A 259531-nucleotide genomic window follows, 5' to 3' on the forward strand; every position below is an offset into this window, starting at 1 on the left:
TTCCTGTCAGACATGAAGTCACATCTCAAGGGCGTCGTTTTCTCTTCCTTTATGGATTGCATGAAAAACGTCCTTTCTCGCCCGCTGCGTCCCAGTGTGCCACGTATGACCCACATAAAAGGAACAATAGCACCAGCCTATGTGCTTACTGTTTGTGCACACATCATATGTCATGAGTGCCATCATCGCATGGTGGGGACATCAACTTCCTCTGTGGGAGCAGCTCTGCTGTATAATGTGTGGGATGCATCATTCATCAGCCACTGCACCAACCTCCAACCACCACAATCTCTCAGTGTGAAGAAGTGATCTGTTATGCTGGCAAGGTGGCACACTGAGTCCCACTCAAACAAACACTGTGGATTGTTTCTCCATGTAATGAACTACATCTCACTGATGCCATGTGTGACTGTTTGCTCTGAATACACACCAATTAAAACCGCTAACTGGTTTTAATGTTGCGGTTGATTGGTGTGCGTATCTACAGCGTATACAGTACGCTGTAGATGTGTGTGTATGTGTGTATAGCCAGAACTAAGAATCAACTGTGAATGAAAATGCATGTTTGACATTATCCAATCAACTTTGGAAAAGTTTTATGAGTCCAGTGGGTGATATAATTTCCTCACACATAATCTTTTGATAGCTGAAAATCTGAAAACAATTACAGAAATTGGAATCATAAGGTTTTCAGCTGACAGCAACTTCTTTGTGGTATACTGTAAACTGAAAGACACCCACAGCTGCAACCACAGCTGCCTGGATGCACAAATTAATCACAAGCTAAATGAGAATAATGACTACTGGCTTTAATAGATATACATGTAGTAGTATGGTATTGCTTCATCCTCTGTCTTTATCTGCGTGTTGTGTCAGCTTATGGTGGATCTTGGAAAACATGTCATGTCACAAGGCATGTTATAAACTATGTAAACATTCTCTGCAATGATTAATATTTGATCTGTACTTCAGTAGGATTTGAATACAGGGCTATTACTTGTATTTGTAGTTTTACTTAAGAAAACAATGAGAGTACTTCTTCCGCTACTGCTGTTTACAGTCAGTTTATGCGGTAAGGGATTGGGATACATTATAAGTGTCTGAAGGTGATGATAAGACAAGGTTTTATTAATCCTTTTATGCCATAATATTTAAATTATCTACCTCAGAGTATTTACTACATCTTTCTCTCATTTTTCCTATAAGCTCTGGGTCATCTTTTGTCTTTTCTCCAACACAACATGGCCCACTGCAGAAGCCTTGTAAGTCAGACAGACAAGTATCATATCCTCTGTCACCCCTGTGAGGCTTCTTCTTCTCCTCCCTCTTGTCTTCTCTGCCTGCCTGCCAGGCTCCACCAGTCCTTCAGTCCTGCCTGCTCTCCCAGTCCCAGTCAGTCATGATGAATGTGGAACAGGGCCCAGCCCAGGCTCCTGCCATTACCCCGTGACAATTTATTACCCTTTATCTGTGGGCACAATTAACCCAGGCCCAGGAAATAGGGACTTATCAGTCCTTCATTACCAGGACCTGCCCATGTCCCCATCCCTCTCTGTCACCTGACACACACACACGTACACACACACGTACACACACACGTACACACACAAACACACATACAAACACATACACGCGCACACTTCTCAGTTTATGTTCACTTTCAGTTTCTCTTTTCCTATATGGCTTGCTGTTTCTCATGCCCATAGACTCTCTCTCTCTCTCACACACACACACACTCACACACACCCTCTCTTAATCTCACTCACTTTCACATGTCTCTATCACGCACGCGCTCTGATTTTCCGTGAGATTTTCTTTTTTAAACTAAGATGATGAGCACCCAGAGTAACATTACAGCTCTGGCGTTCTCATCTGCGTTTTTATGACCTATTACATTTACACACAGCAGACCTAAAGCAGAACAGGGAACAGAAAAAGTCCACACTGTTCACAGTTTTCACTGGAACTGTTTGGTTTTTTGAAATTTCTGAAATTTCTTGAGAGTATGTTCTAGGGATTTTCCGGGGTAATGAAAACATTGTTTCTGAAACTAGTGTTGCTGTACATGTTATTTTTCACTGGGGGTGGCCATAAGAAATTCATCTCAGCTATACTGAGTAGCAGTAGAAATCCCAGAGGCTGGGTAAATTGGACCTAATGGCTAGATTACACTACTGCTTAATTTATTTATTTATCTATTTATTTTTAGCTTGGGTAAACTGATCCGTTGTGACATAGATGGTCTAACAACACTGAACAGATGAACGAAAGATAATAACAATGACTGAATTTCTTCTTATGGTAAAGTGATTATACTTTGGGGATGACTGTTATTTCTGGGGAATTTTCCAGGCAATACACTTTTGAGAGGCAACCATTACTAATTTGGATATGACTGCACACAGCTACAAGAGCCTAATTATGGTCTAAAAACTTAATTTCAAATCATAAGTATTTCTCTTTGAAATTCATTATTCATCACCAAAGCAACAATCAGAGTTAAAGATGGGGAGAATATTAACTTTTGGTGTTAATTATAACGATTATAACTACTTATAATTATAAAAAAGTATTTTCCCTGCAGACAGTCACTCAGAGAAGCTACTTGTATGTGCATAACAGCATCCCAGTGTAAAGTCTGCGGGCAGAGCAGGATGGTTTGGGCAGGGCCAGCAGGTCAACCCTTGACCTGTGCAATGGGCAGGCGGCATTTATTGAAGAAAAACATGCCATCGTACAGTCTGGTATCCAGTTCTTATAATACATCCTTGCTGAAGTCTGATTGATGTACGTATGCATCCTCCTTAAACCAGTCAGAAGAGCTCAGACAAACACACAAATGTACAAATCTCTTGCATGAAATGACCAAAACAGTTGAAACTTGCCAAAAATTTGTCGTATTCATGCAGGATCCTGTCAGTCACAGAGAGATGCTGAGTGAAAAACATAAAATTTAAGCTACATCACAATAATGAGGAATCTAGATGAGTCAGTTTCCATATTTTATTGGTATATTGTTCTGAGCTCTTCATGGCAGTAATATAATCTGTAGGAGTACCTTTGTGTCAATGATAGGACTAATCTGGCCACATTATCCATGCACGTCTGGGGTATATCCTCCGAGTGTGCATCCAGTCATCGCACAATAGCCTACTATGTACACCACAGGCCAGGTTGCTATTCAGGCTCATTCAAAGCTAATCAGTGCCAGCCAATGAGCAATTGTCATTGGCACCAGCGACTGGCGACTGCTGGTATTTTAGACTGTGCTGCAAAATGGAGGGCCGGTATAAAAGCCACAGTCAGTCAGATCCGAGGTGAGCCAGCTCTCCCGCTGTCATGGCCCCCGAACAGGCTTCACTGGAAGCACCCGGTCTCTGCAGTCACATAAACTGCTGCTTGTAAATATTATATAAGAGTATGAAGTTGACTAATGAATGCAGGCCCTGTCCAGTTTGCCAGGAGCAGGAGGATGATGACAGCCAGGCTTAACAATACAGACATTTAGGAGACCTGTTATGTATTTGTGTGTGTCGGTGTGTGTTTGGGAGGTGTTCTTCATTTGCAGCCTTACGAGCTTACGGGCTTAGTAAGCAAAACTAAGTTTAGGGGTTAAAGAGAAGATTCGTTGGATGATTTCTAAAAAATCCTATTGCCCTTCGCTTTCTGAGTCTTTTATTCCTTTGACGTCAGCCAAAAACTTCTCCTGATCTGTCTCGACATCTACAACAGCTCTCACTCCTATAGAAGACTTCACCCATGAGTCTGTGTGTGTGCATTTGTCAACATACATCACAGTCACATACAGTATCTAAATCCATTTTGGCAATGATAACTTCCCCCCCTGTTAAGCTGGTGGGGAGCTGAGTGTAAAGCCGGGGTCCATGTGGGAGCTGACTCTGGAGACACAGTCGCTGGAAGCAAAGAAGAATCAGAAAAGCCAAGACTCCTGCTGCTAACTGTTAACAACATAAACAAATAGTCCCAGTTATACATCCCTCTTGCCTTCCTCCCTGCATCATATATTCCACTGTATGTGCTTTTACAAATTGAACAAATTAGAAGACGCATATTTCAGATGATGCAAGGAGTCCACACATGCTAAAATGTATCCACCCGCAGCCTGGGATTGACCAGATTTCTTGCCTTAAAGGAATCTCTCCAACGAAAATGGTATTACAGTGTTTACCTCCTCCTCTCTGTAGGCTGCAGACAGAGACAGACAAGGATCTAAGAGAGCAGGCAGGCAGTCATTTTGGATAAAAGGATGAATTCAGCAAGGAGCACATTCAACCCCAAAGGACCTGGGGCAGCAGCTTGTTATTCTAACACAGATGTTTCCTCAAAGACACAGTTTGCGAGATGTACGTTCAGAAAAAATATCTCAAATGTCACAATGAAATGAGCGGCAAGAAACTCCTCTGCGGAAACAGCTTTCATAATAGAGCACTATTCCCATCTACAGAGCTTTGAAAATGTGGTGTCTCGACAAACACAAAAAGAGGATCTTAAAGCTCATAACTCCTTCTCCCAGAGGCGCGCCACTAAAACTGCAACAGCTTGTGTGTTGCTTGGTTGTCTTGCCAGGAGAAGGGAAGGTAGCAAGCAGCAAGGCGTGCTGGAGGCAACATGCCCAAACAAACGTCCACTGGCAGGCAACGCTTTCTTTACAACTTACAAACTGCATCTTTAAGCAAAGATTAGCTTAAGGATTACAGGGCCGGATGCTTTTAGCTCCTTGAGAGTGCTCGATCTCTTTCCTCAGAGAATTATCCTCCCTCCCTTTTCTCTCATCCTTTATACTCATTAAACAGAATGGAGATGTGTGATAGAGCAGGGAGGGAGAGAGCGACAGAGAGACAGAGGGTGAAAGAGAGAGAATTAGATTCTCTGACACCCTGCTAATTGAGCGATCTCCTTTGTGCCCGGCCCAGCCTGCCAAGTTTTAATTAGCAACTAATCAAATCAATATGGAGGCTGCCAAGTGAAGAGGAAGGCACCTAGATGGTGGGATGGCTGCGTGGATCACAGCTGCCTCTGACCTTTGCACCTGGAGGTGTTTTTTTTTTTTTTCAAGGCTACCAGAGTTGCTGATGGCGGGTAAATATTTTTATTTTTTTTGTGAGAGAAGGATGAAGCGATTCGGAGACAGGCAAGGTAATGATATCTGGCATTACCCAGCTGCCTTAACAGAGGGAAAAGCTGTGAGCTGCGAAGCGCTGTCTTCTAAAAATGTCCATTTGCATGAGGGGAAACTATGAAGTCGAGGTGATTTTTTTGAAAGCAGCTGAGTCCACCTGGTAACTTTCACATGAAAGCATAAACACCGAGGGCGTCCTTAATAGAAAGAGGCGTCAAGGAGGAGGGTGTAAGGATGCACATCTGCTCTGGATACACACACATTTGTAAATAAATTCTGCCATTTTCACATAAATTGATGACACATACCTACACACACACACACACCTCCCGCCGTTCACCAGACACACCTACCCTCCAACAAACCCTTGAAAAGTGTTAATTACAGAGAAAACCTGATGTGATGTGTTGTGCCATCTTCAGAGACATCCACATACGCTGGAGATGAAAGGCAGAGCCACTTCTGCTCTCTCATCTGCCTCAGGAAGCTGTCAACACATCCTGACCTCCCCTGGAGGCGTCCAGCTGGGTCTGACATCTTCTGGAGCCCAGGGGCCCCCCGGCTCCTACAGCTGCTACCTCTCTCTCTTTGTCAAACACACACAAATACATAAACACTCAAATGCACTTTTATAGATTAAAAACACACACACACACACAGACATAAAAGCACAAAGATTCACATGTGCCCCAGAACACTAACATCCTTCCAGTGCCAGTTATGTGCAGACATCTTGTCACACGGGCCCTCAGACTACCAGTGCTCTTCACTCACATTAAGCACAAAGTCAAAGTGTTCATCAGTGTTTCTGGGCTGGGATATTTATATTTCTTTTGCCTGCAAAGATGTGATGATGTAATTGGGAAGTGATGCCATTTTTGCAAAGTCTGTGGTGTGGAGAGGTCACTGACAGCAGGACACAGGCCAAATTACATGAGCATCCTAACTCGGGCTGCACAAGTATAATCGAAATCGCAACATGGCCAAGTCCAATATCCAAATCAAAGCAGCTGCAGTTTTTTTGTTGTGCATTGTTAGCACCATAAGGAGTTACGGAGATGCTACAGATGCCCCAGCCTACAAGTCATGTTCTCCAGGCATAAGGGAACATGCTTGTTTGGTACAAACTTATCATCATCATTTACATTTTTTTCAGTGCCAAAATAAAAAATAATATATGATTTTTTTTTTTTTGCTGATCGTGCCGTCCTAGTCCTAACTGAAAAAATCTGACCAAAATACACTCAGCAGCAGAGCACTGTGGTTAGAGAAAGAGTCAGTTCAATAAAGTTCTCTTCATTTGCATCAACTGCTGGATGATGATCAAAGTGTCACTGAACACCAAACTTGAGCTCTCTGTAAGTTATTCTTGTTAAAAGCATCAAATTTTGCAATAACTGTTGCTAAATAGAGGAAATGCAGAAACAGCAACAAGTGCACCCACGGCAGATTGTTCTAAAGCAAAGATAAGACAGCGTGGTGGAGTAAAAGAGGAATGCCAAGCTGAAAAAGAATTTGCCCATCATTGCATTTCAAGATAAGATTGTATGTGCTGTAAGGATTTTATTGTGTAATGGCCCTGAATCCTCAGAATGCTTGCAGGAATGTTGAAACTGTTAACATATTTAGTCGAAATCCTTGGCTTTCAGAAAGCTGTTTTATTTTGATAGGTATTCTCATAATCTTTGTAAAGGAACCGCTTATGTTCAGGGGGCATAGTACAAAAAGTGTTTTATTTCTGAGAATGCACAACCTTAAAGAGGATGATTCACCACCTGCGAATAATAAACTGACTCGGATGTTGGCAGACGGGAGCCTGAAGCAGTCACTGCACAGAAAACGTCTGTCAAGTATATGATGCAAGTCGGAGCTCAGGACTTGCAGGAGGTGCAGGAACAGCTATCTGACATCTAAAGAGGAAAAAAAAAACGCAGCAGTCTTGTTTGATAGGTGTAGATTACATCTGATAATGGAATCAAATGCAGCGATGCATAGCTATACAATATGGCCCTATGCATATGATTCAATACAATATGATGCAATGTAGATGGATGCAATCACATCTGATGAGATGGGCCTCACAGAAAAAATGGCGGCATTGTTTATGGTTTCACGTGGTTTCTTTCGCTGGAGGGAGGTCGCTTTCACCTGCGCGCTGCATCCTGCACTGTGCCGTCTCACGGGGTGGTCCCTGTGTCTCTATGTGTGTGTGGGGAGGGCCAGCGGTCTCACAGGGAGGGACTCACATGCACTAACATGTACACGTGATCAGACACAAACCTAACAACAGAGAGGCTCAAATTACAACACAAACAGAGGGAGTGTGACTTTGTTCTCTGCTCAGGACGCCATTATTCCACTGTACTTTACATAGATAATAATTGGTCGCTGCTATATTATAAAATCTCATATATATTTATATATATTATATAAATATAACATATATATATATATATATATATTTATATAAAACCTTGTCCCCTCATCATTAATTATTTAAGCCTGAACAGTAATCACTTCTTACACTGTGATTTACTGCAGGGCATCATGCACATAAGAGGCCAAACTGCACCACAATGTTCAAGGTGATCTATAGCGGACAAATGAGAGGCCTAATTAATAACAGCCCCTCGCTGGCACCTTCCGCCCCCCCTGTTATTATATGTACATTAGCAGCTTGTGTTTATTACCTTCTAATTAACCGCTGCTTAACATACAGCCAGGGAGGAGGAGGAGGAGGATGGCCGCTGCGTCGTTTACCTGGACGACCCGGTCATCATCTCCACGGCAGCAGCACCAGCAGCAGCAGCAGCAGCAGCGGTGGGACCCCCGGTGAGCTACCTACGATGGGACCCGGAGGAGCACAATGCCCTTGGGGACAGCCAGGGACTGCAGGGCAGAATGGATGGCTGCATTCACAGCCATAAATTCACTGTTTCCTAACTATCTCATTCATCATATGCACACCAGACTCCTCCACACCGTGAATACACCAGCACCGCTCCCACGTCCCTGCTTCGCCCTAGTACATAAGGCATACAGACAGAGATAGGGCAGAGAGTGAAAAACATGAGATAAGTGTATCAGTGAAATGACCATATGACAATGCACAGCCCTCTATTTCTCCTTGGAATGTGTGCATTCATTCATATTGGGGTGGGGACAACCGTCCTCCTCTCTCTCTCTCTCTCTCTCTCTCTCTCTCTCTCCGCAAAAGATACATTTTCATATCTCCTTCTCAGCCGGTCACCATTTATTTCAGAATTTCCTCGGGTCTTTGTAGAGACGTCGTCTGTTGGAGCCGTGTTGGGTGGTGGAATAAATCACATGGCTGGAAGTAGAATGCAGAATATGATCTCCACCACAGTAACATAAACAAGATGTGTTTGTGCAGAAGTAGCCTTGCCTGGGACTCGGTAACCTTATAAACCAAAATCACTTTTATGTTGTTGTTTGCAAAGGTTTTTGATTCGGGCGTCTGATTCTCCTTTCCCCCCCGACTCCCGCTGTAAATGCAGATTAGTTGTGACAGAGGATGGCGTTGATCAAAGTTTCAATAATTCCTCTCCTTTTATTACATTTTTAGTTGAAGAAAAAAAAACCCTGACTTTGCTGATGAGCTTTATTGTTTCTTCAAACAGCTCTTGTGATCTTGTCAGTGAGTCAGATTCAATATCCAACAGACTTTCTTTTCCCACTCTGTTTGAATTTTGTTACATTTAATATACCCTTTCTCTTTTCCAACTGTCTTTGTTTTTCGCCCTCATTTCACTGTGACCCCCTAAGTGATGAATGGCAGCAGAAGACAATGTAGAGCTGGGTAAAAAGACATTTCTCTCTTTTGGATGAATCTACGTTTCATACTTTTACTGCTATTCCAATATTAATTCTGTTATCTCTGAATCAATCATAATTAGTCCTGCTGCTTGCCAACCAGCCTGGCCTGAATGCAGTATGAGGACCAGGACCAGAGGAGGAGGACCCAACATGAGACATGTTTCTACTGCCCTCAAGTGTTCACAAGAGGAACTGTGAGAACGGAGGAGGCAGAGACGGAGCTGGTGTTAGACCTCAGTGACACCATCTGTTACCCACAGCACATCTGGATATGGGGGCGCGATGAAAACCGATGCCATAGCAAGAATCTAGTAAGTTTCCAGACTCTGACGGTCAGTCCCTCAGTCGTCTGTGGTAATGGGTGAGATGTTTGCACAAGGACCTCGGGGTCAACTGTAAAATGTTTTCTTCCTGCCAGGAATTTGCAGCACTGAAGTGCTTTGCTCAAGTGCCATCACCATCGCGCTGGGAAAGAACACTGAGAGGCCGAATCATTTCACAGTGTGCTTCTGTTTCAGCCCCAAGTCACACAGAGAATCACTCAAGGCGATGACATTTTGTCCACAAATGAAGATCAGTGTGGATAGAGTAGTGCTCTCTCATTACTGGAGAAACACATATGTTGCATTTTTATTTTATTTTTTCATTTACTAATTTTTCATTTACAGTAAAGTAATAAAGTTTTGATTTTACGAGGGGAACTACTTTCTAGCAGAAGTGGGAGTGAGGAAAAGCAGGGAGAAAAAGAGCAAATGACACATGGCTGTAACTTTTTTAAAATGTTTGAATTGTTTTAAATTTTTCTAATATTAGGCTAAATATGGTTCAAAACTATTCAGAGTGTTTAAGTACTGTATACAACAGTGGTTTCAACGGCCAATATATTTCTGTGTGTATTTAAAACCTGCTTCACATTGGAAATGTAGTTTGTTGTTTGTTTGAGAATCGTTATCTATGCAAAATAAATAAATAAATAATCTGCTTATCTACATGTGTGTTTGTGTGATTTCTGTCTTTGGTTCTACCAGCAGGTGAAATGGTTCAACCGTCTTTGATCTTGTATGTTACTCAGATTCTGTGCTAAAGAAAGAATTCAACATGTCATCATGTTTTCACGCGTTCAATATTTTCAGTCTCACTCGTTCAACAAAGGCTCAAACAGACGCGACCAAGTTGCTCTCTCGCTCCCTCCGCCTCCGGCGCTTTCTATCAGAGCGAGCCACACAACAGATTTTTTGTTTCTGTATTAATGTATTCTATTTGTTTAGCGAGCCGCACATCTCCTCTTCTCCTCCACAGTGGTGCTTTAAAGCCCTCAGGGATATGTGAGGGATCCAGCTGACATATGGTGAAGACTGGGGGAACATGTCAGGGGCTGCCAGGCTCTGGACCCCAGTCCCCAGATGTACGGTGGCATATTGTGTTCAGGCAGAATCTATCACTGTGGCACCAACACTGAGAGGTTTGGAAGAATGACAGGGGCTTCTCAGATGTGTTTCTCACTTCAGGTGTTTTTGGTTCTCGAGCCATTTTCAGTCTGAAAGAGCCTCAGGAGCTTTTTTCTCTCCTCACTGTTACAGTGAGTGCTGTTTCTGGTTACTGCTACCACTGGACCTCAGGAGCTTAAATGGGTCTAACCAGGCCAGATTGTGTTCATACCTCAATATCTGCATTTAATGTATGCTAATAAAACATGGACCACTGTTTGCATTATTCATTGTCATACAATCAGTAGAATATTGGATCTATAGTGATCACAACCACAACAAACCATCAAAGTGATTCATTAGACTGTTAGCAACTGCAGGAGTTACGTTTTACAATAAATGGGGTAAAAAAAGAAATTTTTTTAGAGATCCTGGCCGTGTGTGCAAACAGACACTTGAGATTTGCTTTATCCTGTCGAGCCGCTGACATTTAACTCACTCTGGTCATAGGCTCGTGGGAAATGGGATCAATTAGAGGCTGCTAAAAACTGAAATATCAAATTAACAGCAATATAACATCAATTCATTAAAAGTATTTAGCATCATCATCAGTAAATGTGTAATGAACCACATGGAAGTGTCTACCTCTGAATCAGAGTCTGGTTTTATTTTGGCTGTGTTCATGTTCATGTTCAACTTTTGGTTGAATTTCATTTACTGGATAAACCAGAACTGCTCTGAATAAACCAAGCAAAATGCTGTAGAAGCCGTAACTGAAATAATGTTCATACTTTATGAAATTCCTTTGGTAATTACATACCTATTTGATATTTCAGAGTTCTTCAATTTCTTGTGGCATTTCATTTCATACCTGTAATTTAAGTTTGAGTAACATACTAATCTCAATGAGTCATGAGCAATTCAAGTATATTACTTATTATCCTCTTGAAAGGGTAAGTAAATGCCACTATCCAAAGCTGATTTTTACAAATTTCTTCCCCAGGGGAGCATTTCTTTCCTGCAGTCTGACAGCATGTCAGCTGAAGTGCTCTTTCAGAGATTCTTTTTAAGCTTTTTCTGCTTCATTAGAAAGTTCAAAGTGAAGAATATGACAAAAGAGACAGGAGAGAGGGAGCATGAGAGGTTTTCAGTCTTCCTGACAGATTCTCAACTCGCAGTACGGTCAGTGCTTTTAACCTACTCAGGCTGGAAGTTGCTCTTAACCTTGGTTGAAAAAAACTACAAGTAGCATCAAAGTGTTTACAAGCTTATCTTAATAATTGGTTTATTTCTTGCCACCAAGACCGATGCTGTTGTGTCAAAAGGCTCCCTCTAACAGAGCATTACAGCTGTACTTCCCCGGCCTTCCTGAACTCTCAGAGCTTGGTATCCTGGATGGTTTCAGCCTTTAAAGCAGCAGCAGCGTAAAACTTTTTTTTTTTCCCTTTACAAGTCAGCGCTTAAGTGCTGTGAAGCCATGAGGGAGGCAATCAGCCCGTGTGCTTAGCCCACAAGGAGCACTTGGACAGAGCTATTGCATTAGCAGCCTGTTACCTCTCCTCTTCAGAGTCTGATGCAAGGTCAGCAGCCAGACGCCAAAGAGGTTGGGGACACGACAAAACGACGCTGAGGACCCCCAGAAAAGGTCACACTGGTGAGAGGATTGCAGGGGCAGAAAACCGGGGCTTTTTACAAGCTGGCAGGGGTGTACCAGAGATGTAGCAGCTCTTACTAACCACTGGGGGGGACGGCTTCAACGTGGATGTGCTTATTTGAGGTTTGTCTGAAGTTAGAGCACAATCTCTGTACGCTGTCAGGTTTATAGTGTTTATAGACGTCGCCCTCTGGGATGTGTGCCTGGTCATGTCACTAAATTCACCCGCTCGCAGTGCTGTCACAACACACACCCTGATGCGCATCTTTTCCTTCTAAGCTGCTGTTAGTGGGTTGAGTGATAGATGTGTCTCACTTTCTCAGCCCTGCACAGACACACAGCATCAGGTGAAACACAATGACCACAAACTTCCTCCAACTCATTTTATCACTTCATTACAAGTATCCAAAGTTTATATTTTTAATGGCCACACAGTCAAACGTCCCATGTAACCATGTTGTTGCCTAATGAGTTCCTGTCTTCCTATTTACAGCATGCTTGTGTTTTTGGCTCCTACAGTTTGACCTCATTGTTTCATGTTGCCTTGGAAACTGTTAGTAAATGGTGCTGATTTAACATTTTATAGCTGAAATGGTGTTCAACCTTAAATTTGACTTCTGTGTAATTCTACTTGTTTTCATCTTTTGTTTTGGGGTTGTCTTGTGTTTCATAACGTGCATCTTAACACTATGCATATATATATATCATCTTGGAGTTACAGCCAATGGCTTTTGCCGTTTGAACTCCACTGTATGTGTTTTTAGAGATGAAGCTCATCTGCCTCCATCATGGCACAGTCACATGAAATTCTTTTCCCCACTTTATGTTTGATGTGAACATTAACTGAAGCTCTTGACCAGTATCTGCACCATTTTATGTATTGCTTTGCTGCCATATGATTGGCTAATTGTATGAATAAGCAGGTTTACCTTACAGTGTTTGGGTTTATGTTTGTGGCTACAGATTTGACTGATCAACAGGAAACAGCCAAAGCAGAGAAGTGTGTGCTCATGCTATTTTTTTTGATCATGGTTTGATCTTTTGTTTAATGTAAACCACATTTGTTTTTTTAAGGACAGAATCAAATGAATAGTCAAGTTGTGTTATCAAACAACCAAACACTACCAAAAACCCTGGTGTGTTCATCAAGGATTTTTGTCTTGTCACAGCATCAGAGTTACTGAACTTCTGACAAAAGCTGCAGCCTTTTTAAGAACCATCTGTCTACAGACACCTCTCGGTATGAAAGAAGTCAACAGACTACCAGCGTTTCCCTGGTTGGCTTTTTATTTGCAGTTCTTTACATTTTAGAAAAAGAATCCAAGGATTTTGCCTCCTGTGTGTTTCCGTCTGGCCTCTTCATGGTCCATGATGCCAGCTGAGGTGGTCAGCACAATGTATCTGTGGGAACAAAGAGCAACATGTTATAGACTTAAGCTGAACATTATACTGCAAGTGTTAAAGGTGGCATTAAGAGATAGCGTGTGATTCATGACTGAACATCTTTTACATGGATCACAACCAAACATCAGCAGCAATACATCGCTTTAAAAAAAAAAAAAAAAAAGACTTAAACCTGCTTTATGACCTGCATTTCACACGAGTTCATAAACTATATCAAGACAATTTCAACTACACTAGAGGATATTTAACATAGGGGGATGCTCTCTGTATACAGGTTACTGTAGATGTGAGCTCCATATACAGCTCTGCAGTTCAATGACTCCAGGCAGGTTGATTCAATAGAAAAGCTTTTGACTACAGTGCGAGCAGCAAAGTCAGTGGCAACAAAACAGACTGGTGTAACTCTGGGAGTAAAGCATGAAACCCATCACTGCACTGATCAACTTCAGGTCACCAATCAGTGAACGAAGCTATTCGAATTCTAACATTCAAATTCCATTTTAAAGCTAAACATAAAACCAGCCTGATAACACACCCTGTAATCCTCAAAGTAAGTTTCAATCAAGCTCATGACCTTTACATGTTGTCTCTGCGACATCCTCTAACAAAACAAAAATGTGCCAAATAAAATACAGAATAGTAAATATTAGTCAGATTTGATGTTGATAAATGATCGATGTCTGAGCTACATGTTGTGATTCCACACACAAACTGCCAACTGCTTAGTACAAATGTGTAATTATGCTCATATTTCACCACAAGCTCATTTCACAAATTATACGCAAAATCCATTTAGTCAACCTTTTTATAATTTATACATTTTAGCCTCCTTAAATATACACAAAGTATGAGCACCGGTCAGTCTGTGCAAATAAACAGTGAACGGAATGACAGACCCTTTGAGAATGAGTTATCATTTCTGTCACCAAATACCAGATATCACTCTGTATCTAGAGCAGTGGTGCTGTGTTCGTTAGAGCTTCTGAAAAGATTTTCCATCATTCACACTTACTTCCAGCCCACTCTGACTCAGTGACCTGTCACACAACTACGGATGAGCCCTGAAACCCAGCATTAAATGAGCCCCGGTGGTAAATTATTAAAGACCGTAGTACTGATGAGCTCCGATGTCATCAGTCCTGCTCTCTCTACTGGAGAAACTCAGAAAATAGATTTCCTTTTCATTATTGCTAAATAAAAATTATCTTTTTTATGTCAGAAGCACATTTTATGTCACCAACATTTGTCTGTAAAGCCTTTCTGCTATTCCCCAATCCAGAAGAGAGATGTCTCCCACAGAGCCAGTGTGAGAGGCAGGGCAGCACACACAGACAGACGCCCTAGCTTAATGACAATGGAGGAGAGCTAAATGTTCAAAAGTATGGTTCCACTCAAGTGCACCAAGTCTTTAGCACATAAGGGCAGAAACAAGCATTTTATCAAAACATCTAGCTTAACTCCAGCACAGTTTGACTGCACAGCTCGTAGTTAATTTGAACGTTATGTGTGCTACCAGCCTGGAGCCCACACATGGAGTTCACTAAATTATACGAACATGGGTTAATGATTAAAAGAAACCATTAATGATTTTTTTCAAAGCAATCCTGTTGCAGTTTGCTACTCAAGAATTTATAATCAGTACATATAAATAAGCAATGTTAATTTTGTTCCTAAAAAAGCAATCAGAGTATTGGTAATGTACCGGATTCCATAAGCAGTATCGGCAAGAGTAGTGTTAAAATGTAACGGATACAAATGCCTACAGAAAACCACTGATCAAAATAAAAATCTATTTTATTTAAGGGCAACACTGTCCACTACCTTCTGCCACTGATATATACAACAACAATGCAGATCAATAATTAAAAGGTGTTGAAAACGAATCACTGCTTTCAAAAACAAGACAAATGTATGACATTGAGACTCTGAGTCTTAACTCAACTATCCACAAGTCTCTGCAGTCTAACTAAAATGCACCACTCTCTCTTATCAAGCATCATGAGGAACACACCATGACAGCACACACTTAACACCACTGCAGTACGTCACTGATCAGGAGCAAGACTGGAGACCTTTGGGACTTTCTCTAAAAACAAGTCTAACTCTCATTCCCAGTTTACACCAACACACATTAGTGTGATGTTTCAGTTTTTAAACTGTGCAATAAAGAGTCAGTGTGGGATTCTCACCCAAACTGTCTTGATGGCAGCAGGTTGTTCTGCCACTTCTCCAAGTCCTTGAGCTGGAGATCAAAACGTGGACTGATCACACCACACTGAAAGAAGAAAAAAAACACATTGGTTTACAATCTATATTCACACATACAAGGTACCATACACATCAAATATATTATACTGAATATCAAAAAATGTACCATCTGTTTTAACTTTGATAATCCACTCAGCTCAGGTAGATGGCTGTTGTATTTAAAACTTTACCACAAACAGTTCAATACAATCAAAAGAATAAAGGCAGTTAGGACACATTTTTGGCTAGAGAGACATTTGTTAGAGTAAGCTATAACAAAGCCTTCAAAATCAACACTTCTAGTTAAGTTCATGTTCACCCAAATTTGAAACCGTCGTACAGATAGTGGTGACATAAGAGGTTTGTCAGTAAATAGACTTTACCTTGTTCAGCCTGCCTGTGAGATTGACGACAATTTTTCCAGCTCTGTGATCATCAATGATCTCAAACTCACCAATGTAACCTGTGGGTACAAATGACAGGACACATCAATACGGAGTAAACACTCGCACACCAGACCTTTCCTTTATGGCCAAATGAGCTAGTGTCTCAGATTTGAGCAAACTGTGATGCCAAGTTCAACAGCCATTACTGCTTCACAAAGAACCTCTTCAGCTAGATGGTGACATGTTTACCACTCTTCTGCCATCTACACACGCTTGGTAACTTATAGCTCCTTCAAGTAGCTCTGCAGCAGCAACTGGCCCACTGCAGTGCTACTACTATGTAATCAAATTATTAGCATTAAGTTTTTGAAACACCACAATCTCCACAGAACTACCGGCAACTCACCGTGCTTCATCATGACGGTTAGGAAGCGCACAATAACCTTGGAGCAGGGCCTGATGAGGACCTGGCGTTTCCCACGCTTCTCAGCATTGTTGATGCATTTCAGAGCATCTGCGAGAACGTTCATGCGCACCATGATGCCTACAAAGACAGAAAAAAAATATATATATATATAAATAAGTTATTTCATATAAAACAAGTGAACCTACACTTAAGGAAATTTAACTGTCTACATGTGCATCCCACACTTTTGCCAATACGGACTGAGGCAGAAGACCTAACATTTAGCTGAGTAGTCACATAACAAAATTATGTCCCTTAAACATTTTAAGGCTTACAAGGTAATTTTATTTGAAAATGGGAAGACGCTCTGACTGGGATTCAAATTTCAACCCTGTAGCCATTATTCAAAGTGTAAAAAGTGAAGTTAGCAGAGCCTGGTTATCACTTGTTACATCGCGACGTCTTCATTTATAACAAATTGCTATTAGCAAATAGGCTAACACTAACAAATTACGTAAAGCTAATATTTTACTAATACCAGCTGGGCATTACACGCAGCAGATACCGCTGCTTTTAATGAAACGCAGTGAATAAATCAAGCACAGAGACTCCCATCAAAAGCATGGTCCTTCATGAGCACAGAGTAGCTAGCTAGCCTTGTCGGCTACATTAGCAAGGTAGATCTTAACATTTGCCGATACAATAGTTAATAGTAGACAGGCGGTGCAAAAAATGTGTTGAAAATGGACACCACCGGACAAATAACAGGTCTCATTTTTAAGAGTGAAAACAGACTAGTGGCCGCTAAGCTAACAGTTTGTCAAGGCGCACTGAACGCACCGATCCCAGGGCCGAACAGAGAATGAATTCCGGCCCAAATATGATTAATTCTTTTCACTAATCAAAACGATAATGGTCCCAAATCATTAGTATGAGCTTTCGCTTCAAGATGATGAAATAAATGGAATATTTAACATTCAGATGCTTTAGATATTTAAAAGATTGAATATGACAGTGAAAAGAGACATCTTACCGGTTCTGCAATATGGCGGAAAGAGGAAGTAGAAAGAAGTTGCAATGCAATATGGGAAAAAAATCAAAGACTTTTAAAAGTGAAGATGACCTACATCGTCAGGAAAATATTATGTATAATGTCTTTGATAAGTAACGAGCTGTGCCCATCTGTGCCAATATAAAATGTCAAAGAGAATATTTGCACATTTAGAAACCTTTTGGTAATTTCTCTTATTTCCTCGTCACCTTGATTTAATCTGAAAGTTTTTATTGCGTAAATTTTAATACATCTTTAGCCTGCCGCCATCTATAAGAGCTTTCTGAACATGCTTTATCAGGGCAATTTATACAAATGTTAATCTTGCAACCAGATGTCAAATACATTCAGGATCTTTAGGAAAGAAGTGTCAGATTTAAAGCAGCGCCTCCCAGCACTGAGGATGAATAACTGCATGCATCGTGTATGGCTGCCGCTCGCTTAGCCGTAACTATTTGGTGGATTTGTTAAACCATAAAAATCATAAGAATTTTTTTTTTTTTTTTTTTTTTTTGTAAAGTGGTGCATGCTGAAATTAACAGTAACATTTTGCCACATTTAGCTCCAAACTATCAAAAAAATGAACTTTGATATTTTTACTTTTCTTGTAAAAAAAATTGTATTTAATGTAATGTTAAAATATATATATTAAACCTAATGTTAAATGTTAAATCTAAATCTAAATGTTAAGTCTAAATCTAATCATTTTCTATAGAAGATTCTGACTTTTTCCTGGACAAAATTAAAGAATTTATTCAGTACTTATCCTGCCAACAAAGAAACAAACAAACCAACAAACAAACAGACATGGGTGAAAACATTACCTCCTTCTTAATATTTTCTTTAGTAAGAAAATGTCAACACAATTTTTCTCTGTGTCTAGTCTCCTTATCTTTAGTTTTTGAAATACCATGGTTTTCTTTGATACTGAGGCATACAAAAAGAACCTCAGTAGCCAAGTATCCAAACTGAGTTATTTAATTATGAATTTAATTATGATTATTACTTTTTCAATATTTAAATATATTTTTATTTCATTAAAAAGAAGTTGTGACAGGGCTGTTGCCTCACAGCAAAAGGTTCTGGGCCTTTCTGTGTGGAGTTTGCATGTTCTCCCCATGTCTGCGTGGGTTCCCTCCAGGTACTCTGGCTTCCTCCCACAGTCCAAAGACATGCACATTAGGTTAATTGGTGACTCTAAATTGCCAGTGGGTGTGAATGTCAGTGTGTGTGGTTGTTTGTCTCTATATGTCAGCCCTGTGATAGACTGGTGGCCTGTCCAGGGTGTACCCCACCATCGCCGTTGTCAGATGGGATTGGCTCCAGCCCCCCTGCAACCTGGTTTGGATAAGCGGTATAAATAATGGATGGATGGATGGAAGAAGTTGTGACCTGTATTGTGTCTCTGTTGTCCCTGCAGCTGGTCCACCAGCATGTAATCGACACCTCACTGCTGTACAGTAGACAGTTTGGACAGAGGTTTGAGCTCAAGGTCTTGGGCAAGACAGTGCTGAAGTAAGTTTTCTCTTTTTCTCTCTGCCTTTGTGTCTCTCTCACCCAGCATGGCTAATAATTCAATTTTACACTTGTGTCCCAGGAGGCAAATACAGACTGAAGAGAAGAAGAACAGTCAAAATCCCAGCTCCAGGGCCGTGGCAACCCTGGAGCTGGCCCAGTACGTAATTCTCACAGGACCTCATCTGGTGATCTCGAACACACTAAGACAGAAAGAGAGAGGGACAGAGAGAGAGAGTTGATCCTAAATTTTCTGTGTTTACTCACAGCAATCTATATACCTCTTTGTTTTCTTTACATCTTATTACATTCACTCAGACCATGTCCGCATTAGGTCAGTAGACCATATCCTTCCTCTGAGTTTTTTTCACACCCAAAAATTTGGCTTTTCAAAAACAAAACACTCTCCATGATGGATCAATACAAAAACACCGACCTCATATTTTAATCAAATATACCTTTTAAATAACAATGACAATAACAATAAGCCACCTAAAATATCGAACATGTTAAAGAAATGACCTGAAAACATTGTGAATACACACTGTTCTCAGTCATTTAAGATTAAGACAGTGTGGATTTAGTTGATTTGTCAACCGATGTCTCTAAATGTCCATGAGTTAGTTGTCCTACAGAATTAGGCCCTACAGAAAGTCAACTACTTTGACTACCTGTCAAAGCAGTTGACTGATCAGAGCTGAACAAAGTCTATACAGCTGAGACAAACTGAGTCTTGCCTCACTATTGGTAAGGTTGTGATGATTAGTTGTCTATTTTGCATCCATGCTGTTTTCTGGTGTGTAATGACAATAATAGCCACACGGGGCTGCTAGTTGGAGATGTTTGAACATCAGTGATTGTTCTGGCTGTCAGATTCCAGCCTCAGACAATTCTCACTATATCTTTTCCACACCAAAATCTCCCTTTTAGATACAGATTTAGAGTTGGGCTCATTTGTCATGACATTTCAGTCTGACAGTGTGGTTGTGCTCTGTGTCTACTCTGATATTTCATGACTTGGACGTGGATATTGAAGCTTCTTGAAGCTGGAGGATTGGAAGTAATCAAAGGTTTTCATAAAAATTACGATGTTTAGCACACATGTAATGGAGACCCCAATATGTATTACCTCCTGGATGGAAAGGGAGCTCATGATGAGGGAGTTAGGCCACTGTCTTGGAATGGTCTTCAGACCTCTCCCAGACTGCATCTTGTCTTTGGTTGTGCATCCTGGACATACCGGATTGGGACTCTGACAGTCTCTGGGAAAAACTGCTACCAAGTTTGGAGTCTGGAGGAACACTGATCCAGCTGTAGGAACAACTAACTAAATTTCCTAAATTTCCTTCAGGGTCAATGAAGTATCTATCTACCTTTCTATAGCTCAGCTGTATGATGACATCATCAGCCATGCTCAGGTGATGTCCAATCAGGTGATGAGCAGCCTCAGCAGGTGGTCTGCAGCTTGAGGAGGACAGCAGTGCACCACAACTGAAGAAGAGACATCACTGAACGAATAAACAGACTTGGATAAGGCAAAAAATGCAGATTTCACACTTTCAGAGCCAATTTATTTATTTTTATTCCCTGTTTCAACATGTGCAACAACTCAGTCCGATACGTATTATCAGCAGGTGCAATTCTAGTCAAATCCTTATCATATGACATGGTTAATACAGTACCTTGATGAAGATAAAACATTCAGTTTCAGTAACATCTATAAATGTCTGGCAAAACTAGCATGACATTGTGAAAAAAGCTGGTTTCAAATGTTGGCAACAATGAAAATTGCAATAAGTAATCTGTATTATGTCTTTGTAACATCTGAGCAGTGAATAACCACAGTGTATTTTTTTATGAGGCTTTTTTCTTTTTATTGTACACGTCACATGTCAAATAGCTAAATTGTAAGTATATTTTTTGTAGATTATCCACTATACATGAGAACATTATTGGAGTTTCATCTGATGCTGGCCTACACAGAAATCATATCAATAACTAATAAAAAGTATGACTGTTAGGTAGAAAGAGCATAAATAAACCTTTATTTAAAGCAATATCAAATACTAACAACTGCAGTATATGGTGTGCAAAGGTTTCTTTTTAACGAGTCCTGTCTAAGCAACGTGTTCGTGCCTCTGACATTCTGCAGGTGCCTCTATTCATTAAAAGTAATCAACTCTACTACCATGCTCTGAAGTTGAATTTTCATGTTTAGTGATCAGGATGAAAGTGTGGTGTAGATGGTACAGTATGTCAAGCCATCTGCTAAAACTCTTTTAGGCCTAAAGCTCTTTTCCTCTGGTGTCCAGTAGAGGGAGAGCCAAACCACTCAGACCTAGACACAGTGACATACCCACCAGCCAAATCATCAATTTAACACACGGAGCATAATGGAATGCTGAGCAGCACAAGACATAGTAACCAGATTTCTCTACTATTTCTATGGTTACATTAAAATTTCAACATATTTTTTCCTGCTAAGCCGTTGCCTGGCCATCTCTTAAGCTGCAATCAATGTTTACACTTAGCCACCATTGCTGACCATGCTGGCAAGAGAATCTTCATCTCCCTGGGGATCCAAGCCCAGTTTCTGGAGGTCAAGGCCCATGGCTACCAGCATCTGGATGAGGGTGAGCTCCTGCTGGGTGGCCTGGTCCACTAAGGCTGGGCAGGTGGGGTTGCACTGGGGCCACTGACAGGTGTCCACCAGGTGGAAAGGACAACCTTTGGCAGGGGTTCTGTTGTTGCGCGTTGCCTCCAGACTCCTGTCCCAACACTGCAATGCCCGTGGGAGAGAGGTGCCTCGAACTTGGAAACTCAGCCAGTTACTACAAGAACAACAAGATGTGAGGGATTAGAAATAAAGAGAAAGAGGCAAAGTTGTGAGGGAAAAGTGAAGGGAAAGGTTAGCAGGCAGCAAAAGAAAGGTAGGTAAGACGGGTTAGTTACTGAGGACCAGGAAAGTGTGATCAACTAATGTCATGGTCTGATCACATGATTTGCAATTTGCTTGGGACACTTTTGGCTCATTATCCTGGTGTTGCAGGTGTTAAAACACAGACCTGCAACTGCAAGATTTCCTACAATGACCTTGGACCTTCAGCCGCTCCCATAAAGAACCTTCACCCTCAGTAAATACACCTAACTTAGACTGACTCTGTAAACTTAGCTCAGAATGCAATGACCCATCAATGTCCATGTGTGCGGTAGAAGGAGTGAGTGTGTTGAAGGGGTACTGAGGGGTTAGGGAAAGTGTGAAATGGCATTTGGTGACATGAAGAATGTGGCGTGATGAACGAGCAAGCAGGAACAGCAGCATAAACTCAACAGATAGAGATGGCTACTGGAATGAGTGACAATCAACGTAAAAGTGTATTAAAAAACACCACAGGAGTCAAATATCTGTTCTTACCTTTTAGTGATCACTGTGTGGGAGAGGCAGGATGGGGCAAACACAGCCCTGAAAAGCACACACAGTCACCTCTAGGCTTTAGTTCATCTTATTTTAACCATCTAGTCTGTATGAGATGTACTGTGATCATTATATGTTAGTTTTCAAAATAAGTTGCTGGGAGCTTACGTGACATCTCTCAGGGAGTTCTTGAGCTCCCTGCCCAGGTTCTGTATGTACTGCCACTGCTCCTGAGACAGACTCTGTCCTCCCATGTAGATGTTCTCCACCCTCAACTGCTCCTCATCAAACAGCCACTGCACAACAAACAGTGGGGCTACAGGGAGCACAGAGTTCAACATCAAAAGCTGCTCCAATCGATATCTTGATATTAACAATGGGTCAGGTGACTATGTGTGATGTGAATGGAGTCACTTGTAGTGACGAACCCACAGAGCATTATCAAGAGATCTCTCTGCAGAGGAGTAGGTTGTTTTAGCTCATTGTTTTAGTCTTACAACCTGTGGCTTTACTGTTTTTGTTCATTCTTGCAGCTCTCATTAGCATCATCGTACGCTACCTGCTCAACACAAACAGCAGAAAGACAAAGTAAGGGACTAACTGGTGAATAAAGTCGAGCATGTGCCAACTAAAGGGTCAGATATTTCCCTCAGGAGTTGGTGGAGACCAAAACAGAGCTAAAAGGAGGATGTATATTGGACCTTTATGCAAAATAAGTTTGTAGGGTGATAATAAGTCAGTGTTTTGTTTATAGCTTATTTTGCTGCCTCCAAGTGGCTGAAAACAAATCAGATATTTTGTTTGTAGAAAAATGAGCAAATTCTCAGGTTCAGCCTTTATTGCTGTCTCCACATTGTGCTTTTCTGTTACCAGCATTAGGATGCAATGACGTCAGAAATGTCAAATCCCACACATGGGGTCTTTAAGCTACCATGTTATTATCAGATCTGCCAGATATCATAAAACACTGGCTTTTGCCAACTGTGGTCTTTATAATTGTTCAGGGGGTTTCAGCAACATTGGCCATTAGCATATCTGCTAATGAGTCTGTTCACTTTTCGGCTTTTGGTTAAATGACACTCACAACTGTCATATTTCGGTGCTTCTGAAAGCTTTAGTCAATAATATATTGTGTCAGTCCATCCCCATGATAAACTTAGGTACCAACCAGCACTCACAGGTCAAGGTAGAGTAAAGTTTGTGTCCAAAGAAGCACTGCCACTCTTCTCCTCTCTTATAGAGCTGCCGACATCTATCAGGCACAACGCCGTTCCACAGCCTGAGAAAAAAATATCAACCTTTAACACAATTAAACACAGATTTAGAGGCAAGCCACTTTTTTTAACAACACTGTGAAAACCAATGGAACAACACTGTGTAATAAAAGGGATTTTTACAAATTCCATGTGTCTTTCCATGAAAGTGACTCTTAACATCAAATCTGTACAGGCTGCCAGAAGAATGCACGTCTTTACCTGAGTCCGATCTTGATGGCATCTTCAGGTGAGCAGGAAACAGTCTCAGGACAATTAGGTGATCTCTGCTGCTTACTCTCTAAGAACCAGCCAGAATCCACAAGGCCTCGGACCTGAGCCTCTGCTCCCAGCTGCTCCAGCTGACTGGCAACCCTCCCAATGTTCAGCAAAACTCCTGTCCCGCCAGCACTGCAGGGGAGACACAAACATCAATAAATAGTTTGGCTTTGAGGGAGACATTTTCGTTAGAGGTATCAAAATGACAGAGCGTGCCAACTAACAGCAGGGAAGTGAAAATTTAACAGCTTTGCATTCAGACTGTGGATCTTGTTTTAGAGCTTGGGGGTGTCCTAACAACCATGTTGCTAACCTGGGAGGAATGTTCACCATTACAGGGCAAGGCTCTTTAATGGACATTATGTCATTGTTCACAGTTGACTGTAAACATCTTTATTGTTGACAAGAGGATGCACTTAAAATAGGGCTTGGTCCAGATGGGACAGACGATGCAGGCTCTTGTCCAAACCCTGCGGTCAGCAATGGAGCACAAGCAATAAAACAAACTCACCTTGTGCCAGACAGCATTACAACCTTGGCCTGCTTGATTCCTTTGGGGATGAGGTCTTTGATGACCTCGCGGATGATCAGGGATCCCATGAAGGTATATTCAGCTGATAACAAATACAGACCGCAAATGACTGGGCGCACCACAAACGGAAAAGTTAGATTGATAGTGTTTTCTTAAGACCAAGGAGACACAGATTGATTGAGAAGATCTTGAAGGATCTGAAGAAACTTACTTGCATTTGCATTTCTCTCCCTTTCTTTCTCTCTCCCCTGCCGTGGCCTCGGAGGAGGGGTTGGGGCAGGCCCAGTACCACTCCATACATCACTGGAACAGTACGGGATGAAACTGCAGTAAAGGGGACAATCTAAAGTGTCATCATCTAAAGGTCGAGGCCATCAAAACAATGTCTCTCCTCCATAAAAGACAACTCAGGCTGCAAGTGGTCTCTTGTGTCATGCATCACACTGGGACACTGTATTAGCCGCTATAAGCTACTGGCCATACCAGACCAAGTAAAGCTTAAGCACCGAAACCCCTGAGTGTACTGAACTGAGCAAGGGTGTGTTTCAGTTTTTTTATTCCTTATGCATTCAACTTTTCATTTAGTTAGTGTCACTTTAAAGCTGTACAAAACATTTTTATATTAACATCCGATTAAATGACAAAGCGACTCCTTCAGTAATAAGATAGGGAATCTACAGGTACTTACACAATGTTAGCATTATGCCAGTGTGGGTTTTCCTCTGCTTGAGAAGACAGTATTCCAGTTCCTGTAAATCCAGCAGAGATCAGACAGATGTCCTTGTGTCTCGCTAAGGATTACGTAAAGAAAGAAACACTATGGGAACATGTTTGACATGCTTTTTAAAACACGGCCAGCTGACCTACCTCTTTTTGTTTGGGGCCACCCCGCTGAGCTCATTAGTCGGGGGATATTTTGGTACCTGGAATCACAGGTCTCTTTGCTGTAGCAGCACCAGCCACCTAAAAATAATAGAGACTAATATTAGACATCCGGCACAGCAAGGGAGACCCTCATTAGCCCATCATGGAGGACTGTGAGGAATGGAGAGGGAAAGCAATGCACCTGTAGCCTGGTCTGCTAACAAGATTATACCTTCACTCACAGTTGGACAAAAAAGACAAATGATTTCTTTAATTTACAAAATGTCAGCTCCTGAATCTGACTTGATACAATTTAGCAAATTCAATTTATTATGCTCTAGTGCACAGAGAAATAGACTCATAAATCCTAAGTCTTATCACTTCAGTCAGGATAAATGTTTGCGTTTGGGAAATCTAAGTTACGCATATTTTATTCTCTCAGAATTCACTCTCAAGTCAAGCAGGAGGATAGTTCACACAAATTCCCACCATCCTAAGAACATTAAAGTGACAGGCAACAACCAAAAAAGGAGAAAAACAGAAGATGATGGGACAAGATGACATCCCCATCAAAATTCCAATGGGGACGTCGCACCAGAACAAGCTGACCTTTGGGAACCAAAATTAACCAGTTGGGCTTTTAAATACTCACCTTCCAGAAATAACAGCCATCGGCGGCTTCCTCTGAACTCCTTTAGGTAGAACCTGTAGAACGAGGAATGAGGAGATGGTAAAGATAAAGAGCAGCTATGTACCTACACACTGATGCTCTACGAAGCTTGGACTGTATTAATCAGATGGGAAATGAAAAACATCTCACCCAGCTGCTGTTCCATCATTACACGTAACTTGGGTGTTTTTGAGGAAGTGCAGCCTCATATCATCTGTCTGTTGTCCAGCTGGTCGAGCTGCCGCGGCGCCCTCCCGTCCTCCTTCAGCCGTGCCTCCAGTGCCTCTTGTGCTTCCAGCGCCTCCAGTGCCTCCAGTGCCTCTTGTGCTCCCAGCGCCTCCAGTGCCTCTTGTGCTTCCAGTACCTCCAGTGCCTCCAGTGCCTCCAGTGCCTCTTGTGCTTCCAGTACCTCCAGTGCCTCCAGTGCCTCCAGTGCTTCCAGGAGTCAGATCAACTGTGGGGGGTGACTGGCCAACATCACCTCCTTGGTTTCCACCAGCCCTCTTAGTGGACTTGCCACTAGCTTTAGCATTACGGTTGTTCTGACACCAGATTCCCCCGAGCAAAAGCAAGAAAGCAACCTGGCCCAGTATCTTCATATCTGTGGCAACATGAAAAAAAGATTCAGGCATATGTTAATTATTACTTCTATTACTCCTTCGTCTTTTAATCTAATTATCCATAACTTGTTGTTTAAATCAAATCCATCACTTATTGACTTGGAAAGGAGCTTACCTCTCGAAGAAGAATCAGCTTTGAAGCTTGCCGCTGAGGCACCCCTGGGGTCAGGCAGATAAGTGGTGCTGCTGAGGAAGGAGTGAGAAGCTCAAAGGGCAGTGACCAGGTGTGAGAGGAGGATGCCAGTCATGAGTGATGAAGCCTTGACCAGGTTTTGATGAAGCCTGCAAATCAGCGGTGAGCTTTATAGTGCCACCATATGGATCAGATTTCCTCCCGTTTTCTCTTGCAGCTCCTGCCAGGCCCTGAGATAAACTGCTGACGACACACCGCGAGGGGAGGTACTGGAAGGCCAGTGGCGAGGAGAAAAGATAACACACGCGTCTCTTCAACATATTTCAAGTCATTGCACACACCCACCACCCGGCACTTTCCCATCTGACCATGCCTCAAGAGCGAGCTTTGCTTTCTCCCCCATCCCCTCCATTCTTCTCCCTCCCACCACCCACCTCTGATTGCCAGTGTTTTGATTTAAACATCTACGTGGTCGGCATAACTGCATAGCCCCTTTGTGTGGTATGTGACCCAGAGGTCATTGGAGCACACACCTCAAACACTTTCCGACACGGGAATGAATAGTACCGTAAGGTTCCCGCATGGTCAACAATTTAGTGGACACTCTCAAGGCACAGGTGGTAGACACCAAGCACACTACGCATGTTCCCAAACTCTTTTAAACAAGTCTATATAAGTAACAATAACTTTTTTAATAACATTTTTTTTTCTTACAAACAATGATTTCAGTATAAAGCAATTTGTATTCTTTGATCTCATATAATAAAACTATTATTTCTTCCATTATGGCAAAGGAGTCAAAGTCAAAAGGAGAAAGTCAGTGAACATCATTAACACATTTAAGATTTTATCTTTTATTTTAGAAAATTCAAACACTTGAAATTGGTGCTTTGAATTGTCTGTAATCACTGAAATTAGAATAAAACTGGCTTGACAGATTCATTTTTAATCAAAGAAATTCTAAGTTCTGACTAATGTTTTAGTGACTTATGGTTGATACAAGCCAACTAATATGCTCTTTAATGTAGTTTGCTGTGAGGCGACAGCTTTCAAGTATCTCTTTCTCTTACGCATCATAAGAAAATATGATTACAGAGTAAACAATTTGAATAACTCAAAAGTATTCTAAATATCTGTCCGTAATTGCTACATACATTTTTATGTTGATGATACTGTTTTATACTTATCGCTGACTCTTTTTCAACATGCCATTGAGAAATTACAGTTCTGCAATGCATTCCATAATATTTTCATTAACCTTAAACTGGTACATAATGAAAATAAAAGACAAATTAGGGATATTGGTCAAATTTGAAGGAGGATTGTTGATGATGAGGCTGTAACAGATATGCTGCTACCTCCACTCTGTGACTTTTAGATCCCATTTATCATTCTCGTCTAAGGTTCACCACTGGAGATAACAATTAGAATATCTCAAACAGTACAACATACAGAAGAATATTTCAAATAGTTCAGACAGATTAGAGAATATTCAGGTTAAAGCATCTCTCTCCTTCAGATTGAAAGGTTTCATGCAGTGTGTGTGATAAGGTGTCTTTACCTCTGCAGGCTCCTGGATGGCAGGTTAGCTTGCCTTTGGTGAGTATTTGAAACTGATCTGTGACTGTCCCCCCTGGGATGGCTGCAGGGTGACGTACCACCGATCGCTGAAGGATCACGAGCCCCAGGGCTCTGAAATTCTCATCAATGAAATGCACACCATCCTGACGTGTCAATCACAGCAAATAATGATCACTTGAGGGGCCAGAGGCCTGCGCGGGGCGGCGTGGGGCTGCTGGGACAGAAAGGACTGCAGGTTGGCAGCAGTTCTGAGAATGAGTGAAGTACAGAAGACAAGATTAAATATATTGTAATTAAGGCAATATATCTTCAATCCACCTCCCCTTCAGGAGACAGGACACATTGACAGCAGCAGATTCACTCTACACTCAAAATTGAAATATGAATCACATCAGGGGCTGTACAACAATTTCAATTTTAAAGGCAGACATTAAAACATTATGATTAGGTCAAAGGTGAACTGTAAAATGGGGAGCAAAATACTTGTCTTTATCGTGGGTGTGCTGAGGACTCTCTATCTCTTTTGGCAAAATGATGCAGTATGCATACAGTATGTTGTCTGCAATAATCACCCAACCATTTAAAGACTTATGAACACGGCAGACACATTTATCAGGGTTTGTCTCATTGCTTTGGCAGGAAAAAAATGGTATTTTTGTCTCATTTTCAAGCATTTCATGCTATTTTAGCTACTTTCAACTATGGCCAGAAAGAAAACAAAGCTACTCAAAAATATGTCTGTGAGATCGTATGCACCTACGCGCAATAAAAATGTACCCTAAGGACATCACTATACTGAATTTGATCTACCGAGCTGAACAATTTTCATTCCTTCAGTTGTCTTGAAGCATGCACACCACCATCTGTCTTCCCAGAAATCAATGCAGCAATCTGTTTAACAGATACCTCAAATAGCTGAAAAACGAAAGAAGTTGCTGTAAATCTATCACTGTTTCACCAGAACGTCACGAACAGAGAGACAGCATTGCTGCTGTTTTGTTTTTCTTTGATATGGGATTGGACAGAATGATACGTTTTTCAGTGCAGGCTTCAGATCAATGGATTAAAGTGAATTTGTGGTCGACACCTACAATGATTCAACTCTCAGAACCTGTAATGGGTCAAACATTGTCCCTATCAGCATCCACAGACACACACTCACACACCACACACAATAAAGTGAGACCTGACACACTTCTGGAGTCTATTACATTTGCCTCTTTACCTTTGAAAAACATACATTTTGCACCCATATGAGGCTCAGGAGGCATGTTGAACTTCATCTTGACGAGGGCAACAGCTTGACCCCTTGTGCAGCATAGGAGGCATTCTTTCTCCTCTTGTGTTGTTATTTTTCACAGCCAACCTCCAAGGTCAGGACACCTAAAGCCCGGGTGGTCCGGGCACTTTGTCTGCTGAGCATGTGTGTCATCACCAGCCTGAAGAGATGAGGGCCCCGGCCGCGAGCTAGAATATTTGTCGGCTGATGGCTTCAAAGAACAACGAGCCAGAGACAGCAGTCATATGCTGGATTCTTACGCCCGCACTGCGGTGCGGTAAGGCTGTGACTCACAAACTCCAACCACATGAGCAACAGATTGAAACCATCGGTGGTCCAACCAATAAACACCTATTCTCAATCAAAAATGAAACAACACAACCTTCAAATAAGGTTGTGCTTCAACCACAATCATGCCTTGCAGGACCCCTTGCCATGTTGCGTGTAATTTGACAATCTACAAAAGCATCACTCTGAATTCATGTTGTCACCAGCAGTGGAGGGCATAGCTGGGGAAAAAGGCCCATGATTAATAGGAGATAAGAGCGGCATTTGTAAAAGCCACATGAAAACAAGCTTCAGATGAGAGATTTGAAATCTGGCCTGAGAAACACAGCCAGAGCTCGCCATTCAATCAATGAGGACAACAGACAGGGTCTTAGCGGGATCGGTGTAAAGTGCTTCACCACAGCAGGAGGCTAGCAGGTGGGGTGGGCAAAACAATCCCTACAACCAAGTGTTAAGAGGCCTTGCGTGGTAACCTTCTGCAAACTGCCAATGCATCAGCGTGATAGATGAAGGAGGGGTCGATGGCAGGGATACAAGGTGTTGGAGTCAGGAAGGGTGGGAGGGGGTGATGTAACAGGCATAGAAAAGGATCGGTGACAAGTGTGTGCTGCGAGAAACTGCAGCTCATCCTGCTGTTTGTGCATTTGCACAAATGAACTAAATGTCATATCATGCAATTTGCATATACTCATGTTTTTTCCAAAACAATTTTGGCTACAAAAATGTGTTCTTCTCCATCTGAGTGGAAGTACCATTTGGCAATTTAATATCTATTTATTTTATTTTTCTAATGGACTTCAACACATTTAAATGTTGTTACAGCTTTGCACCTCATTGCATGTGCTCTTTTTTTACTGATGTGCACATTTTTTAACAATAACAAAGAACTTGAAATACTCACTTCACATGGGTTCTATAGGCCTTGATATTCCTCTTACCTAAGTGGGCCACCGACTCTGTGGAAGGGAGAGACATACTGTGTTTGAGTGAACAGCTTGAAGTATCTTTTGGGCTCATGACACAGTTGAGCAGCAACGTGGCCTTGGAGTCATGCGAGATGAACCACCAGGCCTGTCAGTGCAGTGATGGATACCAGCGGAGGGGTCACACCATGCTCAGCTCCACCACTAGACAATAGGTCTCTCACATAAGTCCTCTCACCTGATCGACAATACAACTATGGAATTAGTGGAAACAGCTGCGCAAGCCCCATCTGATAGGAAGAGATAGACACAAATGTCACCTTGATGTCTAGCTGTCCATCTAATATAATTTGATATCATTAGATTCCCACTAAAATCCTTGGTGCAGATTGCATAAATCAGTTTGCTAGGACCATGGGCCTGCATGGTCGTGGTCCTTGCCTTGCCCTGCAAGAGCTTATCTCACTATATTGACAAAAGGGCAGTCAAGCTATCAGCTCTGTGAGGCTGCATTTAGGCACAGTGGTGCATTGAGCTAAATGCTAAATGTCAACATGCTAACTCGTTGATGTTTACCATGTTGACCATCTTATATTAGCATGTTAGGAAGTATTTGGTCATAAAATAAAGTACTGGACAAATTCAAACTTTAACCTGATGTGAAGCTAAATGAAAGGTTGCGCCAAAGTCACTATGATTAATTCTCTGGTGTGTCTGTACAAAATGTCAAGACTATCTTTTTAAGGTATTTTAGTTAAGACCAAAGTGGAGGACTGACAACATGATCAGGCAGAAAATGTGGCTACATGTCACTTTAAGATCCTGATAATTTCATTGTATGAACCTTATGGTAAAACAAAAATACAGTTACATGCACATGCACAAGTCCTTTGGTTTTGTATCGACGTCTGTGTCTTGTAGTTCTATATTTTACATGGTGAAGCTGCTAGAACAGATTTTACGTGCACCTGTTAAATATCTGAATCATGATCAGGTTTTCTTTACCACTGTTGTGGTTGTTTTGTGCATGCCTGTTTGTTAAAATTGACATTTGGTGTTATGATTGTCGTGATAAAATTCAGTTTTAGAAAATTTTGCGCTGATGGACCTTCCTTGAAGACTGACCTTGCTGTGTTTTTCTCTCTCCAAAGCAATTGGTAGGTGGCACTGCATGACAGGCCGTAAATCAGAGATTCCAGCTGAAGTGATGTCAGTGCTTTGCATCGTGTGTTGTCACTTCACACTGTGAAGAACATGTGCCCGCATGGTCACAACTCTTTCAGAGCATACACCCCCAAACACCCAAAAGATTTATCATGGGTTTAAATAGGCAGATGCACATAGACACGCACATATACATAGTACATATATATCATTCAGAACAGCAATCTGACCTATATTCATTGATTTCTCCTTTGCTGAATGACAAGTAAAAAATCTATTTATTTGAGACCAAACTCAATTTGAAATTTACTTTATTTAGCCACTCTGTGATGCATAGCAATCTACAGCATACAGTGACATCACATGCATGTATATGTATAGACCACAGTAAAAATGTTTACAGTTTACTATTTATAGAGTTGCCTGAGTGTGGCTGTTTTTCAGACTATACCACTGTTCGTGAATAGTTGACCTGGATAATCAGAAGTATATGAAAAGCTGAACTGAGTCAGTTCAGCTAACGGCGCCTCACTTCTGAGAACCCCTTGTTAAAGGGTCAAGGCAATGTATACTCAAATAAGTCTGCTCGATTCATACATAAAATTTATGGTGACATGACAGTTAGCATCTGTGTTAGCTTGATCACCCCAAGCACTCAACTGGGCTGAGCTCACCAGGCAAAACATATCATCATTATGTTCCCGGAGTTCAGGTTGAATCTATGCTTAGACCGTGTCATGCCAGGATATAAAGTTGTTTTTTTTCTCAAGGGTGATTGTTTTGACAACATAATGGGTTTAAAGAAATCAATCCCTGGCAGAACAAAAGAAATATAAAGCAGGTATGAATTAATAAAGGAAGGACAGGGAAATGCAAGCAGGAATAAGCCAGTGCCTTAAATTCATAGCTTTACATTTTGAAAAATAAGCTTCTTTGCTTTATTGCTCAGAGTAAGATGAGAAGATTGATACCACTCTCATGCACTGTACGAAGCTGCAGGTACCAGCCAGTTAGCTTAGCTTAGCATAATGACTGGAAACAGGAGACGCACCTCTAAAGCTCACTGACTAACAGTAATATCTTGTTTGTTAATTCCGCTTGGTTATGAGCCAGACGGTTTCTTGGCTGGGTGCAGTAAATTTGCATTTTTTTGACAGACAGAGCAGAGATAAACAGGAAACATGCCGTGAGAGAGAGAGAGGGAGAGAGGGGTACAATATGCAGTAAAGGTCAATCAAACTGTGGATGTTGCAGTTATGTAGTATGCGTCTCAGCCATTAAGCTGCCAGGCACTTTTTATACTTTGGTTTTCATACTGATTAAACAAACAAGATGTGACATTTGAATCAATTTGCTTTGTACTGTACGTACTAACCGCTCAATGGATTTTCATTATTAGGTTCATTAAGGTCTTACATTCAGAAAGCTGTTTGCAGAGGACACTGTTAAATGGGACAGTGCATATGAAGCATATGAGAGGAAAACAATTAAATAGTAATACAATCACTCACCTTAAAAAGCACAAAGACTGGTAAATTATGTCCTCAGGGAGAAAGTGAACAATATTTTTTGTTACCTCCTTTTCTGAGAATGCTGTTTCTTTCTTCCATGCCGTCTTTTGGATGTGCTGTGCATATGTCAAAAACTATACGAGAGATGCTGGTTTGTCTTACAGCTCACATCTGGCTTTCCAAAAGACGTGCTTATATATCATCAGAGAACAGGAGATATTTGTTTCAAGGATGATTCTGTAGAATCCACCATTTTAAAGGGACTGGTGTGAGATTAAATCCTTGTATATTGGTGTATTTAAAGAATGTTTTACAGAAAACATTTTGAAAGTTGTCAGACATTAAATAAATACTATCATACTCCAAGATGCTGATTCTAACTTGAAACAATATCTACTCAGTCTCCCGTGGCTTATCAGTGCTACAGATGGACCTTATGCTACCTATTAGTTACTATAAATCCCAGAAAGGCCCGATGACTGACAATCTGCATATATTCAAGCCAAGAAGCAATACAATCTGTATCCGAAAGCTTTTATGACTCACAAGGATTTGTATTATTCGTGCTGCTCAAAATTTACAACCACAATTATTCACGGGCAGCAAGACAGTCCCAGTTTAGTTAAGTTTTATAGCCCTCTTCAAATTCTTGTTGCAAATTTCTCAGTCAGTGTTTCAGCAGATTCCTTTGGACGTGATTCTGAGAAAAGAACCTAAACAATTCACATGAACTCCTGATGGCCGTAGATGGACACAGAATCAAGCTCTCTGACGTACTGAAAATGTATCACATACAGGTATTATGTACTATATAAAGAGTGTGTTATATCTATAGTCATACGTGGCAGCTAATTTAGATGTAGAGTTGATGGTTTTACAGTTATTAACACCAGTACTGTGACTGAGTCATCACTTCTGTTTTTATTTACCGGCAATTTAATCACCCAAGATGGTGCTACAGATGGAGCTGTACATTTGTTTCTTTATTTAAACAGTTGCACCTTGCTATAAAACTGTCAGCACTATTAATCTGGGGCTGAGATATTGAATGATGATCTACCTTTGTTTTGCAAAGCTGCCTGCTGTCTCATGTTGCTTATGTAAAGTGGGTGACCTCCTCAGACCATTAAAGTGACTTTCATGCCTTTTCGTCCTTGTCGCATCAAAACTAATTATGCTATATTTGTTTATTTAGTACAGGTGAGACTGCTTTTATAATTTATTTATACATTTATAAATTGAAAAAGAAAAAACAATTGTTGCAACACACAGGGATTGGGTCTTATTGTGGTCGGAAAAACTAACCAATAATATCTTGTCAATATAGCAGAGAATTTATTTGCACAAATATGAATAAAAGGTTAAAGAATTGGTAGATAAGGAGTAGGTTAGCTACTACCCTTAGGCAGGGCCTCATAGAGTTGTACTGACTATTTTTTATGAGGTGAACACCATTTATGGTATGCAAAAATGCCCAGAGTATCCTGTGATCACTGAATCCCAAGGGTTCAGGTTATTTCCCCCTAACAGGAGACACTAAAACTTTGGCTCGTTATGTCCACCATCATAACAAACATGGCGGAGAGGGGGGTATTTAACTTCAGGTTTTAATTGGGCTGATGGACAGTAAAGAAGAACCTATTTTTAAGGAATGGAGGCCATACAGCACATTAACCCTTGAGGTCAGGTCTGATATGCAAACCCACCCCAGCTAAAATAGCTACTCTGACCTCATGTTGGGCAAAATAGATCAGAGCCTGTGAACCTGGGTAACCGCTCATCTCTGAGACACTTCTAGTGCAGAAACTGATGTATACATGGGCGCTCATTTAAAGGAAAGGTCTGAAAAAATGAGTGGTGAGACACCTAACAAATGCAAAGGGCACGAGAGTTCACTGTTTCATGTAGGGCTGCAAGTAATAATTACTTTCATTGTCAATTATTTTTTTAATCAATCAGTTAATTGTTTGATGTCAGAAAATCATTAAATGGTGAAAAATGCTGGTCCTAAGTACCGAAAGTCGAAGCTGCCATCTTCACATTGCTTGTTTTGTAAGAGCAACAGTCCAAAGCTGTGAGATATTCAGTTTATTGTCATGTGATGAAGAAGAAAAGCAGCTAATCCACACATCAGCCCCAGTTAGCATCAGATATACTACTGTGATATTCTGGGTCATAATTTTAAAAAATGTATAAAACTGTGCTATGTTTTAATTAAATCTTAATTAAACACCTATAGCAGATTTTAGGTCAATGTGCTGGACACCTCTCTAAACCACCATGAAAACATCTTTTAGAAGAATGGTGTTTTGTCCCCCCAGAGCTCCAGAGACTTGTAGACTGAAGCTGCTCTGATAGTTCACAGTGGCCCAACATCTTACCACAGCTCTATTTTTTTTTCCTTTATTTTCCACTCATCTGTACTAATATACTGTACATTGCATAATAATAGGTTTTCCATTACTGCCCGTTAGAGCCAAGAGACAAATTACCATCAAAGGATTTCATTTAAGTCCTATCAGCTCCTGCCACTGACCATAAATCACTGCATCATCATGTCCCCAGTGCTTGAAAAGGCTAAAGCATGAGTAGAAGGGCCTTAGGTCAGTACTCAATGTACAGTGAGGACAAACTGATACCAACTGAGAGGGGAATGAACACTTTGCTCAACCTGCTGAAAGGCCTAATAGATTAAGGGGCCCTTGGACAGGCCTTCTCAGTGACCTAATGTACCCAGAACAGCTGTGTGAGGGCGCTTAGCAGTTAGGCCAGAATGACAAGTCGTTGCTCAGTTTGATATATGAACTATTACATGTGAAACAGGAGAGTTTGTTGAAGGGTATGATGGTATGACCATGCTGGCATCAATATGCCCTTATCACGTGTATTTCAGGTATTTATCATTTAGTCAAAGGCAAGCACAAGATCTTTAAGTGTATGTAAAGATTGTCCATTTCTGCATGTGCAGGCACAGGACTACAAAGGCATCATAAGGCAGAATAAAGGCATTAAAAAGATGATATGTAAGGTAACTGGATTATACATTATGTAAACTCACATCATCTTAATACAAAAGCAGTTGTTCCCCCCATTTTCTCACCAACATTACTTTAAAAAGTTGAAACATTTACACTCAAAACAGCGTAGAGATCTGCCATTTAATTAAGGAAGCGTTACCTCCACCACTTAAACAATCCATGAATTATACACTGTACAAAGCAATAAAATTTAGGTTCATGTAGATGACTATGAATGTTTGTATACAATACTTTTAATCTGGCAAAGGTGCAACAACCAAAATTCAAATGAACCCCTTTACAAAAACTCAGGCAAGATATCAAAACAAACATTTGAAAAATGTAACTGTGAGTTAGACACGCTGAGAAACATATATTGCAGCTTTGCAGCCCAGCTGTATTGCATTTTTTAGTAGCCAGTATCCAGGTAGCTGAAAACAAAACAAATAAAATATAATGAGATCACAATTATTTACATGGCATTCAGTTAAAACTGCAAAGACAAAAAAAAACTACTTTTAAAGATGAATATGGATTTTCATGAATGAGTACTTATTGTAGTATAGTTTGACATCATGAGATGTGTTAATTTTCTTTATTTCCTTGATACTCAACAGATCTTGGTAAAATAAGCCCATAATGAATGAAGGACATTTAACCAGCACCATCAAAAACATCTGCAACATCAAGCAAAGCATTATAAACACACCAGGATTATACAATAAACTTACTGTTTCAGCATCATGCTCCAGTCCCGTGTCGTGATGGTCCATCTCATCGTCTCTGAATTCCTTTATAATCTATTCAAATACAGCCCAAGATATTCATTTAGTTAATTTATTCATATCTCACTCTATTAGTATCCACTTTCACGAGACAAACCTACCTTCTAGGGAAGGATGCCATTAGTCGACTAAACAATTAAACATGGCTCCCCTCGCTAGTTGGCTGCAGAAATACTAGTCAGTTAAACAAATTATTTATATTTTCATAATGTACATCGCCAGTTAACTGATACATCTAAGATTTTACATAGTCCCCCGCCTCCTTCTCCCTGTGCTAATGGCTGGATGTTATAAACAAGCAATCACAGCTGTTTGGCAAGATTCAAGAAAAATTTGTCTGCCACCAAATAACAAAAGTTTTCTTTCGACAAGGCTTAGCATTGCATGATTGAGACATATTTTATGAACACAAATATACACACACACAGTTTTGATCTAGAAAACCAAAATAACATTGTGTGTAGGCTGTATCAGAATAAACTGGCATATAACCACTCACCTGGAGCAATGTGTAACCACATTCAGTGCAGGCTGCTCGTGTTAGCACTGCTAACGTAAGCAATAGGACATTGTTTACCTGTAGATGCTGTGGTCCTGATTACATTGTGCTCAGGTTTGACTGTTTTCTGACTGTTTTCTTACTTGTTTTCTTATTCTTAAACACCTTATCTATTTTACAAGGAATTAGTCACCTGCTGTGATGTTTCCAAACTAGAAAAGACATAAACTGTGACCTGCAACAGTGACAAATGTCTGGAAATGCAGCTGAAAGAAATGCACTAAAAACATTGTTAAATAGTCACAGTATTTACGCTAAAACCAGCATCACTCTGCACTAAACCTGAACAGACTCTTTGAAAGTTGAAGGAAAATGCAACCCTCAAACAATGATATGACACTGTTGACTAATCAAAGTCAACACTGCACTGGAAAGGCTGTGCAAAAAATCTCAAGAGGTCTGGCTGGCCTCCTCTTAAATGTGGTACAAATATAGCAATCTGGTTTAAGTCCACAGAACACTGACGGCCTTCAGGTCATCTCGGTCACAATCGCCTCAGAGCCGAGGACTTCGCCTCCGCATTTTTAACTAATTCAAGCTAGCCCTAACTTACTGTTAACTCTCCTTACACTGTACAGAGCTGTATTAAATTACTGTTGATGCATACTTTTTTTTTTTTTTTACTTTTGCTACACAGGAAACATTCAGAACTCCTAAGTTACAGAGAAAACTCACTTGTAAGAGTTCCGTGTATCTCTCTGGGTCCTTCTCCATCAGAGCTCTTATCTGGCTGTTGTAGTGCTCTGAGATACTCTCCTCCACCGCCACAGTGCAGGCCATGGCCCCCTCCTTTCCCAGCAGTGCAGTGGATGCCCCTGGCAGAGATTTCAAAGAAGTACACAGGTGAGATTTGATGAAGAAACACCTGACTACATTACTACCTAGTGAAATAGGGTTCAAGCTCAGCAACGTACAATAGCTTGTTTATACACTTCTTCCATCAAGTTCTAATATGTGGGTGCACAAAAGCCATTTTAGCTTTCCCTTAAAACATATACATCTTTAACCTTAAGGATGTCAGAATTCAAGCGAAGGCACCATTTAACACTGTGACAAAAGTCTTGTATTGATTAGTTTTGTTCTTCAAGGTAAGTTATTATAACTTTATACACTTTGCTGTCTGTTTATTGGCTGTACCAACCTAATACAAACCCAGCGATGTTCCAGAGAGGTAACAGTGCTGTGGGCCGGACTCTGTTCTCAGCCAAAATTTCATTGAATTTCTCAAGATGTTTCTTTTCTTGATCCCACATTTCCTAAAAAAAAATAAAAATAAACATGTAGATGAAGTGTTGAAAATGACGCAGTTACACTCATGCTGAAGATGTACGTATAGTTACTTTTTTATTTTATTTTTCACAATAAAATAACTATAGGAGCAAGTTTGAGCTTTACTTGAATCCAAAAAAAAAAGATTTTAAATGAAACGTTAAAGTCACACATTTTTAACTGAAAAAACACCCAACTTTCCAGATTCACCCTTCTGCCCACATTGAATCTAATGTCAGATCTCAACATTTCGAAGTAACAATTGAAAGTTGAGAGTGAAAATTTATGTTTCTTCTAAACAGAAACACACTATAATGTTACAACATTCCCCTTCCTTATCCATTAGAATTCCTCTGATAGAAAACAAGCAAAACCAGCCTCTTTGATGACATTATTCTGTGTGTGGCCCCCATGTTTCAGGTGTTTTGCGCTGGGGGGCCACCGGTGTGAACAGTTGTCTAGTACAGGCAGGGGTGAAAGTAAACCTGCTAAAGCCCAAATTCAGAACCAACCACCACCACACTTTAGGCCAGAAAATAGATCTGCTAGCAATATGCAGTCTTGAACATCACTTTGTCTGTTTATAAATTGCTTTTAACCCATTCCAAATTGCTTCTGCACCGTTCATGCTGTGTTTTGGTCCATGTTGGACGGAGCCTTGTCCGGACATCTCCCTCTCTCCCTCAGGGCTCTTGCCCTGCTTCCCTCCCCCTCCCCCGGGAGAGAGTCTGGTGGTCTCCTATGAGCCCAGCCTTCGAGACGCGCAACGCTACGTTTAATGTCATTCCATTCATTGCAAAATGTCCCAAATAAAATCAACAGCAGAATAAGCAGTTGTGTTTCATGTTATTTCAACTTCACCAACACAGAGAACAGCTGTAAGTTGTGTGTGAGCTAACGATCGGGGCTTTCACTCATGATGTATTATAAGACCTATTATAAGGTCTTATAATACATCCATGCTTTCACTCTCAGCAGTACGTGACTGCGCATGCGCGTCTACTTCCGAAACACCTTTGCTTTATTGTCCTGGGACGTTTGATTTTTCCACAAAGTACCAGCAAGAGTTTAAAACAGCGATCGGTACCGGAGGCCGGTCTCGCTGTCCTTCTCAAAGGCTACGTGTCAACACTGTGAGCAGACCTGGATGAGAGGCCCGGTCCTGGATCGACCCAGCACCGCCATCTGGCCCGCGTAGATCCGGTTGGCACCGTATTCACCCGCATGGTCCACGCGCAGGATCCGGTGCAGCATCTCCCTCTCGTCGGTGTCGCGCGGGGCCGGGATCACACCGTAAGCGCGCGAGCTCTGCCGCGCGGGCGCTGGTTAGAGAAAAAAAGACACGTGACGTCAGAACCGTCAGAACCGCCACCGAAAACCTCTCGCTCCTTTACCAAAAAAAAAAAAAAAAAAAAAAATCCCCATGGCTCAGACATTGTCCCCACCAGCAGCTGAAATATTTCAAAACCGGGTAAAAGACATTTGTGTCTCCGGTGGAGGAAACGTTGGTTCGGACAACTCTGAAAAAAACGACGTTATATGACGTTATCAGTTAGCTAACAGGGCTGCCGTGACCCGTCAGCCGTGTCCATGAAACTCCTGTTACATTTTGAGTCTTACAGCATGCTTACAATAATAACAGCGATAACAGTCGTTATAAATACATATATTGGTGTATGTATACATGCAAAAAGGGGGGGGGGGGGGTAAAATAGATGTGTCGTTATATCTACAGGCTCACCCTGACTAGATTGGATAAGTGTTTTTAGCATTTTAGCACTTTAGCTCTTAGCTGTCCCTACTAAAGTAAATAGCAACCCCACTGCTGCTTACCTTTGCATTTTAAACACTGGCGAATCGTCGCTGGACCGACAATCTGAGACCAGTCGTATAAAGCTGTATGTGCGGCCCTTTGCATGGCGGACAGTTTAAGGTTTAGCTGCCCGTGTTATCAAGAAAAGTTAGAAAAATGTGTGGAAACCTTCATTGAATGTCAGAAGGTGGATGTGGCGCACACATATGACGTAATTGCGTCAGTTCTTGCGCAACAATGCCCCCACCCCCATCCATGGAGCCTACACTTTTTTCAAACTGTGTATGCATGTATTTTTGTATATCAACACCAGTGTGTGCTAGAATTGAAAGTCTCTTTTATTTTGCAGAGGTCATATTATTTCTGATATGCCAACCCATGCAGAACCTTTTTCATTAATTTTATTTTGTTGCCATTTCTCTTTTTTTTTCAGATGTTACCTCAAGTTGGAGGGCTAACAGCTTTGAATAGATAAATACCATGGATGTATTATAAGACCTTAGGTCTAGAGTATAGTCCTAAGGTCTTATAATATATCCATGATAAATACTCATATAGTCGAGGAAAACCACCATGTCTGCTGTCATACTGGCGCACGCTCGTTTCATTTTTCCCTTTTTGTCTGCCTGCAGATCCAGGGTTTGTCCAGTAGATGACAGTACTACATAGATGTTCAGCTTAAAAAGATATTTGCTGAAATTCACAAAGAAACTGACCTTTGAGGTAACGGGTCAATAATAAGTTGGTAGGCCTAAAATATTCAGCATGAGGACACTTGCAGTTCATTTAGAGTGCAAGAGGAATGGATGAGCTTGTTGTTCAAGTAAAAAGAAAAGTGAGTCACCAACTAACACACATATTTTATAAGTTATTGAGTTGACAAACAAAATACAGTTGTGATCATTTTTTACATATTAGTACTGTTTACTTTTTATAACTCACACAATTGATAGTGATCTTAATGTTTTCTTTTAATATTGTTTTCCTGTATCAGTCCAGAGGGATCTGTTGTAGAGTTATCCATCTCGTCTCTATTGCTGCATATTGCTATGCACCGTCACAGGATTATCTGGAGTCTTACTCGGCATCCTGGACAGGCTACTGGTCTGTCACAATGCAAACACACAGTATAAATAAATCCACACTTAGCAGGCAATTTCGAGTTCACATAGTTCACCTGGTCCACATATCTTTGGTCTGTGGGAGGAAACCGAGCATTTAAATGAATAAAGTAAATACAGACAATTACCTTTTGGCCAGACACTGTGCTTTTCTGTGTCAAACAAATCATGAGTGCATCCTTTGTTTAGGCCTGTTATGTAAGACTTAACCTGACAATAAGGCAATTAAACACATTTGTGGAGCAATGAGACTTACTGTTGATGGTCTATGGGTGGCAGTGTTTCACAGATAAAGGTTGTCTGAGGTGAGTTTTACCTTGTGCAACACCTGTTGTTCCCAGTTTTCATTTTAGTTTCAGTCAAATATGTTGCTGCACTGTGACCCTCTAAACATGGCAGCATGCAGAACAATTAGATTTCACCTTTTCCAGTGCAAAAAAAACAAATACTTGGAAAATGTCTGCCTACAACATTTGATGTTTCCTCTGAGCATCTGTCACCATCATTTACTTCCCTTGCATTAGAGGGACGCTGCAGTCTTTAATGGGCAGAAAAAACTCACAAGTCTTTCTGCAAAGCATATAAAATAGTGCCGGGACACAGGAATCTGTGGAATGACGGGGCTGACTGGTGAAAAGCGGTGATGGTCGTGGGTAAACAAGGCCAGGACGGTGAATGGTGGGGTGTGTCGGTTTTGTCAGTGTGTTTGTGGTGAGACACCGGTTATGTGTTTCCTTATCTGTCTGTCTGACTGTGGGTGGTTACGCATATGTGGCTTCACATCAGTCCATGTGTGTTGCCTTTTGTCCTCTCTGCATGAGAGTTTGTGCGTAGGTCACATGTGTGAGCAAGGCTGGGGTCTGCATTACCCTGGAACAGCAGGGTAATGCAGACCCCTAAGGGCTCCAAAAGCCCCAGGTTCACGACATGTCATTTGGTTTTCGGTAATCTAATGAACTGCAAATTTATTTGAGAATTTGCAGGAATTTGCATCACCACAACACAATATTAGCTAAGTCAGATCCTGTATTATTACTAAATCTTGAGTTTTGTTAAGACGTTATTTGTCATAGACTAGTTTTAAAGAGGCACTTAGCCAATTTTACACATGAGCTTCTGTGTATTCATCTTGGGGTGTTTTGATCTGAAAATAGATGTCCTTTGTGGCTCTAGATGGAGCTATTCTAAGTAAATAACCCTGATGATGTCATGTAGTCTTAAAGTTGCATTATGGGAAATGAAGGAGCCAGCAGACCAGTGACTAAAAGTCAAGATATCTCGACCTCTGCTGGTGACTGCAATAATTGTTTGTTTGATTGATTCATGCATTGATATGGTAAACTTGTTGTGAGTTGTGTGTCTGTCCGGCTGATGAATGTAATTCCAATAGATGCCCCCCTTTAGCTCTGTTTTTGATCTCTACCAACTCCTTAGGGAAATGTCTGGTTATGTAGCTGCTGAGTTTTTCTCAAAATGTCCATCAGCTAGTTGTGGTGAAGTGTAAGCAGGTAGTGTACAGTGGGTTCTTAGAGCTTTTAGAAAACAGCCTGCTGCAGCTCCATAAAGCTGAGGGGAGTTGCAGGTTCTGGTTAATTCTCTGTTGGTTGAGCAATCCCTTTAACATTATCACATTGTCATTTGATGCATTATTATTACAAAAATATTGATCATAGCCACTTTGATGTGGCTATAACGTTGTAGAAGAGTACTAAACTGTGGCAGTAGACATTAAGTGCACTCACATGGTGCACAGTCTTAAATAAAATTGAGTTTAATCGAATGATTACAAACTCATACACAGTAAACTTGGGGGCAGTGAGTGTTATTCCTGCATAGAGATGAGGTTGTTTTCTGAGTCTCTGGGCTAATAAAGAAGCTGCCATATATAGTCTGCTGTGTGCACTGTAATTAAGGGAAGCAGATAAATACATCCACAGTGCACAAAGGGGGGGAGGGCTTATGGGGGCCTGAGAGCAAATATTGAGACGTCGTAACAGGTTAATCCAGGCATGTGTGTGAAGAGTCAGGTGATCATCACTTGATTCACTATGAAGTCAAATCCAGTGGGCCTTTAAGTGGAGATCGAGACTGGTTTTGATGTTGGTGGACAGGCTGGAGTGTGTCTAGCACAGACAGCCAAAAGGTTGGGGTATTTGTGGGGAGAAAACCAAGCCTCTCTAAACAAGTGGTTTTCAGAGGGGCTTTAAGTAACTGTCTGACAGATGTAACGTCTATCCCCAAAGAGCAAACGCGCCCTCTCAGATTGTAGCGGATATATGAAGTAATCAGCACTTAAGTCTAAAATTTGGTAGAGCAACTGAGGGAAGGTGAGGCCAAGAGAAAGTACGTGTTTTCTTGGTCTTTAGTGTGTTGTGAGTGATGAGTGGCTTAAAGAGCAAACCACAGAGCTGGAAAAAGAGTGAGACTGTCTTATGTATGTGTCTATGTACCTGTATGTATATGTGTCTGACTGTGTTTGTGTAATGTTTGCATGCATCCATGGACGTGTGTGAGTCTGCACACCCTTGCTTCGAGGCTCTGGTCAGACAGTGCATAGCTGTGGTGGGGCGCAGGCTAAGAGCCTTGAGACTACAGTGAGTCAACAATGTCTGCTCTCACTGAGAGGAGACATGATAGGTCTTGTCTCATTTGGTCCCTGACTGGTGTGGTGGGACTCCCAAAGCTTGTGTGTGGGTGTGTGTGTGTGTGGCATGCATGATTTTAAGTAACATTAGGTATTTACCCAGATGTAGAATATATGACACCAAAATGCGTCAGTGTCTGTGTTTATGCGCGTAATATTGTTCTTGACAACCCTCCTCTCACACAAAAATACACACACAAAATAAAAAAACAAAACAAAGAATTTGGTTTAAAACCTCAGGAGCAGGGACAGCATTTGATCCCTGAATGATATTTTACTTAGGGGTCAACATCTGTATCATCTCGAACTGGAAACTTTCAAATGCTTTTGTGGAAATGGCCTTGTGTTTGTGTGTGTGTGGGTGGGTGGGTGTGCAGTATGTGTGATCATGATGGCTAAAACAGTTTTTAAGAAAAGGCCAGGAAAATAATGTCAATCACCCTGTCAAGAGGCTATTTGTAAATTTTCTCTGCCACTGAATGTGGTTTCTTGCTGTGAGGAGGTGGCGGTGATTGTTGCTAGTTGAGAGCTTGGTCAGTTCATTTACAAGACAAGAGGCAATAACACGCCCTCTGAGCAGCACTACAGCTTCAGGGCAGATTGGAGTCTACAGTGAGTTGCTATCGGAAAGTGACAAGACAGGGCAGGGCTAGCTGTTAGCATGCTAACTTCAGTGGAAGAAAAGATGTAATAGAGGCAAGAGTTAACACTGGCGTTGCTTTCCACTGCTGGAGACCGCTGTTGTTGAGCAAGGGAATAAAGTTTCTGAAATCGCAACATTTTTTATAGACTGAAGTAAACAGCTGTTAATGCTAATGTTGGCAACAATATGTAGCAATAGCAAAACTTACAAATAGCTAAAGAACCCCTCTGATGAAAATCAAGTGTTTGACCATGTCCATATGTTTTGTTTTGTTTTTTTAATATATAATGCAAGCTCAAATCATGACCGAAATAAGCTGTCAAAGCCATGACTGCATATTTCCACCTTAGAACTGCAGTGAACCAGACAGTCTCATAAAAACAGATTCAGACATCCAGGGTTTCATACATCACATAACTAAGGAGCCAATCCTATCAACTTGCAGTGACGGGAGGGTAAAATAAACCTGAAACTTTGTCAGTACCGAGAGCCAGAGTTTGCATTAGCACAGCCACTAACACTGTGTCAGCCACTGCCAGTTACAAGCTAACAAATAATATACACAAATAAATACGCTTACTATTCTGACCCATCTTCTAGTCACCGTGCACAATAAACTCCTAACTCCTCAGCAAACTCCTGAGTCTGGGTCTGACTGAGGCTGAAACATGTGGCTGAGTCTCTCTGATCCAGAATTTCTCAATGACGAAGTAAGTGTAGATGTGCTTCCAGCCCCAGTTTTCCTTTTCTTACACATTTTGTGTGGGAAAACCATGTTAAACAGAATACTAATCATAGCAGGGTATTTTTAAATTGTTTAAAACATGTCTGGAGAGGAATTTCAAAGGGGTTCTCCAGTGACTTACCATTGCACTTCCAAGTTTAGAGACTCACACAGGACAGATTAATAGCTTTCAACAATGTCCAAATTTGAATCCAAATTTGTTTCCCACATTTCCCATGATGCATCTTCATAATTATGCATGCCCTGACATCATCAGGGTTATTTTTTCAGACTTTGCAACAGAGCTGAGCAGTACTCCTCATGAGAGGTAACCTGAACTTGATGTGTAAAATTGGTGGAGGGCCCCTTTAATGGAGATTCATTAAAGGTTGGATGAAATAAGGTAATAAGATTAAGTATTAAGTGTCAGTTATTAGACTCTTGAGTAGGAGTCATTATCCGCTAGAGAAAGAAACTCACTGTGCTTCTACATCTGTGTGTCCTACAAAAGAGTGTTTATTACTGCAAGATGAGATTTATTTTTATTAAGATTTATTTTGTACATTACTATTTTTCCTCAGGTTTATTGAGAGAATTGAAGCAATTATAATATATACAGTACAGAGACAAAATATAATACATTCTGTTACTGAATTCAGATTTGGAACTACATTATCCACTTTGCCTGTAAAGTTAGTGATGGTTGAGATTGGTGGAGTAATATGATGTAAGGTTGTGAGGTGATGTATGATGGTTGTCAGTGTTCTGTTGTCCTACGTTAGGAGCAGACATTTAAGTGGATCCAGTCAACTAGATGAAGCCTATGGATGAAGCTGTCACCGTGTCATTCTCTCTACTCATGACCCAAATGTAGATTGATTCAGTAAGAACAAAGTTTATAGTTAACGTAATAGTAATCAGCGTTACATTATTAAATTGTGAATGTCTGTTTATAAAATGTAGCATTTCCTACTCAAGAATGACAGAATTAACCAAATTCTCATAACAGCTTTGTGTGCATAATTACCATAGTTATTTGAAATTAAAAATTAAAAATCAAAGATGAAAAGAAATCACATACCTGCAGTTTTGGATCTTACAGTTGTGACAGTTTCTCTGCATGCACATGGAACTGGACACCAGTTACTGTGCCATGAGACTTGATTGCAGCAATGAAAACACAGGCTACAAAAAAAGACCCCTCATGCTTGTCGCCGTATAGGGGTTGTTATTCACTTGTGCCATGGGGCCAACCCTGTTCACAGTAAAATGCTCAATTCAGAAGTATTCTATAGCCTCCCATATTAATTCACTGTCACATCTGGGCGTTGGCTTCTATCCCAGTACAAACATGCTCACTCTCACATGTAAGGAAAAGGCTCCCGTTCATCAGATCTATGTGTTTTTAGAATGTGAGGAAAAAGGTGGAGCACTCAGGGAACATAACAAGAACTGCGGGCCATTCTGATGGCAGCAAAGTAGTGGGGGTTACCTGTGCTGAATTGTGCACGTCCTTCCTGTGCTTCTGTGCAAAACTGTTCTGCTTAGCATGCTTAATTGTTATTAATATTTCCGGCTGTTTCACTTGACCAAGACTTCAGACCTGTATTAGTTGGGTGCTGTGCTGTAGGTGCCCACCTCCTCTGAGCATTTAGTGAACACTGAAGATGAAATCAACCCATGAGAATTGATAAAGGAAAAAGACAACAACACACAGAAAGACTAAGGTCCTGTCTTGAATCCAGGACTTGCTATGAGGTGACTTTGCTAACCATTGAGAACTTATGTCACTGTTATTGTGACTCTAACATCTAATCAACTTGAACTAATTCATAATTCTGATGTGAAAATAAGCAAATTTTTCCTTGTAAAATTGGTTTTGGTTTTGACCCTCTTCATTCATATGTCAAAGTGCGAGATCTGTAAAAGGAAAATGTCTATAACAGCCTGTAGAGTCATGTTTGTCACAACTAGAGTTGCATGTCACTTTGGTTTCATTTATGACCTTGGCTGATATTCACAAATATTGGTGGGGCTGCACTTGACAATATAAATTCTTTAAGTGCATGGTATTCCCCTTAAAAACAACAGTTATTCATCCCAAATTGTTACAAAAGTAGGTTAAGAGAGAAATTAAAGTTATGCAACATTGTTTAAAAAAGCCAACCGTTTTATGGTTTAATGGTATCCCTATGGAAAAGGCAAGATGTCTCATAAAATAGTACAAAAAAGCGGTTCATATTCTGATTTAAATTCACCAAGTCTCCTAAAAGGCCACCTAACCCTTTTTATAGATGGTTGTACAAGATTGAAACCAGAGGAAAGTGATTTATCTTCCATTATTGAATTGTTTACACTCAAAAATCTATCTTGCACACCGTGCAGACCTAGTTAAATCGCACTCTAAACCGCCTGTTTTCATGGACACTGGAGAGTGTATTTAGCCGCGTCTGGTACAAATTAAATGGCCCTTGTCTGTCTGGCACTATTCCTTCAGTGATAGTTTGTTTTTTTACACCAAAGGGGTAGGAGATAATATTTAAATCTGGTCCTTATTGTGGGGGAATAGAAAACTCGTGCGTGCTCAGGCAACACTCATCAAAACACTCAGAGAGATTTCTGAATGAAGCAGTCGGATAATAACTACTATTTATGATAGGAAGCCAAAAGAAAAAACACATTCATGGCAACACAACACAAGACTTTAAATGAAGTATGTAAACAAGCTTGAGAAAATGAGTCAAAAGTACAGCCTAGTCAACAGAAATTATATTTACCTCAATGACAAGCTCAGGCGCATCAGCTAGTTTATGTAAAGGAGGTGTGCTCAGAATGAGAATGAACCAAGATGAGTGATGTGTGTGAGGAGAGACTGTGTTCATTCTTGATCATGGTTTTCTCATTTACACTGATTCTCAAAGACAGAGGTAGAAACATTCAAGTGAAACAATCCATTTGAAGGGTGTGATGGCAAGGCAAGTAAAGCAGCCCTTTATTTACGAAACCTGTCATTTAACCAGCATTTCCTGTTAGCCACAGGATGTGGCTCACTTTGCTTTGACATCTCAGCCTATATGGTTTTCCGGAAGTCATGTTTGTGCTCTCTGATTTACAGAGTGCAAACTGTGGGTTACCATGAGTACATACTGTCGTACAAATGGCCCTGCAGTAGGAAGTTGTGTGATGAGTGCTACTGTTAAATTTTGGATACGCCATGTGGGCAGATACATAATTTAGTGTAGTGTATGGTGCTCATTTTTCCAGCATTTTTATGACTGAATTTTAAATGAAGGAAAGTAGCAAAGGATAGCATGAAAGCATGGAAATATTGACTTGTGCCCATGAATACTTTTGCATGTTTTCACCCCCCTCCAGGATGAGGGTTTGAAATAAATTCCAGATGGAGTCTTAAGTTAAAGCACAAAAACATAAAGATGCAAATATCTAATATGTTTTGAGGTCATTTTGTCACATAGGTGCTGTTGCTGGGATGATGACTAACAAGCACCCGTCAACTATCTTCCTTACTGCTGCTGTGAAACTGTTGTTGTGAAACAGTAACTCAAGTAGTGCTAAAAAGCTGGCAGCAGTCCAAAAGACATAAAATACAAAGTGAAGCAAACTAGGATTAAAGCTGTGGCTGAATTCTGTGGTAATCAGAACATAAAAAATATGATATTATTACAACAGCAGCAAGTGGTAGAAAATCCTGCTGGTCATCACTTCATCATTTTACCACATTGTATTCATCCCATTTGTTTTCCAGCCTGAAAAAGACAATGTTTTTACAGTGTGCAGGGAGTGGACAATTCCCCAGTAAATGTCACAACCACGATTCCGGCCTCCCCCTCAGTTTTTCTTGGTGATATTTTTAGAGGGGCTTGGTCCACAATCCTCAAGTGAAAAGGCGAGGAATTGTTTTTGTTGATGCCTGTCTTACCACTTCAGTGTGGTGACTCGTGATGAGCTGGTGCCTCCATACGTCACAAGAGGCCAGAGTGAGTGGGAGTTAGGCTCCAGCCTCTATTAAGGGGGGAGCCATGCACCCAGGTTATTGGGCAACTAGTGACGGGGGACCGTCCCATGGATTTCCACTTGCTGCTATTTCAGGGCTGCAGCAGGTCTGTTTTCAGTTTAGAGAGAAGCCACAATATCCTATTAAGAATTGTTAAAGTAATTGAGCAGTGTTTACTCAGAGAGCCTGCCCGGTTACACTAAGGCTCCTGAGTCTCTGCAGATGTACATGAGTCAGATCAAGGCAGGGGATGGATGGATGGATGGATGGATGGATGGATGGATTGACGTGAATACAAGCTACACATTACTTTTAATTATCAAGTCTTATTAATCAAGTTTTTACAAATACATTTATTCTGTACTTTACACATCTTCAATCAATTTTCATCTTCTAATTTAAACTGTATGTTTAAAAAAAAATTCAGTGTTAGTTTAAATTTGAGGACAAAAGGTCAATTGCACAATAGATGAGGTGGTTCGAGGGTTAACCTCTGATTTCTCGCCTGCAGCAGCAAAAGTCCAGCCATGCTGCGTCCTCCTGGCTCACAGCCAGAGTCTCCACTTTGTTTAGAGGCTGTCTAAACCTGTTTGGATTGTGGCTGGGTCAGCTGTGAGGCACAGCCAGGTCAGGCCCAACCAAAACTCACCACTGGCTGACAGCTACCCAACATTGCGCTTGTGGCTCAAATTTAGTCCTAAAAAATAGGCTCTGCAAATGATTTTAAACGAGTGTGCAAATTTTAGTGCATCTCTGCTGGTTTCTGGTTTACTCACAGTGTAAATACTGATGACTGCATAATAATTGTTTTTTCTAACCTTTGAAAAGTGGAATAAAAGTAGTCTTTCTCATTCCAACAATAAAAAAGCTGATATCACTTAATTCTTAGTTTTCAGGAGATTTAATCTGAACTGGAGCCATATTGACAAACTGGGTGTCACCAGTTGTGGTCACCATAATAAAATATATGAGATAAGATCTCAGTTTTATACTTTGTTTAGTCTCTCATCATTATCAATGAAAAACTGAATGACCTCATGTAGTTTTCTTGAACTCAAACCCAGAAAAACACATGACACAGCATAATGCGTTGCCAAACACATCTGGGAATCTGTGATGAAACTCAAGAAATGGAAAACACACTTCATTTTAGGGAAACATCCAAAATTTCGGTGATGACTGTTTCTGTACACTTCCTGTTTTTTGCAGAGATTATATCTTAAGTAATTGTTCGATTTATAACCAAGACGCAAATACATTTCATCATTATATATATATCAAATTTAACTAACTGATTGAACTATTTTTTACTTATTTAGGAGTTATTTATTGAGAGAGTAAACTATACAGCAAACACCCTCTGATTGAGATATATGTATATAAGCATATGTAAGCCAGCACAATAAATTCAAAAATACTGCAGCGTTTATTTACATTGTTTGACAGCAGATGCTCCAAAGTAGTTTTGCACCACCTCTGCCATTCCTCTGACCGGCTGTTGTCTCGCGTGGTTTTCCTCTGAAGGGTAATCACAGCACAGTCTCATTCAGACACCTTCTGGTTCCAGGGCCGGGTGGGAAAATTATGGCAAGCCATCTGCTGTCTGAGAAGAAAAAGAGCATCTTTACTATGTCTGAGGTTTGGAGATGTCGAGTTGAGATTAAAAAAAAAAAACATGGGCCCTAGCAATTACGTTCCTATTCTAAATTGGTTCTGCAACCAATTTATCTCTTAATGTTGCATATAGGGCAACTAAAAAAAGGTAGAGTAAATATCATGTGCAAAGAACTGGCGAAAGTCAGATCTGGAGCTTTTCCTCCGATGAGCCTGAATACATGGCACTCCGTATGCTTATTTACTTTCTTGCTGAGAGTTAGATGAAGAGTTCAAAGCCTGTTCAGTGCGACTTCAGCCAACAGCCATTTAGCTGAATTTCATAAAAGGACTGAAAAACAGGGAAACAGTAAGCTCTGTCCCACAGTAATTATATCTACCAACCACCTCCTCCAAAGTTCGATAGTAATATGTCATCCATGGTTTGTTTAATAATTAAGAAATACTGTTAGTCAAGCACCAAAGAAAACTATAATGAGCTGTTTTTACAATTTGATAATGTGCAATTTGTTTTTGTGAAGTCCATGTTGATTAACCATTTGTGCAGAGGTTTTTTCCCCAGCTAGCTGTTTCCCTCTGTTCCCCCAGTCTTTATGCTAAGCTAAGCTAACTGGCTGCTGGAGAGGTATTGATCTTCTATTTCCCCAAACTTTAGTGTGTGTGTGTGTGTGTGTGTGTGTGTGTGTGCGTGTGTGTGCGTGCATGCGTGCATGTGTGTGCCTATTTCCTTAACATTATATGAGTAATCAAGCAGAGAATATTCGGACTTCTTATGAATGAGTAGCTCCTCAGCAGGTGCCAAAGCAGCAGGGTGATAAATACTTTTAGGCTCATATCACTCACAGAGACATGTGAGACAAGTCTAGAGTCTGCAGGGTCAGGTCTGACACACACAGATACAGTAATACAGTACACACACACAGTATCATCCTGATCATATCAATTTGCACAGCACAGCAGTCCTGCCAACAGACAGGAAGCAGGTCAGAGTCGCAGTTCAGTCTCAACTACAGAACGAAGCAGTGAGGACAGATTTAAGATGGCATTGTGGGTAAAAGCCGGAGGGAGAAAAGCGGAAGACAGAGCCCAGTTATAATTGCTTGTGTAGGCTGACACATCTGAATTTACAGGCTGCTCTGGAGCAGTGCTGCTCATTTAAAACTGCTTATTTAAGAGCCATGACAGAAAAAAAATACAGAGGTGATATTTTGTTCACTTGTTTCTTAATCTGTTTGAGGCCCCTCCTTTTGCTTTGCTGCTGCTAAATTTGTCTCTCCTCGCTCAAACGTAAGAAGCCAAAATGACACCATTATTTTGACTAGACTGTTTTTCCTCCCAGGGAGAGAAGCCAGAGGAAGTGTAGGTGACCTAGACTGGTTAACCACTGCTCGACCACGGGTTGGCTGGGGCACTGCCACCCCCACAGCCACCCTCTCCATCCACCGCCTGCCAGGTCCACATTACTACTACTACACGCCATGACCACAGCTGGCTCTGTTCCAGTGCCAGCCTCCCATTGGGTCCATGCTGGGTGCTTTCTCACTCCCCATTGCTGTAAACAGTCTGCCGTCTGGCCATTGGCTTGCACAGAGCTCATTTAGGTCGTATTTACAGGCCAGACATGCGTATGTTTGTGTACGTTGACCCCATCTTCGGCCTGTACCAGCAGTTTGCAGAGCTCTTGCTCTTAATTGCATGTGCACGACTCGGCTTGTGTGTTGTTTTTGTGTTACTTTTTCTCCATGCATTGCAACACCTCCAACCTCAAGCTCCTGTCTGGTCAGATCAGCTGAGGAGTCTTGGCTCAGAGGCTGCAGAGTAGTTTATTCTGGACCCAGCAGGCGAGATATTAAACTCTCTGCTCTAGTCAAAAACCCGTAGAATGTATAAACACATTTACGAACATGCGTGATGAATAACATTGACAATCAGGTAACACTGCAATTTAAAGACAGCAGAATTTAGCACGGGGGTGGGGGGGTGGGGGGCAGTGCACAGGGCCCCTTTCCAAAAAAAGTTCTCAAATACCCCTAAAAATGTCCTACAGCCAAGCACCAGATGTTGTCATCTGTCTCCTGTTGATTACAAAACACAAACACACACGGCCGCAGAGATTCAAGCATGTCAGTTATGTGAGTTAAAGCAGAAAGTGAACACATGCCAAGTCTCTTTCTCTCTCAGTGTTTGGACCATGGGTATTATTTGGGACAAAAAGGTGCACTGTAAACACTGCAAGCTGTGTTACAGTCACACACACACACTGTTCACCCCTCTGGTTGTGGCATAGCCCTCAAGGTGTTTCAGACCATTTCTCAGTGGTAGCAACACTCAAGTCAGGCTGTGGGACTGAGACATAACACAACAGTTGGTTAGACCATGGATGTTGGTTTTGTTTAGATCTGTCTGACGGCTACATTAGACTTCGTTGCATTAATTTATTTTCTCGTAGTCCTTTGTGCAGCCTTTGGTTAACTATAAAGCCACAGGATAAACTCTGGGGACGGCAAACGGTCATTTTGAACTTTCTGACCTTCTTACCAGACCCAAAAACACACCTAACACAAAACAATCATTTCTTACCAATACTTTTAACCACAATTATAGCTCCAGTTTCCTGTCTTTATGCCACCTCCAGATGCACCATAAAAAACAGCTTCAAGTCCAACTTTTTTTTTTTTTTTTTTTAATTACACATTCAATTGAATTCACGTCATGTCATGTTACATAATTGTCATCTCTTTGCACCAGGATCTAAAGGCCTGAATAAAAGTGCTTGTTTGCCTAGAAGAGAAACATAAAGTGATGACTCACTTTTAAAAGAATAATAATCTCATATTTGCACATGGCGAGACTCAGGGCCTCGTGGTGGTCTGCCGCTCTGCCGAACTTTCCATGTTTCTTCTCTGCGGTGATGATGGCAGCGGTGGTGTTAGTCCCAGTCGAGACGGTGTCATACTTTCCTGCACAGCTGCTGCTCTGAAGTTTTCCCCCGTGTTTTGACCAGAGTGACCATCATCACGCCATTCAGTGATGCGTTTCAGCAGACTACAAAGAGCTTTGAGGACACACACTCATGTTTTTGTGGCAATGTAGTGTATAATAATATTTCTGGGGACAAATGTTGTTGTATTTTTATTTTATGATAGTTTTTTTTTATCCCAGTGTCATAAGTCAGAGTTACACAGTTAACACAAACACACAGTAACAGTAACAGCAAATAGTGACATCAACCCATATCACTGTACTCTGTCTTTGACGCAACAACCAAGCCCATCATGTTTCCCTCAGTGTTCCTTCACTGACAAGATGGCCACAGACATTAAAACCTAACCTCTAGTAATTCAACATGACTTTGTGACAAAGCTGCATGACAATTTTATATTTTCCACTTACAGGGCAAGTTTCAGTCCAATAAGATGACTAATTAACCAGTTCGTTCTCCTTTCTTCCTATATCAGCAAGTTGTTTTGCAATACTCGGAGATGCATGTGATGCTTTGCACCAGGGAGGTGACTGTACATTTTCCACAAAAGAAAACCAGTCAAATCAATGTGTCTGGACTGAAATCTTAATTTTGTGGCCTATTGTCTATATGTAAAGGTGACTGAACATATAAGACATGGTATAGTAAGCTTTATATCACACTGGTGATACAATGGTGCTGCTAATATTCAAGTGGAGATCTTGAAACTATGGCTTTTATCCTAGCATTGCTAGTCTCAGTTTAAAAGGTATGTCTGTGCACAGACACTGTGTGGTCAGACGTCTGGTGGTTTGGGACGTGGGGAAAGGGGGGAACGAGAAAGGGGGTAAGGGGGGTAAGGGGAGTGAGTGAAAGTGTGAGGAGTGCAACTGGGTGTGGGACTGTCATCCCATTGAGGGGAGTATCTGTGGTGTTTTGATTGAAATCCAGCAGATGTGGGAGAGAAGAGAGGGGTGTGTGTGAGTGAGAGAGAGAGAGAGAAAGAGGGAGAGAGAGAAATATTTCCACCCACCCAACAAGGAGACACACTCATAAACAGCAGGCAGACGGAGTGAGAGTCAGAAAGACACAGGATCTCAGGGCAGCAGCAGTTCAAACAGCGAGGGAGACAGAAACAGAGTTTCATTGAGAGAAGATGTTTTATTAAAGGGAAGGAAAAGTCACACAGACACACTCAGACACACACACTTATAAACACTGAGTGTGCCACCCAGACAGAGGAGCAGGAACCGGCTAAACCTGAGAAGTACAGTACGACCATTGGCTAGAGCGAACAAGTCTAATAAGGATTCACATACTGTAAGCTACTCTCCCGTCACACACACACACACACATACACGCTCACACACTGGTGCTGAGTGTGTGTGCTACCCAGCGTGAGGAGCAGGAAGGCTGTTCGATCCCAACAAGTGGAGCATCAGGGAGGAAGAAGCAAGCGAGTGGATGGATGCCTTTTGCAGACTCAGCGGCCTGGACCCTCTGTGGGTGAGTTTGTGATGCATTCACTGACCCTGAAATTACATTTATGTACTGATTGTGGGTCTTTTCTGCCAAGTTCAGTTATAATGAGTCTGAGTACATGAAGTGTATGTCAAGTGGATTTTTGTTGTAGTAAATTTCATGTTCATGTGATATAGGTTAATAGTTATGTCTGTCAATTACTAAATGTATAAGGAAAAGTGTTTTTTTGTGTTTGTGAGGCTGAATGATGAGCATCCACTGTTGTTTATGGAAACTGAAGTGAATATCACAATATGATGATGATGATCTTATGCTTACTTAGTTTTTTTAACATGCTTTATTCTGAGAATTAATATGATCCAGGGATTAAAAGCATTAGCATTAGCCACATTAGCATGCTCTACATGGGTCCTTGGCCATCATCTACACCATTTATTAGCATTAGACAGGTTTTTACTGGTTAGCCGAGAAATTAAATAAATAATAGAATGAAAAATATTAAACCTGTGTGTAGAAGAGGAATAGGGGAATGAGTTTAGCTGGCAGCAGTCACTATAGCACACACTGACCTCCTCAGTTTGTAGCCTGTACATATGTGAGTGCATTAGCAATTCAATCTAAAGTGAGTCTGAATGGGAGACTTTAGACCTTTGGTGCGTGTCAGAGTAGCGTTTACCGTCACTCTGCTCTGTGATTCAACCCAGTAAGATGCTGACAAGCAGGGTTGTGTCACACTGAATGTGCTGCTGTTTTTGAAAAGGCTTATTAGTCTTGTATATTAGCAAACCTCCACATTCTGAGTCCCGGCTCGAAAATAGAAGAATGGCTGCGATCCAGCTGGAACGTCAAAATTATTGGATGCACTCGGTCCTAACTTGCCTCCCAAGACCCTTCCCCCACTTTCTTCCTCGCCTAGTCTGTTTCTCATTGCAGATATTACTCAGTTTTTGCCCCTGCAAAGCCTCAAAGCAACGGCCATCAAACTTTGCTGAAAAGGTGAAGCTAAACTAAAAGTTCAAGGTACAGATGTAACGTTTACTACAGAACATCCACAACAAAGCACTGAGGAGGTTTTAAAAGATGTTTTTGTCTTATGTTGGCTGCAAAGTAGCCTCACTTATTAACTGTAGTAATCAATCTTTTACATATTTGTGGAAAGACGTAACTCATGACTCATAAGTCACAGCCGTGGGGTATAGCCGGGGATTTATATGGCTTTTATACTGAACTGAGCATGCACAGTGCAGGAGCTCACAGTGTATTTAGTTTCTTTCGCCTTAAATCAACCCATCCTGTAATCTGAACAACAGGTCAAAGTGTTAGTGAAACTGTCAGGAGAGTGACTGATGCTCTCTAAAATTACAGTGTCCTTAGATCATACATGCCACATACTTACATTAGGTGTATAATGCTGTTTTCAGAACTGTTTTGCTCACAACCCAGTGGAAGAATCCACTTATTGACCTCTTTACTAGCATAATTTGCATTACAAGGGGGTTACTGGGCACTGGATTGGTCTATCACTTGAAGAGGATGTAAAGGGGACATTCAGCAGATTTTCTGTATAGTAAAAGTCTCTTTTCTCCACTTTCACATCACTGTGTTTGTCAGGTAAAAATAGACACCTTGCAGAACCCAAGCTGTTGGCATCTACTAGTTTATTGCAACCACCTCAGTCAAGGGTGAGAAACACGATAAGTACTGAGCAAAATGCACAAGAAAAAAGCTTGGAGTGTGTTTGACAAGTTGGACTTCTTTCATAAAAGTGCTCTGTTCGTTTGCCTGCCATTAACCGCAGGAGTCAGAAGGGTCTGCGAAAAGTAGCCTCCCACTCACTGCTTCTCAAGAGATTCATCACTTAAACAGATTTTGGTACATCAGTGCTCACAGAGACCACCAGTATGAAGTATGTGCAAAACGGTGCGTTCATTACATAACCATAACCAGCTACTGTACGTTATGAAGATTTATGTGGGAATACTATTTGTCGACTTGCGGTGAAAAAGCACTAGCTTAGACTTTCAACTGAAACAGGCAGCCCATAGTCAGACCATGATTCAGATCGCTGTGGCCCCAGGGGCGGCAGCAATTGATCGTAAATTTGTATTAATCACCCTTCATGCTGAGACATGCCGCCCCGAGCTGCAGAAGCATCTATCTGTGTGAAGTGCGTCTCACCTGCCGTGGTTCACTTGCAGTGGGGGCTGTGGGCAGACAGTAGTTACATAATGATCCTGCTGTTGCCACCTGTTGTGGCCACTCTCCCTTATCCCGGCTGGAAGTCTTTCAGCAGGGCCAGACTGCGCTGCCATGCTAGAATCTTTAAACCACTTCCTGTGGTGACTCCGCAGGGCAGCCTCGTTAGCGCAGCCAGACACCCGGCCCCTCATTAGGCCAGTGAGGTGATAAACAAGGGAAGCAAGACAACAACAAGCCACTTAGCTCCCTGTGTTTTTTTGTAAACGATAGACAACCTATCCTGGTTCTGCTGCCGTTACATAATCCCAAATGCTCGGCAACATTTGCCCACAGCACCTCTTATGCATGGGCTTTTACTGTTTACAGGCTTAATTATTAGTATAATCCTTGACCTCAAGGGTAATGTGTTGACAGCTTACATTGTCCCACTTAAATTAGCAAGCAAGCCAGAGACAAAATTACAGAGAAATTACAAAACTGACTCAAAAAGGCTTCGTCCAGCTCACACCCTCTCAGGATTGGGCACAGGCACATTCTCTGTAAACTTGCTGTGGTTTCACTCACCACTGCCTTGATGGATGAAACTCAGGATCTGCACCAAGTCTGGATTCTCTGACTTAGCCCTCACCAGCTCTGTCTGTCAGATGATGAATATAATCTCACAGTTTGACCTCAATTTATGACCTTTAAGTATATTTTCTTGATCTGAACTCTCTTATTTTCTCTTTGTTGCAGGACTGGAACCGTACATGGTACACAGCCAACCCAGACCTGACCCAGTGTTTCCAGAACACGGTACTGGTGTGGGTTCCCTGTATCTATCTGTGGTTGCTGGCCCCTTTCTACTGCCTTCATCTGTACTGCCATGACCGCGGACGAATTCAGATGTCCTGCCTCTGCTCCGCCAAGATGGTGAGACGTCACACAGACTGTGGCCAGTCTTAAGTGTGTTGTTCGAGGTTTCTAACATGACTGAAAGCAGCAAAAACATCTGTTAGTTTTCTTCTACAAGGTCCCCAGAAATATGTCAACAAGTGTGACAGTACATCCAGATACTTTCTCCAATCAGGCTCTCACTACGCTCCTGTCCTGTTCAGGTGTTGGGTTTCCTTCTGGCCTCCTTTGGCTTTGTGGAGTTCTTCTATATCCTGCTGGAGAGGAGCCAGGAGATCCAGCAGCACATGGTCTTCCTACTCAGCCCCATCATACGCAGCATGACTGTGGTAAATATTGTGGTTTTTTTACAATAGTGTTTACCCACACATCTATAACTGATCAAATTGGACTTAAATAACTTTAATTACTATAATAACTTTGACTTTTATGTTTTATATGTTCTAGATACCATTAAAATCTAATTAGCTGTTATATTAAAGCAATTGGGATACAGGGCTTTAATCCTAACCCTAAATCTCATATTCAAGCAAGCTGTGCCTGTTTTATTTCTGATCAAGTTTTGAATGGGTTATTAAACAAGACTGTGCTATCATTATGCACAGTGAATGCAAAGGAGTTGCGTAATTGTGCATTAGTTCACTAAAATCTCAATGGGTTCATTGTTTGTGTATAAAAAAGCCTAAACCATTGATCCATTGCACATTTTGACATCCCTGCTGCATTGCTCTGGCTAAAAGAAAGGTTTTGGGAATATTTCAGCATGTGTCCTGCTGGCTCACATGTGAATGTGCAGACACATGAAAGAATATATAGCGTATGTGCAGTATTTTGGCCAGACTTTGAGGTGCAAAGATGTATAGTCAGGGAGAGATTTATAGTGTTGCAGGCAATGCAAATATTGCAGTACCCTGAAAACACAGCCTGTATGTGGCCATCACTCACCAGGGTGCAGAATACATATGTAATGACATCAATTACTATATTTTTGTGGACCTGAGTGTACGTATGTGCAAAATTCCAGTGTATTGAAAATGTGATTGCTAGGTGCTGTGTGTCATAAAGACACGATTTTTCACATAAACCAAAACATTTCAGATGTTTTTATAAGCTAAAATGCCACATGATACGTTCTTTTCCAAAGTATATTTACCCCACATTGCAGATTACAGGCCAATCAGTCATAAACTGGGAGCAGTGATGGTTAGTACTCACAAGCTTGTCCATTCATGCAATTTTGTTAATGAGTGGTGAAATTGCATTGACTAATCAAGCATTTTAAATCACATTTGTATGAATCTCTTCCAATCTTTTGGTTAATCTTTTTTTTTTTTTTTTAAACCCACAAAACCACTGAATACAAAGATAATGACATGCAATTGTAGCCTATGTTTAACCTAATTACACAGACAGATTCAGCCGTTTTGCATAGGTGCTACAGGTATGCGCCAGTTTCTTCTTTGAGCGCCATTGTCCTGACCAAAACTGTATTTAAGGTGCAGCATGTTTAATTGCAATGCCTCTACAGACAGGAAGAAAAGACATAGGACAAAACATTAAATTAGTTTATGTTGGAATAGGAACCGAAAGGTTCAGAATTAACAAAACATTCTCGAAATCCATAGTTTGCACAGGAGAAACAGCTCAAACAGCTAGAATGGTTAGATCCAAATCAGTGCAGCACCAGTGCCAATTTATACTGTCTGGTTGAGCTCTTTAATTTTTACAAATGTTTGTCTTTTCCCCCTCAAAGCATCTTGAATCAAACCATAATGGCCATCCCTACCTGGATCAGGGTGGTGTGCTTGGTGGGCTACAGAACATTATTTATAGAAGATAAGGGCTGGTGTGCAATCAGAGAACTGTTTTCAGCAGCCTATGTTGATGGAAATGACCCTGAATGTTTTTCCGAATTTCAATCCCACTCATTTTCAGGAGATTTTAAATGATGCTTAACTGATGTGTGGGCATAAACAGAGGAGGGGTGCAGCTCACAACATGGGTGGCATGGCAAGTTTAAAATGCTGTTTATCCTGAGCAGGAGTGGTATAAGAATTACAATGCAGTGATAGGATGCAGAGCCCAGATAGAGATGGTTGCTATAGTCCAGCGAGCCTCTAAAGCTGATACACAGGGCCGTAGAGCTCGGCTCACAAAGCTTCCTCTCTCTGCAGCCTTATACAGGTCCTGCATAGTCTCACTCTCTCCAAGTCAGACAGCCTTGCCCACCTGTGGTCTTTTCAGACTCCTGAGTAAATACCAGCACGTGTTTGGGTAAAAATACACTGAGACGTCTCTTGTATTGAGGGATAAATTTTGAAAAATTGTGTTTATTTCTAGGATATCATTTATCACACCAGGGGGCCAGACAACAACCATCTCCTTTATCATATTATGAGCATGTCACCAATTTTTAAATCTACCTGCCAGGCCTATCTTTATTAAAAGATATAATTTTGTAGATGTTGATTGTAGCCACCCACCACCACCCGCTCTCTGGCTCTCAGGCCGGGAACACTGTGCTCTTGTTGCTCAGACCAACTTGTTTTGTTGCCCTTCAACTCAAGTAAATGTATGGCAACGCTTTGCCCACGTCAGTCAGCCCACAAACGAATCATGGCCACTATTCAAAAGTACACACATGACACTGACTATAATCAGTAATACCATGACGTAAAGCTCCTATTCCTTCCCCAGAACTGCACACTTCCCATGTAATTATAAGGTAGGGTTTTGATTTGAGGCTTAGTGATGGACTTAGTTCCACCCACTGACTTGTACAAACAGATGGGCCGATGGTTTGCAGTAATATGGCAAGTCAGAGCGGAAGGATAGGAATAGGCGGGCCCTTGCCCTCAGATGCTGACACAAGGTCAGCTATACGTTTTCCTCACTTATATAAAGGTTTAGATTGGAGCTGATGCAGCCTCAACCTCACCAGCTCAGGACTTAAAGTACCAGCAGTCAGGAACAGAAAGTTCTCACCACGGACCTGGTACAACTGACTGACATACTGTAGGTCTGATAGAGCCAAGTGGTTACATAATCATAACCAGCCTATGAGACACACACTGGTAGATACTTGAGAGCTCTTCCTTAAGTTGATCAAAATTAGAGAAAAAAATACATATATATATATATATATATATATATATATATATATATATATATATATATATTTAGCTAAAACATCCTCCTCATTATAAGGTGCTGTCGTTATAATAATATAACCGCTCTCATTAAGTTTGTTTCCAGCTGCAGCTGCAGGCAGCTGTTTCCAGTCAAAGAGCTCAGATAAACCCACTGTCCACTGCCTGCCCAGCAGCAAAAGGCAGACAAAAACACAGTAGTAGCTACAGAGTCACATATACTCAAATAAATTGCTCCATATCTGCCACAGGTATAAATGATCAACTTTATAAGGTGGTAATATATCGTATATATTGGGCTGCTCACAAGTTCCAAAAAACAGGTAATGACTGTTTAAATAAATAAAGTAAGCTGCTTGTGTCAAAAACATGCAAAGAAGAAGCACAAAAGTAAACACAGTAAAAAGTTACTAGAGTATTTATAAGCTGGACATTTCCACCCGTAGGAGACAAAAAAAAAAAGCACATAAAATTCCTGGACAATTCTGTGCTTGGAGTTCGCATGTTCTCCCGGTGTTCACATCCCCTCTATAGGTGTGCCTTTGGCTCCAACTTCCCAAACGCATTCAAGTCAGGTGGACTGGAGACTCTAAATTCCCCATAGGTATGACTGGAGTGACTGTCTATTGTGTCATCCTTTGATGGACTGGCAAGAATCAAGTATGAGGGAAAAATGAATGAACAAAAAATAAAATCATCACAACACTAAATAAACAGGAACCTTGGATGTTGTTTATATCAACTGGGACACATTGAGATGTTCATTGTCTTGGCCGCCGTACAGAAATCTGTACACATCTCGTCACACAATGTATTGGGTTGTTGATGCGAAAAACTTATATAATTACCAGACCACTACAGTTTATAAGAGGACAGTGCTGTGGCTCATCCCAAAGTAACCACTGTGGTTCTGATTATGAAACCTAAACCCACTTGGTGATGAGCTGGCATGACAAGGTGACGTCTCACTTGGCCAACCGCTCAGAGAGGAACCAATTACAGTGGTTCTATAGCAGATGCTGAGGACAGACAGACAGCTGTGTCCAAACACTGAGTCAGTCTTATTTCTGAGAAAACATCACAGTTTAGAGTTTTGCTTTTTAAAGTAAAGTGTATAGTAACGTTGAAAAGTGTGTGGACAGCATGTGGAATACTATAGATGTCTAATTTTTTATAGGCAGAAGTCAGATGTGTGACAGATCACATGTGCACCTACGACCAGGGGAATCCCAGAAACCCAAGTTCTTTCTTAAAACCACCATCAGCTGCATTAAATCAGCCAAAATCTGATTATATCCTCTGTGCTCTGTTGGAAACTTTGGCAGCGACACTGGCAGCTAATAGAGCAGAGCTAGTGCTTTATTTCCTTCAATTGAATCAACGTAGAGTAACTCTGAATAGTAGCTTGGAAGGAAGATTTTCCCAGTGCAGCTTCATCTTTCCTAAAAATTCACCATAGAAAAAAAAAAAGATTTTGTGCGAAGTTAGTTTAGAAGTGATAATAAAAGTCCATTTGTACTTGGAAATCACATTTTTTTTTGTCCTTGGTTTTGTCAGTGGAGTCATTCCAAGCTGTTTTGGCTCTCTGCTGTCTGGCTCTCTGATAGATTTATTTCCTTCCCTGTGCTGTAAGAATCACACATGTGTATTCTGTCTTGCTGTCTAGATCCTGGCCTTATGCATCATCCAGTTGGAAAGAATAAGAGGCTGTCGTTCCTCTGTATTCCTCTTCCTGTTCTGGGTCTTGGCCGTCGTCTGTTCCTTGGTGCCTCTCAGAGCTAAAATCCAGCTGGCCATGGATGAGGTAGGTCATTAGCCTATTAATTAATATGTCATATAAACATGTCATACCATTTAACAGAATTATCACCATGTAATTAAACATGATGTTATATATTGTATCATAAAAACCCTCCAGAGTACTCTCTATATTCTATATCAGGAATAAGTTGCAACCAAAGTGAGTGTGTTTGTCAGGTTTGAACTCATTGAACCTGCAGTGTCAAAACACTGTGCAGGGATATCTAATCAGGTCTCCTCCTGCCCATAGTCTAGACACAAGACTCCAGCAGCACAGCTTGAGATATACCCTGCATCAGCAAAAAGTTTCTATTTCATCCCTCAATTTTAACCAAGGTAACCTAAAGTTAACCAAGTGTTGGAGGATGACACTGCCAATTCTGGTCAAGCCTGTGTGTGTTTAAGTTTGCCTTTTCTTCCTGAGCCTCCTGTCAGACACTGCAATCATTGTTGTATGGGCTAAGTTTCTATTTAAGCACGCACAGCCGTGGGGTAGTCACATTTGCATTTCTATAAAAACACACAAACACACACACATCCATATTTCTGTTTTATCGTCTTCAGTGTGACATTCCCACACTGCTTGGGGGGAAAGTAATGATGGCCCTGGGATAAATGCTGGTGAGACATGGCAGCCCAGGGTCAGACCAGAGGAACGTCAGTGCTGTGTTTATGGGCCTACACTGCCGTAAACACAGCCAGATGGAAATCTATGCATCCACACAGAATGCAAGGCCATTTAAGATCTAGACCCAGATGTTTTCATTTGGCACAACCGCACGTGCACACATATTCCCATAACCCTAATTTTTCTCAGTGACTTTTCAGCTTTTAATACCATCCAGCCACACCCTCTCTTACAAAACCTGTAGATCACAGGAGCTAATGAAACCAGTAAACATCAGGTGGATCATTTCATAAAGACAGAAATTGAATGATATGATGCAGTGTCAGATTTGAAGATGATACAGCCAAAGTTGTACTAGTGAGCTTTAAAGGTACTTTTATTACCTTTGTGCAGAAATAGGCTAGCCGTTCATCCCTGTTTCCTGTGTCTATGCTATGCTAAGCTAACTTGCTGATATTTATTCAGCATAAGGGCATGGAAGTGGTATAAATCTTATCATCTAACTCTTTGCAAGAAAGCAAATAAGTATTTCACAAAATGTCAAAGTATTCGATTAATATCTATTCAGCTGCAATAGAAACATCCCTTCAAAACTGAACTGGAGCTCTGATGCAATATATATTATATATATATATATATATATATATGCTCATTTCATCCTTTCCCCATTCATACCAACATCTCTGTCTCATGGACAACTTTGGCACCCCACTTTGTGTATATAGTATACATGTAAATACACACACACATATATATAGCCTATATATTTATATATATGTGTAGGCAGGGTGGGCTGTGTCAGCTTTTCTGTGTCAGTCTACAGTCTACAGTTTCTAAAGAAAGTATTTTGTATTGCAGTGTTGATGGCTCAAGTTGACAGAGTTCATGTTTGTGGACCCTTGGCCATTCTTAGTTGCTTGACCTACATTTTTCCCACCCACTCTCCGGCCATCCTGACCCTGTTTTTCACTCTGTGGCCGGATCCAATCGGCCACTTCATATCAACTTTCTGGGCACAGCATACTCATACTGCTGCACAAAAACACTGGCTGTGGCAGTGGTACTGACCTAGTAGTAAACAATGCCTTTGCCAGAACCCACAATTTCTGTATGTCAAGAATAACATGCTGGTCCTACATTTCACAAAAGTCTCTGAGTGGTTAATATCACAGCTGTTGGCTTTATTGAAAGTAAGGGTTGTGGTTTGTGAAACCACAATCTCCCTATTTACAGATACGGCCGCTTAGCGTGACTGAGAGGCAGCTTTAACTATTGCTTCATTTATATAAAGTACACCATTAAAGACTTTGGGTTTTCACCCTGATTTAGCTTAAAGGTCCAAAATACTCTTTATTGTGTCTGTGTATAAACCATATCCTCTGCTATACAATGTGTAAGCTTGGGAAAAGCCATTTAATGAATCTAGTGCTGTTGTGAAACTACACACAAAGCCACAGTGAAGATAAATAGCGTCGTATACTACAGGATGTGTGATTTGTTTAGTAATGTTGAAAGGCATGAAACAACCAAAGCACATTTTGATCTTGTTGAAAACCTTATGTCTTGATGCAAGTAAAATGTTATTTTTCTATGGCACGTGCTTGGCCATGTGAGCCAACTAATGTTGGTCTTGGTTGAAAATAAAAGAAAAACTTACGAAACTTGTCTGGAATAGCTTAAAGCAAATAAACTCAGGGAACTCTAACTCAGAGATTCTGGTATTTTCCAGCCCTATAGCAGCCTCTTAAGTCTGTGTTTTCTTATGTATTCCACAGGGCATTGCCTCAGACATTGTACGATACCTCGCCTTCTTCTCCTACTTCACAATCCAACTGGCCCAGCTCTTCCTGTGCTGTTTTGCTGACCAGCCTCCAGTGGGAAAAACCGTCTTGGAAAAGGTAGGCAGAAGAGAATATATCCCACTTCCGTCAGAAACATCCACTCCGGTCTAATACCCAGGGCAGAAAATGCCTGAGCAGCTCTCTTGTGGTTTTCACTTTTTTTTTTTTTTTTTTCTGAAGACACTGTTGTGTTTTCCCTTTTGGACAAAATGGTGTGATTCACCTCCCTCCCACCCTTCTTCCTCTCTCACTCTCATTTCACCACTATGGCTTCCTGTGAAGGGAGTGTGAATGAGTGCATGTGTGTGTTTGACATTGTTGTCCCGCATACCATCAACACGACTCACTCACTCCAGCGTTGGATAACATCATGATCGCTGCTTGGAGTCCGTGACCACACAACAGCAGAGCCATTATTTAATACAGATTTCACTGTCCCATCAAACATGAGCCTGACAAAACCTTTTCAAGCTCAAAATAGCAAGCTGTAACGGGACAGCTGACAGGTGAATGAAAATTAGCTTCTAATCAATCAAGCAGACGTGTGACGTAATATTTCCCCGGTGATAAACAAAATAGCTGGAAAAATCCCTTACAAACTCTTGGCCAGCAGTGAGGAGGCTGAGGGCGCAGAAGCCGCAGTCTGGTGTGGTGGACACACCCATCGGTCGCTCCTTGTCGTGTCCTCCTCCTCTTCATCCTCTTCCTCCTCTCCGCCCGACGCTCTGGTGAGAGTTACTCACAGGAAGAGAGGAAGTGAGGGGATGAAGAGCAACAGTGCTGAGCAAACACCACGGTGAGGGGGTGGCAGGGTGGAGGGATGCCATAAAGAATGCATTAGAGGACAAACTTTCTGTGTATATATGTATGTGTGTGTCTGTGTTGTGATGACACATTTCCTCTCTGTCTGCACTGGACCTCAAAACGTCATCTTCATCGTGCGCTGAACACTGAACTCTATTTATTCTGTCCTGTGGGAGTTCATGGCCTCTTCTCCCCACAATGGACCACCTGACCAGTGTTGTTTACACACATCACCATTCTTAAACACTCCCCTCACAAGCGCAGCATTCAACCATCAACCGACGGTCTCCGTGAAGCTGTGTATTTCTCGAAAGCCTTTAAGTGGTGAGAGATTTACTGCGAAAACAACATTGAGCCTGGTCTTTAATCTGTTGCAGAATCCCTGTCCTGTGAAAGATGCCTCTTTCCTGTCAAAGATCCTCTTCTGGTGGTTCACTGGGTAAGATGGTTCTTCAAAACCCACTCATTTTTAGGCTGACTCATTACAGCAACAGTTTGTACTTGTTTACAATAATATGTGTTTTGTTTATGATTAAGTGGGTGAATCATCTCTGCGCTCCCTCCTCAGGCTTGTTGTGAAAGGATATCGCACCCCGCTGGCAGCAGAGGATCTGTGGACCCTGAGGGAGGAAGACACGTCGAACAAGATCATCTCTGAGCTTCAAGAGGACTGGACAGCAGAATGTGCCAAAATTCAAAAGTGAGGATTATTGATATTTGATATCTGACAGTTTAAAGGGGGAGCTTGTATTGCACTCATAAAGTTGGGGGACTCAGAAAAGACACATTTGAAGCAGCAGAGGTTAAGATATCGGGACTATTAGTCACTAGTATTGCTCAAGCTCCAAAAATTTTGTAACCCAGACTTTCATAACGGAAAGTCTGGGACTGACTTTCTTGTCATAGACAAGATCACCCTGATGACATCATAACCCCGATGAAATCATCGTGGTTATTTGCTCAGACTTTAAAAAGCTCTTTCCAGAGCAACAGAAGATATAATAGAGCGGTTTGCTCAAGCTATATGGTTCTCCTCATGATGGGTAAACTGAACTTTACGTAAAATCTGTGGAGTGACCCTTGTGATTGGCTCATGTGTATTAGCCAGGAGTTGTAGCAGCAGAGGATCAATCCTCACAGGGAACTGACATGTGCCAGACACGCACATGTCCTTCATGTTTCCTCTGGCTCACATGGCTTGCTCCTTTGACACAGGGCTGTGATCCACTGTACAACTCTTACTATTGTCATAGTTTAACAGCCAAAGAACCAGTTCCATTTTATTGCAATGTGGTCAAACGTCAACATGGTGCTGGTTGAATTAATGACCCGAGCAGAGCATGACTTAGCCATGATTGCGGTAAAGTGAACGTTGGGACATTTCATCAGAGGCATCCAGGGCCAAAAATAGGTCGGAAAGAGTCACTTGAGGACATACAGTACCATAATGTCAAGACAAGAGCGCTGTGTCATTTTCAAGGCTTGTTAACATGATCCAGTGCTTTGAAGATCTGTCGTTAAGTCCAATAATTATGGCAGTGAATAATGCCTTTAACTGCTGCTGGCGAATTCTTGAGTCCATCAGTGATGGCACAAATAACCTTTTTTTCTTGCAATCTGTTTCACATTAACGACTTGAAAGGCGCCAGGACCATGTTGGGGCATCTCTGACACAGATGTCTCGTCTGTAACTGTGTGCGTTTTCTCCCCCTGGCAGGCAGGAGAAGGCCTTGGCGTCGGGTGTGGCGCTGGGGAGCAGATTGCCAGACCAGGCTCAGCTCCTCAGGAAGCTGCAGAAGGAGCAGAGCTCTGGCTTCTTTCTGCTCAGGACCCTGGCACGCAAGTTCGGCCCATACTTCCTAACCGGTACCCTGTGTATCATATTCCATGATGCCTTCATGTTCGCCATCCCCCAAGTGCTTAGGTAAGACATGAAGGGAGAGTAAACTCAGACCTAAATCTAGTCTCACCAAGTGTGAAATCTGACAATAAGTAGCTGTGGCGTGACTTGCCCAGTCGACCTAGTCTCATGAGGCTCAGGGGGGATTTGGCTTGAGGTGCTGAAAGCCAACCAAAAAAATATGTTTTAAAGACAGCACATGTTGTTGTTGTTGTTGTATAAAGTTAGAAATCAGGCAGTTGTACCTTGATATCAAGAATTTCTCAAGAAAACTGCTTTTAAGATGATAACTAACTCACTATCATTATATCTGGAAAGAAATGTTGTTGTTGAGTTTTTCACACATAACTTTTTCAGTGCTCGCTGTCCCACAAACCAAATGGCATCGAGTACGCTGTATTAAAGAAAGTCACAGCCAATATTTCCAAACCTCAGCTCAGACTGAAATTACCTGGATGGACAGAAATTCAGGCTTCAGAGTAAAGAAAAAGGTTTTATTGTGTTTTTTAAGTGAAACTCTCGAGGTTAAATTTGGAGATTTGAGTGAAAGATATTCTATTTTCTGAGATGACAATTTAAAGAAACATGGGTTTAGAAGATTGTAGGAAAACAAAAACACCACAATCTAGATAGATAGATAGATAGATAGATAGATAGATAGGTAGACAGACAGACAGACAGACAGACAGACAGACAGACAGACAGACAGATAGATAGATAGATAGATAGATAGATAGATAGATAGATAGATAGATAGATAGATAGATAGATAGATAGATAGATAGATAGATATTGCTGTATAAGCAGCTCCCCAGATGTCACCTTCATTGTTCTATTTTAAATGATTCGTTATACTGACAACCAAACAACAGCAGAAGCTGGCAGCAGTGAAAACAGGTCACGCTGACCCACCACCCGCCACACCATCCCACCAGCCAGACTGGAATGTTGTTGTTGATGCACAGCACAGAATCAGTGGAAGTGTTAATTATGGTCATGGAGCTGTGAGCAAGAAAAGTAGACAAGACCACAGCCCTCTGTATGGGGGACAGGCAGAGAGGGAGAGGAGGCTCTAAATGGCAGAAATGCAATCAGACCACAATAAGGGAGCCGCTGGCCAAGTGTGAGGGCAGCCCAGCCACAGGCTGAGCACTGTTGTGCAATCCGAGCTACTTTGTGTGGACCAGTCAGCCAGCAGCCACAACAGCACTCAAGGCCGTTGGTTTAGGGCACACAATGAAAGTCCAATGATACCAGATTGAATGAAAAAAACATGGTAAATAAATTGTGTTGACAGGGTAAAAACCCGCCTGTCTGCTGCGATTTGTGTCATTCCCTACTTTCCAGGGAAATTCACACATGATGTAGGGTTTTGATACAGTTTAGTCAATGACCCCTAGGTACACTAAAGGGTCATACAAAAAATGATAATCCTGTATTAATCCTCTCCTTCTCTTCCACCACAGTCTGCTCCTGGGTTTCATGAGAGATGAAGACGCTCCGCTGTGGAAAGGCTACTTCTATGCCACTCTTATGTTCCTGCTCTCTTGCCTGCAGTCCCTCTTCAACCATCAGTACATGTACACTTGCTTCACTGTGGGAATGAGGGTGAAGACAGCTGTTATGGGCTTAGTTTACAGGAAGGTGGGTAGATTTGCGTCCACAGACATGTAGCGGCTAACCTCTAGATGTGACATAAATTACATCTTCTTTACATATTCTTCACTTCCAGACTGGAAAACAGTACACAGCATGTGATTAACAGCTTCTATCTATGATGAATGATTGTCTGAAATCTTTACGAGGGTGTAAAATTATATTGTACACAATGCAATGAAGGCTAACTGTCTGTGTGTCTTTTGGTGTCAATCCAGTCTCTGGTGATAAACAGCGCAGCCAGGAGGACTTGCACTGTGGGCGAGATTGTGAATCTGGTTTCAGCAGACACTCAGAAGCTCATGGACTTTGTGGTGTACTTCAACGCTGTCTGGCTGGCTCCTATTGAGATTGCTCTTTGTCTCTTCTTCCTCTGGCAGGTATGTTGAAACGTAGTATTGTCACAGTGCCTCCCATTTATGCACAAATGCAGTTTACCCAAAAAGCCTTTGAGACAGTTTTATCTTTTCTTCTATTTAGCATCTTGGGCCATCGGCTTTGGCAGGAATTGCCACCGTCATCCTTATTTTTCCACTCAACGGATTCATCGCAAAGAAAAGAAGCAAGCTGCAGGTAAAAGCTGTTGCAGGAATCCTTCACACTTTCACTCCAGCAGTCCTGACATCTGGCATGTTAGGTCAGGGATGCCACAGCTGGTTTAGATAGTGGCTGAAGAGCCGCGTGGGTGTTTGGCCTGGATGGTACATTCTCTCTTGTCCTTTTGATGTCTGCCCCATATAACGAGTTTGAAAAACAATGACAGGAAAGGGTGGGCAGTAAGAAGACATAATTTTTCATTTCTTTGGAAAAACAACAGACGGTTCTGTAAATTTGGATGCCAATTTAATCGAACTTAGGCTTCAGTGCAGCGACCACATTCCTGGCTCTTTTGTTGTTTCCTTGTCATAAAAATCACTAAAATGTAACAAGCAATAAATTCTAACTGAATTAAACAAGTTCTGTGATGTTCAGGAAAACTACTACAGCTGTAACAAGCACAGACAAACCCATGTTCCCGAATGTATGTATGTGCTTTGGTCTGGTAATTGTCTTTCCAATGTGTCCCAGATTCAGCTCAGGAGAGTTTATTTCTTAATAACGTAATGTAAAACGACAAAAGAAAAAACACTCTTGTCTGGTCAACAGGAGATCCAGATGAAGTTCATGGATGGCCGCATCAGACTGATGAACGAGATCCTGAATGGAATAAAGATCTTGAAGTTTTATGCCTGGGAGAAGGCCTTCCTGGAGCAGGTTTTGGGCTACAGAGAGAAGGAGCTCAAGGCCCTGAAAAAGTCTCAGATCCTTTATTCCATCTCTATTGCATCCTTCAACTCCTCTTCGTTCCTGGTAAGCGCACTAAACTGAAAGAGCTGCCCATAAAGAGGATAATTACAAAGTTGACTCATAGGAGAGGGTTGGGGATATTTGATAATTTTCTCATTCCAAGAAAAGACCAAAACCAACAGTTAACTGATTCTACTGACATGTATGTGTACCCAAAACCTAATATAGCTTATTACTCTGTGCCTTAGACTATACAGCTATAAGCTAAATGCGAACATCAGTTTCCAGTGGTGGAAGCAACACCAATGTTAACTCTTGTCTCTATCACATCTTCTCTTCTACTGAAGTTAGCATGCTAACCAGCTACCCTAGCCCGGCTTGTCACATTCTGATAGCGATCCACTGTAGCCTCCAATCTTCCCTGAAGACGTAGCACTGCTCAGAGGGAGTATTATTATAATCTCTTGTCTTGTAAATGCAACAATGGCCAAAGCTCTTATGAAGCAACAGTCACCACCACCCGCTACCGGCACACAAACCACATTCAGTGGCAGAGAAAACTTACAAAGAGCTTTTTTAAAAGTCAGGGGATGACCAATGTCTTGGAGTTAATCTTTAAAATGTCGTGGCAATCCAACTAGCAGCTGACAATAAGACCTCATTGTGGTATGACGGTAAAAAGTCAGGGGATCAAGTCATTTGAATTCATCCTCTGGGAACCATGAATGTCTTTATCAGATTTATCCTATTGTTGTTGAGATACTTGTGACTCATGGTGTGGCAAAAAAGAAGATTGTCTCGAAGATTTATGTCTTCAGTAGCAACAAAGGGGCTGAGTGCCACAGACAGGGCGGTGAATCAGAAAGTGCCAAGAGACAGGCTAATGCTTTATTGTTGGTTTTGGTCTTTTCACTGGATATATTGACAATGAGAAAAATTTAGAGGCTGCCAGTCATATCCTTTAAATTATGGTTCTAAAGATCATCTATCACACAAAATTCTGCCTATAAAGGTAACATTTAATGTCTTTCCCCTAAGATTGCCTTTGCCATGTTTGGAGTCTACGTGACGCTGGATGACAGGAACGTCCTGGATGCACAAAAGGTTTTCGTCTCGATGGCACTGATCAACATCCTGAAGACCCCACTTAGTCAGCTGCCATTTGCAATAAGCACAACCATGCAGGTAGATCACATTTCACTTTAATATTCATGATTACTCTGAGATATTTTCTCCATCCACGGTGCCTCATCAGGTATATTTTCATGGTCCCATATGATATAGGTCAGTTAACTAACCACTGACTGTATTTTAGGCCATGGTTTCACTGAGACGTCTGGGAAAGTACCTGTGCTCAGAAGAACTGAAAGTGGACAATGTGTCAAAGGCTCCACTGAGTTCTGGTAAGAGCCCCATCCATTTTTTAAATATTACACAGAATGAATAAACCACTATACTGCAGTATTTAATTTGACCAATTTCCTCAATTCGGTTCCCATACTGCCTGAAATCATGGGCTGTCATAATATAAGTAGCCCACAAGATTTTGTTGTTTATATCTGTGGGGTACCACAGTCTTGTATGGATCATGTGCACTGTCACTTCCTGGGTCCCGGCCTGACTGGTAGACATGGTAATTATAGGATGTTCCCATTTAGTGGTTGAACGTAAATCATAGCATGAATTCAGACATATGATTCACAGAGAAATAAAAGAAAATTCTGCACTCCTTTGTCTGTAGTCTGCCAACGCTTCCTAAGCCAGCTTGTGAAAAAGCAAGAGCTCTGTAATTTGTATGATTATGTAAATTCACTTGTAATTATGCCCTGACTGAGCTCTGACAAGTAACTTCAAGTGAGGATTTTGTTTTGAAAGTTTGTTTGTCGCTCAGGTTGAATGAACATGTCTTGTCCTCAGTGTTTTGTTTATTTCACTCAGTCTTTCTTTCTTGTTTAGATGGGGAAGACGTGGTGATAGAAAACGGCACTTTCAGCTGGTCTGCAGAGGGCCCTCCTTGTCTTAAAAGGTACGAGTTATAGAAAGAAACCAGAAAAAATTAAATGTACAGTCAAACCAAGAGAGGCTTACTGGATGATTCACTTCTTTGTTGTCAGGATCAACATCCGTGTGCCTCGAGGTTCCCTTGTTGCTGTGGTGGGACATGTGGGCAGTGGAAAGTCCTCTCTGTTGTCCGCCATGCTCGGTGAAACGGAGAAAAGAAGCGGTCAAGTCAGTGTCAAGGTACTGAGCTTATGTTCCATGTGCAAGATCTATTCGTGGTTTGTGGGTTAAATTTAATAAATATTGACAGTCTCTCTGTGTTTTCGCAGGGCTCTGTGGCATATGTGCCCCAGCAGGCCTGGATTCAGAACGCCACAGTCCAAGACAACATCGTGTTTGGCCGTGAGAAGCTAAAAACATGGTACCACCGTGTGCTGGAAGTCTGTGCGCTGCTGCCCGATCTGGACATCCTTCCCGCTGGAGATGCTACAGAAATTGGAGAGAAGGTATGGAAATTTTCAGTTTAAAATTATTATTTTTTTTTTTTTTTTTTTCCTCAAATCATTTAAGTTATGTGTGAAATTTTCTAATAATCTTGTTCTTGCAGGGACTAAATCTCTCAGGTGGGCAGAAGCAGAGGGTGAGCCTGGCCAGGGCTGTCTACAGGAAGGCTGATGTGTACATGCTGGATGATCCACTGTCTGCTGTTGATGCACATGTGGGTCAGCACATCTTTGACAAAGTCATTGGACCTAAAGGAGTCCTTAGAGACAAGGTAATGCATGTAACAAAACCTGCAAAGTCCAATTTAGCTGCAAAGAGCCAATGGTTTTATGGCACCTAAACCGTGACTTGAGCTATTGTTATCATAATATGGAAACCACCACTTTGCTGACGCTTTTGTTTTTAAGAAAGCCTCAATTTAGTGTTGGATTGTGCTTATATCCTATTTTACTGACTTGTGTGGCTTGTTATACAGACCCGCATCCTGGTGACCCATGGGATGAGCTTCCTGCCGCAGGCTGACCTCATTCTCGTCCTGGTAGATGGAGAAATCACAGAGAGCGGCTCCTACCAGGAGCTCCTAAGCCGCCATGGTGCCTTTGCTGACTTCATCCACACCTTTGCCAGCACAGAGCGAAAAGAGAGCGCCATACAGAGAGGTGAAGAGACATTTCAGCAGTCAAGTCAAAAGACACTGTTCTGTTTTTTTCAGCTTTTGTTTATTAGTGTCATTTATTTTGATTTGTCATAAATAAATGTATAGTATGCAGTAAAGAACACTTACATGTGCAATCAACATGTCCTTTTCTTATAGCTGGTTCCAGGAGGTCCAATGCTCGTCTCAGCATGGTCGACTTCATGCCGTTCTCCAGAGATCTGTCACAGGAGCAGCTCATTGGGTAAAATAAATGTTTAAACTGTCATAAAGATGTGTGGCATCCCAAGCATCCATTTTACGAAACTGACCTTTGGCCTCTCCATATTCTTCAGGGGGGACACCACTAATACCAACCTGCAGAATATGGAGCCTGTGTCTGAAGCAGACCAGGAACAGGTACCAGAGGACTTGGGCAAGCTGACTGTGGTCGACAAGGCCCGCACTGGAAGGGTAAGTCTGAAGATGGCTTCACTTTTAATCGTTCGAAATTAGGAAACCAGCTGCTGCAATCAATATTTCTATATTAATAAAAATCAAACGGTTACTTGCGCCCACCGAGAATTAGCATCCAGCTCTCCACAGCTCTACAGTGCTTCATGACTTCCATTAGCTCATTGCTTTGGTATTCAAAGCCACAAATATAATGTTTCAGTTTACTCGCGCTGCTCTCGTGCACTCTCTCCCATTATACACTTCCTGCTCAGCACCAAACAGCAAAGAGACGCAGTTAGCAAATAGTTGGTGAACACAGTGGAGCATTTAGCAACTTAAGAGCCAGATTTTTCTCTCAGATGTTGGTGGAGGCCAAAACCGATCCAAAATGATACAGAATAATAGACTTCCATATATCAGGTGACCATAACTGCAACATCAAATAAATGATAATGTTGTTCCATATCTGTTTGATGTCTAAACAGGCAACTATTTGCTAACAAGTTCACCAAAAGGTGATAAAATCAGCGTAAATGAGAAATAAATAAATTGTCGATACAAAGACAAACAAAGTTCTCTTATTCCTTGAGACTGACTAGTAGTTTCTGTTTTTTTTCTACAACAGGTGAGGTTGGAGATGTACAAGAAGTACTTCAAGACCATCGGCTTGGCCATCATCATTCCCATCGTCTTCCTGTATGCCTTTCAACAAGGTGCCTCATTGGCCTACAACTACTGGCTCAGCATGTGGGCTGATGACCCCGTCGTCAACGGCACCCAGATTGATACAGACCTGAAACTGACCGTGTTTGGGGCTCTGGGCTTTGTGCAAGGTAAGTCAGTTAATTTTATGAGTGCTCGTGGAAAAACACTACAAATGTCCTCACAGTGGTTCACAGTGGTTTGTTGATGTTTCACTCTGGTGTGATCAAACATCTCTCACCCCTGTTCAGGCATCGCCATCTTTGGCACAACCGTTGCCATCTCTATCTGCGGCATCATCGCCTCTCGTCACCTGCACATGGACCTGCTGAACAACGTGCTGCACTCTCCGATGTCTTTCTTTGAGAGCACACCCAGTGGCAACCTACTCAACCGCTTTGCCAAAGAGATTGACGCCATCGACTGTATGGTGCCCGATGGTCTGAAAATGATGCTGAGCTACGTCTTTAAACTCATGGAGGTCTGCATCATTGTGCTGATGGCGACACCTTTTGCAGCCGTGATCATCCTGCCTCTCGCCTTCCTTTACGCCTTTGTCCAGGTACGTTTTTCCCCCTGACATTTAAACTCACCCCTGATGACTCTGATCCTTATTTTTTCTGAGAACATTACGTTAAAGGTGGCTTAGCAAGAGCTGGGTTCCATTACTGTATGTTATTGGAAAGCTCTGGGCTCCAAAACCATCACCCTGCTGATCTTGCCATTCACTTGTATTTTGATCCCCACCTGCTGACATAGTTGCTACACACATTCACAATGAATTATGGGAAAGCCCTCAGCACTCCCTCTTGGTTTCATTTATTAAAGCTGGTATTTTACTTTTCCACTGTGGGCTACAGAGCTTCTACGTCGCCACATCCTGTCAGCTGCGCAGACTGGAAGCTGTGAGCCGTTCGCCCATCTACACCCACTTCAATGAGACAGTGCAAGGCGCCAGCGTCATCCGGGCCTTCGGGGAGCAGTCCAGGTTCATTGTGCAGGCCAATAAGAGGGTCGACTTCAATCAGACTTCCTACTTCCCCCGATTTGTGGCCACCCGGTAAGATAATATGTGATAATTACAAAGTGCTTTAACTTAATTTATACATTCATTTGCTAAGTGAACAGTTCATGAGGGATGGTCATGATATGCATTTTGGAACTTGTGTGCCCACAGCACAACTAAATCACTGTTACATCCACAGGTGGCTGGCAGTCAATCTGGAGTTTGTTGGTAACGGCGTGGTCTTAGCCGCTGCCATTCTCTCTGTGATGGGTAAAAACACGCTGAGCCCGGGCATCGTTGGTTTGGCTGTGTCACACTCCCTCCAGGTAAGAGCTTCTACCCACACACACAATCACACAGTAATACTAGAGGTGTCCCAGCACCCGTCATATTAATAACAGAGACAGTGAAGGAAATAAAATGATTTAAAGTGAACCTCATTGCCTTGGATATTGCAGGTGACTGGAATCTTGAGCTGGATTGTGAGATCCTGGACTGATGTAGAAAACAACATTGTATCTGTGGAGAGAGTCAATGAGTACGCTGACACTGCTAAAGAGGTCAGTGCTCCCACCACACACACATTCAATCACTGATAAGGACACTTAATTCAACACTGTACTCTGTTCTCTACTCACCCTTTGTTGTTGTCTCATTTAGGCTAGCTGGAGTAAAGAAGGCAGCTCCTTGCCCCAGGCCTGGCCCCAGAGAGGCACTATAGAGTTTCAGGACTACGGGCTGCAGTACCGCAAAGGCCTTGAGTTGGCTCTGAAAGGCATTACGTTGCATATTCATGAAAGAGAGAAGGTGAGTCATTTTGTGTAATACAAAACAATATTTGAAATCTTCAGAAGTCTTAATCCCTGATCACTTAAAATGCTTAAATTGCAGCTTGATGTCACACATAAATTCTGACTACGAACCTCTTTTTAAAGGTTGGCATTGTGGGTCGAACAGGAGCGGGAAAGTCCTCACTTGCCCTGGGAATCTTCAGGATCTTAGAGGCAGCAAAGGGAAAGATCTTTATAGACGGAGTCAACATCGAAGACATTGGACTCCATGACCTCAGATCGCGCATTACTATCATTCCTCAGGTACGACAGTCGTAATAACAGAAACTGAGTCCTGGCTTTCATCACATAAACTGTTTGCAATAGTTTCGATCCTTATCCAATCTTAAATAAGCCATTATAAATTGTCATATTCCTGTTGCCAATCTGGACAGTGTTGAGTAACAGTTGCTGTCCTCTCTCCCAGGACCCTGTTCTGTTCTCAGGCTCCCTCCGGATGAACCTTGACCCCTTTGACACTTACACCGATGAAGAGGTGTGGAGTTCATTAGAGCTCGCTCACCTCAAAACCTTTGTCTCCAATCTGCCTGACAAACTCAACCACGAATGCTCAGAGGGAGGAGAAAACCTCAGGTACACCAGAACATTGATATGACATGTTGCAAGGCAGATAAACCATTGTTTTGCTCAGTCAGTCACCGATAAATTGTTCTAAAGGCAGCTACACAAAGCTCCAGGATTCAAACAGTCCTTGTCTAATATGTTATTCCAACCATCCCTCTCCAACTCTCCTTTGTCTGTATAGTCTGGGTCAGCGCCAGCTAGTGTGCCTGGCCAGAGCCTTGCTGAGGAAAACCAAGATCCTGGTTTTGGATGAGGCAACAGCTGCTGTAGACCTGGAGACAGACACACTCATCCAGTCAACAATCCGCACACAGTTTGAAGACTGCACTGTCCTTACCATTGCTCACCGCCTTAACACCATCATGGACTACACAAGGTACGTTCCAGTCCACTGCATTGTCAATTGAGCATTTAGTCAAAAAACAGAAAACTTGACTACAAGCCTATGGCTACAATTTCTCAAATGTGAGGGTTTGCTTTTGTTTCCTGTTACTGTGACCTGAATACCTTCAGACTTTTTTACTGCTGGTCAGAAAAAATAAGCCATGAAAAGGCATTACTTTTGACTCTGGGGACCTATAAAGTGAATTTGTTATATTTTCATTTAAAATTTTTAATCATTTTCAGAATTTTTCCAGACAAAACAATGGATAAAAGTTCAATGATTTTCTAAAGAAATGACTGCAAAGTTGCAGCCCTACAGTCCACAAATCAATAATCAAAAGCTACTGGATCTAAAACCCATCTTCCTCCTTTTGGCTGCTTCACAGGGTGATCGTAATGGACAGAGGCCACATTTCTGAGATGGATTCTCCAGCCAACCTAATCGCACAACGGGGACAGTTCTACCGAATGTGCCGGGAAGCTGGACTCGTCTAAGTATTCTTTGGGCCTCGTGCCATGGAGCTGGTGACCCGGTGTACAGATGTGGCACCTTATTCGTGTGGCTCTCCAACAGATGTTAAATCGGGCCATTCCAAGATTTATGGCAGCTCAAAACGCCTTTCTATGAGGGCATTGTTGATGAATCTCAAGAGCAGCTGCCGATGCAGTCCCTACAGTACTTGTTGGTTTTTAACACACAGAGACACACTGTCCCAAGAGATGTTGTAAACCTCAGATGATGAACATTCAAAAGAAAGCTACAGTTCATCGTTGAGAATCTCCAAGCTATAAATATTGTATATAGAGTAGTGGAGTCAGTTTATTCCATGAAAGGATTAAGTCAAAGGCTGGGATGAAAGAATACTACAAATCTTAAGGATCTTATTTTCATTCTCTTTTTGAATGGGAGCTATATTATTTTTGTAGTTTCTGTAAGTGTTTATAAAGCACATGACATATTTTTTGATGTTCTCTCAGGCTTTAATGTTGATGTTTACTCATATTTTTTTAGCCTTCTATACCAAAAAAGAGGCACTATTGTAATTGTAAATTGATAGAAATCTGTTTTGCCTTCTTGTCCCAGAAACTGGGACAGGAAATACTCTGACACACTAACCTTCAAAAGGTTTACTCTGGCAAACACAGGGGAAGTGAGGTTTTCGCTGCCTTCAAAATCTGAGCTCAAAGCAGCCAATTTAGAATTTTTATATGTCAGAGAAAAAGAGGAAAACACTGAAGTGAGCCAAGGCATTAGCAACCGTCCAACTATGTTGTGGCTGTTGTTTATTTCTGTCAAAGTAAACATATAAAAAAGTCAATAGAGACCTTGCTGGTCAGATTTAACCTGATGCCGGTAGTGAAAACCACCATGAATGAAGAGAATGCCTCTTCAAAACAATGGTGATAAATCTCTGTGTGATTGTCTCTCTGCCTTCACCACACTAACTCAGGCCATACACACATTCGTAGAGAAGAAAAAAATCAGTATTGTTTTTTTTGGTGCTGACATGACAGGCTGTATATAGTCCAAATGAACCTTTACTCTCGATTCAAAGAAAGAAGCCTATGAACTGAAGAGAAGAGGCATTTGCTGTTTTTGTCTTACTGGTTTAGACAATATATTCTGAGAGAAACCCTATAGTTTATTTATGTCAAATGACAAAATGTATTAAGTGTCCTTAAAATGTTGAGGATTGTATTATATTTATACTTTTTATAACAAGCTTGTTCATTTTTCAATGAATATTTACTGTTAATGTACTGTCTTGTTCCATACATCATGCTGGATAAATAAAATCTATTTGAATCTATAATCATGCTTGAACTGTATTTTCATGGGAGTGTGTCATAAAATGCATAAACATACATGCTTTAAGGCAGATCTTTAAATGCACATTTAAATGTTTTGAATCAAGTACTCCAGAATGACCAAGGCAAGTTGAAATGACAGCACATATGACTGAAGGGATGGTTAGCTGTATGCACATTTTCACCCTTGTATCAGTGCTAATCCAGATCTTATAGTATTGTATGAAGTGGGCTAGTATGCATGGCCACATTTTAATGCATGAGACCAGAGATGTGATTGATGCACATAAATCTAGCTTAAAGATCCACTCGACATATTTTAAGACACAGACAATTTTGTTATGATATAGTAGTTTGTGTCAAATTATAAGTTAAAAAATCCTTAAATGTACATCTACTTACTTTACATCTGCTGAAGCTCTAAGACTAATAAGACACTAGGGGCAATTTTAATTATCTTTCAACAATCATAATTTTGCAATTAAAACGGTGTTGATACTTATTTAAAAGTATGTGATTATTTCAATAATAATCAATATTACACTTATTTAGTATGTAGCATTAAGTTGGTGGAAGATGCATGGAATAAGGTTTGTAGACGTTTTATAACAGACCGTGGGGCCTGTGTGGGTTTTATGAACCAGTCAGTTGTAGTTACTAAACTCAGTCACTAGATGTCAGGAAGTCTGCGGTATGAACAGAAGCAAATCGTTTGTTTACACTTGTTGCAATGGCGACCATCACCGAACTTAAGTGTGGTAAGGGCTCATTATCTTTGCTGATTTGGTTGCTTAACTACTTATTGCACCCTTAAATTAAACAGAAGCAAATAAACAACAGACCAAGCCGCCGCACAAGTTACTCCACGGCTGTTATTACTGGCTAGCTAAAGTTATCTTAACCACAAAAACATGACGCTCCCGTTCATGAGTCTCCATTCAAAAATTTGACAATTCAGCTAACTAAATTGGCCCTAACCGTGAGGCAAATGTGAGCCTTCAAATGCCCCACGACTTTCTCTATTAATGAAATCTACATTTCAATTCGGCACAGCGAAAAACACGACACACATCACACACGTCTACGTTGTTATGGACTTCTCATTGTTCGCAAACGCTAGTTACAGCGCTTAACAGCTGCTAGCTAACTTTAGCTAACGTTAGCTTGACGACTTTTGTCCGGAGACGATTGTGGTGAAATAGTGATACACGCTGTTTTGAAACTTAAACCACTTACTTAAGAATTCCGATTTGAAGACTGGTCTCTAATGATTCTGTAAGTAGTAAAAATCGTATTCCAAGATCTATGTAGTTTCGTCAATTACAAAGGGCTCATTAAATTCTCAAATTACTGAGTGGAGTATGGCGTAGGTGTAGAAAAGACCATCCGTTAGGGCAAAAGGTTAGCTGAATTAACTGACTTAATTCCATTTATCATAGTCACATGGGAAGTTAACCCACCTAATTCTCATATTGATCCGGTAAAAATGTGACCATTTTAGCCGTGAGGGAGACGCTGGAGTCACGGGGTGTGCTTAGCCAGCTGAAGGCACGGATCCGGGCGGAGGTGTTCAGCGCCCTGGATGACCAGCGGGAACCTCGCCCGACGCTGTCCCACGAAAACCTGCTCATCAACGAGCTCATCCGGGAGTACCTGGACTTCAACAGGTACAGGTACACGGCGTCAGTACTGACAGCAGGTGGGTGGACAGATTAAAGTCGTTGCACAGCTCATATTTTCATACACTTTGGGGAACATGACCACAAATCCATGATGCACTGATGCTGCTCAGTTGCCAACAGTATAGTATCACTTTGATTTTTGCAGTGGTTAGTATTGGTCCACTGTTGAAAACACTTTTTACTTGAGAATTATCATCTGTCCAGCTCTATTGAATTGATCACTTTTTGGTCAATAAGTAAAAGGTTTGCCTTTGTTTTTTTTAATACAGAAATGTTTTCATGTGAAAGCAGCAGTATTGTACTTGAAAAATACTCTTATTTACGTTTCAGATTCCAGCTGCTGTTTTGAAACCAGTCACTATTGTAGAGCAAAGTGTACTACTTCTAAACTCAGCACTGATTGTTTTCCCAGAATCAGGCCAGCCTGAAGTTCCCTTGGACAGACAGTTCCTGGCGAATGAGCTGAAAGTCGCAGAAGATACAAGCTCCAAGTCTGTGTAAGTGAATAAGCCAGGATTTGGGAAATAGCTGAACACTCTGCTATCCAGCACAGAGTTCAAAGATTTACTGAGCTCTCTGGGGGGGGGATAATAATTTCATAAGATCTGTGAATCATCTCCATCAGGCTCATTTTGAAATACCTAGAGATTTTGAATAAGTTCAGATTCAGTTTGTGTTGTGAAAGTCTGCATTTCTCTCGGGGTCTTAGTGTAGCACACATGAGTCAGCAGATGCATCAGGGATTGTAGTCTGGCTTGTGTCACTTTCATATCACTATGCTTCTTTTTCTAACACTTGTGTGCCAACAGGGAAAACTTAAAAACACATAGTTGAAATAATTGGAAAGAGCATGTACCAATGTAACCATCAAAACCTGGGTTTGATTCTGGCCCAGGTCCTTGTCAGTCAAACCATTTTTCTCTGTCAGCCTTTGCTAACATAAAAAAAAGAACGAGAAAGAAAAATGTTAATTACAGCTTCAGTTTTTCCCACATTTTACTTTCCAGACCTCTTCTCTATGGCTTAGTGTCCCACTTCCTGAACAGTAGTGACAATGGAGGGAAGGTGTTTCTGCGGGGTGCCTCTCTGCCAGCTGCTCCCAGTGCCAGCAACACAGTGCCTGGACCTGACGCTTAAAAACAGACAATGCACTGAATACTGGCATAGCATGGACTAATAAGATGCTTCGATCCTCAGATAAATGACATGAAATGTTGCAGCACCTCCTTAGACTTCAATGACATAATCTTCATGCATTATATGTGTATATATGAGTATAAGAATTCTGCTATAATGAATGGTTGAATGCTGAAAGTATTTGGGTTTTTTTTTTAATTGCCAAATGACCTAAGATGGCCTTCTCGTGTTTTGATTTTAAATATCTGACTTCACCAATTTTAGTATCAGTCATGGTGGTTCTTCTTTCATTAGTCTGTATTCCTCACGCTCCAGATAATTCAGACAGAAAATTGAGATTGCATTCCTTGATGTCTTCTTTGTTTTAATTTACAAATGTTTGATACTTTAATATTGTCTTTTAATTGTTAAAATAAATAAATGTTTTATATTTATGTGCTACACCAAATTCATTTTTGGAAGTGTTGTTTGCGTTGGGTAACACATGGTGGCAGTGTTACCAAAGATAAGGCTGAAGACTGGTCCTGCCGGAGGATGAGCAGTGATTCCTGATGTCCATCTCTCTAATGTGGTTATGCATAAAAACTGTTGGTCCTTAATATGCAAAACAGTAGGTTCATTGTACATGACAAGTGCCATTAGTCTAAAAAAGCTGATCAACATGCAACTTTAAGATAATATTTGAAAGCTCATCAGCCTCCACTGGCTCCCCATGGCCACCCGATTCAAATCCAAGTCACTAATTCTTGCCTTCAGAGTAACTTATGGGTCTGCGCCTATCTACTTGAACTCAGTCATAGGAACGTCATCTATCCCAGCACACAAGGCAGCAGCAGTCCAGACTGCTCTCATCTGTGGTTCCCCAATGACGGAACAAGATACTGAATGCTATGAGAGCAGGGGAGTCTCTGTCTATCTTCAAGAATCTCTTGAAGACTCATCTCTTCCGAGAGCACCTCCTCTTCTAAGACCTTTAACACCCAACCATGCATAACTGGCACTTACTCTGCACTTCTTTGTACACTTCTTTGCCTGAGCTCCTTGCACTAAATAGCTGTATTACTCATGGTAATACTTACATCAAAGTCTCCTACTTCACTGAAGCTTTAGTGGTGCTTTGGATGAAAGCATCTGCCAAATGAGTAAGTGTAAATGTGAAGGCCCTAGCAATAATCTAAAATCTAAACAAGGAGGCATTAGAGGTCAGAATTGTTTTGCTATGTAAAATTCTCCTTTTCAGTCACCACTGTCCAAAAATACAGCACAGACCACAACGCGTGCGCTCTAATTAATACTTACGCTAATACGATCTTACAACTCAACTTATGTCAGTTCAGCAATATAAAGATATGGAGTTCTTTTAAGTTTTATAAACGTGTAACACTCGTTCATATGTGAGGGGAACTCCTGAGCGTTTGCTTTGTGCAGTTTTCATCACAGGGCACTTTAAATAAAGCTGAATAACACGCACCTGAAAGTCTCCTAAATTGACATTCACTGACTTTCCTGTGATTGTCTCAACATTTTGGCACTCATTGTGTTGTTCTGTGCAGCAGCCACACCCACCCTTGTTGCCCCTGCACCCATGCCCTTGAGTTGGCCATAAGTGTATTTACCAGTGCTGCTTCAGGCATATTTGTCTGTAATAGGCAGATAGCTCATGATTATTAAGATGTTTTATCTTTGTCTCATACAGCAAATGATCCACATGTTTATGCTGAGCCGAAGGAGGCAGTCTCCTGACTTCAGTGTTCACTTCTTTTGCTCTCTGCAGCTGAGGAGCAGAGGCTGAGAAGTCCTGATGAGGAAAGCTTTGATTCTATATAATCATTTAGTGCAAGAATAAAATTATATTAATCTGGCAGGTATTTTTTAATTTTTTAATCAAAAATATCTTACAGGGACAGCAAGACATACGTCCCAGTCCCTGTGCTGGACACACAAACAGCTACTGCAACAAGCACATACTTTTTGCATCTCACTTCCTCTCTCACCATTTAAGGGAACTTGACATTCTTATCTCACACAACTTAAACCTTTGAGTTTCTGGAACTGATTATCTACGCAGTCGGCCATTTCTTTCTCAGCCCGATTACTGATGCTGCACACTCAGTTCCACCTCTTCTGCCATCGCTAAGCTAATCTGTGTCTCAAGTATTTTGTGCTTTAAAGGTTTATTTAAACTGTCTCCTCTAACATATCCACATCTCACATTCTTGATTGTAGAGGCTTTGATAGGTGAGATCATTGCGCTCAGATTAGTTCACTGAAAGAATGAGGTCATGGTATTGAGCACACAGTGTGTTCTCCTGAATCTAGCCATGCCTCTGATGGAGCGAGTAGCTGTAAAAACTGAAATGTGACCATTTGCCTTCAGTGCAGTTTGTACAACAAGATGTAATTTTGCACTAATTCTTTGCATTTCAGTCCCATTAGAAAAGATAATGAGCTGGGAATAGTGCCACAGTCTGAATTTACATTGCTTCCTTGGAGCAAACCTTATTTGCCCTCAAAGGCTGTGGCCCTGGGGCATCTAGTTTATTGGCAGCAGTCATAAGTGTTCTCTTGAAAATGGCTTTATAAGCAGAGGAAGTTGAACAATGGCAAATGATTGTTCAACTGGCAGTTTGCCCTGTAATAGGTATCATTTCTCCCCCACTGTATAAATTAGTTGTGTGTAAAAGAAACAGCTGTATAAATAGTATTCAATGCAGTGGTCTTTTGACTGCAGCAGAGTCAACTGATGTTTGCCCCCAGGCTCAAATTAGAATGCAACGGCATTCCACGAGGGTCAAACAGATCCATAAACATATTTTCTCTCCAATAGATGGCCATCTATGGACATGAGGACGAGGAAAACATTTAACATATTTTATGTAAGAGTTCTCTGCATTACAGGTCAGGTTGTGAATTTCTTCTATCACATTATGGCGAGGGACGTGTGCCACGAGCTGTTCTCGTCGTGGCTGGTTGTGAGTCCTGCAAAGTCACCCATTTGCTATGTAAATTAAGTTGAAATTGGGTGCTGTTGTTGTTGTTTTTTTAATAAATTATTTATTAAGGTTCATTCAGTATAATTCCATTTAAATCTATTTAAAATGTGATTCTCTGAGCACTACTGAGTTCACCGTCCTTTACTGAGACTTTTTGTCCATGTGCACTCCCACTGCCTCCACTCCTCCTTGTCGCTGCAGACTTTTCATAGGTTTATGAATTGCTCTTCAGGTTTTTAGGTAGGAGAAGGCTGTCCTCCCTTCTCACTGCATGGATCACTGCAAAATCACACTTTAGAGAAATGTAGAAGTGACCATTTTCACTGGCTGCAGTCATGGAGTACCATAGAAAGAAAAACCACTGACTCAGGGTTTGGATGAATGCTATCAGATGCACTGTCTGTGTTTAATTATAAACCATAAACTGTAAACTGCATCCTTCATACTTCTCTCCTCAGCAATAACAAAGCAGATACACAGTTTACTGTGTAGTCCTCTGACAGCAGGTGTGCCATAGATTGATGAGCTATGAACAATTTCTCTGCCACAGCTAACTACAAGTAATCAATAACAGTTATTTCCATAGAAGCGACTTTGTTTGTTTGAACAATGCTATTGCTGCTGGACCATATTTAGTCACTGGGGCTCAGGGTGCTTGCCTCTGCTAGACTTTGATAGTTACGCGGAAAGCTGCCGAGATTCCGTACAGACCCACTGTCCTTATATGGCACACGCTGCAACCTCTGGTTCAGTGTATCTGCTTCTTCCTTTCCCTCTCTCCTCCTCCTCCTCATCCTCCTCCTCTTTGTCTTGTTCTTCATTGCCTCCCTCTGCCTTGTCTCTCACCCTGTCCCCCCTGAGTTTTTTAGTCATGGTTACTCCTTCATGAACGCTGCCCCGCCTCCTTGATGTTGGCCAGAGGTAACCCAGAGGTCTTCCATGTTGGTCTTTGGTCTGTCATCAGGTTTCCCACAAACACACACACACACACACACACACACACACACACACACACACACACACACACACCAGTCCAGTGCTGTGCCTCTGGCAGAAAACAGACCCGACTATCAACCAGCAGCTTGATTTATTGGAGCAAATAGAATGGTGTCCTTATATAGGAAGTTCCATTGGAAAGAAGCTGGAAACAGCAGGGATGGAGGATGGAGGGGGCAGGGCTGTTTGTGATAGTGGAATGTGATGTGCGTACGGATAGAGGACACTTGTGGATGTACGTACACACACACACACACACACACAAGAAACTCACACTGATTATGTGAACTATGAGTTATGTGTATTTGAGGGAAACCTCTCTGGAGTGGTTACAGTGAAGGGGGATTCCTGCGCTGGGGACAGCTGGGTTGCCTTATGAGGAGTTAAAGTTGATTGCATAATCTAACCCTACAGGGTGTGGGACTGGAGCGAAGGTGTAAGTGGTTGCGGGTTCGTCAAATAATGTGTTGACTTTTATTTTTTTGTGAACTGTGAGATGTTGTAAACTCTGTCCCTGAGCACACCAACATAGATGCTAAGATTGAGAATACCGTATGAACCGTAACTGATACAGTTTCTGATGAGATCTTCAAAACTTTTAGCTCAATAAGAAACCATAAAACCTCACCTGTGAGGAAATGGGACTTGAACAATAAAACATCATACAGTAATGTTATAATACAACCTCACTAATGATGTAATTTCATTCAAAATCTTCATTTAAAATCTAAATCAAAAAGGCAAATTATGAAACATAGAATCTCTGAACTACACCAATGTTGAAGGAAGTATTCAGATCCTTTATCCACGTAAATATGGTAATACTAAATTTTAAAAAATGCTCATGAGGACTTTTTCACAGAAGAGTTTTTGGCAAGTGGCCGTAAGGATGGCTGGTGGTCATGACTCACTGTGAATAGAACAGAGCTACTGTTAATGTTATCAGTAACACCTGTGAACCCCTGCTGTGTTGTGTTACCATAATGTTTAAATTATTATTATTACTAATGCATTATCATGGATGCAGTATTTTAATGTTGTAGAGGCTCATAGTGTAGCTTATCTATAAGGTGTATTGGATTAGTGGTTATTTCACCAAACTTTTGAGATTGTTCCATTTAAATAATGTTTGAGGCCCAAAGAGTTAAAGCTCACAATACTCACCAAAAGATAAATACAAACCAAGAAAAATCTGAAGTAGAGTTTTTTTTTTTTCAGTTTTGTTTTGTTGTCATCTAAACCCACCACAGATAAACGTTGTGACCCTTTTAAGGGACTTGTTTTAGAAACCACTGGCCTAAACTACCTAAATGTGGGCTATATAGAAAAGACAAAGTAGGCACACCTTACCAGCTAAGGCAGTAAATGCTACTTTCACATTGTTTCATGTGCTCATAAAGTTACATATAATAATATGAGCATCAGTCACAGGGGACCTGTTGCTGCAGAACAAGTGCTTTTGATTTTGCTGCTAATGCTTTTAGTTAAGCAGAGGAATTTTAATGGAAGTGGGAGTATAAAGTTGCTTAAAGAGGCAGAAATTGAAAAGCACAGTACATGAATAAGTTTGCTTCGATACCTCCACCGTCACATGTCTCTCACATCCTGTTGCACAGGTTTACCCACAGACACGAAGACAAATGTCAAGTCACTGTGCGTGTTCCGGTCCACTGAGAACAGTCAGAAGGATGAAGAGGTGACACAGTTCACTGCAGGACTTCAGTCCTCTGTCGCTTTATCAGCAGGACTCCGTTCACCGTTCAGCACTTCTCCACCCCCACCATAACAAACCCCCCCCCCCCCCCGGCTTTTTAACCTGCTGATGTCCGCAGTGCGCATGTCCTCTGCCTCCTGCGCCGCTGACGGATGCTGCCGCTGGGCGCTGCTGGAGGAGGAGGAGGAGGACGGGGAGGGGGAGGGGGAGGGCCAGCTCACGCAGCTCCACCCTCGCCCCTGTGCGCAGTTTAAATGGTAAAGCTGTCAAATTGACGGGGGTCATTTGGACTGTTCGTTTTTGGAGTACCTCGTCAGCGCCGGCCGCTCCAAACCCTAACTTTCCAAATCCAAAGCTCCCCTGAACACAAATTTCTTCATATTATGTAAGTATGTCATTGACTGCAGAGAGTCGTTTTACGAGTAGTGATGCTGTGGTGCACTTGTTATCCCTCTCACTGTTTTCTGACTTTAACTCCGACTGAGGAAGAGGAATTGTGAGGAATTCTTTATTTGCTTTAATTATAGTCTATAAATTAAAACAGAACTTTGTGCTGGCAAACCTTGAATATTCATTGTCTGGTAGGTTATGAAACATTATTTAAAAAGTTATTAGCTTACCTGGTAGTTGACATGGGAGGTTTTGTTTGCTATTTGCAACATTTTTTTTAAAGAACAAATTGAAAACGGTCTAAGGTCTACAGTACAGGTCTACGGGGGGGGGGGCTGCATTCAGGACACGCTGCAGTTTATACTGTACAAAGGAAGTAAAGTCTGAACATCTTTGACGCTAACCATGAAGTTTCCTGCTTTCCAAATATGGCTGTATAAAACCACTTGTCAGCCAGTTTGTCTGCAAGGTTGTGGCTGGAGATGCAGACAAACTGAGTCCTGACAGTTTTCACACGTCAGGAGCGTTGGAGTTTAGTTAATCATATGTCAGTGTCTTGTTTGTTGTCCCAATACTTGTCCCCTTCAGGGATAGTTCAGTAATATCAACACATGAACTGCAGCCTATGAAATGTTTATTAGCCCAAACACTTGCTTTGCTCACATTTAACTACATGATTCTGACCTGACTTTTACAGAAAAAGCAAACTTGCACAGTTGCTCAACAGAACACGATAAAGTGGTTAAAGCACAGATACCCACAATGCCACAACAAAGAATATTTGTTCTGTAAGCTGAGCAACTTTGACTTAGCATTTTACCATAAAGGTATCTCTGAAGAAGAAGGAAGTTGAGAATTTATTTGGTTGCCATATTTATGTTTAAACATCGCTGGCGTGTTCCTGAACACAACCATTTCTACACTAAATCAAGTGTTGTCATCAGGCCATTTCGGTCAGCATGATTTAATTATTTTCATGCTGTAATCCTAATCATCGCACAAGGCACAGAAATCCAAATGTGTCAGGGTTATTAACAAGATGGTAACAGGAAGAATGTTTGTGAAACAGCCGAGAGAGGAAATGAGTAAAATCATTCACAGGCCCTGCAGGTCAACCTCTTTCACCCATAAATAGAAAGGTCACTTAGTCTCCTGGGTGACATTTCCACTTGTTTATTATGTTTGATAGAGGCTCTTGTCCTGTATATTGGACTCATCATAAGTCTTGTTCTCATTTCTCCGTCTCAGCCTTGGTGTGATGTGTTTAGGAGCGTGGGCCAACATTTAATGATAGTGAAGGACTTCATAATCTTAACAGAAATGTAATACTGTTTGGACTTGATGGTTTACACTGAACTACGCAGGTCAGCAAGTTTGTGTGCTGCAATGGATATCCCTGTGTTATTGTGAGTTGTGATTAATATTATCTTTTAAGTGATTTATTGTGATCCCTGTGACACCCCAACCCACCCACCCCTCCATCATCCTTTAGATTTCCAGTCAGTCTGTATCAACCTGTTATCCTGTCAACCCCACTTCAGACACCTGTCTTCAGCATACACTCCAGCATATACTCAAAGGTATCAAGCCATGGTGGTCAAAGTTAAAGGGGGGTAAGGAGGAGGACCTTCACTGGCTGCACATATTTTAACACAGGGGGAGTGTCAGTGTCAACTCTGTTTCCTTTTATCTGCAGAAATTGCTGCATCAAAGTATCAGCTGGTCCCTTCCTTGTTTCCTCATATGTAGCCAAGGCTCAGTTCGCTGTGGCAAATAGAAAGCATCTGTCTCTGTCTTCAGTTAATATTTATGTAATATCTTTCAGTCGTTTCTGGGTGGTTTGGTTTTGCTGGTTCCCTCTGGTACATTTATAGGTTTTCTCAGGAGGCTCAGTGGCTTTTTTTACATAGTTCCCACTCAATTAAAGTGTGTGCCAGTCTCACAGTACACAGAGGTGGAGGTGGGATGGAGTAACAGCCTGCGGACAGAAGTGACTCATTGTCTGTAATCCAAGAACCACTAAGTTTTCTACTCAGCAGTTCAGAAGCCGATCCAGTTTGACACATCATAACATGGTTTGAGTTGTATTAGACTCACTGGACCAGTTTTGTTTGGTGGCTAATTGAGGCATTCACTGCAGAACATTATGATATATTTGAAATATTTGCTACCAAGATGTATTTCTTACTCATATTATTTACAGTCATGTGCAGGTACAAAGTCTGCACTTATTTCTGTTTGCATTTTACATCGCCTCCCACTGCAGGTACAGCTCTCAGACGTGACTGAGTCCCAGACACTTGTTCATAAATTAGCCACTGACTGTTGCATTTAAAAATGAATGCCGGCAGGGGCCCATATGAAGCATGATTGTTAAAGCTCCGGGCCCCCTCAGTCTATCCCTCACTGTTATCATTTTGGAGTAAATGACGGAGCCAGCAAGAGACATACTATTCCCTATATGGGCTTTGTTTGGGAGTTCACTTGCCTTGCTGTTTAGGTCCGCAGAAAAGAGTCCTGCTCCAGACAAGGGGCCCATATATGGTCATCACAGCACGAGACTGAAGCCTTCTAGCACAGAGACAGGGAGAGAGAGAGATCTGAAGGGGAAAAGACATGGAAAAAAATGAATGTTGTCAATTAAGCAATGATTTAACAATGGAGTATGAGTGCATGGCAGTGAGCATTAAAGGTTTTGGTGATATTTCATAAATAAAGAGATAAAGCAGTTGACAAAGTCTACTGGTCTTTGTTATTGAGTTAATTATAATCAATTTCCCAGCCTTAATCTTTCTATCTAAATTAGGGAGGGAATTGTTTGTGCGTCTCCCTGGTGGCGTGTGTGAAAGTGTAGGGTTGAGAGGGGGTGGGGGTCTGTGAGAAGGACTGCACTCTGGAACTCCCCGATGGATGAAACATGTTAACTCTTTGAGTTACACCCACAGGCAGGAGGCAAATCTCCGACCAATGGAGACTCATCATTTACTGTAGTGTTCAGTTAACTCTGTGCACAATGTGTTGTCTTTTTACTCAAAAAGCAAAGAAGATTCTAGCACCACAGACTTTATTCATCTGTGGTATGTATTATCAGTGTATTATATAAGTCTAAGTTTTGACTTTTTGCTAAATAATGTTGTGTATCACGTTCTCTGGTCACAGTTTTTGTCATTTAGTATCTGCAACTAATGCATCACAGCAGTACCATGTCCTGTAAAATACATTGTGTTGAAACCTCTTTTCTTGCCCTCTCATCTTTATTTATTGCCTGACTTCCTGCCTTACTTTATTCCCACTTGCCTCTGTTCTTTCCTTCATTAGTTCCTTCCTTCCTTCCTTCCTTGTTTTCTGCCTCCCTTCCATTATGGTTCACTCAGTCAATCCATGTCTTGCCTCCAACAGTTGGCCCTCCACCTTAACCCAAGATGTCCAAGAAGGCCCCAACCGAGGACGAGAAGTTCCTCTTTGTTGATAAAGACTTCCTGAACAGCCCAATGGCGCAGGCCGACTGGTCAGCCAAGAAGCTGGTGTGGGTCCCATCAGAGAAGCATGGCTTCGAGGCAGCTAGCATCAAGGAGGAGCACGGCGACGAGGTGCTGGTGGAGCTGGCTGATAACGGCAAGAAGGTGACAGTCAACAAGGATGACATCCAGAAGATGAACCCGCCCAAATTCAGCAAGGTGGAGGACATGGCTGAACTCACCTGCCTGAACGAGGCCTCCGTGCTGCACAATCTCCGCGAGAGGTACTTCTCTGGCCTCATATATGTAAGTACACACCCAAAACATAAACTCTCTCAAGATCATTCCCTGAAAAATAGTACTGTATGTAATATTAACTACACAGATGTTAGTATTACTGTTCTCAACTTTATTGATTCCCCAACCCGTAATCCCAATCTTAACCCACTGAACTATATCCTGATATAATCTTAATTCTGGTATGATAATTTTACTATGACCCTAAATAAGAACTCACGTTCTTACATTAGTGGATTTTTTAGTGTATCTCAACATGTTTGATGGCTTTAATTTTCTGTCACGTTTCACTCTTTCCACACAAAAACACAAACATGTACAAACATGCTGAGTGCTGAATACTCTCTTCTTTCTCGTGGTCTCTTCTCTCAGACGTACTCTGGCCTGTTCTGTGTGGTGGTGAACCCGTATAAAATGCTGCCAATCTACTCAGAGAAGATCATTGACATGTACAAAGGGAAGAAACGTCATGAAGTCCCCCCTCATATCTACTCCATCACTGACAACGCCTACAGAAACATGATGCAAGGTAGGATATTTGTACTCCTCACCATCCCCCTGTGATTTACCTGCCTTATTCAGTTTCTTTCTCCCAGTGGGTCACTCTCATAAGACATGCAGATCAAGTGGATTCTTAACAAAATGTAACAAATTGCCGCAGCTACATGTGTCTTGTTTTGCTCGCTCTCTGATTGGCTGATAACCTGTCCAGAGTGTCTGTCCACCCAGTGCATGCTGAGATAGGCTGTAGCCTCCAGTGAGTGGAAATCATTAAATGAAATGAATGAATCAAATCAAACCGAGGCAGGAAAAAGCAACACAAGAGCTGGTATATAACTCATCAACAGCTTTCACACATAATAGAGCAGACTGTTTGTGTGCAGTTGCGAGCTGCTGGCCTCAGTTGAAGTGTTGGAGCTGGAAGCTTTCAGAGCTTTGTGTGGGTGAGCTGTGGTATCAGCTGTCAAAAGTCTAACTTGTCTCTGGGCAATGATAGCTAGCAGCCTTTTAGCTCTATCATGTTCACAAAGTGGTTTATTAAGACCACAAATTGACCAGTGCTGTCAGGTTGATAGTTTCAAATGCACAACTGGGTTTATTATAATGTACAGTCCAAGAGAAACATTAGATCTGCCTGCTGCAGTCTCATTACAAAGTAAGTTGGTATGAAAAATATAATCAAATCCAACTTTATGGACTATTTGAGATTCAGTGTCTCGTAGAGGTGATGACAGTGGGAAGCAGCCTTGGCAGAGTCGTGCTTACAGTAAATTTCTCTCGGCTAACCCAGCAGTGGTATAACTTCGGAGTGGCCGGTTTCCCATAAAATCTGTTTCTTGTGCTTCCAGAGGGTCATGCCCACTGGATTTCATGTTGACGTGAGGATGTTCTCTCAGAGGAGTTGACATCTGGATTGAGAGCTGGGTGGAGGGCAATAAAGCATTTCCTGTTTCTGCAACCTCCCCTTCCTCATTCACATCTTATAACTTTATTTCATCTCTTTTGCTCAGTGTAAATACCAAACATTTTTTTCCTTTGGGCGAGAAAGGAGATTGTACAGGTCCTGTTAAATGGGCTGCAGTCTGTAATTTGATTTGAATTTGAATTCTAAGTCTCCCAAATGAAACAGGATGTTTGGAGAGGACTTCAAGTAATTGTTAGGAAGTAATTGTTTGGAGAGCTCAAGAGAAAGTTGAATCATCCAGTACCATACCATCTCATCTCTGTGGCTGCAGAAAGAGCAGCAGAAACTGGTGGTGTCCTCAAATAGACAGTCTGAAGTGATAACGACGCTGCTAATGCCAACTGAACAGCTGAGGACAGTGGTACACTTGTAGTTGTTATATAACAGCAGAGATTGGATGGATCGCTCCAAAATCTATAATCAAACTCTCGATTTTGACATAAGGCACATGTAGTGGGACTCGTGGGAATTTTTATTTTGAGGAAATCTAGAAAGCATTGAAAGCAATGACCTCCAAGAGCCTCTTAACTGGCTCTCGGCCGCTTAAGGCTTTCCCAAACTTGCCAGTGGTCTGTCTGTCTGAAGTGATTAACACATTTCATGTCAAGTCTATCAGCTGCATAGTACATCATGACTCACACAAGCATTCAGGAGCTTGTTGTCAATTTTCCACCTTAAGCCATCAGTCCATTCATGATAACGTATGTCATTATAGACAGAAATAATGTTTCTGCCTCCTCTGTCCAAACGAACAGTTGTTAATAATGAGACTGATTTAACTGTTCACTCATTTACTGCATGTCACTCAGTCAGGATGATGTGGAGGACTTTACCAAAGAAAAACTTAAATTCACCTTTTCTCAATTCACTGCATGATATAAAGAGCTCAATGGCTACTAGCATTTTACAGTCATATAAATGTACATTCCCAGATAGAGAAAATATATTTGTCTGATCACTGACCTAAAACCCTCGATATGCTGTACCATTCAGTTTACTCATGTTGTCACTTCTTGTCTGTCTTCCTCTTCAGGAGTTTAGCTAAAACACACACAAGTTATACAAGTGCATTTAGATACATTATGAAAGCAAACAACTTTGAGCTTCCAGCTGTGTTTCTTTCCGGGTGGTTAAGATCTTTTGTATTTTAGGGGAATTGAAACTGTGACTGTGGCTGTAATGACATCTGACAGGTATCTGGCAGCTTGAGACATGACTGATGATGTGAAAAGAAAACAGAGAAGCCTAAGAAATGTAGCTGCAACAATATCCATCTCTAATGTGTGGACAGACACTGTAGCATCAGCTTGAATGTTGAGAAAACTTTTGGCATTGTCATTGTAAATGTCCTAAATCTGTTTTGGTTCTCTGCTGATGTAGATTAATGCTTAATGTTTTCTCTTATTTTAAGAATACAGCTGTCACTAATACTGTATACATACAGGATTTTACCAGACCGGTACACAGGAAATGTTAGTATTTACTATTAGAGCTATGGTGTGTAAACACAGGGTCATAAGTAAACAAGAAGAGGGAGGATTGATTAGTGTTTGTGTGGGTGTTTGGATTAGACTTCATCAGCCTATCCTTCAAGAAGAACCGGTACAGCTGCAACTTAGAGACTGTTTTCAGTTAACGGGAGAATCACACACTTGTTGCCACCCAGGACACGATGTGCATAAGAAAGACTGTGTTTTGATGTGCTGCATTTATTTCAGACTAAACACATGAGACAGTTGCTTAGGCTCATGATATATGAAATGTATATATTTTAGCACATTGACATTCACGCATGGCTTTAAGCTGCTTTACGACCAAGTAAAACAAAGGAAGTGAGCAGCAGAAGCAAAGACAGCATGGTCAGGTAATAAATACAAAGATAAATCAAAAGGCAGCTTATAAAAGGAAAGTAGTTAACACTACAAACATCATAAAAGTGAATCTTTAAAAATGATTTTTAAGATGTGGCGAGAGATTTAAGCTCTATAATGTCTTTAGACAAGTTGCTTCAAAGCCTGGGATACCTGACTGAAAACATTTCCCTCCAGTCTTTAATTTGGAAATCAGTACAGACAGAAGGGACCGTCTAATATGGTTCTGTGAGAACCCAGACGTGGATCGCTCCTGTCACTGTTTTGCCAGGGATTAGCTGCAAGTTTCAATTTTCTGGTTTCATATTATGATCATTAACCCAAACTGTTTTTAATAGACATGCTTGTTTTTAATTCTTGAAGCTGTTTAAAGAATAACGTAGTATAAATGTTTTCAAGAGTCTTCATCCAAAAGGTTACCAAAAGGTTCGAAATAAAACTACACATCATTGAGCCCCATTTGAGCCTTTATTATATAACATTGTGGCTCGCAGGGTTTGTTGTTGTTGATGCATTAGAGGGATTTCCCATGAAGTAGTGGCTAATGATGCAGGACGTTGTAGACTGAGTGATGTAGTAAGAACAGTTCACTTGTTAGTGTGGAAGTGGTGCATAACTACAGCAAATCCAGATAACTCTCCTAAGCTTTGAAGAATTCTTCCTCCAGTCTTGGCTGAGATCCCGTTCCTCCGAAAATGTTCCTCAGTCTTTGATGTCCAAGAGATAAAAATGTGAAATTCCCAAAGGGAGCTTTGCGTCCCCAGCAGCAAATGTCTGATGTGCTGTTCTTCTGTGCTCCCAGTGTGTTTACAGGTGCAAAGACATTTACACATATTTTGAGTTTTACCTCACATGACTGAAACCAGCTTCACAAAAATATTCCTAATATTTTGAAGTGACGAAAAAGCTGCCTCTCCCCTCCGAGTCTCTGGCTCAAGAGTGATTGTTTTTGGATGTTTTACAAAAGCTCGCTACTCTGGCCACCACTCTCTCTCTCTCTCTCTCTCTCTCTCTCTCTCTCCATCTGCCTTAATTAGGAAATGCAGAGAGGGACCAGGCATTTTGTGTTTGTATGTAAGGAATGGAATAAGTGGAACAGCAGCCAAACATGAGTCCAAACAGAGACACAGCATCCATGCTAGTTTACAGTTCAGAACAGGCTGCGCTCTGTAACTGTGTGTATGCGTGTGTGTGTGTATCCTCCACGCAACAGTGTGAAAGTTGTGATGCTGCACGTAAATGATGATCTTCACCGTATTAAGATGAAGACGTGTTGGTGAATGCTCTGTGTTGTGTCGTCTTCCCACATTGGATCATTTCTGCAGTGCAGCCTTTAGGCATCATTTACTGAGAGGGTTCATCTCTTAGAAAACTAACTGGAGTTGTCTTTTAAGATATCCTCTAAGTTATCTTTTCATTCAGCAGTCCTCCCTGCACTCCCCAGGGATGGTTTTTATTGAAGGATACAGTTACAAAATAGCCGTACATGGACTTGGTGTATTCTCTCAGGAGTATTTTCGGAGACGATATAATGACTCATTGCTCAGCACATTGAGAGTATTTGTGGGAGTTACATGTTTCTTTAGGCACGGGGGAGACTTCACAAATCACACAGTCTTCTCGAAGCTTTGAACCGAGTCCCAGCTGGTGTCTTAAGTTCTACACTAGATTGATCTTTATTCCTGGAGAAAGACTTGTGGTTTAACTTGTGGTCAGCACAGAAGTGTACTGTGCCATTGTGCATAACTGTACACATATCCTCAGACTAAACACAAAGAAAAAAAGGAGTCCCTCGTGCTTGTAACACATAATAAAAATTACATATTTGTGCTTTGGTTATTGTAGATTCCTTTGGTTTACCCTCTTGTTTTTCTGCTTTTATCTGAACATTGGCTTACACACTGTATATCTGTAGAATGAGTTGTCATAAAAGTCGTCTAACACTGTAAACGTTCTCTGTTTCCACAGATCGTGAGGACCAGTCCATCCTCTGCACGTAAGTGAAAATCTGTCACCCTCAAACTCACCTTTGTCGTCTTTGCTTAACCTTTACCCTGGACGTCACATCAGTGCTTGGAGGAAGGCTGGGTGTGCACGTGTGGAAGAACAGTTACATAATGCTCGTGTAAACACAGAGTGAGACGAATGAGATACCTGTCTGCTCTCTCAGCAGCCAGTTCCAACCAGCCAGAAATCACTCATAATTTAACAGAGATATGGTTTTTTTTTGTTGTTTGTTTGTTTGTTTGGCTTTTGTTTTTTTGAGGATGTTGCTGTTGTGGTTATACAGTGCTGTGAGGTTGTGTAGTATTTAGATGGAGCGCAGCTGAATGGTGGTGAATGCGTTCACAGCGCTCCCTGGGGGCTGTGGCCTCACTCTCCTCACAGACTCGCTCAGGAAGTGTGCCCTGCATCCTGATGGGAGAACCAGATTAGATCTGCAAATGTTTGGGCTGCATTTTGACTGTTTATTTGTTTTAAACTAATTATTGAGAACTTTGACTGGGGGATTGGACATCCAGGGACAAACAGCTTCATTTTGTCCGACAATAATAGCCTGATCTGAACTTGACTTTCATTCACAGAAAACAAAGTTAACTAAGAAATTCATTAAGTTTTTATTTGTATGTTTTTATAGCCTATTATGGCAGGCTTTGTATTTTCTATAAAAGTTGTATGTAGGCCCAGGTCAGAATTAATTTCAAATATAGTGTATTCCCTATGTTTTCTAGGAATTATTGCTGCTTTTGTTTTTCTCTACAAAACTAAATTTCCACTCTGATATCTCACTGGCTTATGTTCTGTGTATTTCAGTCCACTTCCAGTATAAATGTATAGAGTGCCTCAGAGAACAAGGATTCTTAAGCACCAAGTCAAACAAGTACAGACAGTAGAAAAAGTAAAACAGCACACTATTGTGTTAAACCATAAATGGTCTTCCTCCGCTGACTCTACTCCAGTCATTGTAATTTGCTGATTAGCATCAAACAGCTGGTAAAGGCAAACAAAGATCATAATATTTACTTTTTTATCTTTGGGTTAACAGTGGCACCTCATGCTGCTCAGCTGTGGTCCCAGTAAAGGAAATGAGAGGAAGGGCTCTTCCTCCTCTAGGCTCTTTTTACTCTGAATTTACTGCTGCCAGGATGCAGAAAAATCTTTGATCACATCAGACCATTTCCTCAACGATCAAGCTTTTTTAATCAAAGTCAAACTTTGGAAAAGTTTGGTAGTATTTATCCCCATCCATGTGTGGACATGGTTCATGGTTAACAGTACTGGTATACAGGCAGTTTTTAACATGGATCTGACTGTTTGATGCTAATGTGACAAAACTTACACAGCCTTATTTAAAACCATTTAAAGTGATGAACTGGAGGTGATATGATACAGTAGAGCTGAAATACAAACTCTGCCTCCCTGTCAGTCAGGACCACACAGTCACTTTAAGATTTCTGTGTGAGCCACAGCCAGACTGCCTCAGCTGGAGCCATATAAGGGAGAAATGTTCCTGGTGCGATACATGGAATGTCATGTATGACATGCTCCTCCTGTGTGTATGTGCACATGTATGTGTAATGGTACTACTTGTTCTTTGTCTGTATTGTTTTAACTTTGCTATTAAGGATTACATGCCTCTGTACAGACAGATATAATACATTTTCAGTTGATCAGAAATGTGGTTAATCTGACACCGAGGCTGTTTTCATGCCCTGTCGCTATGGGACATACAGAGTACCCAATCGCAAGATACATGGAGGGAATATAGTCTGCAGAGGAAAACTATTGCAACACCATTTAGTATAAATTAAAACTTTATAAAAACTTCAAACTTTTTTTCAACAACTTCCTCCCTTCCTTCTTAGAAAGAAAAGAAAGACTTGCTGCATAAATGTGAAAAACTATCTCAAGTCCTTTATGTATCATCCAAGTCACAAATTAAATAATGATAGCCCCACCCTTTGTATTATGTACAGGCAGGTATGCAAACATTAAATATTTCTTGAGCAGTTTATTAATTAGCTTCAATAATAAGATACTTAAAACCACATGTTAATACAGCCAGAGACCAAGACATTGTTTCTAAAAAAAACTTAATCAAGGAATTATGAAAATTACAGATATATTTTAGCTTTTTAGCTTTCTACTATAACACCACCACAAATTTAAAACTCAGAAACGATCACAAAGTTGCAACTTTCAAGTAAAATGTGATTATGATGCATTTGTTGCAGGGCTTACTGAGTGTATTGTGGTGATTCTTGCAGTGATTATATTTCTCAGATTCATCCACACAGTAGCAAGAATTGCCATGGGAAATAGCCGAGAGGCTACTTAAATCCACTCTCAAGATGTTGACATTTCATCTCAACAGGGTCACCAGTTTCCTTTGTATGTTTTGTGGAGATTTCCAGTGGAATCTCCACAAAACAATTCTCTGAGTGGGATAAAATAATTTCAATAAGTTCATTTGGAACAAGAAAAATCTCAGAGTTAGGTTTAAAACTTTACAACTCCCAAATGAGGAAGGAGGTCTGGATATATCACTTCTACTCGACTCCACTGATGAATCTGGGCAACCAAGATTGTGAGAGAATAAATTGTCAGGAATTAAGGACCCTCCACTACCAATGCAGTATTGGGCAATAAGGATGTGGTGAAATTTATTAACAGTGTGCAAAACCCAGTGTGCAAAATTTCAGCTTAAAGTCTGGAAATCTGTTAGGGAGGAATATAAATTAAAGATAAAGATAAGAATAATTATGGTGGCGCTGGTCTTCCTATGACCCTGATTTCTAGCCTGATCATTTCAATCCTGGATTTAAAAACTGGAAAGCCAAAGGAATAACATCACAATAACAACAATAACATCTCAATCAACTCAATATCAGATAAGGGACAATTAAAAACTTCCAAACTATGAAAGAAAAATATGCTGTAGAAATGCAGGACTTTTATAGGTATCTACTATTACATCATTATTTTGACAAAGTTGTTAAAAATTGCCCACTAGATATTTGTCAGAGTTAACAGAGGTATTATACCCAGACTGTATAAGGACTTTGTGACTAAACATCTTATTCCACAGACTTTGTTGAAAATAAATAAGAATATGAAGATAATTTTGAGCTTTCAGAGGAACAGGTACATGGTACAGCTATTGTGACTTTTAGTGGAATTACCCCAACTTCCATACATAGGGAGAATTTGGATGGAAGTGTTTAATTAGAATTTTTTTTTTTTTTTTTTACCCCAACTCAGAAAGCACACGTTACAGATAGGATTTAAGTGCTGGAGACTGTGTGGGGGACAGGACGTCAATCACAAACCTATATTTTGAGAAATATCCAGTAATAATAAAAATACATTTGTGGTCAGAGAGGCACAAAAGATTGGAAGGCATATTTAATATGAAGATATCTTTCCAGTTTAACACTTGAAAGTTACTCTTTCAGAATGTAAAATACTTATTGGAAATTTTATAGGATGGATATTGTTTAAAAAATGATAATGAGCATTAAGGGGTTTAAAGTCATGCTCTTTATTTGTTGCAGACTCCAAATGCTCTCTGTAACTGCAAGGCTATTTTTGTACTTGGCAAAATGTTCTTAACTATACTCTAAATGAAGAATTGCAAAAAAAAACTGGACTGATGGAATGAGCATAGTGGACATAAAGTGACTGGATGTTGCTGAAGAGTGCAGATTCACTACCTTTTCTGACCTCGCTGAGGGCTTGAATACGTCATGTATATTAATGGCGGTGGAGGAACTAGACTGTCTGCACTTTCTATTTTTCACAGTAATGTTAAGGAATTTTGCAGAATACTGAGCCCTCTGAAATAATGTAATCCCTCCTTTAGGTCCATCACAGTTTGCACACATAGTCTGTTTAGCAGAGAAGGAAGTCTTAAAATAATCAATAGTTTACTAAACAAAAAAAGTAAAGTTTCACAAAATCATAATAAAACATAATAACACATCTGAATATCAGCAGTATGATGCCTCTGGCAAAGCTGATCTAATCCATTCTGTCCTTTCTGATAATCTTATGATGGTAAGTGAAACTTGTACTGATGGTAAGCGGGGCGTGCAGAATGAGACAGTCTGATAGACCATCTGTAGGAAAAAACTCCCGTCAGAATTTCTTCTGCCTACATTAGGAGCCTGGATGTCGTGTGTCCTTACCAGAAATGAATAGGACAGAGTAATTAGATTCCTCTAAGAGCTGCCAAGCCCTAACACAGAGAGCATCCCATGCCTTTTATGGAGCCGTGCTTGAGCATGTGTCTGTGTGTTAGACTGCTGATGATAGCTCTGGGATCGTTCAACTTTGTCTAAGTGTCTAAGATCATTTTCAGGGAAGAAAGAACGTGCTCTGGCTTCTGTTTGAAAGCGTTTGAGTGGAAAAACTGCTTTGAAAAGATAGCACATCTTTTAAATGTCTGACTAGTATGAGAGTATCTGTCATATAACTCTAAAAATAATTTTACAAGTGTCATAAGCTACTTACGCACTGATTTTGTTGCCATGAAGTGACAGGCAATGAGATCTGTGCTGCTGACGCGTGGCCATTTATATAAAGGAGGAAATCAACACTTTTTATATAATTGTTGCTTTCTTACAGAGATTTAGATAAGAAGATTGATATCACTCTCATGTCTGTACAGAATATATTAAGCTTTAGCCCTTAACCTGTTAGCTTAGCCTAGCATAAAGACCGGAAACAGGGGGAAACTATTAGCCTAGCTTTAGCCTAATGGCTTACCACCTTTGTTGTATGTCATACACCACTGTCTCCCCACATTTCCTGTCTCTCTCTACACTGTCTATTATATATTTAAATGCCAAGAAAAATCTTAAAAAAAAAAAAAAAAAAAAGACTTCATGTTTGTGCCTCTCTGTGTTTCCAGCCTTTTTGCTAAGCTACGCTAACCAGGTGTTGGTTGAAGCATCACATTTAGCATAGAGACCGCTTTTCCGCTAAATATGTGTGGATGATAAAAGTAATGGTCAAAGGATCAGTGTGCAGTGGACAGACTGAACAATAACATTATGCTTTGTGTCAGGTGTTGGTGCAGTTATCTCTGCTGCACATGATTTCCATTCAATTAAACTGGGTTATTGAACTGTGAGCAGAGAGCCTGTCAGTGCTGATTATCTTCTTGCTCTCTCTCTCATTCCCTTTCACTACCTCCCCTCCTTGCATCTTTTAATCCCCCTTCTCATTTTTCCTTCCCCAGTGGAGAGTCTGGTGCTGGGAAGACAGAGAACACCAAGAAGGTCATCCAGTATCTGGCTGTTGTGGCCTCCTCACACAAAGGCAAGAAGGACAGCAGTGCTGTAAGTATCCAGGTTAAGCGAGCATGTAGTATTAAAAGTTAGGATCTGCCAACCAGTTCCCTCAGTCTTCAACATATGTAGGAAACTGCCCAGTTTAACGCTGTATATCGCCATTTCCTCCAAATAGCAACAAGCAGGATCACAGTTGGCCTACGTGAGTAAAGGGGAATGCCTGGAGTGGGTTTTTGTGTGTGGTGTTTGTGTGTGTTCCTTTGATAGGTTAGAAAAGTGCATGAAGATGGTATCACTGAGTTACCCCCAAAAACTTTTTTTACAGCAAGGGTCAAGATCCTGAACCTTACTGCTCTTGAGTTAGAAGGTGTTTCCCCTAACGTTTGTCATTTCTGTATCTTTACCCAACCAGAGCTGATTTAGACTGCATGATCATTATCATCATAGTACTGACTCGCAATCACTTTTCAAACCTACGAAATGTTCAGTGAAGGACGTCTGGTGTTGCATACTCCTGAACAGGTTTATCGTTGTTGGGTTTTGTGTCATCTATCTTCTCATGAACACCCTTTCACTGCCTGTGGAGATCAGATTGAATCCCAGCAGTGAAAGGGTCTCTCACAGATCAACGAGCACAGTGTGAGCATGCCCATCTCCTGTTCTTGTCTATCAAACACCGCCCCCCCCCCCTCTCCCCCTCCTCCTCCTCATCCACCTACCGGCCCGTTGCCCTGACACGGGGCATTAACCGTCTTGTCCTGTAGCGTTTATTGGTTTGCACAGTTTCTAAAAAAACCAGCTCTTCAAGTTTTGATTGAAACTCTTTTTGCGCTCCAGGCTGGATCACGCCTGAGTAAGATCATGACTCAATATCTCCTGACTAGATACTGATTGTTTTGGTTTTGATAGCACTGATGTAGGTAATAGAGTGATTCATTTGTAGGTCAAAGTGTCACTTCCCTTCGCCATTGGCCCCGCTCACCCTGCTCACCCAAAGGGCTTTGCCCCAAAGGAAATATGTTGTACTGTACTCTGTCCTCTGTAAGACTTCAAGGCTCCCACGGACCTCGCCTGAACAGAAATAGCATTAAGTTGATCTCTTTGCTCTGCCCTCACTTTCTCTCCTCAGGCACTTTGACTTTGACTCCTGCTGCTTCTGTCTTCATAAGTATCTTTACATAAACAGAATCTCAAAGAAAACAATCCTTCCCATCAGCTGTTACTTTCACTTTCTTGCCATTTTGCTTTTGCTTCTATTTCTCTTTTTCTTCTCTTCCCTTTCTTTCCCAGTGACATAAATGAAATGGACCCTCCTCTGCTTTGCCAACTCTGAACTGCAGCTCGTCCGCTGGTCTGTATCTCTTTACTGTCTTTCCATAAACTTCTTTAACTTTTATCTCCATGAACCTAATAGACTTTTCCAACAGGACAACAAAAGTATGGCAGCATATTTTCACCGTAAAAATAGTATTTATCAGTTTTGGTAATTATCACTAAATATTAGCCTTTGCGATTAGAGATTCAAAAATGTCCAAACTATTCAGCAAAATCTTGGATTTATTTGACACTTGTCTTCCAGAGGACAGAGAACAATCCTCTAATGGTCTTTTTTTTTCAAATTTATCATCATTAGGAAGAACATCTGTTACCAAATATTTTGAAATTGAGTCATCTCGCAGTGAAAACATAAAATCGTGCTCTCCTTCTTTTCATGGCTTTATCTCGTTTACAGTGTAGCTGTAGGAAGTGTTTTTAAGTCAGAGAGTAGGTAAGGTAGAGGTCTACGGCACCTGACCTTGACGCTCGGCTGACACAGATCCCTTTGATCAGGTGGATTAGCTCGATGCAAAGTGACGGTGTGTCTGCCTCATTTACTGACCATCACCCGGCTCCACCCACCGGTCCAAAGGCTCGGCAGTCACGCTGGAAGCAAATCGCATCTCTGCAAGTCTGCTGAATCAGAATCATTTCAGTTTGCTGATACACTGAATCTAAAGACTTTGGGAGGACTCTTCAAGGGTTTTGTTAACATTATTATCATGCCCAGTCTGACCCAACTTAACCCAAATCTTGCATCTCCTACTGTTTTCACATATTCAACAGCAGCACCTCCTCATTTTAGCAGTTTCTCTCAAAATGGGAAACTCAAAGTAGATTAGTATGGAATTATTATAATATGTCGTTACAGATAATTGTAGATTTACTTGTCAGCATCTTTGATCTTGTTCTTTTTTTTTTTGTCTTCTTTTCACACGTCAGTGACGGTATTCTGGAAAATCTACCCTGACCCATACCCACCCTGAACCACCTCATCCCCATCAAACACCATCTACTGCACACCACCTTAAGCAACCACTCACTGTGTCTGTATATCACTGTCATCACTAGGGGGAGCTGGAGAAGCAGCTCCTGCAGGCCAATCCCATCCTGGAGGCTTTCGGAAATGCCAAGACCATCAAAAATGACAACTCTTCCCGATTTGTGAGTTTGCTATTTGTAGAAGTGGATACTTTTCATTTCTGATGTGGTATGATTTCTCAAGAGCAGGGCATCAGTCAACAGTTTTCTAATGTATATCTTGTTTATGTATTGTTATCACACAAGTCCACCCTGTAACATCCTCTTTCCTCATTACTCCAACAGGGAAAATTCATCCGTATCAACTTTGATGTGACGGGCTACATTGTTGGAGCCAACATTGAGACCTGTATCCTTATTTATTTTGTAATTTCTGACATATTGTCTCACATTATTTTTCAGCATAAGAGAACCGTTGTCTTTAGTCTTTGCACTGGAACATGAAATGTGCAAGAAAATTACTCTTTCATCTGTCTGTTAAATACAGCAGCACTGACTGTCATCACGCCTACTTTTTAACATTACCCCAGGATGCTTTCATCTCATCTATCATCTTCAAATGGGGCTAAGAAGTAGTTTGTATAGTATGAGCACAGAATGTGTTTGTAGTCTTTAACAGCTGACTGCTGTCAGACCTGCTGGAGAAGTCTCGCTGTATCAGACAGGCAAAGACAGAAAGAGCTTTTCACATCTTCTACTACATGATTGCTGGTGCCAAAGACAAACTGCGTGGTGAGTTACAATCTTCAGCTCTGCTCTCTTCCATAAACCTGGTAAAATTACAGTGAGCAGTGATGGCCTAAAGGTTAGAGGAGCAAGCTTGTGACTGAAATGTTGCCAGTTCGACCCCCAGACTCATCCAAACCCTCATCAACACCAATGTGGGGCCCTTGAGCAATGTACCTAATTCCCAAAACTGCTCCAGCGGAGCCGCTCAGTGGTCTGCAGGTCAGACTGTAGTTGTACTGGGCACCTTCCACTGTATGAATGAGATCAGGGCGTTCCTCAGAACTTGCCTCTCAGTGAAACAACCGTGCATAAATAAAGGTTAAAAGAAAATTGCAACCTTCCTAACCACAGGCTAATTGACCATACAGTTTGTTGCACATCATCAGAGCCATGTGAAAACCTCACATTTCAAAAGAGAAAAGAAAGTCAGTCTTAGTTTCAGTTTGATTCTCATGCATTTTTAGTTGATCCAGTGGGATTTAGAAAGGGAGTGTGTGTAACCCTTTGACTGATGTTAAACTATGATACTTAAGTTAAAGCTGAGAAAACATGCTCCTGTGTGTGGTTTATTTTCTTTCGTTTATTTCATTTATTTATTTATTTAAAAGGGACGATGAATTTTACATAGTTCCAGTACAAAACATGAAACTGACATGTTGCACAGAGAGTTTATAGCCACTGCTAATTTTAAACTGTGTTTTAAACTAGTTGGGCTTTTACCTGCACATTGTAATTTAAAAAAGTCAATTTTCATTATCATAAGACCTCAATATAATACAGATACGAAAGTAAAGTAAAATACTATATTGAAATGCATTAATTGGGAGGTATAGTCTAAGAAGAGACATCAAGAGAAAAACAACAAAAAACAAACAGACAACGCAATTGATAATAGCGTACAATCATCAAAACACATACAGATGTAAAGTCTAAAAAGAGACAACAACAGCACAACAAGCAGACAAACAGTCAAACAAAAAAATAACATTACAAACAATTACCTAGAAATGGTTACAGCTTTGGTTCAGTTTCAGCACTTTGTTGTAAAGGAATTTATATCTGGAGTTAATTTGATTTCAGTCACTAAGGGTTGCCCTCTATTGTTGTTCTATGGCAGCAACAAATTCACAAAAAGTGAAACCAGTCATTCGGAGCGCTCTGACTAGAACTATGAGGATACATTAAATCATCTGTTTTCTTCTCAGAGGAGCTTCTTCTGGAGCCCTTCAGTAATTACCGCTTCCTGAGTGCGGGCCATGTTCAGATCCCTGGCCAACAAGACGATGAGATGTATGAAGAGACCATGGAGGCCATGAAGATCATGGGCTTAACTGATGAGGACAGAATTGGTATCACTGACCATTATGATCTTATTATGATAGGCTGCTTGGAGTGGGATTGGGTAAGACGCCACTTCTGTCTCACTTTAACTGTCATACTTCTTTGTTCCAGATATCCTCAAGGTGTGCTCCACAGTGATGCAGCTGGGAAACATTGAGTTCAAGAAAGAGAGGAACCAGGAGCAGGCCACTATGCCAGACAACACCGGTGAGACACCTTTACTTGTGCTAATTTGAAAAAAACTGCAATATAAAATTCACTTTAAATACGAAAGTGACGCTAAACACCAGACAGAGGAAAGAGACAACATATAATTTTTGTTTACCAACACATTTCTTCTTGTCTCTCCAGCGGCACAGAAGGTGTGTCACCTGCAGGGCATCAATGTGACAGACTTCACCCGTGCCATTCTCACCCCTCGAATCAAAGTGGGCAGAGAGGTGGTGCAGAAGGCACAGACCAAAGAGCAGGTACTACAAGTGGTGCACTGTGTGAAGAGCAAGAGCAAGAGCAAGAGCAAGGAATCCAATTGGGCTCATAATGAACACCAAACCTGTCATCTGAGTTTAAATCAGTCTTCTTCATCACTCTGGTGTCTCATTACATATTTCCTGTTTGTGTGTATTTGTCAGGCTGACTTTGCCATTGAAGCTCTGGCTAAGGCTGTTTTTGAGCGACTGTTCCGCTGGATCCTGTCCCGAGTTAACAAAGCCCTGGACAAAACCAAACGCCAGGGAGCCTCCTTCCTGGGAATCCTCGACATTGCTGGCTTTGAGATCTTTGAGGTACAGACATGCTGATCTCTGATGAGTCAAGCCGATGAACACCACAATATACAGAAAACTTTCACGCAGGATACGTGCCTTTAGCTCTGTCGTTTGGTTGTTACAGGATAACTCCTTTGAGCAACTGTGCATCAACTACACCAACGAGAAGCTGCAGCAGCTCTTCAACCACACCATGTTCATCCTGGAGCAGGAGGAGTACCAGAGGGAGGGCATCGAGTGGAACTTCATCGACTTTGGCCTTGACCTGCAGCCCTGCATCGAGCTCATCGAGAGACCAGTGAGTCGCCTTTGGACAGTAAAAGCACAAAACCTATTTCAGCCAAATGAGTTCTCCGGCCTATCAGAGATATTTTAGTGATTTAGTATGCTTAATGTCTTAATGTTGGTCAAAATCACTGCATTTTCTCTGCAGAACAACCCTCCTGGTATCCTGGCCCTGCTGGATGAAGAGTGCTGGTTCCCCAAAGCCACAGATGTCTCCTTTGTGGAGAAACTCATGAACACACAAGGGAACCATGTCAAATTCGCCAAACCTAAACAGCTCAAAGACAAGACAGAGTTTTCTATTCTTCATTATGCTGGACGGGTGAGTGTGAATCGATATGTTTAATATGATATAAACATGATGTGTTGCTCTATTGAGGATGTAAATTCTCATATATGTTTCAAGCTCAAATAACAATAATATTATTTGCAGGTGGACTACAATGCCACAGCCTGGTTGACAAAGAACATGGACCCTCTAAATGACAATGTCACATCTCTGCTCAACAACTCCTCCAGCCCGTTTGTGCAAGAGCTCTGGAAAGATGGTGAGATGTCAAACACAGCTCACCAACAGTGGGTTACATTAACATTTAAATGAGAATCATAGAGGATAAAGCCTCTATCTGTTGGACCTGAGATGAATGGACGAAAACACTGCACCCATTTGCATCTGATTCTCTCATTTGTTTTTCGACAAACAAAACACTCAAAAGATTCAAAAGATTTCATATTATATTCACAGGAAATTAAATTACAAGAGGAACCAAACACATTCGATCCAGCACACTTCTGAAGTCCCCTTTAACATAAAGATGTGTTGTACGTTACAGCGGACAGAGTGGTTGGTCTCGACACGATAGCCAAGATGTCGGACAGCTCCATGCCGAGTGCCTCAAAGACCAAGAAGGGAATGTTCCGCACAGTGGGACAGCTCTACAAGGAGTCTCTGGCCAAACTCATGACCACACTGCACAACACGCAGCCCAACTTCGTCAGATGCATCATCCCCAACCACGAGAAGAGGGTAAAGAGAACTGCAAACAACTACTATTTAACAATAGTATCTCATATGGCAAAGATGAAGTCTGTCTGACACAGTGAGGAAAAACATCATTAATGTGGGTGATAAAATAACGTCACGTTGTTTTAGAGTAGGACAGTACAGTGGTGTAGTGATCAACACTGTCATCTGTTAGCTATTGTGAAAGGCTGGTGACCTGAACCCTGTGTGCTTGTGAACGTCAGTAGGATAAGCATTTCAAAAAATGGATGTAGAGGGAAAAATAACTTTGATCTCATAGCACAATCAAACAGTATTTGCTATTCTGTTACATTTATGTATTTCTGAATACACAAAAACAACACAACGTCCACATGTATTTACCAGCAGTCAGTCAGTATTGAGGGAGTTATGTGTATGTTTTTCGTAAAACCAAGTGTATTAAAACTGAAATCCTGTTCTCCTCAGGCAGGGAAGCTTGATGCTCATCTGGTCCTGGAGCAGCTGAGGTGTAATGGTGTGTTGGAGGGGATCAGGATCTGCCGACAAGGATTTCCCAACAGAATCGTCTTCCAGGAGTTCCGCCAACGGTGAGTGGGATCTGATGGCTAACAAACGTCTTAAAGTGCTACTAGATGAATCATGTTTTCAAATCTAGTTAATAATATTGCTGCAAAGATTTCTGACCATTTTAAGCTTGATATATTTATGTGTCCTCACAGTTATGAGATCTTGGCTGCTAACGCTATTCCCAAAGGTTTCATGGATGGTAAACAAGCCTGCTGCCTCATGGTAAACTTACTACAAAACCCCAAACAAAGAATTACAATCATTGCAGTCACACAGATATTTTAAAGGTGTGTCTATAGTCTTACTCTTTGTGACTCATTAACACCTCATTTTCCTCACTGATCTCCTGTTTGCATAGATCAAACATCTGGACTTGGATCCCAACCTGTACAGGATTGGACAGAGTAAGATCTTTTTCCGCACAGGAGTGTTGGCCCAGTTGGAGGAGGAGAGAGATCTGAAGATCACTGTGATCATCATCGCTTTCCAGGCCCAGGCTAGAGGCTTCCTGGCCAGAAAGTACGAATATAGGAGCCTCCTCACACATACTTCACCCTCTAATAAACTGTACTGTCTGTGATGCATTATACTGCTCACAAGTTCAGCATATCTAATCTTTTAGACTGTATTTGGGACATTTTCAATTTAACTGTAGAGAGGGTTTCATATTTCTTTGTTCTTGCTGTTTTAATCACTATAAATTAGAATCTAGAACACTTTCTATTACATTATGCATCACATGTTGCTTTTACTGCTGTATTTTTAAAGGGCATTTGCCAAGAGGCAACAGCAGCTCACAGCCATGAAGGTGATCCAGAGGAACTGTGCTGCCTACCTCAAACTCAGGAACTGGCAGTGGTGGAGACTCTTCACAAAGGTTAGCTGCTTATTCGTGTAACAATATGACAATACACCCCTGTGCTTTAGGCTTTCTTCTTACTTTTTATTACCCTTGACAACCATGTTACAATTGTGATGTTGCCCGTTCTGCTGAACCACAGGTCAAGCCTCTGCTGCAAGTGACAAGACAGGAGGAGGAGATGAGTCTGAAGGAGGAAGAGCTGCAGAAAGCTAAAGAAGTAGCTACCAAGTTTGAAGTTGAGCTGAAAGAGATCTCCTTGAAACACACATCGGTAAATCTGACATATTTTTTGCTTTCACTGGATGTCACAGCCATGTAAAACTGCCTCAAAGTGTCAAATTTATGATCTTTTTCATTGGTTACTTAATACAAGAGTGCTAAATAAGAACAAGAAGGTACTGTAAGTTCTCTACCAGGAATCTACTGATAATGAAGCCAAATCTTTTCCTGTCTGCTTGCTCCAGGTTTTGGAGGAGAGGAATGCACTGCAGGAGCAGCTTCAGGCAGAGACAGAGCTGTACGCTGAGGCTGAGGAGATGAGAGTTCGTCTGGCGGCTAAGAAGCAGGAGCTGGAGGAGATCCTTCATGAGATGGAGGCGAGGCTGGATGAAGAGGAAGAACGTGCTCAGGCGCTGCTGTTGGATAAGAAGAAGATGCAACAGCAGATGCAGGTCTACACATCTGTGTCTTCCTTATTGTTTCCTACTCGCTGTTGTTTTGTTGCTACTGTTGCTTTTAAGAATTTCACTTTGCTTATTTCCACATTTAGCTACGCATACTCTGACAATGTGATGAAATTGAAGCAGAAACTGAAGGTTGGGTCTTTGAAATGTAGGAATTGGAGGAACATTTGGAAGAGGAGGAGGACGCCCGTCAAAAGCTGCAGCTAGAGAAGGTCACCTGCGAGGGAAAGATCAAAAAGCTGGAGGATGACATCCTGGTAATGGAGGACCAGAACAACAAGCTGCTGAAGGTAAAACTGGAAAACAGAAAAACCTCACTATTGTTCAGTCGCTGACTAAGAGACTTCCTGTGTCAAAAAATGTAAATATCACAGATTGATGAGCTGCTTCATGGTGTTTTGTAGGAGCGGAAGTTGATGGAGGAGAGAATCGCAGACTTCAGTGCTAATCTGGCTGAGGAGGAAGAGAAGTCAAAGAACCTCACCAAGCTCAAAAACAAACACGAGTCCATGATCTCTGAATTAGAGGGTAATCATCTTTTATGCATTGTCATGTATTTAACACCCTCACACCATTACTGATGTCACACCTGGAGCGGTACTCTATGAAATGAATAGATTTATTCTAACCGTTCCCGCTCTCCTGCTCTAATAGTCCGCTTGAAGAAAGAAGAAAAGGGTCGCCAGGAGCTGGACAAGGCTAAGCGGAAGTTGGAGGCAGAGTCAAATGATCTACAAGAGCAGATAGCTGACCTGCAGGCTCAGATCGCCGACCTCAAAGCTCAGCTCGCCAAGAAGGAGGAGGAGCTACAGAACGCGTTGGCCAGGTAAAGCCCCTAGAAGTTACATTAGTACCTGTTTACACATTTGATCTTCAATGCATCTAACTCTAAATCTATCTAAAGTGTATGCTGCCATGTTCTGTATACCACATCAACTTTGAATTTCTTGGATGTTTGTAACCTCTACTATGCTCACTAGTATCTTCCTCTGTCCTTAATCTTGTTCATCTCAGGTTAGAAGATGAGACAGCCCAGAAAAACAACGCTCTGAAGAAGATCAGAGAGCTGGAGGGACACATCTCCGACCTGCAAGAGGACCTGGACTCAGAGCGGGCGGCCAGGAACAAGGCAGAGAAGATCAAACGGGACCTCGGGGAGGAGCTGGAGGCCCTCAAGTCTGAGCTGGAGGACACCTTGGATACCACTGCCACTCAGCAGGAACTAAGGTTAGTCACACAATACTAAAATTTCCATTACATTTAATGCATTTAACTCACGTTCATACAATGAATATTAAATCACCAACACTGTTTTTAGGAACTATTTGTAACTAAATAAGAGTATTTAGTTAGAGGTGTCAAATGTTTTAGTGTTTAGTAATACAGATTCCATTGACATGAATATCACTTTATTTGGGCGATCTGCCAAAGAAAATGACAGGAAAAGACAAATACCCTGAGAAAACATTCAAAGCAGCAAAAAAAGCAATTTCTCGTAAATGGTTACAGGCCGATAAGATTTGTGGCTGGTGGTTTGCATCTGCACAATAGAAGCTTAAAATCCCATTTGCTTATCTCTCATTGTTTTTTTGTTCTTTCTTCAACATAAAAAGACAAAGTCCACTATGAACCATATAACATTTGTAATATTGATGTGAACATGTTAATATGCTGCCAAAATGTATTTTATTGTTGAAATCTTTTTGCTGTAACTTTTGAAAAAAAAGATAGTTAATAAAACTTGAAGTAAAAAAAAAAAAAACATGAGTATAATCCATCCACCTGCTCTGCAGAGCCAAACGTGAACAGGAGGTGACCCTGCTGAAGAGAGCCATCGAGGATGAGAACCGAACCCATGAGGCCCAGGTCCAGGAGATGAGACAGAAACACACCCAGGCTGTGGAGGAACTCACAGAGCAGCTGGAGCAATCCAAACGAGTAGGCCTGCATTATTTCATACAGAGTTTTAAGTTCTTAGATGTTGTTGAACTTTCCCTTCTTTTCCTGTCTCATCTAAATGATAATAATCTTCCACTTTCTCTCTTCTGCTCAGGTCAAGTCCAACCTGGAGAAGGCTAAACAGGCTCTGGAGAAGGAGACGTCAGAATTGACCATGGAGGTGCGCTCACTGACCCAGGCCAAACAAGATGGCGAGCACAAGAGGAAGAAGTTGGAAGGTCAGGTGGCAGATCTGCAGTCACGCTTCACCGACAGCGAGAAGCAGAAGGCTGAACTGGGAGAGCGCTGCTCCAAGATCACTGTAAATCATCACCTACATCAGCAAAAAAATACCACACATATATGCTCAACGTGAATGTGCAAGAAACCTCATCTTTATCTTCCTACAGGTCGAACTGGAAAGTGTGACAAACCTGCTGAATGAAGCAGAAGGCAAGAATATCAAATTGAGCAAAGATGTTAGCAGCATAACCTCCCAACTCCAAGACACACAGGTAACCCAACTTTTAGCAGAACTTTAGGAGTTGTACTATGTTCCCCATACAGGTTACATGCAATATTTCCTCTGATAATTTGATCTGGTGTGTTGCTACAGGAGCTGCTGGCTGAGGAGACACGTCAGAAGCTGCAGTTCTCCACAAAGCTCCGTCAAGCAGAAGACGACAAGAACAGTCTGCAGGAGCAGCTTGAAGAAGAGATGGAGGCCAAGAGGAACGTGGAGAGACACGTGTCCACCCTCAACATCCAGGTAAGAGTCACTCATTAACAGATTATGTAGGCAAGTGGGACATTTTTAAGATGTTACTCTTGATCTTAAACATGAACAACTGAAAAGACGTATCAAACTTGTGCTTAGTAACCCAAAAACAAAAGCAAGATTCCTCTTTTATCGTCTGTGACTGACACAGTCTGTCTGTGTTCTGCCTGCAGCTCTCTGATGCAAAGAAGAAGCTAGAGGAGATGACAGGAAACATTGAGCTGCTTGAAGAAGGCAAGAAACGTCTGCAGAGAGATTTGGAGGCTGCCAACACCCAGTTTGAGGAGAAGGCCTCCGCATACGACAAGTTGGAGAAGACCAAAAACCGTCTGCAGCAGGAGCTGGAGGACACGCTGATGGACCTGGACAACCAGAGACAGAACGTGTCGAACCTGGAGAAGAAGCAGAAGAAGTTTGACCAGGTCAGATAAATCACAAAGAGATACTGCTGTAGTATGAACTCGGCATCATTACTGGTAAGACAAGTTAATTACAGATTACAATTTTGATTATTACAATTTATTACAATCAACACCAAAAAAAGTTAATAAAACTATTTTCAACAACTGCCACATAAAAGAAAGATTATGGTGTTTTGAAGGATAATGGGAAAACTAATATTAATTGAAAGCTGGTAACACTTCTAGGGTTTATTTTTTGTCAGATTTCACAAATGTTAACTTTAGTGTGTAGTGTAGCATGTTGCATTGAAGCTACAAACATCCGTTTATCGGTGGTTATTTGTCCTGCAGATGCTGGCTGAGGAGAAGAGTATCTCCAGTAAATATGCAGATGAGAGAGACCGTGCTGAAGCTGAGGCCAGAGAGAAGGAGACCAAAGCTCTGTCCCTGGCGAGAGCTCTGGAAGAGGCCCAGGACTCCAGAGAGGAGCTGGAGAGAGCCAACAAGGCCCTGAGGATGGAGATGGAGGACCTGATCAGCTCCAAGGATGATGTGGGAAAAAATGTTAGTACATCACAGAACAGAGAGTCACACCTCAGACTGTTAACATGGAATCATCAGTAGATTTTTAGGCTGAAGGTCCACAGTTTCACTCATATAATTGGTTTAGTATTCCAGTTAATTTGAAAATATATTGATGGCAGGTCCACGAGCTGGAGAAGTCCAAACGAGGCCTGGAGGCCCAGGTGGAGGAGATGAAGACTCAGCTGGAGGAGCTGGAGGACGAGCTGCAGGCGGCTGAGGATGCCAAGCTGCGTCTGGAGGTCAACATGCAGGCACTCAAGGCCCAATTCGAGAGGGACCTACAGGGACGCGATGAGATGGGAGAAGAGAAGAAGAGGCAACTGGTGAAGCAGGTAAAGAGGCATAAAAGCTACAATATTCCTATATGATCTGATCCACCACCAGAAAACAATGCAGCAGCTACGTCAGAAGTCTAAGTGTTGGTGCACACTGATCGCAGGTTCGTGAGCTGGAGACAGAGCTGGAGGATGAACGTAAACAGAGGGCCCTGGCAGCAGCAGCCAAGAAGAAACTGGAGACAGACATGAAAGATCTGGAGGGACAGATCGATACAGCCAATAAGGGACGAGAGGAGGCCATCAAGCAGCTCCGTAAACTTCAGGTAAGAGTGAATAAATGTAAATGCTAATAGTTAATGAGAAATTAATAAGAATAACATATACGAACATATAGATTTGTTATATGTATGTTGTTTTAATAAACTTGCATATATAAATGAAATATATATTGTTAACATATATGCTTGCAGCATGTTATACCATATAAAAATGAATCATGGATGTTTTTAATCTATGTACATATACAGATTTTACTAAGAGTATTTCATATATATTATAAACTTATATCTTTATATATGATTTTATGAGATAATAATATATCCCCTTATAGGTGACATATATGGCAACATCACTCTTGATATAGAGACATATATGTCATATATTACATTTCTCTCTGGGATGTTACCTTATGGTCAAGTGCTCTGGTCACAAATACTGAGTCACTGATATCAATAGACATGGAAAGTGCTAAAAAATTTTTTTTTTTGGACATGATAAGCGCTAAAAACTTGCTTACACAGAGCACGTGGCTGCATCAACCAACAGGTCAGATCTGGCCTCAGTGCTCTAAATATAAATAGATCACAGTCTGATGCTGATGGTCTCAACTCTCCTTGTTTCTCTCTGTGTCTATTTCTGTTTCTCTTCCTCCCTCCAGGCTCAGATGAAAGACTACCAGAGGGAGTTGGAAGATGCCCGTGCTGCCAGGGAGGAGGTGCTGACTACCGCAAAGGAGAGCGAGAAGAAGGCCAAGAGTCTCGAGGCTGAGCTCATGCAGCTGCAGGAGGTAACACTTTAGATTCCTAACAAGGCAGAAACTTGTTTGAGAGCAGAGGCTTGAAGTAAGGAATTCATCTCTGATCTGTTTCTAGGACCTGGCTGCAGCTGAGAGGGCGAGGAAGCAGGCGGAGGCCGAACGAGACGAGCTGTCTGATGAGCTGGCCAGCAACTCCTCTGGAAAGTGGGTGGAGAGTTCACGCTGTTGCCTTTGTCTGTGATGTGAACATAGAAAAGAAAATGTGATTACATTTGATTTCCACTGTGGCCCCTGTGTTCAGGTCAGCCTTGGCAGATGAGAAGCGTCGTCTGGAAGCGAAGATCTCCCAGCTGGAGGAGGAGCTGGAGGAGGAGCAGAGCAACATGGAGATCCTCAACGACAGGCTGAGGAAGAGCTCACAGCAGGTGACCAGATTGGTGCAGCCATACGAGTCCTCACAAGGCTCATGAAGTCCGTGGGCCTTGTCCCTCTCGTGCCTTCCCAGCGTCACGTTAACCGCATATATTCCCTCCACAGGTGGATCAGCTGAACAACGAGCTGCAGACGGAGCGCAGCACCTCCCAGAAGAACGAGAGCGCTCGGCAGCAGATGGAGCGCCAGAACAAGGAGCTGAAGGCCAAGCTCCAGGAGATGGAGAACCAGGTCAAATCCAAGTTCAAGTCCTCCATCTCCGCCTTGGAGGCTAAAGTGGCACAGTTGGAGGAGCAGCTGGAGCAGGAGAGCAGGTTGGGGACAAGGACACAAACAAAGCATTATGTCTGATAAAAAAATATATTATATAAGTTGTTGTTAGGTGTTTTCATGTCATCACACACACTTAAATCCATCTAAAAGTAAAACAAGGAATTAATTTACCTGTTCTGATATTGTCTGTATCATTAACATAAATACTACTTATCGTGCACCACCGTTTATTCACGGTTCATTTAAAAACACTGCTTTCACTCTTCTTTATTATTGTTTTGCTTTTGTTTCTTTAAAGACGTCAGTTTAACTTTTATTCCTCATTCACCTTGAACTCTTCTGTCTTTCCTCAGGGACAAGCAGGCAGCTGCCAAGAGTATGCGCCAGAAGGACAAGAAGCTCAAGGACCTGGTGATGCAGGTGGAAGACGAGAGAAAACAGGCAGAGCAGTACAAAGACCAGGTTCGATCCCTTCATGCACTTGCACACAATCGTGTCTGCAGACAAGTACATGTGTCCAGTGCACAGGCATGTTTTGGTATCAGAGGGGGGTAAAGCCTTTGTATTTTCCCTGCTCACTCACCAGGCGGATAAGGCAAACACTCGCATGAAGCAGCTGAAGAGGCAGCTAGAGGAGTCGGAGGAGGAGTCTCAGCGCGCCACAGCCGCCCGCAGGAAGCTGCAGCGGGAGCTGGATGAAGCCACTGAGGCGAATGATGCCATGAGCCGCGAGGTCAACTCTCTCAAGAGCAAACTCAGGTAGGACAAAGGGCCGAGGGATCTTTCTATGTCTAGTTACTTATCCATGGATTGTTTTGTTTCTCTTTTTTATAGCAACTTTATTCCTGTGAAGCTCCAACACTGCACAGATTCCACAAAAGGAAAACTAGATTATTAAACGCTCTATATCCTGAAGACAAAACAAATAACTGACAGGGATGTAAACAAACATTTAAAATAGGGCTGCACAGTTAATTGAAATATAATTGAAATTGCATTGATGTCCAAGTGCATCAAGTCCACTTTTAGCTTGTTTTAACAAAAATCACATCATCAGTGTTATTTTTTTTCAGTGAAAATAAAATGCAAACGTGACCATTCCAACTAAAATCATGTCTCATTTCATAAATTTTTTTTTAATATCATGCAGCCCTAATTTAAAGCATTAAAGATTATTTAGTTCAGTGGATTTAACTTTACTGAACACAAAACAAAACAATCATGTCCATCTCTATTGCAGAGGCAACCCTGAACCCAAGGAGTAACAGAGCAGGTACCTCTGCGCCTAAACGTTACCCCATCACCATTTCTATATTAACTTACTGTAACCTTTCATTCCCCCATGCACACTCTTAATGCTGTCATTTCTTTCATTGAGCCTAACTGAGAGAAATATGGCTCATTGGCCACCAGAGATTTACTTGGAAAAAAACAAGAAGCTCAATACTGAGTCAAGTTGCACATTTGGTTTCTATTATGCTTATTTCCTGGTGGCCATATTTTTCTCAGTGCTTGGTTTAATTGCCATAAACCAAACTCATTTTCCTGAGCCAGGGGTTAAATGAGTTACAAAGATAACCAGCGTGCTTAACCTGTAACCAAAGCACAACCTGTACATCCCTCATCAATCCTCCTTGTAGTGTGCAGCACCTGAGTGGTTTTCCAAAAAAAAAAAAAAAAACCAAAAACCATAACCACCTCAGAAACTGCCACATAACCACTCCTCTCACTCTCATGCTGTGTTTGTGTTTGTTTGCGTCTCTGCCTTGTGTGTCTATGTCTGTGTCTCTGTGGCCTTTTAGGCGTGGAAACGAGCCCTCCTTTGGCGGCACACCTCGGCGTATGGGTGGAGGCCGAAGGGTGGTCGAGGATGCCTCAGAGGAGGAGGCCGACTCCCAAGGCGACTTCAATGGAACAAAGGCCGCGGAGTAAAAGACAGATAACGTCAGATAACCAGATATCAAAATTACCCACCAGGGCAAGGTCTGCCACTTAAAACAAAGAATAACTTCAGAAGCCTGTTATGTTATCTAGTTCTTCCACACTTCAAAATATATATTTTCTCCCATTTCCAGTAGTGTACTGATCTGTCTTCTTGTTTTAGAGCACCTTTTCTTGACACAAACAATCAGGAGGACTTGGTTTCAACTAGGGGAGTTGTTTTGGTGGCTCTGCTGATGTGTGATTTGCGGTTCCTTTTATTTTATTTTTTTAATTTACACTGTTTTGTACTGCACTGAATGACTGATACTTTCTTATGCAAGGTTTTGTACACAAAAATAGGTGCCTCTAATTACCACGCTAAGTTATCAGCGAAACCTCGGGGTCTCCACAATGAGTGACCTTAAAACTTAAGGCAATGTAAATCTACAGATGTGTAACTATTATCAGCGACTGTCGTCCTGTTGCCTGTGACTGCTGTTAGTGTTCCAGAGCAGCACTGAACTGGTTCATCAGAGTGGCTATGTAGACAGATTTTTCTACACCCAGTCTGCTTCCAATCAGTGCTGCCACCTGTACCCCAGTGAACGAATATTTAGCTGTTAAACATTTTCTAAAGTCACAGATTTATATTATTTGCACCTTTCCTGTGCCCAGATGTGTTTAGATAATGTTTAGTCCAGTAATAACAGAATGTTTGAGGGCGAAAAAGGTTTAAGTTTTGTTCCAACTATAAAATCATGAGCCAGATGTCAGTATTGGGCACTCAGCAGCACTCACGTCTTCATTTTCAATATTTTTCCTTTGTCCAGATTTACTGTACATGTTAAAAACGCCGCCAATCACCCTGAACTAACTCATTCTCATTTTTCCAATGTTATATGTAATCAACTGATGTTTACATGACACCATTTGTATCTATTCATTGTTGAACCACCTGCACAAGAAATAAAGATATTTAAAAAAACGAAATAGCTTTGATTTCCTCCTTTTAATGTTTCTGTCTTGGTCAGTAACTTCAGAGATCAAACTGAATCATCACAACAGGACATGATTCTCATCCGTTCAGTTCAGTAGAAAAAACAACTGCAAACCAACAGGATAAAAGCTGGGTAGAGAACCTCAGGCACATACAGTTTTAAGTCCAAATACAGAAGCAGTCGCAGAGGTGCCACATACAAACAAACACCCAGTACACAGTGATCACACATTACAGTTACAGTTAGCTCATGTTAGTCTGAGGAAGGTTGGACAGCAAAGAGGAGCAGGAACTGCATTTCTCATCTGTATACATTTAATTCCTACACACAGGCTACGGTGCAGTACAGAGCGGTGACTGCTGTGGAAATGTGGTGTTTAGATGTGTACTGAAATATCTGCTTGATGAGCTGCTGGATGGCAGTAGTGAGAACTCCAGATTAACCAGAAACATTTCAGGGAAAAGCTCAGGCGTCACATTAAAACTGTTAATCACTATGTACCCATTCACACTATCTCTTACTAAAAGGCAGGAGAAGGGTATTCAATATATGCTCTATATACCTACACAAATAGAGTAACTGTGCTTATCTTTGACCTGTTAAACTCTGTTATTGCTTTGTCTTTTCTCCCCGTTTGCCCGCCACATGGTCTCACACCTATAGAATTATTACTATACATTCAGTAGTGCACATGTGCCAATCTGAAGTCTACAGTCAAGTAAAATAATCTTAGTAAAAAAAGTTACTAACACTAGATCATAAACCTGCAGCATGACAAATCTTATCTCTGAGGCAGAAAACCTACACCTAACTCTTCAGTTAGAAGCCTTACTCACCGGTAAATAACTAGTCTGTTAAAACAAGCCTGTGCAATGGCAGGAAGGAGGTAACAGAAATGACCTGGGCCACTAAACTGAATTTGAAAAACTACTGTGTGAACCTGCTTAAACCAACCTAAAGCAATATGACATTTCCTCATTTTTAGAAGCCTGCTGGCATGAGGAATAAATCACCGATTTCATTTATTTGAACTATTACAGCAAAGCGATGCTTACAAACTGAAGAGGTAATAACAACTGATGAAGGCAGCGATGGCTAAAACATCAGCTCGTGGCAGCAACTAATTCATTATCTACTACGTTTTTTTGTAACAGTGGAGAATCGAGGCAGAAAAAAAAAAAAATTTTCATCATTGTCTCCAGCCCCTCCACACCAGTCTTTGTGACTAATTGATGTCATACTTGATTAGAACTACATTATTCAAGCCCATAGTTAAAAGACTAAAGAACAAAAATAGACTTGTAAATGAAATTACTAATAAAATTTTAACATGTCATATCAGGTTTACAAAAAAAAGTTTGATAGTTTTTTCCCCATTTATCACAGCTTTGGTTTGGACTTGGTCATAAATACAATATTTGCTCATTTGAACCTTTTTTTTTTTTTTTTTTTTTTTATGAATGACACTCCAGGGTTTTGGTCCCTATACCAGGGTCACTTCATGTGGCTGTTATTAATAAACAGTAACTGGCCCTAGTTTGGGTCCCTACTTCAGTCAATTAATGGGCAAGTGCAACAACCACCTTAAATGCGTTTTCTGGGAGCAGTAATGTTCCAAAAGCCCTGTTGTGCTTGATCCATCACAGAAAGCATATCAGCTGACACAGACTAACTTTTTCAGATGCAACCCACCACAGCGTCAAAGATACAGTAGGAGATGAAGTGTGACCAGTAGGTTCTGCATTCCTTGATTTCATACAAGCTGTAGTAGTGCTGCTTCCTATGATAGATATGGTGTGATACTAGCCTGAGGCAGCAGAAGTCCATGCGCTCATTATGTGGGGCATGGAGCAAGGAAAGTGGCTTTCTTGTTCCAACAGTTCAGCAGGACTCGTGGCAACAAGGGAAGACAGCTCAGTTCATAGTCCCATTGCTGTAGTCTATTAAGAGGGAGGTGAGAGGGGGGAGGTGGGTCAGGGTGAGGTTACTGAAGGAGGGAGGTGGCTCATCTTCTTTTTGTCTCATAGCAGGATCTTAACTCCTCCCTGTGGAGACTGGGCACCCTGGGAGACCCCTCTTGGAGGAGCTGGTCCAAACTCTAAGCGCTTCACTAAACTGCAAGACAAGATGCAGCGCATACACTCATTAACAAACCTTAATTTATCAAGTCGAAATACTTATTCTTCCCAATATTTGTTGACTTCTACAGTGAAACAAAAACAAAATGATGAAAATGAAATTATGCAGTAAAAATGTTAACAAATTTCTGTATGCACAAAAGGTTAGAGATCAAGTGGACTGAAATGACTCAGTTTGTATTATGGCATTACGAGTATGCAGATTTTGTAGTTTACATCATAAAATGACACAGCTGGACAGTGGATGCAGAGGGACTGAACAACTGGATTTGGCTCGAACAGGTTATCTATGTAAACATGCCATCATTATTTATTCAAAGATTCCTGTATTTTTCAATACATGGTCTTATTCTCTTAATTTGTTTGATTACAGCATTACAGCCTATGATCAAACATGCACACTTGTACCTATGTACCTATTAAACCCAAAATAAAAATTAAATACTTCTAAGCAAGAAAAAAAACTGACTTCTGTGTAGTTATTGATACAACACAAACATTAGTTTTTCCATTGGTCACACTTCAGACTTTGCTGCCGGCTTTTTCCTCACCTATCGTACTGAGGAGGGGGGCTCATGCTGGTAGTTTGGACCTCAGGCCCTGCTTCTACACCTGAAGGACTAGCAGGACCAGCTGGAAGTGCCGGTCTACTAACAGACGTGTCGTACACAAAGTCTCGGCAGGATGCCAACTTGGACTCCAGATTCTGCCAGGGATTAAAAAAAAAATATCATCAGTCAGCTCGAACATGCAAAATCCAAACTAGTAATCATACTATTCGATCAATTATTAAATCTCTTACTCCAACTTTTCTCAGCAGCTCCCCTACGATGTTAAGTGCAGATATTCTAGCAGAGGTAGTGAGGGGAGTCCCTGTTAGACCATCACCTAAAACAAAACCAAGGTGAGCAGGTAAACACACAGTATATTGACACAAAGTCGGTGTATTTACAGAATAGTTACTCCTGTGGTAAGTTTTTCAATTCACCTCGTCGGATGCTGGAAGCAGGAGGTGTGACAAATGAGCTGAGGGGTTTGGAGGGCGTGACAGGGAAGGATGGGTTACCAGCCAAGGAGCACGACAGATCTGCTCGATCTGTGTCTTTGCCCAGGCTGCTGGACGGACGTCTTTCCTTCTGACGCACAGCCAGCTCCTGGCGAAGATCTGCCACAGAGAAACATACAGATACAACTGTGAGTAAGCTGTTTGTTAATGACCAAGATTCCAGTGCCATGTGTTAAAAAAACAAAACAAAAAAAACAACAACAAAGGTTTCCACTACATCACTATATTCAGTTTAGTACAAATATTAAATGACAGATTCAAAAGTACCTGGAATAGGGTATCCATTATGTCACAGCAGCTTTGTATTAATACAGTGGATACATTTGAAAATCAATTGGTCTTCACCACAGAGTAATAGTGTCCTGTAACACCGAGCCGATGTCAGAGACTCAGCTCAGTAAAAGATGGCAATGATAAAACTGGCTTTTTTTTCCCTTTGCACTGCCATTGTCAGCCTGGCTTTTTGTGGAAAATGACAGTAAAAGCAGAGGCAAAAAAAAGAAAAGGTGTTATGAGTCGTCACTGACTGCCTCCATCACAAATTCACCATGCTCTTTCAACTGAAAAGCCAGTGATTAAAGTCAACTAGTACAAACTTTGGCAGATGCACAACTCAAATGATAAGCCACATATGGTCAGCCACTGACCCTTAACAACAGCGCAATGGGACTTGATGGCCAAATGGATCATGGAAAGTGGATCTCATGTTCAATGTTTAGAATAAGATTTTATTTGTGGTGTTTGCTGAAAAGGAGGGGGGTTCCCTTAAGTTTGTAAACACTCCACTTTGCTGTTAACACTGGTCCAGACCTTTAGAGTTTATTTATGTGGATTGAGGAAGTAAACATTGAGCATCGGACTTAATGAATTAAAATTGTCCACTTGCTCGAGCAGTCGATATTGACAAGCAGCTATAAATTCAAGATTCAAGATTAACTTTATTCGTCATTTCCCTGGGTATTTGCATACATGGAAAGAAATGAAAGATTGTTTCTCATCAGCATAGTGCAGTGCAATTTAAAAAAAGGCATAAATAAATAGAGTTAGATTAGTTAAATTATCAATCTCTCAAAACAGATCTAAAAACAACCATTCAAACACAAACAATCAATCTCTACAACAGAACTAAAAACAATCAAACATTCAGACACACCCTTAGCAGCCAAGCTCACAAAGAATTTGTGTTTGCTCTCTCTGTGCACTCTCTGCAAAGTGCAGTTTCAGACAGCAGCTACAAAAGATTTTATCCATTTTAAATAGTAAAAAACATAGAAAATCATATGCAAATAGCAATGTTGATGCTGAGGAAGGCAGCCACGAATGAATCAGTGTATGTATGTCAAAGTATATCTAACCAATATCAAATGAGCTAAAACATATAAAAACACCAGCTTAGACCTTTACATTTCTAAAGCCCCTTTTACACTTGACAAAAAACCTTCCAACACCTGCTGTCATCTGGCTTTTGTCATCAACGTGAAACGGTACGATTGGCATTCAGGCCCAGGTAAAAAGACTATGCAGTAATCAGACATTTATCAGCTCCAGCTGCAGTGATGTAAACATGACACCCAGGTCCACGCACTACCACTGACCTGCCACCTGCTCAGCACAGTGCTGAAACACTGCAGCCACACGTTCAACTGAGAGTGAGCTGCACTCGGGCTTGTGCTCAATAAGTTTTAAAAATACCAGACAGTGTCTCACACAGAGGCTTCGACATTAACATGAGCATTTATATTACCTGGGGGTCAGATGCAGTGGATCCATTTCACCCATCTGCACTGCTGCTAGCAGCTCACTCTTTCTTTATGAAAATATTCTCACTCCTGTCTGTGTCTGTGTGTGTGTGTGCGCTCTGTAACTGCACGCAATGACATTGCTTCCTGCAGGTGTGTTCTCTGAGTCCAAACAGAAAGGCAAACTCCTCTAGCAGTGTGTAAGGACGCCTTCTTTTTGGGGGGGCTCACCCACATCTAAAATATCCACTTATACATCCTAACTTTCGTGTAAGAAGGATATAATGAGGTCAGACGGTCCAGATGTATACTAGAATACAAGTATCCGTTAGATCACGTACAGGATAAACAGGAAGAATAAAGTCTTGAAGACAATGTGAGTGTACATTTGTGTGTATACCTCTGGCTTCGTCCTTGAGCCTCTGGACAGACTCGAGCAGGTTCTCCTTCTCATCCAGCTCACTTTCGAGAAAGGCATTCCTTTCAATGACTTGGTTCATCCGCTGCTCAAAGTCCTCCAGAGACATGATGGTTGCCCTGGAACAAACAGAGAGGATAGGCGAATAAAAGTTAACAATGACTGAGTTTATAGGCTTATGCACCACAGTCAAAGTCAGCCAGTTAAACAATTGACAATTTAGTGAATTGGTGTGATAATGACGAAAGATTTCTTAGACACTGACCTTTTGGTTCTCTCCAGGTCATCATTTGACTGCTCGAGCTCTCTGATGTATTTCTGCAGGTGATCTCTAACTGCTCTGGTTGCTGCCAGATCTTCCTCCAGGTTTGAGATGTGCCTCAAAGCGTCAGAATGCTGGGACTCAAATTTTTCCTGCAAACAGCACACAGACATCAAATTAACTCACAGTGACAATACCAGTTTTGCTGTGTCATGACAGATTATTAGCCGCTGCTGCAAGCACATTTTAAAGAGAGGATCGGTGTGTCATGTTAGGCACTGGCTACGGCAAAAATCTCATAGTTCTTTCTCTACTTCCTTTCCCCCTCAACAACCTCAGCAATCAGAAGTTTTTGGCACAATCCTGCTTTCACTTCTTCCACTGATGTTCTCTTACCCAGTGGACCATTGAACAAAAATAGCAATCAGCTGCTTTATAGCTAGGGCAGCAATTTTGCTGGTGGCACTGGCAATGATATGCTGAATTTGGGCTGGCTGAAAACCGTCTGTGAAAGTGGGTGTGTCTGTCTGTTAGCTTCTCTGTCTTAGAGATGATTCAGTAACATCTCTATCAGTAATCACTAACTGGAGCACCAGAACACTGCCCAGCTCTGTAGGGGCTATGGTCTATTTATAATCAAGGTGCTCTACCTTTATGCTTTCCAGTTCCATGCGAAGCCGGTTGTTGTCCAAAAGCAGCTCCTTGTTTCGACCCTCACACTGCTTCAGCTCTGTTTCCAGTTCTGCTTCATAGTCTCGACTCATCTGCTGAAACTCCTGCAGCTCCTCCTGAGACTCATCAGCCCTGATGACAAAACAATGTTTTTCTCCAAAATCAAGTCATAAATGTTTCCGTGCCATGATATGTATAGAGCTATAACACATGATTTGTATTGTTTAAAGTAGCTGGTTAACGAATAGTGAGTGCCTTAAAGTTCTTGCCTCATACTGGTACCTTTGCTGATGTCTCTGTGCCTGTTCCTTCCAGAAGCCCAGCTCCTCTTCCAGTGATGCAAACTTGTGTGTTGTTGGCTCTACCATGTCTGCTGTGAGTCAGGATGGCGGAGACGGGATACCTTACTACAAAATAAATCATATTAGAGCTTTTAATGCTGCCCTTATCTGCCATAAGGCCACGGACATCCTCATGATTGAAGACCACCAAACTGTTAACGTAAGCGAATGCTAACTACGTTAGCTAATATAAGTCACAGCCGCCATGAATTCTGTCACTGAATACGAAGGCTGAGACAAGTCATAACTACATAAATATGGTTTGTGTTCATTTCTACTGAGTAATAAAATATGAAGTCAGGAAGTGACAGCGTTGCTACTTTTTAAAGCTAATAGCGGTGTTGAACGCTGAACACACCTGGGCTAAGTTTTTCAGCTAAGCTAATGTAGCTAGCTAAGCGACTTAGCCAGAATGTGTTATCCCAAAACAACGATAGAGAGAATCCAAGCAGACTTACCTGAACACAAGGGGGCGATTAAAACATACTAAGGTTGGTGGAATGGATTTCGACACGAGGACAAATTTTCCGGAATGAGCAACAATTTCTGTGACTTAAAAACTAATCTCTTATTACGTTGTGTTGCAACGGTGCCTGACTCAACAACCGAATATAAACGAAGCTTCGGTTCTCGGATGCCATTGGACAATGCAGATGACGTAAAGCAAATATTAGCCAATCCTATCATTCAAGGAACTTGAAGCCGCGGAAGGCGGAGCCCCCAGAACTACTGTTCTCTGCTGTTATTTCAGGGAGCCAAGAGGTGATGAAGTTTTCACGCAAGCCAGCGGAAATTAAGAGTAACAATTTGGAAAAAGTAAAAGTAAATAAGTTGTTCTTGATTTCAGTTACAATTTTGTAAAGTTTTTCTAATATTTCTTCCACGTCATTTAGAGATAAAGGTGGAGCAAAATAGAAACACAACAATGCAATCCAATTCAAGGTGATTCACCAGTCCAACATAGTAAAGATCGAGTCTCAACTAAAACTGAACTTACTGGTCACAATTGTTTTTCCTGAATTCTACAAGCTTGATAAAGACACTGAAAAGAAATTAAATCACTTCTCAGAATAACATTCCTGTACATAATTGGGAATGGCTGATAATTGGAAGAAAGCAACAGGGAACTATTGTAGTAATGAGGGAGAGACACTGGAAAATCCCCGACATCTGGTATGATTGATTTTACTATGTGTGATGCTCATCTCATCATCCCCATGACAAGTTTATGAAAAAGTCAGGAAAACAGCAATTGTATATTAATGTTTAGTATTATACTGTATATATAATATTAGTATCTAAAAGTTAGTAATGAAATCAAATACCCCATGTTGGTATAAATGACAATTACATTCTTTATTGTATAAGGGCCCATGACAGCCTGGAGGGCCTTAACTCTGACAATAACTGATATCAACATTTTATTCCCCAAAAGAATATTATTTGATCATTTATGTAAAATGCAGAGCTTCCAGTTTATCAGTTTGGACAACCCAGTGTCTTGTTTTACTTACAACATGCACAAACAGTACACTGCAGTTGTTAACATCACACTTACACACAAATATTCACATGCTTTACAGTCCAGACAAAGGTGCTCCAGTAGTTCTAATAATACTGAACAATCTATCTTTAGTCTAGGTTTACTTTGGATGGAAACTATCACCGATTGCAACACATTCTTCCCTAGACTGTAAATACATCTAAGCCCAGTGTTCAGAAACCTTTCTCATTTTAACACCAAGAAGAAGAAGAGGGCTCCCTCACCTGGAAAATTAATGTACAGATTTCCATCCAAGGAACATGGCTTCTTATTATAAATAATGATTGAAAGGCATTTCAGATCCTGAGAAAAGTAACATGTACCACAGAAAAAAATGAAACATTCATATCAGAATAAAAGTCCTAGGGGTATTCACATATATTCAAAATAAGACATCAAAGAGGTCTAATGTCTGTGGGCCAAACTACACAATGTGTGAATGAGTATGGGCAACCTTAGTTTTTCTTTGTGGATTCCACTGCTGTAGGGTCAATGCACCAGCAGCAATTCAGGTAAAATTAAGTGCACAGGGTTTTCGTTCACTTCTGTTCCATCAAAGACTCCTCCTCATCATGTCAGTTATTTCGTAACAAGGCAGAGAGATCTGACGGAAAATAAAACAAATTTCGGTTTACATCCACAGTATAATCAATTGATTTCACTGTCGTTAGACTGTATTGTGATGCTAATTTCAGTTGGACAAAACAGAGTAAATGTGCTCCTTCACCTTAGAGGAATCATTCTTCAGCCTTATTTGTTTTTTTGTTGTCGTTGCGTGGGCATGTCTTCTTACTGTCCAAAACATCAGTCTTCACCTGACCCAGAGTTCGCAGCAGGCACATGGTGTCAAACCCCTCATCACCAGCCTCTTGCAATAACTCAAGCACCTGTGAATACATCATATTTACATTTACTCATTTGACAGACATTTTTATCCAATGCAACTTACAATCACTAATACTTCAGTGCAGTTGGAAACTTTGGTGTAAGTGCTAAGTACTACATCTATTTAATAAATGCAAGGAGATGAAGCAAAGAAGTGCACTGAAAGTGCATGGTAAGTGCTAGATAGGCATGTCAGGGTGTTAAAAGTGTTAAATGTGTTAGAATAAAACATTTAACTCCCTTTTCAAAGCAAAGGTAATAGCAAACAAGTGGCATATTTTAATCACCATACTGGGACTACAGTATCAGCTCTGGGACCCACCTGTAGACACTTAAAAGATTTGAGTTCACTCAGGTTCTCCTTCAGGAACAACAGATAGATACTAAGGTCATTGTAGAAGGGTGTGACCAGACCCAAAGCACCAAATCCTGGCAGCATCTCATAAGGCCGGAGGAAGCTCGAGCTCTGACATGCTGGCCCAACAGCAGTGTACACCACCAGTGGAGCAAGAAGCACATACACCCCCAGGTTGATGTAGCTGAGCAGCCTGAAGACACCCACTGCTACGAGCTTGCACTGGACAGCAGACGGTACCATGCTGTCGTTCTTCAGCACTCCGGTCCGCAGGTCACAGGGAAACTCATCGCTGAAGGAGGCCAGTTGGATGTAGTAGCCGAGGTAGAGGCAGGCCAGCAGGAGGATTAGCAGGGTCAGGCCCTGACAAGCCAGGTACTTGACCACGAGGGAGTGAGAGAAGCGCTTGGTCTTCAGATACTGCTCCACTAAAGGGTATTTGAAGCAGCCCTCAGTCAGGTCCAAAGCACTGCTACAGAATGAAGGCAGATGGGCATTTATCAGAATATCACAAAATAAAACAAGTTGACTTGATTTGCTGAAAAAACACAGTTAGAAACAGACAATATTTGACTGAAATAACCGCTTGGATCAAACTGTACTTTATAGGAGCTTTATAGGAGTTTTCCTTTTCAAAGAAAATATTTCTCAATCACCTATGGAAAACCCCCTCCCCTTATCTTATTTAATGCTGTTTTACTTTATTTTAAGCTATGTAAACCTATTCTATTAATAGTGATCTTAAAGCTGCACTAATCAATATTTTTTTTTGTATGAACAAAATGACTGTGTAATGTGAAAGGTGTCACACAGACACAAAGCCACTGAGAATTATCATGTGACTCTGCAGTTGTCCTCCGCTCTGCCAACCATTTTGGCATCATTCAGCTTACTGTTTGTTTGTTTTACAGATTGTGGTTACTTCACTGTGTTGGTTCAGTCTCACCACTCTCAGTGGAATTCATAAAGGCAGCAAGCAGCTGTTTTCAGCTGCAAAAAAACCTGCTAAACACACAGGATGAACAGGTTGGAGCGTAATGCTTATGTAATGTATCATATGTCAACACAATACTCTCAGGAAGCATTAAAAAGACTTTAGATTATAGCCACTGCTTTTTAAATAAATGTATTTGTTCAGGGAGGAAAACTGGTGGCAGGTGATTAAATGGTGTTTACCTCTGAGCTTCGTCAGGTGCATCCTTGCTATCTAAGGATGCCAGGTTCTTTGCCAGTCTGATGGCACGATTATAAAAGCGGTCCAGCTCCTCCATGATGAAGTTGAGGTCAGAGGAGAGGTGCGGAGCTGCAGTGAAACGCCAGAACAGGGCTGGGATGTACAGGAGGATGGCCAGTAGGAGCAGGATATATGGAAAGAACTGAATCAAGCACAGAAAGGGGGAATACAGAAGAGAAGAACAACACAATCAGATCAAGAGGACTAAAATCCATCTTAGCATCTAGCTTTTTTTTTTTAACTAATTGAGAAATGTGTAGTCTGAACTTCTCTCATTAGTCAAAGAGCTTGGAAAATATTATGAAACATAATGACACAGTTAAGTAAATGTGCATCTACAGCTCTGGGAGACATCCAAAGCTGCACATTTACAATTTTTTAGGATATTTAGGATATTTATGGATGTTTGGCCATTCTTTAATTGATTAATACTAGTCTTTACAGTATTAGGAACATCCCAATATACACATGATCAAACTGTCAGCACTCATTATTCTCCCTGGCAGTGTATGTTGAGGTAACGTCTGTACCTTGTGCAGCCATAGTGGGGAAGTGTCAGTTTGTTGCTGCACTGCAGCCCAGCAAAATGAGTCCACGTATGCGGCCTGTCTCCAGGAGAAGTTAGTGGGAGCAAAGCAGCTGATCTGGGTACCTGGATGAGGAAAGTGAAGAATCAGTCAGAACTGACAAGCATTTTGACAATTCAGCAAAAAGAAACAAACATAGCAACAATTGTCAGCTGCCCCTCCTCTGCACTCATGGCCTAATTTGTTGTCAGCATACTTTGTGTCAGTGATTACGCCATGCCTCATTATAGTGGGGGTACAATAGGAAATGTAGTCAGGCATGTACAATTCACAAATGACCCAGATACGCAACATTTCGCAGCACAGGACTGTGACATTTTAAGATCACAGATTGATGCTTTCAACAAACTGAGCACATGCTCACAACAGAAATTCAACTTTCTGGGTGTTTTCCATTTATGACATATAGTCCACCAACTATCAGTTATATCAACTATACTATCAGTCACAGTAGTATCAGTTATATTAAATGGCAGTGGGCTTTAACATGATGGAAGAACAGTTAATTCTGTCAACTGCTCCCTAACTCTTTAAAATTTAACAAAAGTGAAAATGATTTGATAATAGCCATAAGCATCTTCCATATGCAGGACATCTTTTCATATGCTCTTTTTGTGTAAGATGCTATTATTATTATTATTATTATTATTATTATTATTATTATTATTATTATTATCATATTTTTAAAAGTACTTATATTTGTCTTCAAATTGCCTTTTTTTTTTGTCTTAACATCAGTGAAAAAAGATGATCAGTTCACCAATACTGACAAGAGTGTCCAATCTTGCATTGTGATTTATGGGATGCAGGAAATGGTCTGATGAATTGCTTTTTCCCATTTTACATTATTTTGATTCGGCTATACTAGTTATGTATTTATTGTGTCTTGCTGCCACACGTCAGTCTGATCACCTCTCTGATGTTTGGTCTGATGAATGAAAACAAGCAACGCCCCCCGTCTGTGCAACAGGCCTCTTTCACTGAAGACATTTGGACATGTGGCAATAGGAAAAGCACAGGTGTAAGGAGTAAAACCAATGATGGCTGGACTCCATTTAGCCGCTTCAGTTTCATGTCTCACAGTCAAACCGTCAACACTTACTGGGGCACTTCAACAGAGACATTGATAATGTTATTAATAACATGACATGTGCTTTACTCACAATGACAAGTCCAAATGTCTGCTGTGAAAAAATTAACATCCACATCTCATATTCCTCAGTTTAGACTTTAGACCATCCTCTTCCTCTCTGTATCTCAGCTTTTGTGGTTGGTATAATGTATTTCATAGGGAAAATCAATGTAGGATTTTGGCCATAATGTCTTTGAGTCTTGAAAATACAATAAAAGATCTCTTGTGGCTTGCAGTGTAATGGATCCATCCTGCCTTAGTTTCTCTAGCAGGGCGTCGGTAGCAGCGGAAAACAACAACAGACTGCGGGCGTTATGACCCTTCTGAAGATTATGTAGATTTGTTACACTGCTGGTGGAGCAGAGCTTGTGTTTACACTGATGAGGGTGAGATGGAGACAAAAGAGTCTTTGCAGACAGTACATCACCTTCTGTTTCATTCTCCTGCTCTTTGCACTAACACCAATCCATATGGCGCCAGCTTATCTGTAGATAAGGGCCTGATTACAATAGGCCCACATGTAGAAAAGTTTGTCAGTATGTGAATCCCCTGTGCCCAAAGTTTCAGTCATCATTATCAGCAGCAGCAGCAGCACCTGCGGTATGTGGACAACTATGTCTGGGCGTGACAGAAGCAGAAGGGTGGAGACTTAAACCACACCTTCCCCAGCATTCACACCTCTCTCTTTCTGGACATACACTGAAACCCCTACATGCTCATATAGCACTGTCCCTCATCCACCACCGCATGTAAGAGTGGTTTTCATTGAAACAAATGTATTATAGGATTATAATGTAGCCAAGGGAGAGACAAAGAGGCTCCACCAGGATCTATGCTGCCTCTGTTTTTATACTACATGATGAAATTCAGAGGATTATCAGCTCAGATGATGGAGGAGATGGGGAGAGGGTGATCGCAATTTCTTAACAACTCACCAACTGACACCTCCTGAGCAAAAGCGAGCGAGATGAGAAACAAAGGCAGCCCCACCGCTAGAAACGTGACTATTTTGTCCACCGCCAGCTCCAGACGCAGCCCTTTGTACTTCGCCTCCGTGGGGTCCTTCAACAAAAAGTCGGAAAAAACGTACTCCGTGGCTACGTGGGCAATCGCCATGACGGACGGGAACAAAAAGCCGGTGTTGTCTGATAACTGATGGAAGGGTCAGTTTTCTTCTTAGTAAACCTAAAGCAAATTGAAAGAGTCCCCGCTGTGGCAAAATGTGTATAATGTATAAAACCACTGATCCGTTACTGTTTGCCCATCTCCATTCACTACTGGGACTGCTGGTTGAACCTGCTGTCACGTTATTGTACCCCGGACCCCCCCCCCCACACCCCTCCCACCCCCCCACACACAATAGGGTCCGGCCGCAGGGAGGAGCCGGCTGCCGGCCAACCGACAGGGGGCGCTGTGGAACTGCTAAGCGCACCTTAGCCCGCAAAGTGAACACAAGACAATTAAATTATATTTATTTATTCAAGTAATTTTAGTGATTCAATTTGTTTTAAAATTAACAGTTAGTTCTGGCTCTAGTTTATCTCTGTGTTATTGTTTCAATTAGTGGCGGAGGAGGCAACATGTGTTAAATAGATATATGGTGTTCGGGGGGAAAAGCCCACCTTTTAGAGTATTGTATGATTATATTCTAGAAAGGGAATTATTTCTGATGCATTTGGTTGAGGTGGGGTTAATTTTAGTCATGGTTCAATCAGCAACAAAGAATTATTCTATAAAGTTATACTGTATACGTTAATGCTTGTTTTGAATGAAAATCAACAAGTAACCAGCTGTGAAATTTAGTGGCAAAACAGTAACTGCAACAGAAAAAAACAAAAACAAATCTCACTGAGTAAAGTGAGAACTACAACCTGAAAATGCGTGTCCACCTTAAAAAAATCGCATAATTAGAAAGGGTCCGATAATGATTTATAGGCTAAATAAACATATAGTCATTGCTATATTATTGATCAAATGCATAATCTTATAAACTGCTAATTGAATGTACCAATTGTATGCACTCAGAAATTATTATTACAAACTTTAAATGAATAAAATTCAAATCGAACTTAAAAATTAAGATGTTTGTTTAGTATATTGCAACTAGGATTAAAATTAAAATAATATATACCCTTTTTGTAAATATCAGACTATTAAATCTGCCGGTCCCACGTCCCATAATACACCCCACGGCAGGTCCCGACAACCACATCTCTTTCGCTTGACATAACAATAACATTTGCGACAGCTGTGCATGCTTTCTGGCAGAATTAGGTTACAAAAAGGTGCGGGTTTCCAGGGAGATAGACAGAGGGGAACGGAATAGTCCTTTGAGGAAGATGTGAAAGACGAGACCTTCTCAGGTAGCTAAAACAAAGACCTGGAAATTGTTCGCTGTTACCAAAAAAAGTTTTTTGTTACCTAAAGACAGTGAACAGCAGCAAAGGGGAGCAGCTATGTATCTGCTAAACAAGCTATGTAACGTTAATGGTGCCTGTTGTTAGCTTAACGTAACGCTAGCTCCAACCAAACATTTGAGGTTAAATTAGCTTATTTCAGTAGCAGGATAAAGCTAGTTGTATAAACTTGTTAATGCCGGCGTAAACAGTAGTTCATACATATAGACACACGACGTCAAGCTAGCTGCTTGTTGGTTCGCTTTGGTAAAACACAACTGCGGCGTTTGTTAGCCTCGGATGAACAGTCCTCACTTGCCAAGTTTGTAAACGTTATGTAAACAGGTTTGTCCCACTTATTGATTTTTGTCACGAAGCTGTGTTGAATTCAACCTGTGCTATCCTAGATGTGTCAGTAAGGACTTTAAATATGTTTTTAAGTGTTTCACATCATTGTGAACTAAATGACTTCGCCAACGGTAACTTTCGTTTCCTCATAATAAGGAAGAATGAGAGAGAAGAGAGATGAAAGTATGGTGAAAGATCTCTCTGGGTTGTATGATGGAAGGACTGGGAAAGGAGAGATCCATATGCAGCGCTAGTCCCTTCCCATGGCTCAGTCACCCCAAAACAGAGGCCTCTACCCTGCTATGGAAACTCAAAGACTGCTTCTCCACCACTGAGACAACCACCCCACATCCAACAGATAAAGAAGTAGGTATTTACCTTGGCAAGAAAATGTATGTGAACCCTTTGGGTTAAGGTCTGGGCTCTGATTTAGCCACTATAAAAGGTGAATTTTCTATGTTTAAAATCATTCTGTAGTAGATTTACTTTAATGTTAGGGGTCATTGCATTGCCTGTTGCATCAGCCAGCTCTTACTGAGCTTCAGCAGATGGACAGCCACTTTGACATTATCCTGTAAGAGACCTTGATAAACTTGGGAATTTGACCCCACCCCTTGATGGTGGTAAACTGTGCAGACCCAGAGGCAGCAAAGCAGCCCCAAATCATGCTCCTCCCTGCACCAAACTTCACCTTTTGGATGATGTTTTAATTTTGGTATGCAATGCCCTTTGAATCGATTTGGAAACTTGGATTCGAAGAATAATGGTTCAGGTGCTTTATCAGAGATCCAATTCTGGGCAACAGGCCATTTATGTAAACTATTTATTATTTAACTTGTACACAATATATCAGGAAACAACAAGAACTTATTGTCTAAAATTTGCAGAGGTTTAGACAGCTCTTGTTCCTAGATTATTCTTCCTTTTTGATTTTCCACCCATCCATCCATCCATTATCTATACCGCTTATTGCAGGAGCTGGAGCCAATCCCAGCTTACATTAGGCGAGGGCAGGGTACACCCTGGATAGGACGCCATTCTATTACAGGGCTGACATGTAGAGACAAACAAGCATACATGCTAACATTCACATCTACAGGGAATTTAGAGTCACCAGTTAACTTAATGTGCATGTCCTTGGGGACCCACACAGACAAAGGGAGAACATGCAAACTCCACACAGAAAGGCCTGTGAGGCAACAGAGTTAATCACTCACCACCGTGCCGGAACCTGATTTCACATGTTTTAACATTACAGAATAAAGAAAATTTTTATTTGCAGTAGAAATAACAATTGTCTGTATAAATGCATCTCATGTCACCTGTGAAAGGATGATATGTTCAGTTAATTAGTAGTGATTATACAGCTTGGTTGAGGGTGGAGAGCATTGGAGTTTGGTCATGCAATCTACGTTATCACACTATTGTTGGGCAGGGCAGTTATCTCTGTCTGTCTATCTGCTGTAATGGTGTTTTTTTAATTTCATATAAACAAGTTTTCACACCAACCAAAATAATCCACAGAACTAATATGAGATGACCATGTCCTTTGTTTATTTTCCAGAACAGTTACATGGAGAGCAGAAAGCCTGTACTGGAATTGAAAGATGTCCCTCCTCCTCCACCACACCATACTTCCTCCTCCCAATCATCCCAGCCCTTCTCTATGGCCCCTCTCCCTTTGCCTCATCCCTGCTTGCCTCCTCCGCCTCAGCTTACACAAGGCTCCCACCAACAACAGTCGCAGCAACAGCAACAAGAGGGGGCTAGCCCCAAAGTAAGCATTTGCACTCATTGTAACTATTGCAGCACAGATGGCTATGGGTTATTAGGTGGCAGAGGTGTTGTTGGTAGCAGTAGCAGCATTGCTGGCGTTATGTCACTCTATATTGCCCCAGGCTCTGTGGGAGCACCCATCAGCAACAGCAGTATTAGCAGGTCTGGGCCTTGCTCTGTAGCCTCATCAGTTCATCAGTATAAAAATAACCTGAGCTGTGGAAGTGAAGGTAAAACTCTTGATCCTTTGCTCAGTCTTGGTTACAGACCTCAGTTGCGCTCTTCTGTCGCTACCTCTCAGCCTGTTTCATCACACCCCTACCTCCCCTGCTGCTCAGGACTTCTCCACACCTACCCAGCTGCACCTCTTCCATGCAGTCAACCCAACCTTTTCCCCTCCTCAGCTCCTTTGGCTTCCTCTCTCCCCTCTATTTCCTCTCTACCTGCTTCGTTGCATGGCTCTTGCCTGGCCTCTTCTGGCTACTACACCTGTGGTGTGGACTACAGCCCATCAGCCAGGAGATCCCAGAGAAGCACACTTGGTGACCACCCCACCCCCACCACCATCACTACTACAACCACCTCAGCACACTTCTGCGCTAATCCTATGCACCTAAATGTAGAACGCACAGTTTGCGTGAAGGGGGCACACTACTGCCAAGAGTGCTTGTTGAAGGTTGGTAGAGTTCTCTTTATTCACTGTGGCTTTCTTTGTATTTGTGTGCCATGAAGATGACTTTCGGTAACTGTTATATGCATGGATGATCCCGGTCATGTAAACTAAGACTGAGGTTTTGTATTTCTGTTGTTACAAAATACATTTGCGTACTATTAGTTACTGTTGATGTCAGGGTGGTTTCTGTTTCCCCTGACAGTTGTATTCATATGTGACTATTTGCAGCCAATGAGCAGTCTGGCATCAGAGTCAGACAAGGTGTGGCCCAATGTTCCTCCTCCTCAGACTGCTCCCATCCCTATCCCCATTTGCAATGGCTGTGGCACCTCCTCTGATGGCATGATGCTCATGCCATCGACCAGTCTTGGCAAGATTGGCCAGAAGTATGGTTAGTGGGCTCTACAATACAATTTTGTGTCTGTACTGTTTTGAGGAGCTTGGTTGCAGCGTTTGAAATCACAAGCTCTATGGAATTTGAGTGAAGTGGATATGATATGTTCTTCCATCCAAATTAACTGCAACAAGAATGAAATAAAGAATTTATTTGAACTTTTTTAGGTACTTGAAAACTGATAAGTGTGTTTAGAATGATTGTTTACTGTGTGTCAGGTTCGCCAGAGAATAGTGGTCCTGAGAACATCCCTCCGGTCGGTGTCTTCTGGGACATTGAGAACTGCAGTGTTCCCAGTGGACGGTCTGCTGGAGCTGTGGTCCAGCGTATTCGCAGCCGTTTCTTCCAGGGTCATCGTGAGGCAGAATTCATTTGCGTTTGTGACATCAGCAAGGAGAGTAAAGCTGTCATCCAAGAGCTCAACAACTGCCAGGTACCAATAATAATGTCTAATACTGAGGGTCATTTTCATGGTTACACCATTACAAATAATGAGCGTCATTAACACCCTGATTGGATAGTTCTCTACCATTGACCTACAGTTTTATGGTAGGCAGAGTTAAAGCTCTGGGCCTAAAACAGAAGAACATTTACCATTAAACTGGGGCTGGAATAATGGACTAAACTGACTTCAGGCGTTCTCATACTGTTCCATATTTTCCATTTCATTTTGCACCAAATTAGATACTGCATATTGGAGCTTTCAGAAAAATGCAGTGAAATTATCACTTATTACTTAACACCGTCACTAAAGGTAGTAACATGTTCGACGTTAAGATCATGAAATGGCATTAATGATGATGTTAATTCCCACTGAAAAGAGACAGCAATATAAAATTCAACAAACTCTGGAATAATTCTGACAATATGTAAACATAATTTTGCCTCATCAGGTTACTGTTGCACATATCAATGCCACAGCCAAGAATGCTGCAGATGACAAACTTCGCCAGAGCCTACGACGCTTTGCTGAGACCCACACTGCACCTGCAACTGTTGTACTAGTATCCTGTGAGTTCAGCTCAGATTCACGTTAATCAACTGCAGTCTTGCTACCACAAAGGATTTTTTGCCTGAACAAGTGTCATCTTTTCTTTATTACCAGCTGACGTGAACTTTGCAAGTGAGTTGAGTGACCTGCGTCATCGCCATGGTTTCCAGGTAATCCTGGTCCATGGCAACCATACATCTTCAGCCCTTCTACAGCACGCCCACCGCCACGTGGCCTTTCAGGAGATCACAGCTGATCTGCCACCGCGAATGCTTGTTAAAGCACAGGTAGGCCTCAAAAATGCTTCATTCAGACTTTTTGATCCTATTCTGTATTAAATAAGGTAAGTTTGTGCTGGCAAAAGTAATCAAGCAGAATCTCATTTTAGGGTTGACCAAGAGGGCAGAGAGTGAGGCAGTTGGAATGTGAATTGGATCATATAAAATTTTCTTTAGGGGTTGTTACCATTTTTCTTAATCTATAGCACTCTCAGCCATTCTCCACATTGTTTCTACTGAAAGGAAGACTACTGCTTTAATTTTGTTTAAGTGTAAATTATACAAACCAGACAGGCGCGCTGTCTCTTCCTCCCCTCCCTCAGCCCAGTTTCAACCTCCTCTATGTGCACAACCTCCCTGTCAACTGTGACAAGAGCCAGCGGAATGCGGTGAAGCTCAGGCTCCGCCGCCTGTCTGACAACTGTGGTGGCAAGGTGCTGGGCATGTCCCAGGGCACAGCAGTCCTCCGTTTTGGCAGCCCTGAGGCAGCTGCACGTGCCCGCAAGCGAATGGAAAATGAGGATGTATATGGCCATCGAATCAGCCTCTCCTTCTCCCCACGGCCCAGAGACGATGCAAGTCTTGAGCCTGAGATTCAGTCTCAGCCCCATCACTTGCCTCAGACTCTGCCCCAGCCCTATCAAACCCAGGATTCAATGTTCGCCCCTCCCCCATCTATATCCTCCTTCTCTTTTCTGCCCCTGGAGAAGCCCAGGTCACCCAGGAGGCCACGGCGAGCAACCCGCCCATGCCACACCCCTGGCCCAGTGCCTGAAAGGCCCTACAGCCCCAGGAGGGGGTGCAGTGGGCCTCCCGGTGGTGCTCCAGCCAAGCCCCGTCAGGTCAGCAGTCTCATCAGTGCCTGCTTCCCCTTAACCTCCATTGCCCTCTATCCTTGTCTGGGCTGCTTTGTAAATCGCAGTAGCTTTCCCCTCCCCAGTGTCCTGCTTTGACACTAATGGCTTGTAGCTGCTTGCTTCATTTGTCTGCCTTTGCTAGCATCTAGCGTGTATGTTGTTGGCAGTGCTTCATGTGTGCCCTGTTGTCCTACATGTTGTTTGGTCATTCATCACCCTAACGCATTAATTGCCTTTTAGCTTTTATGCCTTTTTCTGACTGTGTTTTGTCCAGTATATCAGTGCTGATATACTATTGCATGCAAGTAGCCAGTTTCTCTGCAAAGTTTATTTATTTGTGGCTGATCTTGGTCCATGCAGTGCTTCATTATGAAAAAACTGACCAGCTGGCTGGAATGACTTGGCTTTTTCTTGCTTGATTGTAATAAAACAGACCAGTTCGACAGACTGGAGAAATATGACCCAGACTGAAACTCGGGATGGGAATTTTAAGCTTTTTCCCATAGATTCCACGGTTCAATTTGAAGTTTGTCCAATATCATCTAACACAAAAATTAAAGAAAAAGATTGAAAAAACTGAGAAAATTAAAGTGACTCAGATTTCTGTACAGATAGAGGTCTTTATGACCAATTAATCAAACAGCACACACAGAACTGTAGTAACATTTCTATCATAGATGTGGTTTATGTTTATCAATAGGCACACTCTCATGGCTGTGTGCTAGCTGCCTGATGTACAGTACTTGTCAGCTACAGCATGATGACAAGTAACTATCCCAAAGCTCTCTGCTATAATATGCTGTTCCTGAAACTGTCATAATAGCAATCCTGTTGGCTGTTTCAGCTTGGCTTTTAGCTTCCCAGCATTCTTGTCATAGTACTGTTCAATCAGATCAGTTCACTGTGTACAATACAGTAGATTCAAGTTCAGCAAATTCTGTAAGTGATACACTCACAAGACAATATCTTCCACAGAACTAAGATGCACAAAATAAATAATAATCAACTTGTGTTTGTCTACTGTTCTGTGTTTTCTAATCAGCTTGTTCATTTTAAATGTGCATCCCTAGTAAAACCATCATCAGTCTATTGAGCTCGTTTTCATACACACTAACAAATATATAACTAACCTCTTCACTATCCCACCTTCCGCACATACGAATGTATACAAACACATCAACAGAATCCAGCCAGTCAATATATATCATCATTTGCCTTCTGTCTGATCTAGGAGCTGGTTAGTTTGGAGGGCAAGTCCAGAATGAGTTTCCACCAACTGGAAAAAGGTCGTGCTGCTTCCTCTTCCCCCCACAGTAATGGTGAGACTGTGGCCCCGGATCAGCTGTCCAAACCTGGCCTCACTGGAGAAGCCATGTACAGACGGAGGTACACACAGGGGAAGGGGAGTTTATTCTGAGGCTGCAGATTGTCTATTCTGCAGTTGGTTAGTTGCAGAAAATACTACAATCCAGGAACAGAGAAGGCAGTTGTAGAATTATAAAATGCAGAATTTAACAGCACAACAGCTTGTTCGTTACTCATATTGCTTTCAACTCTGGTAGTCAAGGCTGATAAGACCCAATCAGGGTGTCATCAGTGGGGGTTTAGGGGCTCATTAATTCCAGTGTAGAGTGGACGCCAAGTATAAATGTATCAAAAGTGATGATTTATAAAACTAAAAGTGTGGATTATCCTGAGTTGAATGAGATCTGATAAGATATTGGCTGCATGTACTTTTTTTTGAATGGGTTGCGCAAGTGCTAACTTTAACCCAAAGCACCAACTTATTTTTGCTGGGTTATGCTTCTACTAAAACAGAACAATTTTTCCCAGCAAGATAATAATAAAGCAGCATGACTATACTGACCAGCAACAGTGCAACAAAGGACAAAGCATTTGGAAGCACTGCACATTACTGCACTTATACGTGTCCTTTTCTTTTTTTTTTTTTCTTTTTTTTTTTCTTCTTTCCTTGTAGAAGAGAGGGCTCCAATCCTCGCAGTGTGACTGAATCCCCTGTAGAACAAGGTGACAGGAGCTCAGGGGAATTCCAGATCAGCACACCTTCAGCCTTCAGCAAACTGAACCTGCACAGGAGCTTCAGTCCTCTTGTCCTCTCCCAGGGCTCCTGGTCCTCCAGGTTACATTCTGTTTAATTCACCGATGTTTGATTAAGTTGGATTAGAGAATAATATTACAATAATTTAATATTCATAATATTAAATTATAATATTATAATGTCATAATATTGAATGTACAGACATAATATTAAATGAACAGACCTTCATGATAATAGATATTATATTCTCCTCCAACAACAGGAGTGCATCCCCCTGCCTGTCCAGCCGCTCCTCACCTACTCTTGCTGCCCCTCGCAGCCCATGTCCTGAAGGTCCACCGGAGCCGTTCTCAGAGGGGGCAGAGGTCCAGGTGGGCAACCTGGACTACAGAATGTCACGCAAGGATCTGCAACAAATACTGCATGACAGCTTCTCCCGATACGGGCGGGTAAGCCCTATTTCAGTGAAGCTATAGTACAGATTAATGTATAGTTCAAATATGCCTGTATCTTATTTGACACAATGTTGAGTTTGAACAAACAAAGTCTCTTAGAGGAACTCTTTCCATTTTGTAATAAGAATGTTTTCAGATGTTCTGTTTGAAATCAGGTTAACCGCCGTCTCAAAACATGTTCCTGGTATGACTTGTTCTGTCTAGGTAAAAGCTGTGGAGCTTAGCCCCCACACTGACTATCAGCTGAAGGCCACAGTCCAGATGTTGTCCCTACAGCATGCAATTAGCGCTGTCAGTGGCCTGCACCGTTACAAGATTGGAAGCAAGCGCATTCAGGTGTCTCTGATCACCGGTGGCAGCAGCAAATCTCTTGCCATGCTCAGGTAGAGTTTGTGTCGAGTTATATTGGAGGCTTGGTTAATATGACAGTCACAGCTTGCTTTGACAGTCTGATGTAAAGAGTTTGTGAGATTTTCAGATTTATAAACATTTTCTCTTCAGCCGGTTTGGATTGTGGTGGTAAATTTCAGCTTTGTCATTGTACAGCACAGAGATCATCACCATTCTTCAGGATGCACCTGCCAATTGTCTTCCCCTGTTCAAGTTCACTGAAATCTATGAGAAGAAGTAAGTAACTGGTTTCTAAACTTATGGCCTTTAAACTTGAGCAATTTTACTAGTACATATTTGCTACTTGGAGTGTGGCAATTCCAGAATTAAAAGATACAGTATACATCACACGATAGACTGCTCTGCCAAAGTATATACCCTTTACTCTCATCTCCAGGTATTGCCGTAAGATGATGATTGGGGATTTGTACAGACTACCAGAGGTGGTGGCAGTGCGGGAACAGGGGGGCTCAAGGCTTGTGTGCCTTCTGCCCAGCAGCCAAATCCGTCAGAGTCCACTGGGATCTTCCCAGTCCCAGGAGGGTTCCTCTTCTGCTAGTGGCAGCCCCGTGGTGTTTGAGGAGCTGGAGTACCACGAACCTGTCTGCAGGCAACACTACGCACAGCAGGACTTCAGGTACTCAACAATTAGAATCTCACATAAAATGCACATAGTACGGTCGGTGTTTAGCACCATTATCTAAACTTTACAAACTCAGCTGACTGTCACACTTATTTCCATCACTGATGGTGTGTCTTATCTACCTCTTCTTGTAGTGAGGCTGACTTTGACCCTGACTCCTATAAAATCCCATTTGTTGTGATGTCTCTGAGCACCTTAGCCTCTGAGGTCCACAGTCTGTTGCAGTCACATGAGGGAACCCTTCCACTACTCAGGTGACAGCCACCTCTTAAATTCACGCATAAGCTTTTTATATGAAACGGAGACTTTACACACATTAGAAATAACATCAATAATGTATATTTTCTGTTTAGTTTTCCAGACTGTTATGCAGCAAAATTCAGCCCACTGCAGCTCGGCAATGAGACACTGGAGGGTGGTGTTCCTCTGGAGCACCTCATTACCTGTGTCCCTAGTATCACAATAGTCACAGCTCAAAATGGCTTTAAAGTCATTAAGTGGATCCACAACAAACCACCAGCACCAAACCAAACTGGTATGAACATTTACTAATTTTGCAATTTTTTTTTTGTTGACATTTTATCTTAAATCTGTTAATTTCCTGCTGTCCCATACCTACACAGTGCAATCTATGATATATATTTCACATATTTAGAAAAAGCTGTTTTGTTTTTTGTTTTTGTTCCGTATAGAGCCATGGATTCAGCGCTGCAAAAGTCCAGTGGGCAACCCTCAGCTCATTCAATTCAGTCGAGAGATTATTGACCTGTTGAAGAGTCAGCCTTCTTGCATCATGCCCATCAGCAAATTCATACCCTCATACCACCATCACTTCGCCAAGCAGTGCCGTGTCTCTGACTACGGCTACTCCAAACTGTTGGAGCTGCTGGAGGCTGTGCCACATGTTCTGCAGGTAACACATGATTTATAATAATTTTTTTTACTTCTATACCAATCCAAATACTATAATCCAACTTTTCTTTATTTGTCATAATCCATTTTTTAAATTCAATTTTCCTTTGCTACAGATCTTGGGCATGGGTACCAAGCGTTTACTGACCCTGACCCATCGTGCTCAAGTGAAGCGCTTCACCCAAGACCTGCTCAAACTGCTCAAATTTCAAGCCAGCAAACAAGTGGCAATCAAGGACTTCATGCAGGCATACCATTGGTCAGTCAACATTGCTTGCAGCTGTAGATGATGCTTTTACATTGTCCTTGTGTTTTATAGAGGTCTTAGAAGAGTTTGGATCATCAGTGTAATGCTTGTGCATAATATATTCTCTACCTTGTGTTTCAGGTGCTTCTCCAGAGACTGGAGGGTTATTGACTATGGCATATGTGACCTAATGGACCTGCTGACTGAGATCCCTGAAACCACGATTACCATAACCCACCACGCTACGGACACAGTCATCTCTGTTCCCAAAAGAGGTCAGTTTAAACAAGTTACCTAAAACACTTATTTAGTGAAAGTGAATGTGAATTATCGACATCTGTTACGTTCTAGAGAAGTAACTTGATTTAATAGCAAACTGTTCTACCTGCTGGTGCTCTGCATGCAGTGTTGCAATGCAGTAAACAGGGTGAAGCGTAAACAGTGTGATTGCTGGAGAGCCATTGCTGTGTACTCAATTGTGAAATATTGCAATGACAAATGTAGAATTAAAAATAGTTTTGTGTGTTGTGAAATGTGTAAGGAATCTAACCGAAGATGAAACCCTCAGCAGCATGAAGAAATCTAAACAAATAATTTATGCCTTCAGAACGTACCGTGGAGGAAATGGAACGCACCAAGCAGTTTGCAAAGGAGGTGGTGGACCTTCTTCGTCACCAGCCTCACTGTCGAATGCCCTTTAGTAAGTTCATCCCCACTTATCACCATCACTTTGGTCGTCAGTGCAAGCTCAGCTACTACGGCTTCACCAAGCTCATGGAACTCTTTGAGGCGATCCCTGACGTACTGATGGTGAGTAAGGAAGATGTGTGTATTTGTATATAATATAATGCCCTGTGCTTCTTGATGCCTCACCTCTTAACTATGAGGTAGTTTTTGCAGATAATTTACAGCCTCTCTAAACAAAATGAACAAAATGAATCTGGTGTGCAACAATGGCCCCACCATGTGGTGTAGCCAAGCGGAATACGGCAGTTCTCACTGGGCCAGTTCATGCTGTTCTTACTTTTTTTGACCTATTGTCATATTCTTGGTATGAACTGGATTATTGAATCAACTTTTTCTCCAGTTAAATATTTTGACATCTTGTTCTCTGTGCAAAGAGTTTACAAATTCCTTTTCAATTCCATCATTCCTGAAAACAAATTTAACATCTAATGTTCCCTCCCTTTGTCAGGTGTTGGAGTGTGGTGAGGAGAAAGTGTTGACTCTGACTGAGGTGGAGCGTGTCAAGGCCTTGGCAGCTCAGCTGGTCAAGCTGCTGCGGGCTCAGAAAAACTCCAGCCTTCCTGTCAACCAGCTGCTCACAGAGTACAGCAAGACCTTTGGTTACGGTCTACGCCTGCAGGACTACGACGCCAGCTCCCTGCCGGCTCTGCTGACCAAACTCTGCCATGTTGTGAAGGTAAACAACACCTCAAAGGATTAGTTTGTTTTTTGATTTTATGTCTTTTTTATTTGCTAATTAATTTAATGGTTAAAACAACAGCCGTTCTGCCATTTTTTTTTTTTTATAACTAATAACCTCACTGATAAGTTTAGCAAAAATTACCAAAAATGGGCATACGTGCATCTACCTTGATATTATTGCTTAAGTAATTTTGTATAGAACTGTAGTCATGCATGCTTCATAGTTAATATTCTTTTTGTTGTTACAAAATCGTGATAAATTTGTCTCAGAAATTAGTCAGTTGCCCATTCGTTAAGTACGCTTTACTAAAACTAATGCAATGAAACCCAACAGTCCTGCAGTAAATCTCCCTTCATGAAAGTGATGATGGTCAGCTGTGTTCATTCATTCAACTGTCTGATCATTGTGGGGATTGTACTTTGTGGTGCCTGTAAATTGCTTTGTATTATGCAAACTGCAGTCTCCAGTATGATCATACAGTTGAATCAACACCAACTGTCCTCACCCAGCATCACACCCAGCATCATCTTAGGTGTGTTGATGCTGATTAATGTGCGTGGGGAAAAATCACAGGAATGTTCTCACTTAGTCAGACCTGTGTTCTCTACTATACAGTAGTTAAATGCCAATAAACAAACGCAGCTTTCTTTCCACTTTCCAGGTGGTGGATGGCTCAGAGGGACGGGAAGTGCAGTTGATCAACAGGAAGTCTCTGCGCTCGCTGACATCCCAACTACTGGCTCTGCTCATGTCCCAGGAAGAGGAGCAGGTCACCAAGGGTCTGAAGGTGGAAGAGCTGAGCCAGCATTACCTGGCTGTCCACGGAGCCCCGCTCAACCCATGTGAATATGGGTTCCTCTCCCTCAGCGAGTTACTCAAGAGTCTGCCCTACCTTGTGGAGGTGAATCAACAGTTTATTTTGACTTTCTTCCAAGAAACCCTTTTTCAGGAAGCTTAAAGTTCACAGTTCATTTCAATCGGTGCCATTTCTTCCACAGGCACAATTGACAGTGTTGTGGTTTTTCCTCTTTAACAGCTGTACCATGAGGAGATGGATGAAGATCGTAAAGCTGGCAACACTGCTGCTGATCATGGCGAGGAGTGGGTTAGGCTGACCAGGCTTTACCAGTTTGCCCGTAACATACGTGCCCTGCTCCACACCTACCATTACAACCAGATCTTCCTGACTGAGTTCCATGGAGCTTATAACAAATTTACAGGCTGCAGCCTTGAGCCACGTTCCTACGGATACGCCACCACTGATGAGCTGCTCAGTGCCATCCCACAGGTAGGAATCATTTCAGTACATACTTTTACCCTACTACCTCTAGTAGTTAACATGTCAGTGCTATTTAAATCTTGTCAGAAGTTGTCATCATTCATCTTGGAAGACCCAGGGCTTTTATATTTAATTCTTGTAGTTTGTCATATCTGTACATTTTGTGTTTGATTGTTTTGGGACTTGTCATCATCAGGTGGTCTGGATCAAAGGGCATGGTCACAAGAGGATTATCGTTTTGAAGAACGATATGAAAGGTAAAATTGACAACCATTAGTTTAGTTAATCAACTTAATTTACTGATAAATTAAGGAAGTGATTTCATGACATGGCGCTGAATCTGTTTGTGTGTTGTGTTTAGCAAGGGCAAGCTCTTCAGTCCCCAACAGCCCCCAGCCAGAAGAGTACACAGAAAGCCCGAGAGACAGCCCCATTAGCAACACGTCTGGAGCCCAGAGTCCAGGTAACGCAAGTCTTTATACAGACTGCTGAAGAGTTTGTTTTCTTCACATAAGAAATGTAGTGAAGTAGTACCAGTTATTAAAAATGTAAGAGATTAAAAAAGTACTAGGGGGGAAAAAAAAAACAGCTCTGCAGTCAGCAAATCATTTTCAGTTAGAATATCAGTAAAATAAAGCCCAGACCTTTGTTTTACCTGCCAGGTGGCGATGGAGCTGCCGAGGCAGAGCTGCTATGTCTGACGTCCCCGGTGGACCTGCTGTGTGGTCCTGTACCATCCTGCTTACCCTCACCTCAGCTTCACCCCGACCCCGTTCTCCTCCAGCAGACGGACCTGATTCGCTTTGAGGAGAAAACGCCTTCACCAACAGGTCAGTGTTAATGCTCCAAGTTACATGTATTTGTATTGCATTTAAACCTATATCAGTTAACAATAGTTGTCACAGGATTGCAAGTTGAACAGTTTTTTTGTTTGCCTAACAGGTTAAAAAAAAAACAATCAGAGCCTCTCTATGATATTGCAGGGTTTTCATTTTTACTTGAGAATCAGGTTCTAAATATTTCAGAAATTAAATGGTCCCTAAATTTTTGTTTTTTTTGTTATTGGTTTGTGTTTTTGTTTCAAGTCCAAACAGCAATCTCCCAAAATTGTGTGCCCTCGCAGTCAGTCAGTCGGGTTGTGTATTTTCATGCTGATTTAAGAAATATTGAGCTTTGAAGATTTCCTTGTTCCTTGGCACAGACATCTGTGGTATCTGATTTTCAAATAAGATGTCAAGAGTAAAAAAAACAAAAAAATAAAAACAAAATAAAATAACACTGCAAGTGAGAACAAAATACATTTTAATGAGTACATGACACATTTGATTGCACCTTTACTGTCTTTCATGAGGTGTAAGCTCAGTCTGTATTTGTGTGATTTCAGAGAGTGATGAACCTCAGGTGGCAGCTGCAGCAGTCACTGACAGCACATCTGATCTACCTGAGCAGCCTGGTGGCACTGAAGACATTAAACCTCCAATGGCACCAAATCTGAAGACCCCCTTGTCCATGGACAGCCCCAGCAGAAGAGCTACACGCAGCAGAATCAAGCTAGCTGCTAACTTCTCATTCACAGCAGGCCTCTGATCCTCTCACACATACACATCCAGTCTCCTGCACACAAAGCAATACTAGTTCACACATAGTGTAACTCTAAATAGAAGAGTTGACCGGCTACACTCAACACACTACACAGGGATTAACCCCAGAAGAGCATTGGTATTGTCCCCTCCACATCCGGACAGGCTGTTGCATTCTTCTGCTTTCTTCTTTTTCACTTGTCCGCCATCTTTGTTTCTCTTTGCTAATGTCATCGGTGTGTTCTTCCACTGATGCTCACCAAGCTGTGATTTTTCTTCTTGCAGATCTCCTGCAATTCTTTAATTTGCCAAATTCATCTACCATAACTGTTTGACTTCACCGTGAAGGAAGTTAATTTACAATTTCACAAATGTGCATTGTCAGTTTAGAGCCATGTGTCGAAAGGCATGCTAGCTTACAGATAATGACACTGAGTTAGTTGTCACTGTTCAGAGTATTAATTCACAATGGGAGAAATGTTAGGGATGAGTAACCAGGTTTTCTATAGGGAATTCCAAAAAAATTTAGTTACCCACATTCTCGGTTTAAAAAATTGACAAATAACTTAAGATTTGTAGAGATGTTTTGTTCATGAACCATACTGAGAAACATAATTACTTCCTCACTTTATTCCTAAAAACAGAAAATTTCAGTTGACATCCGCAAATTTTTGAACTAATTTCAAATTTTGGAGATTTTACTTTGTAGGTAACCCCAGACATGCTGCTAAGCCTCTGACTGACTCATTCTTTTAGTCGTCTCTGTAGATTTCTAAAGAGGTAGCTTCTCTTTGAGGTATAATCTCATCCTTTGTCTCTGTTGTAAAGTAGCCCAAGGACAGTATTTTCAGTTCCTTTTATATTATGCAGAGTATTTGGTAGTCTGTGGAAGAGTTTGGCCTAAATGTGTGGTGTATTTGGTGGCAATTCAATGATGGAATGGAAGAGAAACCACAGTGTTGACTGTTCAGATAGCGTCTTCTTTAATGGAAGCTAACAGCCTTTGAACAGATTAAGTTTGGATCGAAAGGGTTTGATTGATATTGTGACAGGCACTGCTCTCAGGAATTTTTATTCTTGTAGTATTTCAACTTCATTTAAAGCAAAGGTTTTGGCTCGTCTCTCCGAGGCCACTGACAAAGGCCTGAAAGAGAAAAGGTGGCTCTTTAATACTCCAGCCAGGTGTGTGCTGAGGCAGCGGGAACTGACATATACTTTGATTGTTAGTCTTTAGCCAGCAGCCAGTGGTGTTTGTGTTCTCTTAGCTATAGTTTGTCTGTGTGTGGTTTACACTGGAGTAGGTGGTGTGAAATGTGAATGGTGTGCATAAATGAGTTTATGCATGGTGTAAGCCTAGGAGGCGCAGACAGGAACAGATGATCGCAAGACATTCTTTAAGATCAGTCTTTTATTTCCACCATGTTTTAAGGATCTTAGAGTTGGCGTCGCGCTTGCAGTTGCCAAGGTTTTTTGAGTCAACCTTGTTGCTGGCAGGCACTGTATCAGTGGTGGCGTCCACACCGTCTGAGTTGATGAGTTCGGGGGGAGCAGTGAGCACTCCTGAGTTTTTGATTTTTAATGACAAGGTGAATGGTTGTGAGTTTTAGGGAAAAGAGATGGGACAGGAGGCGATGGGCTGTTTGTGGAGCGGCATGGGGGCTCTGAGTAGCCTCCTGAACAGACTGATGTACACACAGAGGACCCTCTGCGGCTCTCTGGAATCTGCCGGGCTTTTACAATGGCTTGTATTTGCCACGGTGCCAAAGGAATCGCCATCGTCCCTCCCCATCCCTAACATCCCACGTAGAGGAGTTTTTACTTACTGATGCGTGTTGGTTTTCTCCGTTTTCCTCTATCTCAAGTGTTTACAAGGCTGCTGGCTGCTGAATTGCCACCAACTAATGTCGCTGTCCGTGAAGTTTAGCACGACCCAAGTGCCACTGTTCAAAGAATGGGTAAGAGCCCATTTAATCAGTTTCTGTGCAGTTTCAGTGATTAGCAGTGTTCAGTGTTATACCATGAGTTTTCTTTGTCAGACTTGATTTGACTTGGTGCCTTTTAATGCTGAGACATTCCACCTGCCAACTCATCAACATGTCTGAAACACCTATTGAAATGTTTTTAAACGGGGCTGTAATGGCTCGTCTCTTCTCCAATGTTTTACTGACTGTCTGGAAACCTCTTTGATGAAGGAATGAGTAATTCAAAATAATTATTTAGAATCACTGATAGAAAATGACTGGAAATGCTCACAGGAAAAGCCTAGATTAAATTTGGTGGCAGGGATTACTTTTTGTATGTGGGCGGAACCCTAGCACTCAGAGTACGGCAGTGGCAACTAACTCAGATGTATATTTTAACTGCCCTATTTAAGCCTTCTCTTGTCATTTGATTACATCAGTGAGAAGCTATTGTACCTGTCAAAATATGCACTTCTGCATAGTTTTGGTTCATGAAATAACATGTGAAATTATTTTTAGTGTTTGGAGGGGGGTTGGAATATTTTGTCTTGGCCTGTTTGTTAGATGTAACTGTGTCACTTTGTCTTGCTTATTCAGTTTTTACATTGCATGATACTTCTGCAGTCTTGCACTATTACTACAGGATAATTTCAAGGATCTTCCTTTAGTCATCACTGCAGTGTCCTTAAAACTCCTGCCTTGTGATTTAATTTTTGTTTACGAGCTCAACAGTTGTCTCACTGATGTGTCCTCTCTCCATTCACCTTCCCCACCCTCACTCCGATCGTTTTATTGCCTCACCACAACAGAAGTCACTGTAACAGTCTAACATTGTTGAAGGGACCAAAAAGATTTCTGTTTAATAAATTTCACAAGCATCACGTCTGCCTCGTCTCCAAGTTTTTGTGGTTGTTTTGAATGAATCATAGGAAACCCAACATGTTCCTGAAAGATGCTCTTTATTTAAACATATATGTACAGGTAGTTTCAGCTTATTTTCTGCATATTTGTTCAATATTCAACATTAGGACCTTCATAAATGTACTACTACTACAGAACGCTAAAGTTATCAGAAGGAAGGTAAAGTGACAAAGAGCAACACTTTGCTTGACATGAGTCACTAAAGTCCTAAATACACTCAAACATACACCATCTATTGTAGGCATTTGCTAGAAAGTTGCATTCATTTCCCGGTGTTTATCATAAAAACGCAAGACTAAAGGATGCAAGTTGTTTTGTCAGCAATATTTGCAATATCCATAATGACTATGAATGATGTCATACTACCACAGTCAGTATTTCCCAGTAGCTGATGGCTGAGATGGTGTTAGTGTGGCCAGGGATGTGTTGCATTTGGGGAATGAGCTAAAGTTGGACCATTTACAGGAAAGAAAAAAAGATGTGTAACAAAATGATTTAAGTGTCTGCGTATACAGACAAAATAATGAAAGCATTACTAGTGGAAACACTAGAAAAGTGGCACATGTGGGGTTGCCTGGCTGTTAGCATGACCCTGTATAGAATGTAATGAAGAAGTTTGGACACACATTTCAGTGTGGTGCAACAAAATTATCTTTAAGTTGTAATTTTGTCCAAACATATTTCTGTATTCTTTAACACTATCTTATTCCTATGGTTTGGTCTTGGGACCCTTGTTCCTCTATGTGTTTGCAGTTTGTGCATTTTTAAGGAGCATAAAGGAGCTGCTGTGCAGACTGTTCTCTGGCTCATTATGAGTGATTTATTTTGGGTGCAGATGATTTGGCCTCTTTGAAGTTCAGTTCATTGTCCCATGTTGACATTGCTTTGAAAACTAAGTCTAACGTGACCCAACGTGGCAGTGTTTGCAGCGGTGCGTTAGTCTGGCCGGAGAATTATTCTGTTTGAACCAAAAATATTTCTCAGCTCCAGCATAACGGCATCCACTGGCTGCCACTGTCCTCAAATTTCCGCCCCTAATCTGCAGCCGTGTCGTTTGACTGAACCACATGTTCCTCCCACTTACTAACAATGATAAAAGTGTAGAGTTGTAGGTCTCCACTTGTATGTGTTAAATGGCTTACATTGAAGAAGAAATACCCATTACCAAACAAAATGAGGTGAGAGAAGATGTTTTTTTTTTTTTCCTGTCAGACAGAGAAACCCAGCATTTACAGTTCACTTTGTGGACCTTGTGCTTGTAGTTCTCTACCTACAAGTACGATGTATCAGACACATCATCGTAGACCACATCGCCACCTTGAGAAGGAATGTTGCATAATGAAATCTGTTTCTGAATGAACACATATATCAGATTTTTTTTGTTTGTTTTTGTATCTACAATACCCATGTTTCTCTGTTGCTCGTCAATTTTCATGTCTTCAGTTACAAAAGCTCCTCGAGCACTGATAAGAGATCAGTGTTCAAACCTGTGGCTGAAACTGTACTTGAATTACAAACCTGACTCCTTCACAGAGGCTGGGGGCGACCTGGCTAACCGGGCTTCTCTGAGTCACAGGAAGTGATATATGGCATGTCATGTGATGTGAGCGTGTTATTTCTGACGGGGTCGTGAACAGGTCTCTGTCAGTTACATGACGGCACACTGGGTGGCTCCGCAGCAGTCCTTAATGATGGCCACTCCTGACTTGGTGATGGATGGTTTGTTGGGGGGCGGCTCCAGGATTTGTCTCTTGGGCTTTGGGGGATCTTGTCATAAAGATAAAGGAAAGAGGAATGATCACACCATGGAAGTGCACAACACTCTGTCTCTTTGAGATTGCGCGTGCGGGTTATTTTTAATCTCTCACTTACTTTGTGCGACTTTGAGCTTCTTCTCCAGAGGCATCAGCTTCAGTCTGAGAAACTCAGCCATCTCCTTGTCCTCCTCTTGCTCCCTGAGGAACGACACAGTCACAGCTTAGTTGGAGCTCAAAATGAATCCATTCAATAAATCATATTAGTTTTACCTGACTTATAACTGTACAGCTAGCAGTGATTGGACAGTATGGCCTGCTCCCAGTTTGTACCTCTCATGTATTAGTGTTACATTGGAGTCAGAGCTAATCACCTGTTTTTCTGAAAGATAAATCCCTGATCATACGTTGACAATGTACAACAGTGAAACAAAAGGAGATATGCTACTGAAATATATAAATATATATAGATTTTGTTTTAAGATGCAACTCAGATGTCAGCTGCTCAGTTTGTAAAACATGAACCACGATTAAGTTCTATAAACTTTTATCATCAAGCATTTGTATCATATCAATGATTCTTTACACTGAGTTTTCAAGAGATTCTTGAAGACAGACAGACGCCCCTGCTCCGATAGCGTTCAGTAGGAGCATACGCCTGTGTGTTTGAGTTCAAGTGGACGGATGCAGACCTAGAAGTCACTCTGAAGGCAAGAATTAGAGATGTGAATTTGATATGGGCGGCCAAGGGGAGCCAGTGGGGTTCAGTGAGTGGTGGAGTGACATGTGGTCCTGCTGCATTCAGGACCATCTGTAAGGGTTTCACTGTGGGTGAAGGGAGGCCCGGCAGAGGGGCATTACAGCAGTCGAGGCGAAAGATAACCACAGCCTGGACCTAGAGCTGGGTGGCGTACTGAGTCAGGTAAGGCCTGATTTTACTGATGTTGTGTAAAAAGGAGCACGACAGGGAGACGGATGCAACATAAACAGAGAGGGATAGCTGGTCATCAAACATGACACCCAGGTTTATTGTGACCTTTATTGGGGGGAGAGATGAAGAGGTGTTTTTGATATTGATATCATGATGGAGAGACTGATTGGCCAGGATGACTGGGAGTTCAGTCGCAGAGAGGTTTAACTGAAGGTGGCGTTCCTTCATCCATGTGGACATGTCAGAGGGACAGGCCGAGATCCACACAGAGACCGTGGGGTGGACTGGTGGGAACGGCAGGTGTAGTTGTAAATATAGTTTTACCTTTATATAAACTAAATATGTATAAATAAATACATGTACAAATAGTCTGTCAACGGACTTTCAAGATGGCAAATCGGTTTAAAGTGTTTACAGTGAAAAACTGATGCTGATCTCTGCGACTTGAGCTGGAGTGTAATGATAAACAAGACGCACAAACTTGGACTGAATGTGGCCTTGATGTATCACAGCGTTAACACACTTTTCTATTGTTTGAAAGAACAATGTTTAAATTAACAAAACAAATTATTTAAACCAGCCTGTGATTTTGCATCATTTTTTTATCATGTCTATCTGTGTGTTATCTTTGTGTCACACACTCCGGGGTTATCTGTGGCAGCAGAGGAAGGAAGAGGAGGAAGAAAATGACAATGCACAGTTATGGTCATCAGTCAGCCTCTCGCCCACACACACACACACACACACACACACTCACTCAGCAGGCAGTGTTGTGATGATGAAGTGACCCCGTCCCCTGTCTTCAGTCATGCTCACTTTGCTCCACACATTTACTCTAATGAGTCTCTTCCTGCTGTTTCTCAACCACCAGTGTATCAAATGAAGAAACAGTGGATGCACTTCATTCTGACACTGTCTGAGTAAACAGACAGACAGACAGTCCGCTCCCGGGGACGTCATCCCGGATATTGATTGAGCCTACATGTCGGCGCGCTCTACCTTAATCTCTCCACCTCAGCATCATCCACCAGGAAATCCCTCTTCTGCACCAGCTTATGGATCTTCAGGATCAGCTCCTCCTCACGCTGCCTGTGCTTCTTGGTTTTTTCTTTCTCTGGAGGAAAGGAAGGAAGAAAGTGAACGAAAGGCAAAGTCATAAACCAATAAACAGATGCCTGGAGGAGAGGAAAAGCAGGCAGAATTGAAACCTTATTATTTTATTTCCTTAAAAAACTGAGTTTACAGCAAAGTCAGCCGGCTCTTAAACACTGAGTCATACCAAAAACAGACCTTTAATTCTCCGCTCATGTATAATTTATAACAAATAAGTCACTGACTTAATTATGCAAACGCTAGAGAGCTCTGTTTTTAGTTTCATTTGGAGAAGAAATTTGCATTCCCGGTCAGAGATCCACAAACACAACATCCTCTTTGCTTTGTCTCACTTGCCTAACCTTCACGCTCCGGAGCACAGAAAAAGACACATAAACAGAACAAACACGAGCATACACACACACACACACACACACACACACACACACACACACACGGACACATGGGCCCACAGCTGCACAGGCAGGTTGTTTGGCACTGCCGGTATCTAGGCTATTTTGAAAAAAAAAAAAAAGTTTGAGAAACAACTGCAAACATCAGCTCTTTTTCCCGTCTGGAAATAGAGTGGAACAGTGCAGCTCCTGTGTCTAACCCCCTGGGGGGCCCTGACAGTCTGAGGGGCGCATGGCTGCAACACACAAACCCAAAATGTCAAAGGAGCAGGAGAGGCAGTGTGCGTGGTGTATGTGTCATGTGACTCTCATTGTGCTGGCGTGAAGTAATGGGATGCCACAACTGCATACATGAGGCCCCAATGGCTCATGGGGGTGTCAAAGGGAGGACAGTTTTTTCATCCAACAATGTGCAGTTTGTGTGACCAGTAATCCCAAATGGACATGGGGCGGACAGGACAGTATAACAGAGACACCTGACAGTATAATAACAATCCAAAGCTGAAGCCTCCACTGAGGAGAGGGAGGTCACATCCTCTTTTTTTTTTTCGATTTAACTTTACAAACTGAGCTGTCAGACAACAAAACCAAACAAATCTAGGAGTTGTATTTCAGTGAAATTCAATAGTGAAATGAATTTTTAAAAAAACATGAAAAATTCAAATACTTAATGTTTTTCTGCTGATAAGGACCATGTGATGGTTGGAAGATCTAGAGCAAGAGTGTGAGTGGACTTTAAAGCTAAAACATCTTCTCCTCCTCTTATAAATCAACAGCTGAATTCTCAGGCGATTAAATGCTTTGCTGAGCTCAGAGCTTTTGCTTGTTCTTGGTAGCTTATAGTGGCTGACGTTAGCTAATGTCAGCAAACTTTAGACATATATTGTTTACCTGATAGAGTTCTCTTTATAAATCTTTTCTATTTATGCTACTATTAAACCACGGTTCAGTTCACATTTAACATTATCCTGTAATTGCATTTTTTGCCACAGTTACTGCTGTTCAGGATCACTTCAAATTGGATTTTGTCCTGTCAGCTTTCCTTGTTGGTATCTGGGGGTTTGCACTGGGTGGATTCATGACCTCAATATTTTTAGTCGTGGCTACAGCCCTGAATCAAATCCATGCCAACATCAGCAGCACAAATACAGCTCTGTTGTGTAGGATTACATTAAATTGCCTGGTGGTTCTGTTATTTTGTCCACGCTCTGCCAGTTGGTAAAAAAAAAACCCCACTGTTTTTGACAAGTCCCACACTTTGTTTCCCAAAACAGCTGATGAGCACCCATGTGTCCTGATGCTGCATGTGTGTCCTTCAACGGACCCCTGCCCTTAATGTTAACACTCACAGACGAGGTGTGTTTTCGTCCGGTTGCCAGGTTGTCTGTACGCAGAGCTTCATGAATGTGTTACTATGGGTGACGCAGCAGCAGATACAGAGACAATAAAAGAACTGACTGAGGACCTGAACCAATATTTGATTCTGTGCTCTGCACCACAAAAACATCCAGGGAGTCAAAAGAAGTGTTTACTGAAATTCATTTCAGTTTAGACACACCTTGTCTGTGCAGCCCCCCTCAGCTCATATTGCCTTCACAGCAGTGATGCATGTGTGTTTGTGTTTGCACGATGATTCCCCCCCCCTCCCCATAACTCACACACATCCCTGAGACTTACGATCAGTCCTGCGTAGTTTAGTCTAACGACACTTCCTATAAATCACCATGATGCTTGCTGAGGTTATGGGTCTCTGGTGAGCTACAAACACAAACACTTTGTGCCAAAAACTCTATTTTTGGTTGAGTTCAGACAGTGAGCAGAGACAGTTTCACACACGGAGGATCAGTTCTGAGTGGTTTATTTCCTGAAAGGCTTACAGCTGGTTTTCTTGATGTTGGTTGTTTGCGTGGCAGAATACATATACAGTATGTGTGTGTGTGTGAGTGTGTGTGTGTGTGTGTGTGTGTGTGTGTACCTGGTACTGCAACGATCTGTCTCAGCTCCTGCTTTAAACTCATGATGTCTTTGCAGAGCTGGATATCATCCATCCTGAATAAAATGAGAAAGAAAACAGTAAATCACTGACTTCCATCAGCTTCCACTTCCACTTTGTTTATCTTTATCTGATTGACATGATGTTAGACAGACTTATATCTTAATTGACCCCAGTAAGAAAAGCAGACATAGCTGAAAAAACAGTTGGAAGGATCAACAAAATGCTATAAAAATAAAAACAAAAAAAACCTTACTTCAGACCAACCAGCATTTTAATATTTAATCTTGGTGATGCAAAATATTCTGTGTATTGTAAAGAATAAAGGTTTATTTTTTAAAATTGTAATATAACCCCAGTTATTTGTATATAACAATACAGATAAGATGTAAAATGCAAAATGTCAGTCCATCACATTGGTCCAGACTGAACCACCTCAGCAACCACTGGATGAACTGTCATGAAATCTTTTACAGACATTCATGGATGCCAGGTGATGTATCTCCCGAATTAAAAAAAAAAAAAAAGTCTCAGCATCTATTAGTTGGAGGGTCATGTCCTCCTGAAGATAATTTGTTATAACTTTGACGACTGCTGACTTTTCATCCAGCACCATCATCAGGTCAAAAGGTCATTTTGTCTAATACTTTGCCTCATGACCAAATACCATGGTCAAATAGCATGGTCATTATGAGCATGTTAGGCTCACAGAGTTGCTACTGTGGCTATAGACACTGTCTCGTTTAGTTATTAAATGCACAGTATGTAACTTCTGCCGCTCTCTCAATCAACACACAAAAAAAGATGGTGTTGGATGATGTCATGAAATAGCATGGGATCATGGGAGTTTTGTCTTCACAACCATTGACGCAATCTTCTCCCAGTTTGGATTCCTTCAGTGCCAGCTGTTAAGGAGATTTTTACTGGGAGGCAAATTGCCCGCAGAGGTCTCTTCCTCTCCACAACAAACAGACCAGGGGATTAAAACCGGTAGAAACAACAAATAAAGCAGTATCACTATAAAAATCAGTGATTCACCAACGCTTGTCAGTGGACACATGGCATCTCGTAGTGGATGGGAGCTGAGCTGCCTAACATCTGCTAGGCTTTTTTCTCTGATGATTTAAGATGCCCAATGACTAAAATACTTCATCCAGTTAAGATATATAGTTGAAAACAACCAATGTGTAAAAAAAAAAAAAAAGTGGCTTAAAACTGCACAAAAGTCAATTTGGGGCTTATGGCAGGCAAACACAACACTGACTCATGAGCATGAGATATGACATCATTGACAGGCGACCAAATGAAATGGTCTGTTACCATGATTAAAATCACTTTTTCTCTCGGTTTGAGAATTGATGGAAGCATTGGGGATAATGTAAGTACACAACTCAAAAAAATATATAACATAGTTCTAGTTTTTAGACATTTTAATGTGGAAAAGTTACACATTATAACTTTAACTATTGAATATTTTCACAAATAATCATTTAATAAAATGGTGTAAATGTATGAAAACTGTAAAAAAATCATCATAATTTTTGGAATTTTGTTTTATCCAAATAACAGCCTAAAAGAAAAGATATTCAATATATAATGATAGAAAATCAAATCCTAACATTTAAGTGAATTTTTGGCATTAAATTTGTTTTGAATTTATTTTCTGTCATGTGAATAACTGATTAATCAACATATCGATTCAGCACTAATCACTGTGCCACACTCCACTCTTGTACCCGTCATTGAGACGAGTGTGCAGATGAAAAACATGCACCATAAATCTGTCCACGCTGTTCTCTGAGCCCCCTGCAGCACTGACGTCTCACCTTCAGGTGGGGGGGGCCTTAACGTTTTCCCCTCTTCCACCTAAATCCCCACCTCCCTCTCTGTCTGCGGACCAGTGACAGCTACCACAGATTTAATTCTCCCTGTGATAGATCAGGCCGATGACTCATCCACATCCTCCTTCCTCCTCTTCCTCCTCCTCCCACTGCATTTATCCCTGTTGCCCCCCCCCCCCCCCCCCCCCCCCCGTCCCTTCAGCTTCTTTTTCTCCCTTCACTCTTTCAATGCTATCTGTGGATTCCAGCAGCTTCTGCACTCTGACACACCATCTGCTAGTTTGTGTTTGTGTGTATCTGTGTGCGTGTATGTGTGTGTGTGTGTTTATGTGCCATTTCGAGTCACACAGAGCCTGACAACAGAGATGTAAGCAATAAGCAGCGTGGCGGCCTAATGAAGCCTTTCGAGTGGGCGTGTGAACAAACACTATCAACTGAGTGAGGTCTGTGAGACTCGTCAGCTTAATCCGACACAACAACCGCCACGCTGCACATGTTAGGGGTGTAATGACCCACAAAATACACTTACAATGGCGATCCAATCTGATGTGTTTTCGACATAGAAAAACAAACTGCCTAAGACAGTGGCGAGTATTTCCACATTCAATGTGGTTTTCTAAAGGTGCAGTATTCAACACTTCATATTAACACTATGCGTTTTTCCTGCCTCACTAAGAGTGACTTTTATACAGCGGAGTGTGTGTAATCATAAAAACCTCTGTCTCACATTATATCCAAAATAACCAGATATGGCAACAAAACAACATTTCAGCTCAACAATACGATAACGTAACACATTGATTCCTCACATATGCTGTGGGTGTGCAATATACAGTACGTGTATAAATCAAATATAAAATCCTCACAGTATCACAGTATAAGTAGTTTTATATGAAGTGATCAATATGTTGTGAAATAGTAAAATTAATAGAAATTAAACTGAGGAACTGTACATGTATGTCCAATATTTTCAGCTATCCTGCAAATCATTACAGGCCTCTAATGTTTTAATGTAACCAAAGATATTTCTGGGATATTAAATATAAATGGCACAGCAACATTTCTGATGGTCGATAAAGATATCTCCCACCATCTCCCAGTATATAGACTCATATCGTAGAATCCTACCATGAGTCTGTAATAAAACTGCACTGAATAGTCTATTAATGAATTAGCCTATCAACAGATCAATTAATCATTTATGTCATTTTTCAAAGCAAAAATGCTGAACATTTAATAGTTTCAGCTGCTCAGATGTCAGAACTTGCTGCTTTTCTGTCTTACATAATAGTAAAAGTGTATATTAGACATCTGATTACATAACCAAGCTGTGATGAGCGTTATTCAGTTTTCTTAAGTGATTAATTGAGATAATTATCTGAGGATTCATTTATAATGAAAGTAATTCTAAGTTGCAACCCTAGTCTGTATTGAACAATAAATGAGAAACCAGATTAGTAATTTACAGTATTAAACTCAGTATTTGATCAGTTTATCAACATCCATGTTGTCACACTGTACAAAAAGTGCAGACACAGCATTTAGACAGAGGAAATAACACAGAATCTCAACGCAAACACTGATCCACAACTCTTGAAACTATAGTTGATGAGGAGCCAACGAGTTCATTATGGTGACTCATTCACCTGCTATTGGCCTCTGGGTAATCAATGGACAAATGGACTGCCTCCCTCAGTATTGAACGTCTTAAAGCAGCCAACTAATATCACAAAGAAACACCACTTGAATGCCGTTGCAGTGCGTCATGAGGGTGTCAGCTGTGTCATGGCAACAAGGCCGTCATTATCATTATCCACTCAAGGACAGCAACAGGGATTGTTGTGACACTGTAATGATTGCACATTCACACAGTCAGATTCTGGTACATGTGGTGTTAGAAAAACACAGAAACTGAGACTTCAACAACTCACATGAAGCGCAGCTCTGACTCGCGGCGCACCAGGACCTCTCGCAGGCGCTGGATACGAGCCATCTCCACCTCGATCTCCTCTGGAGACATGGTGCTCTCTGCCATGGACACATCTGAATGACCTGAGACGCAGACGGATGAAACATGCAGTAAAATTAATAAGAAGGAATAAAAAATAGGATAGACGCTGAGGTGAGCAGGAAAAAAAGACATCTGGCACCTTGTAGAGAGAATGTTTTTCCTCCACAAGGACAGATCTGCTTTAGTCTTGTCTGTTATGCAGTTCTCTTCACCTTGGACAGTGCTTAAGGGTTTGAAGATTATTTACTGGATTAAATTACAGAGAATACTCACTACATGTGGCCAAATTACAGTGACACAATGCCCGTACCTCATTTGAAGTTTTAATGGTAGGTTCACTCTCCAATGATTTCAAGAGTTCTTAAATTCTGTCTTTTTATCCTTGCAAACTTTCTCATAGCATCAGCTTCTTGGCAAACACACTTCCCACCTCATTTTTCTGTGATATGTGGTTTCACAGCAGCCAAGAACATGGTATTTGGAAGGAAAGCAGCATATGTAATTGAGGGAGGTGATTTGAAGTTTAGAGTCACAGCAGGGCCTCAGGCGCAAATTACTGTTTTTCATTGAAAGGCTTGAATCACTGATGAGGTGAAAATGTCTGTGTAGGATACAGAAAACCAGGATTTAAGACTTTAGCACAGGCACTGTGATAAGTGTCTGCTGATGTGGATGAAAAAAATACTAACATGGATCAATGTCCAGCTGTGGACTCTTGCTGATTGGGTTCTTCCCTCCTGAGCTGGACCACTACAACCACTAAACACTTACTACACTGACCAAACACTTATTGCTCTGATCAATGCACTGACCACTGCTAATGCTGCAGCACCTGCAACAGACTGACCACACCAGCATCTTACAGGAATACAAACAACAAATATACAGTATGCCATTCATTTTAAGAGTGGCCCTGAAGTTAAAGATGTAGAACAGAGGGGTCCTGCTTCCCTCCTCTTTCTCCCAATCGTCCCATCTCCATCTATTTCCATTGCAAATCATTAAAGGAACACTATGACAATTTTACACATGAAGATCAGTTTACTTGTCATAGTGAGTTCTACTCAGCCTGTGATAAAGCTTTATAATGTCTTCTGTTTGTAGATAATAAAAGATGAGGATGTTTACCAGGCAAGTTGCATCATGGGAAGCGCAGAATCCAGGGTTTTTAGGACATGACTCATACTAGGGGCTAAAAGTCAGGATATTTTGTCCTCCTGTGTTTCAATTTGACCTTTTTAAATCAGTCTCTCACCAGCCCCTGATTACAGAGAAGAAATACTTAATTACAAGTGCTCCCTTTAAACAAAGGTAAAAATTAAAGTAAATAATCTCAAAAAAATATTGCAAAACTACAATACAATGATACACGATCAATCACATGTCAATCTTGACTTGGTTTCTCCGCAGACCTGAATCAGTAACAGTTATTTCCCAGAGCCAGCAAATGCACCATAATGCGAATGGATGACAACACAATCATCCCACTGACATTCATGCCTTTTGTCAGTGTCCCATAAAAATATTAGGGCTGCGAGTAATAATTCCTTTCATTATCAACTGATATGCTGATTATTTTGTTGTTTAACTGATTAATTTTTTTTGGTCTATAATGTGTCAGAAAGCTGTGTGAAAAATTTCCATTACAATTTCCAAATGTGATGTCTTTGAATGTCTTGTTTTGTGCTGCCAACAGTTCGAAGCCCAAAGATGTTCTCTTTATAATCACAGGAAGCAAAGGAAAACAGCAGATGTTCACATTTGAGAGGCTGGATCCAGAGATCTTTGCTAAAAAATGTCTTCAGAGACTGGATCACATTTCTTTACACCATAAGGACACTCAGTTTTCCATATGGTCATTAAAAGAGTTGTATAGTGTAATCATTACTCCTGTCCATACAGGCTGTAAAGTGACCCCCTCTTTGAACGACTACACGGTAAGAGAAGAAAATCCCCCGTCCACAAGCTGACAGGTCTTAATGCACCTGAGTAAACAAACTATTGCATCTTAAATTCTGAGCTGTCGAACGTGACGCACAACATTTACCCACAGTATCTCCAGTAACATTAGATGACTGGATCAGCTCTTTGTCCTCCTACAGCAGCACAAACTCCAGTCTGTGTTTGTGGTACTTTTCGTGGATGCTTGCTGAGGACAGAGCTGACTCACCACAGCAGACAGAAGTCTGCACAGGAGGGCCCGGCTTGTTTGTGCCTCGCTGACGTTGAATCATCACCCAAACGTGTCTGCTGTTGACAGACACCGACGGCAAAATCAAAGTTGGTGTGATGGAACTGCAGTGCGATATGAAGCACGTCCTTTCTTTGTCTTGTTTTTCTTTGCACACAACGCCCCTCACTCTCTGCCACGTGCTCACCATCAATACGACCAAGCAGCATTAAGTCCCGAATGGACCATTAAAGGTGGCAACGTGCCAGCTCAATAATGTGTTAACAGCTCCTTCTCATCCGAGCAAGCCATTCACACATATTCAGCCTTAAAAGCACTGTGTTGATACTTCCTAATTAAAAGCAGCTTGCTCACCAGGGGCAGGTGAGGTTGACTCCAAAGTTTCAGCAAGCAACACCGGCAGATGTAAACCACACACGTAATTAATCAGCTTGAATTACCCCAGTTTCATTACAACCAAACTGGCTCATCAGTGTACTTCAGGATTATGATTTAATGAGGAATAAATAGCCTGGAGAGCCTGGATCGTGCAGCGTGCAGCGGCCACAGGAGGCTCCGCAACGGGGAAATGTCAGCATCTGTATGACATCCAATGCAGACGCCCCTGACACATCCTGCAGTCACACTGTACACACAGTGCTGCTGATGCTGCTGCCTCTGAACCCCCCCCCCCCTTCCTCCAAAAGAAAAAAACACAGATGGTGAGCGCAAAATGGAAAGTGCAAGGTAAACACAGGCAGTGTTTGTTTTAGAAATAAGAGGATAAACCTGGAGGAGGGCGGTGTGCTCTTCTGTACCTCTGTCTTGTTTTCTAGCTGGATATGTGTGTGTGTGTGTGTGTTTGTGTGTGTGTTTGTGTGTGTGTTTGTGGGAGACAGAGAGAGGGCGATGACTGGATCTGTGTCTAAAAATATCCCCTGATTTTTTTTTTTTTCCTGGTTCTCTGACTTAATCTGGAAGTTTCTTCACACGCTGCTCCGCTGTGACGAGTTCTCCTCAGGAGAACCAACCAGGACACATTTGAAATCACATCACTGTGTTGCTTCTGTCAACACATGCGTCATTCATCACTCGTCACTGGAAAAAATAATAGAAACGCCTAATACGATGGCTCTGCCGCTAATAATGTTTAATTTTGTTAAAACTATGTTTATTTAATTCTATGGTTGTTTTTGAGGCTGAGATTTGTGGTATCGTTTATAGCTGAAAACATCTGACAATTAATTGATCAGTCAATTGACAGAATATTAATTGCCAATTAGTGTCATTTATCAAGCACAAATACAAAATTCTCTGACTCCAGCTCCTGTGTGTGTGAGAATTTGCAGCTTTTCTCCATTTTATATCTCTGTGATTTGAATGTCTTTGTGTTTTTAACTATTGATCAGAAAAAGAAAAAAAAAAAAAAAAAAAAAAAATATATATATATATATATATATATATATATATATATATATATATATATATATATATATATATATATATACATTGGGATATTGTAGTCATTTTACTCTTTTGTTCTGATATTTACAGACCAAATAATCAACAAAGAAAATCATCTGTATTGGTGATATAATAGTTCCAATTAGACAGAACAAAATAATACAAACATCTAATTCACTGGCTTTGCAGCCATTAGTTCATTTTTTCAATTGAAGCTGTAAAAGAGCTGTTTGTTCAGCTTTATTATCATTGCATTGTGTCAATTAAAAGCTTTTATTATTATAGTGAACCGTTATTACTGTGTTCACTCTCCACTTACGAGTCAAATCAGCAAAATGAAGTTATTCTTAAGGTAAATAGGCCTACAAAAAGTATGACATATACTGCATTAAATTTGAGAAAAACTACCCCTGGAACTGACAGCTGCCACTTATTCAGACGGAAACACTCAAATGTCTCACTGTGAAACTACATCAGAGCGCAGGACCAGGATATTGACTGTAAGCTGTCCATGCTCCTGCATCAGCTCGGGTTGAATCAAACACACAAGTTTCTGAATTTGCTGGGCTTGCTATGTTTGCTGCCTCGGCTATTCCTTGGCTCAGATTCGCTCGCAAGTCGCGTAATGGCCATAGTGTGCATGCAGGGGAATGAACAGGCCTTTTGGCACCGAGGCGCATCCCGAACCTTTGTGAGTCACACGTTAACCATTTCGGCGCCGCCTGCTCGCCGGGTTTTCACCGAGCGAAACATCTGCTGACAGAAGTGAAACCCTGACTGTGCATCTCCGAGCACCAGGCGGTGAGGCGACATCGTACCTTTGTCCGTCGTCCACGCCGTTTCCGACACGGCACCGTAGCTCCTGAGTGCGCGCTCGGTGTCCGAGATGGATTTCTTCAGCTCCATGTCGCCGGAAAGAACCGAGGGTGTCGTTCTGCTAGACCTGCACGGCTCCTCTGTGTGCGTCCTCCCAGATAACTCAGTTTCACCCGGTGACACGGCTCCAGCGACCCGAGACGTTGAGCATCTTTATTCAAAGCTTTCAAGTCCCTCGACGTGTGGATGGAGAGGAGAGGATGTAGGGAGCATGCGCAGTGCGGGCAGGGATGTGAGGGACCTGGGAGACACCCACTGGCACCGAGATAACGTTAAAAAAAATATAAAAATAAAGGAACACACTTGCATCGAAGTTTTGATTGTCAGCCTGTCCAAGAACGACCTTTTAGTGTGTCTAAATGCCTGAATATATTTAATGAGTGTCTTATTAATAAAGAGATATGAGAGGTAGCAGGGGTAACAGCTCCTTAGCTCTCTCTGAATATAGCTCTGGTTGTTATTCAGCATTCTGATGCAACCAGAGCTGCCAAAGGGTAAGTGGCAGGTGTTTCTACATATGGTTGCATAAGGTAAACTTAGACAGATGAAAGTCTCTTACAAGTCTAAAAACAACTAATAATAGGTGCCTTGAGCCTGGAGATTTTATTTTATTTTATTTTATTTGATTTTGAATTGATGAGAGTGAGTGAGTAAAGGTGCCAGAGAGTGAAAGCACATCCGGCAGAATAAAATGATGTGACTGACAGACCTTTCAAAGTACATATTGTTCTCAATATATTCCCACAAGAGATGAGCCAGAGCCGCAGTTGCAGCTAAACGATGAGTAACACACGAGTTGAGTGATATTTCTGTCTGAGCACAAGCCAAAACACTCCCAACACTCAGACATGCGATGTTAAACGTAAGAAAGCTGCGGGTCTGCTTCATACATGTAGAATTCTTGGTGCAAATAACAGATTTCTTTTTTTTTTTTTTTTTGCTATAGCTGTATGCTAGCTCAGTAAACACACTGAAATTAATTGAAAGTAGTGTTTTCAATTTATTCAACAATAAATAGTATTTATCTCATTTTAGCATTTACACAGTGTAACTATAGTGCAAAATGTGATCAAATAATTTGTTCAATGAAATGCTAATGTGGCTGTTGTTCTTTGTGATATCAAAACCTGTTAAAAAATAATGAAGACAGAAATTTCAAATTGTACAACAGGAGCATACCAATTCTCTGCTGACTTACACGTAGTTATATCCCCCAGTCTTCAGCTGCTGATATGAACAAAGGGAATATTCATTGATTTGACCTTTCAGTTCCAGTGTAGCACATCAGCACACAAATGATCAAGCATTAATTAAGAAGAAACAAACATTCTAATACTACAGTAATATTAAGTTACTATACTTGAGGATGCAATTTAAAAGTCTGGTAAAAGGGATCAAATGGCAGCAGTGACTACACTGTTCTTGTGTACCCTAATGCAGACACTGTGGTATTATTAATTCAGTATTAATGCTCTGTGAGACACATCAAATAATATAATCACACAGTGTCTCAAGCTTATGCTACTTCAAAATGCATAACTACAAACTATGTTTTAGACCACATCACAAAAACTAAAATAGATACATCAGGTTGACTGTTTCTGTTAATTATCTGCCAGAGACAGAAGGGAAAAGTTTGCCCCAGTCCTTTTAAATTCTATATATAGGAACACTGAGCTGCACTCTATTTAGAAAAATGACCTCTATAGAAAATTGGAGGCATCAGATGTTACATTTCAAGAGTCACTGCTGGCAAGTAAAACCTATAAAGAAACATTTTCACGAGGAAACAAAAAAAATAAATAAAAAAATAAAAGGTTAGAATAGCAAACTGCATTGAAAGATTTGGCAAGGGTGCAAAGAGAGAAAAGAGTGAGCAGTTCACAGTATCACATTAACATAAAGTACAACACGGGCAGGCAGCATTTCCACATTCAAGTAAATGGATGTCTGAGACAAATTTTATCAGTCCATATTAGAAAAGTAATTATCAGTAGTCTCTCATTACCACAACATTTGAAAAGGGACAATGGTTCAAAATGTGGCAATCCACCATATATTTTCAGATATGTTAGTCTTTTTAATTATTATTTTTTTCACGTTGTCCTTCCTATTTGCCCAGTGCATTATGGCCCTTATGCATAAAATATCTACTTATACATTAATAATAAACAGAAGCACGTTAGAATACAACTGCTTATTGGTACCTGTGCAGTGTGCATCTGTATTTGGCACTTCCTGTACCAGAGTGTAAAATGGAACTAAAGCAGATGGTCCTTGGAGACACTCTGTTACAGTTGCAGATAACAGTCTAAGCACTTGTGCTAATAAAGCCAGAGTGGTATTTAAATTCTTATAATTTTTCACAAATTTGATGAAGCTAAAGGTCTAAGCTAATACGTTAGCTGCCTCTCCACATAGTGGAAAAAAATTCTTTCCCACACTCGTTCCAGATTTTCATTTAGGTGAAAAGCAGAGGAATCTGAAACGTCAACCTTACGCTTTTCCATCATTACAGCGTCTGTCCCAGACATACACGTCCTCATAAGTCTTTTCAATATTATTTAGTATGTTCTACTTGATACTTGATACTGTCTTGCTTGAAATGTAAGAATACAAGACTGCATTTATAAAAACAACAATTAAAACCTGATGAGTAATATAGCATGGTGATGGAAGGGTATTGAACAGTATTTTCACATGGCATTGATATTGAAAAATATACTGTAAACACATACATTCCATTTGCCCGAAGCTGGTTCCCTAACCAACTTACAGTGTCATGTCACGTTATTAGTTTGACCCCAGCGAGCCTTTAATCTCAAACCCTGCCACTGCCGGTGCAACATTAACCAAAAACAGGACAGCTGTCCACTGGACAAGTTGTATCCTGTTCGGGCCAGTGTTTTCCTGCTGATGTCTTGTCTTTGACTGTTTCTGCATATTTCAGTTCTGAGTAGATTTAGATTCTACTGTTCCGTTTTTGGGAGCCACTATCTTGTTTTCATCGTCCACTTTCCCCTTTGTGGGTTCTGCTTCATCCTCTTTGCCAGGGAACATCCATGCCAGAGCAGCAGCAGCCGTGCCGTCGCCGCTCTGACGTGAGAAGCACAGAAAGGTGGCCCAGATGAAGGCACAGCAGCCGGTGAAGGTGGTCCGTACGTACAGAGGCACCAAGGCAAAGTTCAGAAACTGAGGGAAACAGATAGAGATTACAGTATATTAACCCCGTTTTACTGGTATATTATATGTTACATATTAATAAATAATTCACTATTTGGGTGTCTTTGTAAAAATACAAAACTCCTAAGCAAGTATTTCTGAGAGTGATTGTCATACAGAGACTCCATTCTTTCCATCTAGTCTAAAAAAAGTCTAAAAAATGGGTTGGTGTTATAATTTTGGATGCCCCACAGATATATCTTTCAAATTTCATCATATTGTGAGAAAAGAAGAATCTGGGGCATGTTGTTCTTATATATATAGCCACTGATAGAAATGTGAGGAAATTAAAGATTTAAGAAGTAAAGAGAATCTATATTCAAAGATCCACTTTCTAACACATACATCAGGTTTAATCTGATGGTGAGTTGCGGTTATAAATCATTAGTGAGTGGACTGTTGAACTTAGATTTTCTATATAGTTCATCTATGCACAGGAGAGTTAATATTTACCTGCATGAATGGCCAGAACATTAGTCCTGTCTGAAAAGAGAGACAAGCAGAAAGGACACCAGTCATTTGTAGATTTAAAAAATGAAAAGGAGAAAACCTCTGCTGACACAGCTGAAACCTTTGATGACAAAAAAGAAAATAAACTTTATCTTTAAACTTTAGTGATTGAGCTGCTGAGCTGCATTTTTTGCAAAAAACACATCTTCATCAGTAGAGCTCTTCCAAAATTGAAAAAATAATTGATAAATTTAGCAGAACACATAACTGTGGACATACAGTACGTAAACTGTCTGTTTTGGATATGAGTGCACACTAAAGCCTCTCCTCTATTTTGAAATGACACAAGTTCACTGTCAAAACATATCACAGCTCAATCTACGGAACAGTTTAGCGACAAGCACTTGAGGATGATGCTGGCAAGAAAAACATGATGTGACAGCCCGTCTCTGCTCCTTCTCACCTTATATGTATTCAGGAATTTTTCTCTCCAGTCTTCCAGGATGTCCTCTTTGCCCTCCAAGAAGCTGACACCTGGATGACACAGGACACGACAATTCTCTGACTGCCAGCTGGAAAATTATTTGACCGAATGAAGGTTTACAGCAGACTTTGAAGAATCTCTGTGCATAGTACTTATTGTATGTCTTATAGGAGATGGGAAAATAATAAATATCACAATCAATATGTCATGTTTATGAAATTGTGTTATTTATATACTGGAAGAAATATTGCAAGGCATTCTCTTATAAACATTATCTTACAATTATAGTATAGCCATTGTTTTTATTGAGCATTAAAATTTATTATGTAACTGGCTACATTTATGTAGTTTGTTGTTTTGGTTTTGGCCTCCCAAATGTCAGATTTATAACAACTGGGTTAATGTATTTACCCATTCATCCCAGTATGTGTTTGATGTTTGAATACTGGGCACATGTATTACTAACTAGAACGACTTTTTCCTAATGTAATCAAATAGAAAAACACAAAAACTGAGGGAAACATCAAACAGTGTTGTGACTTGTTGGCAGATGTAAAGTACCACATAGTTAAAGCTACTGATTTTTCTGATGTTGTCACATCTAACGTTATCTGCTGGGAACATCCCAACTCCTCAGTGAAACCCATGTCTTTCATGTGACCCCTGCCAGTCAAGGTTAGTTTGACGGGACAATGAACAACTGCTGATCTTTGCACCGCAGGAGAAGAGCACAGAGAGCAGGCGGGTCAAGTTACAAATTGACAGAAATGAGATCTGCTCTGAAGTTAACTGTTAACTGGCCGTGAGGCTCTCGGTGTGCTCCGGGGGGCTGCGGCGGGCTGTCAGCCGCCGTCCCCCGACCCACCGACCTGTGTAGAAGACGCTGGTAGCCAGGGGCGCCGCTGTGGTCTGGTCCAGGAACAGTTTCCTCATCACCATCCTGATGGAATTGCCCGGAAACCTCCGCTCCAGGAACCGCATCCAGAAGAAATTGAAGTTGCCATGGAAACTGAACGCGACCACGGCGACGTTCCTTGTGTGGGACCAGTCCATTTTCTCCCTCCGCGAGAACCACTGGTGGACAAAGTCCCCCCCGGCGAACAGACAGCCGTACAGTGTGACGTTGGTGACCCACGGAAACCGACGGACGTGTCTCAGAAAAGCCGTTCGCATTATTTTTTTAGTATACCGTCGCTCCGTGGACTCAAATATGAAGTCAGCGAAATGCGTTGCTTTACTCAGTGAGGTGCGAGTTGTCGAGCCAAACGTTTCTATACCGACGGTTATACAGGCGTCATCTCCGTGGGCACCTCCGCGGCATCAGATACTGTGCAGCACAGTCCGGGTTTCGATGGATCAACGACACAGTGCGCGGTTTCCGTTGTCATAAACGCCAAAAGGTTTAATAAGCTCAATTAGGATACTTGCTTGTCGAGCACCATCAGACACCCGGCACGGGACTACGAGCCTGTCACCAGCCGGGTCGCCACATTCTGCGTAAAATCACTACGCCCCTTTTTACGTAAAAAAAACTCAAGAGTAGTTGAAGGGCGGAGCAACGCTGAAAACCTTCAGCGGCCATGGCGGCTCGTCCCGGCGGAGTGCCTGCGACTGTCAGAGCAATGTGTCAGGATTTGGTTTTGTTGTGGGAAAAAACACTGTCACAAGAGATGGTCGATCAGGGGACCTACAGGAACCACTGCAGGGTTTCACTGAGACCTCAGTGAAATAAAGCTCTGCTGAAATCCACTATGATACAGACAGTGAAAGCCATTACAAATAGGGAATTTACAAAGAAACCCAACCAATACTGGATTTTTGAGACCTGTGCCAGTAGTGATTTTGAATTTGCAGTGAGTCATTTCGCTATACTAATTGTACAGGATACTGTGTGTATGCTACCATGAACATGAACAAAACATTTTACATATTTTACATACATTTTACATATAAATTATTTCAAAAATATCTTTGGCATTTCTGTGCTGTTGCATCTCATCATTCATCAGCCAACATCTATGCCAATACCATAAGCCAATGTGTCTGTCAGGTTCTCACATGTAACGTGATGTATATTAATAGCCACTAATTACACTGTTCTCAAATGGCATTGGACCAAGTAGCTGGCAGAGCCTCTTCTTCTAAGTGCTGAACCCATGAAAAACTAATTTTCCCACCCTTTCAACCAACTCCATTTACTCAGCATTTCCAACTAGATTTGACCATTTACATTTATTTTGCAACAGGTACAGTATGTTCACAAGCTCTACTCAATGCCTTTTACAGTATATGGTGTTTTCACTTTTAACCGTTTCAAAAAAGACAAAAACTAGTCCATTTTTTTCTGCTTTTGAATAGAATTCGTATCATCCCTTGTAGAAGATTACCATACACATTTATACATGCATTTTTCTAAAACATACACATTCATAGCCAAGTATACAGCATGATGTAGAGTATGTGATGAAATATCATATTCCACTCTCATCAGGAAGGTGCATTTGTAGAAAAAAAACAAACAAATTTTGTTTAACTCTTCAACAATACAGAATTGAGCAATTGTCATCCTCTTCACTGTTTTAAACAAAGTGCCAAAATAAATTTATTTCTTCATTGTTGCTGCATCAAGTTCCCCATCTGTAATTACTGCTCAGCAGTAGACCAAAGTCTATATTTAAGAGCCATACAGATATTTTTAAATACATGTTTTAGCCTGTTAACTACAAATAATGCATGTATTTCCAAAGTATAAGCCTTCAGGTTGATTTCTGATCTTAATGTATTGGTTTCAGACTTTTGATTAGGTAAGAATAAATCAGAGCTTGAAAGTTGCAGTAGTCTGTATTTTTTTTGACAGTTATCATAATAGAATCGTTGCTGGTGCATTCAGGTATGTTAACCACTGAACAGCTACCCTGTAAAAGCAAAACAATCACTTCATTCTTCAATTCGTATAATTGTTTGCTCCAATTTACAACATCCACATCTGCTTAATGTTTGCCCTTCAGGTTTGATTTCCTGGCCACAGTAAGGGAAAGCATTGATATGAAGGCGATCAAATTTCAAGTTGATTTTCATTCTGTACTGAACTTATACTTTGGAAAAGTTCAGCAGTTGTAGTTTTTAGGCAAAAAAAAAACAATAGAAAGAAAATCCATGAATCAAAATACTCAAGCATAGAAGGATACTGACCATGACTCACTGGAACACATCAGGAGGTATAAGGTGCAGACTGTATACCACCATAAGAGTGGAAATTAACTATTGCAGGCATCAATAGAATCCCTTATTCTTCCTCTGTCCTTTCTACTGGACCAGCCAGATGAGTCAGGAGAGCTATTCAGACGACACATGGTCCAGTCTGGGGTCACCTTCTTCTTAAGACACAATGAATAAAAAACAGACAGTGGGTGGAAGGGTCACAGTGTATCCAATTAAGTGAGAGGCAAAAAACAGTCAGGTTCCATGTTAAGGTTTAGTAAAAAAAAAAAAAAAAAAAAAATAAAAAAAAAAAAAATGGAAGTAGGCAGCTATGACTGGACAACCATCTCCCAGTCCCCCCTCTCTGTCCTGTGGTAGAACTGCGGTTGACCCCCAGGAAACAGGCTGTCAGAGTTGGGGTGCTCTAAAAGGAACCGGATGGTGGACTTAATGTGCTGGACGAAGTGCGGAGGCTCAGCCATCGGAGAAGTGGACAGGTACTGGGCAGGAGAGAGAGAAAGGCGGTTTTATACCACTTAGTAGAATGCTTTGTCACGCTCATTTTATGAACTCAAAACAGAAACCCTGAATGAAAAACCAGAATTGCCACCTAATGGATGTATGCCTCCCAGAACCAGCCAATTATCTATCTACTAGAGTAGATATGGTGACTCAATCTCCCCTTACTGAGTTACAGCATTAAATAATGGCCGGAAGTGTTTCTGCACAACATTACGATGTCACAGTGAAGTTGACCTTTGACCCTATGGATATAAAATATCATCACTTCATAATTTTATCCCATTAGACATTTGTGTTAATTTGGTCATAATTAGCATATGATTTTTGAGTGACAAAAAGGAAAAAATATTGAAGTATATAAAAGGACGAAGGAAAACACTTTTAAAGGGCAATTACTTCCAAAGTCCTTACCTTTAAAATTGTGTCATCACTCTGTGACAACCAGAAGGCAATATCCAGATTTGGAGACCACTTGCAGGGGCCAATTTTTACAAGTCCCTGACTTGAATCATATATGTCAGCCATCTGCAAGGAAAAAATAAATTTTATTAATGGTCTTCAATATAATAATCAACTTTTGAGTCTGATAAAATTGAGACTGTGTCCTCAAGAAGACCTAAATCATATTTTAAAATACTGAATTATTTCAACAGTGAACATATTGTTAATTTTAGAAAAAAAAATCTGTTTGCTGAAATGACCAGTTGATTAACCAGTCAGTTGACTGACAAAAAAATGCCTGTCTACAGTTTTTTATAATTGATTAATCTAATCAAAGTAATTTATCAACAAAAAAGTTTTAAAAAGTCTCTGTGTCCAGCTTCTTCAATGTGAGAATTTGCTGCCATTTCTGTTTTTTACCTTTGTAATTTAAATATCTTTAGATTTTGAACTCATAGACAAACAAACTCTCCCTTGGGTTCTGGGAAATCTCAAGTATTGTCTGACATGCAATAGAATGACTGATTATTCAATTTTATTATTCAAAAAAATAATCAATTTTATTAATAATGAAGATAATCACTAGTTGCAGCCCAACATAAAGTAATGTTTTTATCTACACAGAAATGTCCATATTACTCATAGAAAGCATATTTGGTATTGTAGATCACCTGCTCCCCAGAGAAGGTCCGTGCTGATCGCAGCTCCTCCGCAGGTCCTTTATGAGTGAATGATGAAGGGAACACATCCCCTGTTTTAACATTTACACCTGCACAGAAACCAACATAGACACAAATATTAGAGGTCACATGCCATGAAAGCATTGCATCGGTCTTACTCTTTAGCATATTCTTCACTTACCTATTCCATATACGATCGGTCTATGAGTTCCATCAACAACAACGTCATTCATTTCTACAACAACAGAGAACAGAAGGATTAACTGGATAAAGGCATGATTGGAAGGAATATGAAAGTAATATCAAAGTATTAAAGTTACCTGTGATGCAACATGTTTCCAGATGAATATCCTCTTTCTGTTTCTGGAATGCTGCTGCAAAGTGGAAAAGAGCCCTATAAGTTTTACAAAGTTCAAATGACGCCTGCATAATTTTATAATGTGACATGAGATGTCTTAAGGGACTATACCCAGTATGTTAAGGCTGAGTTTATGGGATGTCTTTGACTCATCGTTAAATCCCCCAACAAGATGGAGCTCAAGTCTACATAACAGAAAACAAAGGAAAGAAGAAAGAGATTTAAAAACATTTGAAACAGATGCTCAAATTGAGTGATGTGCACTGTGTTTGTGTTTGAGTGTTTCATACCTGCCCTCCTTACTGATGTTACTCAGTGACGTGACAGCTTTCACAAGAAGTGGTACTTCAGACCAAGTGCTGGAACCATCACAGTGAGCAAGGCAAACAGCTCCACTCCCTAAGAAACAATGCAATTCAATCAGGGTAATTATTAAAAATGTCAATATACAGACCGCATACAACAGCAGAATAAGGCACATAACATTACCCGTGTGTCGCAGCACAACCAAATGGCAGGTGGTGGCATCATCAGATCCAATTACTGAAACACAATCTGTGAAAGATGCGACAAGAAAGCATTAGTATCATCATCATTATCCAGAATTGTTAACCTGGAGAACTATTTGGGAGTCAGTTAGAAGTATTGCAATTGCAAGATTTCAGACCAAACATTCTAACCAGACCAACCAGTGCTCCTTCTTCAAAAAACATGCATTGTGGCTGAACGACGAGGATGCTGCTGGTGCTACCTGCCTTTGCCATGATGGAGTGCAGTGCAATTCTCCTAAATTTTACAATTTGATTTGTGTCTTAACAAGATTAACTATAATTCAGAATAACATTTAGGTGATGGACAAAAGAGAGGGGTTGATATTTAGATGATCTGTTCCCATCATGTAGCTTCACTTACTGTCTGTTGGTGTTGTTGCAGCAAACTCTCTCTGTTGGACATACAGGAGGCACTTTGGGTCGACATCAACAAGCGGCTTGGAGCGAAATGTTCTGGCATTTTCCTGTGACATAAAAGTTTAATATAGTATACATATAGTATAATTTTGCACAAATGTCAAAACTGATGCTGGCTATTGTAGATTTGTTACAGTGAAACCACTACACTGTAAGCCATATTATCATTAGTGTTACTTCATAGGTATTAATGAAGACTGTAAAACTTCAACTTTGGGTTCAGGTTCATCCCATTATTATCTGACTACTCAGTTTGATAGCTGTCACAAAGACGGAAAGGTAGCCTCACTGGATGCATCTATAAGAACAATATTAACATTAACTCTTGTTAATGTCATTTTACAATATCTATAATCATTTAATGATCAGACGGAGTCATCAAAAGTTTCAAACATGTCTCAATTAATTGATATTTGTACTACTTTTTTTTTAGATTGATAAATAGTTCTTGAGGCACATGCTCGGAATTTATAATTAGTAAAATACTCTATATGTGACTACATATGATGATATATAACAGTTTGCTTTATCGACAATTTCTGATTTCCGTTTACCACCAAATGTCACAGCTCAAACCGGTTCATAAATGTAATTGCAATTTTCTCTATTGACTGCCAACTTGCTCTATAGTGGTTAGCTACTTTAAGAGAAAGTACTGTTAACAGGCGATGACAGCTTCTAAGCAAGCTAAATTTAGCCACATTTTCTGGAAACAAACCTGTAAATGTGGATATTTGTCGAACAGTTCCGCTGTCGCACTTATGCGGTCTAGTCCTCTATTTTGAATTAACAAAGGCATTTCATAAAAGCGAGGTCAACTTTAAAAGCAGCTGGTTACCAAACTATTATGAAGACCAGTAACTTCATATTCCTATAGCTTAATATCTCATAATAACCACATATCGCAGTGACCGCAAGAGCAGTCCGTTCGCTCGAACTTCCTGTTAGGCTTTCTTCTTCTACGGTTTCACCAAAAGAGAGGCTCATAGTTTCTGATACAACGCCACCAACTGTTAAAAGGCACGAATGTGTACGCCAATCGAATTCACCATTTTTACTGCGCGAACATTTTTACGTAGTTTTGTTTCCATAGCAAAGAAACTACGTATAATTACTAGTTGAAGTTACGTCGCTAAAGAGGGCAGGGAGGGCAGTAGTTTAGTTCAGTGACGCATACTACAATAGCTTACTGTCATTTTAAAGCGTAATTGTCGTGTGATATGCGCATATTTATAAGCTAATGAAGTCTCTGGCATTTTTTCAAGCGTAAATTGCGCATATTTTGCACTTATTTTGCATCACAGCGCATAACGTAAACAAACTGGTGTCAAGCGTTAAAGCTAACGCGTCAAGTATAGCAGAGAGGATATTAGAGTGTTTTTCGACAACATGAGAGGAGGTTCGTCCTATGGAGACAGAGACAGGGACAGGGACCGTGGACGAGACAGGTAACTTTTTAGTTTATATACGGAAACAACACACACGTATTTACCACAGAATTAGTGTTGCATAATGTGTAGACATCACAGGAAGTTTGACCCAAGGCCATGGCTGTTTTGAGACTCTAGAGCCTGGTGAGTCGAGAGCAGGAGAGCAGGGAAGCACAGACCTCCTCACCGCTTCTTCTTCAGTCTGTTGTTTACTTTCACAGAAAAGCAAAGTTACAGTTCACAGAGTATTTAAGTGTAACATTATCTAAAATTTGACCTTTGTGGCGCCTTTGTTGTCAACAAAGTCTGTAAATTTGGCCCGATGGTGGCGCTGAAGGTGAGGTCACGGGGTCACCAAAATTAGATTGTTTCTTCTATGAAAATGAAAAAGTACACAGCAAAATTTCTAGCCGAGGTCTTCATATTTACAGTGGCTTCAAAAAGTATTCAGATCCCTTGTCTTTTTGCACTTTGTATAGTATTGTAGATTTAGTTTTAAATTGATAAAATTGCTTTTTCCCCATCAATATACACTCAGTAACACATGATGACCAAGTGAAAACATGTGTTACAGGTTTTTAAATGTATTAACTTGATTGATTGAACATAATTTAGAAAGGCATACACCTGTGTATATAAGGTCCCAAAATTCACAGTGCATTTCAGAAAAAAAAACAAGTCATTAAGTCCAAGGAGCTGTCTCTAGACCTCCATGGTAAAACTATGGCATAGATCAGAGTATGGGTATAAAATTAGTGTTCCCAGAAGCACAGTCTCGATATTTGTGAAATGGAAGAAGTAGGACTCTTCCTAGAGCCGGCCATCTGGCAAAACTGTGTAACTAGGCAAGAAGGCTTTGGTCGGGGGGGTGACCAAGAACCAACTGGTCACTGTAACAGATGGAAGCCACTCTGAGGCACTTGACAGCCGCTTGGAGTTTGCCAAACAGCATTTAAAGGATTCTGAGATCATCTGGGGAAAAATTGCCTGGTCTGATGAGACAAATATTGAACTCTTTGGACATAACTCCAAACATTGTATCTGGCAAACACAAGGCATTGCTCATCACCTGGCTAATACCATCCCTACTGTGAAGCATGGTGGTGAAAGCATCATGCTATGGGGGGACTTCTTAGCAGCAGGGACAAGAAAAAACAGGGAAGTCTGACTGCCCAAATAGTGAGCCTGTGAATATTGTCATTTGTCCAGGTCATAGTATCTCAAAGGAATTTTAAATTGAAAGCAACTGGACTTGGTTATTTGTCTAGGAAAACGTTTCACCTCTCATCCAAGAGGCTTCATCAGTTCATGCTCACATCTGACCAGGCTGGGAATCCGAATTCCCCGAGAGGTCTGGGAATTTGGATTCCGACCATCGTACAGATAGGAATGATCAGCACATGATTTCTGTGGTAGTAACTGCACTATTGATCCTGATTCCCCAGTGCATCTTATGTCTTGACCCTTATTTCTCAGGCCACGGTTTGGGGCCATGAGTGGTCGCAGTGGACCCCCACCAATGAAGTTTGGGAATCCAGGAGAGCGTCTCCGCAAGAAGAGGTGGAACCTGGATGAGCTGCCGAAATTTGAGAAGAACTTCTATGCCGAACACCCTGAGGTCCAACGCATGAGTCAGGTAAATTTTATATATAATACCAGAAGGTATTCTGAAAAATATTAGGTAATAAATATTAACCATGTCCACGTATATGTTTTCTTTTTTTTTCCTCTTTTGCTGTCACATCCAGTTTGAAATGGAGGAGTATCGCAGGAAGAAGGAGATCACCATCAGAGGCTCTGGCTGTCAAAAACCGATCACCGCTTTTCACCAGGCGCAGTTTCCTCGTTAGTAAACTACACATTTCACTTACTACAATGTCTATACAAACAATCTCTGGGAAACGGAGTATAGTACAATATATTATTTATTCACTTCTTCCAGCATATAGGGACTTCAAAATGTCATTGTTTTGTTTTTTAGTCACTTACATGATGAATGTAAACAAAACAATACAACTAGTCCAAATGAACTGAAACACAGCGTTGTGAATGTTAGTGAAACGTGTTTTACAAGATTTAGTGGTATGTATATTGTCTGTCTGATGTGATGACTGAAAGATGCACACTAAACATTCCAGCTGTGTAACTGCCTTGTTGATTATTATCCTGCATCTTCTGGCAGAGTATGTGATGGATGTGCTGATGCAGCAGAACTTTAAGGAACCCACAGCGATTCAGTCTCAGGGTTTCCCTGTGGCCCTGAACGGCAGGGACATGGTGGGGATTGCACAGACTGGCTCTGGAAAGACACTGGCTGTAAGAACACCTGGTTATCAAAATACGGCTTGATGATGACACTTCAGTCTATTGAATAAGTTTATAAATATTTTTGCATAGCACATTTCCCAAGATAGAGAAAGAAATACATGCACCATAGGAGAAATGCAATATAAAGTCAAGAACAAATGCATATGAGGAACAGCAGCACAACTGCAGAGGGACAAAGTTAGGTTTTATACAATGTAGATAATATAAGAAGACCAAGTACTGTCTTTCATGGGAGAATTAATTGGTTAGCCTGATTTCCTTTTATCCAATATTTAGCTAATTGTCTTTTGTGTCTTGTTGTCCCCTGCAGTATCTTCTTCCTGCTATTGTGCACATCAACCATCAGCCCTATCTAGAGAGGGGAGATGGTCCGATTGTAAGTACCTACACCAAATGTGTAACTCTGTTAGATGATGCGTTTTATCTTAATAATGCAATCAGTCTATCTGCACACATACCAGTCTGTAAAACCTTTCCTCCTCTATCCTCAGTGTCTGGTGCTGGCCCCAACCAGAGAGCTGGCTCAGCAGGTTCAACAGGTAGCATATGACTATGGCAAGTCTTCCCGTATCAAAAGCACCTGTGTCTATGGTGGAGCACCCAAAGGACCACAGATTCGAGATCTTGAGAGAGGTGGGTATGGCTGTATAGACATAGACATATTCAGTGCATCATTCAAATAAGTTTGAAATTCTGTTAAATATACTTATGTACGTTTTAGTGGGGAACTAAGTTGACTTTGAACACATGGAAAAACACAGAGCCGTATCCTGGGATATACGTGAACACACTGCATTTCCCCCGTGAGATGTGACCACATGGTCATTCAGTAATTGTACGACTGCTCACACAGAAGTGTTAAACATGAATTCAACAAAAAATCAGTGCGCAAATGTCAGTGAAACACGCCGCATGAGCGCCTGTTAATATGTTTATCTTTTTTTGACACGGTGATTTCGTATACCTCTAGGTGTTGAGATCTGCATCGCTACACCTGGTCGTCTTATTGACTTCTTGGAGGGAGGGAAGACTAACCTGCGCCGCTGCACCTACCTAGTGCTGGATGAGGCTGACCGCATGCTGGACATGGGCTTTGAGCCACAAATTCGCAAGATAGTCGAACAAATCAGGGTAGGAGAACGTCTTAATAACCATGACCACAGCATTTAAAAGGAATTTAGATCTTTTAAATCATCCGGTTGCTTTCTTACTGTCTCTCAGCCTGACAGACAGACACTGATGTGGAGTGCAACCTGGCCAAAAGAGGTTCGGCAGCTTGCCGAGGACTTCCTGAGGGACTATGTCCAGATTAATATTGGTGCTCTGGAGCTCAGTGCCAACCACAACATCCTGCAAATAGTTGATGTCTGCATGGAGACTGAAAAGGACCACAAGTAAGGATAGCCACTGGGAAATTATCATATCTAAAATGACATCATGTTTTGATCATCTCTGCTATAACCACTATAACAGTGTTACAGAACATGAGCTCATACTTTCACACAGTTGAAACTGAGCTCGGTACTGTTGATGTGCTGTGAGTGCCTCTCTCTGTCTACAGACTTATTCAGCTGATGGAGGAAATTATGGCTGAAAAGGAAAACAAAACCATCATCTTTGTTGAGACCAAGAAGCGTTGTGATGATCTTACCAGGAGAATGAGGCGGGACGGGTGAGAAAGTACTAATAATATGATGACTCAACATGATGACAGCTGTTCTAGGACAAATTATGGAAATATTTGACTGACAGAGGGTGTTTACAGTGTTCACTAATATTGCCACATTGCGCTTTTGTGATCCAGGTGGCCAGCCATGTGTATCCATGGAGACAAGAGCCAGCCAGAAAGAGACTGGGTACTGACAGGTAAGAATACATCTAATGTAATTCTACTTCTGTCCTTCCCTTTGTTGTAGATGTGTTTCTTGCCTGAACTGGCATTCAGCGGTCTGGAATAGTATGGAGTGGGAAAAACTGTTCTTTTCTATGACTGGTCATCAATAGGTATTGGTTTAAAGTTACTCTACTCACTTTTGCCTGAGTTGAGCATGAGAGTGAGATGATGATGTCCATCTTGTTCTTCAGTTTGGTATTCAGTGCTTCTTTTTTGTTTAATTCCACAGAATTTCGGAGTGGCAAAGCTCCCATACTGATTGCTACTGATGTCGCCTCTCGTGGTCTGGGTATGTCTCCTCACACACACAGTTAACGCTGCATAATCTCACATGATTGTCCTTGTTTTTCCTGCAATATTTTTTCCTTTAAACAATAGTTTATTAAACATAATAGAATAACACAATCAGTCACCATAGTCACATTGATTAGATTAAATACAACTGGACTTCTTTTTAATCGATTTGTTTTTGACCAATAGGTAAGTATAGCACTGATCAGTAGACCACCTACAACAGGTATTGATAGCAGCCCTTTATTGCTCCATATATAGAGATGGGAAATATAAATCAATCCACACCACAAATGAAAAAAACAAAAACATGCATTTATCATGGAATTTTCTTGCTTTGATTGTTTTCAAGGGATATTATGACAGTTTTTAAATAGGATATCATACTAGGAATTTTCCAAAAATATACAGGTGTTAAAATATGTAGTAATGCTGTTCACCAACAGAGTGAAAATACACAGAAGGTATAATCTGTTTAAATTTAGTGATGTGCATTGAAATAAAACCAGCACGTTGCTTTGAAGGACCCTTAATATTGTAACCTGACAGTTTAATGAAGTGGAACGTCCAGTGGGGAGGCTGCAGGCCATCTGCTCCACTCGGTTTATAGTCTGTTTCTTGTTACTGCACTTAAAAAGCTTCCTTCAAACGGGGCTCTTTGGCACGCTGCCTGAATGGAGGGGTGTGTGGGCCAGACGATCCTGCACACCTTTTCTCATGTCTCCTTCATGGTGTCAGTACAAATTTACTGATGATGTTGCTGATATTACACATTTCTCCATATATTAAATAAGAAATTGTGTAGTTGTTCTGCAAAAGGATGCATTTTGTTATGTTTTGCAGATGCATATGTGCAGGACAATGACAGAGACATTAGGAAGGATGGGATGGCTAGTTTGACATCTCATATGTGAGAAGGGGGGATAAGTGAAGTGTCTTTGACTTTTTCCCATGACCGTATCCTTGTTCTTTTTTCCCCTCTTCTCCTCTCAGGGTTTGGCAGCACACGGCAGCTGTAACAGTCTGCGCTGCTGTCACTGCCCCCCTCAGTCACGTTAAAGTAGACGCTTGGCTAGTTTTAGAGGGGTTAAAGCCCCTCTTATTCTTCCTAGCTAACTAAGATCCCCCCTGCCCAGTATTGTCAGAGTTTGTAAATCCAACGAGCCTTCCTTGGGAGCAGCCTGAGGTGCCTGTATGTCTGCCCATCGGTCCGTCCCAAAAAGCAGACAGACAGGGGAGAGAGTTAGACGGGCTCGTCTGGATCCAGTCCTGGCCAGGGTCTGAGGAGGGTCCTGCAATGCAGCGAGAGAGCAACAGAACCAGCCGTTTTGTGTGTGTGTGTTTGTGTGTGTGTGTGTGTGTGTGTGTGTGTGTGTGTGTGTGTGTGTGTGTGTGTGTGTGTGTGTGCATGCGTGCGTGCACCTCATGTGGTTAAATGGTTCTGCTCCCGTCTGACGTTGCTGGTGTGCGCAGAATGTGAGGGACGAATCCTGTCTCCCTCCCCCTCAGCCCCTCCCTATGAACCAGGACTGATCAGGGGGGACTGACTACCTTTGTAAAAACAACATTAAGGGGGTAAGTACCTCACCTCCCCTTTCTCTCAACTCCTCCATGAGCTCACCATACATTCCATCGTGCTCATATTTTAGTCAAAGCATAGCACAGTTTTATCATGGAGCATCATTACTCTGTTATTCAGTAGCTTATGGTTGATGTACCGGCTTCCCTCCCATGGATGGAGGGGAAAAGGGAGACTTATTGAGCAGCAGTGCTGTCAGAGCCCCACATCTTCTGTAATGAGAAACAGACTCAGTGTCTTCACACATTTTGACCAGTAATCACGTTGGTGTGAAGATTACAAAACCTAATGATGGTTTCTCTACACCTCGATGTCATGCTCACTATATGTCAAATGAGCATGAATCCCTGAAGTGAAGTTCAGCTTTAATTGTATTGGATTTAAATGAGTTACACTGGTGTTTAATTGAAATTAAACATTGGATGTGTGGATTTTTGCACAGTGTCTGATACACCAGGTAAGTTACTCTATTTGTCTAGAGTTTCTAACCTAAAATATTTTAACAATTCTCTTTATAGTTAAAAAGATGAAAAGATTTAATTGTAATTTATATGGATAAAAATCATCAGCTCTTGGATTTGATCAATTATTTTTCCCCTCTTGAGATTATCATCTTTTTCTTTTCCCCTTACTGTAAAACTTATCATTCTTTATCCAAAAGATGTGGAGGATGTCAAGTTCGTCATCAACTATGACTATCCCAACTCCTCTGAAGATTACGTCCACCGTATCGGGCGTACAGCCCGCAGTACCAACAAGGGCACTGCCTACACCTTCTTCACCCCAGGGAACCTGCGGCAGGCCCGAGACCTTGTCCGGGTGTTGGAGGAGGCCCGGCAGGCCATCAACCCAAAACTGCTTCAGCTTGTGGACTCGGGCCGCGGTGGAGGAGGTGGTAAGAAGGACTGTCATATCTCACAACTAACCACACCGTAGAATGGACTGGATGGGAGCTTGTGAGATGTGTGTATAGGTCTGAAGAGGAGGTAGTGATCAACAGGTTAGAAACTATATTCATTTTGCATTTGTTGTTTGTTACAGGTGGCAGAATGCGTTACCGTGGCAGCAGCTCCAACAACCCTAACCTAATGTACCAGGAGGAGTGTGATCGCCGCATGCGCTCTGGTGGAGGTGGTGGTGGCAGCAAAGACAGCCGCAGCAGCTTCAGCCGCGACAACCGCAGCAACCGTGACGGAGACCGCTCCACTTCCTCCTCCTCTTCCTCGTACAGGGACAGAGGACGGGATCACAGGAACACCTACAATTCGGGCTCCGATCAGTATCAGAATTACAGCGGCAACGGGAGTTACAACTCCCGCAGTGGTGGCCAGGCCAGTGGCGGTGGAGGTCAGGATCAGTCTAGCCAGCCGCAGGGTCAGTTTGGCCAGCTTCCTCCTCCTCCTCCTCCACCATCAGGCGGGCCGCAGCCCCTCATGGCACAGCAGTTTCCTCCACCGCAGCCCCCGCTGATGGGCTTCATGGGGCCACCACCATACCCTTTTGCTTCTCCGCCCCCTCCTCCTCCAGGCCCTCCACTTCCCCGGAAGTAGAATTATGAGAAAGAGGCACAGAGTCAGTTACTATTTGTACTCCCCAACTCGTGTTTACCCAGGAGTTGGTGGTTTGACAAAGTTATATACTTAAGGTTACCACTTTAAGGGCTTATATTTTCTATTTGTTTTGTACTTTTTAATAAAACCAACATGTGGAATTAAAATTTTCCGATAGAAAAGGTAATATAGAACTTTTACCCTACATTTTCACCCTGGATTGTCACTGTCCAGAGTCTCTCAGAGTCACTCTCACCCATTTATCATAGAGGAAATCAGGATTTCACCAGTTTGTTGTCCATTTCTAGTTCCAACTGTGCCTTTCATCGGCTGTATTAGGATTACGCTAGAATAAAAACAAACACATGCTCAGGCCTCAGTGGTATGTGTTTGAGAGGGCTGGGCTATGAGCAAAATCATTTTTACCGTCACATTCCAGAATCATGTCTTGTTCTAGCTTCAAAATCCTTGATTGTTCAGTTGGAAGAAGACTTAGATTTTGACCAGCAATATATTTGAATTGTCTACGGGTTGGTTGGGGGGGCTGCCCCAAGTGACAGAGTTTAATTTCCTCGGGGTCTTATGCATGTGTGAGGGTGGGATGGAGCGGTGGATCGACAGGCGGATCGGTGCAGCGTCAGCAGTAATGGAGCTGAGCCGGAAGGCAAAGCTCTCGATTTACCAGTCGATTTCCCTTCCAGCCCTCATCTATGGTCATGAGCTCTGGGTAGTGACCGAAAGAATGAGACCGCAGATACAAGCAGCTGAAATTGGTTTCCTCCGTAGGGTGGCTGGGCTCAGCCTTTAGGGACAGGGTGAGGAGCTCAGACATCTGGAGGGAGCTCAGAGTAGAGCCACTGCGAATGTGGCAAATGTGTGAATCTTCTGCAATAGTTTTTCATGCCGTGCAACCACTAGTAGTTTTTTTTAGTTTAATAGACTGTGATACTAGGTTTAGATAGATTTGTCATGCATGCCTTTCATTTTTCCTGTCTTGTAGCATGTCAGAATGGATGCCTATATTTGCTTGTAACTTTAACTCACATATTGTTTTAATAAGCAGATCAGCTGATGCAGACTTATATTCATGCAGTTTGTTGACAAAATGACAGTTTGTTACTTGTTTCCTTTTTAATTCATTGTGCTCTTTTTACAGTGTTTTCCTAATAAATAAATGAATCAAAGCTTTATTTTCTACTACTTCAAATTATTTGTACATCAGGTGAATTCCCTGTACAAAGGACTTTATTGGCCTTAAATACACAGTTGTTGTACATTATCAGTTTTTACCCAGCAGTATGTACATGTGTGTTGCTGTTATTTGTAGATATACATAATGGCCTGAAGCTTTTATTTACAGTAGGAGCACAGATGTGAAAGACATTTTCCTTCCTCAGAAATATATCTCAAAAGACCTCACCCCTCACCCTCCTCCAGTAGCTAACACTGAGTTTGGTGTATCTTTTTGTAGCGTATCAGTCTGAAAAAAAAATCATGTCATGTTTTTCTGGTCAGTCCAAGTTAATCCAGTCTGATCCATATATTACAAAGCTGGACACTGTGCTTGATCACATTTGAGTGAATTGCTCTGCAGTCTGACTCATGGAAGTTATTTAAGTTTAATATTTGCATTACCCAGAACTGGGATTTCCTCATAACAGGTTTGTTGGGGAACAAAATTTTTCGTTAAATTGACTTCAATGAATTCTAAACCAGATATGAAATGAGAAGGCTAACTCAGGGGCAGTTAGTGCATCAGATTGTTTCACATGTACTTGGATCCAAATAGAGAGGACTTGCTGAGTCATTTACTCCTTAAGCCAAGGCCTCTACAAAGTCAAGAAGCAGGAGTTACTGTTGTTCCCCAAACCTTTTCCAACAGAGGCCAGACTCTACCAACATGACCATCCACTCCTTAAAACTACACGAGTCAAAAAATGAGCCACCTTCATCCAGGAGGATGATGATAGTTGTGTTGATAAAAAAAAATGAGGCCTATGATCTTGAACTTGTAGTTCAACAACTGAAAACCTGTCCCCTCAATGCATAGTTTACAATAAATCATGCTAATGTTCATTATTTACAATCTGATTGACCCATGAAAGACTAAAAGGTTATAGCTGAGGCTGCTTTTTGTCTCATTATTGCTCTCCCTCTGCCAGTTCAAGACAAGTAAGCAGTGTCAATAAATAAAATGGCTCATTTATAGAATTATAAAACTGCCTGTCAGATTGATTAATGGCACTGTATTGTGTAATTACTGTTTTCTGACATTTGCTGATCTACTACATGAAATTTAAAACTGAATAAATATTGCTCAGCAGGTAATTCTTAGATAGATCCCTCATGTTATAAAAAGAAGCTCCAGGTTTATCTCGTCTGTAGTTACACACATTTGGATTTTCATTTTTTCAGAATCTTATTTCTCAGGTGGAATCAGTCTGCCTCCAAACTTACTTTATTTTATGACCCTAAGAAGTGATCATTGACTTGTGCTCCAATCAACTCATGATCACAGATATTCAGATGATTCTGTAACATTTGTGTCATTTCTGTGTCATCTTTTTCACAAAGTCTTTGCTGATAAGGACATGGACATGAAAAACAGAAACAAAGATCAAACCAGTTATTTGTATACATATATGTACAAAGCAAATGAAAAATCAAAAGTTTCGTGTCAGGCACATGTGGTAGAATCAAACTGGATGTCAGCGACGTCAGCTCAGGACTTCACATGTCCCTCTTTGGGTCAATCAACAGTAGAAAGGCAGCAAATGAGGAATGACAAGGTACTGTCAAAGGGAATGGGTTCATGTGCAAAATTTAAACAAAATAAGTGCATGATAAATTCAGGTTGATTAAGGAATAACAAAAATCTCCAAATCAAAATCCTGAGTGAAACATAATGTTCTCAATAGTGTCCCAATCTTTTGAAAACAAAGAAAAATGCAGAAATAAAAAGCAGAATTTTTTAAAAGGGGCGGAGACTCAGTGCCCTTCCTTCATGGGCCTTTTTCACAGGAGACACAAACACATCACAATAGGAAAAGCAGAAGTATTAGGACTATCTTATCTTACAACTAATAAAATGATTGATGGCTGAATTCCATTTAGCTGCTTCAGTTTCAGGGTCCTGGTATTGTGCATGCTGACGCACTGCCCCACTGTCATGGCTGTCTGGGACAGGGAGACAATGTTAATGTTGCTGCTGTGAAAAAGGCCTACTGCGGCAGCTAAGATGCACAAAGCTGAAGTGTAATCTCTCACACAGAATGTTAAAACCAGTACTTAAAAACCATGTATCAATTCATTGTAATGCTCTTTGGATAATTTGGTTCTCCCAGTCCTCATTTCACACGAATTCCTCATACTGATCTATCTCCATTGGATAAAAGGAAACCCACTATATTGATTTAAAATGTGGGAGTTAACAGTTACATTTAGTCTGATTATTTCCATATACAACTCTGTGCTTGACAGATAAACAACACTGTTTTCATTCTGGGGTAAAGTGGAAGAGGTTTTCTACTAAGCTGAGCATGATTCAATTTGACTGTTTCCTGGAAACACTTAAGTTTTGCTGAAACAATGAGAAAATGAACCAATTCTTCATTTGATAGAAAAACAGTTTCAGTCTGATAAGTTATCAGGTAAAATGGCAACTATTCCATATCATAAATTGAATGCATTTGGGTTTTTTGGCTTTTGGTAAAATTGTTAGCACTTTTAAATAATGTTTCGAGCATTTAGATGACTTAAAGTTCAGCAGAGACACAGTATTGATGGACTGAAAGAAAATAATGACTCTCTCCGACACTCAAAATAAACACTGGACACACAAGTTGTGACAAAACTCTAAACACGTAACATTTTGAATCCCAAGTTATGTATGCATCGGACACTTTCTGCAGTTTTTGTAAAAAAAAAAAAAAAAAAAAAACCAAAACAAAACATGTTGTTACACGTACTTCACATGACATGGGACTAGCAGACAAATGCACACATTCAGTTTCTTTTAAAGGCTCAACTTGTTCCCAGAAGTCACTGCATTTAAGTTTGCCATCTCTGCGTTGAACTGATTGTTGGAAGAAGAGAAAGTAGCTACGAAACACAGGAGCACAGAGATGATGGAAAAGGGACAGGAAGGCTGTGAAGAAGGCACAAGGCAGAAGCTGGCTCCCAAACTGCTCTCATGTCAGTTTGTATTTCTAAACTTTTGAAGCCTCTGACGAGTTAAGAGGCCATCTTGCCTCAGCCAACTTCAACCAAAATCTAAAGGAAGCAGCAGATCAGATGCCAGGAGGGTGGTCCCTCTCATTAAAGGCTCCCCCAGGTGTTTGGAGGGGGAAACTGGTCCACATCACCAGATTCATCATGAGATTTGTCTCCCAGGTTGAATGTTAGTTTGTACCGCAAACGTACTTTTTCCTGAAAGAGAAACAAATGTCAGCCCAACGTTACATCACCAGCAATGATGTAGCAGATCTGTCCCCGTAAACAAACAAGGTACCAGTACCTTGTGAGGATTGGCCAGCAGCAGGATCTGTGTGATGGCGGCTGGAGGAAGGATGGGATTGAAGGCTGGGAGCTCAGTACTAGAGGGAGGCTGCAGCTTCACTTTCATCACCTAGGCAACATAGACACAACCACACACCCAAATAGAGTTAAGAGGCCATAATAGATATTTATATAATAACTCTTTATCAAATAACAAGAGAGAATATGCAGGAAAATATCACTCAAATCTGCAGCTACCAACAGCTTTACATCAAGTTTCAGCTCATGGTTTAAGCTGTACAGTCCTGGTTCACTCTCACTGCTCTTTTTGGCTGCAGCAGGCAGCTGTTTTCAGAAATAAAAACCTATAAAAAGCCACTGTACACAACCTGCTCAGCACCACATGACAGACAGACACTGTTTGTGACTGACTGGTGAACATAGTAGAGCATTTAGCAGCTAAAGAGGCAGATATTTCCCTCAGGAGTCTCAGGAGAGACCAAAAAAAGAGCTAAAAGAGGAGGGAATATTTGCGCTGTTCAGCAGGGGCCAGAAACACAACTTCAAATGATGTTGCTCTGCATTAATGACTGTTAAGTATATACTGATCAGTATTGTGTTCACAACTTCTGCCTCCACGTGGCTCAATAAAATCTAAAGGTTTAACAAGTGACATCCACAAATAACATTTTAGTCAACAGATATGGTTTCCAGGTCACTAAATGTTTGGACTCTAGCTACTGTTGGGATTGGACCAAAAACTGGTCCAGTGCCCTTCAGGTTCCCAAGGGCATCTTGGACTACTAGGCATGTCTGCTATCAGTGTGACCAGAACACAACATGAACCAACCTTGGGCACAGCTGCCTGAAAGCGGATGTTAGTGACAGGAATGGGGGCCGAGGACAGCATGGAGATGATCACCACCAGCACATCTGGCCGTGATGGAGGACAGTCACGGGCAAAGGTGAACAAAACCCGGAGACTGTGTTTGTCAAATACAGTCACTGGTAATAAGCTGCCTGAAACATATGTGCAGACACAAAAGGAAAAAAAAAAGCATGTCAAAATATGATGTGGAGAAATAAAGGGAGTGTCACTATTGGGTCTGATGTTATTGCTTGTGCTCACTGGGTTTGATTGATTCCAGAGGCACAGTAACGTCAGTAAGGGAGATGTTGTCGTAGGGGTCAGCAGCAGGTGATGAGCCTTTCTCAGCAGCTGTGAGACTGAGGTTGGAGAGGAGAAGTGCGTCAGGCTGCTCTGACTGGACGGCCAGGCTGGATGTGGGCCCTGGAACAGGAGCTAGACCAGAGGACGTGGTGGTTGCAGGAGGAGTAGGTCTAGAGTTGGCGCTGGACTTGGTCTGGAGATCTCGTAAAGTGACTCTGGATTGACTCTGGATCTTATCCCTGCATGTAAAAGCAACATGATAAGGGGTGTAGAGAAACAGGAAACATGGATGTCCATTACAGTGAGAGTGTTAACACTGTGTCGCTCCACCTCAGGGTTATGAGAGGTCAGTGTATTAAACTTGTCACAGTCATACTTCCATCAGACAACTTCATGTTATTATTCCACATCTTTTGCTCTGTCTCCCTTACCATTTCACCTGCAGGCTTTCTGGAGGTAAGGACTGCTGTAGCAGCGTCTTCCCCAGCAAATCCAGCTCCTCCATGGCTTTAGGAGGAGCAGTGGAGCCCCCTGCTGGTGGAGCCTGCTGTGTCTGGACCACAGCTGGTAGCAACACTGCAGCTGGTGCAGATGGAGCAGATGATTCTGTGCTATTAACGGACTGAGAAAACAGAGGGGTAGAGTTCACGTGTCAGGACTGTATAGGGGAGTAAATTATGTGAAATAGTTTGAAAATTATATAAGTGTTTTGTAATGTGATTAAAGCACATTTGGTTAGTTTTTATTTGTAGAAGAGTCTGTTTTGAAACGTACAGTTGGTGGCGCCAAAGTTACAAAATTTCAACAACTACAAATACTGGCTTCAATGTGAACAAGTACAAAATTATCTTACAACTCGCACCTGAAAAGTGTTCTGGGAGCTGCAGTTTTCTGTTACATTCAGTCCTAAGAAAACAAAAAATAACAAGGTTTGTTATGTTGGATTCCTGTTTTCAGTGGTTAAAATAGTAAAACATAATGCTGCTCAAAACCGCTTTCCAACAAATCTTAAACACAACTAAAAGATAAAAAACAATTGAATGTCAGAATTTATGAAAGATTTGGTTAAATATAAAACAGGCTGAGAATGCTGTCTAGCTTTACTGTGGCCAGGTTTGTTCTGCCTCTGAGGATGCTGGATTTTAGCCAGCTAGTCAACAGAACAGCTACACCCACAGCCAGTGGAAATAAGGTACAGCTGTGCTGTGCAGAATAAGCTGTGTTATACTGCTAACTTAGCCTTTTGAAGATTGTTAAAACTGTTCAAAAGCCAGATGGGTTTCTTTGTCAGCAATGAGCTGTACTTACCCAGAGACATGAGTTCATCATCCAAGAGGCTGATACCCACATTCTGAGTCAGGGTCTCTAGGCTGGAGGGCTCTGTGTTGGGTGATGCGTTAAGTCCCATGAGGTCTACAAGTGCTGAGCTACTGCTGCCTGATTTGGACAGAAAATATCCATCTGTGGTCTCGTGGTCTACAGCAATGTTTGGAGAATATGTTAAATCCATAAACACTGATGGCAAACCTGGTTGTGAGGGCGCAGTTGTGCCATCTTTTGTCACCTCCTCCCCCTTCACCAGCTGTCTATACAGATTGATGACCTGTGTCAAGCTGTCATTGGCCTGTAAGATGTCCGCTGTGAGCAGAAAAACCAATTAGCAACATCAAAGTGGTTTTCTAGTCTTATTCTCTGAAGTGAGTCTGTTTACACTAAATCTGTAAAAGTCCTGTTCTTCCTTTTGTAATACCACAAACTACCCAACTTACCTAGTGCCTCATCATTATCCTCTGTATCACTTGCTAATCGGAATAGTGTAGGCCTCATCTTTTCACAGCGCTGGTAAAGATCCTGCAATTAGAACCACGTTAAAACACTAAAGCCACACTTCTACTGAGCTGGTCCCAGCTGGATAATGAGACTGTAGCTGAAGCATGTTTTAATGCGCTGAGCTGTGCTAACCTTGATGAGCTCCTGGTTGCTCTGGGAGCAGCTCTCCTTGCTGTAGCCCTCCAGCAGCTGGCTCAGCAGGCTAACACTCTCCTTCACCTCCTGGATGGCGTTCACTCGCTTTGATACCTTCTCCACTCGCTTCTGGTCCTAGAAAAAAAAAGAACGATAGGCTCTCACTGTGCCCTGGGATCAAACATCACATTCAAGATCTCCAAATCTAAAACTGGAGCATTTTTGCAGACCTTCATGTCCAAACTGCATTTGTTCAGTGATGTGACAATTTAGGGATAATTAAGGCTATATTACAGTTTAAGACTTTTCTTTATCACAATAAATATCCACAGTGTTTTTTTTTCTTAATTATTTTAAATATTAACTTCAGAATTATTTTATAGAAACTGCACCCTGATCTTTGATTTTTACTTTGATCAAAGCTTTGATTATTAATTGGATTTTCAGCTTCTCATATGTTGTATCTATTGTGAAGTGTTGGAGGAGACTTGAAACAAAATATTAATCACTATAAACATTTTAAAAATATTATATCCATAATAGTTGAAAGGGCCTTGAGATTGGTGTTCAGATGCATTAATATAATTATTCTAAATAATCAGGTGTTTATTTACTATGAAGGGAGAGCAAACATGGATACACATGCATGTACTGTCCAACACATTTGGTTAAAAAAAAACTGATGACTCACTTCCTGGACCATTTCCTTGATGAGCTTGTTTGCTGCTCTTAGATCCTCTGGGTGAGTGCTGTTCAATAAGCGTGACAGCATCTAGAAAAACAGGATAGGACACAAGAGGGGAGGAAAGAGAAGGGAAGCCAACTTATAAACCGTTGGTGCCTCAACATCTTCACAAGGAACTTCACCTCAAAGACGATTTTCATGGATTAGGCACAAAACTGATACGATTTACAAATCCTTCCCTTTGTAAACCTGTTTAACGTGGCAGCTTCTTCATCATCACTCGTACTTCATACCTTGGATTTCTCCTCATCCTCAAAGATGGCACTTTGGGCTCTGGGTGGAGGGGGTGGGAGGGGCTTGTCATCAGGAAGCACAGGATCCTGCTTGACAATACCTGGAAGAGAACAGGGACACCTATTAAACTTATAGGTCAACAACACAGCTCCTGGTTCATATATTTACGCTGTACAGTATTTAGATCTCAATCACAGAATCTGCATTACCTCTGACTCACAGTCAGAGACACTGGTGCTGTAACACTGTACATGACATGCCTTTTATAAAAAGTAAACACAGACTATAATAATTGAGTCTGTTATATTCTGTCAGACATCAGAAACCAGTGTTGTGCAGATACAACCCTGCGGGAGGACTGACTGTTCTGCAGTAACTCAGGACAACCGCTACTTGGCTGGGAACTCCATTTTAAAGACTGAACTTTATTCACCTGAGCATGACTAAGGACATTTGTCTCATGCTCCTGGCTCATCAGCATAAAAAGGAGAACTGATACCACTTTGTGCAGAACACCATTTGTTAAAACAGGAGAATATCAGGAACCAAAATAACACGCTATCATTAAAATATGGGAACAAAAAAAAAATTTAAAAAAAATAACACATTAGAAACCAGTGAATGGCAGATGTACTGGATATAGTGTAATAATGCTTTAAGCATTGTTTTATTTCTATCATGTTTTCATTATGCTTATTGTTGTTGTTGTGTTTTATTTGTGGATGGTTCACTAACACACTGTGGGAGCTACTGGACACCTGCATTTCCCCAAGGGGAAAGTGGGTGAGCGGTTGCTTGGTCCATCTATCTATGGATGGAATAACATACCATACCCATAATATAACACTAAAGACAATGACAAAACAGTCCTTCAGCTTGATGGTTAGTCATGTTCTCAAACATCTGGGGAGCTCACCCTGTTTTTTCAGCATCTGATACGCATCTGCTACCTTGGTCTCATCTGGCAGCCGCACCGTCCAGCTGTACATCATTTCCAATACCTTCTTCTTCACTGGCTCTGGAGCCCGGGCACCTAAATACTGCACAGAGAGCGAGAGAGTGGGATATTAATGATTGTTGAAGAAAAATGTGTTTATTCTTTAAACACATTGATGCTAAAAAAAGAGAAGAAACACCTTTGAAACTGAATTTTAATCTTGAAGTGTGCTGTGACTTACTCTCTGGTTAACAGTATTTTAGATTCGTTAGATTAGGAGGGAAATCTTATTGTCACCGATCACCGAGCTTCATGCCATGACTTCACCAAAAACTGGCAGCTTAAATACAACATACTGTGTATTTTTGATGCTCGTGATGGTTGATTCTGCTATCAGACCTCTGCTTGGAACGATACTGTGCGATCAAGAATATAGTTGCCTTTTTCACTATTCAATTCACCTACAAAAAAATCATTTTAATTGATTTACAGTTGCAGCCTCACTGGTATGACAGTACACTGGACACCAGTCATTACCTTGGGTGAGACCACCTTGATGAGCTCATTGAGAAAGCGAAACTTTCCCACTTCACTGTGGAATCGCTTTCCACAGTTCTTCATGCATGTCTCCAGAACCTGAGAATTGATCAAAGTTTGCTGGTTTTACATTTCAGTATCCACAGTTACAATAATGATGCATGACATGCACTGTGGACTTTTGCAGGCCCTGGCACTTGTTCACTACAAAACAAACATACACAGATGAAGATTGATTTAAGTTCAAGTATAAATGGAAAGTGAAATTATCAATGCTGCTGCACACAATTCAATCGCTTACCGTAAGCGCTTGCATAGCCTCCCACTCCTGAGGAGACTGGATTTTGTGGGCAAGAAGTCTGGTTGCAAGCTGGGGACTGAGGAATAAAAACAGACTTAACCTTCATTTTACTGCCAGAAAAAAAGACATCAAGGGTAATGCAATACAGACAAACACTTTGTACTAACCTATGGAAATTGTTTAGTAACATGTGAAGCAAAGCAACCTTGAAAAAAACCACCCACAAATGAGAACAGACATGCTTGAAGTTGTGATGACGTATCTTATGGGATAAATGTTTTCTATAGAGCTGTGAAACTGGCTGAACGCAAGGTGTTAAAATTTACAGTCCAGACTAAGTATTTGGACAGTTATACATGTTTTGTTCTTCAGGCTCTGTGCTTCAGCACATTCACTTTGGAATAAAATAATATATAATAGATTAAAGTGCCAAGTCTCAGATTTAATTTGAGCACAGTAACATCAATATAGAGTGAAATGTGTGGGAGGTATAGCCCTTTTCAAAGGTAAGGCTCAAAAGTAATTGGACACATGGCTACATAATGTTTCTTGGGCTGCTGTGTGTCATTCTATGTTAGTTCTTGCACAAAAGAGCTCACACAAGAGCTCAGAGTTGATTGAGTACGGGCATGTATGGAACTGACTCACTGAAATATATATGTGATTACACTGCTGAGCGACGCAACAGGATGAATGCACACAGTACAGAGGGACAGTCTGTGAGCTCAGATTCAGCCAAATGCATCAAAATTGAGTGGATGATATTTCATCATTCAGCAGGACAACAGTCAAAGCAATGATAATGAAAGACCCAACAAGCATGAACTGAAGGTGGCTACAGTGGCAGCCTGAGAGAGCATCACCAGGGAGGACACAAAGCATCTGTATGTTTATGGTTTGAAGAATTCAGGCAGTCATTGACTGCAAAGGATTTTCCAAAAAAATATCAAATATGATGATTCTATTTGCTTTCATGTGTATCTGTCCAATTATTTTTCAAACCCTAAACTTTGGACATCGTGTTCAAAGGGCTTTAACTCCCACGCAGTTCTTTCTATGGTGCGTCCAATTATGTCCAATTACTTACGGTCTGGAGTAGATCAACAGCACGTATAGCAGAAGTGTCATTGTGCAAGTTTGTTTATTTCAAAATGGTGTGATATTCATCGTCACCATCATCTCACCCTTCTGGTTCATCATTGAGCTGATCACAGAATCCCTTGATACTTTCCCAGTCATTCTCCTTATTCAGAGGATTAGTAGCCTTGTCTGTGAAAGAGAAAAACACATTAGACAAAAATTCCGCATTTGCTCTTTGTTCTGACTTAAACTGTTGCAAGTGAGTGGATTTTTGATTTGACATTTGGAAAAAATGCATAGATTTGTGAGGTCTATCACACCTCTCAGACTGAGACCAACATTTCGGAGGCAGTGACAGTTAACACACTGAGATTTAACAGGTACAAAGTTGTGAGTTAAGTGTCGGGTAAACTAAAGGCTTGTGATCCCTGTCAGCAGCTGCCACCTCTGGTTGTTTGCAGTATGCAAACAATCAGGCCTCTGGTTTATAGAGTTCGACCATGTTTGCTGAAAATTTGTGACTGAATCCTGGGGTTATAGCAGAAGTGACTGGTTCCTGGTTTGGGTGTCGCTTAGATTCAGCTGACGTCTTAGTCAGCGGCTAACTAGCTAATTGATTTTGTTAGCATTCAGCTGGGAATTACTAGGACTTCTAAATTTAAATGTCATGTTTGCGTAGCATCGCTAACCTCAAACTGTCAACACTGACCCTAATGTTAGCTCACAATTGAAGCACATTTCAGCAAATATGATACATTATCCGAACGAGCTTGTTCCTGAACGTCAACTGCACTTTTTGATTTGATGACTCTATTCCCCAGAAAAACGATTCCCCAGAGAGCACTTTGACCGACAGCGGCAAATTCAAAGTGAGAATATATCTCTATATCCCTCTGCATTATCCCGGCTATCGCTTCACGTTCAAAAGATAAGCTGGTATTTAAATGTATGGAGACTTACTGATTCGAGACTGCAGGCTAACCTCATCTGGAGGCGCCGCCGCCATCTTTCGGGAATAAACAAATGGGCAGCATCGCGTGATTTTGTAACATATCGCGGGAATGGACGTCCGGGCAGCGGCTCTGTAGCTCCACCCACTGGGCGCACAGCGAAACAACAACATGACATTGAGTGCAGTGGCAGGCAAACTGCCAGTGTTTCAATCAATGCGGCTGACATGGCTTGGCACTGGCCTTAATCAACATTAATTTTCCGGGTTGTATATTTTACAGTGAGTTTTAATTTTGAGGTCTCAAAGAGGGCACCAGGAGCAGTTCGCGGTGCGACGAGCCTTTTATCCAGTGTTTTATCAGCTATTGTTGCAGTCATTTCACCAACAGACACAAACCGTGTTGTGGTCCACCTCAAGGAGGAAACTGTCACCTCTGTCTCCTCGACTGAAACTGCATCACTGAAGACTATCGTCGCAGTACCAGACGAGCCTGCAAACTGCAGACGGGAGCTAACTGCGGGGTACCTCCGCTGGTTAACATTAGCTAAGTTGGCTACGTCAAGAACTTTGTTGGCAAGCTACGGTCATCGGCTCTGGATACCAGCCGTGTTTTAACCGGGTGGTTCTGGTCAAAGTTCCAGTTCAGATGTTGTAACGTTACACGCTGTCTGGAGAAGTCGGTACAGGAGATAAAGCAGGGGCATAATGCGTGCTGTAGTTGCAAAAGTTAGCTAACATCAGCTAGCAAGCCGCGCTAGTCTTTTAACGTGACTCACTGGCTTTGGATGAATGTAACGAGTCGTAACATCGGGTGTTGCCTGCCTGTCGCCCCTTCACCGAAACGCTGGCGATGACTCGCCTATGACTGAAGAAAAGACTTTGCATTGTCTCCTGCCACGCCGGGGACAAGAAACGACGATTTTATTTTATTTGACAAGAGTATTTTGATTTCTCTGACCACATTATGATGGGATCTCTGAAGGCTCTCCAGGAGTGGTGTCGGATACAATGTGAAAATTACAACGATGTGGAAATAAGGGACATGTCAACGTCCTTTCGGGACGGTTTGGCATTTTGTGCCATAATACATCGTTACAGACCAGATTTGATGTAAGTAGCCTGCAGTCTAACGATGTAACATTGATTAAAGGAGAAACCAGTTTATAGTAGTTTCATTGCTGGGGTAAACTGGTTTTTGGAAAGAGCATTAGGCTCCAGTCAAAGGCAGAGACATCTCTTTGAGGAGTGGACAGGCTGTTAACTGTTGTGTTTGGATTTGTGTTCAAATACAGAAATAATGGCTGTGCAACTATTCAGGATACAAAGGCAGAACAAACTCAGTAGCCAGGCCGTTAACTCATCTGTGCTCTAGATTAATCTGTGAAAAGATTTATAGGACTGGGATTATGTAAAGCTCCTGTCCACAAGATTATTATTTTCTTTTTCTTTTTTTTTTTTTTAAATACATTGTAGCTTTAAACAGCTACAATGCTATGCAATGCTATGCAACAAAGCTTTAAAATTAACATTAACATGGTTAGTTGTTAGATAACACATGCAAACAGAAACATGCCATTTGTGTTAAATTTGTCAACAAGGTATGTTTCAGTGTATGTTATATCATAGCCAGAATCAGCAGTAGTAATATTTTTATGAACATTGTAGAGTGAGGGAGAGGCCAATGCGCTGTTATTAACTCAGGCTGACAAGTCTTACCCTGTCTGTAACAACACACCCCTCCTCTCTACATTTTACACCTACTCACACAGTACAGAAGCCACCACAAAACACAGCAGCACTCTCAGTGTGAGTTAAAATGGCTTATTATAGGGATGAGGAAGTGATGACTTTCTATTGTTTTGGTACAGACCAAAAATAGAAAATCTCTTACTCACTTATTAACTCTCAGCTGATAACTCCGTTACAGGTGATAAGTGAGTTAAACCAGTCTTTGCTCAATCACACTAAAAGTACAAAGTATGTGTTGTTAAGTGACAGCCTGCCTTTGTTTTTTGGGACTTCCATCTCCCAGATGAGGGGCCATCATGTGTTTGTTAAAATATGTTTCTAGACCTTATGTATCAAATTATTTGATTTGAAAAGTTTTTCATTATTTGCAGTGTGACATTAAACATACAAAGAAACTCTGACATTCATATGACTCAGACTGGAAATGCATCTATGTGGAAAACCACTAGTCCCATGTAGCTGAATGTGGCCCTGTGTAGCCCAGTGGGTAGAGCAGCCTGTTGACAGCATCAGAACTAGTGGTTTGATTCCTACTGAAACAAGTCAGTGACCCTTGTTGTTGTAGGAAGAATGTGTAAAAGCATCTGATAAATGACATGTTATGTCCCTCCTCTGTCCTGGAGGAAAAATATGGCCTGATGGAATGATTTTAGACAGTAGGCATCTTATTCACGCTGTTCACCTCTCAGGTGGTCCAGTCTTTTGTGAGCAAATTGGACTATGCTTGGATGGTGGCAGAGCAAACATTCACTGGAGCAGTCACTGAAGGACAAGTCAGTGAAGTGGAATATATCTGCATACACATCACAGCAGTAAGGCTCAAAGTGTGACACTGGAGAAATCCTAAACACCCAACTTTTGAGGTCTGTCTCACCCATTTGTGTCCCAGCATGCCTCCCTCTTCAGCACTCTGTGTAGCTGCAGTGGCCGAGCCGAAGTGCTTTGATCCAGACAGACAGTCCGTCAGGCTAATCTGCAGCTGAGACCTCCGCCTGTCAAACTGGATTTAACTCTAATGCTGGGCCAGACCAATGTAGAGCCACCCTGCAGCCATTGCAGCCAGTGTATTCTCATCAAAATACATCACACTGATCCAGAGGAGAGACGTTAGTGCAGCAAATGGCCTCATCTCAGTTCCCTCGGCCGAGACCTACGGTCACTCAGCTCTTTGGAGATGGAGTAGATATGGCTGCAAGAAATCATCCATGGCCTAGATAACCAAACTGCATGAGGCAGCGCCGTCAAAATTGCATTTAAATTAAATTGTGATCATCAGAGCTCATGATCGAACTGTCATGCGATTTAGCAGTGCAAACACTCACATCACCTACTTAGTTTTACTTTTGCCTTTCTGTGTCCTCTCTGCATTGAAACCTGTCTACATAATGCACTTGTTTGTCTCTGCAACTCTTCTAAAATGACTATTATGTATATATAAGTTTCATTTCTGACTGTCACAACATCTCCCACTCCATCTCCTTTCCTCATAATGTTTCCATCTGACTAAACCAGATGTAGTGGATATACAGGTTCACCCAGGTTTTGATCATGTGAATTTTAAATAGCTGACACCCTCACATACACACACACAACAGTCCTCTCCCAAAATAAACCTTGGAGCGAGACTCTGAGTCACAGTGGATTAGGTTCACAACTCAGATCACACACAGCACTCCATCATCGGTGTCAGAGTCGGTTGGCACTGTCTGTTCTGTGAGGGGCAAATTTAAACTCCCACTATATTTTTTTTTAAAGTTCCATCTGGCTATGTTGGCAGATCTGACCCAGTGGGCTTGTTTTGACATGATCCTGATATTAGAGGTGCTGCTCAGTGTGTGTGTGTGTGACCATGGGAACTAGATTAGAGAGAACAGAGGTCACTTTGTGCGGCTCCAACACGGAGCTCATTCACAGGGTTTTGCCTTGTTGAGAGTTCCACATGGTCTCCACAAGCTCTCACCAGGGTTGATGCGTCTTTTTTTCCGCCATACTGTTGTCCTCCTGCGAGACACTCGAGTCGACATAAACTTACTTTACGCGCACAACCACGCTTTCATCCCAGAACACCTCAGACATTTTCCAGTTTTACTGCAGGATGTTTACTGGTGAGAGCCTGGCTTTAGTTCCCTGCTCCAGGCATTTCAAAGCACAGCCTTGTAATTATCAGCCCATCGCTCCTGTTTAGTGCAGCCACTTCTTTCCTTTTGTCCTGGCAGGTTTTCACATCAGGCATCATTTTATGTGTGGTTTGGGATGAATTGTCTGCAGTGGTGGCTGGGAAGCTTAGCTGCACACCATTTCTGCCCATCATGCTCTCAAGCCAATAATAGGTTTTTGATGGTTCATAGCATAACTGGAAATAGGCCAGCAAGCTAAATACAGTGCGGCGCTGTATCAGCATGGCTTTGGACAGTTACTTATTTATGATCTTCTGTATGATCCCTGTTCTAAAGGGAGATACCACGAGTTGCAGTTGTCGCAGACTATATAACTGTACACAGTGGCTGCCTGCACACTCAGCCTTGTCTTGAATGTTTTGAATTTTAACGTTTACGCTCTTTTGTCATTCCAGAAACTTTGGCTCGCTGTCTAAAGAGAATGTCTACGAGAACAACCGACTGGTGAGTCAGTGTCACAGCTGTATGTTTTGAGGTTAAAGCTTTCCCATGATGTTTTGTTGGATGGTGATATCAGTCTGTGGGTGAGTTTAATCACCTGTGAGCTAATTGTTATCTGTCAGTAAGCTTCAGGCGTTCCATCTATTACTGCATGTGCTTAACTCAGCCATAAACTTATTAAGCCTTATGATTGCATGCAGTAATGGTGGGTGTGACTTAGTGTATTTGACTGTCTGTGCAGAGAGAAGTGTTACTTAATCCTGATGGACTGACAAAGAGGGTGGGAGCCAGAGTATTCAGCATCCAAAAAAGATTTAAAAAAAAAAAAAAGAAGAAGAAAGTCCTTTACATAAGCCTGTGGAGAGAACATGTAGACAGGATTTTAAGTGTAAAAGTGCTGAACTCGCAGTTTTATATTATTAGAATAACGAATCCAAGAACTTATTTTTATCATATTTTCCTTGTTGGGTTTTTCCACATCATTTGTAAGCCAAAAAGACATTGAGGGATGAAATGGGAGTCTCCTCATCTTCAGTCTGAGCTGAGCTTTGGCAGCTCTTTGCTGCTGTTTACATTTCTTACACCCAGCAGCTTGCAGCGAAAGTTAAGTGGCTGGTGGAGGCACCAGAAACAAACTCCCAGCATGCTGTCTGACATTTGCATTTTTATAAATAAAGCAAGTACTTCACAGTACCCGTAAGGACTAAGCCCGAGTGAGTAATCCATGACTGTTAGTTAATGTGGAGAGCATGCAAATCTTCTAGTTCAGATGGTACTGTTTAAGAGCCAGAGTGTGAGCTCCTTAAATTTGTTCATGCTCGGGTCTCTCCCTGGATTACTTTTCCTGTGGCCTTTTCATACGGAGATACTGAATGTTCAACCCGTGTTTGACCTTGTTCACATGAGACTGTTGTCTAAGGTTGATCTCTGATTGTCAGAGATCTACTCTCAACTGCAGCTCCTCACACATTACTGTATTACTGTATTACACTATAAATTAGCACATAAAATTAAATAAAAACATAAAATTGTAAAATTATCTCAGTAACGCTTAAAGGGAATTTATTCAAATTTGGCACAAATGTCCACTTGGAGTCAAGGATGAACTAATTAGATTTTGGTGGTCAAAGTTCAAAGGTCAAGGTCACCATGACCTCAAAAAACACATTTTTGGCCATAACTTACAAATTCACTCACTAATTATGACACATTTTAACTCAAATGTCTCTAAGGATAAAATGAAGTGATAACATTTTATATCCATATGGTCAAAGCTAAACTTCATTGTGACATCATAATGCTCTGCCAAAACACCTGTGGCTATTATTCACTGCTGTAACTCAGGAAGGGGAGATTGTGACCACGTTTCCTGCATTTGGCAGGTCTGCGGAGGGATACAACCACAAGGCAGTAATTCTAGTTTTAAATCAATCAGTTTAACTTTTAAACCTCAGCCACATTAAAATAAAATAAGCACCATCTATAATGTACCGTAAACGACCTGGGCCTGACCTCCTGACATGTGTTGATCTGTTTAGCAGGCGTCACTGCGTCAGTCTGAAAGGACTGACTCATCATCGCATCCTGTTTTGGACTCCAACACTGAACCGAGCTGCTTTTCCGAGTCTCTCAGTTTCGACTAAAATGGGTTCATGTGAGCTATCTGTGTCTTCACCAAGAGCAGCAGTGTGTTTGTTTTGGTGACTGCTTTGGCATGTAGCTGTGAAATAGGTCTGTGTGGTGGCTCAGTAATAAGTTATCAGTCTAGAGCATTCATTAGTGTTTAGTAAATTGTAGGAAAGTAGATAAGAGGAAAGAAGTAGATAAGTAAGTAGATAAGTAGATATTACAGTGCAGTACAATGCATTTTCATTAATTTAGGTTTGGTTCCCTCCCTTGTGTAGCATTGGTTGGCTGGATTATGTCAGTGTTGTGTAACTGCCAACGATTGTATCTGTGTTGTTATGTAACTTTACCCACTCTCTCATTTCTTCAATGGAATTTTTCATTACTGTGATGGTTATCCTCAAAAGACAAACCACTACATTGTGAACAAGTGACTGATGTTTTGGCAGCAGAGTTACATTATTCCAGGCATCAAGTATCTGCTGGTTGGTGAGCTGTGGCAAGGATCTTGGTTTGTTGCACACATTAAAAACATTATTTTGTCCTCGCTATTTTTACATGGAGACAAATAACTGGGTTTCTGTGAATACGCAGATTAAGGGTTTCATTTGAATTATGAAATAAAAGACATACATTCTCACTTGCCTGTAGTGGTGTGTGGAACTATGTGTTCAGTTTCAGTTTTGTTTGCTGAGGTTTTAGATATCAGTGTCTGAGATTTGTCCTTCCAGCCCAGCACAATGAAGGTAAATGGATTTTTGTTTGTGCTGCAATGTGAAGTTTTGTACAGTAAGAAAAAGGATAGTCAGGATAATACACAGACCTGACTGTCAACATTTTCCATTACTTTATACCAAAGAATTATTCCCAAAACAGGCCAAAATACTGTTTGAGTCTGATATTGTTCCTAACACAAGTTGTTTTACCTGCTCAAAGTGACAAGATAACAGCTGTACTGATCAGATCACTCTCTTTGAATATAATTGAATTATTTCAATAAACTCGACGCTCGCTGGTTCTCAGCTTCTCTCCTCTTCTCTCTTATGACCTCATCTCAGGCGTTTGAAGTGGCCGAGACACAGCTGGGGATTCCAGCCCTGTTGGACCCAGAAGACATGGTGTCCATGAAAGTGCCTGACCGGCTCAGCATCATCACCTACGTCTCCCAGTATTACAACTTCTTCAACAACAAGTCCCACGGTTGGTGCACTCAATTCAGCTGGGGTTGACTTGCAGCAGTGTGAACTCCAGTTTTTTGTTTTTTGACCTTCATTTAATACAAGAGAACTACAATTTAAAACTGAACTTATGGGTGTGACAACAACTTATATAAATAACTGACTGTCTTCCTCTGTTTCATCTTTCACAGCAAACCCTCCTTGCATGAAGAGGCTGAGTTCTGTTGATCATAATGAGCCGGTCCAGAAAAGGACTCCGACCCCTTTGGAAGGCAAAGTGGTTGAGTCTGAGGTAAGAACAAGACTTGGCAGCAGGAGAGGACATAGAGACATACCAGGATGTACCCTCATGCATGTGTTGATTTATTTATTTATTTTTTATTTCTAAGGCCTGACAGACTTTAGGCAACGCTAAACACTACAAGCTCTGCATGCTAAAAGTATCTGCTGGAGCTGCATGTTTTTAGATAATATTTTGTTCATGGTTTCCCTTTGAGGCCGCGATAAGCACACTGAATCCTCACTTTTTTTTTTGGGGTAGTATATCGGTGTCTGAGGCCTTAGAATATCTAATCTGCTATTTTTGGGGGTATTACCTCATCCTGTACAACAATGTACAATATCCACATATGTATTTTGTAATTACCACTTCCTCGTGGGGGCTTTGTGTTGCACAGCAGGGGGAAAACGGAGCAACAGAGGTAGAGTAAGTCTATAAAGATAGCCTCTGTATCCTGTCTCTCTTTTCTTTCGCATGCCTTCAACTTCTTTCCTCCATCCCCATATTCCCATGAACTGCCACCTTCCTCCTCCACAACTTCCACCCCACCCCCAAACCCCCCTCAGATGGAAATCCATTCGACTCCCTCCTCTTCCTGTTCTTCTTCCTCCTCACATCTGACCCCCCCTCCACTCTCTGGTCCTGAGCATAGGCAGTAGGATGGGCGTGGGGTGGCTGGGTTGGGGGGGGTGGGGTTAGGAGGTGAAAGCAAAACAGTTAGGTCAGTCGTTTTTTTTTTTTTTTGTTGTTTTTTCTTTCAACAATCTCTTGTACATAAAAAAAACTAACTGTTGTACTGTCCTAACACTGTGTGCCAAGGTTTTGGATATGCTGCTTTAATTTACTTAACACAAAAACAAACGCCTAAAACTATATATAATTCCTAAAAATCAGTCATATCCAAATGTGTGACTCGAAGAGCCACTAACCCAAGCTGTTTGGATTTTTTGAACTAATAAGCATTTTTGTATCAATCAAATGATGATTTTAAAATGAAAACGAGATGCAGTAGTGAACCACGTGAATCAATGAGCAGTAGATGTTGCAGGAACCAAGCAGCTGTAGCTAGCTTCACAGAATGAACAATCCTCATCCTCAAATCCTGACTCCGTGTTTGATCTCCCCCTTCCCCCATTACTCTCCATCTCCACCCCCGCTTCCCCTGACGTCTCCGCCTTGTCCCCTCCCTGCGAACAACGCCCCGGTCATTTGCACTAGCCGAGCCAGCCCGCGCAGACAGGTGTGGCAGCGGTCGCAGAGGTCAGCCGCGGCACGCTCAGCAGCACCTGCGCTGCCTGCCAGAAACACGTCCACCTGGTGCAGAGGTTTCTGGTGGACGGCAAGCTCTACCATCGCAACTGCTTCAGGTGAATCCTGCAGCTACAGCTACTGACGACTGTGTGTTATACAGACTATTCAGATGAGTTGTAATCCTTAAGATCTCAGTCCTTGTTGATTTGTGACACCCATGGTTTGTGGCGGCAACAACAGGTGCATTTAATACCGTGGTTTTCAGCAAACACTCCTTGAGCAGCCGCTTTGTAAGAAATACAACGTAAGAGCAACTGGTGTATGTATTTACAGCGCAGCCACACAAGCTGATGTTGCTTTAATGAAGAAGTCAGTCAATAATTGGCCTTTTCCCCATCATGCCGTATTAACACTGTCCATGTTTCACCAGTCCACCAGCAGTACATTATCATAATTTAACAATTTGGCAGACTCCTGCCACTAACAATGAAAACTACAATATAAAAAGGCAACTACACAATGTCAATACTTTGATTGGTTATTGCTGAAAAAATGGCTGCCATTAATAGTGTCAAAAATGATGGTTTGATGTGATGAAAATCTTAAGAATTATAACTGAAAAACAATAGACAACAGTTAATAGATAGATCAGATAATGTTTAACATAGCAAACGATACTAGATTTCTTGTATTTTGTTATATATGTGCTTAATTAATGATGATTCATCTTTTGTAGCTTTATAAAGTACTTCAACAATCTTTATGACTGTTGAAGATCTTACTGTGTCATTGTTGTCTCAGGTGCACAGAGTGTCACAGCACTCTGCTTCCTGGATCTTACAAATTGGGGAGCAACTCAGGGGCGCTGGTCTGTACACATCACCTTGCAAGGCACGCTTTAGCCGATCAGAATGGTCGACCTGATCTTAGTAAGAGACCAGTGGCAGTTCAGTCTGCCAGGATTGGTCGCAGCACAACTCCTCACTCCTCGCCCTCTGAGAGGGACCAGAATAAGACTCCGCCCCCGATAAGCCGAACGAATGACACTGACATGTCCGCCAGTGACTCTGCCGCGGTCACTCCTGCTACAACAAATAAAGCAGACTCTTTGGAAACAGCAAAAGAGATGGATGGTAGTGGAGCGACGGAGGAGGTACCACGTTCTTCTTCTCCTCCGAACCCTTTTGATGAGAGTGATGAAGAGGAGGATGAGGGAGAGAAAGAGGAGGACACTCAAACACCAGACAAATACACAGCCAATGGGGGCCTCCCTTCTACACCTGTCAGTCATCATGAAGGTGCCAGTCGACCAGTGCCAGCGCCCCGCAGGGTTTCTGAACCCACCCCTCCTCCTCGTCCTGCCCCTCGGGTTCGGCTGCCCCGTACGACAGACGGCCTTACAGTTGGTGTGTGCTTATTCCAGAATATAAATTATTATTAAGATAAATGTGCCATTTGATACTGATCCTCACGTTTTACCTGAAATCACAGGTGAGCATCAGAAGCCTCCAACTCCTCCCAAACCTCAAGAAAGATCACAGTCTCCTGGAAGGTAGCTCGGTTTCCTCTTTTCCTCTCCATTGCCACCATTTCACCTGCCTTAATCATGTCAGCACGGTCTTTCTCTGAATGACATCTTGTTACAACATGCACTGTAGTTGTTTGCCCCTCCGTGCCTCCATTTGTTTTGTTTCCTGTTTTGTTGTCTTCCCCTCTGTGACCCCCCCATCCATATCTGTGTATCTTCACTGTCCAGCCTGTCCAGTGGCACCCATAAACCCAAAGACCCACCTTGGCTCGCCCTGGTCCAGTCAGAGTCCAAGAAGAAGAAAGCCCCTCCCCCTCCCCCTGCCGGATTGGCAACACCTCCCAATACAGGCTCTCTGTCCTCTCTCAAAGGGGAAGGCTCCAGACCCAGCACACCCCCTCCACCCTCCAACCCATTTGAGGACGATGATGATGAAAATAATGAGGTAGAGGAAGAGGAGGGGAGCGAAGGGAGTGCAGTGCCACCCACAGTGGTGGCCAGTCACCCATGGTACAGCATCACTAAGGCGGCTGATGCAACAGGTACAGAGACCCCCCCAAGTGGAGGAAGCTCCTCCCGCTCTGCCAGCCCTGGGAGTGCGAGGAGCAAGAAACGGCCAGCACCCCGGGCTCCACAGCCACCTGCTGCTAACCAGGGTGAGTTTTATCAGAACAGCAAACATCCTATACAGTAGTTAAAGGCAAGGAGAGAGACAACACTACAGATTTTATTCTCTGTCATTTTTTATTCTCAGAGAAATCATTGAGTATGACCCTCATTTATAATAATGCTGAGATTACAGCATAGAAAATACCAAACAACACACATAACCAGTTCAAACAGTTACAGGCAGGTTATTAAGTACAATCCTAAAGTGTCAGAGCAGTAAGAGTAAACCTTTAGTCTGCTATCACCTCACCTAAAGAGGATTTATCCTCTGCAGAGATGGGAATACTTGACACTAATAAATTACCCTTCATATCCCTTCAGGTAGAAATTAATAAGTTTGAATAAGGAGAACATGCATCTTCTCATGCTGTAGTTCCCTGTTTTACCACTACATGTTACTAAAGTGTTTGGTCATTTATTGGGACATTTCATGGAAATCAACGCATTTTTTGCAGTATTTCAATAGATTGGTGTTGAAATTAAACCATGACCTTAAAGTGTCGACATCATGTGAGAATATATTTGTATTTAATACTTGTTTCAGTGGCATGCATGTTTTATTGGACTGAGGTCATGTCATCATGTGATAACCCTCTGAGGTTATGCTGATGCAGTCTTGTCTTTTGACAGCTCTAACTTTAGTCACCTCTGCCCTGAGCGGTGTTCTTGATCTGTCGCACTGTGGTTTTTGTGATTTGAGTTCATCATAACAATATACCAAACAGTCGGTGCATTACTGTAATGCATTGTCTTAACTGTGCCAGCCTCATGACAGTCTGCTTCTTCTCACTTCCTGTTCTCATGTGGAGAGACAACGACAGACAACCCACCAATGCAAATATCACACCCAGAATCAGCTTCACGTCTTTTGCTTTCTCTTTTGCGCAAGTGACAAAATATACCTTCCAGCACTGACGCACAGTTTACATGTGTGAATTTAAATGTTGTTCAGCACTGTTGACCTGGAACAATGACTCTAAGGTTGGAGTAGAGTACAGAGAAAACATACCCTCTATGTAAATGGTGACAGATGTGACAGAGAGAGAGATATTGTATAAAGATGCTCATCGTTTTTTGTACTTTTCCCCCATCCTCTCCGTTTCTGTCCTAACTACTTTGATTCCCGTTTCATTTCTGCACCCTCTGCTTGGTTTTTACTGAATCCCTCCTCTTCAGTTCTCCCTCACTCTCAGCCCTCCTCTTGCTCTCCCTCTCCAGCTCTCAGCATAGAGAGTCTGTCCTCTGGCTCAGACCACAGCTCCTCCCAGCCCCCCTTGAGTGGCAGTGCCAGCAGCGACCAGGAACACGCCTTCACCAAAAGTCTCTCAGAGCCTTCCATCTGTTCACCATGCGACTCTACGGCCTCCCCTTCCTCCTCCTCCACTGAGCGTCTGCCTCATCCCTCCCCCAGCCCCTACCCTTCTCCCATGCCGTCAAATGCCAGCTCAGCTCCAGCAACCCCACAGACCAGTCGCAGTTCGGGGACCAAGGGTGCTGGAGCCCCTCCACCACGACCCCCGACGACCCCCAGCCCACTGGCCTCAGGGGGCACCCAGTCGCACATCAAGGTAATAGGACCACCTCCAAATAAAGCAATATAAAGAAATACACTTTGCACGTTATATAAATCCAGCTGTGTCTCTTTTCTCATTTTAGCGGATTTGTAAGGAGAACCCGTTCAACAGGAAAGCTTCTCCCTCCCCTGCTAAATCCAAAAACAGGCCACCTAAAGGCCCTCGTCCTGCCAGACCGCCAGCCCCTGGTCATGGCTTCCCACTGATCAAACGCAGGGTATAAAAGCTAAAGACAGAATTTAAGTTTCAGCATAGAAACAAACTGGATAGAATGCACACATTCCCAATTCTGTGTCCAACACAGAAGAAGTACTCAAATGGCCCCTTCTTCTTCCAAACCTCCCTCCAGGTGCAGTCGGATCAGTTTATCCCTGTGGAGGACATCCACGGGGAGATGGGTCAGCTGGAGAAACAGCTGGATGAGCTGGAGCAGAGGGGAGTGGAGCTGGAGAAGAAACTGAGAGACAACCCTAACGGTATCATACTGCAATGCTTTTAGGGCAGTTCCTCGAGTCCCCACATCAAAGTCTCACCATATTCATGACTAAAACATCACTAAAAACACAGATTACAAATTGTCTCTTAGGCAAGAAGCAAAAAAGCCAAGATGCCTGAACTTTACCTTAAAGAACAATAATCAGTAATGAAAGTTTAATGAATATCCTTGTGTTCCTCTGTTGTGATCACAGATGAGGATGAGGAGCACCTGTTGGTGGACTGGTTCACTCTGATCCACGAGAAACACCTTTTAGTCCGGCGAGAAGCTGAGCTGGTCTACACGTGAGTCTCAGACGTTTTGAACTGTTTGACTTCAGTGCCCATCGGTCGCACAACCTGACACCAGAGTTGCTTCAGTCAGTCACTTTAATTACAAATAACTGCTTCATTAATGAGTGAGCTAGGATACAGTGGTTCTAATGAATGATGACCGAGCTGTGTGCAGGGGTTGAGACTGAAGCTGTGTATTCACTTTGGAAGAAATATGATTGTGTGGAACAGTGTGAGCGTACTGATGACGGTGGAGAAGAAGATCGTGTTGCAGCATCGTTTTGAAAAGTTTCTGCAACAAAGTTGACTGGTGAATCTTTCAACATCAAAATGATTTGAAAGGTTTAGAGAAAATCTCAAACTATATATGGAATACAATCAGATTATGAATTATGCAGTCGTATGTTTTATATTAATAAACACATGTACAATACTTTTGCGATATAAGCTGTTTGAAAAATCTAAGTCTTGTTTTTAGGGAGGATGAGATGTTTTCTTTGTTGTTTCTCTGTCAGTATGAGACTAGGTTAAAAGTAATAACTTGTAATAATTGAAGGATACCAGTTTCTAACAGTGTGTGTATGTTGCTCACTGCAGGGCGAAGCAGCAGAACCTGGAGGAGAGGCAAGCTGATGTGGAGTATGAGCTGAGGTGTCTGCTCAACAAACCAGGTGTGCTTGGCCATATCATGTTAAGAGTACCTATAGCCATATTCATTGCCAATGTGTTGTGTGTTACTCAGCTGTACATCTACACACAGATTACACTAAAGAAGAACCAGTATGTTCTTACATCTGTAACAAAAAAAAAAAAAAGATGTTAAATAGTATTTCCACACCCACTCAGTAAAACCTACCATATTTCAGAACATTAGTACTTGTTACATACACTGCATAGACCACTCAGCGCTACACACTTAACAGTGAAGGACTCTCTATTGACTATTTGCTCTCATGGGATGTGTATGTACATGTTTTCTTACTGATGTTACTGTTGCATCAATAATTCATAAATCTTCCAAACACCTACAAAGTGCACTCGTAATTGTATTCTGATATTTACTGATTTCACATATGGATTATACAATAAATAGTATATGAATAGTAAATGGTATACAATAAATAATTCATCATATTCCCTTCAGAGAAAGACTGGACCGAGGAGGATAAGAGCCGGGAGCAGGAGCTAATGGCTGAGCTGGTTACCATCATTGAACAGCGCAACCAAATTGTCAACAACATGGACCAGGACAGGCAGAGGTAATCAATAACTGGTAGTTACACTGTATCTCTGCAGTGAGCCAGGATGCATCGACTGGTGATGTTTGCAACTACCAGTGATCTAACAACCTTTCTGTCACAGGGAAGAAGAGGAGGACAAACTGATGGAAGCCATGCTGAAGAAGAAAGGTAGGTCATCTCACGCTTTCGCTCTCATTTACTGTTTCTGTTTTTGTGGTTTTTTAATATCATTTTATTTCTCATTTTCTCCCTCATCAGACTTCCATAAGGATCCAGACAGCAACCAGCAGAAGAAAAAAGCGCCAAAGTTTAAACCCATTAAGGTGCTGAAGCGGCTGAGCCATAAAGCAGAACCAGGCAGTAGCCACAGCCCTCGCAAGGAGAAGAGCTGAACAACAAGAGGATGCATTCTCCTTTAAGAGGCTATAAGACTGTTTTAACAAGACTAAGGAAATTTTTAAAAAAAAGGATGTGAGAAAGGAAGTACGTCAGGTCAAGAAGATGAGATGATGTTTTCCTGTAAATGTCTTATTAATGACTTCAAGTGCAACCCAGAGCCCACACCCTGCTCATGTCTTACTTGATGCTTCTCCAAAAAGTCTCTTCAGTGACTATTATCCATTGCCTTTGTGTGTTAACAGACAGTACAACTACTCAAGTGCTTTAAGAGCTGATGTATTTGTAAGCTCTCTGACCTTTCAAGATAATGAAGTGTAGATTAGGTTTCTAGATTACTGCACTGATTTGTCGTATGTCCTCGCTTCACTCTGTGCTGCACAGCCTCGCTGCCCTCTAGGTCTCTATCAAGATTCAACAGTGGTGTGATCCGTCAGTTCGCCTTGAATGAAGTCAGTTTGATGCAATTTAATCCCTGAGTTTTTGATGTTTTTAGTCACAGCTTGAATTTCCATCTCCTCTACTCCTTGTGTTCAAAGGTCAGTAGATGGATATCTGAGAAGGTTGTATGTTATGTCTAGTTTGAGCCTGTGGTACTAGTGAAAGATTTATTTTTTTTTAAGATGAACCCTGCTTTAAATCTACCATTGAATGAATTCTCACTCAACAATGGATACCTAAGCTCCTCTAGCTGCTTTATTATGATTGTTTGTTGTTTCCTTGTTTTGAGTTTCATGGATGGATGAACACAGACACACATTTATGAGTGTATGGAAACAATGAGAAACAAGTGGGATTCAAAATCAGACAGATTTAGAAAATGTGAGCTGTGGAGGACAGCATTATAGAAGGTATTAAACTGCAGATGTCTGTTTGAAAGATTTATTAATATGAAAAGTCACACATGCAATAATGAACATTAGAAAAGGCAGGTATTCAGTATTTTAACATTTTAACTATTGGGGATAACCTGCATAATATGCAATCATTAATTTATATTTCACTATGCCTTTCTATATGTTTCAGTGCTTTGCCTTTTAAAGTGGAAAAAACATGTTAATATTGAGATTGTTTGTATGAGTGCCATTATTTAATTGCATATGTGGATTAGCATCATTTGTTGGAGCTAATATAAATGCCCGTATTGTTTACTCATTCTGTTCCTGTTTTGGCATTTAGATTGTCCGGTTGTCCTCCATTTTAAATGGTGATCTCTGTTGTGTCTGCCTCTGCTTTGTGCCTGTCTTCCTGTCCAGCTGAAACCAAGGGCTTCTGTAGCGCTATACATTGTCCTAAAGCAGCAGCAGGATTATATAAAATACTGACACTGGAAGGCAGAGGAATAAAATAAGTTAATGCAAGTAGATAATGTTTGTTTTTTGTTTAATGCTTTCATGGCCTGAGCATGTTTCTTCTGCACTGCTGTATGGTATCACAATCACACTTGTTAATGCACTTCACTCAGTCCATTCATAACATGAACAATGGTTTTGCAGTTATACTGCCTGCACCTGATTCCCAGGTCATTTCCAAATATTGGATCAGTGGTCAGTCTTCTCTGCCATTGTCTCCAACAAGTCCACATTTTCTGTCTGTTCTGCACTCTCCTCTTTCCTCTTGCATGTCACTGCATCCTCCTTGCGACTGCGGGCCTTGTCCAGTGCCTCCAGTTCTCTGATTTTCTGGATTGAAGTCGTGACACAACACAGGTTTCAGTGCAGTTGTATTTAAGAGAGAATAAATTATTCCTTTTTGCTTTCAACATGCATGGAATCTGACACTGATGCCATTTTATGGATCTGTTTACAATGCTACTGATCTGCCCTTCAACACAAAATTATATTGTTTATAAGATTAAGATTAGATTTGAAGTTACAAAAACATAGATACAACATACAGTGCAGCATAATAGAGAGTAATTTGAGCTAAGGTGTAAACCATTGCTTGTTTACCTGGGATATTTCAGTGTTGATGATGTTGATGTATTGCCTCTCCTGACCTAGAGAGGCCATATCTGCCAGAAACTGTCTTCTATCCTCTATCTCATCCAGAACTACAGAAGACACAAACACAAGTTAATATTAGACTTATTCAGGGGGCAGTGGACATATTTAGTCAAACAGTGTTTCACAGCAGAATTTCATTTAGGCTGAAGTCAGAAACAAGACTATCAACATGATCATCTTGTTCTCTTAAACAAAACATCTTAATTCTAATATGGTGTGTTTCTGTTCAGGTTCAGTTACTGTAACTCTCCTACATCGCCTATTTCTGTGCAGTAAGTCTCACCTTCCTGATACGGATCCCTCTCCTCCATCACGCCTGGGTTCAAACATGTATGGAAATTCTGGGAAGATGCAGCTGTGGGCTCTTCTTCTCCTGTTGCCAATATATTCTGAAGCCTCCTCTTCTCTTTCTCTAAGTCTCCTAGAGTGAAAAAAGGAGAGTGATAATATGACTGAATGTTTCTCAGGATGCAGTAGTTAAAACAGCATTACTACAAATTTAGCCAGATTTAATGACAAAGGACCTGAGTTGGAACTGTCTGCAATGTTAGGTTTGTAGGCTTCAAGAACATACTTGTAGGAGTGGGATGGAACTTTTCTCTGACGTAGCTGTTCCCAGAACGACAAGATTCGGCGCTGCGTCTCTGAGGCTTGGCTGGCAGGCATTTCTGGACAGATTTACTGGTTTTAGGCTGAGGGGGAGACGGCGATGGTATGGGGCCAGGGGCCAGTGGCAAAGCTGCTCCATCTGTGGAGGAAAAGTTTTTAAAAAATGAAAGTATTAATGTGGCACTGTACTAATGTTTAAAAAGTTTAATCATTTGTTGAGGGAATATTTCAGCAACAAAGTAAATTCAATGCTCATTGGGCATTGGGCTAATTCACAGTTCAATATTTAATATGTTAATATGCTGAGTGTTGCAGTAAATATGTATGGTGAGCACTTTATCACATTAAATTATTTTCAATAATACGTAAAATATCTATACTTGATTATTATACTTGAGTATCACCAAATTACCCCTCCCAACCCCTCATCCCACACTTCACACTTACTCTTAAGACACTCATTGATCTGTTTTTTCTGGCGGTTTGTGAGTCTTGACTCCTGCATCATTACTGAGCAAACAAACAGACAGCACATACAGTGGTTAACACTTCTATGTACCTGTACACACAGGCACACACACACAGTCAGTTCCTCTATCTGTGTATGTTCCATTTATACCTAACCATCCCAACCAGAACATCAACAAGTGCACCATCTCACTTCTTAGCATATCCTGGGTCTCCTTGCTGTATGGGGTGGCCCTGGGGTTGTTCCACAGCCCCCTCCCAGCTCCACTTTGTGAGGAGGCCTCCATCTGCAACTTAAAAGACGCATAAAATGCATTACCCACCATCACTGGGATTTCATTTAACATTATCTCTGTTACATTGTGAGCTACAGTTCAGTTGTAGTTTATGAATTTGAGCAAATCTCCTGGCAGAGACGCAGACTATGATGATAAAATTTAAAAACAAATCGTGGAGTTGCTCCAAAGACATTGAATGACTGCTAAATCATCGGACACTATGCTAGCAGCTACAGCTCTAAGTCCATCATACAAATAAAACTTCGCCTGTAATACTATGTCGAATAAAAAATAACAATAAATATAAATAAACAGATTCTAGAATGAATTAAATTTCCGATGTCCTAGCGAGAATTTGATGATGATGATGAAGATTGTAGAGTGATTTTTACCGTTCAAAATCACTGAAATATCTCGTTAGCTTAGCTGCGTTAAATCTAGCTAACATTACTCTTGAAAGGTAGTTAATAGTGACAGCCGAATGTCACAAAGGTCAGAAATTGACTCTACACGAAAGAAACTAATGATAAGAAGACATATGAGTTGACACAAAATAGAAAGCACTTACTGAGACACTTCTTTTCTTATCACAAGTCCCTCGTAAACACACTTGGAGTCAGCTAATTTCTGTTGACTCCCCTCCAGTAAAACGGAGTGCTGTTGCTATAGCAACCGACAAGCAATCTTGCATTAGGGCAACACAGTGATAACACTTTATAGATAATGTTTAAACACATTACTGTTTGTTTTGTTTTTTTATCGACTGCCTTTTCTAAAAAACTAACTGATGACTGACTGTGTCGTTAATTTCCCCCACACACTTGTCACTGTTCGTGCTCAGAGGAGTGCAGTGACAACATATGGCCGCTGGATGGCGCCAGAGACCGACTGGCTTCTTTGTTTGGACGCTTCATCAGTTGATTATGAGCAAAGAAGTAAGAGTTTGTCATATATACAATGACTAGACATACCAATAAAGGGACATTTTCAGTCTGGTGATAGTATATGAAATAATGATAATAATATTAATTAGACAAATTAGTAATTAATACTGCATTATTAGTTATCAGAAAGAATATTTAAAAGATGTATTGACATTTGGTGATTGCATTAAAACCGAATCATAAATAGTCACTTAATATACAGATAGGTCCCCCACATTAAACTAAGAATTGTGAGGCTCTGTATGAACAGCCTAAAATCAATGATTTTTCTGTTTCATTCCAGTTATTTCATAAATATTTCAAGGTATTTCTTTGACTGTTTATAATTCCTTGATTACAGATGGTATGACCACATACTGTGAAGGTTATCTCTACGGTTATCTCTACTTGGTTTTGTGACTTTTTGTCCTGTAATAACAACATACTTAGAAATGGAGTCTTTGGAACTGAAGTCTCCTTTGGCAAACAAACAGACTGCGGATGAACTTGTGTAATGTGTTTAAGGCGTTAAAGATTGTTGTTTTATGAAGCTATATTCACCAGGAGCTTACAGCCTGCATAGTGGACATCTAGTCAAGTCGTCACTATGAGGGAAAGAGAGTCTTTATCAGTGGTGGGCTAGTCATCGGGGATCAGCAGCAGTCAGAGGTCCATTATCTCTGGGAAGACAGCAGTCTGCCTCTGCCCCCTGTCAAAAGATAAACAGCAGCCAGAGTATAATCACCTTTCACACACAGGTCTTCTCAGAAGTCAGAACTGCACGTCTTCACTCAGAAGACAAAGACTGATCTGCATATGCAAGTGTGTGGAGTGTGTTAAAACTATTAACGGTTCATTAAACTTTACGGACACAAAAGCAGAATATGAAATGTATCAGATACTGGTGTGTCTGTTCACTAGATATGTCAGCCTGCATACAGGTCTACTTGTCGTTTATGTAGTCACACCGAACATCTGTAAGCAGGAGCTCTGTAATAAAAACGAATCTCTGAATGTAACTAATCTAAGTGAACATTACACTTATTCAAACATTCATTCACACGACATGTTAATATAAAATGTGCACACACTTCACCATAGATGCACTAACGCACTCTGCGCTGCGTGCCAAAGCGTGCTTTATTAGATAGTGGCCAGTCATCTGATAATGACCAATGTTTACTTGTGAATGAAAAAGAGTGAGGACCCCATTAGTCTGGAGTGCTGAGGCTTAATTCTACAGCATTTTATAAAAACTAGAGGTTAATTACATTTTATAGCAGATGGATGGAAGCGAATTAACCTGAGGATGATATTTAGCTTTTTTTGTTATTTTCAGGTGCAGCTAATTACCATAGAAACCTTATATCTTTTTATTTATTTTTTCTAAAAATATATATTTCTTAGTACGTTTTAACTTGTTGTTAACTTTAACTTGTATGACAACTTACTTGATGCAATTTATTTTTTATAATTTTTGTTTTGTCTTAGTTTGGCCATATTTTGGTGTTTGGCTTTTTTATGTTCTGACTTTTTATGCTACTTAACAATAATTACGTTACCTGTCCTTTCACATCTGTCAGTGACTAATCCTGGCAGGATGTTTGGTTTGTGTTTATATTTCAACAGAAAAATCTCACAGGAAGCATTGTGTCATGCATTTTATTTCAAATCACTTGAAATGATTGATTTCATTCTCATTATTATGTGATTCCCAGTGTGACATTAGAACTACAGACATAATCCTTTGTAGAATTTAGTTATAAATATTTGTATTGCTATTTGCTGTAATTCAGTGTGAAGTAATTATTATTTTGTAAAACTTCCCAACACAGTCATTCCATGTTTCAGAAAATACTGAAGCCTATTTACCTCCAAAAAGGTTACTGCCTATAAGACACTAGAGAAATGCGTTAAGTAAATATGTTCAACACTGATTTTATTACATTAATATTTAGTTATTAGTTTCTATTATGTGTACAATGTATTTAACAGACTAATGTTTTGGGGTGTTTCTTCACACATTGGTGCTCATCAGTTTTTTCAGAGTTGCGTTTTTGCTCTGAATCCCACAGAACAGGAAGACAGTGAGTGGAGGTGAGATAGCAAAGTTTCTTGGTGAGTGTTAATGAACAATCTTAAGGCATAAAGAAAAGTAGCCAGTGAAGACGCTCACGTTTACGCTCCACCTCCTAACGGTCAAAACCTACATGAAAAAGAGAGATTCGAAGTAAGACTCACAGCTGACAGAGATAGACAAGCAAGAGGAGGGAGAGATAGCAGAGGAGGAATGGGGAGAAGGAGAAACAGTTTCTGAGGCCTTTTAGCTCTGAGTGGACTGTAACTGGGATGAGTGGCCTGGTGAGCTGGGGATTGACTTTGTGTTAGCTGAGGATAAGTCGATCATGTAAAGAAAAAAAAACAAACAGACAAAAACAAAAAGAAGAGAGAAACTTAACAGTTGTTTAGTGGTATCAAAGCGCTTGATGGCTGTTACACAGGCTGTGCTCCCTTCCTTCAGCTCCTTCTCCAGCCTCGCTCACTCCAGTGACAATATGAAAGTAAGTATCACGTTGTTTGATTCTTACACTATAACTGAAAAAAAAATCTGAATTGACTTCAATAATGTCCAGTGCAACCTGGTGCCTTTCCTAAAGAAATAACAATTGGAGCCAAAGCAACAAATGCATTTCCATATCTGAGAATATCCTGAAGGTGAGGTTAACCTTGTATAGCCTTGTATAACGAATATTGCTGTGATAGTCGTTTGTACGTGTCACGTGTAATTTATTCTTTATTACAGTTAATTTACCTTACAAATGTATCCATCCTCAACTGTTAAATTGAAAGTTGAACTTGGGATTTGCCCTGATATAACATGCAGTTATGTAATTTTACACCTGACGTGTAGAGACATGTGTTAGAACAGGTTAGAGGGAATACTTTCACATTTCTACTTTTTATGCAGATGCACAATATACTGCAGAGAGAAAATAAGAAAAAGACAATTCTTACAAACAGCTCATGTATTTAGATACTGTCGCCAAGTGCTTGCTCAATGTGGGAACTGTTGGGTTTCTCTCTATAATATTGTACCTTACCCTGTAAAGTGCCTTGAGATGATGTGAGGTATTCAATTCAATTCAATTCAATTTTATTTGTATAGCGCCAAATCATAATATACATTGTATGTTTTGGCGCTATATAAATAAAATTGAAAATTGAATTGAATTACTTTAATTAGTATGTCAAACTCATTTTTTGTGGATGAGTTCACATGAGTAGTGCTTAGGACCCATTTCTGAACATTATGAGGAGATGTACTGGTAGAATGTGTTTTTAGATGTTGTTTGGGAGGAACGCACTTCCAATGTTTGATGAAATCTATCTCTCGCTCCACTGGACTTTGAATGCACTTATTGTATGTTGCTTTGGACAAAAGTGAGTCATTGTTTCTGCTGTCCAGGCTGGTTGGAAAGAAATCCCTTCTCTAAATACAATATAAGTGATGTGGGACTAAAATTCAAGTGAATCTAATATGAGGCAATATCTTCTGAAGTTACAGAAGAGAAGTCTTTTTACTACCAAATTTCCTCTCTGTGTTTCTACAGACAGTGTTTTTTGTGGAGGGATTGTAAAGTAGGACAAAGAAGTAACAAAGTAATCTGGTACTAGAAAGGCTAATAACTTTAGAAGAAGGATCTCTTTGTGTCTTGTAACAATTACTAACTAATAACCCTTTAAAGATAAATATGGGCAAATCAGTATTGTTTTAAAGTGAACCACTCCTTTAATACTCTCCAGGTGTGGAAGTCTGACAGTGGCTCCCTCCCTCCAGACTCTCTTGGTAGCAAACTGTCACCAAGCAGCTCTGAGCAGCTGCAGGTCTCTCAACAAATGACAGAGGAGCTCCTAGATGATGACAGCCGGGCATCTTGGGACATTGAGTTCCTGCTGTCTGACTGGAGCAACCCTTCACCTGATCTCAATCCGTCTACGGAAAACACCGATCAACGGCTCCCACAGCTCGACCCCAACACGGCGTACCAAGAGGCGGGTATGTTTAAGGACCAACCAGGACAGGAGTGCCTGCAGGTGAACAGCGGCAGCCTCATGGCAGAGCTTCTGTCCCCTGCTGAAGCCTCAACAGTCCAGCCAGAGCTGTTCCACCGTGGGTATAATGGTGACCAAGCAGGTCGGACTTCAGTTCCCATTCTACCTAACGTAGATCAGTTCGGCTTCCCACAAGGAGGCAGAGGAAACCACAGTAAGGTCACATCATGGGACTTCGGCCCCTACTATACCCAGCAGCACCCAACAATGGTGAATTTCCCTGACAACAGGTTCATCCAATCTCAAGCTGTGACCCCTGACCCTCGACACTACAGCTACATGCCGAACTTCAATCACAACACCAACCTTTTCTGTGACTACACCCACAGCCAGGCGACTGGTCACCTGCCCCTTCACCAGCAGCCCTTGCTGGTCAGACCCCAGCTGCCCCCTGCTGGGGTGGAGGGCAAGCGTAGCCGAAGGGCCACAGGCAAAAAAAGGCCCGCCATCCACAGCTGTGAATACCCTGGTTGCAGCAAGACCTACACCAAGAGCTCACACCTCAAGGCTCACCTTCGCACCCACACAGGTAAACCAAATGATCAACAACAAAATCTGTACAGAGATGATTTCATCTATTTGTTTGATAATTACCATTCGTTTTGTTGTTTATTCATCAGGAGAAAAACCTTACCAATGTTCATGGGAGGGCTGCAGCTGGAAATTTGCCCGCTCAGATGAGCTGACACGTCACTACCGCAAGCACACGGGCCAGAAACCCTACGAGTGTCTGCTGTGTCAGAGGGCCTTCTCCCGCTCTGACCACCTGGCTCTGCACATGAAGAGACACACCTGAAGCTCTCTCTCTCTCTCTCTCACACACATACACATACACACACACACACAAACACACACAAATGAATGAAAAGGTAGACAACTTACGATGACTGAGCCATATCAGTACCACTTGAATTTGAGACTTAGTGACCACAGATATTAACTTAACTTGTTCCCAGTGTTAACTTGAAACCTGTATTTGATTATTTGGCTGGTAAACAATACAGACTCACAGGTAGACTAGATCATGAGAACTGATAACAGCCGGTGGTTGGTTGGCATCACAGATCACTGGGTACACGCTGTTGATGTTGCAATTGTCAGATTTCTTGTCCAAAGACAAATGTTACAAATCAAATTCAAAAGCCTTTGAGATATTAAATTTTCCTTTCAAAAGAAATGATTGATATCCACAGCTTAAAAAAATGACCATCAGAAAATGACAGTTCAAGCGCAGTTTGAAAAAAGTATCAAAAATGGATGCAGCAGAAAGAGAGATATCATGGCATGGTGCCTACATTACCCACAATGCTACTCGACTCCTAACAGTTTGTTGGAGTTTCAGGTGGATTCAAGTGTGTTATGCTAGTAGCAGCTAATGTAGCCATGGGTCTCTAGCCTCAAGCAGAGATGAGGAGCAGGCTGTAGATGTTTAACTCCACACCCCAGGATTTTTTTTTATTTTCAAACTTGTGCACTTCAGCACCAGATGAAGATGACTCAAGTGACATCACTTGAGGCAATAAATCAGTCTTCACGCGGCTCCCTCTAGAGCCACAAAAAGCTTTGTACAACTTCCTTCACATTATACAGTTGCACTCTTCAAGGCCTGTAACAGGATCTGACGTGTAAAATGAGTTCACTTCCCCTTTAATGTGACGGTCTAGGCTATTCCAGGAAGTCAAACTGGTTACCTGGACATCATTAAGACACAACACTGGGGACTAAGACTTTGAGGACCTTCATTGGTGTGATGATTTCCCAGCTGTTCTCAAACCTTTCTCAAACCATGCCCCCCTTTCAAAAAAAAAAGTGGACAAACACTGTACACTTAAGACTTAAGACTTAAACACTAACAAAAGACCTACCAACAATGTGTGTAATATAGGTTATAACAGTGTATCCAGTAGGAAGTCATGGTTCATTCACAAAGTCATGACCACTTAGCTGCATCAGCGCTGGGATGATCTGATAACTTTGTCTTTCAAGTAAGAACTTTAATGTCCACTACCATGTTAATAATGATTGCAACTTTAAGCATATGATTGTATAGTAAGTGCGGGGTTGTGTATTTTTGTCATCTAACTTTATTTTTGTCTGTTTGGGGAATTTTAATTTAAGAAAAACATGTATGCTTTTTTTCTTTCTCATCAAGCAGAATTCAAATGTGTAAATAATCTGCATCTTTCTCAGTTGTCATCTAGAAATGGGCAACATATTTATTAACATGATCTTTTATATCAACAGAAGATATTATATTATTGTATAATGTTTTTCTATTCTCAGAAGAGTGCTTTAAAGTTTTTTTTTTAATTATTGCTATCAGTACTTTCAATAAAGACCTTTGATGCTGTAAAATTGCCTCTCAGTGTGACCTGATTTGTTCAAGCAAGTCATCTTGAATAAATCATTATCTAAAAATGTAAATAAATTTAAATATATGCAAAGACTAGACGTAATGACAGTCTTTGGCCTTTAGGTGTCAGTCTTCTGTTATTATGCCAGCCCCGGTGCGTTGCAGGCTGGTATCAGCAGTCTGTTGGCAACTGCATGTGCAGTGTTTCTAATCTGGGTGAGGGTGAGGTTAGGATGCGAATCTGTTTATGTAACTCAGCGCTCACTGATTCATCCTGATTATGTCAGATGATGGAGATCGTCATCACATTATGGAGCTCCCTCTCTCTCTCTAAAACACACAGACACATGCACAGGCATGCATGGCCCCAGGAAAGACAAACACACAGAAAAGCAAACACAATTACACACTCACTTGCCAGCATTTTGCAACACGTGCTTATGCACATACACAGAAATGAATTTGTATGCATTTGTAAACTAGGCTACAATAACCAGAGTTAAGTTTTGTTTATATCCAGTATGACCTATGGCCTAACTTCTCCCTCACCAGCTTCTTTTTAACTGCACGAAACATCACAACTGAAACACAAAAGAAAGAACCAGACATTCTAGTAAAGCAACAATAAATGTAACCAGTATAATTCCCACAAAGGGAAACTGCTTATCAATAAAACTGAGTCTATTCAAAACGCTCACACATTTTTTTTAATCTAAAAGGTGAATTACATCTCTTTACCCAATGGCAGTCAACTTTCTAGTCATAACAAATGATCTTTATAGCATGGCCCTGGCGTGATGAAAGATGCGGGGGTCCAGTGGTTTCGGAGTTTGACCTATGAAATATCCATTACTAAAAGTCAAGATATTCCAGGCTCACCTTCTTGGATTTTTGCGATTAAATCTGTCCCCCAACTTGAGAGAAGTGGCACAATAAATTGCTGGAGTACCCTCTTAAAATGTTCTAATGGGTAGATTTCAGTTGTAGCAGGTTTAATGGTTCAACAGGTTTTATTTTTTCCTACTAGGCCCAAAGGAAGGTTTAGAGGACTCGTTTAGAAATATTGAGATTAGTCTATGTTTGGTAACAGCAGTGAACTCCACTTGAAGGTTTCCTTTTTGATGTACTATCATGGCTATGATTGGCTTCTCAAACCTGCTCATCCAGGGTGGCATGATAACAGGTGAGCCAGTAACATCCTCACTGTGCAGGCACCTCAGCAACACCCTACTCACAGCCAAATGTACACACAAGAAGTAATCCTGGTAATTATAGTGCTACAGATCTACTCCATGAATAATCTGTTATCTGCTGAGACTGTGCTGGCATAGCAAGATATTCCACTTCACTAACGGGTTGGAGATGGTCATGAGGCTCCATGAGTTTATTTTAGCGCCGCGTTCAAGGGTACGTGATCTGGGATTTAGAGATGACACGAGGACAGAGGCAGAGCTATGACCTGTTGTGCCCCGAAAAGAACAAACAATCAAACTCCTAAACAAATCCTATCTCTCCTTCCACTTTCTAGTTCCTCCTTTCTTGTTTACATCATGTCACACGTAACTGAAGAGGATATTATGCTGGCATTACACATTCACAGCGTGACTGAAGAGTTAACAGCCTGCAAAACAAGCACTGCAGCATTACATTACATGAAATATTTACCTAGTAAAATATTGTGGCCTGAGTAGAGGTTGCAGCAGCTACACAGGTCAAAGCCTTAAAATGTCATTTTAATAATGATTGTGACCAGGCGAAGGCTTAAAGTCTGAATGTGCTACAAGCAATTCCAATAATGCAATGTTTTTGCATGCACTTGGCGTCTTTTAGTAAATGATGATTGTTCTGTAGATTTGCAAGTTTCACTTTCTGTAAATCCCCCAGGCATAATATAAAATTATCAAAGGAAAAAGCTCATTAAACCCCTTAATTTGATTTTTGAGGGAAGGTTCACTGAGGACAGATGTGTAATCAAATAAACTCTCTCTGTCTTGTTTTCTTCTGTGGAGAAAGGCAAATTAATCCGTCTCTGTGGATGACTCTTCTCCATGGAGAGGACGTTTCAGGACACTTGTTTGCTCCTATTCAGGAATGGGAGCAGTAGGAAGGGAAAGTTAGCAGAGATGGAACAGTGAAATGAAATTACAATAGTCCATCTATGTAACGCATTTAGAATTTTATGAATGCTATACAGAAGTGAAAATGTAATTTGAGAAGCTTTAAAAACTTAACTGGTGCAGTGTGTTAGGCTGTTAAGTTATTTCATTTCCTCATTTACTAGTTGCTGCATGAAGTAAACATATTTTCTCACATGTTTACTTTTCCTTAAACCCTGTGTGATCTGAAAAATGTCAGGTTTAATCTTTGCATGTGGACAGTACTTACTTCTTAAACATACTTGTTTTGGTGCATAAAAACCATTATAATCAACTCTATGCAAACACATGTCCTTTCACTTTGTTCCAACATTGCATTGTTTCCTCGTCCCGTAGGCAAAGACACACAGTAACATCCTATGAATGGCCACACTGTGTGACCTCAGCAGGACAACAGTGTTGCTGAAAAGAAGGAGGAACATCTCGTACGCAGATGAACCACCTCAGTTCACCAGACAAACTCCTGCACACACGCAGTCAAAGAGAAACACACACTTAGACACCGCTCAGTGTACAGAGTATTGTAGCATTAATATTTTAGGGGCTCTGCCTCTCCAGTGAGCATCTATAAATGGATTTTCTCTGCATTATTAAAGCCTGCTACTTTAGGACAGCACTGATACCAGCTCTCAAACTGAGATATCTATTTACATTTCAATTTTGTAGGGGTTACACATTCATGGACAGAGCCAAACTGGCAACCATCCACGTGGGAGGAGAGATAAGGATTTCTAAATGCAGATAAACCTGCCCAGCGCAATCAGCCCTCTCTATTAGCTTAACTAATACAATGGATATCACTGTAAGTTACGTGTGTAGAATTATTGATTGAGCTGTATGTTTGTGATTACACAACCTCACATAATGGGAATCTTGGCCTGATGTCCAAACACAGGATGAGGATTAGAGTGGTGAAAGCCGCTGCAGAACCGAGGCTGTTGCGAGGGATTGTGAGTCCAAGTGGATCGAGGGATGTGAAAAGGAGGGAGAGGGGGGGGGTGAGATGGTTCTCCTGATTTGAACTTGAGCGTACACACACAAAGTCAAACAAGGCCACTGTCCGCTCTGTGCACAAGCAGTCAATTACTTTCTGCCCTTTGTTATTCGAGGCTTTGATGAAACATATACATGAATGCACTTGCATATAGATTGGTACTTCTATACTTTTGAGGACTTCCAATGACCAAAGGCATTCCCAAGACCCTCATCCTTACCTGAAATGGGCATTTTAGTGATTTAGTATTGCGTCTGGGGGACTTACAAAGAAAGATTTAAAATGCTGTTGTTGTCCTACCCCCACCTGTGAGGGCTAACCACAACAGATCACCTTTTGCATAGGTTTTATGCCAGGGCTTCAAATGAAAACCCAGCCAAGGGACAGGTTAAAGTAAGAGTGGTCAAAGTCAAAGCTTTTATATATGGGTCAAAAAAAAAAAAAAAGAAAAAAAAGTCCTGGTAAATAAACACAAAGTCTCCAAACTCCTCTTCTCCTGTTTACAAGACAACCCTTCTGTTTAATATTTTAAATTCCAATCCCAATCCAAATCGTACGTCCAATTTGAACATTTTCAAGTGAGTTATTTTGTCTGACTTTGTATATGTAACATCCTTTGATGAGTACTACTTCTCATAACTAGTAATATGAATTGAGGGAGTAACCATCACAAAAATAAAGATACATAAATGATCATGATAATGAACGATTGTTGCTCAATAATTTATCTTTCTACTACAACACTATCTGTGATGAAATGTTTTACATTTGCAGACAAAGCTGCTCATTTAGTTCTTATAATTTGTAGTTGTTTTAAATGTGAAATGGCCTTAGAGGACATTATAAGAAGGATAATGTGAATTTTAATTATGTGCCGGTGGATTTTTTTCTGTAAATTCAGTGTTTCTCACCAAGACACACCAGGTGTCCTTCAAGTTCTGACTAAATGCATTTTTTTCTCCATCCATCTTTACTAGTTTGCAGTCTTCTTCATCCCTGCCTTTGCTGGTGCATTTCTGTGTTTCTTTGCACATTTACCACCACATGTATGATCAGTGAAATAATGTGAAAACATTAACATGAAAGTGTATTATGTTACCTCTGTAGGTGTGCATGTACATACTTGTCCATGTGCCTGAAACAAAGAAGTGAAAAATGCAAACTTTAGTGGATTACTTTCATTATCTCAAGCTAATTTCAAGCCTTTAAAAGCTGATTTTCATGGCATGAAATCAAACTATTACTAGGCAGTAATAGTTAATAGGCTAAAACATGCCAGATTACCAGTACAGTCCTTTAATTCTATGACTGTGTCATTACTCTAATACTGCTTTCTCAGTAATGACCTCAGAAGCTCGTATTTTCTTGGAAATGTAGTTAAGGACACAGAGAACGGTTATTCCCTTGTTTGCTGTGTCTGCCACTACATATGCTGTTTCCACATAATATTGGTCACTCAGATTACATGTTACATATATGTAGTAATTGTTTAGTTCAGTTCATCTACAGCATACCAGTGCATTTATGAAAAACATCTGTCTTCATCCACTGTGCTGGAAGTCATTTGCTTACCACCTGGGTTTACAAATCAGAGTTCACCTTCAACAGAAAGGCACACACACACACACACACACACACACACACACACACATGCACACACACAAAAACACATGTTGTTGCTTTCATGTTTCACACAATACCTCAGTTACATAATCCATGATACAGAGCGGACACATTGAGTCAGTTCAGATTCTGTACATGTACACACATACTGCACCAGAGGGCCTGTGACTTAACCTGATCGCGGCAAATGTTGTCTTTATTTTGACAGAGAAATTGTGACAAAGTCTTTTTTGTAGCTCAGACAGTCTCACGGTGGTGAGATAGTATGGCTGTTTTCTTTTCAGGTGTACTCATCATATCATGTGTTAAAGCATAGCTACAGATTGTGTCCAGTTGTCCATTCAGCCCTTAGTTTGTGGGTGTATAGATAGTAGAACATCCTCCAGATGGAACATTTTACATTTTGCAATCAACTTTTTTCAGAATTCTTGGAAAAATATTTTGGAGAAAAATGAACATAAACATCAACATAAAAATCTCAAGGCAGAATAATGAAGATTGCTGCAACTGAGCTGGAAACAGGAAACAGGATCTCAGCCCAATTTACGATTTTTAGGCACGCTAGTGGTGTTGTGCAGTGCAAGTTGGTCCACAACTTTGAGCTAGACTGAAAGCATCTGTTGCATCTGTACAGACATTCACTGTTTGCAGACAATGGCACCTAATGACTTTGGTCATTTTGATTTATGTCCAAATACTTGCAGCCTGAACTATGTTAATGTTTTGTGCTAATTAGCACATTTTAGCATGTCGCCGTGCTGAAGAGATTTGGTGAACATGGTAAACATTACACTCGCCAAACATCAGTGAGCTAGTATTGTCAATATGTTACCTTGTTGATGTCAGCATTATCTCAAAGCACCACTGTGCCTTAGCACAGCCAAGGCCACCAGCCAGCTTGTAGACTCCTGAGCTTTATGTGTTATTTCTCAAGAATGATCAGCTCACGTAACATGAAGAAAATTCAAGTTGATTTGCACTGGAAACAGATCAGCCATCTTTTTTAAAATCTGTTTAGAAAACTGATTTAATCAGGGTAAAAACCGACTAATTACAATAGATATCTTTTAGTGTAAAACTCCATTCTCCTGGAAGATGCCAGCATTTATGGGAAAATACTTTTCAAACAATAGATAAAGGAATGAACTGATATCAAAATGTTTCATGTGAGATCATTTGTTAGCAGCTGAAAGCAGTACACTTTTCTTTTTCTCAGAATTTCACCACAATGTCCTCTGAGTGTGTGTACACCACTGCATGTCACAGCCATACACCAGCATGTTCAAACTGATCTCTCAAGGTCATGGCAACAGGTCAATAGTGACATGCATACATAAATTAAAGATTGAGACGTTAACTGTCATCTTGTTTTGGGGAAACTGATGAGAATGAAACAGAGACAGAGAGGTCCAGCGTGAAGCATTTCCATGCACAGGGAGGAAGTATCACTGTCCAGCAGATCGCTCATGGAACAATGTTCCTTTTTTCTGTGCAACCTCACCTCAACTGAACTTCCAGTACTGCGTAGTCCTCACATGCTCTCTCTCTCTCGCGCGCTCTCACTCTTTGTGTATTACATAACAGCTCTATTTTCCATTTACACTATCTGCTGGCATTCCAGTGACTCATTCTCCCTGTATGGCTGGCTTTACATTCTTCATTTACAATACATGGTTAACATAATTTATAGATTAACTGGCAGGTCCTGTGACACACTGATTAGCTTCTTTTGTTCTTATACAGTGAAGGCAACTCTCTCTGAAAAGAGAGGAAATACACTGAGTGAGTGACATTAGCCACGCATACTCACATGTTTGTTCTTTGACTGTGGAAACTGGTGTGTTCAATAATCTAATGTGATGGAAATTGAAATACAATGAATGTTCTTTATTTTCAGAAAAAAGGGAGCATGTAGAAAGCACATTTTTCCGTGTAACTGTGTTACCTTGAACTGCTCATTATGGGTACCTACCTGCAAAGAGCAAATGAGGACAACTCCCGGCACCATGACGCTGTGCACACAGCCTTTTGTAAACTAGATGACCTAATCTAACACAGTGAAAGTAAAAAAAAAAAAAATGAAGGAGAAAACAGAAACCTGATAGTGTTACGTGTGTGTTAACTGGATCTCTTTGTTAAATAACAAGAAATATATTTTCTCTGCTCAAACTAAAACTTCAGTAAAAAAAGACATATATTCAGTGAGTTAGAGCTCACTGGATGAGTCTTACAAACTAAAATGTTGAAAACAATAAATAGTGGGAAAACTTTCATGGATTTAGATTTATGAATACGTTTTGAGGATTCATGGCCCAATTAAACTTGTTAAACTGTGTCAAACTGTTGTGTAATTTACTAAGATCATTTTGACCTGTTTCAATCCTTTGTGTGTGTGTGTGTGTGTGTGTGTGTGTGTGTGTGTGTGTGTGTGTGTGTGTGTGTGAGATAGGTAGAGAAACACTATAACACTGTAGCATTTGACAATTTCTTCCACTTTTTTAATGTGAATGAAAAGAAGAACAGCTTTAACATGAAAAACCTGTCTGGCCTCTGTAAGATCAACCAGAATAAAAACTAAAACAACACTTTCAAGTACACCTGCAAAATTAAATCCTGGTTGACAAACATATAGGCATGTACGATGCCTTGTTTCTACTTTTAGCCATTGTAGCAGCATGGTCCAGGGAGGGGTCAGTCTGTTTTTGGTCCATTACCTTGGTTAAGACTGAAATAACTAGATCATCTTTGGATGAACTGCCATGTGTTCATGGTCCCCAGAGGATGAACCCTGCTGACTCTGATGATTCTCTGATTTTTGCTCTGGCACCACCAACATGTCAAAGCGTATACTTATCCTGTGAAATATCAGCATTTGGTAGACATTTCCATGGTGCCCTGACTGTGTAGCCTAACGACTTTGATGATCCTCTGACTTTTCATCGAGCACCATCATCAGGTCAAAGTACTTTGGATTATACACAGACACCTGCAAAACTAATGTTGTTCCCGTGAGCTGCAGCTAATTAGAAAATGTTAGCATGCTAGCACATTAAACTTAAAAGGCAAACATCATATCTTCCCTAGCATTACCATGTTAGCAATGTCATTGGAACACATGGATGTATTATAAGAGGACTTATAATAAGATAAGATAATCCAGGTCTTATAATACATTCATGTTTGAACATTAGCAATTTAGCTCACAGCACCACTGTGCCTGTGTAGCACCTCACAAGGCTGCTAGCATGGCTACACTAAGTTTTCTTAGTATTTTTGTCAGCCTTTTTGTCTCAAGTATAAATAACTCTATTAGTAATATTAAGTGCTGTGCACAGAGGAGTTAGCCAAACATTAGCTCCGTGCAGATAAGTTAATACAGCAGCCTGCAGCTCTTATTTGTTCATGTTGGTCACAGGTTTTAACAGTTTATTCCTAACATTGTTCGTCCCTCTGCCAACTGCATTAAAGCAAATAAACAGCATTCAATATACTTGTTTGCAAATACTTTGAAAGCAACTGTGTTTTGTTGCTGTTACGACGGTTCTCACTGGTTTGACTCAGCTGGCTTCCCGTTAGGAGGAGGAGGGGGGGGGGGGGGGGGGGGGGGGGGGTCAGCCGGGGTGAGGATCCGACCCCGGCTGAACCGATGAGCGGGGAAAGAAACGACAGAGAGATGCGGAGCAAGATCCAGACGACCTGTGAAGCTCCACATGCCTCCTCTCTCTGGCTGAAGAGCTTTTCATCAGAGGTTTCAGCACTTGTTTCATTTGTGAGTAAGAGCTCTCTTATACTTTCTCTTTCCCACGACATCTATCCGGTTTCATTGGTTTTGGCCAGGCGGAAGAATCTAGTTGAATAGTTTTTAATAAGGTTTATGAATCATATTTTACATTTTCAGCCCATGTGGGATAAAATATGGGAGTAAGCTATCTTTAGGTCAACAATTAACTACTTTGGATTAAAGGTTTAATGAAAACATCTTGGTAGTTGTAATTCCTTCATGGTCCCTGGCTGTACTAATTTGACTATGTATCAAATTCTAAAAATGAAATTCAATATTTAAAGGATTAATGAGCCATTTTGGATGTTTCAGATTTTTTTTAACCAGAAAATTTCAGATTACTCTATGGATTACTCTTTATGAATTGTTTTTACAGTGAATTGGTTGCTATAAATATGATGAATTAAAATATCACTGGTGAATTACAGATATAATTAAAGTTTTTGCATCCAATTAGACAGTTGTTACGAGTCTATATGTATCCCTCTGATGCTTGTAAATATCACCTTAATCTGACATTTTTTGTTTTATAGGTTTATTATTATTATTTTAATGTATTTTCCTGCAGGTAACTACAATATTCAACTGACGGCAGTATGATGTTGATTAAATGTTTTGCAACCCTGTAGACAAATCCTGAGCTCAATGTATGTGTTTGTGTTTTTTCACCACTAGGTGGTGTCATTACATCGCATTTCACCCTAACCTCCAACCATCAGTGAGTTCCTATCAGTCCCTGCAGCTCCCTGAAGTGATCGAACATGACGGGTCAGACTGTGGGAGCCATCATCCAGGACCTGTCCGTGCCCACACAGCAGGGTGTGGAGGGACTGGAGTCCAGGCCTAGGGGTGGGGCTGGGTCCTTCACTGATGAGGCTGTTTCCATCCTGACCTCCACAAGCCAACTGGCCCGAACCCTCCTGGGTCGCACCTTCACCCTTAAACACAAAGAGAGCCTCGACAACACAGAAGCTAATGCTGGGTGCAGTTGCGATGAAGACAACAGCAATAATGTACGCCGCAAACGGGAGTTCATCCCCAACGAGAAGAAAGATGAAGGCTACTGGGACAAGAGAAGAAAAAACAATGAGGCAGCCAAGAGGTCCAGAGAGAAGCGCCGAGCCAATGACATGGTGCTGGAGAGGCGGGTCCTGGGTCTGCTGGAGGAAAACGCTCGCCTGAGGGCCGAGCTGTTGGCCCTCAAGTTTCGCTTTGGTCTGGTCAAGGACCCATCTGATGTGACCATCTTGCCACTCTCTACAATGCTCTGTGCTCATCAACCATCCGGTACAACACATTACTATCAGCCTCAAACGGATGGACCTTCATACCTCAACACACAGCAAAGTGCCAGCACCCACTACAATACCCCTTACCCTCTGCAGCAGGCTACCAACTATGGGCCGAGGGGAGCCGGGCATCTGTCAAGTCACAGTGTATCCGAGGAGTCCGGTGTTTCCACCTCATGCAACTCCAATATGGGCAGCCCTGTGTTTTTTGATGACACAGTGAGTGAACGTAGTGGGCCTTCTCCGAGGGAGCTGGTGGAGGAGCAGCAGGGCTACGACTCCCACATCTGTACCCTGGAGGTCAGCGAGAGTCAGTGCACAAACAAACAAGACTCACCTGAGGGTTTGAGGAGCCTCCCACACAAGCTCCGATTCAAAGGCCCCGGTGGTAGCAGTGACAGAGGGGAGACGTCTCCTTTCTCTGATAACAGGCACAGTGGACCACCTGTAGCTACAGTGGGGCCAAACATCCAGGTGAGGAGCCACCAACAGGCAGGGTTGGACAGTCGGGCAGAGAGTCAGGCACCTTGGTCCAGGGAGGAGGCCAGTGCTGGACTTGGGCATCAATATCAGGGTCCAACCTCTGGATATTACAACCCCTCGTCTCTGCAGAGCTCTAGGGACACCACCTATACGACAGAGGACGTTAGCCTGAGGTCGCAGATCAGCTGTTTGTCTCAGGAAGTGGCTCAACTCAAAAAGCTCTTCTCTCAGCAGCTGCTCCCCAAGATCGCTTGAAACCTGAACAGATGACGATCAAAGCTAATTCACCGATTTCACCTCCAATCATTCTCACAGACTGCTGATTTCCACAGTGCAGCACGGCACCGATGTTAACAGTTACACCTGAAATGACAAACTTTATTTCAACTCTTGCTCCACTGGAAAAGCTTTGTCCAGTGATCTATTTGTTCTGCGATGATCAGCACACCACTGCCAGAGAGAACATTTATCTTTTAATATAATGCTCAGTGAAGGTGATTCATGTGTGGTTCATTGTGTTCTTGGATCATTAGAAAGTGGCTGTACATTTCTGAACAGAATGACTGAACAGATCAGTCACAAACACTGGACTAACCATGCACACAGTTATAATTTCTAAGATTTCAGTATCGTCATGTTTAACACAAATGTGAACATTAACATTTGTCCACACGTGTCAACACACCTTTTTCTGAGACATCATACAATTCTTTAATCTTTCAGCACAAGATATGTTGTGTATAACATTATCTTGTGTTCAATGTGTGTTAAACATAATAAATATGACTTTTTGGACTGTACTGTGGTTTTGTGTTGTTCACTTTATCTGTTTCTGGTTTATCTTATGACAGCAAACTACAAACAAATCACTGTCATCATCACTGTTCGGAATTGTAACTGAATTGAACTGTATTTGAAAATAAAAGTATATTTTATCCAAGAGCCTGGTGAATCTGGTGAATGACAAATTGAGATATTCTACTAAAATATTACTGTCGTTCTAAAGGCCTCATGTAATTTAAACCTTCAACATGCAATACGCAAGGCTGTTTGTTTTTAAACTGCACTTTGCATTACGTCACAGACTCGTGTGGCTGTGCAGAGAGAGATCTGGTAGGTGTGGCACTGGAGTGAGGAGGTGCAGTGCACAAGACAATGAACATGGCACAAGTGTCTTTTTCAGCTAAAGTGATATCATTTGGATTATGTTCATGCCCTGCCTTTAATAAATTCTGAACTAAGGTTACTGAATTGAGGGGGGGCAGCGGACAGTGACAGGGAGAGAAGGGTGGATGCAGGGAGAGGAGCGAGACTCTGCATGAGTCATCTATCACGTCAGCAATAGAAAGCTATTTTTAGGCTTGAAGCAGTTGCGGTGGAGACTGATTGGCCCATGTGGAAGTGAAGGATCCAGGTTCAGAAACACCTGGAAATAGAACCAATCTTGCAGACAGACAGACAGAAGCATTTCCGTTTGTTTGAAATACAAACTCATAGCAGTGGGAAGCCAGAAAGCCGCAGTACATACACTGAATTATTAATTATTGTGTAAAAATGTGATTCATTTGACTGAATGTCATGAATATGTATTAACACATTCTTGGATATTTCCGTCTTCAGTCTTCAGTCATTTTTTCAACAACACTAGGTGGCGCCACATGTCTTTATCAGCACAGATCACCAACTCGTTCATTCATTCATTCATTCATTCTCGGCAGTGTTACAACAGAGGTCATCTCCTCCATTGTGCTTCCTGTAGTACCACATGCTGCAAATACAGTACAAGCAACACAGTCATTTTGTTTTGGAGGCAATTCAAATGATCAATCTTATTCACAAATCACAGTGTAAGCATGAGGTTTAACAGGCATTAGCAGACCTGCGCAGCTGTGGCCCCATTCTTTACACATCAGCCCTATTTCTCAGTCTCTGCAACAACAACAAGATACTCAGGAGCTCTTTTGTCTGTGATCAATCTTCACCCAGCCCAGTCTGCAACCCCCCGTGCCATGAGCCATATAGAAGGGAGTGAGCGCCTTTTGGTTGCTAGGCAGGCACCACCACACCACCACAGTTGCCAAGGGAATGCCTGCATGCAGAGGCAGCTGGAAAGATGGAGCAGTGTGTTGGGGGTTGGTGGTTCTAACAGAGGACTGGTGGGGGGAGGAGCTAGACAAGTTCAAGGCTGCTGTTTCCCTAACATAGTCTAATGGTGGTGATGATGGTGTGTATGTGTGTTTGTGTACGTGTCTTTGTGTGTGTGTGTCTGTGTGTGTGTGTGTGGTGAATGGGTGCACGTGTGTGTGTAGAGACAAAGCAGGGGGAAGGGATGTGAGTGAGAAAGTGGGTTGGAGGTGGATGTGTGTCTGATACAAAACAGGGCTGACGTAACTGCAGATGAAATATGGTGGTGATGAGGACACCAGGCTTTGTGGGATAATAGAAAAGCTCCTAAGCAGATAATATGGTTCATTTTTCTGTAGTGATAAACAAAAACAACGAAGATGAAATGGTGAAAAATAAAAAAAAAAACAAAATAATGATAAAGAAGATTTGTCTTGTTGTATTTAATCTTATCAGTCATGGATAGTGATCCGGCTTCATTGTCAGTTTTTGATTATAAAAGGTGTGTTTTTACTGTTTTTTTAAAGCCCTATTTCTAAACAACTTGGCAACACTACCAAGATGAGAGATAGAATAAAGTTTATATTATTTAAACCATTAGGGCCTAAATTATGCCAAAATCTTCCTAAACAGCATGGCAAAATGAAAAATTTGATGAATGCAGTATTTATAAGAGATTAACATGGTTCTTTATTAGTCCACACTGGGGAAATTTACAAATTTATATTAGGCAGGAAAAATCAAAATAGTAAAAAATAGCAAATGGTAACAGCAAACAGCTGATGTTTTTACAATAATAACACAATAAAGACTTTAATGTATGAACAAAGGGCACAATGCTGCTGTCTGCCACTGCAAACAATTCAGTTAACAGTCCGTCTGAGGCCTATCAGGATTCATTTATACTTGTGTATGAGAGAGACCTAAACTTGTGTGAGTGAAATAGGAAAAGGTTGGTGACTGTCAAAAGAAACAATGCAATGCAATTCAAGAAACAACACAACTTTTTGTCAACATGCTCTCCAATGTGTGCAGCAGTGTAGTAAGTGGGTTGGTCGATGACTTTTATTTGATTTATTTTATTTAAACCTCAAAGAACGCTGAGGTTTACCTCATTTGCAATGATGTCGAGATACACAGAAATACACATGGTTGAAATTAAAAAAGAGAACAATACTCAGTGACAGCAGTTGCTCGCCGAGGTGAGGTGGTTTGAGATCATCATCTTGAATTGTTGGGGTAGTGAACGTGTTGATCTTGAGAATGTGTTGTATGTAAAACAAACTGTTTAGTCACAAAAAACCCTCCACATCTCTGCAGTATTAACAATTCTCCCAGGATCTAAATGCGGTCCTTCTGCAGACTATGATGTCAGTGGGCTTTCAAATATTCTTACTTTTTTTTCCCACACACATAGGCTGAAAAAGAGGCACAGCCTTATAATCCATTTACACATCAATTTTAGCCAGAAATCCAAAATCATGCTGATAGTGACATTTATACAGCAGCCACATCATGGATTTTAATAAAGCACAAGAGTAGATGGGTTGTTGCTTGTGCTTTCATAAAGAAATCCTGATATTTACTAATGTAGAGTGTAACAGTATTATGGTCTAACATATAGTATATATAAAATTTATAAACACTATCACGGCCCAGATTGTACCATCAAGTAGTGGTGAAAGACGTATTTAGATCTCTTAAAAAATAGTGTTCAAGTTAATTGTATTTAAATAGCCCAGTATCACAAATTACACATTCGCTTTAAGGGGCTTTACAGGCTGTACAGCCTCTGTCCTTAGACCTGCTATTACAGGTAAAAGTCCTGCATTAACAGTCCTACTGCAGTTAAAGTACAAAAGGGTTATCAACAAATATCAAAAGTAAAAGTACTCATTAAGCAGCCGAATGCCCTTTATCATGGTACTATTATAACTTTTGTATAACCCCTGTATGCAAGCAACAATTTAACGCTGTTGCTAGTCAAGGTGGATCTATTTTTAACTGCTTTATATACTGTTACACAAGTCAGTCTGTAATAATAAATCATATTTTCATCTAACAGTGGAATACAATCATAACCTGCAATTTGAGCAGAGAGAGGAGAAAAGAGAGTTAAAAATAAAAAAGAGATTTTCACTTACATCATATATCAGTTATCAACTGTGTTTCTATAATTGGCCTGAGCAGCTATTTGTACAGCCCATATTATGATGTAATACGCCTGTGTAATCAGGTAAAAGTGTGGAAGAAACGAACCAAAACATCCATATCTCGCTTTTATGACACACACACACACACACACACACCACAAAGTTTTGTTGGGCCATGAGGTTACTAAACTATGGTCCTGGGACCCATCAGAGGTCCTTACCTGTCATTATCAGAATTAACTTTATCTTTGCTCCAAGTGTCACCAGGAGGAAATATATACTAAGGACTAATGAGAGAATATCTAACAGTGTCTCTGCGCTAAGACAGCTGAGGGACATGCTGTTACATGCTATTATTGGACGTCTCAGTATAACATGGTGTCCGTGTAAACGCATCCGTGCCCCCGTTATAAACTTCCCCGCTATCGTAAAAGAGTTGGCATTACAACACGGGGGAAAGGTGGGAATATAGGTGCAGGGGTGGAGAGGAGAGAGAGAGGTTTATAACACAGAGAGAGAGAGAGAGAGGGAGAGAGACAGAGGACAAAAACGTGACTGGGCAGCCTAAGAGCTGTTATGCAACCGCTGACCTACTAACACATATTTCTAGAAAGGAAGCCGGAGAAACTGGAGCAGTGTCCGGCCGCACACAACACACAGGCAGCCCGAGCCAAGAGCCCGAAACAGCATCCACCCGACCCACTGACTCCACCGCAACTGACCGGGGCACCGACAGCAAAAGGAGAGCAAAGTTTCTCTCTCTCTCTCTCTCTCTTCTCCGTTTTGAAGGGAGGTTTCTTCTAAAGGGAAAAAGGAAAGGAGGAAACGGGAGCGAGACAGCTTTTGTGTCGGGGAAGCCTGAATCTTTCCCCCCCTCCTCCTCCTCCTCCTCCTCCAGGACATGGGAAAGGTATGTTTGACTGAGCTGCCTTGCGCCCTTTGTCTTTGTCTGTCTGCGTCTCTGTGATATTTCTTTATTTATTCGGCGCGGTTGAACAGGAGATTCAGCCGTCAGAGAGGGAGAGAGACATGAGGACATGATGCTCATGGCCGGTTATTGTTCACATGGCGACTCTCGGCTCTGCCGGCGTGCCTCCGTGACTTTGAGACGTTTGCGGCTGTTTTTTGTCACATGAAACACGGCGCTGGCGGGGACAGAAGAAAATGCTACTTTGTCGCCAGTTTTTGTCTCCGTTTTTCTTGCTTTGTTGTTGACAGGAAGCATGTAGCCAGGCTGGGGGAGCAGTAGGTGACCGTACTCCACATTACGTGCTCAATGTCAAGGCGAGGTAATCTCCCTCATGGTGGTGTTTTCCAGGGAATGGGGGCAGCTGCTGTTACTCGGGATGTGTTGTCTGGTTAATGCAGACACACGGGGTGCTGCGTTAGCCCCTGCACATGTTATACTTCTGTTTGTATGTGCATGTTGTTGTTTTTCATTAGATGATTTTATTTGCATAGATATTAATGAATTTCTTTGACCGTCCACCTGATGCAAACATTAGACTGAATTCAAGCATGGCTTCTTTTAGGATACTAATTCATGTAAAGGGTATTGTTTATGGCACTTAAAGAAAAAAAAAAAAGTTCATGTAAAAGTGGAGATTATAGATACATTTAGTAAAGTTTATATCTTATCTATACTGATAGATATCCTATTCACAGAGTATTACAGAGATACTACAGGAGAAAAATGTGCAATGTAACAGTAACATACTATAAACTGAATGAACTAAAAAAAAGTCATGCTTATGTTACCATTAAATCTTCTTTCCTGCAGACGTGAAGAACATTTGCTACTGCTTTTGGGTGACATCACTATCATATAATAAATGTTTCAGTTCAAAGGAGAAAACTAGCACAAAATGTCTGATGTCTGCTCAGACTGAGTCACTGGGTGATTCTTTTTTACTCTTGAGGTGTGTTAAGTAAAGCACAAAGCTTTGCTTTGAGGGAGTTGGAGGGTATGACATAACCAGCGCACAGCAGGGAGAAGCAATAAACAGCAGCTCTCTCCTGGGACAGAGAGGCCTGTAATTGATTCCCGTTCACACCCTGTGCTTTCTTCTCATCATTCATACCCATATTAACATTCATCATTATTTTTAAAGCAGATAGACATTTAGCAAGTTGGCACAGGGGAAATTGTATTTTAGAAATGCCTTCATCAGTGATGTAACACAGCTGCACAACGTCTGCGAGCTATTTTTAACTTGCTCAGTCTTTCTCCTCCAAGAGCAAACAGGATAGAAAAAGCTAAGCAAGGCTGAACCAGATGTAACAATCTTTGCTGTTTGGTACAAAACTCGTCTCCCAAGATCCCAGTGAGGTCTTGGCGTGACTTTGTTGTGAAATCAGAATAACAAGTGAACATTCAGGATGTGATGCAATGCATGGAAACCCCTGTCTGGCGAAGACAGGCAGAGTTCTGGTGAGCCTGTATCCGCCTGCTGCCAGCTGGTCTGTTTTCAGAGCCGTCTGCATTGCTCTGTCCCAGCCAGCGCTCTGAATATAGGTCAGACCTGTAACTGGGTGAGGAGGCACATGAGGTATACGGGGCAAGTCTTTGGACTACTTTGAGCGCTCTGTCTGTTGTTCTGAAGAGTAGTTGAAAAAAAAGTTGAGCTGTTTGTCCCAATTTTCTTTCTTTAGAGACTATGAATCAAAATATTTGTGGATTTTTTTTCTCTTGGTGATTTTACTTTGTGAATCTGCTGACTGTAAGTACCTTAAAAACTTTTGACTTGTTAGCAGAGATGGGAACATATTGCAGGAAATCTGATTTAACAGAAAAAGATAAAGGTCACATGCTACTAAGTACGATTCAAATAATCTCTAAAGAGCAAGTATGTGATTTCATACTGATTTGTAAATTTCAAAATAAGGTCATGCTTATTTATTAGATTCACTCCGTAACAAATTTGTAACTTTCTTTAAAAAAGGTGCTTTTATCTGTTTATTCAGTCACTTATCACTGGTACAAGTTGAAGTGTGTCTGGTCACGTATTACTCTGAGGAAGTGTTAAATGGCACACAGTCATATAGGTCTCACTAACTGACCTGGAAGGTCTGGATTCTTGTCTCCTAGTTTTGTTTCTTGACACAAAACCACGGGGCAGGATTGAGGCTCCTAGCAGGGGCCCCTCCACGTGTGTGGTGTTGGATCACTTAGAGGAAGGAGGAAGGGGGGGGGGGTGCCATGTATTTTACTCACACTCGCCTCAGAGGAGGTCAGAGGTGAAGCATTCCTCCCTGAGCGGCAAGTGCCTGGGAACTACTTCTTAGCTAGACTTTTCCTCAGCCAGAAATACACTGAAACACACTGCTTCCAGTAGCTGCAGCCAGTCCTCCTTTTTTTAATGGGCAATTAGCCTCTGCCCAGAGAGCCAATTGCACAATGTAACTATCTCTTTTCTAGCTTCGTTTTTTGCTTTTATTCAGGGAACAACATTCACAGAGGGGATAGGAAAAGGGGAGATTTCTGGCTTTCATGGCCGCTAACCTGTAGCGCCTGCTGCGCTGTAATCTGCATGTGTTATACAAGCTTTGCTCTGCAACAAGAGAAATTCAGATCACGTACGTTACGAGTACCGACAGCAGCCCCTCCCCATGCAGTCCTGAGAGAGAGCCTGTTATGTGTGAATTTGGCCGCAGAGATGGGTGTGTGCTCTGACGTCAATGCCATCTCCCTATCGCTCTCTATCTCTCTCTATCGTTTTTTATCTGCTACTGATGCATATTGTTATGTGCTGCATAAGGCGTTGCAGGGTTTCTAGAGCGAAGAGGAATTAATGTTGAAAATCACCGGGTCTTTCATAATCCGATTTTTGGGCAGATGGCGTATGCAAGTTTGTTTCTTTTATTCCTCCTGCTGCAGTTTCTGTAAAATTCCTCTCATTTCCACCAACTGAATTCCTACCGTCACCCCATCGCTCCTCTGCTTCCTCCCTCCCTCACCTCTTTCTGTCGCTCTATTTTTAGAGTGCACTCTAATACTCTCTTTCCCTCTCCTGCCCTCCCTCCCATGCAGTCCTACTGACCTATTTTATGGCGCACCGTCAAAGACAGGAGGAGTGTTTACTGCTTAGCGTCGTTTCTAGGTCAGTGGGACAGCGCAGACGTATGCGTGCTTCCTTCCCTGCCCGCCTTTGTTTCACGCCACCCCCCCACCCCCCCCACCCTCCACCCCACCCCCCCCGCAAGTCTTTATGAAAATTATTCAGGGTTGGGGAGAGATGGGGGCTGACCCTACATTTTTCCACATCTGTTGGTGGTTGAGTCCAAGTCTGTTCACTGTAGCATTTCTTCAGTTCTTCACGAAAAGGAAACAAAAGACGGACAAAATCCTGCATTGCCACTTACAGGAAAATCCATTGTGACGAATAGCCGGCCGCATATCTAGACTAAACCCCTGAGTTACAACATCACAGGCATAGGTAAATAAATGGTTAATTATTCTGAGCTGTAATCAAGTTGTTCCAAGGTCACAATGTGGGGTTAGTTTTGAATGAGAGATTATGCAACAGGGTCATTGACTTTGGGGGGAAGGAGAGAAATGCAGTAACCAGTCTGGGGAAGATGTTTACTAGATTAAATAGCTGTGTGGCATTGACTCTGTGGTGTGAAGTAAGTGGTTTGTTATGTGGGAACAATACGCCGCAGCGCAGTCAAGGAAGGTCGATGTGAGTCAGTTTTGTTCCACCGTAGCACTTTTGTTCTACTCTGTTTGGGAAGTGAGCGTCTTTTTTTGCACTCTTTACATCATTATGGTTTAAATAACGGGAACAGTCGGAGGAGATTTTTTTGTTCGGGTCTGCTTTCTCTGCTTGTGTCATGTCTGGTCTCAGTTTCAAGGCCTCATTATACAGAGGAAACATAAGACAAACGGTAGCATGAATTGGGACCAGGGGCTGTTTGTTTTTCCCTCAGCAACACTCCAAAATTCCCTTATATCTTTCCAGGCCTGACTTTATCTTTGCATACCAGATTTTGAACTTTTGAGCTTTCAAAATTGTGATTGTAAGTCACATTCCTTGCCCTACATGACGTCAACGAGGACTGACAGCAGTCGCAGCTGTAACACAATCTGTCCCTTAAACTGATGCACAGTTTACTATAGCAATACCAACATTTGCTGTTTTTGAGGTACATAGTCAGAAAGTTGCCGGAGATATCCTCAGGGTTCCAGTCATTGCTGCTTTAATAGCATAATACAATTCCTTAACATAATTCCTGCAACAATATGTTACTTGCACACTTGTTCTTCTTATTTGCATTTAAGTAACAAAGGTTTGAAAGCCCGATCAAAAGTTGCTTGACATTTGAAAATGACTGAACTGGACTGAGGTGAGACTGTAAGGATTCAGCGTCCATTTAACTGAGTGTGTTTCACCAACTCAAGTCTCCAGTGCCTTAAAAAATAAATGAATAAGCAAATAATAGAGACGTCAGGGAAACACAAGACCAGTAAAAGCATTTGCAATGATAGAAGTTCATATTTGTTCTCCTTTTAATTCCAGCGTTGAGAATGAAAAGTGACACCAGAGGAGTCACTGTTACCCACAGGCACAGTGACCTAGATTATTGCATTCCCTGTGTGAGTGTGTCATAAAAAGATGTTTTCATGTTTGTAATGGACTCCGGGGCTCAGTGTAATGATGTGTTATTAATTACTGCATATCAACTGTGTAATGCTGTGCAGTGAGAGAAGCAGAGGAATCAGGTCTAAAACAAGAGCAGATCTAGTTATTACATAATGCTGGACCGCCATCAACATCCGCCCCATGCTGCATCGGGTATTGTTAACTTTATGGCGCAAGATGTGTCGTGTGAGCAAAGCTTCCTGCAGAGCTATGTTGACACAACATAAGGAAGTTCAGCAGCTTGTGGTGTTGTGTAATTTCAGACAGTATGACAGCTACCAGAGACATTACAGCAGTGATGGAGATCTCCCCTTCCCCCACAGAAACGCACACACACAGCCTAACACAGATGTATGTCCAGATATGTCAGTAACTGTAATCACTCCCATAAGGCTATTTCAGCCAATCCTCAATGAGTGTGATGAGTTTCAATTTGGCCCAGTGTTCATGAAATAAAATATAGAAGCAGAGGTTGTGATTACGAACTGTTTGTTTCATCATAAACCGTATTATAACTACAGTAATATGTCATAGGGGAGATAATACACCATATGTATCTGCCTCTACTCCTTCCCTCCCTCAGCCCTCTATCTGTCAGTCTCTGCATAGCTGGCACCAGGTCAGCCTGCCTCAGTCCTTGTTATGTGACTATGACGGTGCCTCAGTCTTACACAAGAGTTCTGCAGTAGCAGCAGCAGCAGCAGCCCTGTGTACTCGAGTGTGCTGCTACTCAGGCTCTGCATCCACCCTCGTTTTCTCTGTGAAGTCAAGGAAACAAAGACAAGAAAGACAAACATTTTGTAACTCTGAGGGTTATGTAATTATTATTATCTGCGCAGGATGAATTGTGATAAACAGACAGCGTACTGATCTCAAGCCTTAGAGGTTACACTGAAGGGATCATACATACCACAATGAACAGCAGTGGTTTTACAGCTAATCTAACTCTCTCCCTCTCCCCCTCTCCCTCTTTCTCTCCCTCTCTCCATAAACCAGGTAGTGGTCAGCAAACAGCAGCACTGAAGCAAGATCCTCAGGGAGCCCGGAAGTAGACGGACTGACCTACATCCTGTGTAAGACACTGAGAGACGCAGAGCAGCAGCCTGACAGGCATCACAGCTCTGCTGAAGATTGAGGAAGACGCAGATAAGCTCAAAATCACCTCCAGCGAGACTCCAGAAACTGCTTTGAACAATTGACTAGAAGACTCTTTGCTCAAAATACAAACTACTTTCTTTTTTTAGGTTCCTTGTTCACAACACGAGTTCAATGTCTGAGGTTTTTGTGGAGTTCCACCTCTTTTTAATCTTCCTGGCTAATTTGGACACTTGAACATTTTGATCTTGAATAACACATAATAGAAATCAATGAGGCTATCCCTTCAAGGAGCACAAATACCTCATCCAGAAATATTTGCTGACCCTGCGACATAGGTCACACTTCTTAGTAAAAAGAAGAAGGCTCATATAGTTCTACATCTTTTCCCTTCCCCCCTTTGCCCTTTGCCCTTTGCTAGAGTCAAACTCTGGCCCCCAGCTGGGAAAAAATGGAAAGTATCAGTCTACACTTCCAATCAACCAGCAACAAGAATACCATGGAGGTAGAAACTTTTTCTCCCTACAGTGGGAGCATCCCATCCCCTGCTTCTGAAGGTGGAGCAAGGATCAGCCGCCAGGCTAAAGGTAGCAAGCCGACTATGACTTCCCGTCGCAAGCGAGAGTTTATTTCTGATGAGAAGAAAGATGCTTCCTATTGGGAAAAACGGAGGAAGAACAATGAAGCAGCCAAGCGCTCAAGAGAAAAGCGCCGCCTCAATGACATGGTGCTAGAGAACCGGGTCATGGCCCTGAATGAGGAGAACGTTCGTCTAAAGACAGAACTCCTTCAGCTCAAGCTGCGCTTTGGCCTCATTAGCACAGCCTCTTACATGGAGAAAAGTCAGCAGATCTCCAACAGTGCTGCAAGTGCCAACACTGGTAGCAATGGTAGCAGCACCAACGGCACCCCAAACAGTAACGCCTACCTCTCGAGCAGTGGTTACTCAAGTGCATCGCAGGTGATGCTGAATTCGGACTCATCTGAAACTGAGCAGTCGAGCCGTGGTGAGCGCCACACCTCGCTCCACAAGTACTCTCCGCGGGGCTCTGTCTCTGACATGTCTGACGGCTCTTCCCGGGACAGCCCAGAGCCCATGGGCTACAACATAAAGAGTGAGCCCTCAAGCATGGAGATGTCCAGGCTGGAAAGCAACGGGATTCCCGATGGGATCGCTAATGGGATACCAAATGGAATGCCAACTGGGGCTTATCATGGCAGCCACACTGCTCTGGTTTCTCCTCACCAGCAGAGCACCCCATTGGCTGAAAGTGCCATGGACTACCAGCACCACCAACAGCAGCAGCAGCAGTGCCACATGGAGGCCTCCAGCCCTGCTCCTCAGGCCACCTCTGCACAGAGGAGCGTCATCTTGTACCGCTCCAGCAGTGGCTGCTACCCCATGGAGAGCCAGAGGTCAGAGGACCAGCAGTCCCAGCAGAGCAGACCGCCGCAACATGGCCAGCACACCTCAACCTCCAAGTTCTCCGACTGCTCAGTGACCATCACAGAGGTCGCTGAGAAGCTAGAGAGGACGAAGACCTTGGACTCGCCTCAGTATGAGTACACCAATGATCATGCTGAGTCAGCAGTGGAGCTGCAGCAAAAGTACAATCCCAATGCCCAAGAGCAGCATGACAACCATCATCATTACAGCTACCAGGATCAGGAGAACAGTCTTCAGCACGCAGAAAGCCACCAGAACCCCTTTGCCCCTGATCTGATCCACAACACTGAGGAGGGAAAGTCCTCCTTCACACAGCACAACGGCTACCTCAACACACTGGACGAAGAGCCCCCAGTGCTCACATACGAGGGAGGCCCCCAAGCTGATGGTTTCTATCAGGAGAACTCCTCCGTTAAAGACACTTCCTCCAGTGATGGGGACCCTCGTAGCTCTGATAAGGAGGGCTCCACAGATGACGAGTCCCCCTCCTCGTCCTCCTCAGACATCAGCAGCTATCACCAGAAGGCGGCGGGAGCTGTTGGTTCGCACGGAGAGTACCAAGCTGAGGTCAAAGCTACTGCCTTGCCTCACAAGCTCCGCCTCAAGTACAGAGCACTGTCCAATGGGGGAGGAGGAACGCAAGTAGAGGGCCATGTTAGCACCTCCATGTCCCCTTCTCCCACCTTGCCGCAGCACCCTTACTTAGCTCTGCCCAGCAACCCTCACAGCTCCCAGACCAACGGGGAGAGCAAAGAGGTGGAGAATGAGACTGAGTATGCAGAGGAGGTCAAGTCTCAGGTGAATGAGAGGGCGGAGTCTAAGAAGGAGGGAGGGAAAAAGGGATCCGGTGGTGGGAGGGGTGGGCGTAATAAGAGGCGAGATTAAGGACAAATAGGAGCAGCTTGAGCATCTTCCTATCACCTCTTTGTTGTCTACAGCAGATAGACAACTAAAACTATGACTCACATCACCACCTTACAAGACAGAAAAGAAGTCAGTGATCTGTGTGAGGTGTGGTTAGGATGTGACTTCAACATCAAGTTTCACTGTGTCACCTGTTCCCCTTCCCCTTACTCTCTCCTACCTCCCACCTATTCCTCCAATTCAAACAATACATCACTTAATGAGGGAGGGGACAGAATGAAACTCTGCAGAGCTGGAGTCTGGGAAATTTCCCTTGTGGAAAATTCAAACATTTAATCAAATATTCATATTGTAAACTGCCTTGGTGGCTGGCCAGCGTTTATTGTGGCATTATGGGAACATTCCTTTGACCAAAGATACACATCCTTCCTTTAGCATCTCCCTTTTTTGGCAAAGAGTTACATTCGTCCTCCCTCTGAACACATCTGTACCATTTGAACTTCTCATCATCTGCACACAAATCCTCTTCACTTCTGAAGCACTTAGATTGTATATTACTGTGACATATAAATTTGCATATATGGAATATATATTTTAAGAAGAAAAATGTGGCAAAAAACAACAAAAAATAAAACAGTGGGACGGGGAAGTTGTAGACTTAAAAGTGATCAGTTTGTTCTCGTTGAGACACCTTGTACAGTCCCTCTTTGTCCTCTTTGTCTAGAAAATGCCTCAAAGATGCTCTTTTAACTTAAAGTGTGAGCCACAACTTGTAAAAAAAAAAAAAAAGAAAAGAAAAAAAAAAGAAAGACAGAAAGGTACACTTTTTTCAGACTCAGCTTGGGCTCCTAGTTCAGGTGATCCAAGCTCTTTGACACTTAAAGCTGTCAAAAAAAAAAGTTAAGGCCAGTTTTTCTCCTGTCAATCAAGGCTATGCAGTCACACAGTGCTGTTGGCAAAACCTGACAAGCACAAGGCGAGCCTTGTTTGCCAGCTGTTCAACAAAAATCAATACATCTTCATTTTTCCAGACAAAAATATTGTCTGTCTAATAAATGAAATGGCTCTTCAGTCGCAACCAGCAAAGCTGCTCTCTCTTCATAAGGTGCCTCTTTATTGTGTTGTCCCTCGTCCCCACATTGGCCGATGTCTTAAGGATCCCACTCACCTCTGCACTGAGTTGTTTTAGCTACAGTAGCTGCAGTAGATCATACAGTCTTTACAAGTTTAACTGTTTCACTTCCTGGTGCCTGCCTCTGGTCACTATGTATAAATGTAAAGTTGTCTCTCTTATCTCTTGTATACTGCTGTTATTATTTTATTATTATTTTAATAATAATGTTATTTTCTATTATATTCTGTTATTATTTTTGGCTATTATTATGTGTATTTTTCTGTCATCATGTTGTGTCATTTTGCTCTATGCTCTTCCTGGTTGTGCTGTGTATTTACCCTTGCTGCCCTTTGCCCCAGTTACCATTTGTACTACGTGTTACTGTATAACCTTTGTTGTTTGCCGAAAGGCTTTCCGAAATGGAAAAAAAATTGAATAAGGCTTGTCCAGAAGTGATTATGTAATACTATACTTCACGTGGATATGCAAAATGGTTACAAAAAACACTCATTTTTGATTGTGAAAGAGTCAAAATGGGGAAAAAAATAAAAGGTTGTTGAATTTCTCTTTGTCTCTTTTCAACTTTTTGAGTCACTCTTATGAAATGTCTTCAGAACTAAAACACACACACACACACACACTCTCATCCAGACCAGCCTTTTTCTAGCAGAAGACCCAGTAGCTGATTCACAGCTCGCAGACAGCGACATCCCAGTCTGCCAGTATACAGCTCAGTGTGAGCCGACACAGTCAGGAAAACTTCACTGGTTCACCGCGTCATGCCTACTGCCCACAGGCAGAGATTCTCTGAAACTAAATCACAACAATACACAGACTGTGTGGTGCAGCAGAACAGGAGGGAATCTGTTGTCTAGTTTTAACCTCAGCCTGAATATTCATGTCATATATTTAGACCAACAGTCACAAAATACACACCACTCCAGTGTAAACAACAAAGTACACCTCACATTTTACAAACAGCCTGTCCTCTCACAAGAGTCTATTCAGTGAATATGAAACTTTATTTAACTCTCAAGGCTGAGTAGTTAACTCCAATTCAAGGGGATTATTTAATAAAAATCTAAGAGTGCATTTTAGCTTTGACTTCGACAGCACAAGATGACAAACATAACAAATTTGGTTACTTTTACAGTAACTCACAGCCTTACAACCAGATATAAAGTAGTGTTACATCAGAAAAATAGTTCCATATATTTTGCTCTCTGTTTCTGGTGTAGTCCAGAATTGCTCAACGCCATGACCCAATGTGTCTTAGTTGAAGAAATGTGCAATGAAAAATCACAGAATGAGCGCAACAAGCAAAAACAAGTTACGCAACTGTCTTGGGAGAAAACTGCGTCAGACTGTAAAGTGAGGCAGCCTCCGTCTGACCCTGCCGTTAATGGAACAATAGCTGATGGGAACAGAAAGTTGGCATTGGCAGAGTGGGCCACTGACAAGGGTTATATAAGAGCCATTGCAGCGAGGAGAGCCTCAGATACAGAGGTGTTGCAATTTCAGGGAAACACCCAAGTTTCTGGAAAATCTCAGGAGCAGGAGCTCCGGACTGAAAATGTCAACAAGTAAGGGCGAATCAATCAAACCACTTGTGGACGTGCTTTCATCCTCAGAGTTTATCACCAGTGTGCATCATGCTGTTCAGTTTTCTGACGCAAATTAAATGCATCCGCAGCACTTTTAGCGCACGACAAGGTTTATTCTTGCATCTCTCGCAATAGATAGAGGAAGGATGTAGGTGTGAGCAAGCAGCTGACCACACATAGACCTGCTGCTTTTTGTCAGTAATGTGCAACTCTAATGTGTTTTCACTTCTGCACTCTGTGCCACCCACCAGCCAGCTATAACAAGGTGACATTCCTGAGAAAACCGCAGTGCTTTGTAGTGCAGTATCCGTTCCTCATATTCCCTCCTATACCCCCCCCCTCCTCTCTCTCCCTCCCTCCTCTCAGTATCTCTTGTTTTCTCTCTCACTCATTCCCTTCTTTTTTTTTTCCCAACCCATGTTTGAGCTGTAAATGCTGCTTTGTATTGCGTGGAGGCTTGTGAAAATGGGCCAGGAGAGTAAAAGTAGGTCAGTGAGGAGGGATAGGAGAGGATGGAGGAGAGGGAGAGGGACGGGAGGGGGTGAGGAGAGGAGGGGGTTATACAGAGTGGTAGGGAGCGAGAGAGAAAACAGAGGAAGGAGGGAGGGAGGGTTACGTCACATGCCTCCACAGTGTAAAGTTGAGCAAACTACCCAGGAAGAAGCTCTCTCCTGTTGCTGCATGAGGGAGCAGGTCAGTGGTGCACGCACGCACACACACACACACACACACAGGTTACACTAATGTATCAGTTTTCCACTGCATCAAGTTGATATTTAGAAAGAAAATTACACACAGACTGATTAATTCCTCGGAGCTAATTGGCTTATATATTGGAAAGCTCTGTGACATTTCTATCTGATTATAGATCTTCGTGGGTTTCTGTATAATTCAGTGAGCTCTTGTCAAACGCGGAAGCTGTTTCTGATAATGTTATTTGACTTAGTTTGACCTCATTTGGATTGTTGTCAATATTTGCCCGTTCACCATTTAAATCCACCTGTCTCTCATGTGTATGCACGGCAGCGGAGCTATGCCTCAGGATGGTGACTTCCTATGCAGAAGTTAATGAAGGCTGGTAGGTCATAGCAAAGAGAGTGTGTGTGTGTGTGTGTGAGAGAGAGAGAGACAGAGAGGGAGGGGTGTTGGCCCTGCGCTGCCTGCGGTGATCAACAACCCGAGCTGGTTATGTAACTGGGATGCTGCAGTATGTAGGTCAGCAGCACAGGGAGAGCCAGGGATGGGGTAAGGAGTGCGCGTGTGTTAAACTCTGTGTTGGTGTATATGTGTGTGTTCACGCCTCTGAAGTTTAGACGTGAGTCATTTTAGCTGGTCATCCTCACACAGAGGATGTGCAATTTATGTCAAGTTGGGCACATGTCAGATACCATTACTCACTGCAGAAATCTTTGCTGAGAGAGCTGAAATTTACAAGCTGAGAGGAGGAAATCATCAGAAACTCAATGCTGCAGAAACTCATTGTGCAATGGAACTAAACTGACCTGGCTTTAAATTTAGAAAATTAATTTAGCATGTCTGTTGGTATGTTTGTTTTTCACAACCAGTCCTCATAAAGTTTGAATCATAATGTTCTGATATAAAAAAAATTTAAAAAGACTTAAAAAAGACTTCAAAAGAATTCATATCAGTCATGACAGAAACTTGTTGTGCTTGGAAAATTGAAAAGCAATCAAAATAATGCTCATCATGATGAAAATAATCTGGTATTATCCTAATATTATACACAGAGGGGACACTGAGAGGTTCTATAATTAAAGAATAAATCACTCAGGAATGCAGTTAATCAATTATTAAACACTTTGCAGCATGACCGGATATGGTGCTGATCAAGAGCTTCAGCGTCCCACAGTGTGATTTATTAGAGCTATTCATAAACTTCAGTCATCTGATGATGATTCTAATAATTTATATATAATGTGTATAATAAATATGTGTTGTTGTGAAAACCACCGTCTGAATCTCTCCTGACTGAATTTGCAATTTCAAGATTTTAAGATTTTTGCATTTAGGCATTTCTAGATATTGTGTTTTTATATTTCATTTCGATATTAGTCCTCATGACAATTTGTCCTCAAGTAAAACCAAACCAAGCCAAACATTCCTGCGATGGCAGGAAGCCTGAGAGAGAGAACATAGTGTGAGGGGGGGAAACGACATCTTCTGTTGGACATGCTTGGCTGGCTGTGGTTCAGCAGAGAGTTATGTTGCCTGTCATGATCCGTTCAATCCCTGCTGCCTCTGCCCTCCACAGCACTGTAAAATAGGTCAGGGAATGTATGTGTATGAGTGTTACGTATGTGTGTACAACTAAGATTTGAGAACTGCCGACTTCAGTGGCACACCACAATACACACACACACACACACACACACACGCACGCACACACACACATACACGCACACACACACACACACACACACACACACACACACACACACACACACACACACACACACACACACACATACACATACACAATGCCGATACATTTACATCACAACGTAAAAATAGGTCACAAGAAAGTTGTGCTTTTCTGAAATGAAAGTAGGCCACTAGGAATAACTGTGTGTGTGTGTGTGTATGTGAGAGATGAATCAGCTCCATGTTATGCAATGCTAAACCACCCTTGGGTCTCATTACCATATCTTGTGCCCTTGTGCTACAGGAAGTAGCCTGTTGGCGTTCGTGTGTGTGAGTGCGTGTGAGTGTGTCCAAATGGAGAGTACGGACAGTGATTTCCTTTTGGCTACTGACTTTAGCAATCCATCACCAGCCTGTTGAATTTGCCAGCCGGCTGCACCGTCACTTGTTTTCAAACTGTTCCTTCACAGCTGCTTTGTGCAGAATATGCCTGAAACTACTTTTTTTTTTCCACAACATGGTATTTGTACGGGATCCCATTTTAGGAAGCTACTGCAAAATTAAATCAAAATAAAATTTTGGACAGAATCAAAATAGACAAATTCTTGATTTGTAGATGTTAACATATTCCCTATCGATTCTTAAAGGGCTTTAAAGGGGCTGTATTTGAGCTTTTGCTCTTGCTACAGAGTCGTCGTCAGCATAAACAGCTGTTTAGTTATCTGTCTAGGATAAACAATGCAAGTTCAGTATCAAACTTTATTCCTTTACTCCTCATGAACCGTCACCAGTGGTGGAGACAGATATTAACTCTCATTTTGCTTCTATTTCTATGACTTCTTTCTACTGAGGTTAACATGCTAACCAGCTAACCCAACCCTCACCTTGTCTTGTAAATGCAACAACGACTCAAGCCGTTCACAAGCAACCATCACCACCCCTCGCTCCCTGTAGGAAACCAGAGGAAACTTACATCGCCATTTACAATTTAAACAAGTGAAAAGTTCAGTTTTAGCCATTTAAAAGAACTAAATACCACTCACATGTCTGCACACTAAACATGAAGCTACAGCCAGCAGCTGGTTAGTTTAGCTTAGCACAAATCTGGTTGCCTGGCAACCTCCGCATGACAACAGTACACCAGTTGCTCTCTGCACCCAGCCATGAAATAGTCAGTCAGAAATAGTGCACAGTGGCAGAGCTATACTGCTATCCTCTTGTTTTAAAGATCAACGTAGCACATTGCTAACAGAAATCAGCAGGGAAGTCAGCAGGCTGTGCTGCATAAACACGTAACATTATGTGTGCTCAAGTTATTGTGCATACGCTGTCCTCTTTTATATTCAGCTGGGCTTCATGGCAAGTTTCACATTACCTACCAAAGTGACGCAGTCACAAGTACTGACTCAGATTCCAGACACACACAGTTTCCCACAAAGCTGTTGGAGAGCAATGACTCAGGTGTTACGAATGCCTCTCCCTGGCTTCCACATTAAAACGTTCACATTTGTGAGCTGTATGTGTACAGTGCAAATATTTTTCTGACATCAGAAGAAGACGAATGGCCCTCGGGCATATGAGGTCAAGTGTGCAAAGTTTTAAACCCAGGCTGCCACATTGTTCCATAAGTATTTTAACTGGAACATCGCTGGAGATCAATAAAGTTAATTAAACACGGAAAGGAGGTGGGTTATACCTGCGTTTATGAGGAACTCCGGTGACACTTTACAGGAAGGCAGCAAGGTTTATGTGTTGTTTCCGATAAAGACGTGTTAATAAAGCATTCATTAATGTTTGAGCAGTAAGTCAAGTATCACTATAAGCTAAGTATGTGAACATTCCCATAACACCCGGGGTGTGACCTTGATCACCAGTATTAAGTTATTAATAAAATCTTTTTTTAAAACTACATATATTTATTCTTGGCTGAGCAGCTTAATAAAACAGACATTTAGCAGGTCTGTCTTTCAAGCTTGGCACAGTGTAATCTTAACATGCCCATGTGCATTGAAGGAGTATTTAGGCCAGTGTAATCATTCCTCCTATTCACACTTGCCACGAGGAAATTCTTTCCTAGCATGACTCAAATGTCAGCTAGGCCTTGTTCTTTAGAAGACACCAACTTGATTTAGCTACCACTGAAAGGGCCTCATGTACGCTTACAATGGAGTCATGCTAGGAGGTGATCTCTATAAAGTCAGTATGGGCAGGAACAGCAATTACAGTGAGCAATGAATGTAACTTATTAGTCATGTGAGCATTATATTGAGACTTTAAAAAAAAAATCAGAACACATCCTTTAACCTATATATCTAACTCAAGTCGATGGTTTACTACGGATACAGTACACACAGCTGATACTGTGCTGTTTCATCAGGAATAATGCACAGTCGGCGTCTTCCACATAAGCCAACATTATTGGAGCTCCAGCAGCCTGGCGGACAAACAGCATGTTGGAGGGTGTGGTGAGTGAGGTAACCTGCAGTCCTTCGTGGTGGTTATTAAGTGGATTAACCCCTTTAGATTAGTCTCAGCCATTTCTCCCATCTGTCTACTGTTACACCACAAACCTGCTACTGTAAAACCACCCCAGGACACACACACACACACACACACACACACACACACACAGGAAAACACAACAAAAGAGGCCTTGGAAATATGTTGAGATGAGCATGTGAGCAAATCTTCTCCCACTGACTTACTGCACTGCATATCTTTGCATGACTTGATAGACGCACAACGCGCACACACAACTGCTTGTTTACATGTTTACATTTTACAGTAGACACGCTCACACAGTGGGCTCGGCCGCACATGCAAGAAAACAGGCACCCACACACTAATCTGTGATTAGTCGTTGGTTATTATTCTTGGCTGAGTGAGCAGGAGACATGGCAGTCATGTACAGTAGTGACACACAAGGTGGAGTTAGTGACGCGTGACTTTGGACATAGCTCTGTACGGAGGGATTTAGACTAAATGTGTAAGTGTGTCACTGTGTGAGACTGTTGCATGTGCACAGATGGCTTTCCACTTTGTTGTGGTTTAAATTAGATTCAGTTTATTCTGATGGCTTGGATTAAACTTTAAAATAAAGAATCTGGAGGCTGAAAGAAAAAAAATGAAAAGAAAATCCAAAACACATGAAAGCTGCACTTTTCTACAGATGGTTACATGGGACAAGGGATGAGGATATTCTGCACGATTTGTTTTGATATAACGAGAAAATTAAAGATAGATTGAAGACATAATTGAGTATGCGAGACCCTCACCTTAACACTCCCTTGCCCCTGCACATCTCACTACTCATGCAGTGACATTCATTAATTCATAATTACCACCACCAAGGTTATTTTTTCAGCACAATTTGTTTGTCTCCGTTTTTCTGCAAGTGTGAAGAAACCTTTAAGATCTAGTTAACACGTTTCAGTTAAATTGCTAAAAAGGAAAATCAGCTTAGCTTTTTTGGTGCAGATAGCGCCACCATGTGGCCACTAATGAAGTGTCACAAAAGAAGCATGTCTACACGTTGCTCGTTTGTAGTGCATATTTGAAGAAGTAAAAAAAAATGTAAAAAAGTTGAAAGCGCTGTTGTAAACAAATGCAGATGACGCGTGCACTCATTGACTCCAAAGTTTGACAGCAGCGCATCAATCACTGGTACTGGAACAACATGATGAGTCTTACACAGTTCAGTGGTCATGAGTTTCACTTGAACTCTGCCACAGTTCATCTTTGCACAAAGGCCACATTTTCCCAGAAATTATTTAGGTCAAATCACCATATTAATGATCTGAAACTGCAGATGAAAACCTACTATGTTATGCACCCTTGATAGATGGACATGATTATGGTTTAAATATTTAAACATATAAAACATGTATTTTTAAAAATGTATAAAAAATATTTAAAAATAAATATTTAATATTTATTTATAATATTTAAAATTTTGCATTACAGTCTGTATCACAAAGAAACCATGATCCTAATTATTTCATTTTTGCTTTAGGCTTCAGTTCTGCTGTTAAAAAGCTCTCCACAAAATACGAGCAGATCCACTGTGAGTCGACCTGGGATGAACTGAGACTATTTCATATTATGCTCTCACATGACACCAGTTCCCCAAATGTCGATCAGTTTGTGCAGACAAAGTTCATGTCGGGAAAGAGGCCTGACCAGGCCCAGAGCACACTGCCAGTCATTAAGACTCAATTAGGCATGAGGCCCCAGAGCAGAGGAGGACAACAAAAAACCACGACCACAAGCGCGGAAAGAGAGACTGCTCTGCCCTCGGGGGTAAAAGTCACAGCTTGGTTATTTTTTTTTTCTCTCCAACACACAGACACAGATGCCTTAGTGTAATATGGGTAGACAGATGAGGGTGAGGGCAGCATGGGAGCGAAAGTGTTGCTGTGACCTCCTGCTCAGGCGGTGACACACACAGACACACGAAAGACAGGTTGTAGATATACTAATGAATTCAAACCACAGTGCAATATCACATAAGGGACATACAGGTAAAAACTGGCTAGATAAGTGGTAGTACCCTTAAGGCAGATAAAAGAGAGACAGCAGAGGAAAGGAGTCAAACATGTGGTTTAAACAAAAAAGCAGAGAACAGGAAATAAAAGAGAAAGCACATTTTTTTCCCTCTGAACCAGTTGTAAACTATAAACTACACTCTTAGAAATTAACTACAGACAGTGAAGGAGTTAAAGCAGAGGAGTGCGGTCAAAACACGGAAATTAGAGTTCAGAAACCATGCAGCAGAACTGGTGAGACAGGTCACAATTTCCCACACACATCTGTCGCTGTGAACTCTGACCTCCTGCATTGTTTAAGGCTTCATCAGGGCGCAGAGGCAGGGGAACTACCCTCATCTCCTCGTTCGATCTCAGCTGTGCTGCTGCTGGACTTCAGTCCTGATGATTGTACGTGTTTTTTTTCCTCTCTTCTCAGCTTTATTTGTTCAACTTGCTTCACGTTGGCTAA

General features: G+C 41.4%; 18 protein-coding genes and 2 long non-coding RNA genes across 34 annotated transcripts; 9 read left to right on the forward strand and 11 right to left on the reverse strand.

Moving 5' to 3' along the window:
* Positions 1 to 13327: 13327 nt before the first annotated feature.
* rps15a (ribosomal protein S15a) lies at positions 13328 to 17668 on the reverse strand. The gene is made up of 5 exons (XM_071504971.1): positions 17535 to 17668; positions 16502 to 16639; positions 16093 to 16172; positions 15652 to 15737; positions 13328 to 13459 (listed from the first exon to the last, which is right to left on the reverse strand). The coding sequence occupies exons 2-5, from the start codon at positions 16632 to 16634 to the stop codon at positions 13366 to 13368; spliced, it is 393 nt and encodes a 130-aa protein (XP_071361072.1). The 5' UTR covers positions 16635 to 16639; positions 17535 to 17668; the 3' UTR covers positions 13328 to 13365.
* Positions 17669 to 20616: 2948 nt separating this feature from the next.
* Positions 20617 to 28534, reverse strand: notum2 (notum pectinacetylesterase 2). Its single transcript, XM_071505602.1, has 13 exons — positions 28395 to 28534; positions 26816 to 27102; positions 26231 to 26681; positions 26063 to 26115; positions 25414 to 25509; positions 25235 to 25295; positions 24758 to 24870; positions 24526 to 24628; positions 23958 to 24146; positions 23661 to 23761; positions 22651 to 22798; positions 22483 to 22530; positions 20617 to 21898 (listed from the first exon to the last, which is right to left on the reverse strand). Exons 3-13 carry the CDS (start codon positions 26677 to 26679, stop codon positions 21595 to 21597), a joined length of 1665 nt encoding a protein of 554 aa, XP_071361703.1. The 5' UTR covers positions 26680 to 26681; positions 26816 to 27102; positions 28395 to 28534; the 3' UTR covers positions 20617 to 21594.
* Positions 28535 to 36723: 8189 nt separating this feature from the next.
* On the reverse strand, positions 36724 to 41240 carry coq7 (coenzyme Q7 homolog, ubiquinone (yeast)). Its single transcript, XM_071505036.1, has 6 exons — positions 41043 to 41240; positions 40353 to 40531; positions 39082 to 39196; positions 38616 to 38755; positions 37328 to 37396; positions 36724 to 37027 (listed from the first exon to the last, which is right to left on the reverse strand). Exons 1-6 carry the CDS (start codon positions 41125 to 41127, stop codon positions 36950 to 36952), a joined length of 666 nt encoding a protein of 221 aa, XP_071361137.1. The 5' UTR covers positions 41128 to 41240; the 3' UTR covers positions 36724 to 36949.
* A 10336-nt stretch (positions 41241 to 51576) lies between these two features.
* On the reverse strand, positions 51577 to 67911 carry LOC139636476 (uncharacterized). The gene is made up of 2 exons (XR_011694403.1): positions 66700 to 67911; positions 51577 to 51772 (listed from the first exon to the last, which is right to left on the reverse strand). It is a non-coding gene; the product is annotated as an uncharacterized lncRNA (long non-coding RNA).
* On the forward strand, positions 54040 to 81802 carry abcc6a (ATP-binding cassette, sub-family C (CFTR/MRP), member 6a). The gene is made up of 31 exons (XM_071504587.1): positions 54040 to 56251; positions 59162 to 59338; positions 59524 to 59649; positions 64136 to 64273; positions 66673 to 66795; positions 67920 to 67981; positions 68111 to 68242; positions 69260 to 69466; positions 70909 to 71086; positions 71317 to 71478; positions 71579 to 71671; positions 72245 to 72448; positions 73424 to 73570; positions 73701 to 73788; positions 74342 to 74411; positions 74500 to 74626; positions 74716 to 74892; positions 74994 to 75161; positions 75366 to 75549; positions 75705 to 75789; positions 75881 to 75998; positions 76606 to 76813; positions 76934 to 77244; positions 77543 to 77742; positions 77888 to 78014; positions 78147 to 78248; positions 78349 to 78495; positions 78624 to 78782; positions 78946 to 79112; positions 79285 to 79479; positions 79874 to 81802. The coding sequence occupies exons 1-31, from the start codon at positions 56210 to 56212 to the stop codon at positions 79980 to 79982; spliced, it is 4533 nt and encodes a 1510-aa protein (XP_071360688.1). The 5' UTR covers positions 54040 to 56209; the 3' UTR covers positions 79983 to 81802.
* On the reverse strand, positions 71495 to 82893 carry LOC139636475 (uncharacterized). Of its 2 annotated transcripts, XR_011694402.1 has the most exons (9): positions 82757 to 82893; positions 78612 to 78685; positions 78327 to 78456; positions 78125 to 78207; positions 75675 to 75766; positions 75368 to 75508; positions 74815 to 74872; positions 74474 to 74569; positions 71495 to 71826 (listed from the first exon to the last, which is right to left on the reverse strand). It is a non-coding gene; the product is annotated as an uncharacterized lncRNA (long non-coding RNA). The 2 variants fall into 2 exon arrangements; XR_011694401.1 differs by having other exon boundaries at positions 74474 to 74872.
* Positions 81908 to 84556, forward strand: cep20 (centrosomal protein 20). The gene is made up of 4 exons (XM_071504588.1): positions 81908 to 82054; positions 82798 to 82995; positions 83391 to 83475; positions 83986 to 84556. Exons 1-4 carry the CDS (start codon positions 82027 to 82029, stop codon positions 84113 to 84115), a joined length of 441 nt encoding a protein of 146 aa, XP_071360689.1. The 5' UTR covers positions 81908 to 82026; the 3' UTR covers positions 84116 to 84556.
* Positions 84557 to 90059: 5503 nt separating this feature from the next.
* Positions 90060 to 121821, forward strand: myh11a (myosin, heavy chain 11a, smooth muscle). Of its 4 annotated transcripts, XM_071503241.1 has the most exons (43): positions 90063 to 90203; positions 93608 to 93972; positions 94336 to 94492; positions 99268 to 99295; positions 104543 to 104642; positions 104770 to 104796; positions 106983 to 107075; positions 107238 to 107301; positions 107586 to 107684; positions 108887 to 109030; positions 109134 to 109229; positions 109374 to 109492; positions 109655 to 109807; positions 109914 to 110087; positions 110223 to 110396; positions 110508 to 110622; positions 110908 to 111101; positions 111546 to 111667; positions 111800 to 111869; positions 112006 to 112166; positions 112416 to 112524; positions 112649 to 112780; positions 112974 to 113180; positions 113345 to 113482; positions 113597 to 113720; positions 113847 to 114018; positions 114207 to 114419; positions 114986 to 115130; positions 115246 to 115452; positions 115541 to 115645; positions 115747 to 115899; positions 116082 to 116330; positions 116661 to 116873; positions 117014 to 117226; positions 117334 to 117495; positions 118110 to 118238; positions 118324 to 118412; positions 118510 to 118633; positions 118746 to 118954; positions 119267 to 119375; positions 119500 to 119672; positions 120154 to 120186; positions 120716 to 121821. In XM_071503241.1, the coding sequence occupies exons 2-42, from the start codon at positions 93631 to 93633 to the stop codon at positions 120176 to 120178; spliced, it is 5832 nt and encodes a 1943-aa protein (XP_071359342.1). In that variant the 5' UTR covers positions 90063 to 90203; positions 93608 to 93630; the 3' UTR covers positions 120179 to 120186; positions 120716 to 121821. The 4 variants fall into 4 exon arrangements, with proteins under 4 accessions (XP_071359343.1, XP_071359341.1, XP_071359342.1 ...); XM_071503242.1 differs by lacking the exon at positions 104770 to 104796 and having other exon boundaries at positions 90060 to 90203; XM_071503239.1 differs by lacking the exon at positions 120154 to 120186.
* Positions 121822 to 121826: 5 nt separating this feature from the next.
* LOC139635788 (nuclear distribution protein nudE homolog 1-B-like) lies at positions 121827 to 129076 on the reverse strand. Its single transcript, XM_071503244.1, has 9 exons — positions 128929 to 129076; positions 128412 to 128536; positions 128108 to 128261; positions 127461 to 127609; positions 127178 to 127314; positions 124961 to 125137; positions 124775 to 124860; positions 124524 to 124678; positions 121827 to 123949 (listed from the first exon to the last, which is right to left on the reverse strand). The coding sequence occupies exons 2-9, from the start codon at positions 128495 to 128497 to the stop codon at positions 123856 to 123858; spliced, it is 1038 nt and encodes a 345-aa protein (XP_071359345.1). The 5' UTR covers positions 128498 to 128536; positions 128929 to 129076; the 3' UTR covers positions 121827 to 123855.
* An 873-nt stretch (positions 129077 to 129949) lies between these two features.
* On the reverse strand, positions 129950 to 135531 carry LOC139636036 (pannexin-1-like). The gene is made up of 6 exons (XM_071503700.1): positions 135142 to 135531; positions 133018 to 133139; positions 132430 to 132629; positions 131221 to 131725; positions 130741 to 130900; positions 129950 to 130617 (listed from the first exon to the last, which is right to left on the reverse strand). The coding sequence occupies exons 1-5, from the start codon at positions 135320 to 135322 to the stop codon at positions 130751 to 130753; spliced, it is 1158 nt and encodes a 385-aa protein (XP_071359801.1). The 5' UTR covers positions 135323 to 135531; the 3' UTR covers positions 129950 to 130617; positions 130741 to 130750.
* Positions 135532 to 136456: 925 nt separating this feature from the next.
* On the forward strand, positions 136457 to 153755 carry LOC139636031 (meiosis regulator and mRNA stability factor 1). Of its 5 annotated transcripts, none has more exons than XM_071503691.1 (27): positions 136457 to 136569; positions 137106 to 137316; positions 138515 to 139402; positions 139628 to 139790; positions 140012 to 140226; positions 140687 to 140804; positions 140899 to 141071; positions 141386 to 141904; positions 143151 to 143305; positions 143898 to 144059; positions 144241 to 144427; positions 144638 to 144816; positions 144980 to 145060; positions 145221 to 145460; positions 145601 to 145720; positions 145820 to 146001; positions 146159 to 146379; positions 146495 to 146637; positions 146767 to 146900; positions 147233 to 147435; positions 147821 to 148048; positions 148716 to 148955; positions 149091 to 149342; positions 149530 to 149590; positions 149695 to 149796; positions 149996 to 150163; positions 150718 to 153755. In XM_071503691.1, exons 2-27 carry the CDS (start codon positions 137161 to 137163, stop codon positions 150918 to 150920), a joined length of 5493 nt encoding a protein of 1830 aa, XP_071359792.1. In that variant the 5' UTR covers positions 136457 to 136569; positions 137106 to 137160; the 3' UTR covers positions 150921 to 153755. The 5 variants fall into 5 exon arrangements, with proteins under 5 accessions (XP_071359792.1, XP_071359793.1, XP_071359794.1 ...); XM_071503692.1 differs by having other exon boundaries at positions 143901 to 144059; XM_071503693.1 differs by having other exon boundaries at positions 141773 to 141904.
* A 61-nt stretch (positions 153756 to 153816) lies between these two features.
* LOC139635987 (uncharacterized) lies at positions 153817 to 174570 on the reverse strand. The gene is made up of 10 exons (XM_071503608.1): positions 173366 to 174570; positions 172476 to 172546; positions 172016 to 172045; positions 171291 to 171532; positions 168283 to 168491; positions 163751 to 163871; positions 159961 to 160034; positions 157480 to 157594; positions 155668 to 155750; positions 153817 to 155562 (listed from the first exon to the last, which is right to left on the reverse strand). The coding sequence occupies exons 1-10, from the start codon at positions 173667 to 173669 to the stop codon at positions 155444 to 155446; spliced, it is 1368 nt and encodes a 455-aa protein (XP_071359709.1). The 5' UTR covers positions 173670 to 174570; the 3' UTR covers positions 153817 to 155443.
* Positions 174571 to 175987: 1417 nt separating this feature from the next.
* On the reverse strand, positions 175988 to 179644 carry ntan1 (N-terminal asparagine amidase). Its single transcript, XM_071503702.1, has 10 exons — positions 179385 to 179644; positions 178611 to 178713; positions 178188 to 178253; positions 177989 to 178097; positions 177810 to 177883; positions 177661 to 177714; positions 177522 to 177575; positions 177332 to 177429; positions 176631 to 176744; positions 175988 to 176197 (listed from the first exon to the last, which is right to left on the reverse strand). Exons 1-10 carry the CDS (start codon positions 179463 to 179465, stop codon positions 176027 to 176029), a joined length of 924 nt encoding a protein of 307 aa, XP_071359803.1. The 5' UTR covers positions 179466 to 179644; the 3' UTR covers positions 175988 to 176026.
* Positions 179645 to 179797: 153 nt separating this feature from the next.
* Positions 179798 to 188928, forward strand: LOC139636035 (probable ATP-dependent RNA helicase DDX17). 2 transcript variants are annotated; one of them, XR_011694337.1, is made up of 14 exons: positions 179798 to 180114; positions 181573 to 181732; positions 181845 to 181941; positions 182279 to 182412; positions 182735 to 182800; positions 182916 to 183057; positions 183395 to 183555; positions 183646 to 183818; positions 183986 to 184096; positions 184229 to 184290; positions 184548 to 184607; positions 186850 to 187083; positions 187230 to 188525; positions 188559 to 188928. XR_011694337.1 is itself a non-coding variant. In XM_071503699.1 (13 exons), exons 1-13 carry the CDS (start codon positions 180056 to 180058, stop codon positions 187736 to 187738), a joined length of 1968 nt encoding a protein of 655 aa, XP_071359800.1. In that variant the 5' UTR covers positions 179798 to 180055; the 3' UTR covers positions 187739 to 188928. The 2 variants fall into 2 exon arrangements, 1 of the variants encoding a protein (XP_071359800.1); XM_071503699.1 differs by having other exon boundaries at positions 187230 to 188928.
* A 1252-nt stretch (positions 188929 to 190180) lies between these two features.
* Positions 190181 to 200258, reverse strand: LOC139636034 (ADP-ribosylation factor-binding protein GGA1-like). The gene is made up of 17 exons (XM_071503698.1): positions 200166 to 200258; positions 199310 to 199394; positions 198126 to 198201; positions 197825 to 197923; positions 197267 to 197390; positions 196350 to 196450; positions 196063 to 196143; positions 195369 to 195506; positions 195176 to 195257; positions 194934 to 195044; positions 194715 to 194843; positions 194269 to 194312; positions 193838 to 194028; positions 193365 to 193645; positions 193086 to 193255; positions 192255 to 192365; positions 190181 to 192166 (listed from the first exon to the last, which is right to left on the reverse strand). The coding sequence occupies exons 1-17, from the start codon at positions 200209 to 200211 to the stop codon at positions 192056 to 192058; spliced, it is 1980 nt and encodes a 659-aa protein (XP_071359799.1). The 5' UTR covers positions 200212 to 200258; the 3' UTR covers positions 190181 to 192055.
* Positions 200259 to 200346: 88 nt separating this feature from the next.
* Positions 200347 to 216396, forward strand: micall1a (MICAL-like 1a). Of its 2 annotated transcripts, none has more exons than XM_071503697.1 (16): positions 200347 to 201267; positions 204479 to 204527; positions 207209 to 207350; positions 207520 to 207620; positions 208827 to 208975; positions 209661 to 210265; positions 210351 to 210411; positions 210616 to 211043; positions 212275 to 212624; positions 212713 to 212847; positions 212980 to 213106; positions 213320 to 213410; positions 213996 to 214069; positions 214543 to 214657; positions 214761 to 214807; positions 214898 to 216396. In XM_071503697.1, exons 1-16 carry the CDS (start codon positions 201122 to 201124, stop codon positions 215029 to 215031), a joined length of 2754 nt encoding a protein of 917 aa, XP_071359798.1. In that variant the 5' UTR covers positions 200347 to 201121; the 3' UTR covers positions 215032 to 216396. The 2 variants fall into 2 exon arrangements, with proteins under 2 accessions (XP_071359798.1, XP_071359797.1); XM_071503696.1 differs by having other exon boundaries at positions 200348 to 201267; positions 212233 to 212624.
* Positions 215643 to 219243, reverse strand: cunh22orf23 (chromosome unknown C22orf23 homolog). Its single transcript, XM_071503703.1, has 7 exons — positions 218965 to 219243; positions 218312 to 218411; positions 218098 to 218160; positions 217616 to 217789; positions 217325 to 217462; positions 216988 to 217088; positions 215643 to 216717 (listed from the first exon to the last, which is right to left on the reverse strand). Exons 2-7 carry the CDS (start codon positions 218403 to 218405, stop codon positions 216577 to 216579), a joined length of 711 nt encoding a protein of 236 aa, XP_071359804.1. The 5' UTR covers positions 218406 to 218411; positions 218965 to 219243; the 3' UTR covers positions 215643 to 216576.
* A 2315-nt stretch (positions 219244 to 221558) lies between these two features.
* Positions 221559 to 225881, forward strand: klf1 (Kruppel like factor 1 (erythroid)). The gene is made up of 3 exons (XM_071505295.1): positions 221559 to 221880; positions 223124 to 223961; positions 224053 to 225881. The coding sequence occupies exons 1-3, from the start codon at positions 221806 to 221808 to the stop codon at positions 224226 to 224228; spliced, it is 1089 nt and encodes a 362-aa protein (XP_071361396.1). The 5' UTR covers positions 221559 to 221805; the 3' UTR covers positions 224229 to 225881.
* An 8297-nt stretch (positions 225882 to 234178) lies between these two features.
* Positions 234179 to 237053, forward strand: LOC139636874 (NFIL3 like protein-like). 2 transcript variants are annotated; one of them, XM_071505257.1, is made up of 2 exons: positions 234179 to 234331; positions 235015 to 237053. In XM_071505257.1, exon 2 carries the CDS (start codon positions 235101 to 235103, stop codon positions 236364 to 236366), a length of 1266 nt encoding a protein of 421 aa, XP_071361358.1. In that variant the 5' UTR covers positions 234179 to 234331; positions 235015 to 235100; the 3' UTR covers positions 236367 to 237053. The 2 variants fall into 2 exon arrangements, with proteins under 2 accessions (XP_071361358.1, XP_071361356.1); XM_071505255.1 differs by having other exon boundaries at positions 234179 to 234327.
* Positions 237054 to 240865: 3812 nt separating this feature from the next.
* On the forward strand, positions 240866 to 251115 carry nfil3-5 (nuclear factor, interleukin 3 regulated, member 5). Of its 4 annotated transcripts, none has more exons than XM_071504426.1 (2): positions 240866 to 241298; positions 247027 to 251115. In XM_071504426.1, the coding sequence occupies exon 2, from the start codon at positions 247577 to 247579 to the stop codon at positions 249455 to 249457; it is 1881 nt and encodes a 626-aa protein (XP_071360527.1). In that variant the 5' UTR covers positions 240866 to 241298; positions 247027 to 247576; the 3' UTR covers positions 249458 to 251115. The 4 variants fall into 4 exon arrangements, with proteins under 4 accessions (XP_071360527.1, XP_071360528.1, XP_071360525.1 ...); XM_071504427.1 differs by lacking the exon at positions 240866 to 241298 and adding an exon at positions 241324 to 241677; XM_071504424.1 differs by lacking the exon at positions 240866 to 241298 and adding an exon at positions 241702 to 243108.
* The last annotated feature ends 8416 nt before the right edge of the window (positions 251116 to 259531 follow it).

This window comes from Trachinotus anak, unplaced genomic scaffold (assembly GCF_046630095.1).
Source record: "Trachinotus anak isolate AG129_WGS33_773 ecotype Australia unplaced genomic scaffold, CSIRO_AGI_Tana_v1 ptg000019l, whole genome shotgun sequence".
NCBI lineage: Eukaryota > Metazoa > Chordata > Actinopteri > Carangiformes > Carangidae > Trachinotus > Trachinotus anak.

Coding starts and splice junctions, on each gene's coding strand:
- ntan1 (XM_071503702.1), bottom strand. CDS start 179,465: ATGCCTTTGTTAATTCAAAATAGAGGACTAGACCGCATAAGTGCGACA. Junction 178,714..179,384: donor ACAAATATCCACATTTACAG/GTTTGTTTCCAG, acceptor TTTATGTCACAG/GAAAATGCCAGAACATTTCG. Junction 177,430..177,521: donor ACCGATCGTATATGGAATAG/GTAAGTGAAGAA, acceptor GTTTCTGTGCAG/GTGTAAATGTTAAAACAGGG.
- coq7 (XM_071505036.1), bottom strand. CDS start 41,127: ATGCAAAGGGCCGCACATACAGCTTTATACGACTGGTCTCAGATTGTC. Junction 39,197..40,352: donor GGACCGGGCCTCTCATCCAG/GTCTGCTCACAG, acceptor ATTTTTTTTTAG/GAAATGTGGGATCAAGAAAA. Junction 37,397..38,615: donor GATACACGGAACTCTTACAA/GTGAGTTTTCTC, acceptor GTATTTGAATAG/ATTATAAAGGAATTCAGAGA.
- klf1 (XM_071505295.1), top strand. CDS start 221,806: ATGGCTGTTACACAGGCTGTGCTCCCTTCCTTCAGCTCCTTCTCCAGC. Junction 221,881..223,123: donor ACTCCAGTGACAATATGAAA/GTAAGTATCACG, acceptor AATACTCTCCAG/GTGTGGAAGTCTGACAGTGG. Junction 223,962..224,052: donor TCACCTTCGCACCCACACAG/GTAAACCAAATG, acceptor TTTATTCATCAG/GAGAAAAACCTTACCAATGT.
- myh11a (XM_071503239.1), top strand. CDS start 93,631: ATGTCCAAGAAGGCCCCAACCGAGGACGAGAAGTTCCTCTTTGTTGAT. Junction 107,076..107,237: donor ATGACAACTCTTCCCGATTT/GTGAGTTTGCTA, acceptor TTACTCCAACAG/GGAAAATTCATCCGTATCAA. Junction 117,496..118,109: donor AGCAGCTCCGTAAACTTCAG/GTAAGAGTGAAT, acceptor TCCTCCCTCCAG/GCTCAGATGAAAGACTACCA.
- LOC139636874 (XM_071505257.1), top strand. CDS start 235,101: ATGACGGGTCAGACTGTGGGAGCCATCATCCAGGACCTGTCCGTGCCC.
- cep20 (XM_071504588.1), top strand. CDS start 82,027: ATGGCGACCATCACCGAACTTAAGTGTG. Junction 82,055..82,797: donor CATCACCGAACTTAAGTGTG/GTAAGGGCTCAT, acceptor TGACCATTTTAG/CCGTGAGGGAGACGCTGGAG. Junction 82,996..83,390: donor GGCGTCAGTACTGACAGCAG/GTGGGTGGACAG, acceptor TTGTTTTCCCAG/AATCAGGCCAGCCTGAAGTT.
- cunh22orf23 (XM_071503703.1), bottom strand. CDS start 218,405: ATGGAGGCCTCCTCACAAAGTGGAGCTGGGAGGGGGCTGTGGAACAAC. Junction 217,463..217,615: donor GTTCCATCCCACTCCTACAA/GTATGTTCTTGA, acceptor TTTTCACTCTAG/GAGACTTAGAGAAAGAGAAG. Junction 217,089..217,324: donor GAGGGATCCGTATCAGGAAG/GTGAGACTTACT, acceptor TGTCTTCTGTAG/TTCTGGATGAGATAGAGGAT.
- LOC139636034 (XM_071503698.1), bottom strand. CDS start 200,211: ATGGCGGCGGCGCCTCCAGATGAGGTTAGCCTGCAGTCTCGAATCA. Junction 196,144..196,349: donor AGGATGAGGAGAAATCCAAG/GTATGAAGTACG, acceptor CTGTTTTTCTAG/ATGCTGTCACGCTTATTGAA. Junction 192,167..192,254: donor TGCTGGCCAATCCTCACAAG/GTACTGGTACCT, acceptor TTTCTCTTTCAG/GAAAAAGTACGTTTGCGGTA.
- LOC139636035 (XM_071503699.1), top strand. CDS start 180,056: ATGAGAGGAGGTTCGTCCTATGGAGACAGAGACAGGGACAGGGACCGT. Junction 182,801..182,915: donor AGAGGGGAGATGGTCCGATT/GTAAGTACCTAC, acceptor CTCTATCCTCAG/TGTCTGGTGCTGGCCCCAAC. Junction 184,097..184,228: donor AGGAGAATGAGGCGGGACGG/GTGAGAAAGTAC, acceptor TTTGTGATCCAG/GTGGCCAGCCATGTGTATCC.
- nfil3-5 (XM_071504426.1), top strand. CDS start 247,577: ATGGAAAGTATCAGTCTACACTTCCAATCAACCAGCAACAAGAATACC.
- rps15a (XM_071504971.1), bottom strand. CDS start 16,634: ATGGTGCGCATGAACGTTCTCGCAGATGCTCTGAAATGCATCAACAAT. Junction 15,738..16,092: donor TCACAGGCAGGCTGAACAAG/GTAAAGTCTATT, acceptor TTCTTCTTTCAG/TGTGGTGTGATCAGTCCACG. Junction 13,460..15,651: donor CTGCCATCAAGACAGTTTGG/GTGAGAATCCCA, acceptor TTGTTCCCACAG/ATACATTGTGCTGACCACCT.
- abcc6a (XM_071504587.1), top strand. CDS start 56,210: ATGGATGCCTTTTGCAGACTCAGCGGCCTGGACCCTCTGTGG. Junction 73,789..74,341: donor AAAGGCTCCACTGAGTTCTG/GTAAGAGCCCCA, acceptor TTTCTTGTTTAG/ATGGGGAAGACGTGGTGATA. Junction 79,480..79,873: donor ACCATCATGGACTACACAAG/GTACGTTCCAGT, acceptor GCTGCTTCACAG/GGTGATCGTAATGGACAGAG.
- notum2 (XM_071505602.1), bottom strand. CDS start 26,679: ATGAAGATACTGGGCCAGGTTGCTTTCTTGCTTTTGCTCGGGGGAATC. Junction 24,871..25,234: donor TGGCATAATGCTAACATTGT/GTAAGTACCTGT, acceptor CCTTTACTGCAG/TTTCATCCCGTACTGTTCCA. Junction 24,629..24,757: donor GGAGAGAAATGCAAATGCAA/GTAAGTTTCTTC, acceptor ATTTGTTATCAG/CTGAATATACCTTCATGGGA.
- micall1a (XM_071503696.1), top strand. CDS start 201,122: ATGATGGGATCTCTGAAGGCTCTCCAGGAGTGGTGTCGGATACAATGT. Junction 212,625..212,712: donor GCACCCAGTCGCACATCAAG/GTAATAGGACCA, acceptor TTCTCATTTTAG/CGGATTTGTAAGGAGAACCC. Junction 214,658..214,760: donor ATGGACCAGGACAGGCAGAG/GTAATCAATAAC, acceptor TTTCTGTCACAG/GGAAGAAGAGGAGGACAAAC.
- LOC139636036 (XM_071503700.1), bottom strand. CDS start 135,322: ATGGCGATTGCCCACGTAGCCACGGAGTACGTTTTTTCCGACTTTTTG. Junction 133,140..135,141: donor TGCTCAGGAGGTGTCAGTTG/GTGAGTTGTTAA, acceptor TTCCTCATCCAG/GTACCCAGATCAGCTGCTTT. Junction 130,901..131,220: donor AATCTTTTAAGTGTCTACAG/GTGGGTCCCAGA, acceptor ATGTATTCACAG/GTGCTTGAGTTATTGCAAGA.
- LOC139635987 (XM_071503608.1), bottom strand. CDS start 173,669: ATGCGAACGGCTTTTCTGAGACACGTCCGTCGGTTTCCGTGGGTCACC. Junction 172,046..172,475: donor AATTCCTGAATACATATAAG/GTGAGAAGGAGC, acceptor CTCTCTTTTCAG/ACAGGACTAATGTTCTGGCC. Junction 163,872..168,282: donor GGCGTGGACGACGGACAAAG/GTACGATGTCGC, acceptor TCTGCGTCTCAG/GTCATTCAGATGTGTCCATG.
- LOC139636031 (XM_071503691.1), top strand. CDS start 137,161: ATGATGGAAGGACTGGGAAAGGAGAGATCCATATGCAGCGCTAGTCCC. Junction 145,461..145,600: donor TACGCACAGCAGGACTTCAG/GTACTCAACAAT, acceptor CTCTTCTTGTAG/TGAGGCTGACTTTGACCCTG. Junction 147,436..147,820: donor CGATCCCTGACGTACTGATG/GTGAGTAAGGAA, acceptor TCCCTTTGTCAG/GTGTTGGAGTGTGGTGAGGA.
- LOC139635788 (XM_071503244.1), bottom strand. CDS start 128,497: ATGGTAGAGCCAACAACACACAAGTTTGCATCACTGGAAGAGGAGCTG. Junction 128,262..128,411: donor GCACAGAGACATCAGCAAAG/GTACCAGTATGA, acceptor TTTTGTCATCAG/GGCTGATGAGTCTCAGGAGG. Junction 125,138..127,177: donor GCTCAAGGACGAAGCCAGAG/GTATACACACAA, acceptor TCTCTGTGGCAG/ATCTTCGCCAGGAGCTGGCT.